Source organism: Labrus bergylta, chromosome 1, assembly GCF_963930695.1.
Source record: "Labrus bergylta chromosome 1, fLabBer1.1, whole genome shotgun sequence".
NCBI lineage: Eukaryota > Metazoa > Chordata > Actinopteri > Labriformes > Labridae > Labrus > Labrus bergylta.
In genome coordinates, this window is record NC_089195.1 from 18,319,014 (window position 1) to 18,601,134 (window position 282,121).

Sequence of the window (282,121 nt, forward strand, 5' to 3'; positions counted from 1 at the left end):
TTTTCAGCTGAGCTCATAACTAATTTTAACACCAGTACTAAAAAAGAATACCAAAACGTCTACGTGAAATGCAAGGACACAGGCATGCGCTCCGGAATGTATTTTGAGTGATGGGTGCTGGACAGTACAAATGCAGACGCTATGTGCACGCGCCTACACTCCTTCAACACGTCAAGTTACTGTCAATACTCCTTAAAACGAGATGAGCAAAGCGCACTGCATACAAAACAACATTTTCCGATCTGTGGCAGTTTTCACAAACACTGTACATACAAGTCATATCATTCGAGTTTGAGCACTTTTCACAAACAAAAATCACATTTTTTTTTTTTTTTTTTATAGTTCTTGCCGTTTTTAACAAATACAACCGCTGCAAACTATTTATTGAACAAACGGTTATTCTGTCAGTTACAAGATCCATTCACATTATTCACACACACTATTTATGATTATTTGAAGGTTGTTACGTTTGTTTTATCGAGCCAATATTAAATTAGGCTATGCATTTATAGCCCAAAGTAATAACTATATCAGTAGTAGCTAACATGTCTAAATCGTGGAATAGATGTGTGTTAAAGGCATGATGACCAACCTCTCCAAAATACCCTGAAAGAAGTGAAGCATTTATTTTGGGTGGGTGAATGGCAGGTGCATTGTTGGGAGACACTGTGGAGCAACCCAGCGTCCTCTCTCTCAGTTTTCGTTTTGTTTTTGGGACTTTCAATGTAGAAAAACTCTGTGAAATTTATTTGCTTCTACTGCTGAATGTCTCCCCAAGATAGGCTGACTCGCAGTCGACCCTGTTGCACTTTGGTGCGATGATGTAAGAACAATAAGGTGATGCTGATGTGATGCTGTTTTCAGGTCTGAGCAATGGATCATTTTCACACATATTTATCCATATTTTTTTTTTCAGGCACTGTATAATATGTAATTATAAGAGTAAAAAACAAATGCTCAGAGTGTAGTTATTTTAAGATAGTTAACTTTTTACACATTGCGTGTGTTCCTCCTATCAATGACAGGGGGTGCTGCAGAATTCAGCACCCATTGGACACGGGGATGAAATAGAATATGGGTCAAATGCAGGACTCAACACCATGACATCAGCAGCAGCAGCATGGCACACTTTTTAATCTTCTGACACTCACAGCATGGTCAGGCTTAAACTCTCCTGAGAACAGTATGACATCAGCATACTAATCCACTGCAAGCCTTACAGGACTATGACCTCACTGCAATGATGTCATCAAGATGAGTCATTTGTGCAAGTGAGTTAGGGTTAGGAGGAGATACATTATGGTAACACTCGGACTACACCTGTGGCAATTCACAACACCAAAGAGACGGCGTGTTCTGATAATTCCTTGTCTTTTAGGGATGGGACTTGTTTTTGTACTGCTGTTTTTTTTTCTCCCAGTTTTACTATTATAACGCTACTGAGAGTTTTTAGCTCAAACATCCTGAAAATAATTATTGCGCCTCTCTATGACCTACCAACACCACCAAGACAATCAGGGAGTAGATTCACTTGGACAGGATCAACAAAGAGACAAGATGATGCCTAGAGTAACCTTAAGTTTCAGGTGGTTAGAAAAAAACCTCCACATTAGAGTTTTCATTGCTTTGTCTACGATAACACGTATAACACTTTAATTCTATAACAAAATAATAATATTTCAGCCAAAACAAAAAATGCCTCTCTCTCTCTCTCTATCTGTGTTTGTGTGTGTGTGTGTGTGTGTGTGTGTGTGTGTGTGTGTATATATGTGTGTGTGTGCATGTGCGTGGGTATGTATTTGTGTGGTGTGTATGGTACAGAGGCCAGTAAGTCTTGTTACATATTGTCACTTATTAACTTAAACCTCCCTGCAGTCTCGCCAGTAGGGAATTCTTTATGTGTTACATCACAGGTAGTGGACACACACGTACACTCCCCACCCCCCCCCCCCCCCCCCCCCCCCCCCCCACACACACACACACAGGGAGTTTCGGGCAGCCGGCGGAAAAACTCCTTAAAAGGAGATGTTTGTTGTTTTTCATGCCGGTCAGATTCGTCCACTTCCTCAAATTGTCCCTAAGATAGATCAGCAGGTTAGTGTCAGATGATTTTTTAATCACAAATCCTCTTACTGTAAGAAGAATTTGCTTCAGGACCTCTTTCTAAGTTAGTGAGTGTCATTGCTTTGTCCAAGTTTGACTTCTTCCACAAGCTAGCACATGCCTTCATCCTCAAGCTACACTTTCAAGAATGGTGCAGCTTAACCATTAAATTAATTACACTATTAAATGTCAACATAATTTATCATTTAACCACTACTGAGTTTAATTTGAGCAATATTTCCTCACTACTACAAAAGAATAAACTCCTACTTTGGTTTGAGTGATCAAATTGATAGTTTGTATTATAATTTAAAGAGACTTTTTAGTTAGGGTTACCTCCATTGTTTATTTGTTTTTGTTGCTGTTTGAAGGCTTATAGCGGTTTAAGTATTACTCTTTAATTGTAAGGAGTAATACATTGACAGAGTTGGTGGATTTATTATTGTTGGATGTATACATGTAATAATGTAATGTAAACACAGTTTTGCAACACATTAATCATTCTTTTCAACAACTTAGGTTAATGTAGGCTTAGGTTAAATATTGAAAGGTGACACAGCCTGAGGCAAAGTGGATTTCCATTGTTAATATTTAACTAACACTGCAGTGTTTTCTGAGCTTATTTAAAAAGAGTTTGTTACCCCGCAGCCTAAACTCCCAATGAGTTAAACTCAGACTTAGTTTACAATTTTTCTATCATATTCATGATTCCCTATCATTAATGTAAGCAAGGAAATGCCTGAATGCTAATGATAGCTGTGTTCTGATGGTGGCTAATGAAATACCTAATGTGTTTTTTTTTTTAACTTGAAATGAGTCCTGATTTCTCTCTGGATTTCCAGTTTCCATTGCCTTTGTTGTTGCTTATCAAACAGGAAGAGGTTAAATGAAAACAATTTGTCAGATTCTTGAAGATATGACGTTAGACCTGAAACGAAACTTCCCAAACTTAGCTTGACATCACAGAAAAATCTGTCTTGGTAGTGAGGAAGGAAGTCTGCAAGGTTTATACATTAGCCAAAATTAATGTAGCTGTTAAGTAATTAACATTACTGTGAGAAGATTTAAGCTGGTTAAGAAAGACATCAATGTTATTGTTGATGCCTCTTTATGACCTACAGAAGCAAACATCAATAGGATTGACAATTTGATGCCTGAAACCACTGCCAGGAGGACGGTGTCAGACAGATTGATTAGCAGCAAACTACAGAACACCCTTATTGTTCGTATTCCACAGCGATGATTCTCAATGAGTGATGCAACTGTCTGAATAAAGCAGGGGAAGATTTCAGGGTTTTAAAACACTACATGTACAGGTCCAAATGTCAAAAGAAATGAGAGGTTCTACTTTGTCCACAGTGGGCGCCAAAACCGAGACACAACTAGAATTCCTCACAGGATATCTAAGAGCATTTTCTGAACTCCCACTATGAATTCAGTTATTGGGGAATGATTTAACTAAATACTGATAACGTCTTAAATGTCTTATGTGACTTTAGACTGACCGCATGAGCAAAAAAGGTTAACAGCATTGGTGAAAGGCACACGTTTCTGTTCATCTTATCATTGGACCTGTATGAATCACTGCCGATAATGACATGCTTTGCAGTCTATAAATAGTAATAGGACTGTAAAGTGCGTAACAATGGTTACAACCACATCAATAGATGTACACACAGACAGTGATTGAGACATATTTTGGAAACAGGGGATTGTAAAACTTTCAGGTAATGAAAGGAAAATCTGACCCTGATATGTCTGATGTTTGTATGTGTGAATGTGTGTATTTCACTTAATCAGACATGCTGACTAAGTAAAACCACAGTCATAGTTAATGTGGTGCCACTTGGGGGTTTCTGGAATGCTTTGCTTAATAACTTGAATCTTTCAGAAAGTTTGGTTACTGTTCATCCCCTTCTTAAGCCGTCAACCATCTTGTCTGCTCAAAGTCCTGAAAAACGTATTTCTTTGAACATGCAAATAATTTGGGTTCACATTAAGTAGTTGTAGGGATGAATGCACACATGCAAGTGAGTGCATGCATTACTGTGGCTGGGTGTGTTTCTAGGCAGGTGTGATGCTGCACACACGTAACGAACTTTACCTGGGTACTGCAGACACCACAAACCTTTACCCCTTACCTTCTCACCACATCAGAGGGAGTCTCCCTGTGAGCTCATGTCTGGAGCTGTGCCTTCCCCCTGTCTGAAACAGAATAACACGACACCATTGTCCTTATCTATTTATATGTTGCATTTATGGCTACAGAATAAATGTGGTGTTTACATGGAGCAATGTTATTCTGCCGTGGCTTTAAACAGAATATAATAAGAATATTACTACAAATGTTCCATACTGAGTGTTTCTCCTAAATTTATTTTGGCATTTTCTTTCCATAACTGATAGTATTTTAGTTATAACTGTTATCATGATAATCAGTGTTACTAATATAGTATCCTACTAGTATTTTAATCCAAGTTCTTTCAAACAACTTTTACAGTACACATGAACTTCCCTTCAGACTCTTTTAGAGCTATGACATCACAAACAGCCATTACGAAGCCCTTTTAAAAAAAAAAAAAAAAAAATCTTGTCACTAAAGTCAATGTAATGTCAAAATTAAAACTCAACATTTAACGATGCAGTATATCAAAAGCAAAGGGAAGTCTCGGGATGTCTCAAATACATACAAGTTAACTGAAATGATTGGACACATTTGTGCCAGCCCATGCAAATGACATGAATCACATGATGGTAATATCCATCCATATTTATGTGTGTTTGCATTGTTTTATTAAAAAAAAAATATGAACGAGGGGTTTGGGTGGCATTTTAGCTCAGTTGGTAGAGCAAGCAACACTTTTACAGATTCTACAGTCTTCTAGACTTTGAGGACCCTACACACTAGGTTTGACTCCTGGCCTCGGCCCTTTGATGCATCTCTACAGCACTTTATCCTCCTCTGCTGTCAGAGCCACAAAGGTGAAAAAATATACAAAAAAATAAACTAAACTAAATAAATTACTTTGAATCTATAAGAGAAATTCTGGTATCAGTCAGGACCTGACCTAATTAACAGATCATCAAATTTGAAAAGGCTCAGTTTAAGTAATTGGTGGCAATACAGTTAATCCAGACACAAAACCTGAAAAGGTGTTTACCAAGTTATATGCAACTCTGTATGATGTCATGACAGCAGACAAGACAGCATTTAGTTTTCTGCCATATTTTGAAGGGCTAATTTTGATTTTAGACTGATTTTACTATACAAGAGCAGAGTACAACTTGCTAAAATAGTATAAGCCCAATAATGCCCTCCAGCCATATTTTTCTCAAAAATAATATATCCCTATTGTTTCATGTGCTGCAAAGCAACTGTGACATTATGGATTAGATTGACCCCATATTACCTTTAAGTTTCTAAAAATAGCCATAATACGTATAAGAGAATATTATGACTGATTTATGAACATGTTTGTATTTCTGCAAAACCATATGTGTGTGGAAACTTGGGATCAGGTTGTCTAATGGAAGGCTAAACTCCAACAGCAGGATCCACCCAGAGAGACTCACGCAAGCCTATCAATGGAGCCATTGATACATGAAAGACCACGATGGATGGAGGGAGTGGTGTGAGGGAGCTCAATAGTTGGAGTGTGTTCCAGTGAGTGTGTGTCTGAGAGTGTGAGTGAGAGAGATTTACGAGAACAAATCCACCAGATGTAGAGTGTGAGGCAAGCTTCACACATTCATGTTTGCCCGGGTCAGGACCTCAGAGTGAGTTTGATTTTTCCATGACCTGCAGACATCAGATGCATGTTTTCCTCCTGCAAAAAAAGTCCTTTTATGATTTGACCCCACACTATACATGGATTTTGTTCTCGTTCAATCTAATCAAGCATGTAGGTATTTGGTATGACTAATATTCTAATAAAATCCATGGAAACGGCTTGACATATTTTGATTTACTGTCAGACACCTGACAGTAAATCAGAACTGTGATAAATTAGACTATTGGCAAAAGCTGCAAAAACTTTGAATTGGCAGGAGCGCTCAATCTTAAAAAAAAAACCCTATTGTTCATTGTAAAGTTCGCCTAAGAGTAAAGACTTTACCCAGGAAATACATTTTGTAAGGGGTTGTCAAATTTAGTTGCAACTGAAAAGCACCAACTTGAATCCAACAGAAGAGCGTGTGATGAAGAGCGTGTGATGTAAATTCTACAAGAAGTATAGGTGCCTTATTCATCCCAATGGAGATTCATGTGTTCATACAGTTTGATACAGTTTTACAATTTTTCAACAGCTCTGCAGAAAGTGTTTCAGTATATTAACACTTGTTAAAAGCAGTAAGAAAACATTTGAGGGATCAGAAAATACAAATGTTTCTTTTACAACATTTCTAATCTATAATCTAGTCATCGCGCATAAAGGCTTCTGTTATAAGCTGCTCTAATAATGGCCTAGCTTTCTCTACAATTGAGGGCAACAGAGATAGTTTTGTTTTTGTAAACTTTTATTTAGGGATTAAAATTAAATTAAATATTTGTTTTCCTTTGTTAAATTAAAATCTAAAATCTAAAGCCTTTTACTTTTATTCACATTTCAATTACACACTAACACACTATGGTTAAAAAAGATTGAAATTGAACTTTTCTGGGACTCTCCAGTTGAGCAGCAAATAGGTTTCTTTATCACATAAACTTACAAAAAAATGATGTGATGACTAATTAATGAACAATACTAAAAAATAGCACATGAAAAAACACATCACAATCTGAATGTCAGGAAAAAACTCATCTGAAGTGTCTCATTTGCAGCTAGTCTGAAGCTTAAGCTAATTTACTTAAACTTTTTGAAGAATCAGTGTCTAAAAGAAATATTTCATAGAGGCTCTCAAATATGTAAGGTGCTAAGGACAATGAACAATTCATAAATGTTCTCTGCATCTTTACGGCTTTGGTCAATGCCAACGCATCCGGTTCCCAATAGTTGAACTCTACCTCGCCTTCTTTCCTGGTCTGTCTGTCACCTCTTCATATCTCATTTATCTGTGTTGCTTTCCCTGTTTCTATTTGTCTATGCTAACTCTTCCACATCACACTCCACTCTGTGTGTGGGACCAGCTGTCCGTGTTTTGATTTTCACTTGTTGCTCTGGGTTTCAGTGCTACTTGAACTGTGGCTGACACACAATTTTCATCCGGCACACCTCAGCACACAGACATACACACACATACACATGCACAATCACAAAGAGTTATGGAGGTGAAAATGCTTCCAGGGATCATAAACATCCCTGAGTTGCCGCATTAAAGAAAATACAATATGATATATCTGTCAGCTGAAACTTGATTCTATCTGTCTGAGCTTGTTTTATCTTCTCTTTATCTAAAAATACAGTCAATGGCAAAAGTACTCAAATAACTCTCTGTATGGTGTGTATTACATATACTGTATGTGTTCATAGAAAGTGTCTGCACAGTGCAATTAATGAGAGGAATAGACAGAGATTGAGTGAAAGAGAGAGAGAGATAGAGATAGAGAGATATATATTTACTTTTGCTCTTATACTCAATACATAAAAATGTTCTTCTCAAGTTTATATCGGAAACTGAAGATAAGATATGATAAGATAATACTTTATTGATACCCAGAAGGGAAATTCGGGCGTTGCATCAGCACAAAGACAAGTAGAAAACGAGAGAAGACAATTTCTCAGTCATTCTGCAACTGAAGCATCACGGGAGATGATCCAGCTTATTTGAGCACCTACATTAGTCTACCTTTCCCTTAACCCATTTCGTTAGTAGTTTTACTTGTTTAAATCAGAATTAAATATCTAAATATAAGGCCATTTAATAAAACTTTGTGATGTTCATCTTCATATTTTCAAGCAGACATCCATGAGACTCTGTCGAGGATATTGATGTGGGCTAATCATTCATCAACATATGAGCTAACATAAAAACATAATGTGCAGATTTACCTATTAGCGAAGAAAGGAGGAGGAATACAGTGGGTTTGAAGGGTGTTCCCTTCATCTGTTTGTGTGTGTCACTGCTCATACTATTCCTCCAGCTCAAATAACAAAGATCAAGTAGATATAATTATTTTGCCATATCTGTGTTTGGGTGAGAAGTGATGAAAGAGTCTCTCTTAACATCAAACAGAGGGGACCACAGCAAACCAGGTAAAATGTTTTAAAAGCCTTTATTCATGGCATTAGAGGTAAGATGAAACTTTGATAATCCCTATAAAGGAATTAGGCTGTTGTGAAAGCACACAGAAACAGAGGAAAGAGGAAGAGGAAAGTACTTTCAAATATTATACCATATACAGTAAGACCACAACAAAGGAAGCGTATTCTAATGTATAAGAGTATAAAGAAATTCTGATATTTTTATTGTTTCTGTCAGTACACCATTATGTCTTATTCCTGTTTATCATAAAGCAGTCATGAGTTTAGTTATGGTCAAAGAGATATTGAGAATACACTTTCTACGCCTAATCTTTGAGTCCACTGGGATCTTTCCTTTGCAAGAAAAGTTATAGCCCAAAATAATACTAACATGAAAAAGATAATCTTGTGTTGATTTTACATATTCGAACATATCGTTTGAAAGACAAATATTTTGACCCAAAACTGAGTTACTTACATAAATTTCTGACAGGATCAGTGTCTGAGTGGATCGTTGCATGTGTTATTCAAGTCACAGGACAAATTAGGTTTTACTTTGCCTGAGACTGAGTCAGATCAGTTCATTGGCAAATCCTTCTTCTGATTGCCACATACATGTAGTTTGATATTAAATCAAGGTACTTGTGCCCTAATGAATGGCTCAGTGAAGACTCCCCTCATCCCAATTATGCCCCAATGCCCTATTCACACGTAATATAACCTACCCTATGGCTGCCTGCAACCAAAACCGTATTTGCACCTTCAACAGAATCAGGCTATCTTGATTCGAGCAACGCCGATACTACCTACCCTACTACATGGCAGAACATCACCAGGGTTGTCAAGTGGGAACCTCCCTTCACTAATGTTTGTCCAATTAGTCCCATGACACCTCAGGAAGGCGGCAGTGAAAATCCCAATTCACGTGGGATTGGCATGAAATGGCCCTTGGTAGAACCCTGGGATACTCCTTTGCTGGTCAACATGAAGGCTGACTTTGCATCATCTGCAACTAACCAGCAAACTGAACTGAATTTTCAGTGTTGTTGCAATTAAGTATGTGTGACAAAAAAGTTGAAGGGAACTAATCTTTTTGACTCTTTTTAAATATTTGTCTTTCAATTATACTGAACACTGAAAAATACTTAACCCAAACATATGGTCCTAGAAGTGGCCTATATTTATATAATATTCAACCCTAGATGTTAACATGCATGTTTAAAACAGATGTCAAAATCCTTCGTGTAACATAAACCAAAACTAAATGGCTAAATGATGACGGGAGAGATGGGCAATTTCCCAAGAAGTTTAGGATTAATTAATCACTGCTGAGTGACCACAGGAAAGGCTGCATGGATGGATAGATGTATGGTGTCATGCAAGAAGGGGTCAGGGATTATAAACCGAGTAAAGGATTTCCAGACCAGAGAGTAATCTAGACGTGTCGGGGGGGAAAATACCGGGCCAAGGAGATTATCCTGATGATGATTGCATAATCTTGGTGTGTTCATGTGTGTGTGTGTGTGTGTGTGTTATGGCGAGCAGACGGCACAATTAGTCACTCACTCAGTCATTCCCTCAGGCTGCGACCAGACACACACGCACGTCACATCAGGCATGCAGCTACAGAGCTTCAAGCACACTTTGACACAGAGGTACACATGCCAAACCATTGATGAAAGAGTTGTTACTTTCTCAACAAAGGTATAATGAGTAACTTGGATTTTCCCATTTTATCCCCTCCTTCTTTACCAACTTTTATTCTTTCCTCCTTCCATTCTTTAAGCTCTATTTGCTTCACTGTTTTTATAAACCATATTCTTTTGCACTTTCTTGAGTTGCTCAACCTCTTCTTTCTACTTCTTTCATACTTTTTTCCATGCCTTACAGCTGTACCTTGTTTACCTTTTTTACACATCACATATTTCATCCACCCATTCCTCCATCACTTTTCCTTTTCAAATGCCCTTTCACCTTTTTCTCCATTGCCATTATCTTTGGAGTAGTTTCTCCTTCATCTATTCCAATCTCCTCTTTTCATCCTTCCTTTTATTCTTACCATCTTTGCCACTCGTTCAATGAATTACAACAATTAATTCCTTTGATCTGTGGCATGATATCCTCCAACCCCTTTATCCTTTCATCTGTATAGCCACTACATTCTTCCTATCCATCATTTTCTGTATCACATCTTTATTGAGTTCTTCATTCATTCAGTTATTTGATTATATCTTTCTTTTTTCATCATCGATCATCTCTACCTCCTTTACTCAACCTCTTTGTCTTCCCTCATATCATTTAGGCCTATACTTTTGCCTTTTTTCCCTTTATTCCCTCTTCCTTTACTCTTCCTCATCTTTCCTTTGTCAGTTCTTCCACTTGCATAACTCCAAAACCAGGTGTGTTTTTAACCTCAACCATTATGAACCAATTAAATAAATGATCAGATTTTGCTACACTTGTTATGATCTCAATCTTTTTCAAACAATTATTCAAAGTTTCCCTTCTCCTTTTTTCCTTTTCCTTTGCTTTCATAAACTCCTCTGTTGTTTGCTTAGTGATGTTCATTTTCCTCCATTGTCTCAGTGCTGTAAATTCCCCCATCTGTTATAAATGCAATAATATTTTCCATAACCTGTAATGGACCATCAAACACTTCTCTTTAGGAGTGTACAGTATGTGTTTCTGTGTCTGCAGGAGTGTTACGATTGCAATGACTGGGCACCTTTCATAGAGGCATATGGAGATACAATGGATTAATTTGCTGATGTCATGTGTTTAAATAAAGTTTTTTGCAGAGACATGATTGTGCAAGTAGCACGTCAAAATGTATCCCTAAATAAAAAGCAAATGGTCAGGCTGTTAAGTCTAGCATACAGACTAAGAAAGTAGTCTCAGCTGTACACAGCCACAAAGGAGGGAAAAATAGAAACTTTTAAAGAAAATTTAAAATTTAAATTGATGTATGTTAAGGAACAAGACAGCTAAAAAGGCTTAAATTTAATTGTTTTTGCTCTTGTTTTAATAATTTAAATGAAGAAATGCCGGGCACATTACACAGTCGATTTCAGTTTTTATTCTTAGATAAACTGGACTCCGGCCAGCTCATAAAATTTCTCTGCTTTTATTGTGCCCCTGATCACACATAACACACACAAGACACTATGAAAGATGTTGACGGCAGATAGAAGTAATGTTTCACTAAATTATTCCCACAATATTAGAAACAATAGGAAAGACACAGTGAATATTTCTGCATAAGGCACAAAAGTGTATTAATTATTTAAATCTTCCGACATGGATCTCTGAGTAAACATTTATTAGTATATATTAAATAGTATCTAAAAACATTGTCCAACAACAATGATTGGTTTAGGTTGCAGTTGAGCATAAAAGAAAGAAACGAGATGCTAGTACCAACATGCTAACAAGCGCGCTCAATTTGACGATGCTTGATAATGTCACTTGCATGGTTAATAAACAAAGATAACTTCATAAAAATGTTCCAGAAAATTTAATGAGATAGATTGAAGGTTGAGGAAAAAAATTCCTGTCAAAATGTGCAAAGGAAGATACAGATGTGAACATTTTAAGACAAACTAGTACAGATAGTATTAATACATTTTTGTATGGGTATTTGTGTGTACTGTAAACACCAGTGTGCAGGTCTACTTAATCTGTACACGCTCGACAGCTGCTCCACTGATGTAGATGGGATCATAGGAAGATCAGGATAGCCATTATTATTGGATTTAGAAGATTAGCACACACCTGCATGGCAAGACATTAGAGAACTCTTAGAATAGTGTTTTGTGTATGTGTGTGAGCGGGTGTGTGCGTTTATGTGTATTAAACATTAAACCATCTTGAAAGCAAAGGAGATAAAAGAAATTGTGGCCATTTGAGCCCCTTCAACTTTTTAGCTTCCTGCTATTAGACTCAACCATTGATCAATTTCTTCAGACGGACAAAAGAGACGAAAAGAGGCTAATGTTGCTTAAAGAAAAATCTAACTGTGGTATTGTTCGTTGACTTATCCAGAGAGAGGTAGAAGACAGGTCTTTAGTAAGTTTGTGTGTTGTGAGAGAAGATGTCTTGTGAAACAGGAAAAAGTGAGGACAGTGGATGTGACAGCAATGGGGGAAGTAGGACTTGATCCGACATCAAACACATAAGCTAACATTAACCAGACAGAGAAAATAAATTAAGTTGCTCTGAAAATTAAATTCTCCTCACCGTTCGCAAAGTAGCCTAGTATCCTTGATGTTATACAGCAGTTATTATAGATATTTTTTTTAATCTTTAAAGGAGAATAAAAAAAAATTGGCTTGAGTGTTGTATCCCGTGACATTGTTTGAAAGACATTTGAAGGCCACCATTATTAGACATTGTCTGTTATGCACGGCAAGTAACATAAAACACATGTCTGTTTACAAAATGTAATATTTGAGAGGACCCATAATGCAGTATGTTTGTATTTCACTCATAAAGCGAATGCTCAGCTTGCCAAAGTTTGCTAACATCTCAACACCTGCTGAATCAGGTAACCCTGCAACTCTCATCAACTCAGTGTGATGCTCTTCACAAAAGACAAGAGGCAGTTAATCTAGGATTCGCTGCCTCTCTTTCACAGGTCTAGTTTTCAAACAATCAATATGCAGACTGTGAAAAACTCACAGTAACAGCTGGTCCTGCAGCCTCACACCATTGTTGGATTATGAATGGGCCTATTGGGAACCAGCCTTTGGGGCCGAGGTCCAGAGCTCTGGTAAAAGAGGCTGCTAACATTTGTTGTTGAAAAGTCAGTCACATCAAAAAACAAAAATGAAATGTAAAACAAACAAAGGAAAATTAAAACAACCAGAAAGATATTAAAATGCCTACAAATAGACACAACATGACTAAAGACATGACTATTTATAGCATGAATAGGCTTCTGGCATGAGTACACACACTTGAAGTAGCACGCACAGATTAAGTTTTAATATCAAAGAATGAAGGGACCCAGGATGGGGGGTGCAGGAAGTCCCCTAAATCAGATAGTGCTTGTGGGGAAAGAGTAGAAACCCAATGCCCCTGTATTACACTGTAGAAATGGGTGAGTTCTAACCGTGTGTGTGCCTGGTAGTGTGTTGCCCGGTTAGCCTTTAAGCAAAGGTGCATTCCAGAAATAGTTTACCTCAGAGTCATTTTCTCCTTCAATCTCCATCTAGTTCTTTCTCTCTTTTCTCCCTCCATCTCTCTTCTTACATATTTTATTAACCCCCTCACCTACCTGCAGTTCTGACCCATTTTTTCTCCTATACCTCTCTGTCCAGGAATTATAATTTGTAGATTAATATTTTTATTATTTTTCAATGGCTTGGATAATGAAAATACAAAACAGAATATTTAAACTCAATCTCAAACATCAAATTAAGTGAGTAAACCACTTTTTCATGTACCTAAAACAACAAGACCGAGTGGAAAACCTACCTGCATGAATTTCGCTTAGGCTTCAGTACAGAAAAATCTGTTACTTTAAGCTATTGCTAATATGCTAACTGAATATTGGTATGCTTATTACAGCTGTGCTAACATATTAAAGTTAAGCAAGTAATTGTTACTATATTCAACATCAATGCTAATTTGCCAATTAGCTAATTAATTACAATATTTGATCAGTTCTCCTTTAAAGCTGCAAAAACATTGTGGATTATGTCTTTTGATTTAAACTCTAATGATTATATATCCAGTGCTTCTGTTGTACAATAATGAATCATTCTCCAGGTCAAAACTTCAGATTTAAATAATAAGTTATTAAGTTTGTAGCCCGAGATGTACACCCTTAAGATTTTCAGTTCACAAACCGAATTATATGTTTGGGAGATAAGATTGTTTTTTCACATCCACACTCTGTTTACAATGGTAAGTCAAGGACCTAAGCTAGTTTTGGCCATACAAACCTTTATAAAAAAGACCCAATATCGGTGGGTGAATTGATGAGCTTGTCCTGAGAGGTAAGTAAATCTCCTTCCCTGTCCTGACGCGTATCCTCAGCTCCAAATGGCTTTACTGACTTTTCTTAGTAGCTCTGCAGAAACCGCAACTGTGCAAATTTACACAGAAAACCACCAAAACTTCCCCAGATGGGAGGTTTAGGGAAGTGGCTTTCCTTCAGTCATTGGTGATGTGTGTATTTCCCTCTGTGTACGTGCTTTTCAAGCCTTGCTTGTGTGCCTACTTGCTGGTGCTCATCATTCACACCACGCTGTGCCTTTTCTGTGACTTATGATGCTTTGTTCCAAAATTAAAAACTTGAGTCCATGTTTGTTTTTGTCCGTTTGCTTGTTGGGAGAATTACCCTGGTTGGAAAGACCTGTGGTCGTACCCTGGTCAAAGTCATTCATCACTAAAGGTTAACTGCTACATTTTTACAAGGGGGTAAACAGATGCAAAAAAGTTTGAGTTATTTCAGTTATTTTAGACTGCAGCCTGTTCTCTTTATTTTTAAACTGTGTGTAAAGAAACTTAACTGCAGCCACTCTCAGGCAGACCTACAGTACAGTGTCTTCTGTTGCATAGATTGCACTGGTAACATTTTGGTTGCACGACTGTCTTACTACCTCCTGTCATCTAAGTATTTGATGTAATGTTAAACAAAACGAGTGTAAAAACAAATAAACACTTTAATTTCCGACATGCACATATATAACTTTGTTCTTTGAACTAGCTTGGATTTTAAATGTGGTTGCTTGAAGCATTAGATCCTTAAGTTCCTGCATTATTAATCATGAAAGCTGACTACTACAGCTCAAGTACCAAAACAAAATCAGAAGACATTAAATCTAAGAATCTCCTCATCATTTCTTTGGCTCTGGTTCTGGGTCCCAAGCAGAGAATGCAAACTTAATTCCTGAAGGGAGCAGAGCTGTGGAGGGTGTGAGCAAAGGAGTTGCTTCAAGGCCATCATTTGTTTTTACAGCGGAAAGTCTTGTCAAAGCTTCCCTGCACTAATTTGAAGACATGGCAGGCCAACATTGCTTCAAACTCCAATGAAAGTCTCAGTCATTACTATATAAAAAAAAATCCCTTAATAGTTCACTTGAAAGATTCAGGAGAAGGACCGAGACAACCATTCACACTTGGCAAGTCTCCTTCTTTCTTTAAGCTCTTTTCAGCAACACAGTGAACATGTTATGAAACCACATGAAGGGGGTGTTTGATGTATGACACCGAGACCTTATAGGAGACCTACTGAAACACATGGTGGCCCTAGTGTGGAAGGATCACAGGACCACAAACAACGAGGAGGATTGAGTGTGGATGCGAGACGAGGAGTGTGCAAGGCTTCCAACCCCAAAGGGCATCTCCTGTGAAGTTTCAGAAGAGATGGTGCAAAAGAAGGTTTTGGGAAGGTAGAGGAAGCAACAATATGAGGGGAAATTCCCACCAATGATTGAAAGACCCACCCCTCAGGACAAAGGGTTGGTTTGAGCATTTATGTATGTGTATTTAAAAACAGTGCTATACATGTGAGCAGAGCCACCCGCATCTTTAGAGGTTAGAAAAATATGAACTGAAAGGTTTGGGAGGAATGTAGGCTTTAAAAACTGCTTTGAAACCCAAGACTGTCATGTTGCAGCACAACCAAGCTCAGCCCAACACGGTTTGTTTTCTTTGCAATGACACACAACTTACAGACTGTATGGTAACACTTTACAATAAGGGTACATTAATTAACATTAGTTAAGGCATTATTAAGCTTTAACTATTGGTTACTAACAGTTAACTGATGTGTCTAGTAATAATTTATTAAAAGTGTTCATGTTAACTACGGTATTAATTAATGCATTATTTAATCCTTATTAAGGATGCTATTAACATTAGTTAATGCAGTAATAAGCCTTAATTAACAGTAAATTTATACAATAATGAACATTAAGAAACCCTTAACAAATGTCTCTTGTTAACATTAATGAAGGGTTTACATGTTAATTAAGCCTATTAACTAATATTACTAAATGGTTGATAAAGATGTTCATTTAGATGCATGTCTTGAGGTTCACAGCTAAGTCATGTCATTAATAAAAAAGCGTTTGTTTTTATTCATGTTTATCATTATTTAAGGTTAATGACTGTTCACTTACTTATCCATCCTCAAACTGATGACTTATTTTTGGTAAAGGTTGAGATCAGTGGACTAACTTACAGCCTAACCTATCATTATTGTTGATGTTATATAAGCATTACTAAACCATAATTACCAATTTATTAATGATCTGAATAAGCCCTACTTAACCATAATTAACCATTTATTAATGATCTGAATAAGCATTACTTAACCATAATTAACCATTTATTAATGCTATGAATAAGCCTTACTTAACCATAATTAACCATTTAATAATGCATTTTGTGACCCTTATTGTAAAGTGGCAAACATATATTCCTTAAGTAACACTTTATAAATGCTTAAAAGTGCTGAATAAGCATTACTTAACCATAATTAACCATTTTAATGCATTTTGTGACCTTTGTAAATTTGAAACAATTACAGAGCTATTTAACTTCAAGGAAACATTAACAAATCGTCATGACAACCATCTGTTTACCACACTTATTCAAAATTTTAAAAAGATAGTGACTTTTTACTTCATGCTCATCATCCTTTGTTTAGAAATGTAAGAATTTTATCATTCAATGATTCATTCACAATTAGCATTCTTTGAAAGGAATAGCAAAAAGGAGATTTAACAATTTCACTGTGTTTCTCACAGACGTGCCCCTTGCATCTTATTTTGAAAACAACATTTTCAACTAAAAGTAAAGATTCTCAAAGAGGAGTTAACCATATAGAACATGTTTTTGAATGATCTCTAAGATTAAGGACTAATTCACTTCAACATGAACACCAAAACAAAATACCTGCACAAGGTGGGTTTAAGAGAAAGTGAGGTGGGGTTCCTACAAGCGGTACCTATGCCTTGTGTCCTTAATTAATATTCCCAAAGGACCATCTTTGTGACAGTTTGCTAGCCTGTAGGTCCACTCAAATAGTGAGAGATGACCTTTTTGCAGGGCCTCTGTCCAAGTCCCTATTCGTTGCCATGCCTTCTCCTTCTATAAGGCTTTCTCCATGTTGTGTGTGGCTGCCTGTCACTTGGTCAAAAAAACCACCAATGGTGGTTGATAAAAAAGTGTCTGTATCCATAATTGGTCAGTGCACCTCTGTAGGCCCGCCACTGTCACCAAGGATGGTGATTCTTGGATGTAAATGGCAAGAAAGGGGTGAGGGTGTCTGATGACAAGACCTGAAACACGTGTCCAGGTTGCATCACTAGGTGATTTATTACCACTTAGCTTTAGCCGCCAAAAATGTAAAGGCCATTTTACCCACATTCCCGGTTTCATAAAACCTTATAGCATTACCAGAACTCAGATAATGCAGGAGATTTTTGCTTGCATGCTGTCATATATTTGTAGTATTAGAATACAAAAACATTTTTCTAATACATTAAGGAAGCAGCCACTACCACCCACATGTGAAAACACTAGCACATACAATAACAGACAGAAAACACCAAGATGTGAGTCTACCCCCCCCCTCCCAAAAAAAGGAGCTTCAGTTAAAAATTGAACAGATATTTAAGCTACTTAAATACCCAGCTGGCTGATGAGTGGATATAAAAGGTTTTAATGCTTGCAGCACTGCAGGTAAAACTCTGACAAAATGTGTTTCGCTGTGTTGTATTCTTACAGAGCCATGTGGGAGTCACAGTCTGCTGTAAATGGTTATTAGGCTGATTAATGAGGCGAAGGTGAAGCTAGATGCTCACTGTTGCGATAGAGGGGGAGAGAATGAGATTAAAAACAGCCAACACAGACCTTTTCAGTGAGCTTCAAACTAATTTCAACAGAATACACAATAACGTGTGAAACACTATGCTGCAAAATGTTTCCTTACAAGGTTTAAGCAGATAGTTACAAGGCAATTTAAAGACATTTGATGAGTCAATGAATTATAAAATGAAACGATACAGTGTGATGCCTCATAATGGTTAAAAATCTGTTAGTGTGTACCAGCCTTTAAATGGAGTGTCTCCTCCTTCCTCTGCTGAGCTAACATGAGCTGCACCTGGGTCACAGGTGTTTACAGCACAGGGATTTCTGACCACTACTTTAGTAGAATTGTGATTTTTAGCTTGGTACTTCATGAGATTAAAATTACTATTCTTGGTGGTGGACACAATTTTGCTTCCTGCAGATAGACTACAACTCACCCCTAAATTCTAGTTGTTTAACTCAAGCAGGGAAAAATAATATTGACATTTCTGAGAGCTCACGCCTGAATGATCATCAGCCTGTTTGTGTGTTTACAGCCCAAAATGTTTCTCCCAGTAGATGACAGCTATTTTACATAAAGTAAAGATTGCTTTTAATTATCTGCAGGGTTATTGAGTTAGAAAAGTAACTTGATTTACGACTAGTTACCACAAATAGTAGTGGCGTTGCAGTAGCACGTTAACACTGAGTAGCTACATGACATAAAATGGTACAAAACTATTGTAAGTTACATGTGGTAGACGAGCATTAATGCTTTTTCAATGAATGAGAAGAACGGGGGTATAGCTCAGTGGTAGAGCATTTGACTGCGGATCAAGAGGTACTAGTTTTAAATCTAATCAATGAGGGAAAATAAATTGGTCAACCATGCATTTTATCACCATGTGGTAGACAAGCATTAATGGTTTTTTGATGAATGAGAACAGGGGTATAGCTCAGTGGTAGAGCATTCAACTGCTGATCAAGAGGTCCCCAATTCAAATCTCAATGCCCCCTTCATTGAATAGTAGTGTGAACATTTGGTTCAATGAATTACACTTTTCTGTCATGTTTAAGCATCCACTTGTTCATTGTTCTGGAAGTAAGCAGTTCTAAGGATTGTTTCGTACCATAATCAGTCACATCAAATCAGGTTGACCAGAGAAATGTTCTCCATTAAGTTAAGATAAAATGGTAACCATTCAGTTTGAAGTACATTATAACTAGTTATAAATCTAATCAATGAGGGAAAATAAATTTGGCATCCATGCATTTTACCGTCATGTTGTAGATGAGCATTAGTGCTTTTTTGATAAATGAGAAGAACGGGGGTATAGCTCAGTGGTAGAGCATTTGACTGCAGATCAAGAGGTCCCCAGTTGAAATCTGGTTGCCCCCTTCATTGAACAGTATTGTTAACGTTTGGTTCAATGAATTACACCTTTCTGTCATGTTGAAGCACCCACGTATTCATATTTCTGGAAGAAAGCTAATCTAATGATTGTTGCCTACCATTGACAGTTACATTAAATCAGGTTGACCAGAGAAATGTTCTCCATTAAGTTAGGATAAAATGGCAACCATTCAGTTTGAAGTACATTGTAACTAGTTTTAAATCTAACAAATGAGGGAAAATAAATTGGTCAACCATGCATTTTACCATCATGTTGTAGACGAGCATTAATGCTTTTTTTTGTGTGAATAAGAACATGTCAGCAGAATAGGGGTATAGCTCAGTGGTAGAGCATTTGACTGCAGATCAAGAGGTCCCCAGTTCAAATATGGGTGCCCCCTTCATTGAATAGTATTATGAACATTTAGTTGAATGAATTACACCTTCCTATCATGTTGAAGCACCCACCTGTTGTTCTGGAAGTAAGCAAATCTGATGAATGTTTCGTACCATAATCAGTTACATCAAATCAGCTTGACCAGAGAAATGTTCTCTATGAGGTTAGGATAAAATGTCAACCATTCAGTTTGAAGTACATTATAACTAGTTTTAAATCTAATCAATGATGGAAAATAAATTGGTCAACCCTGCATTTTACCATCATGTTGTAGACGAGCATTAGTACTTTTTTGATGAACAAGAAGAATGGGGGTATATCTCAGTTGTAGAGCATTTGACTGCAGATCAAGAGGTCCCTAGTTTAAATCTGGGTGCCCCCTTCATTGAATAGTGTCACAAGCATTTGGTTCATTGAATTAAACCTTTCTATCATGTTGAAGCACCAACCTGTTCATTGTTCAGGAAGAAAGCAATTCTAAGGATTGTTTTGTACCATAATCAGTTACATCAAATCAGGTTGACCAGAGAAATGTTCTCCATTAAGTTAGGATAAAATGGCAACCATTCAGTTTGAAGTACATTATAACTAGTTTTAAATATAATCAATGATGGAAAATAAATTGGTCAAACATGCATGTCACCATCATGTTGTAGACGAGCATTAGTACTTTTTTGATGAACAAGAAGAACGGGGGTATATCTCAGTTGTAGAGCATTTGACTGCAGATCAAGAGGTCCCTAGTTTAAATCTGGGTGCCCCCTTCATTGAATAGAGTTGTGAACATTTGGTTCAATGAAATACACCTTCCTATCATGTTGAAGCACCCACCTGTTGTTCTGGAAGTAAGCAAATCTGATGAATGTTTTGTACCATAATCAGTTACTTCAAATCAGCTTGACCATTTCTCCATTAAGTTAGGATAAAATGGCAACCGTTCTGTTTAAAGTACATTGTAACTAGTTTTAAATCTAATCAATGATGGAAAATAAATTGGTCAACCATGCATTTTACCATCATGTTGTAGACGAGCATTAGTACTTTTTTTTTTGTGAATAAGAACATATCAGTAGATTGGGGGTATAGCTCAGTGGTAGAGCATTTGACTGCAGATCAAGAGGTCCCCAGTTCAAATCTGGGTGCCCCCTTCATTGAATAGTATTATGAACATTTAGTTGAATGAATTACACCTTCCTATCATGTTGAAGCACCCACCTGTTGTTCTGGAAGTAAGCAAATCTGATGAATGTTTCGTACCATAATCAGTTACTTCAAATCAGCTTGAGCAGAGAAATGTTCTCCATGAGGTTAGGATAAAATGGCAACCATTCAGTTTGAAGTACATTATAACTAGTTTTAAATCTAATCAATGATGGAAAATAAATTGGTCAACCATGCATTTTACCATCATATGGTAGACGAGCATTAATGCTTTTTTTTTGTGAATAAGAACATGTCAGCAGAATGGGGGTATATCTCAGTGGTAGCGCATTTGACTGCAGATCAAGAGGTCCCCAGTTCAAATCTGGGTGCCCCCTTCATTGAATGGTATTACAAACATTTGGTTGAATGAAATACACCTTCCTATCATGTTGAAGCACCCACCTGTTGTTCTGGAAGTAAGCAAATCTGATGAATGTTTCATACCATAATAAGTTACTTCAAATCAGGTTGACCATTTCTCCATTAAGTTAGGATAAAAGGTAACCGTTCTGTTTAAAGTACATTGTAACTAGTTTTAAATCTAATCAATGATGGAAAATAAATTGGTGAAACATGCATTTTACCATCATGTGGTAGACGAGCATTAATGCTTTTTTTGTGTGAATAAAAACATGTCAGCAGAATGGGGGTATAGCTCAGTGGTGAGCATTTGACTGCAGATCAAGAGGTCCCCAGTTCAAATCTGGGTGCTCCCTTCATTGAACAGAGTTGTGAACATTTGGTTCAATGAAATACACCTTCCTATCATGTTGAAGCACCCACCTGTTGTTCTGGAAGTAAGCAAATCTGATGAATGTTTCATACCATAATCAGTTACTTCAAATCAGCTTGAGCAGAGAAATGTTCTCCATGAGGTTAGGATAAAATGGCAACCATTCAGTTTGAAGTACATTATAACTAGTTTTAGATCTAATCAATGATGGAAAATAAATTGGTCAACCATGCATTTTACCATCATATGGTAGACGAGCATTAATGCTTTTTTTTTTGTGAATAAGAACATGTCAGCAGAATGGGGGTATAGCTCAGTGGTAGAGCATTTGACTGCAGATCAAGAGGTCCCCAGTTCAAATCTGGGTGCCCCCTTCATTGAATGGTATTACAAACATTTGGTTGAATGAAATACACCTTCCTATCATGTTGAAGCACCCACCTGTTGTTCTGGAAGTAAGCAAATCTGATGAATGTTTCATACCATAATAAGTTACTTCAAATCAGGTTGACCATTTCTCCATTAAGTTAGGATAAAATGGCTACCGTTCTGTTTAAAGTACATTGTAACTAGTTTTAAATCTAATCAATGAGGGGAAATAAATTGGTCAACCATGCATTTTACCATCATGTTGTAGACGAGCATTAGTACTTTTTTTTTTGTGAATAAGAACATCTCAGCTGATTGGGGGTATAGCTCAGTGGTAGAGCATTTGACTGCAGATCAAGAGGTCCCCAGTTCAAATCTGGGTGCCCCCTTCATTGAATAGTATTATGAACATTTGGTTGAATGAAATACACCTTCCTATCATGTTGAAGCACCCACCTGTTGTTCTGGAAGTAAGCAAATCTGATGAATGTTTCGTACCATAATCAGTTACTTCAAATCAGCTTGACCAGAGAAATGTTCTCTATGAAGTCAGGATAAAATGTCAACCATTCAGTTTGAAGTACATTATAACTAGTTTTAAATCTAATCAATGATGGAAAATAAATTGGTCAACCATGCATTTTACCATCATGTTGTAGACGAGCATTAGTACTTTTTTGATGAACAAGAAGAACGGGGGTATATCTCAGTTGTAGAGCATTTGACTGCAGATCAAGAGGTCCCCAGTTCAAATCTGGGTGCCCCCTTCATTGAATAGTATTATGAACATTTGGTTGAATGAATTACACCTTCCTATCATGTTGAAGCACCCACCTGTTGTTCTGGAAGTAAGCAAATCTGATGAATGTTTCGTACCATAATCAGTTACTTCAAATCAGGTTGACCAGAGAAATGTTCTCTATGAAGTTAGGATAAAATGTCAACCATTCAGTTTGAAGTACATTATAACTAGTTTTAAATCTAATCAATGATGGAAAATAAATTGGTCAACCATGCATTTTACCATCATGTGGTAGACGAGCATTAATGCTTTTTTTTTGTGAATAAGAACATATCCGCAGAATGGGGGTATAGCTCAGTGGTAGAGCATTTGACTGCAGATCAAGAGGTCCCTAGTTCAAATCTGGGTGCCTCCTTCATTGAATAGAGTTGTGAACATTTGGTTGAATGAAATACACCTTCCTATCATGTTGAAGCACCCACCTGTTGTTCTGGAAGTAAGCAAATCTGATGAATGTTTTGTACCATAATCAGTTACTTCAAATCAGCTTGACCATTTCTCCATTAAGTTAGGATAAAATGGCAACCGTTCTGTTTAAAGTACATTGTAACTAGTTTTAAATCTAATCAATGATGGAAAATAAATTGGTCAACCATGCATTTTACCATCATGTTGTAGACGAGCATTAGTACTTTTTTTTTTGTGAATAAGAACATATCAGCAGATTGGGGGTATAGCTCAGTGGTAGAGCATTTGACTGCAGATCAAGAGGTCCCCAGTTCAAATCTGGGTGCCCCCTTCATTGAATAGTATTATGAACATTTGGTTGAATGAAATACACCTTCCTATCATGTTGAAGCACCCACCTGTTGTTCTGGAAGTAAGCAAATCTGATGAATGTTACGTACCATAATCAGTTACTTCAAATCAGCTTGACCAGAGAAATGTTCTCTATGAAGTTAGGATAAAATGTCAACCATTCAGTTTGAAGTACATTATAACTAGTTTTAAATCTAATCAATGATGGAAAATAAATTGGTCAACCATGCATTTTACCATCATATTGTAGACGAGCATTAGTACTTTTTTGATGAACAAGAAGAACGGGGGTATATCTCAGTTGTAGAGCATTTGACTGCAGATCAAGAGGTCCCCAGTTCAAATCTGGGTGCCCCCTTCATTGAATAGAGTTGTGAACATTTGGTTCAATGAATTACACCTTCCTATCATGTTGAAGCACCCACCTGTTGTTCTGGAAGTAAGCAAATCTGATGAATGTTTCGTACCATAATCAGTTACTTCAAATCAGCTTGACCAGAGAAATGTTCTCTATGAAGTTAGGATAAAATGTCAACCATTCAGTTTGAAGTACATTATAACTAGTTTTAAATCTAATCAATGATGGAAAATAAATTGGTGAAACATGCATTTTACCATCATGTGGTAGACGAGCATTAATGCTTTTTTTGTGTGAATAAAAACATGTCAGCAGAATGGGGGTATAGCTCAGTGGTAGAGCATTTGACTGCAGATCAAGAGGTCCCCAGTTCAAATCTGGGTGCCCCCTTCATTGAATAGAGTTGTGAACATTTTGTTCAATGAAATACACCTTCCTATCATGTTGAAGCACCCACCTGTTGTTCTGGAAGTAAGCAAATCTGATGAATGTTTCGTACCATAATCAGTTACTTCAAATCAGCTTGACCATTTCTCCATTAAGTTAGGATAAAATGGCAACCATTCTGTTTAAAGTACATTGTAACTAGTTTTAAATCTAATCAATGATGGAAAATAAATTGGTCAACCATGCATTTTACCATCATGTTGTAGACGAGCATTAGTACTTTTTTGATGAACAAGAAGAACGGGGGTATATCTCAGTTGTAGAGCATTTGACTGCAGATCAAGAGGTCCCTAGTTTAAATCTGGGTGCCCCCTTCATTGAATAGTATTATGAACATTTGGTTGAATGAATTACACCTTCCTATCATGTTGAAGCACCCACCTGTTGTTCTGGATGTAAGCAAATCTGATGAATGTTTCGTACCATAATCAGTTACTTCAAATCAGCTTGAGCAGAGAAATGTTCTCCATGAGGTTAGGATAAAATGGCAACCATTCATTTTGAAGTACATTATAACTAGTTTTAGATCTAATCAATGATGGAAAATAAATTGGTCAACCATGCATTTTACCATCATATGGTAGACGAGCATTAACCCTTTTTTTTTTGTGAATAAGAACATGTCAGCAGAATGGGGGTATAGCTCAGTGGTAGAGCATTTGACTGCAGATCAAGAGGTCCCCAGTTCAAATCTGGGTGCCCCCTTCATTGAATGGTATTACAAACATTTGGTTGAATGAAATACACCTTCCTATCATGTTGAAGCACCCACCTGTTGTTCTGGAAGTAAGCAAATCTGATGAATGTTTCATACCATAATAAGTTACTTCAAATCAGGTTGACCATTTCTCCATTAAGTTAGGATAAAATGGCAACCGTTCTGTTTAAAGTACATTGTAACTAGTTTTAAATCTAATCAATGAGGGGAAATAAATTGGTCAACCATGCATTTTACCATCATGTTGTAGACGAGCATTAGTACTTTTTTTTTGTGAATAAGAACATCTCAGCAGATTGGGGGTATAGCTCAGTGGTAGAGCATTTGACTGCAGATCAAGAGGTCCCCAGTTCAAATCTGGGTGCCCCCTTCATTGAATAGTATTATGAACATTTGGTTGAATGAAATACACCTTCCTATCATGTTGAAGCACCCACCTGTTGTTCTGGAAGTAAGCAAATCTGATGAATGTTACGTACCATAATCAGTTACTTCAAATCAGCTTGACCAGAGAAATGTTCTCTATGAAGTCAGGATAAAATGTCAACCATTCAGTTTGAAGTACATTATAACTAGTTTTAAATCTAATCAATGATGGAAAATAAATTGGTCAACCATGCATTTTACCATCATGTTGTAGACGAGCATTAGTACTTTTTTGATGAACAAGAAGAACGGGGGTATATCTCAGTTGTAGAGCATTTGACTGCAGATCAAGAGGTCCCCAGTTCAAATCTGGGTGCCCCCTTCATTGAATAGTATTATGAACATTTGGTTGAATGAATTACACCTTCCTATCATGTTGAAGCACCCACCTGTTGTTCTGGAAGTAAGCAAATCTGATGAATGTTTCGTACCATAATCAGTTACTTCAAATCAGCTTGACCAGAGAAATGTTCTCTATGAAGTTAGGATAAAATGTCAACCATTCAGTTTGAAGTACATTATAACTAGTTTTAAATCTAATCAATGATGGAAAATAAATTGGTCAACCATGCATTTTACCATCATGTGGTAGACGAGCATTAATGCTTTTTTTTTGTGAATAAGAACATATCCGCAGAATGGGGGTATAGCTCAGTGGTAGAGCATTTGACTGCAGATCAAGAGGTCCCCAGTTCAAATCTGGGTGCCCCCTTCATTGAATAGAGTTGTGAACATTTGGTTCAATGAAATACACCTTCCTATCATGTTGAAGCACCCACCTGTTGTTCTGGAAGTAAGCAAATCTGATGAATGTTTTGTACCATAATCAGTTACTTCAAATCAGCTTGACCATTTCTCCATTAAGTTAGGATAAAATGGCAACCGTTCTGTTTAAAGTACATTGTAACTAGTTTTAAATCTAATCAATGATGGAAAATAAATTGGTGAAACATGCATTTTACCATCATGTGGTAGACGAGCATTAATGCTTTTTTTGTGTGAATAAAAACATGTCAGCAGAATGGGGGTATAGCTCAGTGGTAGAGCATTTGACTGCAGATCAAGAGGTCCCCAGTTCAAATCTGGGTGCCCCCTTCATTGAATAGAGTTGTGAACATTTTGTTCAATGAAATACACCTTCCTATCATGTTGAAGCACCCACCTGTTGTTCTGGAAGTAAGCAAATCTGATGAATGTTTCGTACCATAATCAGTTACTTCAAATCAGCTTGACCATTTCTCCATTAAGTTAGGATAAAATGGCAACCATTCTGTTTAAAGTACATTGTAACTAGTTTTAAATCTAATCAATGATGGAAAATAAATTGGTCAACCATGCATTTTACCATCATGTTGTAGACGAGCATTAGTACTTTTTTGATGAACAAGAAGAACGGGGGTATATCTCAGTTGTAGAGCATTTGACTGCAGATCAAGAGGTCCCTAGTTTAAATCTGGGTGCCCCCTTCATTGAATAGTATTATGAACATTTGGTTGAATGAATTACACCTTCCTATCATGTTGAAGCACCCACCTGTTGTTCTGGATGTAAGCAAATCTGATGAATGTTTCGTACCATAATCAGTTACTTCAAATCAGCTTGAGCAGAGAAATGTTCTCCATGAGGTTAGGATAAAATGGCAACCATTCATTTTGAAGTACATTATAACTAGTTTTAGATCTAATCAATGATGGAAAATAAATTGGTCAACCATGCATTTTACCATCATATGGTAGACGAGCATTAACCCTTTTTTTTTTGTGAATAAGAACATGTCAGCAGAATGGGGGTATAGCTCAGTGGTAGAGCATTTGACTGCAGATCAAGAGGTCCCCAGCTCAAATCTGGGTGCCCCCTTCATTGAATGGTATTACAAACATTTGGTTGAATGAAATACACCTTCCTATCATGTTGAAGCACCCACCTGTTGTTCTGGAAGTAAGCAAATCTGATGAATGTTTCATACCATAATAAGTTACTTCAAATCAGGTTGACCATTTCTCCATTAAGTTAGGATAAAATGGCAACCGTTCTGTTTAAAGTACATTGTAACTAGTTTTAAATCTAATCAATGAGGGGAAATAAATTGGTCAACCATGCATTTTACCATCATGTTGTAGACGAGCATTAGTACTTTTTTTTTGTGAATAAGAACATCTCAGCAGATTGGGGGTATAGCTCAGTGGTAGAGCATTTGACTGCAGATCAAGAGGTCCCCAGTTCAAATCTGGGTGCCCCCTTCATTGAATAGTATTATGAACATTTGGTTGAATGAAATACACCTTCCTATCATGTTGAAGCACCCACCTGTTGTTCTGGAAGTAAGCAAATCTGATGAATGTTTCGTACCATAATCAGTTACTTCAAATCAGCTTGAGCAGAGAAATGTTCTCCATGAGGTTAGGATAAAATGGCAACCATTCAGTTTGAAGTACATTATAACTAGTTTTAAATCTAATCAATGATGGAAAATAAATTGGTCAACCATGCATTTTACCATCATATGGTAGACGAGCATGAATGCTTTTTTTTTGTGAATAAGAACATGTCAGCAGAATGGGGGTATAGCTCAGTGGTAGAGCATTTGACTGCAGATCAAGAGGTCCCCAGTTCAAATCTGGGTGCCCCCTTCATTGAATAGAGTTGTGAACATTTGGTTGAATGAAATACACCTTCCTATCATGTTGAAGCACCCACCTGTTGTTCTGGAAGTAAGCAAATCTGATGAAAGTTTTGTACCATAATCAGTTACTTCAAATCAGCTTGAGCAGAGAAATGTTCTCCATGAGGTTAGGATAAAATGGCAACCATTCATTTTGAAGTACATTATAACTAGTTTTAGATCTAATCAATGATGGAAAATAAATTGGTCAACCATGCATTTTACCATCATATGGTAGACGAGCATTAACCCTTTTTTTTTTGTGAATAAGAACATGTCAGCAGAATGGGGGTATAGCTCAGTGGTAGAGCATTTGACTGCAGATCAAGAGGTCCCCAGTTCAAATCTGGGTGCCCCCTTCATTGAATGGTATTACAAACATTTGGTTGAATGAAATACACCTTCCTATCATGTTGAAGCACCCACCTGTTGTTCTGGAAGTAAGCAAATCTGATGAATGTTTCATACCATAATAAGTTACTTCAAATCAGGTTGACCATTTCTCCATTAAGTTAGGATAAAATGGCTACCGTTCTGTTTAAAGTACATTGTAACTAGTTTTAAATCTAATCAATGAGGGGAAATAAATTGGTCAACCATGCATTTTACCATCATGTTGTAGACGAGCATTAGTACTTTTTTTTTGTGAATAAGAACATCTCAGCAGATTGGGGGTATAGCTCAGTGGTAGAGCATTTGACTGCAGATCAAGAGGTCCCCAGTTCAAATCTGGGTGCCCCCTTCATTGAATAGTATTATGAACATTTGGTTGAATGAAATACACCTTCCCATCATGTTGAAGCACCCACCTGTTGTTCTGGAAGTAAGCAAATCTGATGAATGTTTCGTACCATAATCAGTTACTTCAAATCAGCTTGAGCAGAGAAATGTTCTCCATGAGGTTAGGATAAAATGTCAACCATTCAGTTTGAAGTACATTATAACTAGTTTTAAATCTAATCAATGATGGAAAATAAATTGGTCAACCATGCATTTTACCATCATATGGTAGACGAGCATGAATGCTTTTTTTTTGTGAATAAGAACATGTCAGCAGAATGGGGGTATAGCTCAGTGGTAGAGCATTTGACTGCAGATCAAGAGGTCCCCAGTTCAAATCTGGGTGCCCCCTTCATTGAATAGAGTTGTGAACATTTGGTTGAATGAAATACACCTTCCTATCATGTTGAAGCACCCACCTGTTGTTCTGGAAGTAAGCAAATCTGATGAAAGTTTTGTACCATAATCAGTTACTTCAAATCAGCTTGACCATTTCTCCATTAAGTTAGGATAAAATGGCAACCGTTCTGTTTAAAGTACATTGTAACTAGTTTTAAATCTAATCAATGATGGAAAATAAATTGGTGAAACATGCATTTTACCATCATGTGGTAGACGAGCATTAATGCTTTTTTTGTGTGAATAAAAACATGTCAGCAGAATGGGGGTATATCTCAGTGGTAGAGCATTTGACTGCAGATCAAGAGGTCCCCAGTTCAAATCTGGGTACCCCCTTCATTGAATAGAGTTGTGAACATTTGGTTCAATGAAATACACCTTCCTATCATGTTGAAGCACCCACCTGTTGTTCTGGAAGTAAGCAAATCTGATGAATGTTTTGTACCATAATCAGTTACTTCAAATCAGCTTGACCATTTCTCCATTAAGTTAGGATAAAATGGCAACCATTCTGTTTAAAGTACATTGTAACTAGTTTTAAATCTAATCAATGATGGAAAATAAATTGGTCAACCATGCATTTTACCATCATGTTGTAGACAAGCATTAGTACTTTTTTTTTTGTGAATAAGAACATATCAGCAAATTGGGGGTATAGCTCAGTGGTAGAGCATTTGACTGCAGATCAAGAGGTCCCTAGTTCAAATCTGGGTGCTCCCTTCACTGAATAGTATTATGAACATTTAGTTGAATGAATTACACCTTCCTATCATGTTTAAGCACCCACCTGTTGTTCTGGAAGTAAGCAAATCTGATGAATGTTTTGTACCATAATCAGTTACTTCAAATCAGCTTGACCATTTCTCCATTAAGTTAGGATAAAATGGCAACCATTCTGTTTAAAGTACATTGTAACTAGTTTTAAATCTAATCAATGATGGAAAATAAATTGGTCAACCATGCATTTTACCATCATGTGGTAGACGAGCATTAATGCTTTTTTTTTTGTGAATAAGAACATGTCAGCAGAATGGGGGTATAGCTCAGTGGTAGAGCATTTGACTGCAGATCAAGAGGTCCCCAGTTCAAATCTGGTTGCGCCCTTCATTGAATAGAGTTGTGAACATTTGGTTCAATGAATTAAACCTTTCTATCATGTTGAAGCACCAACCTGTTCATTGTTCAGGAAGAAAGCAGTTCTAAGGATTGTTTCGTACCATAATCAGTTACATCAAATCAGGTTGACCATTTCTCCATTAAGTTAGGATAAAATGGCAACCATTCTGTTTGAAGTACATTGTAACTAGTTATAAATCTAACCAATGAGGGAAAATAAATTGCATTTTACCATCATATGGTAGACGAGCATTAATGCTTTTTTTTTGTGAATAAGAACATGTCAGCAGAATGGGGGTATAGCTCAGTGGTAGAGCATTTGACTGCAGATCAAGAGGTCCCCAGTTCAAATCTGGGTGCCCCCTTCATTGAATGGTATTACAAACATTTGGTTGAATGAAATACACCTTCCTATCATGTTGAAGCACCCACCTGTTGTTCTGGAAGTAAGCAAATCTGATGAAATTTCTGTACCATAAACAGTTACTTCAAATCAGCTTGACCATTTCTCCATTAAGTTAGGATAAAATGGCAACCGTTCTGTTTAATGTACATTGTAACTAGTTTTAAATCTAATCAATGATGGAAAATAAATTGGTGAAACATGCATTTTACCATCATGTGGTAGACGAGCATTAATGCTTTTTTTGTGTGAATAAAAACATGTCAACAGAATGGGGGAATAGCTCAGTGGTAGAGCATTTGACTGCAGATCAAGAGGTCCCCAGTTCAAATCTGGGTGCCCCCTTCATTGAATAGAGTTGTGAACATTTGGTTGAATGAAATACACCTTCCTATCATGTTGAAGCACCCACCTGTTGTTCTGGAAGTAAGCAAATCTGATGAATGTTTCGTACCATAATAAGTTACTTCAAATCAGCTTGACCATTTCTCCATTAAGTTAGGATAAAATGGCTACCGTTCTGTTTAAAGTACATTGTAACTAGTTTTAAATCTAATCAATGATGGAAAATAAATTGGTCAACCATGCATTTTACCATCATGTTGTAGACGAGCATTAGTACTTTTTTTTTGTGAATAAGAGCATCTCAGCAGATTGGGGGTATAGCTCAGTGGTAGAGCATTTGACTGCAGATCAAGAGGTCCCCAGTTCAAATCTGGGTGCCCCCTTCATTGAATGGTATTACAAACATTTGGTTGAATGAAATACACCTTCCTATCATGTTGAAGCACCCACCTGTTGTTCTGGAAGTAAGCAAATCTGATGAATGTTTCATACCATAATAAGTTACTTCAAATCAGGTTGACCATTTCTCCATTAAGTTAGGATAAAATGGCTACCGTTCTGTTTAAAGTACATTGTAACTAGTTTTAAATCTAATCAATGAGGGGAAATAAATTGGTCAACCATGCATTTTACCATCATGTGGTAGACGAGCATTAGTACTTTTTTTTTTGTGAATAAGAACATCTCAGCAGATTGGGGGTATAGCTCAGTGGTAGAGCATTTGACTGCAGATCAAGAGGTCCCCAGTTCAAATCTGGGTGCCCCCTTCATTGAATAGTATTATGAACATTTGGTTGAATGAAATACACCTTCCTATCATGTTGAAGCACCCACCTGTTGTTCTGGAAGTAAGCAAATCTGATGAATGTTACGTACCATAATCAGTTACTTCAAATCAGCTTGACCAGAGAAATGTTCTCTACGAAGTCAGGATAAAATGTCAACCATTCAGTTTGAAGTACATTATAACTAGTTTTAAATCTAATCAATGATGGAAAATAAATTGGTCAACCATGCATTTTACCATCATGTTGTAGACGAGCATTAGTACTTTTTTGATGAACAAGAAGAACGGGGGTATATCTCAGTTGTAGAGCATTTGACTGCAGATCAAGAGGTCCCCAGTTCAAATCTGGGTGCCCCCTTCATTGAATAGTATTATGAACATTTGGTTGAATGAATTACACCTTCCTATCATGTTGAAGCACCCACCTGTTGTTCTGGAAGTAAGCAAATCTGATGAATGTTTCGTACCATAATCAGTTACTTCAAATCAGCTTGACCAGAGAAATGTTCTCTATGAAGTTAGGATAAAATGTCAACCATTCAGTTTGAAGTACATTATAACTAGTTTTAAATCTAATCAATGATGGAAAATAAATTGGTCAACCATGCATTTTACCATCATGTGGTAGACGAGCATTAATGCTTTTTTTTTGTGAATAAGAACATATCCGCAGAATGGGGGTATAGCTCAGTGGTAGAGCATTTGACTGCAGATCAAGAGGTCCCCAGTTCAAATCTGGGTGCCCCCTTCATTGAATAGAGTTGTGAACATTTGGTTCAATGAAATACACCTTCCTATCATGTTGAAGCACCCACCTGTTGTTCTGGAAGTAAGCAAATCTGATGAATGTTTTGTACCATAATCAGTTACTTCAAATCAGCTTGACCATTTCTCCATTAAGTTAGGATAAAATGGCAACCGTTCTGTTTAAAGTACATTGTAACTAGTTTTAAATCTAATCAATGATGGAAAATAAATTGGTCAACCATGCATTTTATCATCATGTTGTAGACGAGCATTAGTACTTTTTTTTTTGTGAATAAGAACATATCAGCAGATTGGGGGTATAGCTCAGTGGTAGAGCATTTGACTGCAGATCAAGAGGTCCCCAGTTCAAATCTGGGTGCCCCCTTCATTGAATAGTATTATGAACATTTGGTTGAATGAAATACACCTTCCTATCATGTTGAAGCACCCACCTGTTGTTCTGGAAGTAAGCAAATCTGATGAATGTTACGTACCATAATCAGTTACTTCAAATCAGGTTGACCAGAGAAATGTTCTCTATGAAGTTAGGATAAAATGTCAACCATTCAGTTTGAAGTACATTATAACTAGTTTTAAATCTAATCAATGATGGAAAATAAATTGGTCAACCATGCATTTTACCATCATATTGTAGACGAGCATTAGTACTTTTTTGATGAACAAGAAGAACGGGGGTATATCTCAGTTGTAGAGCATTTGACTGCAGATCAAGAGGTCCCCAGTTCAAATCTGGGTGCCCCCTTCATTGAATAGAGTTGCGAACATTTGGTTGAATGAATTACACCTTCCTATCATGTTGAAGCACCCACCTGTTGTTCTGGAAGTAAGCAAATCTGATGAATGTTTCGTACCATAATCAGTTACTTCAAATCAGCTTGACCAGAGAAATGTTCTCTTTGAAGTTAGGATAAAATGTCAACCATTCAGTTTGAAGTACATTATAACTAGTTTTAAATCTAATCAATGATGGAAAATAAATTGGTCAACCATGCATTTTACCATCATGTGGTAGACGAGCATTAATGCTTTTTTTTTGTGAATAAGAACATGTCAGCAGAATGGGGGTATAGCTCAGTGGTAGAGCATTTGACTGCAGATCAAGAGGTCCCCAGTTCAAATCTGGGTGCCCCCTTCATTGAATAGAGTTGTGAACATTTGGTTCAATGAAATACACCTTCCTATCATGTTGAAGCACCCACCTGTTGTTCTGGAAGTAAGCAAATCTGATGAAAGTTTTGTACCATAATCAGTTACTTCAAATCAGCTTGACCATTTCTCCATTAAGTTAGGATAAAATGGCAACCGTTCTGTTTAAAGTACATTGTAACTAGTTTTAAATCTAATCAATGATGGAAAATAAATTGGTGAAACATGCATTTTACCATCATGTGGTAGACGAGCATTAATGCTTTTTTTGTGTGAATAAAAACATGTCAGCAGAATGGGGGTATATCTCAGTGGTAGAGCATTTGACTGCAGATCAAGAGGTCCCCAGTTCAAATCTGGGTACCCCCTTCATTGAATAGAGTTGTGAACATTTGGTTCAATGAAATACACCTTCCTATCATGTTGAAGCACCCACCTGTTGTTCTGGAAGTAAGCAAATCTGATGAATGTTTTGTACCATAATCAGTTACTTCAAATCAGCTTGACCATTTCTCCATTAAGTTAGGATAAAATGGCAACCATTCTGTTTAAAGTACATTGTAACTAGTTTTAAATCTAATCAATGATGGAAAATAAATTGGTCAACCATGCATTTTACCATCATGTTGTAGACAAGCATTAGTACTTTTTTTTTTGTGAATAAGAACATATCAGCAAATTGGGGGTATAGCTCAGTGGTAGAGCATTTGACTGCAGATCAAGAGGTCCCTAGTTCAAATCTGGGTGCCCCCTTCATTGAATGGTATTACAAACATTTGGTTGAATGAAATACACCTTCCTATCATGTTGAAGCACCCACCTGTTGTTCTGGAAGTAAGCAAATCTGATGAATGTTTCATACCATAATAAGTTACTTCAAATCAGGTTGACCATTTCTCCATTAAGTTAGGATAAAATGGCTACCGTTCTGTTTGAAGTACATTGTAACTAGTTATAAATCTAACCAATGAGGGAAAATAAATTGCATTTTACCATCATATGGTAGACGAGCATTAATGTTTTTTTTTTGTGAATAAGAACATGTCAGCAGAATGGGGGTATAGCTCAGTGGTAGAGCATTTGACTGCAGATCAAGAGGTCCCCAGTTCAAATCTGGGTGCCCCCTTCATTGAATGGTATTACAAACATTTGGTTGAATGAAATACACCTTCCTATCATGTTGAAGCACCCACCTGTTGTTCTGGAAGTAAGCAAATCTGATGAAATTTCTGTACCATAAACAGTTACTTCAAATCAGCTTGACCATTTCTCCATTAAGTTAGGATAAAATGGCAACCGTTCTGTTTAATGTACATTGTAACTAGTTTTAAATCTAATCAATGATGGAAAATAAATTGGTGAAACATGCATTTTACCATCATGTGGTAGACGAGCATTAATGCTTTTTTTGTGTGAAAAAAAACATGTCAGCAGAATGGGGGAATAGCTCAGTGGTAGAGCATTTGACTGCAGATCAAGAGGTCCCCAGTTCAAATCTGGGTGCCCCCTTCATTGAATAGAGTTGTGAACATTTGGTTGAATGAAATACACCTTCCTATCATGTTGAAGCACCCACCTGTTGTTCTGGAAGTAAGCAAATCTGATGAATGTTTCGTACCATAATAAGTTACTTCAAATCAGCTTGACCATTTCTCCATTAAGTTAGGATAAAATGGCTACCATTCTGTTTAAAGTACATTGTAACTAGTTTTAAATCTAATCAATGATGGAAAATAAATTGGTCAACCATGCATTTTACCATCATGTTGTAGACGAGCATTAGTACTTTTTTTTTGTGAATAAGAACATGTCAGCAGAATGGGGGTATAGCTCAGTGGTAGAGCATTTGACTGCAGATCAAGAGGTCCCCAGTTCAAATCTGGGTGCCACCTTCATTGAATGGTATTACAAACATTTGGTTGAATGAAATACACCTTCCTATCATGTTGAAGCACCCACCTGTTGTTCTGGAAGTAAGCAAATCTGATGAAAGTTTTGTACCATAATCAGTTACTTCAAATCAGCTTGACCATTTCTCCATTAAGTTAGGATAAAATGGCAACCGTTCTGTTTAAAGTACATTGTAACTAGTTTTAAATCTAATCAATGATGGAAAATAAATTGGTGAAACATGCATTTTACCATCATGTTGTAGACGAGCATTAGTACCTTTCTTGTGAAGGTACCTTTTTTGTGAATAAGAACATATCAGCAGATTGGGGGTATAGCTCAGTGGTAGAGCAGTGGTACTTCAAATCAGCTTGACCAGAGAAATGTTCTCTATGAAGATAGGATAAAATGGCAACCATTCAGTTTGAAGTACATTATAACTAGTTTTAAATCTAATCAATGATGGAAAATAAATTGGTCAACCATGCATTTTACCATCATGTTGTAGACGAGCATTAGTACTTTTTTGATGAATAAGAAGAACGGGGGTATATCTCAGTTGTAGAGCATTTGACTGCAGATCAAGAGGTCCCTAGTTTAAATCTGGGTGCCCCCTTCATTGAATAGTATTATGAACATTTGGTTGAATGAATTACACCTTCCTATCATGTTGAAGCACCCACCTGTTGTTCTGTATGTAAGCAAATCTGATGAATGTTTCGTACCATAATCAGTTACATCAAATCAGCTTGAGCAGAGAAATGTTCTCCATGAGGTTAGGATAAAATGGCAACCATTCAGTTTGAAGTACATTATAACTAGTTTTAAATCTAATCAATGATGGAAAATAAATTGGTCAACCATGCATTTTACCATCATATGGTAGACGAGCATTAGTACTTTTTTGATGAACAAGAAGAACGGGGGTATATCTCAGTTGTAGAGCATTTGACTGCAGATCAAGAGGTCCCCAGTTCAAATCTGGGTGCCCCCTTCATTGAATAGTATTATGAACATTTGGTTGAATGAAATACACCTTCCTATCATGTTGAAGCACCCACCTGTTGTTCTGGAAGTAAGCAAATCTGATGAATGTTTCATACCATAATAAGTTACTTCAAATCAGGTTGACCATTTCTCCATTAAGTTAGGATAAAATGGCTACCGTTCTGTTTAAAGTACATTGTAACTAGTTTTAAATCTAATCAATGAGGGGAAATAAATTGGTCAACCATGCATTTTACCATCATGTTGTAGACGAGCATTAGTACTTTTTTTTTTGTGAATAAGAACATCTCAGCAGATTGGGGGTATAGCTCAGTGGTAGAGCATTTGACTGCAGATCAAGAGGTCCCCAGTTCAAATCTGGGTGCCCCCTTCATTGAATAGTATTATGAACATTTGGTTGAATGAAATACACCTTCCTATCATGTTGAAGCACCCACCTGTTGTTCTGGAAGTAAGCAAATCTGATGAATGTTACGTACCATAATCAGTTACTTCAAATCAGCTTGACCAGAGAAATGTTCTCTATGAAGTCAGGATAAAATGTCAACCATTCAGTTTGAAGTACATTATAACTAGTTTTAAATCTAATCAATGATGGAAAATAAATTGGTCAACCATGCATTTTACCATCATGTTGTAGACGAGCATTAGTACTTTTTTGATGAACAAGAAGAACGGGGGTATATCTCAGTTGTAGAGCATTTGACTGCAGATCAAGAGGTCCCCAGTTCAAATCTGGGTGCCCCCTTCATTGAATAGTATTATGAACATTTGGTTGAATGAATTACACCTTCCTATCATGTTGAAGCACCCACCTGTTGTTCTGGAAGTAAGCAAATCTGATGAATGTTTCGTACCATAATCAGTTACTTCAAATCAGCTTGACCAGAGAAATGTTCTCTATGAAGTTAGGATAAAATGTCAACCATTCAGTTTGAAGTACATTATAACTAGTTTTAAATCTAATCAATGATGGAAAATAAATTGGTCAACCATGCATTTTACCATCATGTGGTAGACGAGCATTAATGCTTTTTTTTTGTGAATAAGAACATATCCGCAGAATGGGGGTATAGCTCAGTGGTAGAGCATTTGACTGCAGATCAAGAGGTCCCCAGTTCAAATCTGGGTGCCCCCTTCATTGAATAGAGTTGTGAACATTTGGTTCAATGAAATACACCTTCCTATCATGTTGAAGCACCCACCTGTTGTTCTGGAAGTAAGCAAATCTGATGAATGTTTTGTACCATAATCAGTTACTTCAAATCAGCTTGACCATTTCTCCATTAAGTTAGGATAAAATGGCAACCGTTCTGTTTAAAGTACATTGTAACTAGTTTTAAATCTAATCAATGATGGAAAATAAATTGGTCAACCATGCATTTTACCATCATGTTGTAGACGAGCATTAGTACTTTTTTTTTTGTGAATAAGAACATATCAGCAGATTGGGGGTATAGCTCAGTGGTAGAGCATTTGACTGCAGATCAAGAGGTCCCCAGTTCAAATCTGGGTGCCCCCTTCATTGAATAGTATTATGAACATTTGGTTGAATGAAATACACCTTCCTATCATGTTGAAGCACCCACCTGTTGTTCTGGAAGTAAGCAAATCTGATGAATGTTACGTACCATAATCAGTTACTTCAAATCAGGTTGACCAGAGAAATGTTCTCTATGAAGTTAGGATAAAATGTCAACCATTCAGTTTGAAGTACATTATAACTAGTTTTAAATCTAATCAATGATGGAAAATAAATTGGTCAACCATGCATTTTACCATCATATTGTAGACGAGCATTAGTACTTTTTTGATGAACAAGAAGAACGGGGGTATATCTCAGTTGTAGAGCATTTGACTGCAGATCAAGAGGTCCCCAGTTCAAATCTGGGTGCCCCCTTCATTGAATAGAGTTGCGAACATTTGGTTGAATGAATTACACCTTCCTATCATGTTGAAGCACCCACCTGTTGTTCTGGAAGTAAGCAAATCTGATGAATGTTTCGTACCATAATCAGTTACTTCAAATCAGCTTGACCAGAGAAATGTTCTCTTTGAAGTTAGGATAAAATGTCAACCATTCAGTTTGAAGTACATTATAACTAGTTTTAAATCTAATCAATGATGGAAAATAAATTGGTCAACCATGCATTTTACCATCATGTGGTAGACGAGCATTAATGCTTTTTTTGTGTGAATAAAAACATGTCAGCAGAATGGGGGTATATCTCAGTGGTAGAGCATTTGACTGCAGATCAAGAGGTCCCCAGTTCAAATCTGGGTACCCCCTTCATTGAATAGAGTTGTGAACATTTGGTTCAATGAAATACACCTTCCTATCATGTTGAAGCACCCACCTGTTGTTCTGGAAGTAAGCAAATCTGATGAATGTTTTGTACCATAATCAGTTACTTCAAATCAGCTTGACCATTTCTCCATTAAGTTAGGATAAAATGGCAACCATTCTGTTTAAAGTACATTGTAACTAGTTTTAAATCTAATCAATGATGGAAAATAAATTGGTCAACCATGCATTTTACCATCATGTTGTAGACAAGCATTAGTACTTTTTTTTTTGTGAATAAGAACATATCAGCAAATTGGGGGTATAGCTCAGTGGTAGAGCATTTGACTGCAGATCAAGAGGTCCCTAGTTCAAATCTGGGTGCCCCCTTCATTGAATGGTATTACAAACATTTGGTTGAATGAAATACACCTTCCTATCATGTTGAAGCACCCACCTGTTGTTCTGGAAGTAAGCAAATCTGATGAATGTTTCATACCATAATAAGTTACTTCAAATCAGGTTGACCATTTCTCCATTAAGTTAGGATAAAATGGCTACCGTTCTGTTTAAAGTACATTGTAACTAGTTTTAAATCTAATCAATGAGGGGAAATAAATTGGTCAACCATGCATTTTACCATCATGTTGTAGACGAGCATTAGTACTTTTTTTTTGTGAATAAGATCATCTCAGCAGATTGGGGGTATAGCTCAGTGGTAGAGCATTTGACTGCAGATCAAGAGGTCCCCAGTTCAAATCTGGGTGCCCCCTTCATTGAATAGTATTATGAACATTTGGTTGAATGAAATACACCTTCCTATCATGTTGAAGCACCCACCTGTTGTTCTGGAAGTAAGCAAATCTGATGAATGTTTCGTACCATAATCAGTTACTTCAAATCAGCTTGAGCAGAGAAATGTTCTCCATGAGGTTAGGATAAAATGGCAACCATTCAGTTTGAAGTACATTATAACTAGTTTTAAATCTAATCAATGATGGAAAATAAATTGGTCAACCATGCATTTTACCATCATGTGGTAGACGAGCATTAATGCTTTTTTTTTTTGTGAATAAGAACATGTCAGCAGAATGGGGGTATAGCTCAGTGGTAGAGCATTTGACTGCAGATCAAGAGGTCCCCAGTTCAAATCTGGTTGCCCCCTTCATTGAATAGAGTTGTGAACATTTGGTTCAATGAATTAAACCTTTCTATCATGTTGAAGCACCAACCTGTTCATTGTTCAGGAAGAAAGCAGTTCTAAGGATTGTTTCGTACCATAATCAGTTACATCAAATCAGGTTGACCATTTCTCCATTAAGATAGGATAAAATGGCAACCATTCTGTTTGAAGTACATTGTAACTAGTTATAAATCTAACCAATGAGGGAAAATAAATTGCATTTTACCATCATATGGTAGACGAGCATTAATGTTTTTTTTTTGTGAATAAGAACATGTCAGCAGAATGGGGGTATAGCTCAGTGGTAGAGCATTTGACTGCAGATCAAGAGGTCCCCAGTTCAAATCTGGGTGCCCCCTTCATTGAATGGTATTACAAACATTTGGTTGAATGAAATACACCTTCCTATCATGTTGAAGCACCCACCTGTTGTTCTGGAAGTAAGCAAATCTGATGAAATTTCTGTACCATAAACAGTTACTTCAAATCAGCTTGACCATTTCTCCATTAAGTTAGGATAAAATGGCAACCGTTCTGTTTAATGTACATTGTAACTAGTTTTAAATCTAATCAATGATGGAAAATAAATTGGTGAAACATGCATTTTACCATCATGTGGTAGACGAGCATTAATGCTTTTTTTGTGTGAAAAAAAACATGTCAGCAGAATGGGGGAATAGCTCAGTGGTAGAGCATTTGACTGCAGATCAAGAGGTCCCCAGTTCAAATCTGGGTGCCCCCTTCATTGAATAGAGTTGTGAACATTTGGTTGAATGAAATACACCTTCCTATCATGTTGAAGCACCCACCTGTTGTTCTGGAAGTAAGCAAATCTGATGAATGTTTCGTACCATAATAAGTTACTTCAAATCAGCTTGACCATTTCTCCATTAAGTTAGGATAAAATGGCTACCGTTCTGTTTAAAGTACATTGTAACTAGTTTTAAATCTAATCAATGATGGAAAATAAATTGGTCAACCATGCATTTTACCATCATGTTGTAGACGAGCATTAGTACTTTTTTTTTGTGAATAAGAACATGTCAGCAGAATGGGGGTATAGCTCAGTGGTAGAGCATTTGACTGCAGATCAAGAGGTCCCCAGTTCAAATCTGGGTGCCCCCTTCATTGAATGGTATTACAAACATTTGGTTGAATGAAATACACCTTCCTATCATGTTGAAGCACCCACCTGTTGTTCTGGAAGTAAGCAAATCTGATGAAAGTTTTGTACCATAATCAGTTACTTCAAATCAGCTTGACCATTTCTCCATTAAGTTAGGATAAAATGGCAACCGTTCTGTTTAAAGTACATTGTAACTAGTTTTAAATCTAATCAATGATGGAAAATAAATTGGTGAAACATGCATTTTACCATCATGTTGTAGACGAGCATTAGTACTTTTTTTTTGTGAATAAGAACATATCAGCAGATTGGGGGTATAGCTCAGTGGTAGAGCAGTGGTACTTCAAATCAGCTTGACCAGAGAAATGTTCTCTATGAAGATAGGATAAAATGGCAACCATTCAGTTTGAAGTACATTATAACTAGTTTTAAATCTAATCAATGATGGAAAATAAATTGGTCAACCATGCATTTTACCATCATGTTGTAGACGAGCATTAGTACTTTTTTGATGAATAAGAAGAACGGGGGTATATCTCAGTTGTAGAGCATTTGACTGCAGATCAAGAGGTCCCTAGTTTAAATCTGGGTGCCCCCTTCATTGAATAGTATTATGAACATTTGGTTGAATGAATTACACCTTCCTATCATGTTGAAGCACCCACCTGTTGTTCTGTATGTAAGCAAATCTGATGAATGTTTCGTACCATAATCAGTTACATCAAATCAGCTTGAGCAGAGAAATGTTCTCCATGAGGTTAGGATAAAATGGCAACCATTCAGTTTGAAGTACATTATAACTAGTTTTAAATCTAATCAATGATGGAAAATAAATTGGTCAACCATGCATTTTACCATCATATGGTAGACGAGCATGAATGCTTTTTTTTTGTGAATAAGAACATGTCAGCAGAATGGGGGTATAGCTCAGTGGTAGAGCATTTGACTGCAGATCAAGAGGTCCCCAGTTCAAATCTGGGTGCCCCCTTCATTGAATGGTATTACAAACATTTGGTTGAATGAAATACACCTTCCTATCATGTTGAAGCACCCACCTGTTGTTCTGGAAGTAAGCAAATCTGATGAAAGTTTTGTACCATAATCAGTTACTTCAAATCAGCTTGACCATTTCTCCATTAAGTTAGGATAAAATGTCAACCGTTCTGTTTAAAGTACATTGTAACTAGTTTTAAATCTAATCAATGATGGAAAATAAATTGGTCAAACATGCATTTTACCATCATGTGGTAGACGAGCATTAATGCTTTTTTTTGTTTGAATAAGAACATGTCAGCAGAATGGGGGTATAGCTCAGTGGTAGAGCATTTGACTGCAGATCAAGAGGTCCCCAGTTTAATATCTGGATGCCCTCTTCATTGAATTGTATTACGAACGTTTGGTTGAATGAAATACACCTTCCTATCATGTTGAAGCACCCACCTGTTGTTCTGGAAGTAAGCAAATCTGATGAATGTTTTGTACCATAATCAGTTACTTCAAATCAGCTTGACCATTTCTCCATTAAGTTAGGATAAAATGGCAACCATTCAGTTTGAAGTACATTTTAACTAGTTTTAAATCTAATCAATGAGGGAAAATAAATTGGTCAACCATGCATTTTACCATCATGTTGTAGACGAGCATTAATACTTTTTTGATGAACAAGAAGTACAGGGGTATAGCTCAGCAGTAGAGCACTTGACTGCTTATTAAGAGGTCCCCAGTTCAAATCTTTATTCCTCCTTCATTGAGTAGTGTTGTGAACATTTGGTTCAATGATATACACCTTTCTGTCATGTTTAAGCATCCACATGTTCATTGTTCTGGAAGTCAGCAAATCTAATAATTGTTGCCTACCATTGGCAGTTACATCAAATCAGCTTGACCAGAGAAATGTTCTTTATTAAATAAGGATAAAATGTCAACCATTCAGTTTGAAGTACATTATAACTAGTTTTAAATCTAATCAATGAGGGAAAATAACTTGGTCATCCATGCAGTTTACCGTCATGTTGTAGCTGAGCAGTAATGCTTTTTTGATGAATGAGAAGAATGGGGGTATATCTCAGTGGTAGAGCATTTGACTGCAGATCAAGAGGTCCCCAGTTCAAATCTGAGTGCCCCCTTCATTAAATGGTATTACGAACATTTGGTTGAATGAAATACACCTTCCTATCATGTTGAAGCACCTACCTGTTGTTCTGGAAGTAAGCAAATCTGATGAATGTTTCGTACCATAATCAGTTACTTCAAATCAGCTTGACCATTTCTCCATTAAGTTAGGATAAAATGGCAACCGTTCTGTTTAAAGTACATTGTAACTAGTTTTAAATCTAATCAATGAGGGAAAATAAATTGGTCAACCATGCATTTTACCATCATGTTGTAGACGAGCATTCGTACTTTTTTGATGAACAAGAAGAACGGGGGTATAGCTCAGTTGTAGAGCATTTGACTGCAGATCAAGAGGTCCCTAGTTTAAATCTGGGTGCCCCCTTCATTGAATAGTGTTACAAGCATTTGGTTCATTGAATTACACCTTTCTATCATGTTGAAGCTCCAACCTGTTCATTGTTCAGGAAGTAAGCAGTTCTAAGGATTGTTTCGTACCATAATCAGTTACATCAAATCAGCTTGACCAGAGAAATGTTCTCCATTAAGTTAGGATAAAATGGCAACCATTCAGTTTGAAGTACATTATAACTAGTTTTAAATCTAATCAATGAGGGAAAATAAATTGGTCAACCATGCATTCTACCATCATGTGGTAGACGAGCATTAATGCTTTTTTTTTTGTGAATAAGAACATGTCAGCAGAATGGGGGTATAGCTCAGTGGTAGAGCATTTGACTGCAGATCAAGAGGTCCCCAGTTCAAATCTGGGTGCCCCCTTCATCAAATAGTATTATGAACATTTGGTTGAATGAAATACACCTTTCTATCATGTTGAAGCACCCACCTGTTGTTCTGGAATTAAGCAAATCTGATGATTGTTTCGTACCATAATCAGTTACTTCAAATCAGCTTGACCATTTCTCCATTAAGTTAGGATAAAATGGCTACCGTTCTGTTTGAAGTACATTGTAACTAGCTTTAAATCTAACCAATGAGGGAAAATAAATTGGTCAACCATGCGTTTTACCATCATGTGTTAGACGAACATCACTGCTTTTGTGATAAATAAGAAGAACAGGGGCATAGCTCAGCAGTAGAGCACTTGACTGCTTATCAAGAGGTCCACAGTTCAAATCTTTATTCCTCCTAAAGGGAATATAAAACCATTACAATCAGGTTTCAAACCTAGGGGTGTTAAGATTTGAAAAGTCAACGAGGTAAAGGAAATTGTTTTGAGTTTAAATGAATACATAATTTACCAATTAGTCCTCTGAAGGCAAAAGACTCAACAGTTTGACGTTTCCGTCAAAAAACCTGTCCATAAGTCTATAGTCCAGTTTACGGAGCTGGCTGTATTTTAAATCAATACGGCTGTTTGTATATAGAGTGTCTCATCCTTGGTCTGTATAGTTACCTTGAGCTGCACACGGTGCAGCTGCTGCTCTTTGTCAACAAGTTTAGTTAAAGCGTGTTGTTGTTTAGCTTTGTGCTTCTTTCTTCATTGCCTACAATTCACTGCTTTATTCTTGTCGTTAAACTTGAGTAGGGGAAAATAATGTCAGTATTTCTGGGACAGAAAGTTCATGGCTCAATGACGAACTGCCTCTGTTTCGTGCAAAGTTATTTCACCTTTCAGATACAATTGTCTTTTAAAACGCAAATATAGTCTTCAGCTGTGTTTATTCTTGAAGAGAGAGAGTGAGAGAGAGACAAGTAAGTGAATCAGTTGTGTAAATAGTAAAAGTGCTTAGTTTGATGACGGAGAGTAACATTAAAATTATTGCAACTAGGACATCTAAAGCCAGTCCAGCCTGGCCTTGCAAGCCAGTGATGAGAGAGCTGTGGGGGGTTTCTGTCGTGGCATCCCTGGGATGCATGGAGCTTGCGCTGGCTGCAGGGTTAACTGAGCCCCGTTGCACTGTTTTTATTATTTGAGGCATGTTTTAATTGTTGTATTGGGTTTGGACCCTTCCATCTTCTTTGGAATAAATATAATTTCCGAATTTGCTGCATGTTTTTCATAATGTACGTCCTTTTGGCCATTGCAGGTTTGTTTGCTCTTCTTGGTTACCATAGAGTTACAGTCAGGTCCAAATAAAGTCAGGACAACTGCATCCCCTGTTGCCACAGTAATGAGGGACAAAATGTGGGCTGGATTTCTTCTTGTTTTTTTCACTGAGCCAAGAGGTCCAGTTCCCAGTGGGTAAGAGTGAAAGAGGACACACATTAACACTGTCACTCCCACAGCATATATATTCATATAGAAAATGAATATGTTCATTTCTTGTTTTAATATGACAAATAATTATTAATCTTTTTTATATCTGTCCATTAAGCAATTCAGATTTGTCATTTAAATAGATTCTGTATTGTAATGTGCTTTAGATTTCAATAATATGATTTTAATATCATGTTGTCAGTAGTGATTAACACTCAAATTAATTTAGCTTATTTCTTGGGTGTCACCCAAAATCTACAATAACAACAAAATGTCCTCTTTGAAAAAGTTACTTTTAAGGCTTGTTGAAATAATGACTACTTGCTTTGGCTAGTGAGCGAATAACTAACATGCTAGCATTTGCTTGCTACAGCATCTAACATCTAAACAGCTGGCTTCGCAAAAGCCATGCTTCAAAAAAGCTTTCATTTTTTTCGCAACCTACTTGTTTTACTAATTCTTACTCACAATCTCTATGTTGCCACTTGGGCCCACAACGATGCCCTCTTGCATTACCATCCGTAGTTAAAAAAAATCAACAAGTTGGCTCTAAACTGCTGCCATCAATTTAAAAATAATCGCAAAATCTTTAGTTCTGATAGAGGAGTCCTGGGGGGGATGTGAAGAGTCTGTTTTTTTCCATTATAATTTCATCATTAAGTAACATAGGGGCGGCTGTGGCTCAGTTGGTAGAGTCGTCGTCTCTCAACCGAAAGTGTCATGCTAACCTTAACAGACTGCGGTTGTTCTGGTAATCTCTGCTTGGATTTGAACCTGTGTTGACTGTCTGGATGAGGTATCTGAGAAGCAGTGTGTACTCATGTAAGTCATCTCTTCCTGTATGAATAAAAAGCAGTCCTCTGTGTTTCACACTCCTGAACCTGATGACAGCCGTGTTCCACAGCTGCTACACGCTCACTGCCTCATTGTGCTGTTTGTATATTTAGCTGCTCCGTTCCACTTCCTCTGCTGTTGACGGTGGGAAAACACACAACAATAAAGCCGTGATTCTCTGCCCCCTCCCTCCTTTTCCTCTCCTCCCTCTTTTCCTCCCTTAAGCCTTACCTTGACTCAATGCTCTCTCATTCACTTTCCATCTTACAAAGCATCCTATGAGAAGGAAACAGTGAAGTGATTCACAGAGCCACAACAATGCCAACAGGCGGCCATATTTTTCCAGCTCACACTTACTATTTGATTAGCATCATTTCTAATACAGCATGACAGCTTAAAATAGAATAAGAGGCTACACAATCCAAATCAACACCTGGCAGGGAAACACCACCAGATATTACTCATATACTCACAATTTGGAAAAAATCACATCCTTTTACTTTGCTGCTTGGTTTTGTTTTAACGTTTCAATTGTTTACTTGAGGGTACAGAACAATACAGTTTTTCAAGATTCATATTAGCAGGTGGCTGTCAATGCCAATACTCATTATTTTTGAATGGGTTCATATTGGTGCACATTATCACAAACCCAATCTGTGGACAGAAACAATTGATAAGACCCTTTTCCATGTTTTTTTTTAAGAGTAATGGATGTCTTGTCGAAAAGTGGATGTCTTTTTGGTATATCACGAAAAAACTTTGCTGCTATGAAGATGATAAAATCCATGCCTGATTATAGCTTTAAGTTTAGAAAATTCATGTATATTTAGTATTTAGAAACTTTGCTTTTCATTTCATTTTTTACAATATTTTATTTTCAGCTGGTAATGGTTGAAAATGTTCATCAGGCTGAAATGATGTGTTGTGACTTGTAAAAGTTAAATTGTATACATGTATTTAGATTTCTAGGGCTGTCAACAATAATGTGTTAATCGTGATGGTCTAAAACTAATGCATACATTTTTTTAATTGCATTAATTGCACGCTATTTAACCTCCACACCATCTCCCTGTTGTTACGCTGATGGAAAAGAACGACCGTTGAATGTTGCATATCACTTAAAAAAAACCCCTAACAGCTCAGTTGAGTCAAAAGTAATAACCACCACTTTTATATAGCAGACTAATATCCACACATTTCCTTTTTTTACCATTCCCTTTAGCTGTTTTTATTTAGGTTTTCATCCATAACAAGTTCTTATTTCCATGGTTAAGTTAATGTTAAGGTAAATTAATGTAGTTGTGGATTGAGGCATGATTACTTGTTAAAGAGTATAGTTTCCACATGATTCTTTAAATCATGACAAAGATGTCTTCAGTCATTACCCTAGTTGGCTGTGTAGAAATCATAGCATTTCAAAGAGATAACATTTTCCCTGCCAAAGTGGTTGGCAGAGTGTAAATAAACCTGGCAGCTAAAACCAAACATTCTGTTATTGATCATGTTAGATTTATCAGGGATAATCTTTACTGGAAGATCCACAAATTCCCTGAAGACAGGCTGGTTGAACCGCAGCAGAGTACGTTGTAGCAGGTTGCATGTTGAGTCTTTGACCCGCATTTGAACTCTGGCAAGGAGCACAGCAGCTGTTTGCCTCATCCTGCAACCTGCGCCACAAACAGAGGAAGTTGGCACGAGGAGAGGAGTATAGAAACTCACTCTATTAATTAGATAAGGATATTGGGCAGGACCTTCATTTACACTGACACAGACATATCAAGCAAAGTTAAATAATGGAAGAAAATTGGAGAGCGTCAAGGAGACAAAAAAAAAACCAAGTTGGATGAAAAGGATTGGTAAGATGCTGCTTTTATGTCTTTTAACTAAATGTTAGAGGAAACATAAGCCATTGCTTAAAAAGTTTTATTTTCAACTAAAACACATTGCATATGTCAAAAACGTGCTCGAAAAAGATTCAACAACGTGAAACACGAAGCAAATACAGAAACAATATGTAGTTCTTTTACTGTCCAAAGAGCTATGTTATCTCTTCACCAGATGGTTCACCAAAAGGAATAGGTAAGTGTCTCAACTAATGTAGCACTGAATAAAAAATCAATTAGTTCAAGTTATTTATCAAGTGTAGGCTACACAGTAACTAATAAAAAAAGACGTGCAATACACTATCCTAGGCATACAAACTGTTAGTGACTACAGAAGTGTAGTGTGACACAAAATCACTTGACACAAATAACAAAAAGTACACAGGGAGAAATAGCTGATCATAATAACATTCCTGAGCCAACCAATGAACTTCACAACACTCTGTAAGAAACAGTAACTGCACATGATTGCGCAGAAAATAATGTGTAAATAACACTACGAACTAATAAACACCAATAAAAGCAATGCTTTCGGAGCTTCTACCTCCCTGTATAGTTAAACCGAGATTCAACGATGACACTATGTCTGTCAAATAATGAACTAAATTAAAACGCATTTTAAAACTATACAAAACTATTTCCTAAAGTGGGAAAAAACAGTGACAGTTATTGAACTCAACATTCCTAAAGATAAATGCACAGGCACTGTTTAATTGTCTCGCCTTTTTTGTCTTTTAAGATCGAGCCAAAGGCTTCAAGCGAAATGAGATCTGCCATTTTCAAGTCATTTTGGAGAAAGTTCCATGCAGAGGGAGCAGCAAAACTAAACACTCTTTTCCCGACCTCAGTGCGGACATGAGGAACAGACAGTTTAAAAACATCACAGAAACGCAAGGCATAGTGGCTTCTGGTTCTTTGAAGGTATGAACATAAATAAGAAGGAACTAAACAAAGAAGAGCTTTATAAATGAGATGAGAAATGAGTATACCTGCGCACCTTCAAGGATGGCCACGTTAATAACGTTACATGAGGACTAGTCACTACTATTGACTATCAAAGTGTCAATACAGCTTCCGGTTGTCCTCCCACTTGCAATGATCTGAACTCTACAAGAGTCAATACATTATGCTTTAGCAACCTTCTTTCATGTGCTTTCATATTTCATACAGTACGATTTTAAGCTGATAAAATGCTAACCGTGAGCAAATGTTTGTCATGTGTTTGCACCCCATGCTGCACTTCCTTGTTCTGCAAAAACCTAACAGAGATAGCAATTGCTTATTCATAACCCTTATAGAGCGCCACAGGAATGAGTCCTAAAACCCGGAAGTAAGTTAGTATTTCAGCACCATGGGATCTAACGTCTAAAAGTCAATGGGGATTTTGAATGGGTTTGTGGTTAGACGCCTGAAATAAGGTCTGTGGTTAACACAAGCTTAAGAGATGTTGCCGTTTTGTTAGACCACATAAACTACGTTATACCCCCACTTGTGAATTTTGACGTTTTTACACGTCTTTAAAAAGGCTGTTGCTAACAAGTGGCTAAATGACATTAAACATCATCACGCCGGACACAGAGGCCGGGAACTCTTTCACTGGTTGGAGATGTCTCATGTAGGTTTAATCTTTAGGTTAATGCTACCGCATAATATTCGCTACACAGATTAGTTTATCGGAGATCGTCTGAAGCATAACGCTAGTGACATAACAATCATCCGACCGTGGGGTAGTTCGCTTGTAGTATAATGTTAGCTTTTTACTTCTGTTGACCGCATTAACGCTTCAAACATCATAAAAATGGTGTTCATCTGTGAAGATCATCCTACTGAACAAAACGCCTACGCTTCAGAAACGTGCGTTTGCCACAGCTTATTTTCTGCAATGATCCAAAATCCAATGCAAAAATCCCATAGGCAAATTCTTGTTAGACCCCAAGGCGATGCTACTTCCGGGTTGGCCTACAAAAATACGTCATATGGTTTGTTCTCTATAGCCTTCTGGTTATGTTGCACGCCTCATGTCCTCATGAGGCTATAGTCCTGACTGCAGCGTCCGTGGGTTTGAAGCTGACATTGTCCCTTTGCTGCATGTCCTCCCCCACTCTATCCTCCCAACATTTCCTGTCTCTTTTTAGCTGTCCTTGTCCAATAAAGACAAAAATGGCCAAAATAAAAACGCTGCCAATCCTGATTTATACAGAAGTTCTCCAGGCCTGGGAGGGTTCCCAGCAGAAAAGTTTATTATAAAGTTGAGATAGTGAGGGAGAAGAGAAAGTGAATTCATTGTTAAAATTGTAAAATGGCTTACTTTGACCACAGAGATTAATGTTAAAAATACAGCTACTAGTTGTCCAGCCTGGACTCTGATAGGATTAGAAAGCTAAGTTACTTTTTAAGTTGTCACAAACACACAAATCTACATCCAATCCACATATCAATTGCTCTGTTCACTGTGCATGAAGGTAAAAGGTCAGTGTTTACATTGGTACAGGACTATGTGTTAGTGTTTGTGTATGTGTATGTGTATGTGTGTGTGTGTGTATGTGTGTGTATGTGTGTGTATGTGCGGGCGCGTATGTGTGCTGTCCAGGAATAGCAGCAGGGTCTGCTTCCTCTGTCTCTGTGTCCTCAGGGAAGAAGAATCTGCTGTGACCTCCAGCTTCCATGGTGCCCCATTGAGCCCTGACCCTGAAATGAAACATGGAGCTTACTAAAAAACAGTTAAGGTCTACTTTGGAAATGCTTGCAAACTTTTCCTCCGGTCAATGACCTGCTCAGCTCAAGACACAACATAGTTACAGAACACTATGACACAACAGGCACAGAAACATCAGGAGCAGCACAGGAGATAATTAAAGACACATGCAATATGTTTAGAATGTTCTGCATTAGGTGAGATGTGTTGGTTTCTATCATCTTTCTAACCTCTGCCCAATCAATTTTGCTTTCACTCATTAAATTAATTAGGATTTTAGAAATACTTTTAAATACTAAATCTTTGAGATATCGTGGGTAAAACGTGGTACAAAAGAACTCTTTCTACCCCCACTAGAAAATCTTGAAAGTCTAATAATACCATCACAGCATTTAGATATTCAAACTACTGCCATTTCAGCTCAATGAATGACTGTATTTTTTCAGTCAAACTCATTTCATTTCAAATTAAAGAGATATAAATCAAACATGGATAAAGATCATCTTGTTGTGTTGTGGAGTTTTCACAGACAGATAAGCGTCTAACACAGTAGTGTTGTTGTTTGTGGCGTGAGACACCTTTATTTGCATATTTGTACAGTTAATTATGTCGTGCAACAGATGCTTCCTTTCCACAAACTTCAATACATAGTTCAACAACACAGGTATTTTCTTATCTGGCCTTATGTACTCAAGAAAGTGTAAAGTGGAACAAAGCTTGACAGGAAACCTCGCTGGGATTAGCGACTAAGCATTGTTGATGCAAATAATAAGCATCTCTTCATGATTGCTTGTTGATATACCTTTCCGGTGGTGTTGCAGGTCTGGGATGGACCAACCAGTCAAATAAAAATATAGTTCACCTTTTTTGACACTTGGCAACAGGAAGCCTCATTGCTCGCTTTTTGTGGTGGCAGATAAACAGAAAAAGCAAGTGGAGAGAAACACGGAGAAGCTGTACTTATAGTTTTTCACATTGTTCTAGAATATATTAAACAATGAATTTCATTTAGTTTATGCTAACCATGCCATATGAGTGCATTGCCGTCAGTATGTTGTTTGGCTTGTTAATGGTAGACCCCATCTCGTATAGCTATATTTTATGTCCTTGCCGTTGGCTAGGCATTATGTCTTAATAAACAAAAAACAACTGAATAATCTCTGGGTTCAATGTTCTGGGCATGACCCCAAACTTGTACAAAATTGCATGCGTCAAGAGCTTTGTATGCCAGTTCAGTGAGCCCCATGAACCATCCCTAACTGACCCATTTGGTATTAAATCTACTTTTAGTTTTGCTGTTTTTTAAATGAAACGTTGAAATCCGTTTTTAGTCAACATATACTCAAAACTGTGGACAGTCTCATTCTATTTGGGTCTACTGGGTTTATTTAAAGCTTGTTCTTGGTTTCACATCTTGCAAAAATCTAAAGTCTTTTCAATTTTGTTTCTTGATGAACCCCCAAATATATGTGGTTTAAAAGAATCATTTCCCATGTTACATTTCTCATTTTGTGTTTCCTCACAAATCCGAACTCTTCGTTCCATGTTTTTATGTGTGCCTCGAAAGTTATTGATAGCCCTTATGACATAACATCTCATGACACATTGTTCTTGTTTTTCTAGTAGTCATCAGTGTATTTACGCTATTATATTTGAAAATGGCAATCCCTTTCTAACAAACTAAATAAAACATGTCAATATAATCAGAAATGGTTTGGGCCAGTAAACCTCAAAGCTATTTGTTTATAGGGCCGACATTTTTAATGTAAAATAATCACTTTAGGAAACAACTCTTTTAAATGTTTTAATTATTTTCATAATATAAGATGTGACACCATTATAATTAACAAAACATATCATGGCTCCATGCTTTCTCTTTAAGAGCATCCATGGGTGCCCAAGTCTCCTGTGTAAGTAGGTGGTAAACTCTGACTTCAAGAAGAGAGGAATAGGCAGGGGGCCCTGCCAGAAATTTGGGAAGGAGAGTCAAGTAAGCAACATGGGGATTTGGATTTCCTGTACCTTTCAGAGTAAAATGATTCATTTCTGACTGTGCCATTTTGGCAACGTCATAGCCACTACAGTATCAAGTGACAATAATAATAGTATTGCAAATATCCACACAACTAAGAGTCACATAGTGGATCTGCTAAATGACCCAAAATCAGTCCCTGTCATGAACTTTCTGAGATAGACTACTTTTTTTAAACAATATTTTCTTTTTTGTTTCATGGTATTTTTTATTGCTGTAATTATTGTACAAAACATATTTCCAAGTGTTGATATAATTTCCCCTTAAGTTTTCTCAAGATTTCCCTCCACATTTTATTTGTTTTTGTTTTTACAACAGTGTTCAAGTTTTAGCAAAGTGTCAACCTCCATGTGTTACAAAATGAGGCCAATGCAGATTTGCAAAGATCTGCAGTTCCTCAATTATACTTGAAGCTGGCTGCTAAAGCAAGCATGACCCATAAGTTAAATATTAAAATGCTCTTTTAGCAACAGTTATAAACATATTTAAGCCTGGCTCAACAAATTTGGTATAGCTTAACACTGTACATGTGGGGTTTTATATAACTCATCTGTTTTGATTTAATCAAGCCTGAGATTTCATCATAAGCTTAGATAATCAGGAGTGTAGATGTTTTGAGTAAAAGGTGGATTCGCTGTTGCGTTTTGCTGGGAATCTTAAGGCCCGGCTCAGTTCCACCTCTTGTATCAAGATTGATACAAAATTAGAGTTGAGATTTTGAGGGTTGTGCATTTCTCTTGTTGGGCTTCATAACCAATGGGTGACGTCACTGACTATGTCCATGTTTAATGCAGTCCATGCGTTTTATACAGAACAGGTTTGTTTCGCAAGTTCAAAAGTAGTCTCTTATTTTGAAAGCAAAAACGCGAGGTTTCCGGTATGATCCGGTTTCCCTTTCAGACGCGACGCCTGAAACTTCAGGAGGGAGGCTCTGTTCCTGTTAGGATTAAGCTAAGCACCATTCAAGAGGCACTCAGAGAGAAGAAGCGAGGAGCGTGAGAACAACCTGATCCAGCGGAGTCTGTGAAAGATGAGAGATGCACCGGGAAAAGGGGCACTGACAGGGGTGGAAGAGTAAGACATGTGCAGGGAGCAGCTATCGACAAGAGAGACGCTGAGATAAGACATATCTCGTTTGCATCCAAGTGAATCGAGCTGAAGTGAGAATAATTTGACTTTTGCAGTGAAGCGTCTAGAGACATGCGCACGAACGCGCCATTCTAAAATGAACCAACTTTTACGCACGGACCTTTGGAGATGCGGGCTTTATCTAAGGAGGAATTTCCTGCAATTTATAAACGGGAGCTCCTTATCTGGGAACTGTTAACTGGAATTTGGAAGGTCTTTCATTGTATTTCTTTTCTAAATCTCACATTTGGAGACATTTTTGGAATCTTAGTGGAGGCTTTGAGGTACCCTTCTAACATGCAGAATGATACAATATAAAGTAAGTGTTTGCCCATAGCCTTCGTATCGTAAGACCTTGCATTACGCACCTGTCCCACCAGCCTTGACGTCTCATTCTATGAGTTTTCAAAACAGCGGCATGGAAAGAGTCAGACGTCTAGCCTGCTTGTGAGTCAGCCTTGTGAGCAAACATTAAGACGCGCTACGCTTAATAGCAGTGACACATTTGAGGATATTTACCAGTGGCAGCCTTGCACCAGTGCACAGCACACGACCCCGAGACGAGGCTCGGCACAGACGGGGAGAATTGGACGCCGAGGTGCTAAATGCCCAGCCGGTCGCTTGCGGCTCCTCAGGCTGGGCGGCGACATGAGGTCCTGGGTCCTGCTGCTGCTGCTGGCTGCGCTCTCAGCGGCCCGTCTGCGGCTCGGCAGCGCTGAGGTAAGACCGGGGAATGTGCCGGTGAATATATCACCAGAAACTAACAGAGCTGGGTTCTGGGTTTTTTAATAGTCTATAAACGGCCTATTCAAAAAAGAAAAGTACTCGTGATTTATGGTTAATACTACTTTATCCGACAGCTGGTGGAATCATGTTGTATTTTTCTTATTTTACCATGAAGGCAGATTTAGTCAGCTTTGATTTGCAGCCTCAACAGCTTATGTCAGTTGAGTTTTCCCTGCATCCCTGGTTCTTGGTACTTCACTGATCTTTTACCATTGCTTAGAAAACTGCGAATCATTTCCAAAGAATCTATCAAAGCATGATCAAAATTAAATGTCCTGACTCAGTTGTCACATTAACAGCCAAGAGATGATGTCATATCTGGACCGGTGAGAATTTTCTTCACTCTGAAGGAGCATTTGACATACATCATCTCCACCATCCCCTGCGGTGACTCCACAAACTGTGGGGTGGATGTTTTGAGTAACAGTTTAACTGCAGGGCAAAACACAATGAACTGTTGTGTGTGTGTGTGTGTGTGGGTGCGTGTGTGTGTGTGTGTGTGTGTGTGGGTGTGGGTGGGTGCGTGTGTGTGTATGTGCGCGCGCGTGTGCATTATAGGAGTTCATTTGTGTGTGTGCCAGCCTGCACATCAGTGTAACTAGTTCTCCCTGCATGTGACTGTGCTCCGGGTGTCATATGAGGGATCTGTTTCTCTCTGCGGTTCCTTTTCATCTTTCATAGCCTGAAGTGACTCAATCAAGAGCCATACTGTGTGTGTGTGAGAGAGAGAGAGAGAGAGAGAGAGATTTATTTTTTATTTTTACACAATTTATTTGCCGCTCACATACAATGTACACATTTATATTAACATTTCAATTATTTATTTAAAAACTATTATTTGTTCTTTGTTGTTGAATAAATAAATATATACATCACATTGTCAGCAAATTCCCAAACTCCAGGTCATCATCTGCCACATCACATAAAACACTCTTAAAACACCACAAAGTCCTGAAAGTGTTCAGATCGACCGAAACCTTGTAAAAAATTAAAATCCAGGAGAATCCTGGACCTGATGAGTCCCACACACACACAGTGACAGGGGAAGTGGTCTCCCCCCCCTCCACCTTCCTCCTCCGGCTCACATACACCGCCATCTTGGCTCAGTTTGTTTCTGTTAAGTGTAATTACCATCAAACGATAAAAAGCCTTTCCTGAGGCATCCTTCAGAGAGGCCTGAGGACAGTGGTCCAGAAGGATACCTGCACATTTTTTCAAGTCCACATTGAGCTGGATGGAGGGGAAGGGGTAGTCTGACCAGAGGAGAAAGAGTCCAACATCTGGAGCCCGTGACCACTTAGTTTCTCCTTCCAATAATCCAGGAGCTTTTGGGTGACTCTGCTGGACCTCATTCCCAGTTTAACAGTCAGTCCTGCAGAGTTCTGCAGCTGGGGTCCATCCAGCTCCACCACCTGGCCCAGAGTAATGACCCCTGCAGTCTGGAACAGAGACGATAGATAGGGGCTTGCCCAGCTGGGACAGTCCAGAATTGTCCCATGAAGGACCGGTTCCTGCAGCAGCCAGTGTAGGGAGTCTACCTGGTCCTGTCTCTGTTTTTTTACAAAGTTCCAGACATTAAAAACACTTTTAAAAACACTAGGCAGAGATGACCTGTTAAAATGGGTGCTGTCCATTAAAAACAAATTAAAATCCATACCCAGGTTATTAAAATGGTTCAGGATGCAGCAGGCTAGAGGTCTCCACAGAGTGGACCCTGACCACCCTCCTCTTTAGGGAGAAAAAGGACACTGTGGGATCCAGTGCATCCTGTCCCAAATAAAATCAACTAAAAGACGTTGTACCTGAGCTAGGAGAGAGGCTGGAGGATCCATGCAGGCCAGTCTGTGCCACAGGGAGGATGAGACCAGGTTGTTGGCGATGAGGGTCCGTCCTCTGTAAGACATCTTAGGGAGTAGCCATCTCAACTTATTTAATCTGCCTTTTACTTTTTCTAGGACCCCATCCCAATTTTTCTTTATACTGGTCTCATCCCCTAGGAAGACCCCCAGGTACCTGAGACCTCCTCTCTTCCATGTGAGTTCAGCAGGCAGACTGAGCCGACCCCCCAGCCTCTCCCCCACCATCACAGCCTCGCTCTTTCCCCAGTTCACCTTTGCAGAAGAAATAAAACCAAACATGTTAATAGTGTCAGTTAAAACATCAATATCTTTTTGTGAATTAAGAAACACGATGAGATCATCGGCATACACAGATATTTTAAAAGACACGGGTCAGCTGGGGAAATACACACCTGTTCGTTTCTGTCTGAGTTGGTGGAGCAGAGGCTCGATGGCTACAGAGTACAACATGCCCTGATCTTGGCTATGAACCCAGGGTTGAATCCAAACCCGGCTAAAGTCTGCCACAGGTACTGGTGTTCAACCCGGTCAAAAGCCTTTTCCTGGTCTATGGAAATAAGACCAGTTTCTATGCCCAATTCACTGGCAACCGCCAGAACATCTTGAATTAAAGTGATATTATCACTTATGAGCCTGCCAGGCACACAGTAGGTCTGGTCAGGGTGGATGATGGACGCCATCACCTCTCTCAGTCTGAGGGCCAGAGCTTTGGACAGGATCTTATAATCCGTGCACAGCAGAGAGAGAGAGAGAGAGAGAGAGAGAGAGAGGGAGAGAGAGAGAGAGAGAGAGAGGGGGTTAGAGGCTGATGGATCATAATTCTAGACTAAACTTACCAATATGATTAAAAACAAAAATAGGGGAATCTAACCTTTTTTTATCTGAAAGCTACTTTGATGAAATGAAAGTGGCCAATAGCTACTTGGATCACACCTCTTGTTTTTATTTACATAAAGTTTCAAAACATATATACATGTATCCATATGTCAAATGTCTATGCCAAAGCTAAAAAGTGGCAGAAGCTGGAACAGGATTACTGTTTTATTGACAGCTAATAGGCCTCTCTATATTATTTTGTATTGTAGGGGGCGGGGCATCGGTGTATTTGATATTATTTAAAGTGGAGAGACTCATCAGATATTTAGGGCCGGTCTGTTAACTACTTGGTGAGCTTCAGCAGCAACGTGTTAGAGACCCCTGAACTGAAATATTTATCAAAGGTCTCAAAGGGTCATAGGTATCAAAGTGTTTCTATAGCCTCAGCCTCACCATTCAAGCCCTTATCTGGTCATGTCCCATCTCTTTTTTCTGAAATGTGGATTAGCTGTCAGATGGCTTCTGTCTAAGCTTGGCTTGCTGTGTAGTGATTATAACAACCTGTCATGAGGCTGCACAGTGTGAGTTAAATCAGCGTTATGAATTAAAATTGTTTGACATTGCAAGAAGTTATCGATCCATCCAATACCTCTTCTTCTGTTGGGCGGGGCAGCTACAGTACAAACTGCCAACTCTGCTGAGATTTTGTAGCTTTCTTTCTTCCACCAAGATAGGAAACTTATTGCATCTCATCCTAAAAGGTATTTTATTCTGAAAGAGTTGGAATCTATGTTTGGAGATTGGGGAAGATACAACTCACAACGTATATAAATAAGACATATAAGATGCTATGAAAACTCTATGAGCCCTTTAAGCCTTTGTTGGAGTTTAACCTGGGATGCTGTTGTCTGCAGGATAATTACGGAAACTGTTAACATGCTTGACACCATGTGCACGATGAGTTATGCTGCAGCCACACTATCAATGACATCCTTGGGACATCTGACTTTTTTACATTTTAAGCAACACTGACTTGCCACATGACCTTCTAATCCTCCTCATATCACCATGTTTGGAAAAAAAATTGTGTCAGCTTTGACGTCCAAGTCTTCCACATCTGTCCGTGGGAAAAGAGTCAGTTACCACCTTCTCAAACACAGATTGTTCAGCAAAGTCACCACAAGTTCATGGAGATCGATGTCATGAATACATCCAGAAAACTTGCTCATAATATCTAGAGAAATAACAATTATTTTAAGCATGCAACCCAAGCATTATACAATACAAATACACAAACATATACTTTCACACGGCGAGTTATACAAAAAAGGAAATACAGGCTCACAAAAACCCTCACACATCAGGTCAGACCTCAATTCTCTCATCATCTGCTGTTCAAAAGACAAATGCTACATCAGCAGACACGTCATGTTACACACAAATACACACAGCTTATTGGTGGCTTTTGAACAGGTTGCAGTCAGACTATTGTCTCTACAGAAGAGCTTGGATGATTTGCTGCTGCTGGCTTGATCCATTTTACATAAGAACAACAAATAATCTGCCAGGGATTTCATGGACGTAGTGTGTGTGTTTGTGTGTGCGTGTTTGTGTGTGCACGCGCAAACACATCTGGTTACATGGCCTGCTGCTTATGTGTTAGTGGACATATGTGCTTGTGTTTCTGTGTGTGGACAGCAGAGGGGTGGTGTGTGTGTGTGTGTGTGTGTGTGTGTGTGTGTGTGTGTGGGGGGGGGGGGGTTGTGCATCTGTGCAAGCATGGGATGTGTGTCAGATAGAAAAGCGCAGTGTGCATAAGAGTATTTGTTTGTAAGCTCTGTGTTGTGCAGAATTAAAATGTAGTCAGAGTGCAGTGGAAGGTTTAATATAATAGCATTGATCATTATATATTTTTTTGTTGGTATTTTTGAATTGTGGATAATGGTATCACATTATTTAAAAGATAATATCAAACAAACTGTATAAAAAAGGTCAGCTATAGAACTTTTACTAGAATCAGTGTAGACTTGGATCATTAATATTAAATCAGAGCTGTAAACAATATGATTTCTGACTTATTTTTACATTTCAATAATGACACAATAATATATTTCTCTGGATAAAGGTTAACACAGCTTTGTAAATTATGCAATACATTTAGATCACTTTTAGTTATGCAGTGGGACAACTCCAAGCTGAATCCAAAACTCGTCTTAATAAGCCTGTGGCTGCTTCATATTAAAAAACCTCCCGCGACGCTTCATTGCTGTCAATCACACGCACAGCGGTCTGAGGGCTTTTACCTTGAATTTGCTTCATGCATGCAACTAACAGAAACAGTTATCCTGGGAAATTAACTATGTTATTTTTTTCATGTGGATGGAAAGGGATCTATGTTGAGCAAGGCTGCAACCAATGAAATTATTAGCTATTTCAGAATTCTACTAAATAACAATGGTTTCAAGTTGTTAATGCAAAACTATTGTCATCACTTGTTGCAGCTTCTTAATATAGAGTTGATTCTAACTACTTCATAAACTACTGGTGTTTCTTTTCCTAAAATACACCGTTACCTATTATCTTATTTTGTTCTGTAATCATAATCTTACAAGCCAGTAACGAAAGCCACCATTTAATCCATTGACAGAAAAGTTCAATACCTACCTCCACAATGAATTGAATCAAGTATTAAAAATAGAAATACATGCACAATGTCCTCAAAATTGCTACTACACATTCAGTACTAAAGTGAAAGTATTTAGTTACTTTTTACAACAGTTTTTAATAAACCCTCTTTAGGTCAACCAGCCATTTGCACTTATTTGTTTGTGTTGGACCTCCAACCCAGGTTGTCTTATAAACAACCTTTTATCCAGTTTTTCTAACTCTTTATACGATCTATCAGGACAGGGAATGCTATATTATATATTGTTGCATTTACACAATTCCTAAATGTTAAATGAATTCTAGAATTTGATGCCTTGAAGATCCTGCTCATCCCTCAGACAACTTCTCACCCCATCGTTATCATCCTCCTTTTTGCTTCCACCTCTCCTCAGTCTGTTTTCCATCTATCATCTCTACCTTTATCTCCGAAGCCTCTATCATCTCTGCTGGTGTATATGTGTGCGTGAGAGAGAGAGAGAGAGAGAGAGAGAGAGAGAGTAGTGAGCTCTGCAAGTCTATCACTTTTATAAAGCAGTATGTTTGGCCATCTGCCATATATCTGATAAAAGAAGGTGTCTGTTGTGACAGCGGGGTGTGATTGTGAGTGTGATTGTGAGTCACACATCACACACTTGGATTCAGTGGGGATTTTGTCTGTTTACTTTTTGTAGCTTGGATTGCATGTTTGTTTATGTGCGACAGTGTGTATCTGCGCGTGTGTCTGTGCTTGTGTGTATCAGCAGTCAGCTGGCCCCATAATTACATTCCATTACACTTCACCTTTCTCCTCTAACATTCCATACAATCTCTTTGCCTCCCAGGCTTCCTTCAAGGCCCCATGCTGTGTGTGTTTTTCTTTAAGAGTGTGTGTGTATAAACTACCAGACTGTCCACTTAACATGAAACATTAGAAACACACTCACCCAGTGTAGGACAGATAAGAAAGTTAATTTTGGCTTGCTGTAAAAATGAGCAAACAACAGAGCTCTATTTTTGTGTTCATGTGTGTGCGTGTGTGTTGGTAGGTTGGTAAATAAGGAACTGTACTGTATGTCAGATCCATTCTGGGTAACATAGCTCACTATTATTAGCTTGTTCTCTAGCTCTTGGTCTTTTTTTTACTGTGTGGTTTGGTGTTTGTGCATGTCAGAAGCTATGCTGTCTCTGAGTTACTCTCTTTAATTTCTACGTGTTTGTGCTTGTATATTTTGTGTGTTTTCCATTAACATAGTCCCAGGTTTTTACAGAGTGAAAACGGCCTCTGTGTGTGTGTGTGTGTGTGTGTGTGTGTGTGTGTGTGTGTGTGTGTGTATATACATTTCAGTGTGCAAGGCTCTCAGGACAAATTGGGCAGACAGTTAAGTGGTTAAGCATCTGTGTGTGAACTGGAAAAGAGGGGGCAAGTGTGCATGTGTGTTTGCTTAACTAGGTCAGCCAATGGCTCGTGAAAGTCATCCAGGTGTCCTGCGCCGCCACCGCCCACAAAGCAGACAGGGAGAGGGAGAGAGAAGAAGAGGGAAAGGGAGGCAGACAGATGATGGAAACATGTCATGAATAAGTCATGAAATGATATTCAAAGGCATCTCTGAAATGATGTAGGAACAGAAAAAATGGACCTACTGCTAGTGTAGAAAACATCCATAGTGTGATCTAAAATAAAATACCTCTACAAATTACAAAAAGTCCCATTTCAATAACTGTACATGATCAGGTTATCTTTTTCAGGAACAGTAAAAATGGTGAAATCATAGTGACTACAACAACAAAAAACGTAAATAGCATTGTCCTGCAATTATACTTAAAAAAAACAAAAAACTTTCCCCCTTCCCTTTCCCATAGGTCTTGATCTGAAGTACACAATATTAGAAGGATATTTAACTTAACAGTGTTTTATACAGTTAGTCAGGGAAAGAAACACAAAAATAAACAGATACAGAATTTAATTGATTGTCAATTTTGATACATTTTAGGCATGAAATAACCCCTTAAAGTGATCGTTTTTGAAATTGTATATGGCTTGTATTCACATTCATTTCATTTTGTAAGAACAAACTTGAGTCTTACCTTCAGAATAGAGAGCAGTGTGTGAAAGTTGACCAAGAAAAATCCTCTCCTTTAATCAATAAAATGGGTATTCCCCAAGGGTCAATTCTTGGCCTTTTGCTTTTCAGTCTGTTTATAAATGATTTGCCTAAATCCTGTGCAGTAGCCGGCTTCCAGCTTTATGCAGATGATGCAGTCATATATTCTCCTGCTAAGTCACCAAGCAAGGCAGCTGAGATCCTGACTGAGTACCTTTGCAATGTCCATCAGTGACTGGAATGCAACCATCTTGTTTTGAATTAGAGTAAAACAGTTTCAATGTGTTTCTCCATTAGGAAAAAGTGCTCACCTGGAAGTTTTAACGTTAAGATACAGAATAGAGAAATAGAGGAAGTTAGTGAGTTTAAGCTCTTAGGAATCATTGTAGATCCACAACTCAAGTTTGATAAACACGTAAATAAAATGACAAAAACAATCAAGAACAACGTGATAATTATAATTATATAATTATATAATTAATAAGACACTACATACCAACTCAAGCAGCACAGGTGTTCATGCATTCAGTGATTTTCTCTCATTTCTCATACTGTATGCCAGTTTGGTCACAAGCTTCACCCTCTACAATCAGAAACCTCTCATCACTATACAACCAGGCCCTGAAAATAATGGACAAAAAACCTGTCCGGTGGCATTACTGTCACATACTGAAAAAACACAATCTACTCAGTTTTGAGAGTTTTGTTTTTAAATGTATCAACAATCTGGCCCCTGAACCTCTCTCCAGATATGTTCAAAGACAGGACGGAAACAGGGTAACAAGAAGCACTGTGAATGGAAACTGCAGCATATAACATCGTAGATCTACGTTTGGTCAATCAGCCTTCTCCATCAAAGGCTGCAAACTCTGGAACCACCATCATTGAGTCACTATACAGTATTTGCCTTATACAGGCAGTAATACTACAAAAGGCTACTTTGGAACCTGCGTCATGGCTGACGGACTTTAGCTCATGACTTATCATAGTCTAATATTACATATTGCCAAATCCAACAATAGAGGAAACGAATGTCATTGTTTAAATGTTTTTATTTGTTGCCTGACAGCTCTCTTCTTCTGCAATAGTTTAAAAGCATGTGACTGGAGAGAAGGTCCCGCACCCTTTATTTGATTAATGAAGACGTGCGGATGGAACTTCATCAGAATTCCTAGTTGATGTTTTTTGCAAGTTTTTGTAGATGGGTTGAACATTTTGTATAGATTTGATCTTAAACTCACCTAATAATACACCATGGCAATCTAATTGTCCTATAGCCCTAAGATGACTTCTATTGTAATTTTTAAACAGCTCTCTGAGTGTTCAAAGCTCTAATTAGCAGTTGCTTCAGACCAAGCCTTTTACCCTAGCAGTATTCTAGTAATTTGTTGATCTAGAATAATCACTCTCAATAAGTTTTAATAAACATTTTCAAATGCATATGCTGCCTTTAACATGGCTATATGTGGCTAAAGAGAGTTCAGGTGAGGTTAACCGGTGCTACAACTCATTCTGGGTAAACAGTAACTACCTGCTGTCTTATCAGAGCCTGGGTGAGTGCCTGCATAGATACTTGGTGTGAATGTTAGAGAAAGTAGTGGTAGAGATGCTGTTGGTATTATTGTTGTTTGGCCTAACATTGTTGATTTTGTGTAACACAGGTTTGATGAAATATAAACCTGAACATTTAATACAACGAACAACAAACAGTCCTCAAGTGATTAAACAGTTTTCCTAAGCTTTTGATTACTTCATAAGACAATCTTGACAACAATAGAGTGCAACATGCACGTTTGTCATATTTCAGTATATGCCAGTATCGTCCTCTTTAAAATCCATTTTTGGATTGAAACGTATCTTACTAACTGTGTTTTATAGTTTCAGTCTCGTTTTCTCCTTTCCTTTGAGGACCAAGCCTTTTACAGATGTTTACTTTTAAGATAATGTAAACATGTAATATCCATAGTCATAAATATTGCATAATGATTGCAGTAAGCCGATAAGCATTGAACATTTTCTTCCTGGCATCTTAGCAAGTAAGCCCAAATATTTTCGTCTCACATTCTTAACACTCCTTAATTTGTTTTGGCATCTCTGTGGCATGTGACTGTATCAAGTGATGCTCCAAGCGCTCTGAGATTGTATCAATTTACAGCCCAGCAAAGAGCAAAATGTGACACAGAGCACTGAGTAATCTGCCTTTGATCTTGTCACAGAAACCACACGAGTCTGTCCTTAAAACCAACCACACTGAATCCTTAATGAATTCCTGCTATGGCATTCATTCAAATCTAATTAACTCACTCTCTTTCTTAAGATATAATAAACTTCTTGCATAACTTGTTGATTAAAAAAACAGACCCGACAGCATTTTGCTCTTTGAACATGTTGATCATTTTGCTAATGGAATCCAATGTTTTAGAACATTAATCAGCAACAACAAACAACAACAATCGTAGACTTCATTTGCTCCAGATAGTGACATTTTCTCGAAATTATGTGCTTCAGTGTGATGAACTGAACTGCAGTTGCATTGAGAAAAAGGGAGAGAGAGCGAAAAAGGGCTAATTTCCTGTGTTATACCAGGAGCAGCAGGATGGTGTTTGTGGGTAAACAGATAACAGGGAGAGAGTGACAACAGCAGCAACAAACACCCATCATAACCATCATTTCCTCTGCAGAAGGAAGTGAAACTGGAGCAAGTGTTGACTGGAGATGAGGAATGAGATACTATACACCAGGTCTCTTTGTCTACATGTTTCTCTCTCAGTTCGCAGTGTCTTTTACTTTTCCTCAAACGTTTTCTTTTTTTTCCCTTTTTGTTTTCAGAGCCTAAGGGTGAGCAAAGATCAATGCAATACCTTCCTACTATTAGCTATTAATTATGATACATTTTCTGGTCGTGGAGCTTATTCGAAATATGCAGAGGCTTTTTGCCAGATTCCATCGCTGCAACAACTGTTAGTTTGCCGTGAAAACTGGCTTCATATCAGGCAAACTGAGGGGCTTGCGGGGGTGCCTTAAAACTGCCTACCTTCTCTGGTCAAAACAAATAAAGATCATTCCAGACTGTCTGTCACACTGGCTGCTGCGTTGTTGACAATTAAGCCAGCACTTCATCATAGCATGTTTCCTCAATGTCTGATGATATAGTAAGGCAATTGTATGCTGTAATTCAATAGATATCTTACATATTGCTCCTTTAGTTGACATTGCGCCTTAATGTTCTTTCCCCTTGTCACTCCTGGTCTCTATTGGAAATGGTGTCGTTGTTTTGAGCCTGGATCCTCTTGAGGATGGAGCCCATAAAGGATGGGTCCTCCTGAGGACTTGAGAAGTAGGCTGAAAAATAAAATAGAGCTGCAATTTATTATTAATTATTGATAGTATGTTGAAAAAAAGAAGCCAGTCTGGGTTCTAGGATCTTGCAATAAGCATTAGAATAGTTCAACTGGGCAAGTTATACCTGATTTTACAGGGATTCTGAAATAGGTCATTGAAAAGTATTTGTTACTTTATTTTTTTGTGGTTTGTAAATAGCAGATGCAAATAGAGAAGATGAAACATAACGTATAGGTTGAAAGATGGCTCTTGATGTCCATAAAACAACTTACGGTGCACACAGTCAGTATATAGCAGATCAGATACAACAGATTAAAATTTCCAAAATCTGGACATAAACATCAACTCTGTTTATTCTAATAAAAACTAAAACTTTATTGGCACACATTATATCATGTTTTCGAATGTAAAGGTAGAAATGCATTACAAATGTTCTCAACATGTGAATTCACAGGGTGATCCTCTCCCGACGTCGCTGGTCGACTTGGTGAGGAACTCTCCTATCTCCTCTGTGGACGACCTGAAGCTTCTACTGCAGCGGGAGACCAATATAATAGGTACGAATCACCACTACACACACACACAAAGAAAGACACACACAAAGACACATACTTCCATACAAACACTCACTAATAACACAGACATGGAGGAGGTAAGTGTGTGGGTGTGTCCACAGAGGCCCGAGGGGATAGGAACGCAACAGCATGCCAAGCCCCATGTTAAGGCAATATTTGCTCAAGACAGAAGCGAGAATGATGAGCTAGCTTGATGAGGGAGAGCGAGAGAGAGAGAAAGAGAGAGAGAGAAGCTTTGACCTTGATGTGTGTTGGTTAAACTATTGCAGAGAGAGACTTCCAGCACAAGGTTGCTGCATTGTTCTCCTGCTCTTTATTCTGTTCCAAGTTTTGAAATATAAATGTGTGCGTTTGTGTGACCGTTAGAGCCCCCCAACACACACACACAAACACACACACCGAAAACACACCGACAACACAAACACCTCTTCATACCCCCAGAGTCTTAAACAAACTTACACACACAGTCAGACACATGCACAAACAACCGGCAGCTGATTAAAAAATTCATTAATCTTATCACTCTGAGGAACAGGGTAACACATACATATATTAATGGGGAGTTCTTTGATCATTCCTTAATGCAAAAACAACACAGTGACATAACTACGACCAAAGAGAGGAACCCTCAAAGGGAAGGATCCTCAGAAACAGGACATGAGGAAGTGACTCAGTTTGTATCAATAAAAAACTTCAGGTTTGTCTTTGTTGAGGGAAGTGATTAATGATTCATTTAATGCAATTATTTTGAAGCAGTATTTACTGCCAGAAACAAAACAAAAAATGGTCACCGTGGCTTAAATTTGTTTACAACTCGCCTGTATATGTATTAGTCTGCATATCAAGGGGTTGCATGTTGAGTAAAAGGTGGATGCTGCTATTGGTCTGCTAGGCATCAGCAGCTAATTCAGTAAGTGAACATTTTGGCCGTGTCTGTGTTGTTGAGGAATTATTTGATGTAAATTTTGTACGACATAAAATATGTGGCTCCATAAATCCAACATGATGATGGCCACAATCCCAAACTAGAGGCTTCAGATTGGTAGTCCTGTGGCTACATACCCTTCTCATATACATTTACAATCAAAGGCAAATAAGTTCAAAATGGAAAGCTTTCCAATCCAATGTAACCTTAGTCGCTTAATAGCATGATTGTTATGTGTGTTTTTTTTTTTTTTTTCAAATAACATAAATTTGAGAAAGAGAAGACTTTCTCTTCTTTCTTCTTTCTTATAAGCTGACTTCTTTGCAGAAAGAAAAAGAAAGAGGGAGCCTTGGAAAACTTTTAGAGATAAATACTAAGATAGAATTATTAAAACGCTGCTTTGAAGAATGAAAAACTTCTCTCTTTATTGACCAGGCAGTTAATTAAGGATAAAATGCAACATAATTACATCTTTTGCTTCCGTGTGTTAGACACACAAAGTGACCGATGGCAATCTGCAGCAGAGATATAATTAGGACTAATTGCTACCGTATGGAATGACAACATATGTTATAGTGCAAACACACACTCACACAAGAGCTATATTTAACAACTCATATCTCTCTTCACCAGTGGTCTTGACAGCGCTGGGACAAGTAGCCGCAGAAAATAGCCTAATTGTTTTAGAGACAGGAAAAAGAATTGGCTCGCTTTCTCCAGTGAACAATGAGCTTTTTGAAAATCTGCCCAAAAACCCCAATATGCTTCACAGATTTCTGTCATTGCTTGTTAGAGTGCTGGCTCAGTGTTTCCCAATTATCTGTGGGAAAATAAAAATCAGTTAACTTAATAACTCTCTGTTATTGATTGTGTTTCAATTCTCCCCAAACCTCCCCTACCCCCTTTTCTGTAGCAGAGGAAGAAGACGAGCATGATATACCCTCCAACCACACCCATGGACGTTACACAAGAAGTCTGGGTAGGTCTCGACATCTATTTCTGTCCCTTCCTGTCTGCATTTAGAGTCTTTTTTTGTATTCGTCTGTTTCTGCCATCTGCCTCTCAACACCTCTTAAAATACACATAATCATAAAATACTCCCTCTTATTCTTTTCTTTTCTTCCCCCCTCTCCCTTTCCCTCCCAGTGGAGGCGCCGATGGCCCAGCAGGCTGCGTGTAAAGTTCGTACAGAGGTGATGGAGGTGACAAGGTCCATGCTAGATCGCCGCAACGCCAACTTCATATTGTGGCCACCCTGCGTGGAGGTGCAGCGATGTTCTGGATGCTGCAACACCAGGGTACTGCAGTGTGTCCCCATAGTCACTTCCAGCAGATACCTACAGGTACACAGAAGTTACAGCTGCCATGGCAATAAACAGGATTTCATGATTATACTTTTTTTCATACTTTACCAAAATCAAGAACAAATTCTCAAACTTGGTAGAAATTGCAGATGGTGAGGATGTTTGGAAGAATTTTTAATACACATTACAATCTGGACTTTTGAAAAAACTACTCTAGATTGTTACTGTTTTCCTTCTCCGTCTCTGCAAAGTAATTGCGTACCTCTTCAGTTGTGGGTGCAAAGCAGTAAAACACTGAGAAGCTCTGATTGCACTTTTAACACCTGCTTGTTAAGTTATAATTAACCCTGCTTGTTAAGAAATTGCACGTTAACATGCATATCCTTGTACATTTATACAAGCAGAAATTTGCAGACCTTTATACATGATATAGCCTTAAAAAGATGCAATTCAACATTCAAAATTATAGAAATGTTAAATTTAATACCTTTGCAAAAGAAGCCACCTAATTTTGCTGAATTGTTAAGCTTGTCCGGACATGTCTCCAATCAGTCAGATTGCTTTGCCAATAGTTTCATGCCCCTCATTGCCAAAATACATAGCTACTTTACAGCATTTAATTAGAATGAAACAACTTGATGCTTTTCCTGGTTCTTTAAAAAAAGTACTTTTTTCCAGCATATCAGGAAACAGAAACTTCATTAGAGTTATAAATTTTAATAGTATACAATTTTCTGTTTCTTTCTGCCTCTGTACCAGGTGTATAAGATCCAGTACATAAACAGGAAACCCCACTACGACAAAGCCATCATCTCAGTGGATGACCACGTTACCTGCCGGTGCCAAGCTCCTTCATCTTCCTCATCCTCTTCATCCTCATCTTCTGTTTCGATTCCTCGGCCTCCTATTTTAAGCAACCCCAACCCACCTCCACCACAGCAGCCTCCCCAGTCCTCCCACCTCCTGCGGCCTGTTAACCCTTCTCCTCCAAAGACTCATTCTTCTAAGGCCGACCTTCATCGCCATGATGACCTGAAGCACAACCAGCAGCACTACAATCCTGAGGAGCGAGATCCAGTGGCGAGGCAGTGGCAGCAGGGCAGTTACACCCAGCTGGTTCACTGGACACAACCCAGGGTGAACCAAATGCCAACGCACTTGCAGCCAGGGGTGCACCAACCAATCGTTGGGGTGCTCGCGCCAGTAAGCAGCTGGCCATCTGAAGCCAGGGCAGAGCATAGCATCATGGGAAGTACACAATCTATCGGGCACGGCAGCGGGTTTGACGGAGGCAAGGAGGAAAGTGGCGCACAAGTAGCAAACAGTGGAGGGGAGGTTCATCATTCAGATCACATGCAAAGACAGCAACAGTTGTTGCAGCATCAGCAACGACAGCAGCAGCTTCAGCAACAATATCAGTATCATCAACAGCCGCATTATCCAACACAGTTCAACCCTGCAGCAGCACAGGAGCAAGAGTTGAGGACACAATATCGACTAAACGCTCCACAATCAGACAGCGCCTCTCCACCTGCCCCCCCAACCACACTGCCCACATTAGATTTTAACCCCACCTTTCCTCTCACCACTAATCAGAAAGACTCAGTGTCCACCCAAAAAATTACAACAGAGGTCACAAATCACAAACAGACTGAGACTGCAACGGCCAGTCAGAAAGAAGGGAATGAGAGGGAGGAGAGTGGGTCAGCAAACAGTGGGGCCGGGGTAGAGCTGGCAAATCAGGGGAAGACAAAAGACTCAAAAGTTATCAGTGGGTATGGTCATTTGACAGAGGAGGAGAGGAGGCGACTCACTCTGGAGACTATACAGAGGGAGTTGGAACGAGAGACTCATCTTCATCCTCATCATCCTCAGCAAAGTCCAAAACCGACCACATTTAAAACAGGTACTGATCAGCTGTGTGGTTGATGGTCACTGGTTACTTTGGTCAAGTGTTTTATATGTCAGTGTCCTCTTTTGAGGAGCATTACGTCACACCAGAGTTAACTGTGTTTGGTAAAATGATTCGCTTAAACTTAGATTTTGTAGGTTTTATACATGCAGTGCTCCCAACCTTCTGAGTCATAAAACTGACTTCAGGGGACATTCAAATAAAATGTCCAACTGGGAATTAGTAGAGTCCAACTTCTCAGGTCAAAATAAAGAAAATATAATTCAGCTTTGCAACAAGTTTGGTTCAAGGTCTAAAAACACTGGATCCAACATTCTTTATAAAAGAAACGCAAGCTTTCCTGACCATCACTTTTCACTCCGAGCCCCGAGCTTATAACACAGGCTTCCAATTAAATGAATGAGTTCAATCTGAGAAAAACCCTGATGATACAACTATAACATCAACAACATTATATTCTCAGATTGAAGAAAGCCCTCTTCCGAACTGCAGTAGCTCAAAGTTACGAGTAATGTTTATTACAATGAATGCATCACTGGGATGGAAACTACTACTACCTCTTCATTACAGCAGTTGTGTGTATTTTTCTGTCAGAGCATTCCTTATTATAGTTCTTAATGTTTGTGGGAAGTAGAGGCCAGTTTCCCAGGCAGGAAGCAGCCCACTGAACATGTATGACTAAACACTGGGCTACATGTGTCCTGCTATTCTTCTACCATCCCCTGAGAACTCTATAGTCAGAGAGCTGGATTTCCCACTGTTTCATGTTTGATTTTTACCTACAGGCTGTCACTGGCTCTGTTAGACAGACCTCACCCAGTTTTTATTATTCACTGGTACTTTGTACTGCTAGTGTATGTGAAGGGAAGGCCTTACTCATTAAATGCACCAGTTAGTGTTTTATCTGTTGAGAAGTTATTACACTTTTTCTATTATGATTTAATCTAGGTTGTTTTTATTTGTTTATGATATCTTGGTTCCAAAACAGTCAAGAAAAGATTGCGTATTCTTAATCTGGTACCCAAGTTTTTAGAGCAAAACACAACACCATGGCCTCCCCCCCCCCCCCCCCCCCAACTTTAACAAGCAAAAACTACATGTTTAAGCAGGAAGTCGAGAAAATATATGAGCTAATGTTGAAGGTTTGTCCCTCAAAATGTGGTATATTAATTGTGCTCTTTCTTCTATTTTCTCTTCGTTTGTTTCAGTGCTCTCCACAGTGTCTCCTGTCATGTCTTCAGCACGGCAGACCCCGTTCCGACCAGCCTCGCCTCGCCGCAGGAGGAGGAAACACCGCAAACGCATTAGCAAGTCAGCCATCAGAGCCATGATCATGTAGAGCTGCAGGTAATTGAATAAGCCTGATGGATTGATAAAAAAAGTTGATAGTCCTGACATAGCAACCTGAGATGGTTAGGCGCATTTGCTTTTTTAATATGGAAGAAAATTCAAAGACAAAGATATTTATCATACTTTCCCCTCACACAGGAAATGGTCAAGCTTACCGGAAGCTTTGGAAGGACTCATTGCACCAAAGGAATATGGAGAAACTTGTGGGAATATGACTCTGTGGACAAATGAATGATGGACACCTCTGCTGTTTTCAATGGAAAGCTTCTGCGAGAGTCATCTCTCCTTCTTCAGAGCCGCCACAGAGCATCAAGCTTGATGGATATAGTAAAAGTGCAATCTTATAAACTCCTTGAAATGGAGGATCTCTGACAAACTAAACACTGGATGTTTTTTTTGTATGAACCACAAATCCAGTTAAAGTGGACTGATTCTGATCAGATTCCCAGAAATTGACTGGTTTGAACACTTTGGACTTCTAACTCAACTACTGAAGGGTCCATTAATGGTGGACTATGATTTTACTAAGAAGTCATAATTGGGGTCTAAATATGGAGCTCAAGATGAAACTGGAATCATGGAAAATGGGATTCCTACACTGGGATGATAACTGGAAACGAGAGTGTTCAGCTCAAGCATCTATGTCAAACATTACTGTTATCCTACAATGTCTGAATCTAACTTTATCTAACACTGGAGTAGCCATACACTGATCATACTACATTGACTAGAGGAGTGCTCTACTGTGTACTGTAGCTTAATGTACTGGAAAATATTGATAACCTGCTCATTTTGTACTACTGCCAGATCCAAATGGAATACCAACCAAATGCCTGCCTAGAAAACATGCTATGATTATCCACATTAAAGCAAGTCTTAAAGACCTGGCTTCTAGAGAACGCTGTGAGCCAGTTATAGCCAACACTGTATGTAAAAATGCTTCTAGAAAATTATTTCTGTGGAGGAGATGAAAAACTTTATTTCTTAACTTATTTAAAAAAAAGGAGGATGTCCTCCAGTTCTCAAGTGTAATTATTGTTGCAGACGTCTCAGACTATAATTATTGGTTGTACAATTGTTACTGTTATGAATGTTATTTTTAATAAAAAATCAAAATATTCAACAAATATACAGTTGTGCTTGTGTTTCATGTTGTATGTGTTTGTGGGTATTTGAATGTGCATGCATGTGCATGCATGTGCATGTTTATGATTGAGTGGTGAATGGACACACAAGTGAATATGGTTACATTTGGGTCTTTGTTTTGCAACCATACAGCATAGGTTTAAAAGTACAATTTACATATTTAAAAAACCAAAGGTTTGGATGTTGCAGAGCTTAATCTGATGCTCCAATCTTAACTTAAACATCAATAAACTTTTATACATTTCCTATCTGCAATTGATTAACATTCAAGTTTGAGTTTTTTCATCACATGTTTACTTTTCTTTGACTGTATTCAGTATGTAAAGTTTTCTTTAAGGTTTTGAGTTGTTTGAATAATAAAATCCCAAACGAACCTCATACAACTTAATGCATTTGAGCGCATGTGCTTAAAATGGTGTGTCTGTGTGTGTGTGTGTGTGTGTGAACTGTGTACATGCACTCATACAATAGACCCTCATTTGGTTTGAACGTCCTGCAGCTCTGTCACGCAAAGCAAGGCAGGGGTCAGCAGAAATGTCTAGTTGCTATAGGAACTTGCAGACGGACACGTCAACAGAGAAGTATCATATGGTGAAAGAGAGACGAGGGAGGGAGAGGGGGGGGGGGGGGGGGGGTTGTCAGTCCAGGAATGGAGAGAAGATGAACGGCAGAGAGGGAGACGAAGAAAGGCCCAGAGAGGGTAAAGTGAGCTGAAACCTCTCAGTGAAGAGGGAAAGACAGCAGGAATATAAATAAATGAAAATGATGGAAAGAGATTACATTTTGAAAATATATGAAGCAGTAGAAAACACAAGACAGAGGCCTGCCAGCATATGATTTAAGAAAGAGTCAGTTTAAATGTCATCCATTTATGCAATGGGGTTCCCCCTGCAAAGCTAATTCAGTCAGAAAATTCTCTTCTTTAAGAGCGATGACTCAGCGTGCACTTTACCAGGCCTCGAGGTTCATAAACACACACTTTTAAGGCTGCCTGAATATTGAAACTGTGATATTAAAATCGTAAGATGTATTTCATTCAATGTGAAGAGATAGCTTGAAGGGATACATGTGAAATTTGTCCCTGTTTTCAATCCTTGTTTTTAACTTTCTATTTTTGTCGTGTCACAAGTCATGCCAGAGGGTGAAGGTCATAAAAAGAAGCTCCAATAAATATCTTAATTGTGGAAGTTAAAACAAGCTGAACATGAAGATACATGAGAAGGAGGGGAGATTCAGAAAATGAGAGAAAGAGGATTGTTTATACCCCATGATGTTTTTATGAAGGGGAAATGTTTGTTCATTATCCTGAAATCCTGAAACAACCCTTTCCAACTCAAAGCTCTGTAACTTGTGCTGAAACAGGTTACATTTGTGTTAAGAGATTATCCCTTTAAAACAGTGGTTACCAGCCTATTTTCCTTGGTGCCGTAAGCTCCTCTCTGGAACCACAGAAAAAAAAAAGTCATACAGGATTGCAGTCAATAATTTACACCAATTTCAACATGAATTGAGACACATATCATCTTTACCATTGATAAGTGTCTCTTTGCTGCTATAAATGTTACATTTATTTTCTTTGAACATCCTAACAGAACTATTTCTTACAGAAACACCTGATTTTTACAACTTTTATAGGCCACCAAAAAACATCTGAGCAATAAATTAGTTTAAAATAATAAAAAGATATTATAAGCTTCATACCTATGTTGCACTAATGACAGGAAAATGGTATAATAAGCCTTAATTACAACGCAGTCAGCTAATGGTTTCACCAGTGACAGAAATTAATGACCCATGTCACAATAAACAGGAATTTCCACCGAACAGTCATCAATGGGCTGCTCCCTTCATCCCATTCGCTGGGTTGAGAAAATGATCTTACTAGTTTTGCTGACAAAATTATTTTAGAAACGTAAAATATACACAGTCATCAAGATAAAATCAAGGCAGTTTTCTTGGTTCCTCTTAAGCTGATATTTCTTAAGATTTCCACCAAACAGCCATGTTCATCCATCATCTCCACTTTTTCTCATGTCTCTTCTCTGCTCATATTTGTCACTGTTTTTGTATTCTTGACTCTAACATGCCCCCACAAATCATTCGTTCTCAAATTATTTTCTTCTCCTCTCCTTCTGTAAGTCATGACCCTGACGTTTGGTCCACCAGCCAAAAGACAGCTAGGTGTGAGGGTACGCGGTGTAATGAACCAATGAGGGTGAGCCAGAGTTCAGTCAGGTCATGGAGGCCAGACAGACCCCTCTAAAACTGATGAACTGTGATGTGTGTGTGTGCACATCCATGAGTGGGCGTGTGTCTGTGGCCTCCTGCCATACCTGTGGTGTCCCTCTGACGAGTGTGTGCGACTGTGTCCATATGTTGTGAAACAAATGGAGAGTGTGTCTTCTGGCACAGTGTCCCCGTGTGAGCAGCTTAATGAGCTGGTTGCTGGCAGCCAATCACGGCTACCGGCAACCTCCGAGGTCACACCATGGCGTCGTGTGTAAACAGTGCGATCTGCCAGCCTACATTTGACAATCACCTGACAAGACGCACACCAAGTTTAGAGGAGTTTCAGCAGATAAACAGGGACTTTAACATGCATACATGCAGACAAACACATAGCCACACCTTCCTGACTCACCACTGTGTTTTTGTGTGTTACAGATATCATCACTCTAACCTGAGGGGAAACGCATTACTATTGCCCAGAGAATGACTCACTATGAGTGAACTACAGCTGTTCAGACACCCTGCATTTTTTGTAATTCATTTCACTATTTCTGTAAAATCTGCAATTCTCTTTGATACCAAGAGCAATTGCAACTCTGCTGCCAATGCCCTTATCAGCAATGGCAGCAGAGTTTTTTTTTAAAAAAGGACTAAAGCAAAGAAAAAAAGACGAAGAGTTGAAGCAGAGAGTAAAATCCAAATTCAGAGAAAATTAAAAAATCAGAATAATGAAAAATATCTTTTCAAGCAGGCTTTCACAACAGAAGGTTTAAAAAGACAGAGCTACTTTAAATACATCCTAAGTCACTAAATATTCAAACCAAAGCCTTGATAATAGGTCAGATCAAAAGGTCCTTATTTAAAAAAGGTAAATTGTTTAATGGGCTATCAAAATTACATCACATTCCCTAATTCACTCAGAATACGATTTGGTATTTGCAATGATCCACTATAATTTTATGAATGTGAGACTGAACCTGCCAAAATAATATGACATCTTAAATGTACAGCTGATTGATTGTGTCATTCCTACAGCTCCTTGATGAGAATGGAGGCATAGCAATGAGTATCAACCCTCATATCAAAATATGGTCACTTCTTTCTCCATATGTGTTAAATCTGAGGCTTCAACTGTCCACAAGCCAATGGATGGATACAGTAGGTCTACTTTCTGTGTACAATCTATTGTTACTCAACATCCACAAGTCATTATGGTAGTCCAGCAAAAAGGTCATCAGTGTTTTTGGAGGGAGAATAGATTGGGATCATCAGCGGACAGTTGAAAAAACTTTTTGAAACTGTCATCTGGGAATGACGGATTAAAAAAAAAAAAGAATTTCGCACCTATTATTTGATGCTTTGACTGTGATCAAAAGTTTCGATACATTTTCAATTTGGACTCATTACGCATTTGTTTCTATTGCGTAAAAAGCCCCATGTACTCATAGATTTAATTCATTTGCTGGACAGGCTTTCACTAAACCCTTCATCTTGGTTAACATTTTGGAATCAGTCTGCCAGTAATTGTGACAGACTGTGTCAATATTATCTGTCTGTCCCAAAAGGGAAGTGAATCTCCTTCACCCTGTTTGTTTCACTCTCTGGAGGAAACCAAGATGACCACCCCACCCGACAGACAACACACACTCACGCACACACACACAGATATAGTCTCCGTCCACCACAATGGTGTTGTCATGTTGTGGGACTGTATTTGTATGGGCAGGGCTGGTTAGTTTGGTCTCTCTTGTGTTTGCTGGGTGGGTGTTGTGGCTCCATGTTGGCCTTGTCTCACCCCCTTCGTCTTTGTCCTCCATCTGCCCTCTGTCACAGGACACACACCCAAGCCCATTTGTCAGGACATTCATTTGTAAGTTTTTCTCTGAAACATTTAAGTAGTCAGAAACAAATTATGGCTTTTTTTATTGACAGTATCTTAAGAACTAGATTTGACCATATAGGGAGTTGCTGTGCTCTCCAAAATGAATTTTGTATGTGATGTTTTTCAAACCTCACCCTGATATAGCCATTAACTTTCAACTACAACCCTTACCACAACATTGATCTTGACCACTACAAGACGGTCAAACCCAAGTCAAGTCAAATATGAAGTATTTTAGAACAGGTGTAAGTCAGTTTATTGAAACTCGGCTCACGGAAAGCCTCAAGTTTCTCCAAACAAGAAGTAAATTTTAAATCTCTCAGGGCTCCTAATCCTCTAGTGAACTTAACATCTATATTGCAGACTCTGAGTTCCTATAATGCAAATGCCCTTAAAATAATAAGGATATTAAAGCTTGGAGCTATATTGAGATATTGTATATCGTATTCCCATCATGTCAAGTCACACAGAAGTTGTATCATCTTCTTTGAAAACCTCTATTCATGAAATTTTGAGGTGTAACTACTTTTCCACAATCTGCCTTGTTCCTACTTTTAACACTTTTGGCAAAAGCTACTGAAAGGATTAGCAAGTTGTCTTCTTAATGATATTTGGGGAAATGGTCCCAAATATGTTATAAGTCAGAGCTGGGCACACTTCATTCAATCGGATAACCGATAACTACCTACGTATATTTTCTTTATCAATTTTTAACGAGGACATAACTTTGAAAAAAAGATTAACGGAACAATTAACATCAGGTAAATTTGGTTTCCGTTCTTTTTGTCACTCAAATTCCCTTTGCCATCTCAAGTAAGATGACCTCATTTGGTCCTGATTCTGTGAAAAGACATGACTGCCAACCCTGTTATCTCTGTTTTATTTCTTCAGGTGACACATCTGTGTGATGTTTGATGTCGACCACGGAGGGGACAGAAAGAAAGTCCAGTTTCTACTCAATAGCTCATTGGCTATAGTAGCCTAGGAACAGTGAATGGAAGGTCCTGATTGGTCAAATGGGGTGTCAGAAAGGTCAGAGTGCATGAACTAGTGCAAAAAAACAGAGGAAGTTTTGAACCAATCCATGGATAATTATGGATGTAATATTTTGAGATTCAATATTTACTGGATTTGGATCGAGGGGACGCTTCAAGAGATTGCAAGAGTACAGTAGACCTTCAGATGGTAAGAAAAATGAATCAGAAATACTTGTGTTTGTCAGTGGTTTGACAGATGCACAGATTGTGGCTACTGTGTTGGTTGATTCTTACAGTGGTTAACATGGTCAGAAGTATGGCATGAGTGATATACACAGAACAGCAGTTGTTTCTATGTCGGCAAATTTGAGAAAACATACCTCCACTGTAGCGGGCAGGTGGTCTCTTAGGAGCTCTAATCTTTTGAACAAAGCTGATGTTTTTTTGTATTTCTTGATAATACCGGTTAACGCTAACAGTAAATAAAACTTCCGTTAGATATGAACTGAATTGACTAATGACTTGATATCGAAGTTAATGTTTTTTTTAACTGATGAACGGTAAACAAAGTTATATTTTTGATGAACTGTGCCCTTCTCTGGTCGAAGCCCTTTAGCTTAAAGTCAATAAGTTATTTAACTTAAATCTGATGAGATTTCACATCCTAAGTCTAATTCAAACTTTTACCCTGAGACCAAGTATTAAACTCCTGCACATTTCTTTGAAATTGTGAACAACGCGCCAAAAACCCTCACCCTCCAAAAATACTCAGAATCAAACTCCCAAATTTAGCTCAAAAGTACAGCAGCACACATAAAAAGTACTTCAGCTTTACCCTGCTCCATATTGTACCTCAACACACAATAGCTTCGTACTCAGTCCTCCCACACATCTTCCTGCACAATTTCCTGTTATTATCTTACAGAGAACTGAAGTCATAATTACTGGATTGTGTATGAAAGAGGGGAAATCTATGGGGAGAAAGATCATTTCTTTTGCATCTATCAGCCAATTTTTTCACTCCCACAAGTGACGTTACATTTTCCCTCTCTGTTCTTCTTCCACAGGGAAATTAGCTGTCCTCTATTGGTTTTCAGTTCACAAGGTCTGAGTAGGTTTTTGACCATGCCCTCGTGCTTCTTCAGAAAATACTTGAGGAGAGTGTATTTGCTCTCGGACTTAAAGTCGGTTCATCATTAACCCTTATTTGAGAAAAAAGCTGTAGTGGTACAGAAGCTAGCAGACCAGGACAGCTCCAAGAATTTCAACAAGTTTATTTGTCCAAAGGCTCTTGGTTACCGTAACTATGCATTCGCTTATTTCCAGATATCCAGTCAAGTTTACAGAAGTGAAACAAGAAGTGTATGTGCCTTTATTTCCTCCGCCTATCCTTTTATTTGCAAAGAAATGCTAAAATCCCTTTTTCATCCCTGTTCTGACCATGCTCTCTGCACTTATTCTGTCCATGTAAACTGCAGAGAAGTAACACAGAAAGAGGAACCACTTCTTCTTCTTAACAGATTTAGATATTTGTCTCTCGTTTTTAGGGGGATGTGGTGTAAGGTGGCCTCCATGTTGCAACATTTTGCATGTATTCATTTCCTCAAAGGACACCCACACACTTGGTTTGTTGTGCAGAATTCTAACCATTGATTTTTTTTTTTTTTACTAGATAACCGACAATAACCTCAATTCATGGTTTCTTGGTCATTTGGTTCCTCAAAAAAAAAGAACGTGTTTTAAACTATGGATCCATAAAAACTGTGTAGAAATAACCTTACAATGGTTACTTATCTTGCCAAAAAGCAAAGGGCACTGGTTCTCTCTGGGAAGTCTGCCTACTGAGACCCCCCTCCCGTCCAACAGGGAAAACTTCCCACTTTGAAGCACATGAGTGAATGAGCAACTGAGGAAGATTTCAGGGGTGATAAAGGGAAATGTTGCAATTTCTTTTGCTGCAGTTTGGGAAAGGTCCTTACATGTTTCCACAGCAAGAAAATGTCCTTGTTCATGTAGCAAGGTTTTTTTTTTCCAGATGAGTGGAGCTTTTAAAGTAGTCTCTTTGATCTCTGGGTTCAACAAATATAATGGTTTTATCGATGTGAAAACTACTTTTAACTTTATTTTTTTGGCCAATCTTCTTCAGTGATGACCAGATGCCAAGTTGATTGGATAAAGAACAATTTGCTTCATTAGCCGCATTTCTTTCCCAGTGATTTACACCCTCTCCTCCTTGTAACTTCTTGATTTTATTGTCCTGTTCAACACTCATCTCTCTTGCTCTGGAAAGACCCTGATCTCCCTTTCTTTCACTCTCTAATCCGTTGTTGTCGTCACTGTCCCAATTGTTACTGCGCTGAGCATAGTTACCCTGTCACAGTCTTGGGGCGTGTGTGTGCATGTGGTGTCCCTTTTTCTGTGTGTGTGTGCGTGTGTGTGTGTGTGTGTGTGTGTGTGTGTGTGTGTGTGTGTGTGTGTGTGTCTGTAACGTTTTGATTAAAGATTTCTAAGCACTGATTCAGCAAGTCTAGCTTGCTAAACCATCAACAATCGGGTCACACACTTTTAGACACGTGACAGATAAAAAACAAACAAGGGCCTGCATAAGACGTAAAAAGCACGTGAACAGTGTGAATAAAGACAAAATATACTTAAAATTAAGATACACTATACGTGCGCACTTTGACTATAAAGTATACAAAGGATAAACAACATGTGATATCTAAATTAGGGCATGTTTGACTCTGTGTAAAGTGTATGTGTTTTATTTGTGTTTGTATACGTTTGTGATAATTGTTCTGTATTTTTGAGCATGTATTGAGTGTTTTGTGCATCTCTATCCATGAACTTGTTAGTTCAAATTTTAGAACACTGTATCCTGCTTTTTGCATGTGTTTAATTTGCATACTGTACCTATATGTGTGCATGTACATGTGCCTGCATATCATCAAGGTGAGGTCAGTGCAGTGGAAACACTGACAGCCAAGGTGTGCTGGAGCCTTTTAGTCTCCAGCCTGTGTAAGAGGCATTTCACACATCCATTGCACAAAACACACAAACATTTGATGTGTTTTAAAATAATCGGTGATCCAAAACAAAGATTGTTGTTCATCTTCAAATTTGATGAACTGCTACTTCCCCTGGAAAAATATTTCTTGACCTAATGGGAATACATAAAGTGTCAACACTAGAGAACCAAAATAACCCACTAATGTCACGACCAGATAATGTACATGTTTCAAGTCATTATGACAAAGGTGTATGACTGTGTTACGTCATCAACAGCCCATTATAACTCCCAACTCCATCCATGTGTCCAGTCAGTCAGAGGTACAATGCTTTAAACAACAACACTTTATGTGCTGCTCTACTGTAATGTATGGACTCCCTCCGGCAGCACTATATTTTCATTTGTTCTAGAAGTTTGCTCTTGGAGGAGGTTAGAGGTGAAACACAGGATTAACACCAAGGAGTATGCTATGTTTTTTAAAGTTTTTTTCCCCTTTCCATCCCTTTGAATGTGATATTTAAGGCAACAGAAAAATATTTTTAAAAAAGGGATTCCGTATTTTACTCCAGTGACTTTCTGGTGTGAAAACCTCAAATGTATAGAATTTTAATTTATTTTACAGGGAAGATTAAAAGTAACATTACAAAAGTTGCAGTTAAATGGGCCTGATTCAGTTAAAACTGGTTTACATCAGGTTCTGCAGCACATTAAAAACAAAGACCACATCAGACAAAAGACACGACCAACAATCAGACTAAACAGCAACACAGACAATCAGAGGGGGGATAACTGAAATTAACACACATTAGTTAAAGCAATGGTTGCAAGTTTGTCCATTCATCAGGCGATGTTTATTATACCTTCTTGAAATGCCTAACTGAGGTTGTTGTTGTCCTGATATAATATGGGACCTAATTCCAGACTTTAGTCTACGGATGAAAGAACAACCTCTGACCATAGCAGATTTTGCAAGTTGGTACAGGGATTAATGCTTTCCAGAGGGATCTGGTGATGCGTTTCTGGCTCGTGTTGGATCTTAACTCGGGCACTATCAGAGCTGGAGACGAGTTATTGTTATGGATCTGATGGTAAAACTTCATGGCGTGAAAAAACATGCCGTTACAGTGAGAAAGTGCAGTACAGTGAAGAGTGTAAGAGGGAAGGTTTGAATCTTATGAGCGCTATTATACAGTCTGTGCTATGGGTTCAATGGTTTCCTTTGTTGTTTAAGACCAGATTGGGAGACAGTGGGATATTGCTGAAAGAAGGATTGCATGCAGGTATGTTTCAGAGACTGTATTACTGAGAAATGGTCTGATCGAGTTATAAACATACAGTTTCTGGTTCAGGTTGTTAATGGGATTTTGACAACTAAGATGCGGCTCAAGGAGTACTCCAAGATAATTTGTAAGTGTCAAGGGTAATACCTATGGATAGTATTTGACCAGCGAAATGAATAGTAATAGAGTCAGAAGTGGGTATAGTTTTTTTGGTTGAGTGGAAAAACATTAATTCTGTGCACAATAAAGAATGCATGCACACAAAACAAAATGTAAGGTGTTTATGGTTGCCTTCTTTTAAAAGTTGAGTTCTTTGAAGGCTAAGTAATATAAGTTAGTAGTTACAGTATGTAACTTAAGTTACATTATAGTAATAATGAACACTTAATGACACATGTTTTTTTGAGGTTGAGTTATACAAACTACGACAGACTACTGAGAAAGGGAGTCTTTGGTTTATATTTGCATCATTTAACATTTGTATTATTATTTTGCTCTTTTCTAATGACATAATTAAACTAAACTAATCTGGACATTTTCTAACACCAACAAAAAAATATACAGTGCAGTGAAACCTTGTTGGTTATTTAAAAAAGGAATTTACTTTGACATTATGTCACAAGGAATCTTTACAAAGGAGGACTAATGATTGAGAACCTGAATTTTGCCATTTCTCATCCCAAACATGACGTTATGTGAACATTGAACTAAATGCATAACTTTAAAGAGAACATCAGCCATTTAACACTTCAACACCAAACGTATCAGTCCTTCTTCTTTTCACTAGTTAGCTCTCCGTCTCTGTTCTTTGCTGACAGCTGAGAGATACGAGAAGAGCCCTGTCAAAATGGCACAAGTCAACACTCAATAGCCCACTCAATAGCCCCCCCCTTGCTGCAGTACCACAGCCTCCCCCCTCACTGTCTGTTCCTCTGGATATTGACAATGGTATTTTCTGTGAGCAAGAGTGACCAAGACTCAAAGAATGTGAGTCTGTGTGTGCTTTTTTGTGTGTGTCCCGCCGTACTGTCACAGACTGTCAGAGAGATGAGTCCGACAAAGTGACAGCAGGACTTTATTTGAGTCTCCATGTGACCAAGTCGGGGGTCACAGAGCTTGTGTGACTGTTTAGAAGCAAAGAGAGAGAATCTGGGTGGAAAAAAAGCAGGGCTAATTGTCATTTTTAAGGATGTGAGAGAGAGAAAATTCAAAAACAACCAATCTAGAAAGTTATATCTCTCGTATTTTCTTATCAAGATGAGTAATCCGGCTTCAAACGCATTGTATAAAGCAAGGAGGACACTGCAGGATAATTGGGCTGATTTTACCTTCTATTCCCCTTCTAACAGTAAAAAGATTAGCAACACATTATTGTTCTAAAAATCATCTTGCCATATATTCCTGTGGTGTGAGGTTAGTTAAGATTGTATTTCTCCCGATCTGCTTTGAATAACGTTGTGTATAAAAATAATTACACATGTCTATACTATCCGATACCCGCTGTAGGAGGACGTAAAGGACAGCCCAGAAAGCACTCTGTGGACTTTCACACGTACCGAAACGAAAGCCAGTTGGGAAGCAAGCTCACGAAAAAAGGAAGCGTGACACACTCAGCAAATACATTTTTACTCATCTCCAGCTTGTTCTGTGTCCAGGACGACCCATGTTATAGTTATGCCAATCACATAACTTCATCGACAGTTTTTTCTACTTGAATTTTCAGCAATATAGTCGAAAAAATATTATCACCAATTTTCCTTGCCCACGATCTGCTGTTTGTTTATTGTTATCCAAGTTGCGTTTGACCGCAAGAGATTTTGAGAGTTTTGTGACTTGTCACTCTGGTTGTTATTGAAGGAATACGTTTGTGTAATAAAAATATTTTGTGCTGTACATGTAGGCTAGATATTTCTCCTCATATAGTGAGAATATACTCACATATAACAAAATGTTTGTACACGACTGTGTGTGTGTGTGTGTGTGTGTGTGTGTGTGTGTGTGTGTGTGTGCGTAAGTGTGTTTGCGTGTGTGTGTGTGTGTGTGTGTGTGTGTGTGTGTGTGTGTGTGTGTGTGTGTGTGTGTGTGTGTGTGTGTGTGTGTTTGGGCATATGTATGTGTTTGGCATCAGAGCAGTGTTTTCCAGCTCCTGAGACAGGAAGTGCTACCTAAGCAACATGAGGAAAACACAGGAAGTACAAAGCGCGTGCTTCAAATTCCAGCATTTTTCTTACTTTAGAGATGAGAGAGAGAGCGAGAGTGAGGAGAGAGAGAGGAATAGAGAGAGACAGAGCGAGAACAATGAGCAGCTCACAGTTTCACCAAAAAGACACAAACGTTCAAACTGGAGAGCTTGAGTCACACAGATGGCTAGACACACACAAAAGGTCAATTATGAAGCTGTGGAAAGAAAAGACAATTATGGCGGCTATGGGCGAATACGCACGTATCTGCAGAAACAGTTGCAGCAGGAATGTCATTCCTGTCTTGCAGCAATAATACACCAGATGCACAAACAACATCCACGTTTACCTCAGATGGAAATCCAAAGAATTTAATCCCAGGTCAATGGAAAACTATCCACTGGATTTTTGAGCAAATCAACATTTGGGGTAGGATATTGCAAAATGTTGCCCTATGCAGAAAAGAAGGCCATATAACAGCCAAAGAGAATGATAAAGGAGATGCATATCCTTATGCATGTATACAAAGTGATAAACTTACCTCAGATCAATCAATCAAGCAAGCAAGTAATGTTTACCAAATTTTAAATCAAAGCATATTCAAGTGAGAGTTTGACCATTCACATCTGCAGAATGTGCGATAGAAATCACTAAAAAGCACTTAAAAAAGACCCATATAATGACGTTTCCAGGACATTTTCCAGGCTGAGATGAAGTCAAAGTTGCACTCCTGAAAGCTGAAATAGTGCAAGAACAAAACTTTAGCTTCTACTCCTAAAACGTAAAAAGTTGTTCTAACAGGCACCATTAAGATCAGTCCACTTCTTTCCATAGATAAAGTCTTTATTTGAGGTGGATTGCATTTTCTCCCTGCATCAGCTTGCTTCTTAAACTCAATCTCCCATGACCGTCAGTGATTGGATTTTGCTTTCCCATTAATGGCTCTAAACACTTTTCTAAATTGCTGCATGCATTAACATTGACTTTATCTCCGAGGACACAATTTGACCAAGAACACTTAAGGAGTTATGTTAAATTCATAAACAAGAGAAGTTACGTTTCTTGACTCCTAAACTTTAAGAATTGTAAGTGCGTATTTTAACCCTAGCCTTCAGAATCTTTTCAGGCTGTCATCAATCGAGTTGTGCAAAGGGCGGATAAAATCCAGAGTTTCAGGTAACGTGCACACAATTACACACTACACTCCAAAGCAGTCAAATGCATGTCTGGCCACTTCCAAAGTTGGTTTAAATAAAAACATAATTGGTTTGTCTTTGATTAATTTACATCTGTATTTTAATCTATTTGACTGTGATCACATAAATATTAGAAAGTCAGGTTATCAAGTTGTCTAACAAGCTTACCTCACATAAAGAAAATAGTTTCCATAAAGTCCCCTTGTTGTGTTGTTCTTGTTGTTTATTGATATGAATGGTTGACGTTAACGTTACTTTTAACTTCAGTTAAATATTAACAGAATGAAAGGATTAACTAATATTGAGGTTAACATCTTAGTTAACGAATCATTGGTTAAAAGAGTGAAAATTACCTTTGCCCAGCTCTCTTCAACCAAACTTTTTGGCTCTGATCAGATCAAGTTTATAAAGTCAGATCTTCAACCTGTTAGCTGTCTGAAATGATAATTATTCATCCTGAAGTCCTCCTATTCTCCAACTTTTCTTTTTTTGTAAGTTATGTTTTGTTGCCTTTGTTCTTTATTAGGTAGGACAGACGAAGAGAAACAGGAAATGTTGGGAGGAGAGGGCAGGGGGAAGACATGCAGCAAAGGACCAGGGTCGGATTTGAACCCACGGCCGCTGCAACAGGAACAATACAGCCTTATTACAGGGGCATGAGGCATAACCTCTAGGCTTTCTGGCTGGCACCCCTCCAACTCTTTTCTTCATACTGTGTTCCTACCTTCCTCCTCCTCCTCCTCCTCTGTGTTGCCTTGCATCACCTCTCTCAACCGTCTCCTGTCTCTCCCTCCATCCCGTTTCTTCTCCTCCTCCTAGCCCTGCTCACTCACCCATGCAGTTTGTTAGCTCGTGAGTGACATTATTATGTTGGCATAGATTACGCCAGGCCCAATGCAGGATTTACTCCTCTGCTGCCTACCCCTCTCACTCTCTCTTTTCTCATGCCTCCCCTTCGTTCGGAGAGTCTGAAAGTCTTCCTTCATTTGCGCCCATCTTACTCATCCTCCTCCAGTTTGTCTACCTTTATTTTTTTCTTTGTCTTCCTTCCTAATGTTGAATGTATTTTTTTTTTCACTTTCGACCTCCTTATCTCTTCATCACTTTCCCATCCATTATCCTACTCCCCTCTTGTCTCCGCTTAACATTTTGTCTACCTGTTTTTCCTCTTCTTTCTTCCCATGCTCCTGACTCTCACCTCTCTATCCTGCCCATCACTCATTACTTTCTGCACTTTTACTTCACTCTACATCCTTTCATAACAAACAACCCTTAATGCATTTGGGAACATAAACTCTAACATTTTTTGGTAATATTATTAACCAATTTCAAAACTATAAGTATTATTAAAGCTGGGAAAACTGTGATTATTTGTTATTTCATTTAAAACTAGTGGCTCTTGTTGTATTTGAAAACAATCATAACAGATCTCTTTAGTTGGCAGAGTTTGATCCCTGGAGGGGAAGTGTTTACTGTCCCAGAATAGATAAATATCAGTTGAATAAAAACAAAGAAAATGTCCGCTGCCCTAGTTACAGTATGATTTAGTTCAAGTTCAAGTTATCTTTATTAGTCAAATGCACAACATAACAGGCAAAGCAGTCATAGCTGGCAATGAAATTTTTGTGTTCCAAGCTCTCCTTAACAATGCAAAAATAAAATATAGTATAGAAGATAAGAGTAAAAAGAGAACAAACAATGCAATTAAGAACCAAAAGTTTAACAACAATAAAGTGTCTCAGACAGTATCTGTGTAGTGCAGTGGCATACAGTGTGCAGTAGTATATTGTGTGTGCAAAAATATTGTGTGTGTGTGGGGGGGCAGGATCTTAGGGTTTAGGAGTTCAAGGGGCTTGTGGAGTTCAAGAGTCTTGTGGTGCTCAGAAAGAAGCTGTTCTTGAGCCTGGTGGTTCTTGTCCTGATGCTCCGATACCATCTGCCTGACGGTAGCAGAGTGAACAGTTTCTGGCTAGGGTGGCTGTGGTCCCTGAGAATGGTTCGTGCTTTTCTCCAACATCTCTGAGTGTAGAGGTCCTGTATGGATGGCAGATCAGACCTGGTGATGTGCTGTGCAGTTTTCACGACCCTCTGCAGAGCTTTGCGGTCGTTGCAATTTCCATACCACGTGGTGATGCAGCCAGTCAGGATACTCTCGATGGTGCATCGGTAAAAGTTGCAGAGTATCCTGGAGTCCATACCAAACCTCTTCAGTCTGCGGGGGAAGAAGAGCCGTTGTCTCGCTGCCTGAACAACAATGTCGGTGGGGTGTGACCAGGACAGGTCCTCGGTGATGTGTACCCCAAGGAACCTGAAGCTAATGACTCTCTCTACTGCAGCCCCATCTATGTGGATGGGGGTGTGCTCTCCTCCCTGCAGCTTCCTGTAGTCCACTATGAGCTCCTTAGTTTTGCTGACGTTGAGATGGAGGTTGTTGTCATGGCACCATGTTGACAAGGCCCTTACCTCCTCCCTGTAGGCTGTCTCGTCGTTGTCGGAGATCAGTGTCGTCAGCAAACTTAATTATTTTATTTGAGCTGTGTGTGGCCACGCAGTCGTGCGTGAACAGCGAGTACAGGAGGGGGCTGAGCACGAAGCCCTGCGGTGCTCCAGTACTGAGAGTCAGAGTGGAGGAGGTGTTGTTGCCCATCCTCACAGCCTGGGGTCTGCCCGTCAGGAAGTCCAGTATCCAGCTGCATAGGGCTGTGTTCAGTCCCAGGTCCCTGAGCTTGGTGATAAGGTTAGAGGGCACTACGGTGTTGAATGCTGAGCTATAGTCAACGAATAGCATTCTCACATATGTGCTGTGTGGAGGGTGAGGGCGATGGCATCGTCAGTAGACCTGTTTGAGGAACAAACTGTAGAGGGTCCAGGGTGTCAGGCAGAGAAGAGGTGATATGGGTTTTGACTAGCCGCTCTAAGCACTTCATGATGACCGATGTGAGAGCTATGGGGCGGTAGTCATTTAAACAGAGGGCTTTTCTTTTCTTGGGTACAGGAACAATGGTGGTTCTCTTGAAACATGTCGGGACTACAGATTATTGTAGGGATGTGTTGAAAAGGTGTGTGAATACATCCACCAGCTGGTCCGCACACGCCTTGAGTACTCTGCCCAGGATGCCGTCTGGGCCTGGGGCCTTGTGAGGGTTTATCTTTTTAAAGGATTTGCACACCTCTGTCCTCGATATTTCCAGTGGGCAGGGGTCCTGGTCCATAGGCATCTCCACGGCAGGGGTGTTATGCTCAAAGCGTACATAAAAATAATTCAGCTCATCTGGAAGAGTTACAGACACCTCCTCAGCATTGTTGGTTTTTCCCTTGTAATCCGTAATAGTCTTTAATCCAGACCACATGTTTCTGGTGTTGGAGCCATGGTAGTTTGCCTCCACTTTGGTTCTGTATTGCCTTTTTGCATTGTTTATTGCCTTCCTGAGTGCATACTGGCATTTCCTGTATTCGTCAGGATCCCCCAATTTGTGAGCGTCAAGCGTTCAGTAGAATGGAGGAGTGATCTGATTTGCCAAACGCAGGTCGGGGGAGGGACTTGTATCCTTCCCGGAAGAGAGTGTAAACACAATCCAGTGTGATGTTGCCTCTCGTTGGAAAACTAACTTGCTGGTGGAATGTCAGCAGTACTTTCCTCAAGTTGGCTCGGTTGAAATTGCTGGCTACTATGAAAGCAGCCTCCGGATGTGAGGTCTTGTGCCTGTCGATAATTCCATATAGCTCGTCCAGTGCTCTTGAGGTGTTGGCTTGTGGTGGAATATAAACGGCTATTAAAATGACTTCCGTAAATTCCTGTGGTAGAAAGAAAGCTTGACAGGCAATCATAATGTGCTCCAAATAAGTGGAACATCCCGAAGAAATTATTTTTACATACGAGCACCACAGACTGTTTACCATGATACAAACACCACCTCCCATGGTTTTTTTCCCGATTCAAACGTTCTGTCCTGCCGGTAGATTAAGCGCTCAGCTGGGGCTACTGCGTAGTCAGGAATCGATGGGTCTAGCCAAGTTTCAGTGAATATCATGGCGTTGGAGTCCTTTATGTCCCGTTAAAAAGCCATCCTACTTCAGAGTTCATCCAGTTTATTATCCATTTGCTTAAAGAATGCTCGGAAGAGGAGTTTGATGTACCCTTTTCCTTAGTCTGACCAGGAGGCCCGGCCAGTTACCGCGTCTCCTACAGCGTTTATGTCTCGCAGGTAAGCCCCCAGTTAGACAACACAAAGGAAAATCTGCGAAAGTTGTTTGTGGTGATGAAAAATGAGTTTCTGCTCTCATTCTGATGTCTAAGAGCATTTGTCTATCATACTGTATGATAGCACTGGTACATGTTACAAAAGTACTAAGAAATAACAACAAAATAAAGATAAAAAAGCAATGTCTTGTAGGAGCTCGAAAGACTGCGACCGTGCGTGGCGCCAACTTGTTTGTTGTTTGTCGCCATCATTGTTTGACAATGTACAGTATGTAGATACTACAGTATGTAGATTCCGCCGCCAGGGGGCTCTCAATCAATACAACAATAAAAAAAGATGACGTCAAGGCCAGCGGGTAATCACGGGAGTTCTCTCTCTCTCTCGTTGTGTTCTTGACAAAACATCCAGTGTTCCATTGCAACAACAACAACAAAATATAACATGGTTTTAGTACATTTTTTATGAATTTAGCTAGTGGTTAGTTTGTGCGCCCCATATACAGAAGTTGTTGTCCTCGAAACGGTCGGCCTCAGTTTAAATCCTTTCCCGCATCTCCACGCAGAGCAAATGTGCATCAGACTGATCTCCACATTGAGACGCAAAACAAGAGCAAACTGCACAGAGCAGGACAACTTTGTGGGCGTGTTAGCACCGGCATATCATTTAATGCCAATTATTTTGTAGCTAGAGCGAAAAAACAGGGCAGATTGTGGGTGCAATTTCTGCGCAATCCATGGTGCTATTAGCAGGCACAATACATTCTTAGTGGATCTGGCCATCAGTCCGTTGTCCACACAAAGTCCATTCACGTTTCTCAAGTTGCTAGTCAGACTGAAAATAATGACAAAGCACAGAAAAGGAAGCCTTTTGAATGTATTGCTATCAACTGGCTACACCAGAAGCCCAAAAAGTAGGCAATTTCTCCCAGAGGTTTTATCAGCTTTAGACAATTGAAGATTCCAAGATTGCATCTCACCAAACCAGAACACACACATGAAAACCTCTTCGTCACCAGCACCCAATTAATTATTTTACATTTAGCTCACGTTCTTTCCCTCTTCCCCATCTCCCTCTTCTTTACCATACCTCCTTTTTGTGTGCCTTCTGTCCCCTTCCAGCTCTCTTAAATCCTGCATCGCGCACTATGAAAATCTTTGAGAAAAACTTTTTCTACTTTGCCTGCTCTCAGCACCTGCATCCCTCCCTCACCTGTCTTCCTCGCTCTTCGTCTCTCTCTGTTCCGACAGTGTGATCCATGGGGGCATTATCTTTCCATTATCAGTCCATCCCATAATCGTTTCCTTCACCTCGCCTGGCGTCTCTGGAGAATATTAATCAGCTCACAGACAAGTCTAATCACTGCTGTGAGGCTATAACGGGAGCCGCAGTCCATCAGGCACCAACCACACACATACACACACATAAAGTCACACAAGTGAAGACAGTTTCCAATTAGTCTGTAACTCACTCTGTCCTGCTTTCTCTCCCTCTGCTAACATAAATCATAACATAAAAAGTTAAGCACATACAGATGGGCCTTTTATAAAGACTGATAGACAAGCACATGCAATTTGTCAGGTAAACCCCCTACCTGCATGCATAATGTGCATTCCAACAAGTTATTTATGACATTACCGTGGTGTGTGGTATAAGTCGGGGAGACAAGCCTTAAGTTATCTTGGAGACATTGATGATGTCAAACTAGATGTGCTAAGCAAGGCATCTATCTGACTTTATCAGACCTGCTTTCTTGTAATAATGAAATCTTTACTAAATTCATGCATTTTAGGAAATAGTTCCATTGGCTCCTTTTCAGCAGATACGCAAGGCTTTTATGCTGGATGCCTGAGCAGGGTGCATCTATTTGCCACAGAGTCTGACGTTATGACGCTAGTTCATATTTCACTGCATTACAGCAACAACACATCGTAATACTTACTTACCTATGGTAAAAGCACAAAAATAAAAAAAAATAAAAAAATCCAAGCAAGTCCATCCTTCTTCAACTCCTTCAGTTGGTAACAATGACCTTATATGTGTTGTTATGGTGTTTATACCGGTTTTATACCACATCGTATTATCTCACGCTGTCTCACATGATTCTGTAATTATTGCAATAACGTCTGGGTCCAGTGACTCCAGCTGTTCAGTTTTGATATTCCATGCTGCGCTCTGAAAACGCAGCCAGTGTGTGTTGAGGGTCGAGAGAACACAGAGGTAAGGTTGCATTCACACCTGAGTTTTTTTATCCATTTGAAACAAACTCTGGTGTGCTTTGTTGGATAGTTTGTTTGGTTTGGGGTGGTGTGAATGCTCAATCAAAATCTGCTGCGGACCAAAGAACGAACTCTGGTCCACTTGAAAACAGGGGTCTCGGTTTGTTTCCAAGTGCACTAGAGTTCAGTTTGCATTATAGGGGAGCACATGCACAATCAAAATCAAACATGGGAAGTAAACCAAAAAGCAGTGTTGAATTTGGCCATCTGTAAACAATGTCAAATAGGTTTGCTGAGTGTGGCTAACATTAGCATTGCTAACAACAACAGCCTTCAATCCTCCTTAGGTGAACATCGACATGCCTGTGCTACATGTCATAGTGCAGCATTAGGCCGGATGGCAGTAACTACTGCCATCCGGCTCCAACTATAGCTCCAACTATAGACTTCATTTACAGACAAAATCATGCTGCAGGACCAATATATAACTGACAACTAGTGTTTCAAATGGGTAATGCAGTCCAAATTCAAAACATTGAAGAGAAGCGTTCGTGTTTAAGCTTTCTGCACTCTAACCTCTCTCCATTTTTCAAAAGCATCTCCAATATTTACTAGATCAACCACACTTCTGGTAGTTTAGCTTATACGAAAAATGCCTATGGCTTTTTAGGTCGGGTACAATCAATATCTGAACCAGTATGCTTGCATGCTTCCATCAATGCAACACCTGATGGTTTGAGAAGGGCAAAACAGGGGTGTCATCTACTTAATGGTCAATACGAAACAAACCTTTCTGCACCGGAATGAAAACTTAGCAGGAGGGCATACTGGCTGCTGCGATGTTGTCAGGGACATAACATAACAACATAACATGTTTCCTTAATGTCTGATGATTTATTCTAATTTATTCAGTAGGCTACATATCTTACTATGTTAATGTATATGCTTATGAATTATTTTCTGCCGGTGTTGTTGGCATTTAAAACACAATGTTTTCACAGGTAAGCCAAATATTAAGATATTCACCATTTTAGAGATGCACCCTCCTTCATATTTCCTTCCTATTTCAAATGCCCTTTATGTTACCTTTTGAATATCAAGATTTTTTCCCTCTTCATTTTCAGTTACTGGATAGCTCAGTGTATACACAATCTCAGTATCACACTGAATCCATCACAGACTTCAAGCCAGTTTCCACCCATAAATCATTCTGCAGCTTTTTTATTGAAGCAGAATTTAATCCAAATGGCAGATGAAGAAAAGGACAAAAGATGAAAGGATATGAAGATTTTTTTCCTCCCCAACAGACCTCTTTTCTTCCAGAATGATCTTGATTATGAATGGCTGCCCTGAGGAGGATGAGAGGAGGAGGAGGACGAGAGAAGAGGAGGAGTGAAAGGAGGGGAAGACATGAAGATCAGAGGCTGAGGAATGTTAGCAATGGCAGTGCACGAGACACATGTAAACTATGAATGGCCACATGCATGTGCATGCACACATACAGCCAAAACTGGCATGACAGGAGTGATGCAATTAAGTATTGCACTGCAAACATTTCCAAATGTGCAGATACATACGGTTGGATATGGTCACACATATTATGCACATTGCACATCTCTACACACACACCATGTTAAGTTTTCGTGTGCAGACCCATCTACAAATATACAAATTCCCTCTCTCTCTCTCTCTCTCTCCAAGTTGAAGACGGGTTAGGGAGGGTTTTAGTGTGAGATGGGATGTTGTGGAAAGATAAGGGATGAGGGGTTGCGTGAGGAAGTATCTGAATGTGTGTATGTGTGTGTGGATAGGCAATAAATCCCGGGGGGGGGGGGGGGGCTGAAGCAGACACAGCTGTTTCACACCCGTCCAGATGTCAGATGAGACAGAGAGGCAGAGTTACATGGAGAGGGAAAGAGACATGCACAGACCTATACTGTACACATCAAAGACAAAAGAGCTACACACATGCTAACACAAAAACACACATACACACACTACAGATGGTGACATTAAGACTCATTGAGAGCATCAGAAAAATCTTGACACTGAGGGAACAAGCTCTTCTTCCACACTACATAAAAGGTTTAAGTCTATGTCATAAAAAGGCTGCAGATGGAGGTTATGATGAATGGTAGCAGCATGGCATGTATAAATGGAATATAGAAACATGGACGTAATCTCAGTGATGCCACACATTGGGATTTCGCAGAGGAGTTATAAAGCCGAACCGGGGGGGACGCTATATTTGTAATTATTTGTCCACCCTTATTTCAATTGTTATAGAATCAGGCAAAGAGCTGAGACAAGCCTTTAACTTCCTGGCAAATCTCCAATGCACCAACCTGTTAGTCAACACCCCTCATTATGCAGATTTATGAGTAACTCTTACACTTAATAAACTGGATGTTCCCGCGTGGGTTGTGGCAGCTAAGTGGCTAATGTTAGCTGTAATAACACAAAACCCTTAAAAATATCAGTAAAGACATGATGAGGCATGTTTATGTAGATCATAAAGTTTGGATGAGCAGGTGATCGTTTGGTTAAATTCTGTTAGCATGTGCAAGATAAATTATATGTACGGCAAGAGCATTTGACCTATGAGATTCATATTCTTGTATTTCATTTTTTTTGTTTATCAGATTTATGCCTCATTATATAACTTACAGTAAAGTGAACACAGCTTCTTTGAAAGGGTTCTCTTCTGGACATGAGGTTGATTGTCTGCACCTTAGTGTACTTTCAGATTGAAATTGGTGTTCCAGTCTGTGATTTTACATTGCGTTACAGCGTTGTGGAAGCACAAAATGTAAACTAACACCGGGAGCTCCACACACACTCAGACATTCACACAGCGCAGATCTCCACAGCTGTCTCAGCTGATCCTGTACTGCCCCTGTAACGCCTCTGTTACTACCTCTGATGGTGGCACAGAACTGGAATCACCCCCCCTCCCTTACACCTATGTGACACTCAAAGGCTTTACTTTATAACTCCTTAAAATTCAAATTATTTAATGATTTAATTCATATCTTATTCTTAAAAACTCGCTGTCCTAGTATTAGAACCTTAAATATTAGACATAAAAACATTCGCGGTTGCACATTTTAATGAGATAAATGTAACAAAGACTTTTCTCAAGAAAAGAAAAAGACTGAATAAGCTTCAGAACCTCCCATCAGGTTTGAGCATCTAAGCTGCACAAATAATTTAACAATTCCATTAAACACAAAAAAAAAAACCTTAGGGATCCATCTTTTGCTCACATTGCATTATTAATCACTGCTCTAAACCCCAATGTAAACTACTCTTGTGCTTATATTTTACATTACTATTTGAAACAATTACGAATCTGTTTGAAAGTTGAGTGGTACGGTACACAGTGAATGTGACTTCAGCTTGTGGCTCAGTGGATCTGCTGTTTCTGAGGAAGAAACAAAGCTCTGTTGTATCTTATGAGGGCGACCGTTGGTGCAGACACTCCAGCTTTAACAAGGCGTAACAGCTCTGTTTCCACCAAGGGCCTGACACCAGAAAGGAACAAAACGTTCACATCCAGCTACTTACTGTACCACCATGTAACATCAAAGGCTCTGAATACTCTCATTCAAACACAGTGTCTGTCTCCTTACATAAAAGAAAAAACAGAAGAAGAAGAAAGGAAACTTATGTTCACACTAAATGCCTTATGTTCAAGTGTTGGCAATATTGCCTTTGTAATGGTTATCTGCTTGTGCATTTCCCAACACAGCTACTTAAAAACACGGCAGTTCAAAACACGCTGAAAACGTAAAAGACATTAAGAGCACAATGTAAAGTTAAGGCAAGCAAACTAAGATTAGGTATCTTTGCATGAGTTAATGCATGGTGATCAGAACTGCACCACACATGGAAAAAAAGCAGCAAACTGTCCAGATTGACAGAGTGATTGACTTGCCTGCAAGCAGCCCACAGTAGGAAGTATCAACGGATCCAGCTGGCCTTGACACACATTGACAGGAAACAAAAAAGGAAAGGCAGACTTGCTTTAGGTCATAGATCAAAGATCTCTGACTGTAGGTTTCAAACACCAGCAGCATTTCCAGTTTATGTACAGCTAACAATATATGATACACTGTGTTATTGCCTTAGGGAGATTTGCTTTGTATTCCAACTTCTGCATACATTTAGATGCCTCTATAGTGAATTACTAAATAAAAAAACAACGAAAGCCAACTACAATCCACAATCCCAGGAGTCCAGATTGCAACCAGTGGAGCATGATACAGACTTGTTCTTCTTTTCTGCTTATTTTACAGTTAGACAGATAAGATAAGATAAAATGCATAAAGCACATTCACTGTTATTAAGCGCTCTCTACTAAAACAAGCCGTTGAAATTACGGCTGCAATTTATGGTTATTTTCATCATCAAAAAATCTGTGGAAAGGTTAAACAATAAAACATTTGGCTTTAGTCTTTAAAATGTCAAAAGGTGGATAAAAGGTATTCACAATTTCCAATGGCCGAAGTGAAGTCTGACTAAGAAAATTAGCAAATCCCAAAATTTAAGAAGCTGGAACCAGCAAATGTTTGACATTTGTGGTTGAAAATCTGTGAAAAAACTAATATACCAGTTGGTAAGGGGTTAGGGTTAGGGTAGGGTTAGGGTTAGGGGTTCTATTGATAAAATGTTTGTGGCTGTACCGGCACTTTTCTGCTTAGTTATAGCAGACAATTTGGAGGTATATAAAATGACTTAACAGTCAATATGACTTGATATCTTAAGACTCTGACCTAGTGAAAAGTAAGACCAGTTTTGTCAGCCCTGTATATGCAGGTCCTACGTGTCTGTGTGACCTTAAATTGTTAAAAGCTGTAGTAGTGGAAGTGATTTGTGTGTGAAAAAGGATCCTTCTACTATCAGGTCAAGTTGTTGATAGGGGATGAAGGCACTTTGGCTAACATCTATCCTTCACACACGCTGTGGGTTTCACTGTGGAAAACATTGTATCTATACCCCTCTTCCGGATGTTTGAGAGTGAAAGTGGAGCCTCTGTCTGTCTTTTTTTTTTGGTCTATACGGGTACACATACACACAGACACACCCTGCATCTGTCGCCTCTTTAAGTGGAAATGTTAATGCGGTGCAGGCACAGCTGCATGTTAAGGGTTGATGGAGAAGACAACACAAACACACATAAAGGCAAACAGAAGGGAGTCTCCTCTTTGAACCTTAACTGACATTTTAAAGAGCTCGTAGTAGTTTTATATTTGGGATAAGAGGCACAAAACAATCCTTTTAAAATTCACAAGCTGCTGGCCGACTGTCAAGCTTTTGTTTCTGCCCTTTTATTTTCTGTAACCCTTCATAAAACAAAGAGAAAAGTTTGAAGAGGTGAAACGGGCCATTTATTAACCCATTTTTTTATCCAGTTGTATGATTGAAATGAGAGGTATCTCATCAATGTACTTACGTCAGAATTAAAAAAAATACTGTTTGGGTGGAAGCTCCCACAGACAGTTCAGTGTTCTGCGTCATAACAGTTTCAGACATTTAGAACAACTTTGTGAAAAAAATAGCCAACTTTACATGAGAGCTCTCATAATTATATTGTAGAGTACAATTGTTAATGAACTTTGAAAATTTCTCATGTGTGCTTTCCTACAGTCAGCGTGACCATAATGATGTATGACCAAAGCCTTATAAGAAAAACACAGTACAGCCAAGTTGCATCATACAATTCAAGATACTGTCAGCGGCCAAAGTCAAAAAAATGTGCTGTTTATGCAAACTGTTGGGAGCGTTGGCCTGGGTGATTTTAATGGCTTGTTTTAATGATTTTTAAATGTCCTCTTTTAATGTTTCTCTTTCCCCCCAACGTGGTGTTTTAATTACTTGTGTTAAGCACTTTAAATTGGCTTTTTGCTGAAATGTGTTATGAATAAACCTGCTTTACCTAAGCTCTGGCTCTGCCCTCTGAGCTGCGAGGACAATGAGATTTAAAATGAAGATCAGGTAGAAGAGATAGTAAAAGAAAAAGTTAGTTACTCAAATGAAGTGTATGATCTCTGCATGAAAGGCCAATGAACTTAAGAGCAACTGAAATTAGAGTTGTGTAAGGACCTAAAAGAATAGAAGTGTTCCATCTAAAATGGTCTTATCAGGAATACATTATATTTTATGTGTCTTGTTGTTTCTTTTAGTAAAGGTTATAAACCTTACAGGCTAATTTACTAAATAACACCAAAATCATTTTATTTTACATTTAGTTTTCGGAGATTTGTGGACTAGCATGAGTTTGAAGAGCCCTCTTTTCTCTTTTTAATACTAGAATGGAACAAATGTAATAAGTGTAATATTTGTAATAGTGATGCATTAGACTCCATTAGTCTACAGCACCAAACTCCTCCAGCAGCTCGTTGTCTAGGATTTCTCTTAGTTGTATTTAAACCTGGATCTTTGTCCAGTGTATCGTCCATAACACAGTTCTAGTCATGGCCTACTATCATTAATGGATATGAATCAGTCAGTGCAGTAACGATAGAAGTCCCAATATCAGGGGCAGCATACACGTTAAGAAGTGTAATGTTTTCACCATATAAAGATCCATGAATTAACACGTACCATCAGACTGAATATGATTGACAACAGCTGATACATTTTTATGTATTAATATTGCCACACCTCTACTTTTGCGAAATAAAGAAAAGTACACCAGCCCTACCCATTCCCCTTTTGAGCTTTTTGTGTTCTTTTCAGTTAAATGTGTACATGTCTGCCTCAGTGGTTGCTATCTCTTTTGAATGTTTTGTTGTATCTTTGAAGTAAACATATCACAACAACTTTCAATTCTGTTTTTTTCTAGCCGCAAAACTAAATGACAAAACAAATGATGACTTAATGTTTAGCAAACACTTTTTGCGCGAGATTTACTTTCATTGCAGTTTATTCCTTTCTGAGGATTGGGTTATATGCTGACAATGTCATAATATGAAAGAAAGAATATTTCACTTCCAGCAGTCTAATAATACTGTAGAATGTCTTTTTTTTTTTAATCATGGCAATATATGGTTTACATTCAACATTATATAGTGCAACATGTAGATTTTTTTTAAACATGCTTTTACCTCTTACCTTTATCTTTCTGGCACAGCTGTGGCTCAGTTGGTACAGTCGCCGTCAGTCAACCAGAAGGTCAAGGGTTCAATCGCCAGCTCCTGCAGCAACATGTCCAATGTGTCCTTGGGCAAGACACACAAATTGTTCCCGCTGCTTCGTTGGCGGCGTATGAATGCGTATGAATGGGATTAGTTACCTCTGATGGTCTCATTACATAGCAACTCTGCCATCCATGTTTGAATGGGTGTGAATGTGTAGGTGTGACATGAGTGTAAAAGCGGTACTTAACTGCCTCCAAACATCACTGGAGGTGTGAGTCCTTCAGTAGTTTATCCTCGCAAGGCCCATCAAGGGCAGCAGCTTTTTGTATGAGCAAACCCTAATTACAGTTTGGACCGTCATGAAAAAGCTTCCGCTCCAACATCAAATACAAAGTCATTGAAGTACAAAGGCTTTCATTTTTTCCTTTGTTTCAGATGCCAGCACGGCAGAAGGAGCGGAGTATGGAGGAGGAAACGACGGAAAGATAACGGGATTTAGAAAGCGCCGGCAGAGAGAGCAAATTGGACGGAGACAATAGTGGAGACGAAAATGGCATGAAGAAACAAGGAGACGGACAAGAATGAACAAAATATGGAAACATGATAAGAACAATGGGTGAAGAAAGAATGAACACCACACATACACGCGCACGCACGTACGCATGCACACACACGCACACACACACGCGCGCGCACACACACACACAAATGCCTTTTGAGAGTAAGAAATAATGATAGACTAATCAGATCAGATCAATTAAGTAATTTGTAACAGTTTACACTTTTTGACTTTGTTACATGTGCGACAAAGATATTTGGTGTCTTTGTTCCTGTTTGTCAGGATTGGACAGTTTATAGAGCAGAGTCTGTAGATATGTGTATGTGTGAGTTTTTCTCTCAGCTGCTAATGTCCTGTTCTACCTTTGCTACAAATGTGTCTCTGTTTTGTCTTTGAAAAATGACTTTTATTGTTGTTGGAGGATGAAAGATGTCTGTGTCACTATTGTGCATTGACAGCACTTTCCCTCCTCTCTTGCCTAGTTGAAGCAAATGGAAAGCAAAACAAATTGGTACAATTGAAAACTAATCATGAAATGGTAACAATCATTTAGACCCTGTTTAATCTGAATATTAGACTATTAAAACACTGTTATGATGACTACTCTGTACTCCAATTATGAAGGAGTTAACTGACAGTTACTGAAATTATAAAATTTCATAGTCATTTAAATCTCAATTAAAAAAAATCTAAATCAGGTTTGGGCACCCCAAAAGTAAAGAGATCACAGTGTCCTTACAGTACCTTTGATCCTCAAGGATGGAAGAGACACTGACAGTCGGATTATTTTTCTTAAATCTCTGGTGGTTATACTGGAGACATTTTGATATTCTTTAAAGACAGAAGTTGATCTCTGATCTGTGATCTCTGTCCTAAAATAAATTCTTGACCACCTCATACTCGTGCAATAACCCACGCACACAATAATCAATCTGCCCCCTTTGCTGTAATCCAGGATCATGGATTTGTAAATCTCCTGGTTTGGGCTCTTTTTTATTTTTGTCTTGTACATCCAAAATCTCTGTTCCTTTTTCTCAAATCCTCTCTGCTCCCCCTCCCCCCCCTTTTTATTTCCCTCCCTCCTTTTTGTCCCTTCCTTCACCCACCTGTCACATCTCTATACTAATTTATCTTTCCCTTTTTCATATCTAAGAGAGACAGATTTACTGTACTCCATGCAGAGACAAAAAACACACACCCTTACACACAGTATCCTGACACCAACATCTCAACCCAAGTTCTTGACAACAGACTCCCAGCAGTCTCTGCCTCCTCCACAACTTCATAATTGACCTTCTGTGTGTGTCTGGCCATCTGTGTGACTCCAGCCACACTGTTTGAACATTTTCAGTGTGAGTGCTGCTCACTGGTGCATCTCCACTCATTTCATCTGCCCTCTCTTTCTCCTTCTCTGTCTGCATATGCCTTCAAACCGTAAAGGCCTAACAGGAGATGACAGTATTGAACGATTTCCCCATAAAATCTTCTCTCGCTGTTGATGGAAAATTCCCCATGTTGTTGAGCACTTTAACACAGCCACGCTTCTGTCCAGACTGCAATATTGTGTTATATATATTTTCCATTTTAGCCTTTAGGAGGGCTAAACTTGGAAGAAGATAAAGAGGTGTACAACAAAACATGTTGTGGGTTAGAAAAACACTGAAAACAGCCATAAAGCATGGAGAAGTTAGTCTCATGTGCAGCAATTCTGCATTTCTGCAACAAAACTCAATTAAAACAGAAAGAAAGCAAGTGTGGAGAGCAGGAGGAGGTCATTTTGTTTCCATTTCTAAGAATCTAATCTGTAGGAAGCTGCTCATGTTGATAATGATAATGATCCTCATACTGACAACCAAGATGATGCTGGTTATGTTGATGAAGATGAACTGTGCCTCTTGCAGTGTTCACAGTCATCTAACATCTGTACAGAGTAGATTACCAGCGCCCCTCTGTGGCCAGAACTGACATGTTCAATTAAGAGAAAATTGCATTGTGATGGGTTGTTTCTACAGGAGTCACATTTAGAGTGAGCTCACACATTTTTGCCTTACATTCAATACTTATTAATGTACAAGATCACAACTTGGTCCAAGCTTTACTGCTCCCACTGCATGGTTTTGCAAGATGCTAAAATTGTGGTAAGGGGGCATAGTGGCGGGATGGATGTGAGAGGCTGAAGTTGCTCAGTGACACTGGTTATGGGGCACTAAAATTCTTTATTTGTGTTTGTAAATGTAATGACAATGTAAGACCCAATCTTCTGACTCAGTAGCAGCAATAGCCATAAAGGGTTCAGGAACAGCTTACAACAGTAGATGGCTCGTTCGGCAATTTCTAATAAAAAATGCATTTGTGATAAACTTGGTGAGACAAGTTAAAATCAACACCTATTTTTATATGTTTCATTACAGTATTTTTTAAATTTTGTTAAGAGATTTTATCACATGATTTAGTGTGCAGTACTTCAAAATCATTAGCATCACACTCCTTACAAATAAGACAAATATTCAGTGGGGAAAACAGGTAAACTCTGCTCAAAGTCATTGAATTTAATTGACATTTTTAGAGTCAGTGTCAGAAAACACAACCGTGAGTGGTAAATACTTCTTCACCAGCTGTTTTTGAGAGATATTTTCTGAAAAGCTTTGTAAAATGTTGTATTCATCATGTCCGACACATTCCCATTCCAGGGTATTCAATTACACGCGTTCTGATACGACTTTAGAAAATCAGTTTTATGGACTTTTCTTGATGTCTCCCTTGAAACATGGGGTTGAATAGGTTTGGGACTAATCATTGCTAAAATATTCCTTCTGTGTCTTTGTTACTTAAGGGGCAAAATGTGAATGACCATTTTAATTAAGAGTACAAGAAGAGAGTGAGACTAGCCTCTATGTGTTCATCCCAGCTCCACATCCTTTGACTAAAGAATCTATATATTTGTACAATCAGGTCACTTTTCAAAAACGTTTTTCTTTCTGTAATCTGACCATTATGGACATTAAATGTATAAGGGTATGCTCATTAATCACTTAAATGTCTTCCATTCATGAAACTTTTTTTATTCAAACTAAAGTCTTTTTAAAGACATTTCTCTGTAAACCTCAAAAAGTTATCTTCGAGTTGCTTCCAATAATAATTACAAATCAGAATTCAAAATCGTTCAACACGTCGTTATATTGATATAGTGATATGTGCGTCTAAAATGATTATGCTGAGACTTCAGTCCCTGTTTCACAAAGGAGATATGCAAAAGCCGTCAAACAGCGCCTCCCTGTGTAAAAAATAAAGTATAAGTCCAAGATCACAGAACTGAATTGTGTTATTAAATGTTCTTAATATTATTTGTGACAATAAAAATCTAATACCGGGACAGGATGGAAGAATTAAGAATGAAGTCTGGATGAGTTTTTAATTTGACATGGTTGATACACTATATGTATTTTCTTGATCTCCTAGTGCAGCTTCATGGTTCTGATTCCCCTCCAGCACCAAATTTGAAATGTGCTCGAGCTTTATCACACATTTTACAAATCTGAGCTCTGCTCTCTGTATGGCAGATCTCTACATGGTTATAAAGGTGGATGAGGAGGGTGAATGTCTGCCGGATGGAACACAACGAGATAAAGATGGATTGAACTCATCGCTGAAAACCAGGAGCACAGAGACAGATCCATCCCTCACTAGCATGTGTCTGTGTGGGTCTGTGTGTCTGTGTGTGGGTGTGTTTTTGGTCATTCTTTACAATTCCATAACAAGAGCATTAGCACATCTACATATGTTTCTTTCTTTAGCTCCGTTCTGTTTTGCCCTGCTCTGCTGTACTGAAACCTGTGAAACCTCACATGAATAAAACGCTGTAAACTGTTACTGCCGCAATTAACAACAATGATTACACTCTGTGCTGTTTGTTGACTCTGTAGTACTTTATAATGTCCAATGAGTGGCAGCACTTTACAGCAACATACAGTAGCTGAATTATGAGAGGATCAGCACAGGAGGTAGAGACACAAATGAAAGTAAGACATGAAAGATGACGTTATTAATCCAACACTTGCTGTTGTGCCCTCTGATTCAGGATGTGTTCTTTTATATAACTGAACATGACATTATACTCACCTGTATCACTGGGTGACACTGTATCAGCAGGCTGAGTAGTTACTGTAAGGATGTCAGGTTTCTTATTTCAACTGGAAAATAATTTTAAAAAATGTGTTAACAAATCAACAGTTTCTGTTTCGATAGGTGCACAACCAAGTGCAATAGTGTGAATGTCTTTGAGGACAGAAAATAAGCTGCATCTCACTCCTCTATATAAAAGAGCCATTTTTACCTCTGTCTTTGCATGTGGTCATTTAAAACAGGTGACACTTCAGTTTTTGGATGTTTTTGGACAAAACACCGTACAACCTAGAGCTAGCTGAAATATTTTGACTTTTATTAAACGTAGCAGATCATTCCTAAGTGTGTGCTAGTGAACAAAAAAGCTAAATTCCTGTCATCAGCAGCTGTACCTGCAGTGCCTACCTACATGTTCCAGAATGCATCGCACACAAGAAGCCGCAGACTCTTTCTAGGGTGCATTTCATTTGCTGTATACTTTTAAAAACAATACATACTGAACATTGAAGTAATCAGGCAGTGTAATACGTAACTTTATCCATAATCTACTCATGCACATTTTTAGAACTCATTTTTACTATTTGAGGTAACTTTACAATACAAGCAAAAGTGGAGACAGGAATGTATTTTACTGATTTGTAGAACAACAGGTTTGGCAGGCATTTTACACACATTTGAACTAACTGGGAATTGACACTGAAATCTTCCTTAACTGATATTTCATTTGATGTATGTGATTAATGTTACCAAATTCAACTTTATTACATTTACTAAGGTTAGTAACAGCTACAATAAAACCTAACTATCTTCAGTTATATGGAATTGCAAATGAGAAATTTAATAGCTACTACTAACAGCTATTTAATCTATTAAGTGCTGAATGAGTTAATTCACTTTTGTGCTTTATTTTCAGAACTATGGCATGAGACAACAGTCTAGCATCCTAAATTTCACTTAAACTTGAACTGCATTGGTTGCGAACTTGGCATTTTGACTTTATTCTAATTCCCTCCAAGTGTGAATGCAACACTTAAATCTTGGTTAAAATAAGCAGCTAGAGAGAATTTATTGTGGGACAAAGTTCAACATGTTTAAAGGCATGCTAAAGGTGAAGGCACATATTTAAGAAAAAGTGAAACTACCTTCTACAATAAAGTTGATCCCAATGTTAATGCAAAGCTCTTACACGAAGCAATTTCGATGTTAAAGTGATGTTATTTTCAAAAGGCTATCTCTAGAAACAACTGCTGTGAAAAACCAGCAAGAACTGGAGCAGCAATTATCAAGATGTGATTTAACTTCCTTTCATGCTATTTTGAGCGAGTGCCTGTATTTTTAAGTGTAAAACTACTATTTCAGTGTGTGAAGATTTATGTTACTGAAGTTGCCCAGTGGGGAAAAGAAAGGAGAGAAGGTGACAGGAAGGTCAGTGAGATAAAATAGACAGGAACAAAATGGATGGAACCAGAGGGCACATAGGGATCATAGGGAATCAACACCGTCCATTAACCACAAGTTGGTAAATTTAGTCAGAGTCTGTTACATGTGTGAAATGTGTGGGAAACATCCACCAGATCAAGGCACCTTTTTTAACCCTCTTACCAGAAACCCTGTATCAGCGCTAATTGCTTCTCAAACAGTGACATTACCTACTGTGAAGCACAAAGTCCGATAGATTACCAAGTTTTAAGCAAAATATGGTTTCAGGCAGTGCAAGGGTTTTACATTTCACCCTGCTTGGCTGTCAAATGTATTCATTTGACGGATGCTTTGTTCAAAGGGACATAAAAATAAGGTTTAATTTATTAATCAAGGAGAGCCATCGAGTATTCGTGTAACACCACGCAGCTACAAAGTTGTTCCAAAACAAGAGCCCCAAGGTCAACTTGTGCGACTAAAAGCAAAAGTTGATCCCTAAATGAAGCTTTCAGAGGGAACAGAACATTTAAAACAAGTTCACTTAGTTCAGCAGAGTGTCCCAGACAGAGTTTTTCAACACACAACATGACCAAGGTATAGGTTTTTAGAGAAGGTGATTGTCCAGCGCATTCTCTAACAGCTTTTGTGACAACTAAACCTTCAAATGAGTCAAACAATGTAATTCACAAAGCACACACAAAGGGCTTAATGCACATCTAACTGCGCTGCAGAACAAACAGCATCTCTGTGCACCAGTGCTGTTTAACATTTAATCAAGTCATAATACAGTAATTTTTGGAAAATGGCAAATTTTGTCGCAAATCGTCCTCATTGCAAATATGTAGGGAATAGGTAGGAGATACGTCAGGGCCAGGTGGGGATTTGAGGAGCCAGCAGGTAAATGTCAATAGGTTGAACACTCAGTTACCAGTATAGTGAAAGAGTGAGAGTCTCAGAAATCCAGACAAGGAAATAAATAGAGAAACTCACGCAGCTCTGTCAGCTACATGGGAACCCCAAACAGCCAGGGGGAGAGGCGGACAGGACTCCGAAACACTTAGGCTAAACTTGTAGCCAGGGACAGAAGGCTGAGGGGACTGTCATGACTGTCTTGCAATGGAAGGCACAACACTTTGACATTCAGAGCATTCAAGTGGGTGTGTTGATGATGTTGATGACATTCCTCTCAGTTTAACGTCTTAGTAATCATTTCTGCTTCCTTGTTTAATTCATTTTCAGTCTGTTGTTGAAGCAGATATGTCTTTACACATGTCGTGTACACAGACAACATCAGTTAACAGACCAAAATGGAGTATTTCCAGTGGTTGAAGACAGGATATATTCTACCAATGTTTGCTACATTTTTGAAAAAGCAAGCCCAGAAGATTTGTCGGGACCTGAGTCTCCAGAGATTGTCCAACATTCATGCATGAAAACAGCTATGTAGCATACAATTTAGACAGTAATATAAAATACATACATTGCATTTCTTTATTTCAATTTCCTCCCACTTCTTGAGCATGTGTCCCAGAGACAGAGATACAAAGTGTGCAAAGTGACAGAATGTCAAACAGGCAGACTGGGTCATAAAGAAAGAAATGTAGTAGCAGACAGGAGCAAAATGTTTTTGAGCTGATTATGCTGTCCGCCTCAGAAATAAAATGAATCATTCCTCAAGTTTGTTTTGACATCTTGCAGGTGTGTGTTGTCAAAGTTTGGAATCTGACTTAGGCATTTCAGTCAGCCCTGAGTGCTCTCTCCCTTTGATTTATCTGACCACTGGAGATGTGACCTTTAACAAAAAACTTCCAAAATGACAGGAAGACATTTACCTAAAATGTAACTCGTTCAGCAAGGTAGCTGAACAGTGATTTCAGATTCATAGAGAATGTACAGTAGGTTAGCTTACCAACCTGATAAATCAATGTCATTAAAGCTTCCCCTATAGTAGTGATATAATAGTGATAGTGACAGTAAGCAAGGTGGCACTTTTTCACAACCTAATAAAGCTTGATACTGAAGATTAGTTATTGACTGATTGCACCATGATGTCTGTATTCTTTGAAGCGACTGCCATCAGCTGATTCACTCAGCCTATCATTGATACTGAAGAAGAGCAGCTAGCTCAGCTCTGAACAAAAGCAACGATGATACTCCCCCGAATCTTAGTGATCAACACATTTATCTAATGTGTTTAATCTGTACAACACCAGAAGTGTGAAATGATAAGTTGTTTTGAAGCAGTCACTCCCAACCTTTCTTCCTTGGAAGATGACTAAAGACAAGTAATGATAAACTGATGGACTGATAGATGACATGATTACTCCATAGAAGGGAACACTGACTTCCTGGAGCTTTCCTGGAGTACATTGTCGGCCAGTATTTCTACTTTGTGCTGAGCAAGCCCAACTACTTCCAGTTTTTTCACACTAACTCATCTGGCTAGTGGCATTAAGAGAGGTAGTGACCAACTCTTTCATCCAGCTTTTACGCATTTTCTTTAATTTACCTGCAGTGAAAATGTCATCATTGGCAAGGTAACGCAATATTGGAAATGTTATTTGCTAATTTTGAGTTTAATCATGGTGAACATCAAAACTTTTCAAACTTCCAATCACAGCTCATTATTGAAGAAAACATGTTGGTTATGTTCATGAAGTTTTGATACATTTTAGAAAGTTGTGTTTCTGAAGCTTAACTTCAACGAGGAGATTAATTCAGACTCCAGAGAAACAACAAGCCTGATGTTCCACATTGCCATTCAGTAAGTAGAGTCCTTGAACAGGATCTAAAGCCTTGTATGCTCATTCAGCGATACGTTTCCCTGGATGAAAGCATCGGCTAAACGTAAGTGGAAAATATGACAGCAGGTTAACACCAAGGTTGCAGTGATGGGCTCTTCCTTTTATCACAACAGATACAAAGCCCAATGCAGTGAAAGCATCAACAAATGCAGCAAGAAGTGATTGTGGTCATGATGCACAGCTGTCTTTGTGTGGCTTCACAGCATATCACTGAGTGTTTACGTGGATACAGCTCTGCCGAGGTCACACCAATGTCAATGTGTTTTTCAATTTCTGAAAAAAGTGAAATGTTACTAGCTCTTTAGGAATGAAAAAATTAATTAATATGATTAATATGTATAAAATAAACTGACCTACTAACAACACCGCCCCTTGGTCCATTTAATACTCATGTTGAAACAGTGTGTGTGTGTGCACTCCCCTGTGCTTTTACATGAGTGTGTTGCAAAAATTACATATATTTTGACATGTTTCATAAACACTGGAGGAAACATTAAAGTGAGTGGAGGTCAACTCACGGAATGGGACACAATCAGATTATCACAAAAAAAAAAAAACATTCACACTTGAAAAAACACCATTAACACCAACATGTGTCGAGGGAATCCAGCTGTGCATCATGAAAGAGAATTAACTGTGTTTTAGATGTTCCATAATAGCTTTTGATTTAGACAGCGGTCTAAAAATAAATTTGATTTCTTCCAACTTACAAAATAAATCTCCTCTCAGTATAAAAGCTGAATCAGAGATGTTAATTTGCTGTCAAATCCAATCCATCACTGGATCAACAAGGGCAAAACACACACCCAGTATCACAACACGAAGAGGGTGTTTCCACAGCAGCATTGCAAGTTTTGGTTTCATCTGGTGCTATAAACAATTTCTAAAATATGCATAACTTCCACTGTGCCTGGGTGATGCTAGGGAATAACTTTGCATTAGAGATGAGGAAACTGTCATGCTAGCAAAGGCAATATGAATTTCCTGAGGCAAGTGTGAATGAAATACAGGCACTTGGATAAAATGTGAATTCAGGGTGTAAATGAGACAGAGCGTGAGGGTTAGACTTAACTGTCTAATTGTCAATAGAGATTTCTCATTAGCACCAAATTAGCACTCAATGTCTGTTGTTTGCTCACATATTTTTTTCTTTGTTCACCTCAGTACGATCAGATAAAAGGACACATTTAAAAGAGTATGTCTAAAATGTCATTTTAGCTTTGTCACATGAAAGGTTTGGTTGCTGCAGTGTAGAATAATTTAAGGATCCATTATGCTCAAGGGTGGGTGGTCAATGTAGTTACTCGAGTGTTGTAACAAACAATTTTCATTATCATGGCAACAGAGATTTATACTCCGAGAAAATGAATTTATTTAAAACATTCAAAATGCAATGTCCAGTTATTTAGTTATAAATGATGTAGTTATTTAGTATAGTATTTAAGTAAAAAAATAAATTCACTATTTTGGTAAAGCATTTCAGTCATTTTGAAGTTTAAATATTAGACCCTGGCCAGTTCAGACTTAATATACATATATACATAAATGCAGGATTTCTTTCTTTTCTCCATCATTTATAACAACAACAACTAAATGAAGTTTGGGTGTTTTAGACAGTTGGTTTGACAAAACAGAATTGGGATGAGCTTATTTCACATTTTTAGTGACATTTTAACATTTAAGTTAAAAGATGAACCAATAATCTTGGAAAAGTTGAACAGATATTATAAACAGTGTATTAACCAAAAGACTGGCCTTAATAACTTGTTTGTATTTGACATGTCTTTGCAGTAAAAAAAACAATTCATCATTTCCCATCATTACTTTTCTTTATCATTACTTTGTGAGAGGATGGACTTTTTTTTTGTAATTCCTGTGCTAAATTGCAAATGACTAAAATGACAAATTGTGTACAGAATACATTACAGGTAAAAGAGATATGCTAGTAAGTTAGGGATAATTTAAAAAAACTCCTTAAGTGTTGCAAGAACATGCAAGAAAGGGATCATCTCAGATACCTTTTATTTTGCAGATTTTATTTTGCATTACACTTCACTTTAACTGTCTTTTCCTTACACTGAGGCTCCTGAGCAAACACGGCGTAAATCAGCCTGTAATCAGTAACTTACGGCACAAAAAATGTAAAAAACAAAAAAACAAACAAAAGTTTGAAAAAAGTATTTGATTAAATGTGTTTATTATCATTTGAAATGTGAAGGTCTAAAACATCTGAAACAGCATTGAAACTTTTGAAAAAAGGAACAAAAAACAAAAAACCAAAAAACAGCAAATTCACCAACAGTTTTTTTGACTTAATCAAGTTAACTCTGTTCTGATAGATGAATGCTTAATATATTCCATTACTTCCCTCCAGGCTCTCAGGCTTCAGAGTTGTAAACAGAGAGGTCAGAGGCCAGGGTTGCATACAGTTCCCATGGAAACTGATTGACTGGTCTCTTGACTTTGCCCTGCTGACCTCTACCCTCCTTGATCATCAGCTGGACATCCTCGTCGTCAAGGATACGGATTAGGTCGCCCTCAGTGTCCCGGTAGTTAAGGGCGATGTTGTCCTCCTTGAAGACGTTCCTGGAGAAAAGACAAGGACAAAATAGACAATAACCTCAGACTTTGCATATTTTCAAAGATTTAAAACATATTATTCTTTTAAGTCACACCCTTTAAGTTTCACCTAAACAATCATTGTCAAACGTTCCAAATAGACAAACAAATTTCAAAGTTGCTTATTCATTTAATAAACCCTCATCAAGCCACAAACCATGCTAACATGTGAGAACATAATCTGTATATAAATACGGACAACATGTCTCCAACTCCTTCCGGTTCAAAAAGTTGAAACCAAAATACCTCCGCGACAGAAGCTGACATATTGGTAATACTGGTAATATCATGTGGGGCCTAGACATGCACAGCAGAAATCTGGCTGGAGGAGCCGCAGACTTGAAGCCCCGCCTGTTCACATTAAACTACACGATTTATGGTCCACAGCAGAACAGATTCTTGTCAGTTTGTTCATTTGTAGTGGGAAAAGTTGCAACAAACTATCTGCGTTTTGAACTAGAAAGAACAAATCTGTCCTACTATTCAAACTTGTTAGATGTGGAGTTTGCAACTTGTAAAACTGCTATAATAGTAGTTCATGGCAATCGCAGCAAAAAACTATATTTAACAACCTCTTATGAACAGTGCAGAAGCTTGTTTTGGTCTTCAAGGAACGCAAAAGATACAATACTCTACTAATCTGAAAATAATTATTTATTTTGGTTCCCATTTTATTAGATGCTACTTTTGCCTTTTTATAAAGGTTGTTGTTGTTGTACTATTATTATGGGCTTGTTTATCTGAGTTTGAAGTAAGAAAATAAAACTTTTATGACTCTTTCATTATGAGTAGTTTCCTTCAATGTTAAAAGCAATAAAAAGTAATTTTAAAACAACATTATTAAAAAGCTCTGCACCACGCTTCCAGTGAAGGAAATGACTGCCCTCAAAAGGCCTTTGTTGATGTATTAAAGCTTAATTAAAAATTTGCGAGAGTTATCATGCAGAAAACATGTGCTGGACCAAAAGAAATGGCTAGTAAGTGCAGATATGAAGTTTGACGAATGCACCACCTCCTCAATATTTGCATTTTTTCAGAATGGATACAGAGTCGAGCTTGTGTTCAGAACTTAATGAGAGAGAGAAGAAACACAGAAACATGGAGGCAAAGAGCATGCTCTATAGAGCACCTGGAGGCACAGCATGATTAATCAAAATGTTCAATCAGATGAAGGATATGCAAATAAAAAAATCAAATGACACTTCCTGCCAACAGCAATGAAAGGATTTTGTAGAGATTTCAAAATCCTAATATAAAGCCGAACTGATATGCTGGCTGATAGAATTGGGCTAATATGGAGCTGGAATACATATCTTTTTCAGTGAATATGTTTTCTTAAACTAGTATGCCCAATTATATAAAAGCTTTTACAGTATTTAATGCATGAAACCAAACCCAGCGTTATTTAGGAATGGTGTCATCAAATAGGTTGTCACCCACTGTTTAGTAAACGATACTCTCAGCATTATTAGTGCATGCTGCAGAGCAACACAGCTGAGCAGACAGTCGTAAGTAATTGAAGGATTTGAGAGTTCTAAAAATATTAGAGGTTTAATTCTAGATACTGAAAAATCTCTGTTTCATTTGCAATATATTTTCCAAAACATACTGTCGACATACTGTTCTGTCCATGTAGGTCACGGTGGACGTAACTGTATTCCAACATGTTTTATGTTGGCCTTGCTACTGAGCCATAAAATACTCTAGACTTTTTAGTCTATAGAAAGAACATTGTTAGGAAATATGATCAGCTTTAAGAATAAACTACAAATATCCAGCTTTCTGTTAGTTAAAGGCTACAGTAGGTGCATGAATGGTAATATCTATAATATATATGAGCTTCCAGTCCAGTCCACAGGGCTATACATCCTGCAAAGTCCTTCATTTTAAAGTAAAAAGATGTACGGATCAGTGTCCGGCTTCCACATGTATTCAAAGCAAATGCAGAGGCTAGCCTCAAGTTAAGGCATACAGCTGTTTATCCATAGTGAATTCAAAGTTCCTCATAGCATCACTTTATTGTGATGTGATGGTTTGGGACAACATATTGAATAAACTTTTTATTCATTCAATTTCAAACTCATTAAAACTTGAAGAAAGAAATTATATTTTCATTAATTTAACCTTCCACTGGTTGAGCAACATGTTTTGCAAGATCAACCCCCCTTCTACAGCCTTCATTCTTTTTTTTTTTTTTATCAGTGCTAAGTCATAATAAAACTCCAGACCAGGGTCTCATCCATCCTACTCCAGGGAACAATAGGCCCAAACATAGAAAAACAATAATGAGAAGATAAGCAGAAGAAATGAACTGATTATGAATGGGTAAGGCTAATCAGCATGGTGCTCACCTATCTAAATTGCCAGATAATGAGGGAGAGAGGAAGAGAGGGAATGAAAGAGTAAAAGACAGAGATAGACCAGATATGATAGTGTAATGAGTACATGCATTCTGTGATGGTGGGGCAGTGGAGGGGAGGGTAGTGTATGAAGGGGGGGAGCCAGAGGTCCTGCAGGAACTAATTTCATGAGCAGTGATGATGGGCAACTGGCAATTTGCACTGCTGCTTATTTGTTGCCCCTTAGGGTGGGGCCAGAGAACTAATGGACTTTTACACATGCTTGTTTGTTGTAGAATTAACACAAATATATCTCAGGGAGCGAAATGCTGAAAGTGAAGTCACAAAGGTAAGACACAATGCAATTCATCAGAGCATCTGAAAATAAAAACACTGGATATGGAAATCTGCTCTGCTGTGGAATTTAACGACAAAATACTTAGCGGTACATTTGTGATTTAAATCACCTTCTATAGACTAATTTATTAATGCTTTCAATGAAACATATTAAACTTCACAGATGCTTTAGAAAGCTGAGGTCAAATGTTAACAGTCCAAAATGAGTGATATTTCTCTCATGCAATTCTGTAACGTAAAGAATAAAAGTTATAGGGCTTTTATAAGAATGCTAATGTGATTATGATGCAAATAAATAAAAATAAATGAATGAAGGATTAGGAAAAACAATAGTGTTACACTGTCCTCACGTCCAGCTTTCATTAAATACATGTGTTCCAATAATTCACTCACAGGTGTTGGGCTGCATAAAATCATTTCCCCTCTTCAGCTAAAACACAGTCACCTCTTCACACCCACTAAATTTCCCACATGGGTGTAAATGAAATAAAAACATGACATAAAAACACTTAAATGCCCATCACCTCTTTGTTTCTCCCTAAAAATGGCACCAGCACTTTTTTTACAAGGTAGAGAAAGTATCAAATGAGTTTAAGCATGTGGATTACACGTACCTCATTCGAGACAGGAGCTCCTTGTAAGATGGCTGGATAGTGAGGTCTTCTTGTACACACACATCTCTGTTAAGAAGAAATACACAATTCTCACTTTAAAGCACATTTACAAAGTTCCCACGGTACAACATGTGAATGAGTTATGTACGAGTCCCTTAATGTGTTGATGTCCAATAGGAAGGAAATACAGATTTTTCTCGATACAGATGAAGAAATCCCATATCTTGCATTAATAGCAATCACTGTTAAAACACACAAATCCCTTTCAAACAGACCTGGTTTGGACTCCGGAGGGGGTCAACAAGAAGCAGCGCAGGCAGCTGTAGGTGGGGCCTCCAACCTCACCTTCTGAGTCACTGTCTGGGAGGGGCTTGATGATCTTCACAAAGGATTGCGGAAAAATGCCTGTTTGATTGTTCACTGTACCCTGAAGAGAACAAACAATGACAGAAGGCTAAGAATAGGAGAGGAAACATGAGATAGGTGAACTGATCATGAGAAATAACAAGCAATGTAAATTCCCAGAAAAGGAAGTGATTTGGGACTGACGTGATGATGAGATGGTTAATGATTCAAGGAAGAAACAAAGCTACATGGACATGCATCTTGAGGGATGTTTTCTAATTAGACTGATCATAAAACCCTGATGATGTTTCAAGGCCTTTTTACTACACCCCTGGCGTCTGAGTGAGTACAAGAGTGTGTGCAGCACGAGGCAACAGTTTTATGTAACTCCATCCATGTGAGCAGGCAACAGTAAATCCAATGATCATCTGTGGCTTGAATAAGAAGAGCACTATTTTGACAGCGTGAAGCTCGTGGTCTAAAGCCTGTGATGTAAAGTTACGCAGGTCGCAAAGACGTTGGATTAAGTCCCTTGATTAAACATAGGTATGTTTAAGGCTGAAACCAATCAGAGTGTCAGATCTCATTCCCTCTAAGTGGTAGATGGCCTGCAGGTGGACGCATTATTACTTACGCTGTGGATCTAGTCTTTATTCATAAATACACTTCCACAAGTCCTTATTTAACTTCTCTCCGTTCACTGTGCCTCATCCGTGTGTTTCTGCGTGTATTAGACAGAGTGCTCATCGGAGTGAGTGTGTTTGAACAGAAACAGAAGCTTGCTGTCTTTCAGCCCTCTTTACCATTAAAAACTCAATTTGAAAAGATCAATAAACCTCCAAAACTGAGCATTTGGAGTGCTGCTGAGCTACCCTTGTGTCTATCGGGCAAAGTAGAAGTCTTTCTAATAATTCTTCTAAATAGCATACTGAGCCAACGTCTTTACATTTAAGACGAGGTTTTAGGTGGTCTTAGGTGCATTCGCTTTCTGCGTCCTAAAGATAGGAACGCCCCACTTTTAAGCCTGACGACACCTTATTGTAAGACCAACGCACCCCTGACTAACGGGAGGCAAAAGCTCGTATTTTTTTTAAACAATGTTGGTGCTGGGTGTGTGAACAATAACTGTGTCAGGTAAAAATAATAGGAAAGACTTCTGCGCTGCGTACCAAGACACTATGCGTCCGGTGTACAATAGGACCAGAAGAGTTTCTCATCTGCACTGGGACGTTGCACATTATTTCTACAAGTTTTGCAGTTCATAATCAAGGGATGCAGCAGACCACAGAAATCTCAGTTGGGATCATTATGTCACAGAACAGGGATTGGTGTCACAGGACAAATTGTTTTTTTTAAACGGCCTAATTTTTTAAAATGTATTCTATAACTTTTCTTCTCCAATCTTAGACATGACTTCAACTGTGCATTTAAGCAGCACAACAAATCACAATGCATCTCCATTTTTGTTATTATTCCAATACCAGTACAAGCAGCAACCTCTGGAAGCCAATGTGGAAGTGCAAAGACTTGCAGTCCTTGAGTGTCCCAGTGAGGCTGGCTGCAGAAGCCATCGAATTCACATGTAACATGTTTGCTGTTATCTACAAAAACAAGTTGTTGAACATGTAACACACACACACAACATTCATTAAGTGGACGTGTGTGTTGCTTCTGCAGCACGTGATGTAGCCTGCATAAGGTGAATTTATCTTCAGTGCTTTATACCAAACAAAGGGCTGCATAGCGGAGTTTGATTGGCTAAGTTTATGGCTACAGACCACAGAAGGAATATCATTATTAACGTTACACTGATACTGATGGTGAGAGAGTGGAAGCACTGTTTGATAAAAAGTGACCACACACAATAAAATATTATCATTTTACATGTGATAGTCTGCACAAAGTTGGCATAAAATACATATTTGAAAAAATAAAAGGACTTTCTTCATATTTGTAATACACCTACCCCCACGACATAAATGCTTTCTTTTCACTGAGACTCTGAACATGGATTTCTTTTCTTTTTTTGTATAACTCTCCATCCACTGGTGACATTTTTTTAGATGATAAAATTAACATTTAAGGTTGATAAAGCTTAAAGACACCTTATGTCCTTTTTTCCTTTAATTTGTCCCCCGACTGTAATAGCTTCCATTTATATCGACAAACAGGCTTTTTTTCTCCAAACCCAGAACTTTGCTCGGTTTTCCTTTTACTTTATGCTGGTGCAAAAAGGAAAAGTATTTTTTATTCGGCGTCCCTCACAGAAGCTGCTCATCAACTGCAGAGTTTTTCTTTACTGTCTTTGAGAACCCTGAAACTCTTCAAGTTCCTCTCTTCTGGTGTGTTTGAAACATTTACCTTGATGCACCAGTCTGCCAGTTGGATTTGTCACGTTTCCACCCACAGCCACTCTGTCCACTGACTAAATCAAAGGCACTCAGTCAACTTTTCACAAGTTGAAAGTGTTGCATTAACCTCACCCTCCCCAAAAAACAAAACACTTTGTATTAGCATGGAGGCAAAGCTGCCAAAAAGGCTTAACAAGATGGTGTTGTGCCGTGTTGTATTAGATAAGCAGATTATCAGCATTTTCTGATACAATTTTTAGATCTCTGTAGAAAGCCAGAGGCAGAGAAAGTGCATCGTCCTCCTCCTCAATGTTGATTCTCACTCTTTTCTCTCCCACCACATCAGCTTCCACCTCCTCTATCTCTCTCTCTCTCTCCCACACACCCACTCCCAGCTTCTCTCTCACACTCCACCTCAACACCTTACACATTTTTATACAACATATTTCCCGACCTTGTGACAAAGCAGAATTTCTATGACAAGTATTTGTTGGCACTGATGTTCCAGCGTAGCCTATTTGTGTTGAGCAGCTTATTAAAATGTCCCACATCTCGCGTTTTGCCGTGTGTAACCAGGACATCTTGTTCATTAGGTAATTGTTTCTCTGAAAGGAAACCAGAGCAAGAAATCTCAAATCGCTAAAGATACTTTACGGTCACTGTGCACAGCTGCTGCAAAGTAGAGAAGACAGTACTCCTAATCTATTTTAAGTGTTGTTATATTCTGTAATTAACTTTTAACTGCGACCATTTCTAAAGGGATTGTTGGTGTAATTCTGTTTCTGAATGAAGCAATATAAAAATGGATCTTTAACGGTTAAGCTATTTGGATGCATCAACATTATACCAATTATCTGGAGTTAATCAGCCAACCCAAAACCTCCCCTCTTCTTTGAAGTCATTTTACAAGATTTTGGGAGCTGACAGCAAATAGGTGTTCACATGAAGCTACAGGAGCATTGAAGCTGTTGAGCACTGACTGATGTTATATGATCAGACTCTGCTCATATTAGGCTTGCCGCTGAAGTTGGCATTACCAGTGTCACATGCTGTTCTGGCATACACCAATTACATCACTTTTCTATAGCGTGACTCGAGCAAGGGGTTAGGCACAAACAATCAACAATAGATTGTTCAAATGCATTCAAATACAGCACAATATCTTCTTGACAGCACAAAAGATAAAAATACAAAAATTATGTGTTTTCTCCTTTTGTCAAGAAGGTTTAAAATTGGGTTGTGAAGAAAGGCAGAAGGTTTAACTTCGGATGAAATTGCTGCAAAATGCAAATTTTACTTGTATTTTCCGATGGCCTCACCTATTGAATATTACTGCTAGTTCATAACCTGCCCTTTGGCTTGGTTTAGTTTGGCCATCTATTTAGTGCAAGAATCATTTACATGGTGCAGGGCTCATCAAATATTACAAATAATGAGCAATCATTTTAAATCCCGTTAATTGGTAGCAACAATGCATTTTTCAGCGGTTTAATACCAGGTGGGAAATTGTCAAGTTTGGATCGGTTGTCCATCCAACGCCTGCAGCTGGTTCAAAATGATAACGGTACCACATTACCCCTGTGCTGCTGTCCCTCCACTTGATTCCTGTTAGCCGCAGGATTTAGTTTTAACAATTTTGTTGTTAGATTCAAGAGCGGTAAATGGATTTGCACTTCCTTACTTAATAGAACTGCTCCATGGTTATGCTCCAGCAAGAGCACTAAGGTCTACCTATCAGCTGCTCTCGGACTTGCCCAAAGCGAGGCTCAAAATCAGGGGCGACGGAGCGTTTGCCGAGGCTGCACCGGACCTGTGGAATAGGTTAACACTCCGAATAAAATCCACCCCCACCCTCGACTGTTTGAAATCCATGTTGAAGACTCATCTCTTCTCTTTGGCTTTCCATTCAAGAAGATAATGTTTGAACACAACAGACTATAACCTGAACTTTTATTTTATGATGTGTTCATCCCAATTGGTTTTACTTTAATTTATGTATTCTTGTTTCATGTGCTACCTTTTGTTCCCTCTGTAAAGCACTTTGATTAACCTTGGTTGTTTTAAATGTGCCTTAGAAAATAAATTTGACTCCACTTGACACACATGTTCATTCAAATAACAAAATATCCCTCTGTTCAACTCTTCTCTCATTACATTCAGTCTCTGTTCTAATCTTTAACCTATCAAGTCACTTTTCATCAGTTTCCCTAGATTTTTTCCTCTCCTCTTTCCATATCTCCCCTTTTCTCTCTTTCTCATCATCCTTCCCTCCTCCCTCTGTAACTCTCCTCTTCCCTCCTCGCTTTTTTTCTCGCCTCCATCATCCCAATCAAGATGCCTCCCTCTCAGTTTCCATTTTTCCTTTCTTCTTGGCTCACGTTCCCTCTCCCCCTCCACCTCTTCTTTATCTTTCCTTTCCTCCTCACTCTCATCTGTCTTTTGTTGCCTTCTCCTCTCCTACTCTTTCCCTCCCTCCTTCTTTCTTTTGTGTCCCCCCTCCCTCCCTCTCTCTCTCTCTCAGTCTCTCGCTCACTCTCCGTTCTTACCTCCAGCCAGTCGGCATTGACTCGTCGCAGCAGGAAGATCACCTCTCCCTTCTTCAGGTTCAACTCCGCCTTGCTGTTGCCGCGAAAGTCAAATATCGCCTGGGACACACCACACAAACACACGCATACACACATACACACATACACACACACAAACACAGGAGAAACCACATATACAAGTCAGTGAGAGGAGCGAGGAACAAGAGAAGAAAGAGACGGAGACATTCAACACAAAGAGAGAAGAGACGGAGAGAGAGGATGGGTAAGATTGATTTACACTTTTCCTAATGGAGAACAAGTGAGTGAGTGACAGAAAAGACAACAGATGCAATAGTTTTAAGTTTGACAAAGTTAAGATTCACATTTTAATTGATACACAAAAGGAGTGAAATGTTGAGTATACACAGAGCCATGTGTGTTCATGTGTGGAGAGTGAAAGGATGTGAGAGAAGAAAGGCACCAATGTGTCTACTTGAAGAAGCAAGAAGAAGTGTGAGGAAGAGAGAGAGGAAAGATTTGATGAGTAGTGCTCCTGAAAGAAGCGTGTGTGTGTGTATGTGTGTCTAAGAGTGAAAGGGCTGAAAATCATTGTCAGTTTTTCAGATTCTCTCTGTGGAGCAGATACCGTATTTACAACAATATGCAATAGTTGACTGTAAGCTTTTAAATGTGTGTGTTGGGGCTTCAATCAGTGATAACCTTTATCATAAATAACTATGACATGTTTTAATGAAATGTTGCTCAAGTGTAAGAAAAGCTCTTTACATTTGGCCAGAGGATGTCTTCAAATGTCTTGTTTAGTCTGATCAACAGTCCAAAGCCCAAACTTCATAGAAATCAGTAAATCCCCGTCAATATTGCAAACAGAAAAAGTTGACTTTTCTTGATTTAATGGTTAAAGTGATCGATCAGTGATCTAAATTACCACTCACACTTGACTCTCCAATGATTTGACAGACCATTGCAGCACGATGTTCATGTTAGCAGAGCTTCTCTGTGGACTTGTTAACCAGCTAAGTTTTTAATGCACTGTTTAAAGTGGGTGAAAGTGGGTGCAAGAGTCCGTAAGGGATGAGGTAAAAAGCATGTACGTGGAGTTCTGCAAAGTGGTACAGCCCGTGGAGACAAGAGTTTGAGTGTGTGTATGCAAGATGCTCAAGCATCCTGGTGAGCATCAGTGTGTCTAGAATAAAAGCCTGTGAGAGCTGAATTTGAATTTTAAGTAGAACTCAGTCGAGTCATTATCAATGTTTTACACATATCACTTGTCCTTCTGCAAAGAGACTCCTTCACCAGACCAGTTATACTTTTACTAGACTTTTTTCCATGCGATGACTATAAATTGACTCCATAATTATATATAGCTCTAAAGGAAAACAGAAAGATAGATAAGAGGAGAGAATAATACAAGGAAAAGTGCTGAAGAAAGGAAAGGAACATGAGCAGTTATGAAAAATTGGAGAGAGAATTACAGAAACAGTAGGAGTGCAATCACCAGAGACACCAAAACTGAGAGAGTTGGAGTATCGGGAGAGGCACAGCGAGACCAAAAAAAGAACGTGGAGCGGTTAAAGCAGTGGGAGGGAGGTGAAGAAGAGGAGGAGGAAAAGGAGGAGGAGGAGGCGGAGGGGATAAGAAAAGTTAAAGTTAAAGAGCAGTTCAGGGCTGCAGAGGGCCGATAGATCGCCGCTGTTTTCATGTGGATGTTTCAGAGGGAGTGAGCCGTGTGTGATTATCCTCACAGGACAGTGAGTAAGTGAGGGTTTAAAAAAAATCATTATTATGTAATGATTGTAGAGAGGAGTGAGATTGACAAACAATCATGATACTTAAAGCTACAGCAAGGAACTTTAATTTGTGTCGATTCTGGCGCCACCTGTAGATGAAGCAGTATCTTAATGCTGGTCTTGTTCTAGACGTGCACAAGAAGTATTCTCTTACAAATAGAATCCATCTGCTTCATTTTAACAGTCAAACATATTCACATACATGATTTATTAATCTAACTTTTTTTGAGAGACATGCGATTGGCTATTGCAAAAGAAAAAGATATTGGATCAAAACCTTTAAAGATTATACTTTGACAGGTGTGTGTGCAAATGACATCCTGCATGTGCAAAAAATGTGTGTGTGTGTGTGTGTGTGTGTGTGTGTGTGTGTGTGTGTGTGTGTGTGTGTGTGTGTGTGTGTGTCCACAGAAAGTGACACAGAGTCTGATTACGAAACTGATGATGAAACTGGGGAGAGGGGAACTGGCTGGATTAATAATCCACTGAGATTATCCTAACCCTGAAGATACACACACAAAACACCAAATCACACACTCTTTGAAGCCAAGCTGCTATTTTTTATTTATTATTCCGTAAGTTTTTTTAAATTACCGTTGACCTGCCATCGGCTGTAATTCATAGATGAGATGTGAAAATGTGTTGGAGGCAATAAGATAGTATCTCAAACACAAACACCAAGCATGAAGTGACAAAGAAATTCCCTCTTTATATCTTTCTCTATCTCTCTCCATCATCTCATCCACAATAAGTCGTTTTCCCGTTGTCTATCAATATGTTTATGTGATTCAATGTGATTCTTGGTTTCTTTTATCATCTCTGACATTCTGTGTGTCCACAGTGTCGTCAAGTAATCATTCAGTTGACTTGACAATTTGTCTCTGAAACAAAACCTATCCAAACTCTTTTCAAAAAGTTAACCATGTTTTTGGTTAGTGTTTACACATGAGAGAACAGTGTAACATTATAGAGGCAACATTTAAAGTTGGTTTCACATTAGGCATGAACACTGGTTGGCTTGCATTACAAAGCATCGCACAGAAAGGCCCATCTAACAGTCTATCCACTCCATACAGTCGTGCTAATGGATGTGTGATGGGTCAAAATAATTATGTCGATGTGAAACCTTTAAAGCTTGAAATTTTGGCCAGAAATTCAGAGATTTGGAACCAGGCTGTCACCATTTGGCCGGACGATATGATCTTCTGCCTGGATAGTGTTTGGCAGACTTATAAGCCATGCTTTTCTAAGAAGGCACTATCATGTAAACTGAAATCTATTACAGTCGAAGCTGAGACTCCAGCCCCCACCAACTACCCACAACTAACTAAATAGACAAGAACACACTGCAGCCACAGGTTTCACATCTGTCTTCAGCAATGTGCAGGGAACATATGGCTTTCACCACTTCCACAATTTGATCAGCCATGCAGAGCCTACAACTAGAGCAGGTAGTTTGTTCTGTTGTACTTTCTATGGCCAGTGAAGGGCTGGGCTCTAAATGGAGTCATGCAACCCTTGGGTTCAGCCAGCCCCGGGAGCAATCATCCGGTACAATTAGACTGGTGCCAACCCCGCCTTAATGAGCATGCTAAACCCTCAGCTCGTTAGTTTTGACAATAGGGAGGTGGAAATTAGAAGAGTTTTTTTTCCCCCTCTCTCTTCCTGATGTCAAATTAAAGTTTATTTGTTGGAGTAGATGCCCCACTTCCTAGAGGGAAGGATTCAAAGGATATGTACACTTATGTGTAATAATGACCACAGGGTGCAGAGGTCATATGAGGCTGTTTCTCAGGTATCATACAGAATATTTTCAATTTGTAGGAAGGAATAAACACATCCCATATACCGAATTCAACAATATTTAATGTCTACATATTTGATGTTAAAATCTGCCTCATTTTGTGGACATTTTTCCATGCATGATTGTTATTGAAAACAAAGTGGGTAAAGTCAACAACAGGTTACGATGATGAGCAAACATAAATTTACAGTGGCCAACATATGCAGCCTATAGCTGACACTGCCCCAACAATTTCTATATGGGGAAAACGGCTTCATATTCAGAACGATGCAAATACAAAAACTTGTCATGAAAAAACCTACTTCAAAAAGTAGAAACAACTCATTACAAGCAAACACACGCTGCCAATGCATGAATGATGAAACTTTTAAAATGCTGTGAATCCCATCATCATAAAGGAAGTGCTCCAAAGCTGAAGGAGCGCTAAGTGGAAAATGTTTATTATTGAGAGTAGAGAGAGGGAGACAAGGCAGTGACTTTATAAATGTTCGAGCTATTCTGATGGTCAACTTATTATAAAAACATCTTTATAACATTTACACCCTGCCCTCCATGAGTAGCTGTTATGGCTACAGTGCATTTGCATTTTTCCAACAAAATTTTACAATTAACTAAGTTTATCAGGGAGCGAACTTAAAAACAAGCTAAGTACTCAATTTTTACATATCTTTGGCAACTTATAGCTTTAATTAATTATTTTCGACACAAAAATAAACAAACAAATGAAATGAACAACAGTATTACAGTTCTTTCAATCTCAGAAACCATCTGATATCGTCAGAACAATGAAATGAACAATTGTACAGTATTATTGTGCTTTCAAACTCCAACACCAACTATAATCGTCTAATAAACCATACTGTATGTGCCTCTGGGAATTAATCTGTGGTAAGCATCATTTCTGATGATTTGTGTCTCAAGGTAAAATGTTTGATCTATAATGGATTGCTAGCCTCACTTTTAGGCATTTTTCTGTTATAGAGACAATCATTGGGAGATGGTATGTTAAAGCAGACAGAAGTTCTGTCTATCTTCTGCTGTCCACACAGACTGTTTTTCTTGCAAACACAAAAGCCTGTTGATAGATTATTGGTCAATACAGCTCGGACTACAAATGTTCTTTACACAGAAACCACAACACTTCGTATATATTTTACATGTCTATAAAGAACAGTTATCTCTATTTACAGATAATATAGATTCTATATTGGTCATCTAAACCAATCCAGGACAAACAATTGAGTTTTCTGTCTGACTACTCTGTAGTGCCTCGTAGGCAGGGTACCTTGGGTTTATCAGAACAAATATGCTAAAGACAGCTGCTGCCCGGACATGAGGCTAATGGGAGTAATGTGACTGAATCAAACAGTTACATTGTTGAGAGACCAAAACAACGTAGGCTCAAAGATCAGTTCATCTGCAGAATTAAAGTTCCTCTCCTGGCATTGATGATAACCCAAAGACTCAACTATGATCATTAAAACTGCATAGTAAAAAGAAAATCCCCAAGTGATATGAAATGTCAATATATAACTCTTGACCTCTGCCATATCGTTGTTTAACACTTGCAGAAAACTCCTAAAAAAAACTCGCTCCGACTTCACCCGGCCAGACCCCTAGTATTGTTACCGCAGCAAGTCCGAGTGAGTTGATGTGAGAACTCAGCAGGATATTCTCCGGAGAATTCACCACAAACCAATGGAAGTGGGACTGATGTATACTGTGTCTGCTGCACAGTGCATAAACTGTACACATGCAGCAGCTACGATCTCCGTTGCACGTAACTGAAGGTCTGCATTGCGTTTTGTGTTCGTCAATATGTTGTTCTCTTCTGATATTGCGAATCCATTGAGCTACAGGTAGCACTGATATGAAGTCAAATTTTCTCATTATAGCATCATATAGCAGACTCTGTTGCTTCATCCGCTTCTTGCCGGTCTTTTTTTGAACGCCACATCTCGCTTACCGCAGGAGACCCCCCGCCCCCCTCTTTGCCTGACAGGGAAAGTCTTCCGCTGTGAGGTGCATATGTGAACAGCCAGGTCGGGAGAATATCTGGAGCAGTCCTCTTAAAATTATCTAGATATTTTCAGGAGTGCATATGTGAAAACGGCCATAGTATTCATCTGCATCAATAACCCTTATATCTCAATCTCAGTTCAATATACAGGATTAAGAGAAGATTGCCTCTCAGCTGTTTTCCAACGCTGCAGGTGTTTATCTTATATAAAACCTAACTTCTGCTTTAACATACTCGCCCAAATTTTGTCAAATCAGACAAAAGCTGCACCCCCCCCCCCCCCCCCCCCAGCCTCTGCATGGTTAAACTCATGCTAACAAAGCATAGCGTGTCCCATTGACCTTGTTTGATGCTCATACTGCCACAGCCAACAACAATTACTCAACACAGTTTCTGTGGCTAAGCCTGAGCTAATACTAAGTGGAGTGGAATGGAGTGTTGTAGCGTAAACGCAAACGCTCGCACCAGCTCTACTGTGACAAATGACTGCATTCTCCTCTTATCCGCCAGGCACAGAACCGCTATTGATCACTGTGTGGACGGAGTTTAACAGCCACTTCCCTGTGCTAAAAAGGAACATGACAGGACAAACACAACCACAGAGGAGCACGCTATTTTTCTCGGAGAGCGAGAGAGAGAGAGAGAGAGAGAGAGAGAGAGAGAGAGAGAGAGAGAGCTAAAATAAATGTTGAGTAGGCTGACTGCTTCGTGAGTATTGCACACCACTGTTTTACTTTGTGTGGGAGAGAGGGGAGGCAGAGAGAGAGAGAGAGAGAGAGAGAGAGAGAGAGGGAGAAAGATGGGGGGGTGAGAGAGTAAAATGTAGTTGTTGCTCTCAGTTTTGCAATAAAACACCACTCGGGTGTTCAGAGAGACACAGAGTGTGTATAAAGATAAAGATAAACTTCATTGGAAATTTTTGCGTTACAACAGCTCAAAACAGGAAACAGGAACATAATTATTAAAAATAACAAGAAGTTAAAAATAAAACATATTTACATCAGTTAAATAAATAGATATAACTATATATAACACATAGTATATGTGTCAGTTTCATGTGTGAGTAATAGCTGTACCTTTTATGTGCAGTCAGTGCAAGGTTAGAAGTTAAATGATTTTGTAAGTGATAAAGCAAAAGTTCAAGAGCTGCAGAAAACTATACTTTACCTGCAGACATATACAGTACTCGCGACTTATATGAACAGATTTTTTGGAAGGGATGTATTTTAGGCTGCAGGTCACATGTTCTAAGGGCTGTTTGAAGGTTTAAAATGTGTTTAAGATTAAGGTCAGGGTAAAGGTTGGGATAGGTCTCGAGCTGTGGTGATTATAGTTAAGGTTGTGGAAGGCATTGTTTATAAGGCTTTCAAAGGATCAGAATATATAGGTATGTCCGCATGAGTGAGGAATTGTGCTTTTTGTACAAACATACTTTTGCCTATTTGGAGAATAAAACACACTATTACTATCTAACCTCTAACCTGAATACTTTCTTGTATGCCTCAACTGAACAACAACAGCGACACAACCTCACACATACACAGCCTCTAGGTAAGATGGCTACAAAACTGTTTCCCTTTCCTGTGTGTCCGGGTCGAGACGGCAGACTACACAAAATAAAAATGACAGGATGTTAAAAGAGAAGAAGAGTAGTGGAAGAGAGGGCTGATGGGCAGTTGCAGCCCTGAAAAGAGACAAAGACAGAGGAGAGGAAAAGGAAAGCAGGACAAACTACAGATTAGTTTAAGGGTGTGGAAGAGGGTCGGAATTCAGGAAGGAGGGTAAAAGTGAGGCGGGAGAGAGAGGAAATTATGTAAGTGATGGATACAGGGATTAAAAAAAGTAAGTGAAGCGAGGCGGTAACTATTGATGAGGTCAAAAGGTGTCTGAGGCAAGAGGGAGGAGAAAAAGCGTGGTCCAACATTTAACAAATGAAGGCATCCTTATTGATTAGTCACATCAGCTGATGGGTTGGACTGTGCTGTTTCTTTCTAAGTGTGTTTTTATCCACCTAGTTGCGAGTCCTGTATTACAGTTCAGTGGGAAGGATTGTGTGTGTGTGTGTGTGTGTGTGTGTGTGTGTGTGTGTGTGTGTGTGTGTCATGAGGTGATGGAGTCGTGCCAAAGGTGCTGACAGGATCATATGGTATTTCTCTGGGTGATGGAGTGCATTCTGCGTGGTTGTTTGACTTTATAAAGTTGTTACTCTGTGGGTGGTTATGGAGATTGTAACCAAAGCAACAACAACCAAAAAACTGTAAGCATACATACCTCAGCCCTGGGGGAGGAGAAGAGGTCCATCTTAGGTTTGACGGTTTTCCTAAAAGACAAAGACAAAAGAGAAGTGACAATAGCTGTTAGTAACGATATTCTGTGCTTGAATTAAAGGTGATGCCAAAACTCTTTGTATGCTTGGTCATGCAAACATATAAGGCTGGCAAATTTGATATACTGAAATATCTTTATTATAATAATGTGCATTAACCTGACAATTTGTATGGACATGCATGTTCCCAGGAGGACAACTCCTTCTGGCTTCGCTTCTTCCCAAGGACTATTTTACGGTTATTTATCTGTAATTATCTGTTTCATCAATATTGAAAATTAACTCAAGACTCACAGCAAAGGAATGAAAGCCTGAAGTTTTATAGTGCAAGAATAACTTGTGAAAATTGAATGAAAAAAAGTAAAAGAATTTAAAAAATAAAGCTAGGTGACATTTTATATTAATCTTCTATCCAGGCCAATGACAAAATGGTTTGTGTGGCAACAATTGAAAGAGGAAACCACAAAGTTCTTTATAATGTTACAACACATAAGCTGATTACTATTCTATTTAAATAAAGGCATGTCAGATGCCAAGCACAGGAAGTACTAATAAGAGTCTAACTTTGCATCATTTCCCGTTTAGAGAGTTCTGCTTTAAAACATCCCCTGCTGGTGTAATCTGACAAAACGGTTCAAACAGCAGCCTGAAAAGCCGTTACAAATGAGGAAGTGATGCATGAAAACACTAATAAGTAATTGATGTCTCACTTTTTCCTCTATAATTCCTTCCTGATTTAACTTTATCCATTTATAATGTGAGGGAGTGAGGAAGGGATAAGTTGGAAAGAATCCCCTGAACACTTTTTTGTCAAGTGGGGCATCACATCTGATATTTTGCTGAGATGTGATGTCTGCAGCCGATGTCTCAAGGTCTGAAGCCTGTAGCTCACATATACATATATATATATATATATATATATATATATATACACACACACATATATACACACACACACACACACATACATACATATATATATGTCCAGTCCCAGGATATAAACGTAACCCCCCCCTCCTATTGGTACGAGGTGAATTTTCCAGATAATATCCTGCTGCGATCTCACATTCGACTTGCTGCTGAATAAAAAAAATAATAATAGGGGTCTGTCCGGAGAAACTCCAGGTGAAGTCCGTTCACACATACAGCTCCTCCGGCAAATATCATTTAGTCCTGACCTGCAGAGTGTGTGCTATGAGCTCTATAGTCCTGCACAACAAATGGACTCACAGAAATGTCTCAAACTCAGCAACATGTTGAGAAAACCTTAAAAAACAGACAGAGGCCAGGGTTTTTATAGATACTGACCCCAACACACACATCAACTAGATTATGAGTGACAACTCAGATAGAATATTATGAAATGGCAGACATAGAAAATACTCTTTATTATACTTTGTTACTGTTAATAGCTTTTTAAATGATTTGCTATGTGTTCAGTGATTTTTTTCTGTCCCAGCATTGTGTGCAGGTCGGTAATTTAAGTTAGAAAGTAAACAATTTTTGATGACCATATATTCTCATTCATGTTCTCAAGGGAAGAAATCTTGACAAGTTAAGGACGCAATTTCCTGCCCTTGTGATTAAAATTCCTCTTAATATTTTGCAGACAATATATCACATGGAGGTTCAGATGCAGATTCTACAGGTTGTATATTCACCAACACATATTTGTCTGAGTTCAGAAATAGTTTAAGTCTTCAAACTTAATTGGACAGACCTTCGCTCCAAACCTGATTTTTCCAAGGCTAGTACCTTAGTGTCCTCCAACACATCACATACTTGCATCTTAGTCTCCTCTGCTCTCACCGTCATATTATAAATAATCTTCCTATCATAGAGATGACTTTTTCCCTTTTAGTCACAGCTTCAAATGGTGCTACAGGGGTTCAGCTACATATTTAGCATTTCTACCAGTCACTCTCTTTTTGCTTGCTTGTGTTGTGCTCAAGGGGGCTTACACTTTTCGGGTAGGTGGGCGGAGACGCCTGAGGGCTTTGGGTTGGTGCTCACTGTCCCGGTCTGTCTGGTAGAAAAACATCCTGAGAGCCTCGTCCAGCAAAAACCATGTTGGCAGACCCAGCAACCCCTGGGAGAGAGGGGGAGAGGGTTGAGGGAGAGGGAGAGAAAGAGAATGATGCAAACTTGTTGGGAAGGGGTTGGGTAACAAGAGAGAAAGGATTGAAAGAAAGATAACAAGAACGTTTTGAAGGTGGAAGACAGGTGGAGATGGAGAGAAGAATGAATAAGAAAATCAGAGTAAATGGTAAATGAAGTCCACAGAGACAAAAGGGGTGTTACAAGAGTGGGAGTCTGATGGAACAGGAAAAGGGAGAAGTAGGGTGGTGGGAGATTGGAACGTTGAGGATTGAAGGAGTGGATGAGAGAGAGGAGATGAAGAGAGTAAGATTACAAGTGCAAGGCGAGAGAGTGTGGCAAAATGAGAAGTACGTAGGTTGCGGGAAAAAAAGAGCAGAGCAGAAAAAGAGAAGTGAGTGAGTGGGAGAAAGAGAACCCGATTGTGTTTTTTAGAGATAGAGCAACAGTGAAACATGTCAAAAGTCCGCAACTACAGTCAGTCAGACATGATGTGGGCACAGGGCAGAGCAAAGAGAAGAGAGCAGCAACGCCTACATGTTGAGATCCATCTGCAAACTACTGCTGAAATATCCGAGTCAGTGCTTATCCACCTACAGCATTGTTCAGCCCACTAAGTTGTAGGCTTCTGCATAGCAGCTACAAAAGATACCAAGCATGCCAACAACTCAAAAACCTTTCTTCACATTTTTTGTTTGTTTGTTTAAACTGCACCATGCATACAATTAGATGTGATTACCTTCATGTACGTGTTGAGTTCAGGGATCCTGCTCTCCGCAATCTCCTTCTTGTTGCCAATGAACACCTTACCTAAAAAGAGGCGTTTGTAATAAAAGAAAAAAACAGAAAGGAATATCATTTCCAGGATTCAGATGTGTCATCCAGGCTTCATCATTAAAAAGACAAGCATGTCTTTTTTTCTGCTCAAAGTCCTCTGGTAAAGTAGCAATGTAAAATGAAGGTGATTAACATAACCTTGCATGCAACACTTTTATTTTTGGCTTTAAGTAAACTGTCTGCATGTATATGATATTTTGCAGTTGACACACACAGACATGTAAAGGTGCCCTATGGGGTTTCAGTGTACACAGATTATTCCTGTGCTATTCAACTGACTAACAGTTGTTGGCGAGGATGTGCAAAGACGTTTAGAAATAGACCAAACTTCTGGTACCTTCAAAATCACATACTTTTTTTTATATAGTACTTTGGGAAATAAAATGTAAATTAGTACAGTCCTCATGACCCATAATATTCAGCCCTTCTCCGCTCACAGTTTCTCTACTCCTATTCACACTTGACCATCATAAGTAACTCAATCCCTCAAGGGTAAAAAAAAAAAAAACACTCATTTACTCTCTTACTGATGAATCATTGGCTTACCTCTCACCATCTGCTGGGGCCTCACTCAATAAAATTGCTCCTCTGACCCTGAACCATTTGTAGAAAAGTTTCGATTTATCTATTTAAAAGCATCAAATCTGTGTTGCATCCAGCACAACATTTTTTAAATGTGAAGAAATATGATAGCATGAAAGGAAATGTGTATGGGTTATATTAAAGAAAAAGGGGGAGATGAAGAAAATGGATGAACATTTTTTAAATTCATTTAAGTTTCATCATTGGAAACAGTTCTAGTTGGACTAAACAAACCAAATACCCTGTGTTTCTGTTCCAACTAATCACCCATTCTCCTCTCTGTCTCCCTCCTGTCTTTCTTATTCCATCTCCATCCTGATGAGATCTGGCACTTCAATTAAACCCATCAGATCTGATATTATCCAGCAGCCTCCTCAGTGGCAGACGCTAAATCAGTTTGTAGTAAAGTAGAACTTCCCCTAAATAGAAAGAGACACTGAGAGATACTGCCAAAAGCCTTTAAGGCTTAAATGTTTAACGTTTCTAAATAAAGGCTTTAGCGCTTGTGTGTGTCTAGAATATTTCTGCTATCACAGAAAATATCAAGTGACAACATAATCTTATCATTTGTATCAACTCTGGTATGAGAGATGAGGAAATTTCACTCTCAGTTGTTAAGATGCATTATCACAAACAAACAATCTTAAAAAGGTTTTCTATATTTTATTTTTACTTAAATGCAGAAGTGCATTTCTCCGAATGCTAAAACTTGCTCGCAAACGCACACACTTTGTGGTGAACCCAAACTCTTCAGCTACACCAAACATGTTGAAACAAATGCCAAGAAAAATAATCAATCGTACCTTTAGCCTCTGTCTGGCACCAAGGGAAGGATGAGACAGCATGAAGAAGACAGAGGAGCCGTAAAGAGATCAGAGCACAGCAGATGCCTTGTTTAAGTCGTGGGGTTGGCAGAGCTCTAGCTACAACACCACAGTTGCATCATAAAAATAAGCTACTTCCATGATGTTGATATTAAATACACAAGTACGTCCATTTGTCTTAATATATAGGCTTATTATTAAAACCATGACCTTGAGACAAGTACTTACACTTAACTTTTCTCACAAAAACACTAAAGTCCCTGATTGTACCTCAGTACTAAACAAGAAAGTCAGAGAAAGTCAACGGATTAAACACCTCATTTGACCAATCAGGACCTTCCATTCACTGCTCATGCTAGGCTACTATGGCCAACGAGAGCCTGAGTGGGACATTCTTTCTTTCCCCTCCATGACAGGCATTTAACATGATACAGATGGGTCATTAAAAAAAAAAAAAAAAAAAAAAAAGAGATAACAGGGTCGTGTCTTTGGAGAGTCAGGAGCAAATGAGGTCAGATGACATGAGTTGGCGAAAGTCATTTCAAGTAACAAAAATAGCGTTACTGGATACCAATTTTACTGGAAGTTAAATGTTCTGATGATCCTAATTCAAATTACCGTCCACGTTGAAAACTCATAGTGTGTGTGTGTGTTTGTGTCTGTGCTTACTTCACACTACTGGCCTCCTCAATTTTAAGTCAGTGCCCTCGTTTGGCCGCTCTAGTCAAAAGAAATCATGGCTCTAGGATGTCAAAATAGCATTGGATGGATTTTAATGAAATGTTCTTTCTTAATTTAATGCGCATCAAAATAAGTGGTAGCATTCAAAGATGATACAAATTAGGGGGCGGTGATAATGTTAGACCCTTGGCTACATGTTTTTAGCTCAGATGCTACAGACTTGCAGCTCCAGAAAAGTCAGCAAGGCTCAAAAAAAGTGAGAAAACGTTGGAGTGGAGAATTGTAATCCTTCTTTGCCATAACCATCATTAAAATCACTCAATGAACTATAGAGTGACTTTGACCATGAATGCACTTACATACCCTAAAGAACAGCATGTATCCCATCAGAGTTGACTAACCGTTTTAGCTCAAACCATATTATTTTCCAAACTTTACTGCTGGTGCCAAAACTCTACCACACTGCTCCCATTGTTAGTAATTTGCTGATTGTTAAAGTGTTAAGTCAATGCTGACGTTTATTTTCATGACCTGAGCCATCCATTGAAACCCTTCAAGCTTTATTGATGAAAATGTTGTTTTCCAGCCTCAGATAAAAATGCAGACACTGACTACTGCTCCCTGATGTAAAGACTTATGCAACTTTCAAATGAACTTGATGTGTTGATCTAATTTAAGAAAGATTACAAGGGCTATTGACTTAAGGAAACCATTATGAAATAAATAGTATTCCTACTACAACAACGACTTATACTACTACTACTACTACTACTACTACTACTACTACTACTACTACTACTACTACTACTACTAATAATAATAATAATAATAATTTAGAAAAGAGTTTCTGTTTGATTGAAGACAGTCCGGGTGTTTCCTACCAGAATTAAATCTTTCGAACTAGTGCAGATTTGCTTCACTTACTAGTCACATTCTTTTAAGTAACTTTTCAAACTTACCCTACAGGAGTCACTTCTCAGTGGTAACGTACAATTAATGGCAAAACAGAGTTTTTGACATCTAGCCTGACGACATGACAGTTAGCTGCAGGGGATATAGCATTCTTACAATTCCAAAACCATTTCAAGATTTTCTAGGGGGTTGCATCAGGTTCATTGAGTTTAATGGAAGGTAGTTTGCAGAAATGCTGATATTGTGTCTTTCTGGAATTGTTACTCATTATTTGAGATGTCCTGTGTTTATCCTGAAGATAGTATCAGTGATGATTTCATTTATTCATTTCAAACAAGAGTATTGTTGACCCTTGGATATCAGACTAAGATGATGGAGCAAAAACACTAAAAGCTCTTTTACCAAAGACAGAAAGTTTGTGTTGTCCATGTTAGCCTGCTAGACCTGAGCTAAGCGTGCTGATGACTTAATACTGTAGTGATCATTTTGCAGCATTGGCAGGGGAAATTAAGACGTGTGAATGCAGGAAAACTGAAATATTTGAGCACACGAGTGGAACTGACAGTGAGGTTTGCAAAATAGATCCACTAAACTGTAATTCAGATGAGTCGGTTACCTCCTCCTTCTCTTTCCTTTTTATTCAATCAAATTGGTTAACGTTTCCAAATTTTAGATGCTGCTTTCACTTTAAAATAAAAATAAATAAAAATGTACCCAAATATCTTCAGAAGATTATAACAGCAATTTCAGTAAGTCAGAGTTTTGGGTTTTGGACTCAACATCAGGACTACAAAAAGTTAATTGTGACAATCCTTCCAATTATACTCTACAAGGTACTCTTAGCAATTTAAAATTCAAAGGCTATTTATTTTTGAGAGACAGTTTTACCTTTTAGATATCTCACTAGAAAAGAAGGATTTTACTGCAGCATTTTCTGAGCTAAACTTCACATAATTATGCAGCATCATGTTTCGTAAATATGCTGTTAGTTTACCCGGCCTAAGTACTATTGGACTTTTGTAAAAGTAAGTATGCTAGAAACTGTAGCTGGATGGTAAATCACATCTATACCACACACAACATTGAGTATTCTTTGCTAATGTGTTTTTAAATTCATCTAGCAAACTCAAACTTGCCCAGACACAATCTGACCAATCAGTGGCAAAACAAGAGAGATTTATTTGTTTTCACTTTTTTTTTTTTTTATAGTTCATTCAGTAAGGTTTAATTCTACTGGACACATTGATTACATTTAGGCAGCTATGACCACAAACTTAGTCCCTCTTCATGAAGTCAAGAAATATAAGTGTGTGTCCTTGAAGGTTACAAAGTGACAAGCCTGAAATGTTACAGTAGCGTATAATGTTTTGTGTATTCAGGCAGCAGCAAATCCCTGACACAGCAAAATCACTGTAAAAATGGAAATGATAGTAACCTTGGCAACTGCACTCCATTCTCACTCAACAAGAGATGCAACCTTTATTTTTAGAATAACCGGTTTCACTTATTGTAGCAGTGCAGCCTGAATCAAGAATAACTATGGCGTGATATGAAATATGGGAACGTTATAAAACGAGTTACTTTCTTGATCCTGTTCCCTCTCAGTTTGTTATTATTGTATTAGCATTAATGTTTTGATGGTTGACTAACACGTCACAGACAAATTAGCTTTACTTTATCCTTTTTTAAGTTTATTATAACACTTCATATTGCTTTTAGTAAAACTTCCCATGCTGAGAAATATGTGACAAACATGAGATATGCAATTACATTGTTCTATATTGACGAAGTGCCATAAATAAATAATTTTAAAGAGTGAAGATTAGCTTTAACTTACAGTTTTAATGTGCTTCCCCTGTTTTTTAGGTTTTCACAACATCATTTTACAACAAGTTTCTCTTGATGCTCAAGTAAAAACAAAAAGCTTAAAAGGAGGAAAGTCACCTTGCAGGCTATCTTCAGGAACACTCGCTCTGAGACAGTTCAAAAGCCTTGAATATATTATCAATAAGAATCAAACACGCATGAGAAAGACAGCAACCGGTTTCGACCACACAGGGTCTTCTTCAGGGCGTGTGAGTGTCAAGACCAATGTGAAAGGAGAGGTCCACTTATATCATCTGGTGTCCTGGAGGATGATTCACACCAGAATTTATTTACATAGAATGTGAGTATTAATAAAGTTGGACATAGGTGCTTATAAACTAAAGCATATACTGCTTTTCCCATTCCTGATCCAAATTGTCATTGGGCAAGAGTCCGGGTACACCCTGGACTGTTCACCAGTCAATCATAGGGCTGACATAAAGAGACTGACAAGCAGCCACACTCCCATTCACACATACGGGCAATTTAGAGTCACCAATTGACCTAACAAGCATGTCTTTGGACTGTGGGAGGAAGCCAGAGTACCCGGAAGAAACCCATGCATGCAGGGGGAGAACATGCAAACTCCACACAGAAAGGCACAGATTCGAACCAGGAACCTTGACCCTCTTCCCTTTGAGTGCTAACCACTGCACCACGGTGCAGCCCCAATATAAAAATGATGTTCAATACTTTTTTTTAAATTTATTTTTTTACATGCACCTAAACTTGCATATGTGTACCTTTTTAAACTCATATGCATTCTTTGTATAATATTTTCTTCTTGGTTGCTTTGTGGGAAAAAAAAAATATGAAAGAAAAGCAGCTAGTCCAGTTTGGTTACTCCATCTATGACTTCAAACACCAAAACACTGCACAACAGTTTAATATGAGAGAACAGAAAGTACAAAGGGATCTAGCAGGAAAGTGTTGCTTGCATGCGATTGATTAGCCAACACAGTGCATTTATAAATGGCATCACACTGTTGAAACTCAATTTGAACACCATAAACTCTTGGATTTATTTGGTGGAACCCTCAGTTGTCTCACTGACAGTAATCCACAGCAAACCTTTTTAATTTCCCCACTTAGCTCCGTCTGTATGAAAAAGCCTTTATTTAGGCATACAGGTCAGTATTTCCTTTAGAAAAATTCATGAATGAATGTATCGTTCCTTTTTACCATCTTCTCTGGAACATGTTACAATGTCATGTGGAGAAATAGTGATGTCACTGAAGCCTTTATGTGGACAAAGTATTGCATAGCCCAAGGCACAGCAGCGACTTAACAAAAAGGAAATCAGACACTGTTTACATTTTTGGGTCAGACATTTCCCCTTGCCTGTCAGACTTATAAAAGAATACAATCCGGCCATAATTAAACTCTGTGTTACTCTCTGTTAACCGCTGCAGTTATCAGTGCCGCAAACTCACCTGGAATAGAGGGCAGGATGCAGGTGCTGGGACCGGGTTTCTCCGGGTTTTCCGGTGAATACTTTGACTCGAGGATCTGATGCAGGTTATAAAACTCACTGTACCTCCTGTAGATGAGATATTTACTGCCTCCTTTAGTCTTCACCTCAATCACGAACGTCTGAGTAAAACAAGACAGGTTTGCGAGTCAGAGAGTGATTTTTATCATTTTGTTTAATAGGAAGGTCCTTTTTTGTTGTTGCTTTTAAACTTACATAGTAGTCAATGAAGCCTTTCTTCTCCTCTATGTCAGCAATGGTTGCAGAGACAGGGATGTTATGAGGCAGCTGATCAAAGTCACTGAGGAGAAGAAATAATCTTGTTAGAGTATTGTATCAACTTAAACACCAACTACCAAGCTAAACTATCTCATCATTGTTAGGCATTCATACCAACTAGCCTACATCATGCATACCTACTGGTGTTTATAAAAATAAAAATACAAAACATTTTTAAAATCACAATTTAAGCCATATAGCTCAGAAGAGCTGCCTGTTCAGTTGATAGGAGGCGGAATACAGCTTATGCAAACTTGCTCATCTGTTAGCCAGCATGTTTGCTTCATGAGTGCAATATATTCATCAGGAGAAAAAAAAACATAATTTATCCACGCAATAGACAAAGTAAAAATAAATAAAAGAGCAACCTGAGAGTGGGACTCACAGCCCTCAAAATGTTTTGCACTGGCAGAAAGTCCGCCCCTAGTTGCACTTCTATATTTTTCATGAAAAGGGGGGGGGGGGGAAATAGCTAAAAGCCTATGTGATCTGAAATAACCTGACAGCAAAGTAGGCTTTAACAACCGAGTAAATTCTCATCAGGTTTAGAGGTTAGTGATTTTCGACTTCATTGCGTCTAAACACAAACTCACCTTTCATCTCGTAGTTGCTGCAGCTGCGACATGATGAGTTCAGGTGTGTTGGCAGACAAAAGGAGTAGCTTTAACTTCGTGCGCTGCAAAGCCCTCCTTCAAGAGCTGTTTGTGGTAGACGACACTCACTTGACTACAGGCTCAACTGTGTTAGAAACTGAATACATGCGTAACCGTGCGGAAGCAAGCAACAGGAAGCGACAGTTCCCTAAAAATCAGAAGAGAGAGCGGTTATTTTGGTTACACTAGTGGCGGTACGAGAAGGGAGAAAACGGGGTGCAGGTGGCACGAGGCGGCAGGTACTCGTTCTCTTTGTGGGGGGCGGAGGGTTTCAATTAGCCACTTAAAATGTAGCAACTATACTGTTCCGGTGGTCGGCCCATGCAAACATGATACTAAAATTTCAAAAATATGTTTGGCTTTTAAAAGCAAACTCAACATTGTGCCATTTTTTTTTTCCCAGGAAAATTGAGCAGGTTTATGTGTTGTGGGCTACTTTTGAAAATATCCAACTCTTCAACGTCCAGTGATCCCAAAGCAAAGTCTCTTTTTTTGTTTTGTTTTGATGCATTTAACTCTGAAAACTAACATTTTAAATAAAACAATGTCCTGCAATGGTGACACAGAATACTGTGAAATACACATGGCTGAACTATGGAAACAGAAGTACCATTCATGGTGTAGTATAAGTAGACTTAAACACATCTGAACTCTTTAATTTATGTGTGTATTATGTCAATTGCTTTCACAACTTTAGGCTCCATGATCAACAATTATTCAGGCCAGTATCATATTTGGACAGCTTTTTAGAGGCTCACAAAGATGTGTTTACAGGTCTTTATATTTGACTGATTTCAGTTAGTATAGCAGCTTTTTGTTTACTTGTCACACACACTGTAGTTTGGCAGAGGCAATATGTGCCATGGTGTGTGTCATACTCAATCAGAGAGGCATTTGATTGAATTTGCCCTCAGATCACCTATGATCATCCAACTTGACTTGCGTATGTCTTAAAATGTACGGCGCATTCATCTTCTGCTGCGGCTCAAACTATTTCTTTCACCGCTGGGTTTGTTATACTTTTTGATAAAACGTTAACCGCAGAATGCTTCTCATTTACAGAAATGTGGTGTAAAATCACATGAACAATAAACAAGCAAGTTATTTTGAGTGTTAACACTGATTGGTTATTGTTATTCAGTTCATATTGGACTAAATAAATGATGGTTTTTTTAAAGCATGATTTAAAAATAGACATCTTTTTGTTAAATCGTGTCCTGGGACTCCCAAAGCACTTCACAAGTTGAAGCTTTTCACTGGTTTTATTTCTGGCTCGTCTGTTTCATTCAAAAGTTCAAAGTGTCACAGTCACACATATAAAGCAGTCTGTGCGGACCAGAGGGGCCAGAGGAACCATCTTCAACATCAATAAATAACTCCCTCATCCTATTTCACTGATCAGTTTAAATAAACAAACAAGAATCAAACAATGGAGGAATCATTAATGTCACACAACCATACTTCAGTTTAGAAACATGCCTGGCATTAAGGGTGGGCCTTAAGGGTCTGGGCACACCCACTTGTACCATTTGCCCACCCTAATAACTGGGAGAAGATAGACTTTATTACAAATACTTCTATACTATTACAAAGATTCACATTTGATAACTGAATACAATTTAACACCTAAAATACAGTTTCCTCTTCTTCTATTTTACGTGACCCTTATAGACTTTTTCTGTTGACATTAGCTCATAAACAGCGTAGTGTGGTGCTCTCTTTTTAATTTAAAGTCAATGTAGCTCGCCCATCAATGATACGTTAGCCCTTTCCTCCCAGCTATAAAAAGATATGAATCCATTTAGGTTGTCAAAAAGGAGTTTTTTTATAATAATAGTTACACGAGAGTTTTCTTTCTAAAAATGTTGTATTGTTCTTTAACACCCATAGCAAAAAATAATAGGATTAGGCTATTACTTTTATTGATCACTATTTTTGCATTAATGGGCCATAAGGGCAGCATATTGTTCTTGCATGTAAATAAAAAGATGAGTAGTCGGTAAAAAAAAAAGGCTGCTTCTTTATTGTAAGTGTTTCAGAGAAACATCACGAGCCAGTTCTTTAAAAGTTAGGCTATAAGAAGGGGAAACCGATTCAACTTCTCTTACTAACAGACCCAGTCACAATTACATGGGCAACTTTCTTTTCAGAATATGCTTCATCCAAAAAGTTTGAGTAAATACAGTAATATCAGTGAAGTTGAAAGACGAAAAAGAGTTCCTTGGAGGATTTTCGTTCTGAGATTTAAGCTCAATTAGTTTGATATCGATGTGAAGATTTAATCAACACCTCTGTTAAAACATATAATACACCAATGTTTTAATAAACGTACACTTCCCATGAGCAAGTCATTTGTAACTGTTGTCACATTTGAACATAAAGACAGGGAGGGGGAAACCTGTGGGAAAAAAAAGTTCAAAATTTGAACCAGGACCATTGACTGTGGCATATGAAATCCCTTGACAAAAATGTTGAAAACAGCATATTATATTTGCAGCGTTCACTTGAGATGAAATGTGTTCAGACACCTGACACTTTAAGCTTTGAAGTTTTTAGACCATGAAACTAAACTTTTGCGAATGTTTTATCTTTGAAGCAGTGTTCAGAAGATAACCTGTCTCCTCCACCTGTTATCACCTCTTATCTCATCTGGAGTTGTAAGTACACGTTCTCTAAGTCAAACGCACGCCCTTCTACAAACAGGCTATGACACAGTGTTGACCTCTCAAACTTAATTTGTTCCTTAAAGTTGTTGGTGTTTTTAAAAATGAATCTAGTAGAAAAAGAATCTAGGGGCCACAGTTCAAGATGTGATTAACACCTTTAACACTAGATGTCAGCAAAGACTTTGGTGTGCTGGAGTTTTGTGTGTATAAATGTGAGAAAGAAAGATTGAAGCTTTGAGGCTATTATCCAGTCTTAAACTATTTCTAAAGTGCTTTAGATGACATATAGGTTACTGAATGTCAGAATCCATCTGATCTCTCTTTGCGACGTCAGTTCTCTCAGCGCTGCCGGCCTGTCTGTCAACATAACACAACACAACATGCTCAACAAGACACGTACCTGTCATTGCAACTCCTACATAAGGACAGAGAGTCCACAGCTTCTGTACTGCAGCCTGGCCTGTTGTTTGCCTTGTCGCTACACCGGAATTGCTGCATCAGTGACTACACACATAGATTGACAACGATGAAAGAACAAGCAGTTTCATGCTTCAGTAAATCAAACATGGTGTGTTTTTCCTCGCCTTATGTTCACAGTGTTACTACCAATCTGACTACTTGTTTGCATTGAGATAAAAGCATGTGCATGAATATTTCAGTGGCTGCTTAACATATTTGCGTGCAGACAGTAAAAACAAAGTCGACTATGAGAACAGAGGAGTGGAATAAGAGAATGGGGGAGTGCGTGTGAGAGGAGGAGATGTGTATGTGTGAATATTTGCTTGTGTTTGTAAGACAAAGACTGAGTGACTGTGCGACAGAGTGTTAGTGATTCTACATTATGTGTGCAAGAAAGACAAAAACGATGGAGTGAAACAAAGTGTGACAGTGCATAGAGTAGTCTGTGTGTATGTGTACTGTATGTGTGTGTGCGTCTGGATGGCACATAATGACTGTGTATCTATTTCCATGCAGCCTGATATGGATCCTTTAAAAAGCTGCTTGTGTAACATATCATTGCAAGCCATGAATTGCAGAAAGGTTTTTCAAGGTTTGATTTATCTTCAAGGTTAAGGGCCAGCTGCTAGAGTCAGTTGTGCTTGTTTGTGTGTGTATGTGCTGTGGATTGTGAATGTGCATACGTGTGAAAGATGATTTGTGTGTGTTAGTGTGTGATGTTGCACTGTTTGTTTATAGTTTATTACATGCTAGATTTGGAATATGACTTTGAAACACATGTACACTGTAAAAAAAAAAAGTCTATTGATATATAATAAGCTATGAATTTGACGTATAGTACATACAGGCGCAGATAAACAGAAGAAGTGAAACTGAAATAAACAATCACACAGCTTGTTGGCAGCTGGTTACTATAGAGACATCATAAGGGAAGTGGAAAGAGGAATAGGTGGTATGAGCAGAGTGCTAATGGAGCACCTCTTCTCAAAGCTCACAGACTCTGGAAACTGTGTAAAAAGGAGCATTGAGGTTCATCACAAAGTGTTGTTTTTAGTGATATTTCTGGGCTAGGACAGCTGAACACAGACAGGAAATGATGGGAAGTGAGAGCAGGGGATGACGTGCAGCAAAGGGGCCAGGCTGGATTCAAACTGCTGCGACGAGGACTATAGTTTCAGTACATGGGGCGACAACATAACCGCTTGGCTATCCACCCCCTAAATTGTAAAGCTCCCTTTCGTCCCTGTTTGCTGTATGCACATGTTGAATGATCTTCCGGTCTGTAGACTTTAACTGGCTGATTCTTATTAAAAGTCTTTGTGAGGTGTGATACATTTGGACATTCATCCTTACAGCAGTGAGAATGATACATGACTGTGGTCATTTTTTTGCAATTATTTGCTGTTTTACTTGTTATTTCATTTCTTTTTATGAATTATTGTCTAGTATGTACAATATGTATGGCTGCTCATTATTTGTCAGAAAATAGTTTTTCATCCGAGTGAGTTTTTTAAATGACGGTTGAATTAAATTAAATAAGACATCAAAATCTAAAATCCACTGCTACAAAAATGTCCTTTGAGCTGCTTTTTTATTTGTTTGTAAAGGTATTGTGCATGGGTGGCACAGTTATAAGACAGCAGCAATTGGGGAAAGTATAGGGTAAGACATATTCTCACTTTAGTTTAATGATTCAAGACATAGGTGAACAATTGCATAAGAAGAGTTTTACGTTAGGGAAAGTATAGTTGATGTTACCAACCTGACATATATTTTGTGTTTCAACATTCAAACTTAAATCCTTTTTCTTCTTCAAATCCTGGGATGGTTAACAATTGGCTGAGGGGTTCATTTAAAAGATGCATTTATATGCGGAAAATGTTATAAGTGTAGGGTTTTTGTTTTTGCAAGTAACTTTCTGAAGTTTAGATGATGTATTTTCAGATGTTCACGTATTAAATATTCTTAAGCGTGATGACTAAGCTGTTGCAATCAGTTTATCCTTTATGTTTTATGACACTGTAGGTTCTCCAAAAGCATAACTATTGTGAGAAATAGACTCTTAGTTAACAAATAGAAATAATAACCTCAAACAAAAATGTTTTTCTTCTGAGTTGAAGGTGTTTATGACAGCCCCCACATTCCAAAAGTAAACTTGCATCTCTATTTTTCTTATGAAATATCTGCAGTGAGTCTGCTGACCTTACATAATACTCTGCATAACTCCGCTCAACTCTGACCTAAGCAGAAGCGTCTTTTCAGAATAACTTCAAACACTTGTGAGGGTTTGCAGAGGCCTTTAACCTTTATGGTATCTGAACTGACTTTAATAAGTTTGTCTTTATAAATAAAATAAAGCCAAAGTTTGTAGCCTTCATGTATTACTGCTCATAAACAGGGTTACGTTTAGTTGTACAGTAATGTTGTCACTGTCCCTACACATAACAACACACTTAACAATCAGCATGACTAACTGGAATTTACCCAGCAAACATGGATGATTATGTGCCTCATTACTTAACAAGAATATGTAACACGCCACAATGCCAACAACTTGGTGCATTCCTTTTAAAACTCGCCATCTCCCACACACACGCCCACACACACCAGCCGTAACATTAGCACTAAATATACCCCTGTAACCAGTGCCTGCAGTGCAGTCATGCTCATTTGGCAGAGCGGTGCTTCCTTCTCCCACTCGACTGTGCATGTTGGTCTGAACTGAGATTTTTAGGCTGTGAGGGTGCTTAAGTTACCAACACAAATGAGTAGAAACCGAGGATTGGAAACTTCAAAGTGTCACTCTTTTATTCAACACAGCCCACCCTAAGTTCTTTTAAATGTCTCCCAATTCTAAACCAGTACAAGTCACATTTCAGTTTTTGACCTGCAGCACAGGGATCAATCATTTCCCAATCTGAACCAAATCTGGTGATTCTGACTTTAGGTGAACCAGTGGCAAACCTTAGCAAGCCAGCTAAGAACATACATTAGGAAAGAGTAATCTTGAGTTAACATGAGCATCATTCTCTCCACATTTTTCTAAAGGTTTAACAGCCCAAAGCTAATACAACCTCAACCAGTCCATCCATTGTTCACCCAGAACTGGTCAGATAATAACCATCATAAAACTCTCTGCATTGATACTGGCCCCAAATGTCATAATAACCAGGCGTTACTGAGGTCAAACATGTTTAATTAAATCCTTAAATCCTTAAATTTGCATCTCTTACGACTGCAACACTAAATGATGCACAACAGCCTACCACTGTTGGACAGTTGGACCTGACAGAAGAGGTTACTTCCAAATAAAGCTTTCAAATGCTGTAATGTAGAAAACAGTTTAGGCTTCTATGCAGGGAGTGATAAACCATTTTAAACAACACAAATGAACAACAATTAGGGTTTATTTCCCACGGATGCCAAAACATTTGCTTTTATATTGGAAAACAAATTTAATTGTTTCTGATAAAGTAGTTTTGATGCAAAACCAAACTGGACTGTTCACAACACTTGGCCAGCCTTGGTTTAGTAGTTAGGCCCCAAAACTTAGTTTAATGAAAGAATCTGGGTTTTGGCTAACCTAACACAACTTTAACGTTACAAACTATTTCATAAAGGAATTAGACTGGATTGTTCTCTCACACTTAGTCAGCTCTGCAGAGCAGTCTATGTATCTGATTCATACATGCATTTATTTAATATATGAAGCTTTTTGTCCTTAAGAGTTAATATATTTTGTTCAACATAACAAATAAAGTCATCATTCTGATTCTCTCAGTCCCCTTATGCGGCCTATTTTTATCCTGTTCCTGATCAGTATTACATTTATTATTATCTCCATTCATCCTCTTCCTCCTTGTAATATTGTCCTTCACAAATCCTTGTCCTGCTTCTCTTTATTTATTGCAACATTTCATTTATATTGATCCATCCATGTGTATTTCTGAATTGCTCTGTCGTCCTCTTTTGACCATGTGTTGTCCTCACCACCTCGCCTGACCTTCTTGTCCATCCACAATGTTGCAGCGTGCTGATGAGGTGTAATTCAATAGTGGGCAGACAGTCTCAGGGCAGGACACTGATGGAGCAAAGGGTCAGCACAGGACATGAAGAGAGGAAGACAGACAGACAACAGATAGTATTGATTGTTCTAAGATTGAGCCTCTTCATGCCTGTTTGTTAAGTGTCTCTAATACATGCACCTACTATAAATTCTACTATAAACCAAAGAGAAGAAATTTAGAGAGAGTGAAAAGAACGAGGATAGAAACAGAGAGTTACACGAGCTGTCAGGGTCCTGACACAGAGAGTGACAAGCAATAAAGGAAGAGGCGCACGAAGCTAACAATGCGGAGAAAGGGAGGAAGAAATGTTGTGTGATATGGAGAAAGAAAAGTGAAGAGGAAGAGGTACGAAGTTTAATTGATTAACTTTGAGAAAAAGAAACTAAAGGAACCATGATGGACGAAATGAAGGGAACACTAGAAAGGGTTTGGGGCAAAAGAGAAAGAGCAGATCACAAATAATAAAGCGCCCTGTTATCCAGATTTGTACAAGCTGAATTGCCCCAATTTCTAAAAATGTCAAAAAATTGAGCGATAAAAAAGAAACAGAACAAGATTCAAACAACAGAACAGAACATTTTCAGTGTTTACCTCTTTTCTTCAACCCCCACGTTAAAACGTGGTTTCAAAATCAGTGAAACACTGGCAGTGAGAAACACATGCATAAGAAAATGAAGAATTAGAATAATACAAAGCAGATAAGAGTCAGATGAATTAAAAAGAGGGTCAAGGTGTGGTCTGAGGTCTGTCAGATAAAGTGGTATTATTAATAGGCCTGTGTGTGACGTTAGTGCTGCTGTGGAGAAAGCAATCACTCTCCAGGGCCAACGGTGTGTGCGTCCTTTCTCAAAATAGAGAGAATACTAAAAGGGTTGGGGTGTGATGGGTGAGCAGGAGGAAATGGGGTAAGTGTGTAATTGTTTTGAGGCAGCTATAAAAGTCGTATTGTGTTTCACTGCCACTCTAGCTCATCTTACTTCTATCTGTTCTCTAGTCTCCATTCTCTCTCCATTACGCTGCACTTACCCACCCAGGTAAGACACAAACTAAACATTAATTATTGGAGTAGTGAAAACACATTAAAAAAAGGTGTATTCAGTAACAAGAATGAGCTCAAGGCTGTTTTGACAGAGAAATCCAATGATAGCTTAAGTTATTTCTGACAGGCACATACTGTATGCTGCAATGGAATGAAACACCTTGTTGTTTGATAAATAAGAGCAAAGGAGAAACACAGTGATTCAATATTTTGTAGCTTTAGTCCGTCTATGACAGCTTTTGAAAAGAGTTTGGGTCAGGGGAGTCCAGTACTGACTCCAAAAAAAAATGTATGGATCAACAAATTACTTTCACAACAAAAAGGTTGTCAAAAAATTTAATGTATTGTTTTATAGCCTATTGTTTTTTTGAGTTCAGTTGCTGCTTAGTAAAAAAAAACCTGTTTTAAGTGAGAGATCATTTCCTCATCTTTGTTGTATAATAAAGGGAAGGCCCATTTATACCAGCCGTAAGGTGTGACATGTCCATGAAGTTAAGTAGTTAATAGTTATGAATAATCTAAATGCAGTGGATTGTTATGTTTTGGAATTTACTATAAAATTGTCCTAGATGGTCAAAGAGACAACATGTTTGAATAAATTATATTTTTGACTTAAAGAGATCTTTTGTGCTTTGTCAGTCTCTGGTATTCTGAACCAGTGTTGGCCTACTCTTCAATTTTCTTTATCTTCTTCCTACCTGTAGGAAAAAAAATGAATGGATTGTGGATGTATACTTGACATTTTGTCATGCAGTTTGTATTTTATACGGAGCAAAATAAAAGCTGAGGAATTTGATGGATTGCTTGTTATGCTGCAGTATGATCTCAATTGTCACAGAGTAAATTGGTGTTCTCTGCATGGCTTGAAGTACTCATGTAATTTTTCTACATTCCAAGCTTCCTTGAAGAACGAGAAACGTTCTCAGAACTTATTAAGAATCAGTTTCTGTGAAGAGTGAGAGAAGCGTTGGCCTTTTAATTACAGGACAGCTCTTACCACCCCTTTCATGTGCTAACCACCAGGTCAAAGCTGGTGTCCTTTGACCTTTGACGATAGGCTGAATGAAGTCTGATAAACAACTAACACCAGGACTTCCTACAGCAGGATGACTGAAATGTGTATGTTATGATATCTGTGAGTTTTTAGCAGTTTGTTAACAACACAAGACGTCAAAATCCGTAACAAAATAAAAGACAAGAACTCTCTGTCAAGGTTTGTTGTTGATCGATAACAGATTAAAATAGGTATCCCTTAGCGTGTAAGATTAGGATTTATATTTGTACACCTTAATCACATGAACTAATACAGTTCCATTATTAAAACCCAGAAATAGACACTCACTAATTTGCTTTTGCTGTCAGTTGAATGTAATACATGACAGGTGAATAGAAAGTTGAGAAGAAGCAGGTTGGGCAGAAATGATGCTTCTGTATCTCTGTTTAAAATTATCAATCTGTACTTTCATCAGGGACGGTAAATATTTTGTAGGAGTCAAGTTAGCGCAGCAAAGGGAATATTAAAACCACTTGATGGGGCTTTGTTGGTTTCCTCATAATGGGCACAATGTAGCATGAGGAACTCACACACAGACATATACACAGTGCACAGGGACACGCTGCCGCAAACATAGCATACACAATGGAGCTATAGGTTCTCTTCAAGGTACAAAAACATCCATCAAAAATCTGTCTTTAGGATTTTACACTGATCCCAGTGCTATAAACCAAGTATTCCCAACATTTTTCAGCCAGTGGTTAAAACATTTAATGTTGCACACAGCCGAGCAGACTAGTGGGCCGATATTATTTTAGCAATTTATATTAAGAAATGCTGAGCATATTTATTCTCTTGAACTACTTTCTTTTGTATATATTTTTGGTAATCGGAAAAATATTCAATTTTAATACATTTTTATATGTTTTTGATAGGAATCTCACAACCCCCCTCTCAAGGTCCTGCGACCCCCCAGGGGGTCCTAACCCCAACTTTGGGAACCGCTACTCTAAACAGATAAGCAAGGACCCCAAGAGCCTTTGTCTCCGATCTGACACCTACTGGTATCTTGTAGGCACTGCAGTTTATGGACCTATTTACTAAATTATTTGAAAATTTACATGAACACTCTATCAGAAGCCAGGCCTTATTCTGTGAAAACAGGCATGGTACACATGGTGTATGAGGTAATAATGCCATATATGAATGTTCACAAGCATGACAATGCCAATAAATGTAGCACTGGATGTATTCGTTTAAGCATATTTATGCTGTCCTCTCTCTCTGTCCCTCTCTCCAGCTGGCAAACTGACGATGACAGATCTGTTGAAAGCAGAGGACATCAAGAAAACTCTTGAATTCTTTGCAGGTCTGTTGCAGAATTGACATTGTATTCTCAGCAGAAGCAGGCCTACAAAGTCCCAGGGGTTAGCTTTAAATACTAACAGAGACAATAATTTCATCATCATTTAACTTTTTAAATCATTTAAAATTCAGAGGTCTTAAACAGCTGTATCTGATTAATTCAACATGCCGATGTTGAAAAAGCTATTTTCATGAGTGTAAAGAGAGGTTTGATCTGTTTGTCGTCTGTGTATCGTCTGTCTTTTCTTATTTAGGAGAAACCTTCGACCCAAAAAAGTTCTTTGATTTGGTGGGAATGACGGCAATGTCAGCTGAAAGCGTCAAGAAGGTGTTCCAGGTTCTGGATGTGGATGATAGTGGCTTCATAGAGGAAGAGGAGCTGAAGTGAGGAACTCAGAGGATGTCTGGCCTGATAAATACTCTGCATACTTTATCATTTATATGTTCTGAATACTGTCATGTGTTTGTTAACACTGTAGGGATCAATTTGTGTACTTTACTCAGGTATGTACTGCAGGGCTTTTCCAAGGAGGGCAGAGAACTGACTGACGCCGAGACAAAAGCATTCCTCATAGCCGCAGACAAAGATGGAGACGGCAAGATCGGCATTGATGGTGAGAGGATGGAGGAGAGCTGCAAAGCATAATAGCAGTTCTTTTAAAAAGAGAATAACATAATGTAGGGAAGGTAGAGGGTAGTTTGCAGGTTGGAATTCAGACTTATGGTTGGATATGACTACAAATTCAGCCTCGGTGAGAAATCCTACCCGGGTCTTACGTGTCATGTGTGAGACTGGTTATAAAACAACATTTATCTATTGTGTTCTGTTGTAAAGACCATGTTGCTACGTCTTTACCTCTGTTACAAAACAGCTTGTGGTAGGAATTCTGGGTAATGTTGTATTTAACAACTTTACTTAACCAAAATTTAACAGTGACATTTTGGGGGATTTTATTTAGAAGCGGACCAAGTTGATGTTTAAATGAGTAGAATATGAATGTAACAAGGATGGTGCATGTAGGATTGATTCTGGTGCTGCTGCCCTGCTGCTTTCTGCCTGTTTTAGTTTTTTATTTATTCTCGGGGAAGCAGCTGAATGTTTTGCAGCACTTTAAGTTCAGTGTATCATATCTATGAATTTTTGTTGTTAGGCATTAATGAAGCCCAATGGCACACAAAATACTTGTTTGTTTGACCAATTCTTATTGCTCTGTTCATTGGATAACATAATTTAGCAACCTGAAAGTAAAGAACTTGGAGCCTATTCTTACTGAATAAGCTATTTATGAGTAAATGTCTCATCATGTGTGCATATGTTTCTCTTTTCTTTTGTATTTCAGAGTTCGAGACCTTGGTGCATGAGTAGGGGACAGATGAACACCCCACTTTTCTTTCTCCTCCTCCTTGTTCCTGCATTCATATTTTGTAATTGCCACCTTCAAACTCCTCTCACCTTCCTCTGGACCCTGAAACATGGAGTCAGACGAGGCCTGCTCTCTACAAAACACAACAGAAGCAGGCCAACAGGGAGTTACCATGAAGAGGCGTAAAACAGGCACCAGTTTCATTTTTTTATATATTTAATCACACATGCTGTATGGATTTCAGAATCATTTGAATGACTTCATGAAGATTGTTTGTGGTCTCAACACAGGTGGTGCTAGTGCTGTAGGTGTAGGTGTTATAAAGACTTCTTGATTCTTAATTTCCTTACTTTGTGTATTTCAGGTTGTGCATTTTTTTTGTCTGATTGGTTTTACTTCTAGATGTTCACATATCAGTGCACTTTCCTCCCACTCCTCTTCCTCATCCACCTCCCCTCACCTCTCCTCACCTCACCTCACCTCATCTCCGACCCCCTTTCTTCTCCTCCTCCTCACAACCTGCCCCCCCCCCCCCCCCCCCCCCGATCAGATGATGTAGTAAATAAAAAGACATATATAAGGAGAGCTGTGAAGAGAGTAAGACATGATAATTAAAAAATAACCTTGAATAATATCTGCCTCTGTACTTTGTGTTACTCACAGTGGACAAAAAAATTAAACGCATGTATGATATGATACAAGAGCTCAACATTCCATAATATAAAGAGTAAGAGAATTCAATATTTATAATTACAAAGTAAGACGCGGTGGCCTAAGTGGAACCATTATGGAAAACTAACATTGTCATGACAGGGATCTCATATGTATAGCACTGTGGTGCGGATGAAATAAAAAGTGGTCCCAGCAGAACGTATAGGGTTACATGTTATATTCAGATCAGATCTGTGGGACAACAATTCTGATCATCTTCATGATGGCATGAGAGAGAGACATGAGAGCTTAAGCAGAAAAATGATTTATCAGCTAAAAGGATTGGTTCAACTTTAAGGGAAAGAGGGTTTTTTCCTTTTCATGTCTGAGATTCGTCAACATTGATACCACACACATCTGTAGTGGGATATTAGTAGCTGCAGCCTTCATCTTAGCATACAGTCTGGAAACAAGGCAAAAAAACTAGATTGGCTTCGTCCAGACAAGAAATTAAAGGTTATGGTTTGTTATGGTTTCCTCTTGTTCCCCCCTGTTTTACGTTTTAATGCTCAGCTAAAAACATGCAGGCAGATATGCAAGTGGTATTAATCGTATTCATCCAGTTTAAAATGTCTATTCCTTTAAACTATTCTTTTAATACTTTTGGAAAAAAAGGAACTATCTAAATTAAAAAAAAAACTTGAACACTGTACAAAGAATTGTTAAAACTTAACCTTAAACTTAACGATATGGATTCCAAATAAAAGACCACAGTATCACTTTTTGGAACAAGATATACCTCATTTAGACTAAGACTGTTCCAAAAACTCAGGAAACATTCCAATGCCTCTCTGGCGCAAAGCCGTCATATATTAGAGATGCCATTAAGTTCTCCACACAACCTCATCTTGCAGCCTTGGTTTACAAACCATGCCTGCACATGTGCCGATAGATCAAAGGATCCGAGGAGAAGATCTGTCATTGGTCGTCGTCGGGCGCAGCTTCACAGTGGCGAATGGGTTTGTGCCTCTGAAACGAGAGGATGACGGAAAATGAAACACAATACCTCACACCCTCAACTGTTTTCTGCCAACATGAACAAGCCACATACAGACATGTAGGCCAACCAGGAGGTAGGAAAACTAACACCAGATCTCAACCAGAGATACGTTACAACTGTGGCCAATGAAAATCGTTCCTCTACTTGTATGGAAAAATGTTGTGTTGACTTTACAGCCAGACTAAAAGGTCTGTTGATAACAGCCTGAGTTGAGGGTGTCACTGAAATGTCAGTATCTGCACAGATGTTTTTTTAAATGTGCTCATAAAAATGTTTTTAATGGAACATGTAATAATAAAACAATGCTTTTAGTCATTTATAAATAGTGTCATCTTGCACAGTAGTTTATCCAGAAGTGCCTCCTCTCACCTCAAAGTTTACTCTCAGCACTGATTGCAGCACATGTAGAAAGCATTAGCAGACGGCGGTCTGCACTAAAACTGTTGTATAATGGTGTTGTAAATATTCGGTAAAGTTACGAGTACCTTTGCATAGTCATATCTGTAGCAAAGTGGTGAACTACCCAAAGAAGAAAAAATGTTAAATCTGTCACCATATTGTTTATCTCTGAATTTTCAATTCTATAACCAATATTTGTTTTAAAAGAGATTAAGTCACACATACATCACTGCCTAGCCAAAAGATGCTCATCCTATAAATGTTTTAAAAATAATTCATCACACACTCATTCTGGGAAGTAAAAACTTTTTGCACATTTTTTGTAAATTTACACACTGAGAGAGTACCTGGGAAACAGAGGGTTTTCAGAATGCCCATGGGGTGATAAACTCTAAGAAAAGACAAGATGGCAGATGTGAATAGAACTGAATTACTGATTATGATCCAGAATTAGTGAGAACAAACATTTGACTATCCTTTGAGAATATTTATTTTCATAGAAACATCATTAGTACCTGGACATCTGAAGCTGACTCACCCTTCCTTTCGGGAAGGGGAGAGATTGGTCGAAAATCCACAGAGCTCCTTCTTAGATTCTGACTTGAGGGAGGAGGGGGTGGTGGAGGAGGAGGTGGCGGTGGGTGTTCATTGTAGGTCTTCGTCTGACCAGTCTTTGCTTCCAAAAGTAGCTCCAACTGCTTCTCTGGAAAAGGAGAGATCGGTCGGAAGTCCACAGAGGCTCGTCGGTTGGGTGTAGCTGGTGGTGGGACATCTCCATACTTTGTGTTCTCTGATTGGTCAGTGTCAAGCAGGTTGTTCATACTGTGGCTTCTTAGAGAGCCACCACTGAGGGGTAAAGAGTGCACAAACAGGAACTTTCAGGGTGTAACAAAGCAGTGACCTTAAATTGTGTCTATGTTTTTTTCGTTTACTCAAGCAGTCTAAAAAACATGCTATTCTACAGTATAAGTTCAGTCATATTATGGTGTGATGTGAGGTCTCCTGCCGACAAATTACTATTACAAATGTTAAGAATCTGAAACAGCACAGTGTTGTTAAAAAAAATGAGGCACTTGAGTAGCTTGCATGCTGTCTAACAATTAGGAACAGCAGATATTTTTTTTTCTTGAAGCTGAGCTCAACTTGTCACACCACACAGAAGTCTGTCACCAAATGGTTTGTAGTTTAAAAGTAATTCCGACCTTGTTGCCAAATTGTTGGAGAGGTCCTCAACAGGGGCCACATATGCAGCAGGAAACCAGCCCTGACTGAAGAGAAAAGGCAAATAAAGATAAGGAAACAGCAAACTGGATCACAATGGATCTTTGTTTCCATGTTTAGGAGTTCATATACAGGCTTTGCATACTAAAGTGTCAACATTAAAATCTTAATCATGTTTTATTTGGGGTTAAGCAATATTTTTAAAGTTTATAGCTGTAAGATTAAGATTAAGATTAAGATTTGTCTTTAAAAGTTTCCCAACCTTCAGCCCATACAGGTGAGTGTAAACATTGAGAGACATTTCTCAGGATAAAACAACACTACTTACCGTTTCTTTTGTATCTCTAACAAGAAACTATCTCATCCCTCTTTTAACAAAGTGATGTTTCTGTCAATTGAACAAGGACAAGAGACAAAACAATGACTGTGTATTCATATGGACAGCGCTTCTCTGTCTACTTCTGTACTGAATTAAAGACAGAACATCCCCACGACAGGCGCTGACATATTGTGCTGGTCATGTAATTGGGAGAGAAGACAAGTGCAGAAGGGAGCTATGTGGTCAAACAGCCGAGCTGGCACCACAGCCCTTCCACTAACACACACATTAAACTTACCAAAAAATTATTAAAGATCCTTCAGGTCAGTACAGTTCACAGACGGACAGATTCTTGTGGCAATTTTAAGCAGACACTCACAGTTATGCTAAGTTTTGTGACTGTAGTTATAGTTTTCATTACTTTTACACTCTCCTTTCTATGTCTACTCTCCTTATCCAGTTGAGTAGGCTATACAGAGCAGCATTTGTCAACACAGTATCTGTCCATCGTAATGTGAAAGATAGAGAAAATGCACTTAAAACTAAACCTATACACACACACAGGACTCTATCTCTGCCACTCACCGCAGGCTGCTGTCTGTGCGTCCGTACAGCCAGCCATTGCGTGGCTCCTGGACCAGTACTGTGACAGTCTCTCCCCTGTTGAAAGGTAAAAGCTTTGGGTTGGATGATGAAGGGTGAGACACCAGGGCTCTCATGGCTCTCCCTCCACCAAGACCCAGGGATTCCCCCACTGAGCTGGAGCGAGAGCGGTTTGGGATGGGAGATGGAGCTGGTTTGAAATGGGAGTAAAAGTGGAGGACACACAAGTCAGTTCAAAAGAGGGAACAGGGTGAAGATTAAGAAGACAATTGGGGAATGGGAGATGTTTTCTTTTAATTTAAGAAGCGGAAAAACAAATAATAACACATTTATTCAGACATTAATGTTAAAAACTTTTGAATTTAAATGAACAGATGAGTATCCTTTGGCTGAATAATCACTGAATTTGAAGAGTTAATTGCGGTAAATGGAACGCGATCAATGGGATTTAAAAAATGAACACCTCTTTTTCAGATCTTAAACGCATCATGTTAACTTGTTAACACTGACATCCCTAAATAAAATGTATCTCCATCAATAATAAAGTAGTTTCTCCAAAGTAAATTCTTCTTCCTACCTCTAGAGGGCACTCTTCCCAGCGCCTGCTGCTCCCTCCTGGCCCAGGACATATCTTCATCTCTGGCCACAGTCTGCAGCAGGGAGCTCACTGAACCTCGCAGCTGAGCAGAAACAACAAACACAGCTGGATTACCTGCTGTGCCCACTCCCTATACATCTGTGATGATGAAACCTAGCCCAGCAGGGTGTCTTGCTTTTAGAAGATACAACAGCTCAACCAAATCTTCTACCTTTACAGAGGTACAATTGTTCAGATTGTATTTGGACTGTGAAGGAGATATGCACTTAATGTTTATTGTTTTCAACTGATCTGTGTTTTACTGAAACATTCCTAATGTAAACAAACACAAGAGAGATAATATTACAAACATTTCTCAATTTAATGCAGTGCAGTAAAGGGGCCTCTGAGAAAATAGTTAAAGCCTTGTACAAATTGAGAGCCCTGAACCACTGGATCTAAATCACACAACAGATAAAAAACAGGGAATGCTTCTTACAAATGTATAATAAAGAGATATACTCTTAGTTTAGATATCAACAAAAAGATCCTGGCAACTATTTGATCAGTTATGGTAGTGTTAAGGCAGCACATGGTGAGCAGTTTACATAAATCATTCCAATACAGCTATAAGCAGACACTGGTGTAGCATCCCAAGTCAGTACAGCTTCATTCTGGTCCATGAAATATTAAATCACAGAGTATCATGTTTACATTTGATCAAACCGATTGCAATAAGAAAAAGAACTTAATGCATGGGGAACCTGTGCATCTTGGTCTAACTGAGTGGGAGTCCGAGGTCTGGACCCTTTAGTGTCGTTCACTTTCTCCTTCCATCCATCTGCTTTCTGTTGAAGAGATGCACCGGTCTGAAAACAGATGAGTTGTGAGCAACTTATTAAAGCTGAACCTGATCAGGCAGGACTCTGAGGCCGTGCACAGTAAAGTGTGAGTTTCATCAGATAATCAAGCAAATTAATATGTTATCACATGGACAGAGAAAAACATGCTGTGTAGGGTTGGAGCCAGGGTGTTTATACTTTTACTATTACTATTATTATATGCTGATTAACTGTGTCCAACGCTGAAAATGCATTATTTTTGGAAAACTATGTTTCCACAACTCTTTCTAGGGCACTATTCAACTCTTATGTATCTTATCTTATCTTGTGTATGCACTACATCATCGATTACCAAAGTGTGACAGTGACATACCTCCCCTGGCCACTCCTCTGGCCATGTCCCTGGATCTATGTATGTTTGTTTTGTCTGGTTGCTGTGTCCTCCTCTGTTGTTGTGTGATTCTGCTATGCTTTTGTCTGTATGTGTGTGTGTGTGTGTGTGTGTGTGTGTGTGTGTGTGTGTGTGTGTGTGTTTGTGTTAACCTTGTTAATAAGGAAGAGCAGTGACTGAGTAAGGCCACAATGTTTCTCTGCGAGGAAGCGATACCTCCTCTCCTCCTCCTTTAGGATCTCCTGTCGGCTCTGCTTCAGATACAACATGTACTCACTGTTCTCCTGAAATACACACACACACACACACACACACACACACACACACACACACACACACACACACACACACACACACACAGGGACATTATGTTTATACACATGTGGCACAAGTCCCATCCTACAGAACAGGGGTGGGCAACCAGCACCCCAATGGACTGCCGCCCCCCTCAGTCAAGGCAGCCAACAAGATCATTTCCAAAAACCATTGAATTGTAAACATAAAAAAAAGGGGAGAAAATGTGTGCTCTGACTTCAATTGTCTTCCTTCTTATACAGAACACACATAGGCCACTGTATGAAATATGGCTTCATCCTCTGCAGCATGCAAATGGGAAATGGACAATCTGTATTTATATCTGTGGACATAATTGTCATTTCCACTGTACAGAATATACACAATAAATGTACACTATCACCTAGTTGAGTATGTAGGACTGTGTCTGTTCCAATGTCCATCTGTGTCTGAGAATGTGCATCAGAATGAGTGTGAATGATGGGGAGCTTGGTTTCCGTCTCATTTGTGCACTCTATTATTTACCAAGGAGTCCCTGTAAGATCCTCGTCTCAGCTGTTTCTCCAAAGTCTCCGCCTGGTTTCTCACCTCCAGTTCATACACTCTGCGACTCCCCTGCAGCGCAAAAGACAAGCTCTACTGTGATAACGAAATGTTTTCCTGATTCTACCCTCTAGCAGATATTTCCTACAAATTAATCACTTAACAGACACTTTTGAACAAGAATGTCATTACTGAGTCTGTGTGTTTCAGGTTCACGTTGATGATAATGTAATAAATGCAATAAACTACGGTAGTCCTTACAATAGATCAAAGATTGTCAGCAATTGGCCAGAAACCAGAAAGAAACCGTTTTTGGTCAGTTACAGTATTGATTATACTAACCTTCTGCAAAGTACAATTAAAATAAAGAAATTACACAAGCCCTACTCCAGACATAAGGATCCAAATTATTCCTCTGATAAACCCAGTTCATGGAAGGTTATATATTAAAACATGAACTTTCCCATTGCTGCTAACTCACCTCAATGTACTCCTCATCCAACTTGGTGTTCTTGTCCATGGCCTGCAACACCTCAACCTGAAACCACCGAAACTGAAGCAGGAATGGAAAAGTCCTTGTGATATAGCCAAGTCATTATGGAACATGTCCCCTTGTAAAAGCAATAGTTGTCCTAATTAGGACTAAGTCTGTCTGAAAATGTGCTCAATCCTAAAGCCAGTGTTTTAATCAGAGACAATTTTGTTCTTATTCACATCACTTGTTTATCTCTGGTCCATCAGTTTAATTTGTGATCCATCAAAAACTAAATTTCTTGATTTACAAAAGACTAGCTTGTTCTGTCACTAGCAAAATTAGAAACCAATGAAAGATTTACGATATTTTTGTTATAATTTTGAAGATACCTAAAGTCTTAAAGTAATTATAGATTGAGGGCCTGATTCACTAATCGCTAATAGCTTCAAAAACGTTTGAATTATGTGCTCCCGCTATCGGCTCCGCTGCATATAGTGCTTATGATATTCAGGCGCAAACACACACAAAAGTTGTCATACCCAATTCTGTTTGCTCTTGTTTTGCGTCTAAAAGTGAAGAGAAGCTGTCTGACCCGTTACTCAGCATGGAGCTGCACTCTCATGGAGCTGTGCTCTCATGCTGACAGAACACAATTTTGTCCAAACAAAGATGAGGCGAGGGGGAAGCTTTTCAAGTGTACTGAAAGGCCAGACTTGAAAAAACCAACTTGACTTCCATCATGTTACTAAGAACATCCTCCCTGAATGTAGCAAGCAAGGACAACTTGGAGAAGAAAAAAACCCCTCACATCCTCATCATGCGTAATGGTTCCAGACAGATGTGGATGATCTGTCCAGCTGCTGACTGACCTGCTTTTTACAATTTGGCCGATTTGCAAATAAAGGTGCTAATTTTTCCCCCAAATGACTGCTGATTTAAATATACACACAAAGCACACTCAAACATTGCTCCGCAGCGCAGTTAGAGGAGCATTAACCTATTTGTTTTGTCTTTTTGACACACTTGCATAGGTTTAGCAGGCTGTGCAATCCTTTTATGAATCAGGCCCTCAGTTTGCAATTCTAAGACTGTTGGGACTCCATGTTTTGGTGTGAAAACATGAGTATTGAATGAATGATGTACTGACCACACCCTCCATCTCTGCAGTGAGTCTCCTCTGTGTGTCTGATATCTGGATAAGGACATCCCCTGTTAAAAACAAAAAAAAGCCTCTAATGAATCTGCCACATATCATAACTATACTTCACACATGTCACAGCTCAAACATCATAAAACAAAAGAACACTTCAGGAGATATGAATAATGTGTTGGAAATTTGATACATGACTTTAAGACAATACAGCATTGCTTAAGTCATCTGGAGGGTTTTTCAATCAAACCACCTTGGCTGATACGATAGTGGAAAGTTAGCTAAGCCTTTGATATAATAGGTGCCTCTGGTAACGTCTTTTGTCCTGGACTGTGGTTGAGTTAATGAATGAGTGCAGCTGAAAGAAGGTCCACATCCATAATTTAGAGGCCTTCACTCAATAGGTCCTCCTGGTCACGCTGTGGTTCTCTGACCTTCTCAAGTTAGCCAACTTTGCAGGACCACGTGTGTTATGCTATGCTAGCACTAGTGTGTCAGATTGGGGACTTGCAAGCATAATGCTCATTGTCCCTAACAATGCTATCACACATCCCAGGCATGAAAATCAGGATTATGCAATCCTGATCCACAATAAATGGTGATACACAGAGATGTAGTATCATTGGAGGAATATGTTTTATTTCTTCTCTTCTCTTAAAGAGAACTGAGTGTGGTATTTTTAACGATGGTTGGGCTATCTCTTGAGCACTACTCTATGTCCGTAATGACTGTAATAAATTAAGGGTGAGATCTGTACTGGAGAGGCTGTGTAATCAATCGCACACAAAACACAACAAAAACACACACACTTACCAAGAGAGCGAGATGAAAATGTATGAAGCGCTTGATCACCCATCTTAGCCACAGCGCTGAAGTACGCCTCGCTGCAAACAGCTAAGGCTAAAGGAAACACACGTATGAAATGCACTGTTGACTTTTTAAATACTATACATTTTAAAAAAAGTGGACTGTAAGTAACACCACAGCAGGTTAAACTGCCCCTGGTAGGTCAATAAATTCTGCGTTTATACATCATAAACTCAAGCCTCACATTGCTGACAGGTGATATGTGCTTTGGTCTAGAAATAGCCTCAAGCCAGCAGGTATAGCTTTACAACCCATGCTGCCTTATTGCCCTATGACTGGCAGCCTTTTCCTGTTTTATCAGGCAGAGAGATGCATTAATGATACATGCTGATTAGCTGACTACAAACATAACAGACAATCAAGGCTGGAGGAACGTAGACAGTAAGGATAAGGAGGGTCAGGCAAATTCAGTGAGTGACAACCAAAACCCTCTCTTCTTTACTTCTGTGCCTCATGTTTGTAGGACAACAGGTGCATCAAATGAGTATAGAAACACATTTTCTGTGGCTTCTTTGTGGATTTTGTTTTGTGTAGGTTTATGACATTCCTCTTAAGGTCCCTTTGGGTCCCCTGCACAATCAAAAGTACGACACGTTTATTTTTGTAATGCATGCAAAACCAAAGAAATGCTGTTCCTAAATAAAATCAACCTTTTGGTAATTTCAAAGAACATGTTGATATAAAAAAAACAATTGAAAAAAAAAAAGGTCCAACAATAACGTCTGAAAATATCTGTACCCACACACACTGAAAGAGAAACATACTCACCTTGGAAAGCATTGACGTAGCTGTTTCCTAGAGCAACAAGGTTCTGGAGGCCAGGGTTGAATTGCTCCATCAGGTTCTAGAGCACAGAAACAGAAACACACCAAAAAAACTTTAACTATCACTAAACACCTTGACATTTTAAATCTGATATATACTCAGCCAAGTCATTTAGACCAAGAGGAGACAACAAAGAGCTGATAAAGACTCACCGCATAGACAGTTAAGGTTGTTCTGTGCAGCTGGTCACTGGTGGCTGCCGACATAGTGAACAATTTGAAAGATAATATAAACTTAAGTCAAACAAAAAAAAACCTAAAAGAATGGACGCCAGAGGCACAATGGATTTCTGTAAGGACTCTGTATTCCCATTCAAACTTCTGAAGAAGCTTCCTCTGGCATTTCTTGTCCTTTGTGTATCAAAGTGTTGGAGCAGTGAAAGTCACCTTCACTGCGTTCCCACAGTCCCCGTCCCTATAGTTCAAGACTGTTAACACCTGTCTAATAGAAAGATAGTGCTTCCTTCTCTCTACTCTTTTCTTCTGTCACTTGTAAATGAGCTCTTTGACCACACTTGTCATCAGCAGTTTTCGTGGAAAGAACGAGTAAGCGAACGATGGGAAGAGAAAAGGGAGCAGGTGACATCGATATGGCCGGGCAAGGTAAATTATTGATGGAAGCTCTGAAAGGAAAGAAGAAGGGGGGACAGCCAGCTGCACAATTAGCTGTGACGTAGACTTACACCTGAGGGACCTCAATTGTGTTGAAACAAACTACGTACTGAAAAAAGGTATATAATAAGAACACATTTGCAGTTAGATACAAAGACATTTCTCCCCACACTACTAGAATTTTTTTTTTCAACTCTTCAAACTCTATGAAAGAAAATTACAAATTCAGGTCTGCATCACAAGACTCCCTTATCAAATATCCGTAGACATTACCATATACAGTAAATAGCACATGTTAGGTAGATTAAAATGATATAAGGAGCTCCTTTTATGTGCTTTAACAGATAAAGATGTTGAATCCAAATTAAAGCTCCCATCTATTATTCCTTATTTTTAGTTGTATGAAGTTGAAGCAAGTTGTTGAATCAATGTATCCATGCATTAAAGGATCAGAAGATGCTATTTAACATTTACAGGGCTCTTATGATGTTCAGTACTTAATAAAGCAGTTAAACCACTGTCATTCTACTGCTGTATTGTGTTAAGTTTACACATTTGACATAATCTTGTTTGTCACCTTAAAAAAAGATTGATTCAATGTAAGACAAGGTACGGCAAAGTGCTATTTTAATATTGAGAAAAATGATCATTGTTACAGAATGCTTAAAAAAAAGACAAAAATAAAACCCAGTCAAACAAACCAGCATCTCTAGGAAGTTGTCCTAAATCAGCTCCCCTTTATTTTACACATAGGTACCTTCAAAACTTAAGTTTTGTTTCTATTTTTTGCATTACTGTGTTGAACATTTGGGAGACCAACAATTTCACATACTTCCAGAGAAATTGCTGAAAATTCTCACATTGGTTAAAAATCTTACCAAAAATGTGATCCATCATTACATACTTTCATACTGTATTTATACTCATCATAAAACATTTGAGTTACATTACATTACATTGTTAAGATTACAGAATTACATATTTTTTAAGTGTCAAAGCCTTTTTACTAATTTCCCCCTAAGATACAGCCTGATTTACTTTTGCTGGGCAAACAATTCAAGAATTTGATAAACTGCTCACAAGCTTTTGCATGTACTAGCGTGACATCGACCATATACTTAAAAATCCAGGGATTGGTACAATCCGTCCTACCCAGCAGGTGTGATCATGTCTTTCAAGTTGGCAATGTCATGGTACAGTACCCCATCACGCCCGCCATCCTCAGTGGCTCTCTTAAGGCAACGGTCTACAGTCTCCAACACAGTTTTCAAACGCCGGTCCAGAGCAGTAAGGTGGTTTTCCGATAGCAATGGAGCCACTTTGTGGAGGGGATCATTGGAAAGTGAGGCCCTCATGACATCACTGAGACGATACTTTGGAAGAGACAGCAGACGCAGACGCAGCCAGGTGGAGTGACGGATTCTAGAGACAAAGCTCAATATTAGAGAGGCTGAGAGAAATGGGAGAACAGGATGGAGTGGCTAAAGGAAAAAAAAAAAAAAAGAGAAAATGGTGCAAAACAGTGTCTGATGTTGTCAAGAATAAGGTGTTTTTGTAAGTGTGTTTTCTTTCATACAACATGGCTAAGTGTAAAAGTATTTCACAAATCTTAATTAACCGTGAGTAATTAAAATACTATTCTGGGTAACTGAACTCAACTGGAAGTAAAAAAAAGTGAATAACTACAGAGCATACATTTATAAAAGATAGCAATGCATTTGATCCCATTCTTTGATCCCATGCTGCCTTGTCACAAGGCAACAAGGCAGCATGGGTTGTAAAACTATACCTGCTGCCGTACCTGCAACATTGCGCTAGAGGAGTCAGGATAGATGGTTCATCTTTGGAGTGACGCCCAAATCTGCATTGAGAACACATCAAGAATAATGCAAGACAAGTCACGACTACAACCCTGAGGACTACTCCTAATACTCACGCCCTTCCATTGTCAAGGTGTATTAGGAAAGTATTGTTGCCAAACTTCTCAAAAGTTTCATAATGATGCCTGTCCATGTTACCTGAAGAAGAAGAAATATAATTTGGTAAGATCAACTAGCAGTTAGTCACGGCTAACTCAAGTGAAAACCTTGATTTACATAGTAAATGCAAAAAGTAATATTTATTGAAATCTTGACAAGTATTAAAGGTCGATGTTTCGATGATTTTCCATTTACAGCTTTGTCACATTAAGAAATGTACCATTTTTTAAAGCTTTCATTGACCAGCAATGTATTTGGATTTTTTTGTTAGATATCTAAGAAACAGCTGTTTACACACACACACGCAAAGATAAATTACAAAATGCAAACATTAGTACAACACAAACTTTATTTTACATTTATTTGTTGGCATTTTCTGTGTCCACGTGAGATAGCTATGTGTGCATGTATGCAGTAGACTTTTAACCACATATAACACTTATGCTGGAGGATCAGCTAAATCACACAAAAATTAATTGGCATTATAACATCTTGTTACCATTTTAATGAAACATTTCAAAACATTACAAAAAAATGTAAAGAGGCATTTTTCAATGACATTTCCAGGTAAATGCATAAATTCATGTGAGCAAGAGTCCCAATGAAGAGGGATTTCGATCAATCCAGAGATTTTCAAATTTTCGGTTTGTTCCATGAAAGCAGATTTAATCAGGTGGATCTCTTCAGAGCATGCTCACTACCCTCACTCTCCTTAAATTACACAGCACAGGATTTAGTTTGGAATGAAGTGGAACCATAGTGATAATGTTAACATCTGCTAGTCCCCAGTTCCCCCTCTTGCGGTCTCTGTCGAGATAGAGCGGACAGTCATAGAGAGGTAACTGACGGGCATTTGATGCAGAAGTCTGTGTAACCTGTGCATCCTTTAAAGGTGAACTTTTATCAGAGGATGTGTTTCGGGCAATATTTGTGCTCCTAACTTGAGCCTTTACACAAACAAGGGGCAATGAGCCAGGCTGTGGAGAGGCTGTGTCCTGCAGGGCTCCTAGCTGTGTATCCCAGGATGCACCACTTAGCTCCAGGCCACACAAATACACAGCATCTAGGGGAAGTGAAGCTGGGTATGTACTGTCACTCAGAACCTAGAGAGGAGAGAGCAACTTTACTAATTAATATGCAAAAAGTGAAAAGAGTTACAGATTAAAGAAATAAATATCGTAATTGAGTGGGTTCCAAACTCGCAAGGCAATTTAAGAATGATTTCATCATTTGTTTGTGTATGTTTTACCTGAAAATGCAGAACAATGTCACTGCAATTTTTGCGATTTACTAGAGTAGCCTCTCTCATGACTGCCGCCAGAAAGCCTCTGGCATTTTTGAAAGCAGATAGTCGATAGGCACCAGGTGGATCTGAAGTGTTGAGATGCAAGAGGTAAGCACTGAGCAATTCTGCCCTCCTCTCCAAGAAAGACAAGTCAGTGAGCTCAAGGAGGGAAGCAAAGGTTGACGTGTTGTATTGAACAGGATGCTGGAGCTGTGAGAGGAGCAAGTGCACCAAATCGATCAGATCATCCAACTCAGTCTGGAGAAAGTCACGTAGAGGACTGGGAGAAACAGCTTCTGCATTTGAATCCATGCTCTTGTTCTTGTGTGTGAGGTAACGTTTCAGAGTTTGCAGTCTGTCTCTAGCCTGGTTGTAGGCCGGCAGTGAGGCAGACGGGTTTAGCTGGGGGCACAAAGTCCTCACTGATCCTAAAGGAGTCTGGGAAGCCTGTAGTTGTATATTCAAGTTTTGGCTATTGATCTTGATTCTCTCAGCTGCTATTTCACCACTGAAACCTTGCATAAGAGGCTCATTTATGTTTGCTGAATTCTTCTCCAAAACCTGCAGTAGTTCTGACAAATCTGTGGACGCATAAAAAAAAGCCAAAGTCAATAAATTGTCCCAATAAAGAATGTTTTACAAAAAGAAACATCCAGTGAGGCTCTTAGGCTTGAACATCCTGCTCCTAGTCTGTAATTATTAAATAAGAAAGGCTAATTTTGATGCTGAAATCAAGAATGGCACCTCACAAAATCCTCAGCTATACTTCAAGATAGGGGAAAGGGGGTCCATATTCTCTAGTTCATTTTCTAATTAATTAGCCTGTCAGATGTATAGTGTGTAAGATAAGGTTACCAAAGTCTCCAGGTTTGATAATAATATCGGAGAGGATGTGTGGTCCACTGCCCAAGAGAGGTGACGCTCTACTGAAGCAGGTCTCTGCAACACTCTCCAACACCTTGAAATCTGCAGAGTCCAGTACATGGCCACCATGCACAAGATTGACTATGAATAAAAAGTTGAAAAAGTTAAAGCACAAGCTAAAAAAAATATATAATTTCAGTATGAACGAGTGATGCTGCTTCACCTGCTATGTAATGCAAAGCCTGGAACCTGTCATGGCAGTGATTGGCAACACTGAAGTGGGCATCAATCAAAGCCAGGAGGTCGTCCTGACCCCTTCAAAACACAAAAAATCAACATGCATTAATTCATAGCGCTGCAGGACACGTCCACACTTTAAAGAATTGATCTTGTTTCTCAATTATCACATTAATTCAGCTCATATATGGTTTCAATTTAAATCCAAGAGTACAAATATTTGACAAGACAACACTTATATCCTAAATAAACTCAATACACAGTATGTTCGCACATTCCCTCACCAACTGTATATTCTGCCTTGGCCTAAGTATTTATAGCTCTGTCTCTGCAGTAAAACAGAGTGGAAGATGGCACAGCGGAGGAGAAGCTCCTTGTTGTCTGCTGTCACGTCCCACTGTGATTTTCTCTGCACGATGGACACCACTTCACGAAAAGAGCTGCTCAGCTCATCCTTCAGATCCCATGGAGAGTCACAGACCAGAGGAAAGGCACACAGTCGTATAGCAGCTGTTTCAAAATAAATACAAGTTAAATTGAAATTAGAATTACAACTAAATAAAAACCAAGATATCAGAGGTTGTTGTTTTACTTGAAGAAAATAAGATCATGTTAACAAACATTCACACATATTGCCGATGACAAGAAAAAGTAATGGTTTCTTAATGTTTTCTGTTAAAAGGATAAAAATGGACCAACAGCTCTTAATGCACCATAAAAGGAATATTTTCATTAATTACAATACAATACACCTACCTGGTATGGAGCATGATTTATATTCTTGTGTTATAAACCATAACTGGAAGCAAGGGTGACTCAGGCTTTGGTTATCTATGAAACCAGTATGTAGACAGGCACATTTTCAGATAGGAATATAGTTGAATAAAGAAACTGGGTTAAATCATTTTATGAACATTAGCAATAACATTTGAAAAATGGATCCTTGAAATACCACCTACCTCTTAGAGATGAGATCAACCATCTGAGGCGACCCACTACTTTATCATCCCATTGTTCAAACAGGTGACAGTTGTTAAAAACCAACCAGTGGCCCTCATGAACAGCTTTTTCCAGCATTGAAAGAATCATGTCTCTGTCACACAGAGCCCCAAGAGAAATGACTTTCACCTGAACCTGAAACAAATTCATGAATGAAACACTGGATTGATATTCAAACAACTATTATTTTCCTCTGAAGTCACCCTCAGGGACTGAAATGACTTTACAAAATGTTTTGCTGCTGTGTTTTAGGTTGCAGGTCAAATGGTTATAGGGTATCTGAATAATTATAATAATTTCACCAGTCTCCATTCGAATGTCAACTGAAAAAGCAATGAAAGCTAAAAATCAAGAGGGAAATCGTTTGTGCTTCAAAGTAAAACATAACCCATTCACTACAGTTAAACAATGGTTACCGTTAACATTCAGCAATTAACAAGATAGTATGAAAGATAAATGGTAGTGTTACAGGATTTAAAGGGAAAGGTACATGTTTCCTAGCTGAAATAATGCCAACTAGGAAGAGATAAAATGCTAGCATTAGCTTTTGTGTAATGGAAGCTAATCGGTATCAATTATCTTGTTTTACATAGGCCAGATGTACAACTCAAAACCTGGGATGCATGTGCAGCATAACATAAAAAAATTATAACATTATTGGCGCATACCATTGCATGGTTAATTGTCTGGTAAAAACCTTAACTTCAAACACAATGAAAGAGCCTGTTACCTGTTTTGTTCCTGCAACACAGTGGGCCAGTGTGTTTATTAGATAAAGAGGCTGAATGTTTGTCGACTTATCTCCACTTGGACTGGGTAATGTGAGAATGATGGGTCCCTTATGTTTGACGAGAACTTGTAATAGGGCCTTTGGGTTCCCACTGTAAGGGGCCTCAGTCCCTCCTCTCTGTCCAGGAAGAAAAGAGTGGTGGGCAGCCATGGCCTCAGCTAGTCCCTCCAGGCAGTCAGGGTTCACAGTCTTCCAGAGGAGAGCCCGCTGCAGCACGGACAGATGGGAGTGAGAGCAACAGGGAATAGCTCCTGCTACAGTGGAGGAAGGGAACCGAAGATACTCCTGCCACTGTGTCTGGAAAGCGGAGAGAGAGGCAATCAACCCACCAAAGTCCGGCATCTTTTCCAAGCAGAGGAGCTCTTGGTGAATATGAGAGGGGATCCAGCATGGCAAAGCACTAGTGGAAGGTGACAGAGTAGGAGGAAGGAGACAAGGTTTTATATGTGTGAGAGGATGTTTTATGTCTTGAAAGCCCCTGATAAAAGCCACCCTCTCAGTCTCAGAGCACAGCTGGTTATGTTGAAGTCGAGTCAAAGACACCAGCAGCTTCAGAACAGCAACATGACTCTTGAAGAGAAGAGGCCGGTATTGGAGCAACATTTGGGTTACCATCCTGTTTGTGACCTCTGCTTTTACTTCCTTTGGCATTTTCAAAATAGTATATGGCACTAATGGTCTATCCTTCATGAGAAAGGCCTCTTGCATTACTGTGATGAAGCCATGTAGGGAAAAGTAATAGGCAGGAGAGAGACGGGACACCCCCAGCAGAGACTGGTAGAGGTCAGCAGCCAGCCTCATTAACTGTCTGGGCACAGCCAGCAGAGACTTGTGGTACTCCAACTCGTCACTCAGCTGCTGGATCTCAGCCTGCAGGTTCTTCATTGCTTCTTGACAAGCAGCCGCACGGGGGAGAAAATCAGAGTCCTGTAGCAGTGAGGTGTCAGACTGCACGATGTAGTCCATCAGAGCTTCCTAATACAAAAATTGTACAGTCAACTAATCAAGTAAGATAAGGCAGCAAAGTAGTAAAGGCATAAAATAAATTATTTTAGTAAGAAAACTATATATTTTTAATAATAACACTTTTTCATATATGAATCACATGCTCTTCCTTAAACTGCAACCTAGATAAAAGGGCTTACAAAGTCCACAATCTATTAATCCACAATATATGTGGACATGTAATACCAGACTACAGCTTGTGACACAACATTATACTGTAAAAAAATATATGAATAATTATTAAGGCATAAAGTTATCAGCAAGTGCATTGAACAAATTGCAAAAGCACTGGGATGAAAACATGACATTGTACTTTTATAAATCTAGAAACTGATTAAAAGTGATATGTAAGGTATAATTGTAGCATTCTGTAACAACATGCTATTTGTACAAGGTTAGAAAGAAAGCACATTGTTATGTTTCAAAGAAAATAATCCCATAACAACCAAAAAACTCATTTGCTTGATATGAACGTAAAATAAGGCCTCGTCACCTCCTCTGACACCAGTTTCTTCTGCAGCAACTGTTTGTCATTCTTCAACCGCAATTGCTGACTCAGCAGCTCTTCACATTCAGACTGCAGCAGCTGTGTCAGCATCAGCTCCTGGATCACTTCTGAGCTAAGAGAGAGGTCAACCACACCCACCTGAGCAAGGATGGATGGATGAATCTCTATTGAACAAAGGAATAAACACAGAGTAAGCCACTGCTTTCCAATGAGTTAGAAGAGTTGATTTTGAAATTGCCCAAAGTTCATTTCAATACTTTCTCTTTCATAGATACCACATGTACGGATGAAAAGCCATTACTCATAGTGACATAAATACAGAAGTATTTAAGTATAGAGCATACTCTGTTCAAAGTTATAATAAGCCCTCTATATCCGTATCAAACTTAGCCAATCACCAAGACAGACTTTAACAGACACAACGTGTGTACATTTGTTGATTCCACTAATGCTTCTTACCATCACTTAGCATCTTAACAGGCAGATTGGTGCAAAGGAAGAGGCAGAAGTTAGGGTGGCTTATGTCAGGTGGGATATGACTTTGAAACCATTGAGAGCAGCATCCACTGCTAGGACGTGCCAATCTGTCCAGAAACTGTGGAGTGGGAACTGCTCGTTCCATGTGAGTCACCATGACTCTCAAACCTGCAAGACAAAAAGTTTGAATGGTGATTAGGATGGAAAAAAACAATTGATTTAGAAATTGCACAGCATTGAGTACCAAGTTAAGTAGTCGTTGATGTAAAACTAAGTTGTGAACAAAGGTGGATATATGCATATCACGAAGATATGCCGCACACTTACTCAATGCCAAAAAAAGTTGAAACACAGTGTTTAAACCAGAGCTCTTCTTCAGGTGATAGTTTTGAAAAACATTTGAATGAAAAACTAAGTTACAATATTTATCACCTTTAACTGCAGCCTGGTCGAGCTTATCCAGCAGCTCTGGATCATCAGCACAAATCACCATCCCACACTCTGTCTCCTTCTCAAGGTTGGCATTGTCACCTGCAGAGAAAATGATTGTACAGGTTTAACGTTTTTTAATGTGACTCTAATACACATAGGCATTGCAGTGATTTTATACTCAAATAAAATGATAAAAAATAACTGTGTGCTTAATGCAGTATATGCTGCAAGTGTTCTATATGAAGAATGTTTTGTTGCTTGTAGAAAAAACAATTAAGTAAAAAAAAACTATGGGGTTTTTGGACAATATTCTGGCTCTGGGAAGTTAGAATAACCAATGGTTTTAAGTTTTTATAATTTTTTACCAGAGGGTTAATACTGAAAACACATTTAGTCTATGTCAGTGGGGTTTTGTTGACCCAAATTTACAAAAGATCTGTTGTGGGATCTGCATATGAATTGCTTCCTAAGGACCTACCTGGTATGCACAAGCGTTGAGAGCTTATATCTTGATGTTGCTGTGTGTCTGCTAGTAAAGGCCAGCGCTGAGCCCATGGCCTACTACAGCCCCACAGCAGCAGCTTTACAACCATCCTATTTGATGGAGCATCTTGGCTTACACCCAATGCCCGACCCACAGGCAGTTGCAAATTGGCAGACACAGTGATTGGAAAACCAGGAGGTGGGTGAGAACTTTCAGTGTCAGAGTGTGCAAACAAGGAGGTTCTGAGGTCCTTGGGGTTTATTTCAATGCTTCCAGACTGACATAGCTCCCTCCACTTGCTCAGCAGTTCTGTGCGTGTATCAGGTCCGAAGGGGCCTAAATAAGAGATGACTGCAGCCAGAATAAGGGCATCTCCAAGTAAGGTTTGGTTATTTAACTCCAGCTCCTGTAAAAAATGGGGGGAACAATACCCTTTAAAAATATATTTTAACAGTTTAAATACAAAATGAAGCTGCATGTTTAACAGATATGTACAATATATTTGAAAAAATGTTTTTACCTGAGCAGCGATCCTCCAGTCTCTCATATGCATGTCCAACAGCCCTGCAGCATTAGTAGCGTCTCTTTCTGATTGCTCTGCTGTGTGTAGCTCTAGTATTTGCTCCTCAAGTTTTTCTTCAACCGACTGCAGCTGATGTTTGAAGTACTCCAGACGATGGTATGCATCTTTCTTGTCCTGTGTGGCCTGGTAAAGCTTTTTGCGGGCCTCTTCTTTGAATTGCTGCTTGACCAACAGTTGGTGCTGCATACAGCAGCATTCATACACAGCCTGGACCCACTGACACAGGGACTCACAGGCCTTGCTTACTTCTCGCACAGACTCTGGCATGAACTGGGGACTGTGGACTATCTGGCCAAGCTGCTGCAGCTGCTCATTTGTCAAACTGTAGTGGTCAAAATATTCCAACTCCTAGAAGATATTAGATATTAGGAGAGCAACCAAAAAATCCTCTTATGTTGGATTATATTTATCATAAAATGTATTTAAAATATATTTTTTTAATCCCACACACCTGGTAAAAGTTGGGTTGTCCAAAAAGCTGTCTAGCAGTCTCCCAGCCTGGGGGATGATTAAACAGTAAACAAATGGCATCCATTATTTTCACTACTCCGTCAGGTGGATCTCTATAATGGCGCACCTCCTCCAGGTCAGATGGATCCAGACAGTTTTGAATTTTGAGACCTGACAGCAAAACAGGGATCATCTGGAAAAAAAAGTTAGTTCAGCCCCTAAAATAATTTACTCTGAAGGTTTTACAAAATGTTCTAAATTGAAAAAGCAAGTTTTCAAACTGAAATAGAAACAACTGTAAATGTACCTGTTTCTGAGTAAAATTTACCTTCTCTTCCATGTTGCATAACTTGTTCTCCTCTTCAACACATTCCTTAAGTCGCCTCATCTGGAAATCTATGTCTCCGAGAAGCTCTTTCTCATGCTGCAGGACAGAGAGGTTAATACAAACAACTTTTACTTAACAAGTAAAAGGTTACAAGTCGAGGTTACTTGTTATATATAAAATATCATTGTATTTTTAAGTAACAATATTAATAGAATAAAATATAATACGATGCAGTTTCTTCATCAAAGTCCAGAAGCCTCTGGAGTGCACTGATTGATTGCTGACAATGTGGCTTAGATCATATTTGACTGTGATGAAAAATGACCTCTTCTGGTTTATAAATCATAGCAGTCAATACTGCTGCAATTTTTTCAAAAGTATTGATCTAACTTCATCTAGATGTGCTGAATTGCTGAATTACCTGCTGTGCCATGGCAACCGCCTCTTGCAGTCTTAGAAAATCATTTTTATACACCACAGCTGCATTTCTTATCCCATCCAAATGAGACAGAGCAGTGGCAACTCTGAAAAAAATACAATGGTTAATCTAGAGTAACATTTATTTTTGATTCGTTTAAAAAATCATGAAGTGTTAATCAGGTATCTTGTATACCTAAATACACAGCTAAGCAACAGACACTATGTGAAGGTTACTATTTATGTTTATGTTTGTTTATTGTTTCCCCTAACTGGTCAGACTGTGTTAAGGATGGTAATGTGCAGCTGTGATGTATTGTATGGTTAATTATATATACCTTTTGCTGTCAGTATAGAGGGACTTTTTTCAAAAGCTATCACAAAGTAGTATAATCACTATTTTTTTCCAGATATCACAGCGGTTCCTCATACATTAGGAGAAAAAGTAGAAACTACTACCCAAGTACTAGATTAACAAATACCTGTTGGCCTGGCTCTGCTGTTGCTTGTGCATATGTTTGGAAAGGTAAGCAAAGTGGGCAATGAACTCCATGTAAGTCTGAGGGCTGAAAGGCTGAGATGTTAGATGGACAGAAGCATAGTGACATGCAGATTGATGGATTCCTGCCATAGCCACTGGCAGGCTGACTTCTGACCTTTCTCCCTCCCCTGAAAAAAGAAATAGAAATGCATGTGTCTTGATACAGCCATCAGATAACACTGTCAGTAAAAAGTGGTTAAACATGAATTGAGTATGCATTAACTTTGATGTTGGGACTTACTTTTGTGGAGGCAGGCTTTAAGGCAGTGAGCAGCACCTTCAACTAAAGACTGATTTGACCAAGGCTGGTACACCTCCACACAACAGCTGCAGCTCAGGGCCTTGGTAAGTTGGGCCTAGATCACATATGATAAATGATCAATCATTTATTTTAATTAGAAATTTAACATACTCAGTAGCACACTCTGCAATTGGTATAAAGAGCCCTCCCAGCACAGACATTATATCAGAGTAGAGTTCACATTGTCCACATTATGCATTTCAATCTGGCTTCAGGGACTCAGCTGTTATGTGATAGAATATAGGTCCTGTACCCTAATCATTTAGGTATAAGACATACAACTGTTATGTGATAGCTAGGGTCTGGGGATGTACCCTATTCAAGTTAGGGTCAAACATAAAATGATGACTAAATGACTGTGTCTGTGTTTTTATGCACTTTACCATTAGAAAGATGGCTTTGTTATGTCAAGTTCAAAGGCTCCTTGACAAGTAAAGTCTTTTAAATAAAATACTTATTTACATTCCATGCATGAATCTCCTTGTCCGCAGGTGTCTCAATGTTGACTGGCATGGTTAAGGGAAGCAACAGGAACACATGTACATTTCTGTGGATTTGGCTCAAGAACCTTTGTAAAAAGAAACACAATATTGTTGAGATTCAACCTGCATGCTCTTTCTAATATTTACTGAGGATAAATATATGATGCTATAAGACCATCATTGTTAATTATGTCACAACATAATCATGACACACAGTAGCATGCCATACAAATTAAGATCTTAGAGAATCAAATATGTATTTCTAAGCTTAATCATCAATAACTTTAATTCATGTGTTGAATGACTACCACTTGTAACAAAGTGTCAAAGTTGCATGGAAATTTTTTCATAAATAAAGTGTTTTCCTCTTACTTCTCAAAATTCCAGCTGTCCATCACATATCTTCTTGAATTCATCACCGCAGTCACTCTGGAAACAAGATTTCTCAGCTCCTCATCTGTGCTGAGCGCTGGGTAGGTTCTATGCGCCATGGCAACCAAAAGTTCATTTCTGACAGACAGGCTAATTCCTTCATGGGCTAGTATGATGACATTAACTCCTTTTATTCTAGCTTGATTTCTAGCTTCTTTTAGGATGTCATGCAACTTATTCTCATTACCAGGATGCACCTCCATCAACTGATAACCCATGAGATAAGCAGCTAAACGCACAGTGGTTTTACGTCCTGTGCCTCTTTCTGAGCCAATCAACAATCCATGACCACCAGGTATGAACAATACCCTGAGGATATGTAAAAGCTGATTTAACCTCTGTCTGTGTAGAATGCATCTGGTTGCAACATTGTAGTCGTTTACAACTTTCTGTTCATTGTATTCCTCTTCCCTGTCAATATGAGCACAGAGCTCCTGCTGAAGGAACTCAAGGTCTTGGTCCTGATAAAAACAGCTAAAGTTGTGGTTTACTGACGTTAAGACTTCAGATAGCTCAGGAACAAATACAAGCTTAGCCACTTTTTCCTCCATATACTGAAGAATCAGGGGTTTTAGTATTGCCTGCTTGGAGTGATTTTCTTCAGACAGAGGAGCAGGCTCAGTCCATGTATGGCATTTGTTCAAGTCTGACTGGCCAGCTGGCATTGGCTCTTGAAGCAGATCCGATATATCTACACTGTGACCCATTGATTTACAGGGGACTGCTGTGTCTACAGGCACTGTTTGTATAGAAAGGCTTTCGGTAGTGGCTGGGTAATCTGAATTTGCAGGTTGGACTTCATCAATCAAAAATATCCCATAATGTGTTGTTGCTGTAATGGATATGAGTGAAACAAGACTTTTGCATTCACCCTCAGAGCATAATCTGTCACTGAATGTACGCATGCACTCGTGCATCCAGAGATGTGCTATGTTAAGAGATAATGTTGCAGGCCCTGACAGGACTGGAGGAAAGTCTTGAAGTGAGTTCTCCTTTTCCTGCATCGTTGATGTGTTGAGAGAATTAGGCTGCCACAGGCACATCCCCAAAAACACTTTCTGAAGGTCATGTTGAGAAAATATGAAATGGGGCCTCTGAGCAGTGGGCTGGAATTGCTCACATACAGCATCATACAGATTTTTAGTTGCAGTGATAATACAATGCGCCATATCCTCACAACTCACAAGGGGCATTTCTTTCAGCCAGGTTTTTAGCCGAGAAGAATGGATAGAGAATACAACATCCATAGTAAGGTTGGGCAGCACAAAGATGGAGAAAAGGCGTGAGAGCCTGGAGGATATCACATTACTTTGATGATTGCCTGATCCAAAGACACAACAGGTAGCCATATAACTGATGCATCTGGAACTCAATAATTTGAAATGGTAGGTATCATATATTAGAATCTCTCCTGTTGACACACTCTGTCGAAGCGTCTCTAGAGCCGCCGAGGTCTTCCCAAAGACATCTATTAACAGCAATGAGAAAAAAAAAGTTACTTAAACCCTTCAGTAAAGGGGCTATATGTAACTTTCAAAAATACTGTGTTTGTAGTGATACCGCATGGCCGTTAGGCGAACTGCACCAGTAACCTGTTGCTCACTCTCCCTCGCATGCTCGTCATACGTGCTCGTACGTACACTAACGAGCATCATCATCGGCCGCGAAACACTGGATATTTACCGGCAAAATGTTTACAGAGGAGGTAAGTGGTCATACACATGTGAAAGTCTGTGAAGGAGTCTGTGTGTCTGTATTCATTCTCCATCCTACAAACAACAGTCTTGACAGGCACTGGCTGAGAGCAGGAGTGTGTGATGAGTTTGTCCGCCTTTGAGAGCTCCTAGGGCGGATAGAAGTGTGTGGAAGACTGCCTCTGGCTGTAGAGGTGAAGACCGGGAGTGTGTAATGAGTTTGTACTTTTGATCTGTGTAAGCGGAGCGGAGTGAGGAGGACGTTGAGAACGTGCATAAAATGTCACTTCCTGGAGCTTTCGCGGAAAATATGACCCGAGGAAAAATTGTATACAGGCAACACAGATAGACAGTGAACATCTACTTTTTCACATCAGTTAACCGTTTGCTTATTAATGGGCGATAAAAAACGATTTATACATATAAAAAGTTACATATAGCCCCTTTAAGTGAAAAATCTGATTAAAATTGAATCACACATTCTCCCAAAAATGTCATACTCACCACATGCTTCATGCAAATCATCCACAAAAAGAAGCAGTCGGGGCTGTCTTATCATGGAACATTTGGTGTTTTTAGGGTTCTTCTCATATCTGATGTTATCCATTAAAGTGCGAAGGTCTCTGGAGCTCAGGAGCGGACTAGCTGGTAGGCTAATATGTGGCTTGTCGTAACTCAACAATGTTTTGCACACTGTCGTTTTTCCACTGCCAACCTCTCCCGCAAGCAACACTGGCTGGTTTGCCTCCAACATGAGGTTCAGAAGGAATGTGTATCTCACATACTGTGTAAATAAAACATACACTTAGTTCAAATGTTTTAAAGTAGTGAACACTACATTTAAGTAACTGCAATTCTCTGGTTAAAATTATCAGAACATACCTTGGGAGTGATGACACTAGTAAGCATTGAATTTGTGGGGCAAATCTTGCTTTCAATGTTGAAAAAGTGTTCAAACACACTCTCTTCATCGGGAACCATAATTTTGTACCGGCAAGAAAACAAGGCTTGACGGATTAGTAAGTCAAACTGTGGCCAATATCTGCGGTATAATTCAAATAAATATGAGAAATTAGCAACTGATTTCAAGGTCATTCAAGGTAAAAAGGCAAAAACTGCAAGTGATTACATGTGTTTATAGCCATAACATATAACTTCATTATAACTTCAAGTATATGTAAAAGTATCTTTACCGAGGATGTAAATGTCCACTAAATCCCCAAATAAAGGCCACCAGAAAAAGGTTTCTGGCCAGCAGGTCTTGTTTTGTGTGGCATCCTGTGCTGGTTTTGTTTAGAACCACATCTAATTGGAGAAAAGAATTGTAAATAGGGGTAAAATAGATTCATTCGTGTATCTGTCCACTACATTACTTGTAAATGAGTATTGGTTATACCTGTTTTTTCTTTTTTTGGTAATGATTCAGTTTTTCTCAATTCCATTCCAAAATGCTGTAGGAGGGCATGAATGACCCGAAAAAATGACATGATCTCTTGCAGACCATCCACATGACTAGATTCTCCTTCATAATGAATAGCAGAGGTTATATGTTTCTCCTTGAGACAGCTGAGAGTGCTTGAAAAAAGATCTTCAGCCAGACGATTCCAAAATGTCAAGGTTTTTTGATCCAGTTTGTGTTCCCATGAGAGCGCATCCATTTCAGTCTTCCACACAGCCTTCCAGAGATCAGTTCCTGTGAAATACACCAGGCTACAGCAGGTCACTGCAGATGGACTTGCATCACATAGCTTGTTGGTTTCCATAAGTAGCTTTAGGTGTGATTGGGATAGCAATGTTTCACATGATGGCAGGCACATAAACGGGTTCTCAGGCCTGCAAAGTGTGGTTAAGTTATCTAACCAGCCAGGCTGCCGCAAAGGCTCACCATCCATTACTAGCCATTTCATTATTGGCATGTGATCACTCTTGTCATTTTTGCAACTTGTACATTTTTGTTCAGATTGTTGAGAATCTCTGAGCACCTTTGAAACAGCTCCGTCTTGCCACCCTCTTTTGTCACAGAAGAAGCCAAATAGCTCCTCATGAGACATGGCGTTAGGAAATAACACCACAGTGTCAACAGAGTTCCAGGTTAAATCAGGGGTCTTTGGCTGTGCAAGTGGAGTATCTCTTTCAATCAGATTGTCCTTTTCAAACCTTGCATTTGAAGCCAGAAAATTGAGTGCTCCAGCTAGAGCACTGTAGCAGGTTGTCTTCCCACTACCTGAAGGACCAAGAAGCATAACTGCTTGAGAATATTTGATTGTTTGGTAGAGTGTAAGAGCATTGCATATAGTTTCGGTGTAGGATTGAAGCCCTTGTCTTTGTAACTCTTCTGTAACTACATCTTTAAGATGGTTCTTTTCTTCTTCCTCAATGTAGAGTTGGAAAAAAGGGAACTGACTAACAATGGGGAATGTGTCCTTGAAAATGGCAAAAAACTTTGAGGCTTTCTTCTGCTCGTAAAGAAAGGGTAACACAATGGAAAGAATCGCTTTGACAACAGCTGTCTCCTCCATCAACCCCTGTATTACTGACAAATGAGAATTGTGAAACTTTGGAGTCATTGTAGTTTCTTTCTTATTCTTCTCAACAATATTGCCAATAACATTTTGTGCCGATATTAAATCAGGTTGTTTTGCAGCCAATCTTCTGGCCTCATCTGACATTTCACGTTGTCTTACACTTTGTTGTAAGTGCATTTCAGAGGCAGAGATGATCCTTTGCAAGACAACAAGATAGCAGCTCTGGTCGTCAGTGATGAAATCAGGCAGACAATTGGAATCCTTTGCCAGGCTGATGAGGGACACCAGATGTCGACTTAAAGACCTGGCTTCTGAGAAACCAATCGAAGTCAGCATTACTTCTGCAATGATCCTGTAATCTGGATGAGTTAATGCGATTGGTCTGGTCACATATCGTAAACTCTCAGGAACCTCAGATGGATATCCCTTTGATGAGATGAGAACACATCCATAGCTTAGTCTGGCAGAAATGCTTTTCCCGGCAAGTACCATATTGCGTTCTTGATCAACAACGTTTTTGAAATCTACAGGTCTTTCCTTCGGCTCCTCATTCACATTTTGATTCTGATTTCTTGTTGACATAGAAAAGGATTGGTGAATGTCTTCTAGATGTTGCCCCAGTATTGACAGGACCTCTTGTTTTAGTGAGTCCACAGAGTCAAGCAGAAGCCATGCTCCAGTCTGGAGGGCGCCAATCAGCATCCGCTGAACAACAACAGGTCTCATGTCTGGACTACACTGAATATTGACAACCTGTCGTCCCAGTGCTTTCCCTAAGTGGACAACCGTTTTTGTCTTTCCAGCCATGGAAGGTCCACTCATAAATCCACACCTGTAGCTTGTTAGAACAAGGAGGATCCCAAGTATTGCCCGATCTGTGGATTGAGTGTGCACCATTTCCCAATCTTCTGGACCAAAGTATTCATAATCATATGGGAGCTGATGGCCCAAAACATCTATGAAGCATGTTGGATCAGTGCTGCTTTTTAGATTTGTATCTTCAGATATTTTATATTTCATCAAACTGAGCCACTCAAAAGACGACTCCAATGGAACATGTTGAATCTCCATGAGTTTAGATAGCTGTTGTGCATGATTCATAGTCATTTGCACTAATGCACGCAGACATATCATCATGTATCTGGATACCAGACATTCACTTTTAGCCCCTTTAACACCATCCCTAATGGAACAGCCAAGATTTTCCAATTTTGCAGAGTTGCGTGCCTTTATACTCCTTAACTTCACTGGGCTTGATTCTTGGAAAGCTTGTAAAACAGCCGTGCACCAAACCACCTCCTCAGTCACCAGGAGACACTGAAGAGGATATTCAGACAGCAGATCCAGCTCAGGCAATGCAATTCTTCTCCTGTCAGGGATTTGGGACGGTTTGTCTGAAACATTTTTATCACATGCCAAATCCTGGCTGAAGGGTTCAAGCTGGCTTTGAACAAAGGCACATTCTTTCATGAGCTGTACCATAGCCAACTTCAGTTGTTTCTCAAAGACACAAAGCCAGGACAAGGTATTGGTATTTGGTTTCAAAGGAGACAGAAAGGTAACATGTTCCTGAAGGCTCCCAAAGAAACCTAAAACCTTCATCTGCCTGTGCATTTTTACAGTAGACCCACAGCTCTGTATATCTTGTGTATTAGATGGTTTTCCACAATCTACTTCAAGACAACACACCCCTTTAAAGCATTTGCGTACAAAGGGTTGCAGCATGACAGGGGTTGGGTGAAAGGTAAGTAGCTGTATGACTTCCCTGTCACTCAAGAACCAGAGTCGTGGAAACTGTACAAGGAGAGTGTCCAGTTGATCCGTCATGTTGATAGAAATAGCCTCCATTGTAGATAGACCATCAATGAGAATCTGGCAAAGGTTTTTACCATGAAATCTGTCATTTTCCTTTTTGTGATGAACAAAGCCCAACATATGAGGGTCACTTGATAAGGACTGCATCATCTCCTTAAATGTCTCATCAACTGGTTGAAATTGCTCCTGCTAAGTAAAAATAGAAAAGGAACAATTATCTTACATGTAACCTTGCTAATTTATCAGTTTCATATCATTAAACAAGTTGTGTTATGTTTGTCTGTGATGACGTAGAAATGTACCAAATGCACTCTCTGAAGACAAAAGGATGTTTCATGGAACATCTTGGTCAGGAAGGCCCATATTTGCTGATATCTATTAAATAGATTAAGCACTTTTCCTAAAGCAAAACACAATACAGTTTGACACCATTTCTTCTTTACTTGATGGCACATGTTTAAAAACGTAATTTTTCCATTTTTCTTTAAATATACACCTTACCAAGATCTTGTAATGATTGCATCCACTCTTCCATTTGCCTCTTGCACTCAACAGCATGCGGGGACTTCAACATAGTTGAAAGAGTCATCAAATCATTTTCTATCTCAGCAATGTGTAATCCTAGACCTAAGTGAGAAAACGAGAGAAATCTTAGCAACAGGTACACAGAGTAAGGCTATTCACACATGTCCCTCTTTGCTTTGGAGCTAAAGTAATTATTTAAAAGGTATGCTAACAATAACTGCAACAATTTCTACATAATATTCTGGCATGTATTTTGCCAGCTTGTTATTAAATCTCACCTATGATGGTGAATCTCACATCACCAGGCGAGGGTTGACTGGCACTTACAAGATTTGGATTTCTGCCTTCTCTGTGCTTCTCTTTCTCAGTTGATTCATGGTGTGGCTCACATTGCTGAGAAACAGACGGACTGAATATATCTAGCTGGAAGAGTCTTGCTTCCCATCCCTGTTTAAGCTTTAGAAAGGTCTGATCCATGTTGGACTCTGCTTTTGCAGCCCTGCATATCTGATAGAGAAAAGATTCAAGATATTTATTGTCACTCTGGTTATACAAGTAAAATCAAGTAAAATTATCTCCTTTGACAAAGAGTAGGTAGTAAACATAACATAAAATAGAATAGAGTAAAATAAAATGGTTTTTTTTTTTTTTTTTTTTTTTTTAAATCACAATGTTTTAAAGGGTTTTTAAGAAAAATATGTACATTTAATGCTGAATATATATATATATAACTGAAGTGTAACATAAATATACATCCTGAAATAGTCCGTATTGCACAGGGGGTTATATTGTACTTGAAGTTTTTTAATTATTTAAGAGTCTTATGGCCTGGTGGAAAAGGTAGAATAAGTACAATCAGTCAAGTGTAATATTATAAAAGTATAAATTAATATTATGTGTTCTTTTAGTCTGTTCTAACCAGAAAACTATTTCACCCATGATTTTCACAGATTTTAGAAGAATAGTCAAAATATAGATTTTAGAGTTCAATGCTCTCACCTTGGTTATCAATTTCTGGTCAACTTCCGTCTGTGCAGACATCAGGTCAGCAACCATCACCATCTTTTCTGGGTCATACATTAGACCCATGCCTGCAGATGGAAGGAATCTTGATCACTTCAAATATGCTATGTTAACATGAGTGTGATTCTATATGGGGATGATGGCTGACCTTTAAATATGGCTTTCCAGTGTTTTGTTTTGAGTGTGGTACTCTGCAAAGGGGCCATGGCTGAAAGCTGATGACTTAAGCTTTCCAAGAGTCCCAATGTCTCCTGGAGCACTGCATCATTGGTGGGTATCATATCTGCTAGAGATAGAGCTTGATGTTTCCACTGAGTAATTTTTTCCTGAGCTTGTGATACAACAACCTAAAGACAAATATATCAAAACAACAAAGTTAAAAAGCTTAGTGACCTGTTATCATTGCAGCAAAAATATTTTTAATTCCTAACTTAATTATTTAAGTTTAACATAGTATCTCTATAGCGAAAGACGCCAGAACTTGCAATAAAGTTTTAAAACTTTCAACAATAAAGATAAACAGCAGCAGGTGTTTCAGCCCTAGACTTTCATATTATCTCTGTATATATGATAAAATACAGCTGAGACTAGGTTTTGATCGTCAATGCACCAGTTCTATAAAAAAACCTTTTTATTCTTAAAAAACAGAATGAAGGCAGAATACAGGAGCCCGAATTCTAAATAATCTGAGACAAATATGTTTTAAATTTGTCATTACTTTAAACGTAAGTATATAAATAACAGCTTGGCATGAATATCATCTTTGTAATAGGCAAAACTGTTGTTGGTTTATTTGAAATGTTACCTCACTAAAAGGCAGAGATTTCCATTGTTCCATCCATGTTTTGCACATAGCAATCAGCTCCCACAACTCTTTACGGGCCTCAAACTTCTTGATGTCTGTTGTCAAGATGCTCATATCCATTGGATGTTCTGAATGGACAAACAAGAAAAACATTCTGGTTAAATTAGGAGTTTTTGTTATGACGGAACATGACAAAAATATATGACCAGGGCTGTTTTTCAAGACAAAACCAGTGTGTGTGTGTGTGTGTGTGTGTGTGTGTGTGTGTGTGTGTCTTTTCTTGTTTTTATGTACATGTGCCATCTACCAGGAGCCAACATTTAAGCTACAGGTCAAAAAGTAACCTCTCTAAGCCTGGATATAATTAACACCCATTATTTGTATCATCTCACCTTGTAGGTTTTGACTGGTCCTACTAACTTGTTCCAGTTTTGCATTGAGATTGTGCACATGTTCACACATGGGGTTCAGTGTGAAAACAATCTCTTCTGCACTCTGAGTTGGGTCAAGGAAAGGTCCTGATGTAGCCTTTGAGACCTTATTTTTAAGGTCACAGACTAAAAATGAGAACATTGTGTCCAATGCGTGGGACATAGTTGGAAGCTGGTTGCACACGATGCTATCTGCCTGCTTCAAGAGCAAGATAAAGCAATCCCACATGGCCAGCATCTAGATTTATAGCAGACATAAACACACACATTGTAATGGTAATAAAGAATATAAACTAAGATTTTATCAAACAGCTGTTATGTTCAAAATAATGCATGAAACTAATTTGCAAAAATGATAATCACTACTATGCCTGCAGACCTTCTCTTCCAAAGTGACCTCCTGGTCAGTCATCTTCCTAAAGTTCATGCAGACAGTATCCTGGAGGGAATGAATGTACTCCATACGCTTCTGTGTGTCAGCTAACATTTTCACAGACTCCCTCACCTAAAGCAAAAGAAAGATATAGCACTTTCATAAATTTGACAAGTTAGCATGTAAAATAAATGCTATTTAATAAGATTTCGTTTGAAATGATCAGGACCTCAGGGTTATAAAGAGCATTAAAATACAGTTGTATGGTACTAAACTTTTTATTCTAGTATTTATTTCAACTTGAAGGTGGGAAAGTTATGTTTCTATAGTTGACTACAGCAAACCTTAACAAATATAGAATGAAATAAATTACTTTTCCTTCTCTCTTAAAAGTGCTTTTGGCTTTTTGCTGTTGTCAAAGAAACAGTGATATGCAGCCTGGTTGTTTTTATGATCCAAAATTTTCAAAATATCAGACAACAGGTGGGTTATAATAATGATATGCTTAAGTATTTGTCGGTGAGTTTTCAATTATTTAACTACTCGTTTGTTACAAAAGTTTCCTGGGGTGTTGCTTTATGTAGGTCATATGTGTACATATACATTTTATTCACTAGTTTTCCTTAAAATAACTCAAAGAACACCTAAATCCATAAATAATTCACAGATTGTTCTTTCATAATGGAATCTAAATTCAGAACCCCTGACCAAAGACAGCCTTTGGAATTAATATTTAGTTGTGAGTTCTAGAGGATCTTAATCTTCATATTGCACATAAACTGACAAGGAATGACCGTGATCTAAAGACACTTACGTGACTTCCAAATAATCAGAGAGTAAACTATGTTGTTCTTCTTTTCTCTAGTCCTTGACTAAACGTTCACGCTTCTCACTCATTGAAGACAGTCATGGCTCAGAGAGACATTTACACAGGATATACTTGATTTCTGCTGAATTTATATGTAAAATGTCACACATTCTTCCTTTAACTGCTTGACATCGTACACTTTTTTATTTACATTTTCACGTAAGTAGGTCCTGCTTTAGAGACTTTCCATACCTTAAGAGCATATTGTGAGAGGTCATGTAAGTCTCTGGGTTCTGCCTTGAATTCAGCAGCAGCCCCCTCCAGGTCTGAAATGAGACTTTCTGAAAGCAGCTTTATCTGTTCAACAAGCTGCCCGAGCACATCCTCCTCAATACACCTCAGCTGCTGAACTTCATAAACACAGGCAAAGAGTAAAGAGCATCAAGCAGAGTTGCAAGTAGTTTCTCAACACATCAGCTTACCACACAGTTTAGTATTAAAAGTGATCTATGTTTTTTTTTAAAAACTTTGTTTCATTAGTCCTTCATAAGACACCTATTCATACGTTCTCAAAGAGGGATGTTTCTTTAACTGAACACTGGAGAGAAGATTAATTGACATACCAAGGTTTTCTTTTATGCAGGTGCACTGGATGATAAACAGGTTGTTGGAGGTTGAGACTGATGAGGGAAATGTGCAGATTCTATCAGTCCAGTGGCGTAGTTTCTTTATGAGCTCCTCATAAAGTAAACTCGACTGACCCTTCATGGATTCCAAAGAGGCTTGACTCCATTGACTAGTGAACAAATTAATGTCCAACAACCACGAGTAGCTCTCACACAGCTGCAGGATTTCTATCTCAGCTTCCTGTCCAGATAAAAATGTGTTCACACAACTACCAATAATGTATATAATGTTAGCTTGTATTTAATGTAAAAGTAACAGCCTTGCCTGCATGATCTTTGCCTGCTCTTTGTCAACCTGTTTTGCGACATCATTAATGCTGATCTGCCACTCCAGCTGTCCCCTAGTTAGGGGATAGTTGCAGCCATGCACTCTGTTGCCCTGGACAATTGGCAAGCGAAATGGAAGGTCTCTATGACATTGACGGCAGCAAAACATTCTGCAAACACTTGTTCCATCGTCGTTCTTATTCTCTGGGAATTCAAATACATTGTGAGTATGCAGAAGCTAAAATTAAGTCAAGAAGGGAACTATAAGAGTCCAATACAACATCAACACAAATTACTATACCTGTAAAGATGGTATATTCAGTATGACTAGAGTCAGAGGTTAAGTCCTGAGCAAAACCAGAGTTGGAGACACTGTTGTTGCTCTCTAGGAAAAGTCCACAATTGTCACACATCTATAGAAGAATAAAGGGTTTTTGACTGATGATAAATTCATGTTCCAAAATGATGTTTAAAGTAACAATAAAACTACTGGATACAGATATAAGAACCCAAATGTAATTTCAGTCAAGTATTTGTACTACATGAAGCTGATATTTGTCTTGCTGACAATAATGCCCTTGTTGATTATGTAGGACAAGCTAAATACCATCTCTCCTTAGTAAAATCAACATTAAAGAACTATTTAAAGTATCCAAACTAAATTCTGATATGCACATTTCAATGTACCAGGAATCCAACCGCACAACAACTGCAAACAATTTTAGTTTACTGCTTGCATTAAGACCCAAAAAAAAAATAGAATGTCCTAATTTCTTTTAACTATAACCAAAATGTATCATTTTCATTCTGTATCTTTGCTGTAGCTGCCTTGACTGTAGGAATTTGTACATTACCTGAATAATAGACTCTCCAACAGTCAGGAGGGCTTCACTCAGTGCTCCTTGATACAGATGTACTGGTGGGTCCACAGCCAGATGAGTGTTAGCACCAAAGCACAGCTTAGTGTGAAAGAGACAGCCTTGCTCAGATTTCTTCCTCTAACAAAGAAAAATACATTGTTAATTTTAAACTCTCGTTAAATTCTTCATGAATTTGTTTTTTCTGATGTTTCTTTCGGTATTTCATTTGTCATGGCTGTTATGTTTATAACCGGAACCTTTGATTTTTACAACAAAAGTGGAGTTCAAAAATGCTTTCTTGTCACCTTCAAAACATGGTTGAGAAAAGAAATGGCATCCTGTTTGGTTACTGTAACGAGACTCTGCAGAGTCATCTGATTGATGAGACCAACAAATTTTCCCAATTTCTTTAAGACACTTTCAGACTGAGCCAACTCTTTCTTCAGATCCTGCTGGTGAGCCAGATGAAGGTGAATGGGTTCGGAGCACTTTGTAGGCTTTTTAGAATATTCCATGTGCAGCTCCAACTCCTGCTGTGTCTTGTAGCAGTCATCCCTCACCTAGTGATAAAGAAACACATGAGATTAAATATTAGAGAGGTAGTGACCTACAGTAGAAACCTTTTAATATTATGTTCTAAAAATATGTATTATTTCTTTAACAGTTGTCACACCTCATTAAGTATTCTTTGGAATTTAAAACAATTTAAGATGTAATTGTTTCACTCTGTGAAACTTTTACCTTATTTAGAATGGAGAAGCGAAATTTTGACAGCTGTTTCAAAATTTCAAAACCCTCTTGATTCATGTCTTTGAGCACATGTTTGAATTCCAGCATTGTGTAGGTTTTAATCTCCTCCTGGGGTAGCAGGTGTTTCCCTTTCACATCTTCAATAATTCTGTGAAACATACAGCGACATTTCCAGGAAAACAGTAAAGACTTAACATCTGTCTCAACTAACAGTTAGAGGTCAGATCATACATCGTCTTCAAGTCTTAACACTTATTCAGATTTAAAAAAAAATCAACATTTAACTCAAACAGAATAATTTGTTTGCCAGCCTGACTCACCTGTTGAACATGAGAAGAGCATTTCTGAACTGAGGGACCGCTATAACCAGCCTATTCTGCAGACTCTGACACCTGCGGTGAAAGATTATCTTACGCACACTTTTGTGCCACCTGAGAAAAAAAAAGGACCAAAAAAAATCTCAAAGAAAGAAAAATGAAAATGGAGAGGTTTAAAAACGTACCCCTGACATATACTTACCACGTGAATGCTTTCTGGAGTCTAAAGTCCCTAAAAAAAGGAATTTCCTGCAAAGCTGTCCACAACACAGACTCTCTGAACCACTCTGCCAGACTGACAATTCCACCAAAACCCCTTTCTGTCACATGTAGTACAGAATTAGGGGTGAAGATGTAGTGCTCGGAGCCAGCCTCACTGGAATGGACCACCTGCAGGTCATATGGCCTTAAAACCAAGAGGACAAAAGTTTAATTTTGTGCATGACGGCAAACTTAATTACTAAGCAAGATCATCTACAGGAGTCTGAAATGAAATATGGTGCACAATCTTATTTCAGTGTACCTGTAGGAGTCCCCCTCCACTTCTTTCAGGTAATAAAGCAACAATTCTCCCAGGTCTCTTTTCTTGGCAAAGATATGAAGCACCTCTGTGGCAGTGAGTGGAACTTTATTAGGTTTGGCCGCTTTCCCATTGTTCACAGTATTTATCTTTTTATTATAACAGGCTGTGACTTTTATGGATTCATCCTTTCTTGTAAGACTGAAATATAAAAAAAACAAGTGTAAACACAGGGACAGTTATTTCAGGAATCAAATCATTTTGAGAATAAATGATGGCAATTAAAACGGTCAGCCTTTTATGGCCCCCCAAACTAATTGGGAGCTGGAAAATATTTGAGTTATTCTACGCTGTGTCAAACGTCAAATAAGACACAGCAATACTGATATTACTGTACCATCATCATCTTAACATAAAATGCCTGTTTTTTTAAGATTATGTTAACACTAAAATGTTTTTGTTGTTGGTCGTAAAATTCTGTCAAAAAAATACTTATACAAACTTCATCAGAATGTCTGAGAGAATGAGGTCTCTTTTGTGACTTTCGTTTGAAAATCAAACTCAACATTCAGATTTGCATTAATGCATTTTAAGTGACAAATGTAACTTGATTGCAAAAAATTGTTATTGCTGTGTTGAAAGTTTTGATTTTTAAAATATATTCTTTGATTGCAGCATCTAAAGTTAACTTTTTAAACCTAGCCCAACTATTTGTGTTTGACTCCATAAATGGAGATCCAAAAAGTACCTTCATATGCAATCAGTTATTTCTCGTACCTTTGTGCTGTCATCCCAACAGCAGTTCTGATTGGGATGTCAGTCCCCAATGCTGAGGCCAATAGTCGAGGTCCTTTTGTCCATTTGGTGTCATATGTGGCTCTACCAGGTCCTACCTTGGCTACAAGAGGAGGAAGCTCCACCACAGATATAGGTCTATCAGAGGGGATACTGTCGAGGACGGGGGTACAACTGTACAGAGGCGTGGTAACAAAGGCTGCTGAGACAGTGGGCTTCATAAGGGACAGAGGTGGTAAAAGGGCCTTTTTCTTAACCTTGGATCCAGTCCTAGTAATGTCTTTATCAAAGCTCTGAGAAACTCCATCATGATCATAAGGGGCAGTACATGCTGCTGATGTCTCTTTGAATGCCATTAGCAGGTTCAGGTACCACAATCTTCAACTTGCAGATCTACATTGCAATTTTTCTCTGGGATTTCTGAAAATAAAGGACAAACTGTAGCAAACCATTTAAAAGGCACAATATTAGATACATATACAGATAACATGGTAATTAAACCTAAAATGCTGTCAACGACATGAGTTAGAATACACATTAGGCATATAAGCTAAACACTTATCTTTGCTGGACAATAACAATGACATAAGCCTATAGGGAAAAAGTTTGGAAAAAGGGAGCATCTTTTTTCCAAATAAATAAAATAAAGCAAGGATAGCATAAAGCATGCTGGTAAAGCTTTTGAAAAGCACACTGTCATCAAATATCAGAAAACAATGCCTGACAATTTCCTCATATTGGGTATCTGCTTACAGAGGCTATCTTGCATTTTAGTTGCATTGTCTAATAAGATTTAGCAAGCAAAAACAAAAAGGGGGTACCTGTGTGTGTTTCCTAATATTCTGTTTAAAAAGCCTACACTTTAATAAAGCCATCGTGTCTTAAAGGAAACATTTAGAAAGTAGTAGCCTACTGATAGGCCTATCTCGTTTTAACTGAATGACCAATTACGAATTCACGTAGGTTACAGCATACTTAACTTTCTAAAGAGGTCAAAATAACTTTTTTTGTGGTTGCTATGTCTACATTCAATTAGGCGATAGATGGACAAAATCACAACCAACTTAGTTACGCTAACTTCATTTTAACGGGTAAAAACGGTAAATATATATATCATATATTCAGAGGAACAGAAAAAACTAAAGTTTTGAAAGTTTCGATACTTTATAACAACATACTTTGAACAAAAAGAGGAACAGAACTTCCTTGTGTGTCTTTCTTACCTGGCTGTCGAGAGCAGTTGTCAGCGATACCATGGCGACGGCTAGTTGCCACGGTAACGCACACAGTAACTCTTGGTTGTGCTGTAAAGTTGCTGAAGGTCAAGTAGGCTGACAAGTAAGCATTAAAACTGTATGGCTTTACTTGTATCCGGTACAGCTTGTCGGAAATGCAACGAATAATTTTTTTTTTTCGAAACAATCGGTTACAAGAAATCACAGAAAATCATTGTAGGCCTATAATTCCGATATAAAAAAACCCCTACCAACTTCTTTAAAAAATATGTCTTCTGCTAACCTTGTAGCTACTAGCCTATGTGAAAGTGTGGTTTTGGCCTGTTTTCTGTTTCAGAGAATGTTGTGCTTTTAAGAAGTAGGCCCAAATTTGGCAATAAATAGCAAGAATATATTGTAAAATGTAGCCAATGCAAAGTAGAATAGGCCTACACCCATACTATGGCTCCCTTTCACACTGCAGGCTATATGCTGCATTAAACTATAGGCTATAGGTTGGCATATTTAGTGACACAATTAATGAGCTATATAGCTATAGGCCTATACACCAATTTAATTTTGCGGCTTTTAGTGGTGGGTTTGAATGACTTAATATCCTATAGGTCTTCATCATATATTTTGCAGGATTAAAAGTAAAATATTTTCTCAAAACCTATTGGATCATGGGCAATATGTAGGCTAGCCTTGCGTAAAATGCCAAATATTATCCATAAAATTAAAAAAGATAACCCCTTTTGAGCAATAGGCTAGGCTATCTACTAGTAGGCTATGAGTGATGAGTGAGGCTATGATTTTTTTTATATTTGTATACCCTTTCTTCCTGTGTATCTATATTGATACAGTATTTAAGATTTTAAAGTGAACACATCATCCTTTTTATAGCCTACTTCATACAGGGCTGCAGTTTCTTTTGCTTCTCCTGTTCCCAACTTTTAATGGAGAGTTTTACTTTTGATTTGACCTCTTAAAGTACAACAAACTGACTATAACCTACTCATCAAGAAATCCAGTATGACCAGGTCCATGAAGTCCACCAGTCTTGTGCCTTTGTCATATGGTGGAATCTTTTGCACTGATGAACAGTAGTCTGGTTCGGTTTCCCATCTGAAACAAATAAAATCAAGTCTTTTTTTTGCCATCATTGTCTTAGAAATATATTTTGATAATATGACTTGAAAAGAAAAATCTGTTTTTTAACCACCACTTTCTTGTTAAGAGTCGACTGTTGTGTGACTTCTGTTTTATTTTGATAGGCCTACAGTTGACATAAACCTTCCAATCATTTTAACAAGTCTAAAGGCTGAAAACTGATTTGAGTTAATCACACAAATGAGTCTTCTGAATTTTTCCATAATTTGATTTGGCATCTTTATTTAAAATGAGACCTATGCAAATGTCTCAAAACTGTGGTAGTGACAAAAAAAGCATTTAGCAACTTTCTTCATTATCATGCATTCAGATAGTTCATTTTTACAAGGTTTTGGTGGGGGAATTTTGGGTGAGTTGGATTATGTATATTATTCAGTGCTATTGTTCCTCTGTGACTAAGGCCCTGACTCCCACTCACATTGCCAGCTTGCTGCGGCTGTACGAGCGCCTCCAGGGGGATCTCCAGGTCGTGCGTGTTGCCAGGGAAAGATCAGGCAACATGGTAGCCAAGGAGGCTTCAAGGTTCCTAGGGCGTCCACACACAGCGTGCTCTGTTGAACAGTAGTAGGAGCATTGCCCGTAGAAACATACACTGCCCACTAGGGGGAGCCAGAGGAGCACACAGAGAGAGAGAGAGAGAGAGAGAGAGAGAGAGAGAGAGAGAGAGAGAGAGAGAGAGAGAGAGGAGATAACATGTCATATTAGGATAAAAGAGGTTATGGATGGTTAAGACAGAGGAGAATCAGAAGGAACAAATTTCAACAAGATTCATAATCAGTCGTTACACGTGAGCATTTTAAGCCAACTAAATGAATAATGGAGAATTGTGGAAGCTCATACCAGGGGATTTAAAAAAGGTCCGGGCCAGCTTGCCGTCAGTGGTGATGTCTTTGATCTCCTTGACCACATCCACCAGCCTTCCCACCACTGGAGGGATTCTCCTGTAACCCAAAATCCTGCAGGGAGAGTGGAGGAGAGTGCATTGCAAGGACAAAGACAGACAGGAATGAAATAGAGAGAGACAAAAAGAGAAAACAAGAGAGGCAAAGAAGAAAATACAGTCATTTTGTAGACATTTTATCAGCCTGTGCACATTTCAAGTTGTATGAATTCTGGCCTGGTACCTGTCCAGATGAAAAGCAGATATTTCTGCATTGTGTCTCTCAAAGTCAGAGAAGTAGTATAAGTTGTAATTGGTTTCTTCATCTCTATCCTGTCTGATAAGCAGAGCAAAAAAGTCAAATTACAGTGGGTCTTCATAATGCAAACATTAATTTACATCCATCAAAGCTTATCTTATTTGCTCACTGGCTTTGAACAAGAGCACTCAGGCTATTGAAGTTTCTGTTCACCAAAATCTAGCAACAACATCTTGAGAATTATGAAATATTAAACGTCATCCCTTCTATTATTGACTCCATCAATATATCTACCAATGGCCTGAGTGAATTGATAGCCCTCTCTTTGCTTCTTCTACAGTTTTCCCAGGGACTAACTTCATGGGCTTGAACATTGCTTGTCCGTAGTTGGGAAATGACATCACCAGCTTCAATTGCGTCCCTCCAGACTTCTGCACTGAAAAACAGTACAGAGAATGTTTCCATAGCAACAAAGAACACACCAAGCCTTTTAAACCCATAGCCCCTTAATGGGGCAACAACCTTCACACACACACACACACACACACACACACACACACACACACACACATACACACACATATAATTTCTATTTCCTTATATTAAACAAGGCCTATTCAACACATAAAATGAATAATCAGATCACACATTTTACAGTAATAGTGACATTATACAACCTCTGAGTGAAAGCAAATATTAATATTGCCAGAGCAATGTAAATAAAGAAACACATTGGAGACAACTCTTCCATGTTGTACCCCAAAGACAAGAGAGGGGAAAAATCATGCTGTTGTCACCATTTAAAAGGTTTTGAGTTTATGATGTATTCCAGCCCCTCCTTTTCATGAAATCCACCCACCCTGACCGTGACAGGTTCTTTAGGTGTTTAGGTGTTATTCATTGAGGACTGAGTCACCTTCTACTCTGACTCAAATCTTCCTGTCCTTTGCTCAGAAAAACATCTCATCTTTGCTTGTCTGACACCTCCTCAGTCAAGTTTTATGACTCTGCTCCTACCATGTTAGACGAAAGCTGATCAACAAACACAAAGACACAGCTCATAGGTTTTGTGTCACACCTGCACTGACGATGCGATGCGTGGCAAGTTGTTGGGTCAGCAGATTCATGTTTGAGTCACCATGCGGATAGAGCTGCCAACGGGTGATGCCCAGGTGGAAGCGAAGCCAGGGAGGATGGCTGTTACTGTCACTGTTCCACTGGATGTCTCCATAGCCCTCCTGACTGGCACTCACCCTGGGGGGGAAAGGAGGAAAATGGATGATAGCGCGACAGATTAAAAAAGGGAAAGTGGACAAATGAGAGCGTGTTCCTGAACAGGCTACATAGATAAAAAGTCAGTGATTTCCCCAGCAACAGTAGATAGAGATTGCATTAAGTAACAAGCTTCTAATCTACTTAGAGATTTGCTTAATGACAGAAAAATGTAGTGTCCAAAATGTTGTAATGTTGTGTCCAAAACTGAGTAAGCCGTATATTCAAAATAAATCATATATAATACTCTTGATTTAATAATAGAAAAAAAAGGTAACTATTTGGATTCAGGACGATCTGTTATTGCAATATGCCTTCTGAGGTTCTTACTGTACACTATTTTGTAAAAACTGATCAATTTATTGATAAAATAATTGATACATTATTCCATTTTTAATACAAAAGTTTGCAGCTTAAATAAAAACTAAAGAGGGTTATATCAATAAGCTATAGTAGATATATCCTCCCCAAAAAACAAGGGGGGCAATCACATTTCTTGTTGTGTCTGCAGAGGCCGTTTATTTTTGTTTGTTTGTTTTTTTACTTTTAAGGGCATACAGTAGCCAACAGCATACATGGACACCTCAGAAATGTAAAGCTACAACATAGTGACTGCTACAGATCATCTTTGACTACATGAGATCGTGTCCCTGCAGTCTGACCCATCTGCAGAAAATCTATCATCTACTGTACATGCTTTTATGCATTTCAGAGGAGAATGACAAACTGAGTGGAAATTACCAGAATAACACATTGTCTATACTTTTTTTGGTTTACAGCTTTAATGTTTTGTGTGTGTGAATAAAATAGCTGCTGCAGGAATGAAATATATTAAATTGACTAGAGTAACTAAATTATGTTGACAGAAGTTAAATAACAAAAGTGTGTTTGCTTGATGAAAGTGTTTCTATGAAGTGCAAGAATGATGATAGGGGATCTCATAGGAGAACTCTTACACACAAAATTAAACACTATTTAATGTATCAAAAAAAAGATTAAGTACCTCACAATACTGCAAGTGGGCACTTTGGAGCACAGAGAACTAGGATTTGTAGGCTATATGCAAACCTAACAAAGTATGGACTGTGTAGTACAAAGTAAAAGCTATTTGGAACAGCAGTATGATGAGTAGTATAATGTAAGAATTCCTGATTTTATGCATACCTCATGCAAAGTACGTACTTGTTAGGACAGCTAAAGTGCATACTACAAGTGCAATACAAAAGAGTTCAAGGAAGGCATGGTGTTTGGTAAGCAGTCTTCAGCAACAACAACAACAAAAAACATTGTCATACACTGACCACATCTGGGAGCTCTTCTCGCTGGCCTTGACTGTTGTCTTCATTTTCAGCAGCCAGTCCTCCTCAGGAATCGGAGAGCTGGGCATGTTGTAGAGAGGATGGTCAAACAGCGCCTCCAGCTTGAACAGACCAGACTCCACAGGTTCCTCTTGGTGACTGTCATGGTGGCCCCCGCTGCCTGGCATGTTCTTTGAATCACTTCCCCCCTGCTTCACTGGTAATCCCATGTCAGAAGGTGTATGCACATGACCTTTGGTTTCCTTATTGGCATCTTCAGTGGAATAATCTCTGTGTGTGGTATCGGTAGGTGGCTCAGCTGGACCACTGTTGTCTGAGGAGGTGAAATTGGTTCGTGCCAGGTCTCTCAAGATGTGTGTCCTTGGTAGCAGTGGGGGGTTACAGGACTGGTGGTGAATGGTAAGAGAGAAAATCGCCAGGAGGAGGTGGAGGAAAATGGTGAGGAAAGCCAAGGACAGACAGATTGTCCTGGACCGATAACGCATACGCCACTTCATCCTGCTGAGGGGCAGGTGACAAAGAGTCCAGAGAGAACACAAAAAAAATGAGGAAAGAAAATGGGGTGTTTAAGATTTTGAAAAAGCATGTTATAGAAGAATGCATGAAAATACAAGAATGACCACCCTAGCATTGGGAAGCATTTTACTCTATTGTTTAAAAAGTGCACATCAGCTTACTCCTCCTGCACATAAACTCATGACTTCAATTTACTAAAGTTCCAACACTAACAATCTGTCATAAAAAGAGAAAGAAAGGAAAAACAACTTACACCAGGTTTCACCTTTTTAAAAATTACTTCTGACACCCCGCTGCTCTTGTGGCTTCTCAGAAATAAAAAAGCTATTTTCTGGTATCTAATCACTCTCTACTCGCTTGTTTGTAATGGTCACTGCTTCTGCTACATGCTAAGGTATTGGGAGGGCTGCCAGGTCAAAGTGATCTGGACATGGATCAATGTGTTTACTCTCTCTCTTTTAAAGTCGTTTTTTCCTGTGTGTTCTTTTTTGTAAGTGTAGTTTTTTATTTGGACTGTCAAAACAGCACAAAACGAAAATCTGTTCTAAAAAAGACCTTGCAGATTGTAAAAGAGTGAGATTCTTGAAGTAGAGCACAACAACTTTAAATGTTAATATTATGAGTACTGATGATAAAAAAAAAAAGCAATTGTATTGGTAATTGGTTGTTCCCTCCTCTCTAGATCCTTGCTTGTGTTACTCACTCTCTAATGTTTGTCACTTTGGATAAAAGCGTCTGCTAAATGAGTTGGAGAATTGTTATCTGCCTGCCTGAGCATTTCCAGATGGCATAGTGAGAGCCCCCCCCAAAAAATAAATAAATAAATAAATACAATAAAACAGAAGCTTCTTCAGTACGAACAAACAAAGAAAAAACACTGAAACACTTACTGTAGATTTCATGATGATCTGAACTCCACTTTCAAGCTGGAGGCGCTGTTTGACCATCCTCTCTACAACATGCCCAGCTCTCCGATTCCTGAGGAGGACTGGCTGCTGAAAATGAAGACAACAGTCAAGGCCAGTGAGAAGAGCTCCTAGATGTGGTCAGTGTATGACAATGTTTTTTATTGGATGGACGTTTGGATAACTTATAAAAACGGGTCTGGGCCGGGGGACAGACTCAGTACCTATAGTATAATTATAATTACAGTTAGATTTAGAGTTACAGCTATAGTGACTGGGAGACAGATCTAAGGGAGGCACAGAGGAGCGTGTAATACTGCAGCTCTGCCTCCTGGTCTGAGCTCTGTTATTTGATGCAAATAAGAGCGGATGTAAAGCCATGATTGACTGCTTTGTCGACAACTGCAGCTCCTTGCAGTATTCTTAACCTGTTTAGCAGCGTGGGGAGGGAAGGCAAGAAGAAAATTTAACAAAAACTGAAACTGCAGTCATTGAACTTTTAGAGCCAGTGATCAATGTTGCTTTTGAGACAATAGTACAAAACCTCTGGCTTTGTCTGCTTACATATATACGATCTACTGAGTCTGTCAAAAAAGAGCCAAAACTATATATGTTTAGACAGGGATATGGGTCTTCATGGTCACCCAGTCTACTTACTGTGAATGTACTGTGTTTATTATGATGTCGGTCTTGCAGCGTATTGTTTATATATTTATTTCTGTACCTAAGCTAAAATGGTACCGTTCAGAGGACGGTAACAAACATACAAATGCTATCTCCAACAGCTCTCAATCCAATCATGTTGCCATGGTTAATTTTACATGTAGCTCATGTTTTTAGCCACATCATCCATGTTTTATGAGTGATGTTGAATAAGAAATGAATATGTCCACCTGAATGAAAACAGTAAAAAGCTTGCACCTGAATCTGTTCGTTGCTCTCTAAAGAAGCTGAGAGAGACAAGTCACTGCCCTTTTTAAGGCAGGTGATCCTTTCTCTTTGTACTGTCCATATGCACCCTACTGACAGTCACATGGGTTTCTTCTCTCTTATGTCACATGGGTCTCAGATCGACTCTCTGTGAAGTTTGAGGTGCTTCAATCAAAGTCTCATTTTTCCATCACAGAGTCAGAATTTGAAACTTCTGTCCGAACAGTGCCTGGTTATGAAGCTGTTTTCGTTAATTCTGCAAAATATTTACTATTTTTGCTCCTGTATATCACACACGCTGTTTTGAATGTTGAGCATTGCTTCCTCTGTACCCCCTCTATTTTTGTTTTTTCTATTTCCTATTTCTCTGAGCAATTCAAATATTAAGAGAAACAAAATGGATATTCAATGTTATTATGCTGCTAGGAGACAATTAAGGTTACTTTAACAGAGGCAAATTAAAAAAATGTTATGAAATATAGACAAAATAAAGGTTCTTGGATATGTTAAGACTAAAATGAAGAATTATATAATCTCTCTAATTAAATTAAAGCCTATCTGCTTTAAAAGTATATGGTGAAAATGTGGAACTGATTAAAAAAACACTGAAGAGAAAACTTACAAGATCAGAGGAAGAAGAATCACTACAATCTTTTCCCTCTCTCTTTGGCCCCTCAGTGCTTCTTGTTGGAAATATCATACAATCATACAAACACCACAGAATAAATATAATCACGATATTAACCCGCATAAAAACCAATAAGAGCAAATAGTGTCTACTAATGAAATAAGGAAAAAAGTAATCAAAAAAATATTTCATAACATTTTTTTAATTTGGCCTTTGTTAAAGTAGACTTAATTGTCTCCTAGCAGCATAATAACACTGAATATCCATTTTGTTTCTCTTTTTATTTTAATTGCTCAGTGAAATAGGAAATATGGGTCCTAATCAGTAGACTGGAACAAAACACTTTGGCTATGACATTTTTCCTGTGGATCTAATTCTACTGCAAGAAAAAACAAAAATAGAGGGGGTACAGAGGAAGCAATACTCAACATTCAAAACAGCATGTGTGATATATAGGAACAAAAAGAGTAAATATTTTGCAGAATTAACGAAGACAACTTCATAACCAGGCACTGTTAGGACAGAAGTTTCAAATTCTGACTGTGATGGAAAAATGAGACTTTGATTGAAGCACCTCAAACTTCACAGAGAGTCCCGCAGGATACACAGAGTCTGTGAAATATGGATCTTTAAAGTCTGTGTGTGTGTGTGTGTGTGTGTGTGTGTGTGTGTGTGTGTGTGTGTGTGTGTGTGTGCGCGAGTGCGTGCGTGTGTTCATGTAGGCCATATCCACGTGAACGATCTGAGACTCATGTGACATAAGAGAGAAGAAACCCATGTGACTGTCAGTAGGGTGCATATGGACAGTACAAAGAGAAAGGATCACCTGCCTTAAAAAGGGCAGTGACTTGTCTCTCTCAGCTTCTTTAGAGAGCAACGAACAGATTCAGGTGCAATCTTTTTACTGTTTTCATTCAGGTGGACATATTCATTTCTTATTCAACATCACTCATAAAACATGGATGATGTGGCTAAAAACATGAGCTACATGCAAATGAAGATAATAAAATTAACCATGGCAACATAATGGGATTGAGAGCTGTTGATAGCATTTGTATGTTTGGAGTGATCATAAAGAGGATGATTGCATGCCTCAATTCCTCTGAACGGTACCATTTTAGCTTAGGTACAGAAATAAATATATAAACAATACGCTGCAAGACTTATGTAAGCAGACAAAGCCAGAGGTTTTGTACTATTGTCTCAAAAGCAACATTGATCACTGGCTCTAAAAGTTCAATGACTGCAGTTTCAGTTTTTGTTAAATTTTCTTCTTGCCTTCCCTCCCCACGCTGCTAAACAGGTTAAGAATACTGCAAGGAGCTGCAGTTGTCGACAAAGCAGTCAATCATGGCTTTACATCCGCTCTTATTTGCATCAAATAACAGGGCTCAGACCAGGAGGCAGAGCTGCAGTATTACACGCTCCTCTGTGCCTCCCTTAGATCTGTCTCCCAGTCACTATAGCTGTAACTCTAAATCTAACTGTAATTATAATTATACTAGAGGTACTGAGTCTGTCCCCCGGCCCAGACCCGTTTTTAGTTATCCAAACATAAAAAAAGGCGTAAATCGTCAAAATCTCATTGGAATTGAAACTACGAATACGATTTTGCCAAAAAATCTGAAAATTCACTGCAGACTTTTAAACATTAGGTCCTTAGCATCCAAATCTCTTTTAGTGAATGATCTGATATCAGATCAGCATATTGATTTGCTTTGTTTAACTGAAACCTGGCTGTGTCGAGATGAATATGTTAGTTTAAATGAATCCACTCCTCCCAGTCATTTTAATACTCATATAATTCGAGACACTAGACGAGGTGGTGGAGTAGCAGCTATTTTTAATTCTAGTCTTCTAATTAACTCTTGACCAAAGTTGAATTATATTTCTTTTGAAAGCCTTGTTCTTAGGCTTTCAAATCCAGTCTCAAGAACCTTTCAGCCACTTCTAGTTGTTGTAGTTTACTGCCCTCCTGGCCCATATTCTGAATTTCTATCTGAATTTGCAGAATTTTTATCAAATGTAGTCCTTAGCAGTGATAGAATAATTATTGTAGGTGACTTAAATATCCATGTGGATGTTGATAATGATAGCCTTAGCACAGCTTTCATGTCATTATTAGACTGTATTGGTTTCACCCAGGGTGTAAACAAACCTACTCATCATTTTAACAACACCCTGGACCTTGTTTTAGCTTATGGCATTGAAATTCATAACATTAGAGTTTTCCTAGAAAATCCTCTTCTATCAGACCATTTCCTTCATTAAATAACTTTTGAATTTGTCTTACCAGAATTATCTCTAATTAATAAAAATGTGCTCTCTAGAAGTTTATCTGATAGTGCTGTAGCTAAATTTAAGGAAGCTATTTCGGTTGCTTTTGATTCAGTACCTTGTTTTAACCCTTTTTTGAAAACTCTTATAATAGCTTTAGTCCCTCTCAGCTAGATCGGTTTGTTGATAGTGCGGTGGATTCGCTGAGAGTTACTCTTGATTCGATTGCTCCCCTAAAACAGAGGGTTATGAAACGGCACAGACTAGCTCCATGGACTAGCTCCCCTCCCCTTGGGATCGTTGATGGACCACTTGCCTGAACAACACCCCTACATCCCCCCTTGCTCCCTATCCCTTTTCCTGCATTTTATCCCATCTCTCCCCCTATCTCTTTCCAAGCCCGGTGCAGTCTAGGCCTGTGAAGGCTGTTTCGTCATGAGCCGGGGATCCGGACGAAGATTTCTGCCCTTTAATAAAGCAGTTTTTTCTTACCACTGTAACTTTTACTGCTTTGCTAAAGTGCTCATGATGGATAGGCCGGATCTTTATAATATAGCAATACGTAAGGTCTTTTACCTGCTTTTTGTAAAGTGTCTCGAAATACCACTTGTCATGAGTTGACGCTATACAAATAAAAATTGATTGATTGATTGAAATTGATTGATAATAAGTAACCATCACAATAAAATGGAGGTTGGAGAAAAATGCATTTGACACATATTTTACCCTACTAGTGACTATGGCCTATACTGCAACCAGTCAGCAGGGGGAGCTCTAAATATTTAGGCTTAACTGCTAGGTCTAGACAGGTGAGTTGAAAGAGTGTTACAAACAGAATCAGAAATACTTCATTAATCCCTGTAGAAAGTGTGAGTGTTACAGTTACTCTTAAACACAATATAAAGGTAGGAAATACAGAAATATACAGTATATATAATATAGAATAAAATATAAATAGAATAAGCAATAGGTACCATAGTGCAGAGTATCCTAAGAAATAATAAGCTATACAAGCACAGGGAATTATATAGTAATCAGTGGCAGATGAGACAGGGGCATCCCAGGTTCTCAGTTAACTTAAGTTTAGAGTTAACGGCAGTAAAGAGGGGATGCTGTGTATGATTATGGGAACATGTTTATCTTGGGAAACAACTATAACTCCTTTGTTATCAGTATTTAGTAGAAAATCATTCTCAGTAGTCCTGTCCCTTATACATTTTAGGAAGTCTATGAGCCACAACCTGAAGGTCTCGCTAGGTTTTCATGTGATAAAAGGACAAAATCTAATCACTGAAATGTTGTTTCATATTTGTCAAATCACCTGCATTCATTTGCCTATCTCTATTTTATTGAAGTTATTTATTTAATATGTTTCTGGTCTGTTTCCTCTCAAGGCTACTGCAAGCATGACTTAACTGTAAACCAAACTTTCCATAAAAGTTCCCTTTCTCATAGCCTAACCCAAGGACACTTCAAAGCAAGAAAAAAAGGCAATGGTTGTCTTTTCTGTGTGCAATGTCTTGACTTTGACACTTGAATACATAATTTCTACATTATGCTGACCATTGGAGTGTTAGGCTACTTGATAAATTCAAATAAGTGTGTACTTGAACTATTTTGCCCTGCTGCTTATTTAATGTTGGTCACATCCCTGTTCCTTTTTATGTCTTTTTCAAAGTGTCATAACCAATAAGAATTCAAATGCATGCTGTATTTTATAGCCTCTAAGCCAGAGGTTCTCAACTGGTGGGTAGGGAACCAGAAAGTGGGTCGCAGAGCTGTTTCCAGTGGTGTGTCTGAAATAAAAAAATGTGTCAAAAAGTCCATGAAGCTCTTTTTAAACATGTTTGTTTTGTTACCTTACTTTGTTCTGTTAAATGTTTTGTACCATCTGAGGTTAGGTTTTATTAAATAATAAAGATTGGTTAAAAAATATCTGGAATTTGGGTCGCGATTTTCATGAAGAAGTTGATAGCGGGTTCTCAGACTAGACCACTTAAGAACCACAGCTTGAAGCCATGTGAATTATTTGGTTTGTTTACTTTACTCTTTCATTTTAGTCGACAAATATAAAAGGTGACGCAAAAACATCTCAAGGATATCTTCAGCATCATTCTGTCATCTGCATGTCTTTCATCAGAATTTGTTTCTCACATCATTTCATCCACGAGCCTCTTTTGGCCCTTTTTTCTTTTAGCAAAGTGTCTCACTTTTTTTGTCAGATGCACACTCTCTGTTTCTGTCCTTCTCTGATGTATTATAAACAAGCTTCTCCTTCACCAAACATCTTTAATCCCCCTGTTCCTCTTTACTCTCGCTTCGTTTATCCTCCACTCCCCCAAAATAAACTTGTGGTCCCTCTTTATTTCAGTCTAAAAAAACTTCGTTTACACCCAGCCACAGCTGCTTTTAGTCAAAAGGAGAGCTGCCACACACACATTTACATTAATATTTGATCACATTTCTTTATGAAAAAAAGGGCCACTTGTGATGTTAAGATGAAAAATGTATCCCTCCCGCTCTCGCTGTCCTCTGTCATCCTCCATCTTTAACTACCGCCAGCCTAACACACTTCACTCTCGCTGTACTCCTCTTCATCTCTCTGTATCCTTGAGCAACTGATGAAATCTCAGAATTTCAGTCTCTACACTCTAAAAAGAAACTTTCTTCCTATCACTAAGTCTCATTTTTTCTGAACTAGCTACTGAATCCTGAGAGTTGAGTCACTACATCTTCAACCACCCAACAGATGTATTGTGCTTCTTACCTCCTATATAATACACAAAAAGACACACACACACAAAGAAGGCTTCAACCTTCCACACAGTTGGTGCAGAGGTTGCTAAGATACAGCACTATGAGCTTTTCCAACAGAGATGCTTTGAATTAGGACACGGTAAGAAGACAGAAATCTATGATTGAAGTTCAACAGTGACTGGCAAAATATGAATACATGCTATTTCCATATTTATAAAAGCCTACATGCATGTTGTTGCATTAATGTGCAGTAAAAGCAATGACAAACTCTGTCCTAGTATCCACCATCATAACTGTAACTAAAGGATACGATAGGATACGATACAAAATGAAACAAAACGATACAAAAAGCGAAACAGAAAGAAAGATTCTTAACCTTTGTTTAGGACCTTGATTTGCTGGATAAGTAAACACATCATCCATAACTTGGTGATTAACTTCCAATTCTTAATTACATTGCATGTTAATTATTTTAACAGGCTGCATTCAGTAATGATCTAAATGTTCAGTCTACAGTGTAAAGTACAGTGGTGCTTGTTCTGGGCTTCCATTATTTAGGTCTTAACAGTTCCATTGTGTCCCATGAAATCAACTTTACCTGCTTCAACTGACTGGTCAGGCAATACATTTTGAGTTTTATAGGCTGACAGGACTTGAACAAAAACACTCCTAAAAAGGAATATCTAATGAAAAGGGGTCCCGGGCGTCTTGTTTGATCTCTGGGTATAGGACACTGCTGCAACACCACAGCAATAACCTCACAACACCAGCAGTTAACACCGAGAAAAAAAAAAGATTGCCTTTGTGGTATAAGGGAGATGTTTGCATGACATTTTCCCCCTTGCGGTAAACCCTTCCAAACTTCACTGAGCATTATCAGCCTCTTTCAGGATAATGAGCTGTCCTTGAGTGCACTGGGGAAAAGAATTTCAGCGTTGAGATTGAACAAACCAGCAGAGACGTTACTGTGACTCGGCTCTGGCTCTCTGAATGAATATTTAACATTGTGGAGGAGACACGGGGAGAGGGAGGAGATATATAAAGAGTATCTGAGGTGAATAATGAATAAGGTGCATTGCAGGGTGGAACTATGTTTACTGACACATCACCCACCGATTAATCAGAGGGCTGTTAGAATAATTGCTGAATGTGCAGGCTGCTGTGCATTAATTAGGACAACCGAGTGAACCCAGGTGAACGTTATCAGTGTTGGTAGAGATCCAGTGTATCCCCACTTTCTCATTTTGGATGGATGTTAAACGCATGACAAAGGTCTTGTAACCAAGTGGTTCTCGAACCTATTTCCGAATATAAGCTATCAGAATAATTGTGAGTTGTCGAGGGAGCTTTCATACAAAAGAACTGCTTTTGAGAAATCTCTGGTAACATCAAAACAGCAAGAAAGCAACTGTCAGTCCTGCAGACATTGTATGTGTCTGCAGCGCATGCCAACTAAGCCCACTGACTGTCATAGTTACACAACAAAACTGGGTAATGTAAACAACACACCACTTCAGAATTTTTCGAGGAAGTTTTCACATTACTTGTATTGGAAAACCTCTGAGTTAATTTGCTGGCTAGTTCATTAACCTGTTTTCAAACATCTACTAAACAGGCTGCATTGAAATAAGGATACAAGAAATCAGAAATCATTTGTTGTTTCCCCTGGAAGATTTATTATACAAAACTTCTGTGACACCTGAGTGAATGAAGTTGTGGAAAACTAAAAGTACAACTGGTGCCATAATGTTGTCTCTGAGGACTGAGAGCGATTTGTTACACCCCATTTTTTTAGGACCGTTTTCTTTTTCAAATGTACAAATAATAAACTAAAAAAAAAAAGTAAAATTTGGAAAAACATTCCAGTTTTAACCCAATATTATTATTTTTTAACAATACAAAAAGCTGTACCACCACACAATAAACAGACAAATCATCACCACTATTTCCTGCACGATAGAGTTTTGACCAAAAAAAAAAAAAAAAATGAATGGACAACAGTGTGATCATCTGGGAAGTGGAGAGAAAGAGAGTTAATGAGTGTTGAATTATTTGTGAGACTAGAAAGCAGTCTGACCTGAGGCTGCGGAGTCATGATGTTTGAGTACAGAAACCTTCAGGAGGGAGGTGTCAGCTTCTGATCATGTCAATATTGACGATCACTTTTTCTACACTGCTGGGTCAAAATGCCCCTAGAAGCATTGGTGCAAAAGGGACATGTCATTACGTCACTCAATAGTTGTTTTCTCTTATGACGACAATTGTCAAATAATTGACTAAGCCATAAAACGACTTACTTCCTGTAGCGGCGTTCCTGAATATGAAGCCGCTGAGAGACTAAGGTTGGGCCTAATGTATTTGTCCGACGCGCTTTCAAAAGAATACTGTGATACGTTTGACTTTTTTATTAACGTAAAAAAAGATAATCAACTTAACTTATAATAACGTTCATTAACTCATAATCACAGTGAACCAGAAACAATAGTGGTCAACAAAAAATACGGCAACCCAGCTCACCCCCTCTCTTCCACTGAGAACAAAAGGTGAACAGGTGAGTTAAATCAATACAGCTCCGCCCATACCCATGTGACCCAACATCCCCCTACTCAATATAACCATAATAAATGATATAATAATCAATAACCCAAAACACCAATATATAACAGACTACCTTAACCTTAAATAAATACCACAAAGACAATTATATCAATCCATGGCTCCAACACTTCCTAAGAAATCAATAAATGAACTCCAACTCATCCAAAACTCTGCAGACAGAGTACTAACATGGACAAAGAAAATAGAACACTATGGTGTGGTCTTCAAAGAAGAGTCCTTCAGCAGGAACATGCTTTATGCAGAGCCTCTGGATAGCCTGCAAAGGCAACTCCAAGAAAAGACCAGCAGCCGCCTCAAGCTCAACTGGAAAGACATGGTGGAGATCAATTATGCTCTGCAGAAAGAGGTGGAGGAGTTCCGAAAGGACAAAGAGCACCAAACGTTGAGGGCTGACCACCTTCAGAAAGAGCTGGAGGGAGTCAGTCAACAACTGTGTGCTACCAGTGAGGAGATCAGTATGTGGAGGAAGGTCAAGAAGTTCTGCAGTCCAGAAAGCCGCCGCTAATACAAGCAGCAGAGGACGCAGAACACCTGTTCCTGTATAGTTGTATTTCTGTAGAGCAATCTGAAGTAATTGACCTACTGTTGTTGGCACACTGGTATGTTATTATGTTATATGTTAATCTAATTTCTTGGATATCTTTTATTTATCATTCAAATCTGACTTCTCTTTTTAAAATGGATTTTACTCATTTTGATTTCTTGTTTTAATATGTTTGAATGTTCTTATAGTCAAACCTTCAAAGCAAAACACTCTGCAAATATTAATTTCCTTTAAAAAAAATGTTTTTCATGGAACGACAAATCAAGCTCCACCAGCCAAACAACTCATTGCCTTAGTTTGATTTAGTATGTGTTTATTATTCACTTTAATCTAAGATTGCACACATTTTTACACTGAAGGATTACATACATATTTATGTTGTACTTATAACCATATCCTCGTTTTTGGGTTACCTGGTTTGTGGAGGATGGCACTTCCTGATTGGCTCAAAGGGCATGGCTAAAAGCTGTGAACACCTTCAATCCTGCAGCTTGTTTGTTGGAGCCACACCAGAACATGAAAAAACATGAAGCTGTAAGAAGAACTGTAACAAAAGATTAATTAATACATTCAGTGCACATGATTTACATAGACCCCCATAATATGAAGACTTAAGTCCATTTTAGGCCTTGTTTTAAGTACAACAAAGTGGTAAATATATACTCCTGTATCTTCCTGTTACCCGATTGATGAGTGTCAGTTAAATGACTATTAGAAATAATGTCTCAGTCATATTTTCTATTTCTTCTGAGTCTCACAAGTAGTTGTGTAATAGAACACTTTTATAGAGACGGCTCAATATTTTATTGAATGTGCTTTATAATTAATGTAGAGTGATACCAATGAGCTCACTGTCTTTGGTTAAAGTGTTTTTCATGTCTTAGTTCCCTATCTTAACCTGAACACCTAAAATTTGATTCTTTTATGAGCATGAAAGAGCATAAAACAGGATTTAGATTATTTTACCAGTGTATGCAGTTAGTGTTGCCAAAACCTGCTATTTTATAGTTTTATTTCATTTCTGATTGTAAGTCTTTTCATGTTACAGTCTGAGACAGGACAGCTTGTAAGAGATTTCATATCTCTATAATGTTCGTGGTTAAAATAAAGGCTGAATGTAATGAAAATCTTTAAGCTGATTGAATATATCCTTGAAACTCTTGCATCATCAGCTTACATGGCAGCAAATTGATGAGCTACTTACGTCCTACAATCTACCTTTAAGTATTGTCTCATCTTGATATAATCCTTATCTTTTATTAAATGACCTTGACTATGATGAAACACCTAGCAACTTAAATCTTTGATATTTTCATTATGTAGACCCAAGTGCCAAGACCATGTTTTTACTCAGACTTGCTTTGTTAACTTCTGTATTGACGTATTCAAACTGGATTGCATCAGCTAGAGTGTCCGTGGTTAGAACTACAGCGCAGTGTCTTATTCTGCACGATTGTTTCAGTGAGAAACTCTACAAAGATGCACATCTTTGTAGAGTTTCTCACTGAAACGTAAACATGCAGCTAGAAAAACTTAAAATTATGTCAATAGCCTTTTGAGGAAAACAACATCTGAATTTTAAAGGAAAATATCTTTTCAATCCAACTTTCTTCGGTTTCTTTGGGGAATGTGACGTGTGAATGCAGATCATCCACTGAGAACATTAAGTCCTCATCGGGTATTTTTGGAAACATCTTTGTTAGTTTCCTCCTTTGAGTATTTCTGATCTAAAAAAGTGGTTTCAAAAGATGCTGGCATGATATTCCTCTGTGTGAAGAATGTACTCTGTCTCTAAAAACATTTTTAAAACAGGCATTCATATTCCACTTCAAATTTGCTCTCAACTTTCCATAAGTCCTTCACAATTAGTTTTTCTGCACTAGGGTTACAAAAAAAATGCACTTGCTTTTGACATAACCGACTGAAAGTTTAAAGACTAAAAAATGTATAGAAAGTAACCAACCATATAGCCCCCTGATTGTATAATAAATCATATAAAAATCACAGACTACACTTTAAGTTCCTATTTCACCACATTTCAGTTTATTGTACAATCTGATCAATTCAGACAAAATGGTCCATTTCACTGGATCATTACAACCGTGTCAACATGAAAACAATCACATTGCTAATATCACCCAGCGTGACAATATCATCAGGGATTACTACACCTTTAGAGGTTAAGGTGGATCAGGTTTAGTGTTGTTCAACTCTGGAGACTTCAAGTCTGTAGTTGTAAGAAGATGACACTGGTATTTAAAAAGAAGTTTTTTCAAGTTGCTTCAAAATATGTACAGATAAAAAATATTAAAAATTTCATTGAAAGACTAGTGCGCTTGGAGAGAGAGAAAAAAAGACACGCGTGAAAAGTTATGGACGGTGCGGAAGGTAACAATGAAATGTTTATTCTTAAAAAGTGTGTGTCCAGCACACACCAACACTTAAATTCACTCACACATGCTCACGCTCCCTGCAGAAGAATGAGGAGAAAGGACTTTGGAGACCCTGGCTGGCTGTAGTGTTTGTAAAAGTTGATCATACATTCTCGCACACACATGCTCACAAATGTTTAGGACCATGGATTCGGCTTAAGAGACGGACGGAAAGTCGAAAACAAAGAAATGTAACAGGTAGGGCAGGCAACCTTTTTTCTTTATTCCTACCAGCCAAATGGACTGCCTGAATTAAAATCCCCTTTCAGGTTTTTTTTGTCTACCACCAGCATTTCAACAGATCTCAATGCAATGATTGACAGTCTGCCACAGAGGCTGGTAGTGTTGACAACCTAACCTGCCACAACCAAAGAGTGACCAGCATCTGGCTGCTAGCTGGTGTTCATTTCCAGCCTAGTGACAGAGTCAGAGGGGATCGGGGGACAGACATGTGGTTGTGCTATGAGCACTTCCACACACACACTGCCAAGCTCCCTCCAAAGAACATGTAGAGCAGGTTCTTCACTTCGTGTGTAACCTCAAAGCCGAAGCCTTCGCCGATCACCACGTGCCACGAGCTGCCAAATTTCTTGTCCATGGATTCCTTGATCATCTTGGCTGCACTCTGGGAGAGACGGTGAGGACAGAAATGATCAACAAATAAGGAATGCGATCTTAGTGAAGGAAATAGATAGAATGAAGCCTTTCAATGTAAAAAAAAAAAAAAAAAAAAAAAAAAAGCCCAGACACAATTTTGCTGACAAGAGTGTGATCTCATTCACTTAATAAAGTCATACTTTAGACAGAGCATGGCAGGAAAAAAACACATTTACCTCATTGTTGGTGGCAAACTTTTCACAAGCTGTAACACAAAGCTCCATTGTCTCAACCCTCATTTCCTCTGGCATGTCTGTGTGCTGCAGAAAAAACACAAACAGTTTTTCCTATGGCTGAGCTACAGACAAGCAAGAAAAACTATTTAGACTTATTTTCATTTTCATTTATTTTTTTATTTTGAACATGTTTTAAAAATAAAATAAAATTATACATTACAAACAAAGCAAACAGCAATCAAAGCATACTTTCTGTCGTGGTTCGATTATTTTTCCTTAACCAGTCCATGTTCGAAAAGGGTGTAGGATGAAGTTAAAAAACTTATCCAGTCCTACCCCTTTTATCTTTTTAGCTTAATAAATTCATCCAAGACTAAGCTTTAAAAAATTAGTAGCATAATACAGATAACGAAGTAACAAAAGCAACAGATATAATGTATTACACACATTAATTGGTAGACGGTACAGACCTTACAAGTGATATTGATTTAATTTTTCTCATTGACAGTTCAATTTTATATTTGTATATGTTATTCTTGAAAATGTGTTTAAACTGTCCTAACGTTTCACATGTTTTCATTTCATCACTGCGGCTGTTCCATAAATTAACACCCTTTGTTGTAATACAGTGTAGTTTCATGTTGGTCCTTACTGCTGGGTTTTTTAACATAAATATTCCTCTGAGATTGTGTTTACTGTCCCTCTGCTGAAAAAACTTTTGGATACTGTTCGGTATCTGATCATTTTTAACTTCGTACATGATTTGAGTGATTTTAAAGTCCACCAAGTCCTTGAGGTTCAGTGTTTTCAATTTGATGAAGAGTGGGTTTGTTGGTTCTCTGTAGTTGGAGTTAGTTATAATTCTTATGGCTCTTTTCTGGAGAATGAAGACTGGTTCTGTATTTGTTTTGTACGTGTTCCCCCACACTTCCACACAGTAACTAATATATGGGAGTATTAGGGAGCAGTACAATGTGTAAAGTGACTGTTGATTTAACTTTAAATAAAATTGCAGTACATTTCGATATTTTTGCCTAAATGTATTGTATGTATGATTTCCAGGATAATTTATTGTCTACAATAACTCCAACAAATTTTATTTCAGCCACTCTTTCAATTTCCACATCATTAATCATAAGTTTCTTGGTCAAGCCAGTTGATCGGTTCCCAAAGATTATAAATTTGGTTTTACTTTAGTTCAATGTTAGTTTATTTGAGTCAAACCAACTCTTCAGTTTCTTTAATTAATTTCCCACTGTATCCAAAAGTTTTTCCAGATTGTCCCCACAGCATAGTAAGTTTGTCATCTGCAAAAAAAAAAGTTTTTAAAATACAGAGGACTTCACATATGTTATTGATGTACAGAAGAAATAATAATGGCCCCAACACTGAACCCTGGGGAACTCCACACTTTAGCTTCATCTGTTCTGATTGAACCTGATTGATTTGAACATATTGATATCTGTTGTCTAAGAAACTGCTGAGCCAAGTGAGTGCAACTCCTCTGATTCCATATTTCTGTAGTTTTATTTGTAATAAGTTATGGTCAACAGTGTCAAATGCTTTTTGAAGATCCAGGAAAACTCCTACGGCATAATCTTATTCTACAAATTCTATGAGTGCCATTGAGGTGGTCCTGTTGTTTCTAAATCCGTACTGTTGATCATACAGTATATTGTGTTAAGTAATAAAATCATGTTGCATACAAAGTATAGTTTTTCCAGCATTTTAGAGAATTGTGGCAGTAAAGACATTTTTGTCTTATTTCGGCTACAAAATTGTCTGTTTAGTGTGTCTGTCATTTTCAGCCATATGAATCGGTGAAAACAAGAGTGTTTCTTTTTGTTTCCTGAACACACATTACATTACCTCAACAGGAAATCTGCCATCTTGAAATGTTTGGTTTAAAAATAAAGAATGTAAAATTAGCCATTTCCAGGGGTCCTTCTTTAATTTACTCTTCCTAGGGGATTTATCTGATCCAACTTAAAAGTTATTGCACAAATTGAAAATATCTTTCAGAAAATGTCTATTAAACTCAAAAGGCATGGCAACGCCTCAAAGTTTGATGTTTTGCCATAAAACAGGAAGTTACTGTAACTCAAACATACATGATCCAAAGTGCCTCAAACTTTACTTTTGTTCAGTGTCCCCATCTGAACCTTAGAGTATTTGGCTTTTTTTTTTTTAACAGTTTTGTGATTGATAAAGTTTTCACAGCACACTTTGAGGCTGTGCCACAACCCCAACATGCACCAAACCCCAAAGTGCACAAAGGTGTGAGGCACATTCCTGTTGCTTGCATCCCTAGATGATTTTATTTTTCTATATAAGACAGCACTTACAGGCAGCACTTAGTGTCCGGCCTCCACAAAAAGGGCTTGTCTATGTCTGTGACAATCTCAAAAGAGTCTCCTCCATATTATTTGTCACCATGGTGACAAGGTTTGCCACATTTGTTGTCTGGAAAGGAGCCGAACTAAGCCATAACACTCTGGAAGACGCTTGGTTACCTTTACATGACCCGGTCAAACTTTTTTGTAACATGTTGCTCTCATAAAATTTTAATTGGGCTACTAATTATCCAAAATCAATATTTGATAAGAAAGTATCAAATGCAACTTATTTTATGAAAATAATAAACTTCTGGTACTTCCTGCACATTCTATAAGATTTTAATAGTCATCGTTCACATTGTGGTCTAATGATGCCAATAAACAAAGTACTATCAGAACTCTTTACACAATTATGAATCAAACAGATTGTACATCCTCCATCGCAGCATTGCTCAATGCCTTCTATACTAGGTTCAACATGAGTGACACAGAGGATTGGACCCAACCGATGCCAGCTACGTCCCTACACCACCAATCAGTGTGGAGGAGCGGAAGGTTGTCTCCATCCTTTATAAATTACACCAAGGAAAGCCCCTGAACTGGATTGGCTTAAGGGCCATATACTGAGGGAGTGTGCGGCCCAGCTGGGCCATGTGGTGGTCAGCTTTTCCAGCTGTTCATGATATCCAGCTTCGTCACTAGAAGACATCCATTATCCCTGTTCCCAAAAAGCCTCACACCAAAGGCATGAACGATTTTAGCCCTGTGGAACTCACCTCCACTCTCTGCAAATGCATGGAGAGGGTGGTCACTGAGGAGCTCAGCACCATAGAGGAGAGCTTGGACCTGTCACAGTTTTCCCATGAGGCAAAGTGGGGAACTGAGGACGCCAGCCTAACCCTCCTGGACACAGTGGCAAAGCACCTTTTTTTAGTGTTTTTCATAGCTTATCCCAGTCGCCTACATAGTTTGATCTTTACAGACAATGTACTCCTTCAGATTAAAGCTGTATAAGCTACTTGTCTTATTAAAGAAGACAACAGCAGTTGCCTGAAAAAGTTTTGAGCCTTTACTACAAAACACTAAGTGACAGAATTTGTGAAATTCAGTTAGAATTTTCGTTTTGATGTGCCACCCCAAGATTTTCAGTGGCCCAAAAAGGCCTATTAAACAGTGCCAGGCAGGCCAAGGAGAGATACAGACAGACAGAGAGCATTTGCATATGGACAGAGGATGCAATCAGATACGCAATATGGATTCTCCATTAACAGATAAAAGCAATAACAGCTATCTCATATCAACAATCCCTCCGCAGGCTGAATGTGCACTCAGAGTTCCAGATGTTTTATTTCTTTCCTGTTATAATAATTGGTAGTGAACCCATGCCTGCAGGCTCATGATACAGCACAGACACCAAATAAGGGTTACAATTTACAATTCCAAATTATGCCATCATTTCAGCCAGAATTGACAAATTAACTGCTGGCCTCCCCATCGTACTTTGTCAAGAGGTGGGGGCAGTACAAAACTTGACAGAGGCTTAACCCTGTTTTAACACAAGTTTGTCATTCACAATGTATTGTTCTGTATGGTAAACATGATTTGCGAACTGTTGCGTCTCTTGGATGCATGGCTAATTGGTTTACCGCATCTTTATAGATTATGTGTCAGAGACGTAGGATTTACATCACTGAGGTGTTGTTAGGAGTGAGTAAGAAAACACACAGTTAATGGACAGGTTTGTGTCAACCTTTTTTTGCGGAGAAGTTTTCATAAACGCTATGTACAAGATAAAACTGACAGATTTCTGTCTGCATACTACAAGCATATTTAATGTAGACAATAAGTCTCAAATCACAATGTCTGTAGATTTTATCTGCAGCCTAGATCATTCCTATCACAACTAAAGCATCCTTACAAAAAAACAAGGAGTGTCAAAGTATTTCAACGCACAGTAGGCTGCTGCCACCCGTAGTAAGGATGTTATTGTCCTCTACACAGAGACCTGATTCCTTTATAACTTACCCTGATGAGGGGGAAGCTGTTCATCCTCTTGTAGTCGGCCTCCTCTTTCTTTCCCTCGCCAGTCCCAGCCATTCCGACTCCTGCAAAAGGAAACAAACAAACATTAACTCTGATATGCCAATGTGTGTTTAAAAGGGTATTTCACGAGAAGCACGTACAGTCTCGTGTTGCAGATGAAGCTCACATCTGGAGCTAAAATACTTTACAACATGACCCGAGTGTGGAAGAAGAGATTCAGTAGCTTAGCTGAGGCTTGCTAGCTAGCTACTAAATGTATCTTGTCATGGTCATGACAAAAAAGAAGCTGTTTCTCTTTCAGACAACACCGACGGGTATGGCACAACACTTCTGGTTCGTTGATAAGACTGGGCGTGATGAGGTTAGTTATCTAGTGAAGCTGGGCACTAGCTGGCTAATTAGCTTAGCTTGTTTGATAGCAAACAGCTGATGCTACCGGTGGATGTTTTCTACTCCGAAAACAACTATTTGAATCAAACGACGAAACAACACGAGTAACGTCGTGTATGGTAAATTGATGATGCATGCAGTGACATACGGGTTAGTAAATAAATGTGAGTAACTTACGAGGCGTTTGTCCAGCGAAAACTTCTGTTTGACTTCCAGTTCGGTTGTTAGGGAGACATTTCAAACAACTGATGTCCGTAAAGAGGATGTCCCGCCCACTCGAGGATAGCTTTGCCCCTATTGGTTCACAGTCTGTCAATCAATTCGAAGGCTCTCTTCAGAGTGACAGAGCACACGGTTTGGAAAAAACACTTTTATATGTCTCTTACCGTTTGTATATTTTGATATAAGTGAATAATCATAATTTATACACTAAAATGAGCAGTGGAAGTATTTTTATTTTGTATTATTTATTATTATTATTTATGAAGTATTTTTAATTTTTATTTTGCCTAATTAAAGAAGTAGTAACACAGCATCAGCATTCAGCATCTTTTGCACTATGCACCACTGCACTGTTTCATGTTTAGTCATGTAAATATTAGTCTTTTCTTATTATGTTTATTGTTGATATTTAATGTTGTACCTGTACAGAAGAGAGCACAGTTCACCAAAGTTAAATTCTGACACACTGTCAAAATAACAACATCATTTTACTTGTCTAAGCAATAAATAGCCTACTTAAGTCAAACACATTTATATGAACATTACAAACAATCTTACTTATCTTACTTATCCCATCTCTCCCCCATCCCTTTCCAACCCCGGCACAGTCTAGGCCTGTGAAGGCTGTTTTGTCATGAGCCGGGGATCCAGCCGAAGATTTCTGCCTTTTAATAAGGCAGTTTTTTTCTTACCACTGTAACTTTTGCTGCTTTGCTAAAGTGCTCATGATGGATAGGCCGGGTCTTTGTAATATAGCAATAAGTAAGGTCTTTGACCTGCTTTTTGTAACATAACAATGAGTAAGGTCTTTTTACCTGCTCTTTTGTAATGTTAAAAGACAAAGAGTAAGGTATTTTACCTGCTTTTTGTAAAGTGTCTTGAGATAACACTTGTTATGAGTTGACGCTATACAAAATAAATTGAATTGAATTGAATTGAATTATCTTATTTTTTTTTTTTTAATGAGTCATCCTCTGCACTGATATTGCATTGTTTAGTTTTTTCTATGTTCATGTTTGTTTTTTGTTAGTTTGATTTGGCTATTTTTCTGTTTAAGCAAATGCATAGATAAGTAATCCAAACTATTGTACTTTGTCATATGTTGAAGCTGACTGAAAGGATAAGCTAACTGACTGTTGTTTTGCCCAGAGATACAGAGAACATCTGCAACAATTGTGTGCATTCAGATAGATGATAGATTTAAATTGCAATAAAGAAGTATCAAGTTTGAGCTGGTTCAGGTGGAGCATACTTCATATACTGCAGGTTAGCTTGATGCATAATGATAAGTCAAAATGGATTATTGTGTTATAGCCTGCATTCAATAATATTGTGTTTTCCGATGTGCAGACACAGACTTGACTGCGTGTCCCTTTTATTTTTCTCGAGTCCGCCTGTTCGTAAAATGAGCACTCTTCATAATAACATAAAGCTATGCATGTGCTGTATTACAACGTTATGTACATGAGGTAACCGTACTTTTACATGTGTTTTGTATTCACAATAATTGAGGATTATTGCATTCTATTGGCAATGTAAGTGCCAATAAACGAATAAATACATTTAAAAATATGTTTTACATAATCTGCCTTCAAAATCAGTTGAATGCAAGAGGTGACACAAATACTACTTTAAATACTCATATTAGATTTAGAGCCAGAATAGAGCTTTTTGCTGAGTAGATTTATACAAGGATTATGTTTTGATGTTTTGTGCAAACAATAAAACAGGCACAATTTCTTTAGTTCACTTGGGTATGTAGGCTATACTGCTATGCAGTGCCATTTTAGTCTTTAACATAGCGTCCTACTTTATAGCTGTAATTACAATATTTGTATCAGAAATACAGGAGAGTCGCAGTAAAAAGTGTAAAATTAAAGTGAAAATACTTAACAATGGTATTTTTGTGTTAATTTACTTTAACTGTCTATGCTCTAAAATCACACCACTATCTTTCAGGCTGCTAGTGAGTAAAAGCCCTTTTTAATCCCTCCCTAATCAACCCTCTTACTGAATATGACCCACATTCAGATGGAAACATCTGGGTGGTGGAATCCCCATGTGGAGAGTTTTGACCCAAAATTGACATTCAGCTCTACACACGCTCTACACACGTTCACAAACACGACACACATGTACACGCACACACGCACACACAAACACAATACACACACACACGCACGCACGCACACACACACACAATCACAAAACCTCTGTGTGGGAGTTCTTTCTGCTAACCTGAGCTGTGCATTTAACCTCGGACACCCACTGGAATAACTCTAAACTAAAATACCAACACAAACATCTGGATTGATTTTAAACACTGACTCTCGTCTGGATTAGAGCAGATTATCAGTCACAGTGAAGGCAGACAAACTGATCATATGGTAATCTTTCTCTCCTTCTGCTCTCTCTCTCTTCAGTCCGGCAAGAGGGATGCAACTTGTTGACCTATTTTAACACCTCACCTCCCCTGCCTCCGCTTCTCCACTTTGTGTCAGGTTAGAGCAGGCCATTAACTAATTGCACAGCAACAGATTACATTATGAAACATTTTGTCTTTTAAACAACCCAGCAGAACCAATTTGATAACAGTGTTGTTCAAAGAGCCACATAATAAATTACACAATTGTTTTTTAAGGTATTCTTATGACCCAGTCTTCATGTTCAGATGGAGTTTGTTCATTCTTCAACACAAGGTTTCTGTTGAGAAGGAAGAAGAAACCAAGGTAATTTTTGGATTCATGGATAGGCAACATAGAGAAAGAAAGAAAAATGGGGGGCAATAACATTATTCAAATGTCCAGAATTAACCCCAGATGTTGTCTTTTTTTTTTTTATAAAACCTTAACAGTTTGGTGACCAGGGCACCCCAAACTTTGAGTACTAGATGTCTTAGATTAAACAGTCTGTTAGTCTGTATTAAACACTGCATTATTTTTCAAAGCTGTCCCGCGCTGTTGTTGAAAAGGTCTAATTAATATTTTTTTCCATGTGTAAGTAAACCAAGCATCCTTTGTAAAAGTTACTGTAATTGAATGGGATTCTTCATGAAACAAAAATTAACAAAATGAAATGAATTAAAATAAAATGTTTGTATGTCAAAACAGTTACTGGACAATCCATGTTATAACTTACTTTTTCTAAACAGGAAACATTAACTCATATCCATGTCAGAAAAATGCATTACGTGATCATACATATGCATTCTATGCGTCATGCTGAATTATTTATTTGCATTCATTTCCTTTTTTTTCTTTTGTTTTCGTTTTTGAACATTTTGGCCAAAATGTACTGTTTATGTGAAATAAATTAAACTGCTCTGGCTGCAAAAACTAAGAAATAATAATACATGTATAACAGTGGAGAAAGGTCAAAGAAACATTACATACAGAAAAGAATATACAGTACATACAGGATAAAACGTATCGTTAGACCCAGAATAAGGTGCATGTCAATGAAATGCATAGTAATAATACATAGATTAGTTTGAATTCTGCTGTATGCAGAAAGTCAAAATATTATGTTCATACTATATTCACATCTGATTTTTTACAAATAGATTACAATGTTTGCAATTAAGCAACCTGTGCAAGTGTGCACTCATGTTAGATCAAGAGTGGAAAATCATTCAAATACAGAGAAATAGACAGGGCGAGTGAGCATTTAATACCCCGGTGAGAGACTGACAAAAAAAAATGCCAGAGGGCAGGAAGGTAAAGGCTGAAATGAAAATGTTGAAACAAAGCTGAAGGATGAAGGGTGGGAGAAGGAGGTGTTCTTGACAGCAGGTGCAGTAAAAAAAAGATGCCAACTGGTGAGGAAAGGTGCATAAAAGAGAGGAGAAGGGGTGGTGGTATAAAGACCTTGAGGAAAGAATTCATCATGATGGAAAAATATTCTGTAAACATTTTGTGGTGAATGTGAGATGCAGCAGAGTACTGGTTAGAAAATGCTGGTAAAAACATAATGAAGAAATAAAGGTTATGAGGTTTGATCTACAGGGAAAATACAGAATTTAGATATGAAGGAAGTATAAGAACTGCTGGACTGGAGAGCTTGCAGTGATGTTTTGCAGTTGGAATTAAATTGGAATTAAAATTTTGTAATTTAATTTTGTAGTCACAAGGAAGCCAGACACAAGCAAGCGCCTTTACTGCAGGGTATAAGAAATATTAGGAAAGAAATGAAGGATTTGAGGTATTAATATTTGAGTTGGCATATTCCTGTCTCTGTGTAATAAAGGGTGGTGGTGGTGGTGGGCAGAGATGGGTCACACAAGGATTTTGATAATGTGTTGGTGTCTCAGAGAGAGCAGATTAAGACATATCTATTATTCAACAGCACAGGGAACTAATTGTTGGGGAGAGAAACGAAGACCTAGTGTAAGTCTGCTAACAAGCTGTGACGGGGATCAACCAAACGATGGAGCAGAGAATCCAAATAGGGGAAACATTCTCTGACTGTCTGACTCACTGACTAACTGGATGACTAAATGTCTAACTGACTGGACGGTTGATGACTCAACGACTGACTTACTAACTCATTCAACCCGAGGTTGATTGATTTTGTAACTGATCAATGGTTACAGGCAAACACGCAGAATTAAAGACGTCTCAGTGATAATTTATCATCCTGGAGGCGGTGTATATTTCTTGTCAATGCTGTTTAATTCTCTTTAGCTTACCGTCTGCGTTGTTGAATATCACAGACAAACAAGGTTTAAAATGATTTTTAAACTCAACTATTGTATTAGTAAGAACAAAAAATACTTACTTTCCACAACTCTGCTCACTTCACTTTTGGTAATATTCCCTTTTAATATACAATAGAAGATATTAACCTCTCAATGCAGGCAACATTTTTGGCTTATCATCTTATGTTAATAATTGTGATGCCACATAAAACATCTGTGACGTCATTATCAATGCAGCTTGTCCTGGATCCTGTCTTTTGTGAGAAGACTATCTAAACATGACTGCATCAGCTACTGACAGTAGCTCAGCTCTTTTATTTATTTTCTCATTTTTATTGATGAAATCCCCATGACAAGAGAAAAGGGAAATTAAAAAATTAAGGTATTCATTAACATTATGTAGAAACGTGTGGTGATTCATCTTGTTAAGATGGTGGTGGTTGGTGTTTTACTTTTTTAATTTTCAATTTTAATTTTAAAATTAAAAGCTCTTTTAAAATCAAAGGTTTGTGCAGTCACTCACATCTTTTTCTGACAGGGACAATTGTAGTGATGATTCTCTTTGACCAATCAGTTAGCTGCAGTGTCGTCACTCCATTTTTAGTTTCAGTTTTTCTTGCTTGGAACCTTGACCGACATCTTTGTCAATATCTCAGCACAATGTTTATTCTTTTTTTCTCATATTCATTATACTGTTCACATTATAATGTATTTCGCATGCATTTTTGTTTTTAAAACAAATACAATCTATGTACTTGTTTATTGTATATGGGTATTATTTGTGTTTGTTTTATTCAGACTTGGTTTTAATGTGATTGTGATGGGAACATCTCCCGACAAAGCCTTTTTACCCACATCAGTGGTAAGCAAGTAAAACAATGAGAAATAAGAAATCTTCTTATGAATAATATAAAACCTTAAATTAAGTAATTATCACTTTTCCTTTTACAGTAACAATCTTCCCAGCAAAACATTCAGGCAAAGTGATGAAGCTGCTTCCACAGTACTTGTTTTAGTATTGCTTCTTAGCAGCCAGACTGGTGTAAATTCTCAAGTCATAGTGATACTTATAATTTAATTATATATCTTCAAGTATAAAACAGAGCTTATGTGCCCTTTATGATAGACAGGAAATCAGGCTCAAGTTAGACAAATCAACGTATGAAAGCATTATCTGTGGGAGGTTACACATCAGATCACAGTTCATCTGTGGCGAAGGCCAAGAAATGGGTGTGTGGGAAGATAAGCAGTCACGAATCAACCTGGTTTTCCTTAGAAGTATGAGTAATCTATTGTGTCTGCACTCAAGATCAGACACTCTGTGTGTCTCGGCTGAATAGCCGCCTCTCTTTCTTTATATAAACACACACACACACATGGGCCTGAGGCGAATTAATCCGACTTCCAAGATGCAGCTAATCTAATTTGACTATAATGAAATGAGTGAAGTCTTTTACCTTTTTGTTTTTTTGGTATTTAAAGGCTTATGGTAACCCTTCAGTAACTCAGATGAGCTTGATATTGTAAAGAGCTCTCACATCCAAAACACACACACACACACACACACACACACACACACACACACACACACACACACCTATAATCACAAACACACACGCCAGGAATGTTGTTAAACATTCAATTTTTATATATATTTTTTATTCCACCTATTTCACAATATCATAGAAGTTCCATGAAGATGCAAATAAGAACAAGCGCATTACTTTCACAGCATTGCTGAACCAAAAGCAAGAGAGACAGAGACAGAGAGAGAGAGAGAGAGAGAGAGAGAGAGAGAGAGAGAGAGAGAGAGATTTTGACAGAGAAAAGGAGAAGACAGAGACAACACAGAAGAAAAACAGAATCATTTCACTATCATCGGTGGGCATTGGAGCCCAGGCAGGCACTTTACAAATGGGTGTCAGATAGCATGAGGGCTGATGTATTGAGGTATTAAATGGACAGACTATAATGACTGTGTTTAATTTAATGCACAGTGATGACTGGATACATGTTAAGTGTGGTTGGTCAAAGTGGGAATGAAACCCTCACCCCTGACAGTAGGTGCCCTGTTTTGCTGGAATAAAAAGACAAAGCACATTGTGTAAAACCACAGACCCAAACAGATGATAGATGGTCGCTATGATAGTAACTTGGCTTGGGGTTAAAAATCATGCAGTCGCTGTTCTTGTTGACTTTAGCTCTGTTTCTACTGCAGGACCTTTCCTCCTACCTGGACTAGGAACCTTTTAAGGAACTCGGTTTCTTTTAAGTGCAGAAACCAGGGTATGAATAAAGTTCCAGACTAAGTCTACACCATTTGAGTCCCAGTTTTAGTTTCAAGCTAAAAAGTGACAGTAAGGTATAATCAACTGGTGCTTTTAATACATTAACAAGCTACTTTTCCCAATCTTGGCAGGTTTTAAGGCTGCAGTGAAACCAGAGACATCAACAGGATCTTTTTAGTTCCTCTGGAACTAGTTCCTAGAACTAAAATTGTGGATTATAGGTGTAAATGCAACTTTTGATTTAGACACTTTTACCTTTGCCCTCATTCAATATAGATAAATCTTTAGGAAATATTTTATATTTTGTGCATTACTTTAACCCTCCAGATGTCTAATACTTAAAAGATGCCTCATTCTTTAATGTCTTTTAAGATAGCCCCTTGTGTGGCCTTTTTTAACCAGGGCGGTTAAAGATAAGAAGTATGGATGGCTAGAATCAGAAGGAGTTTTTGGCAACACTCACTTAATGTTATTTAAACTATCCTGATAATTTATTTGATGATTTCTATCTTTTTATAAACGTATCTGCATATTATGTGTGTGGTTTAGTTAGCCAAGACAACGAATGTAAAACTTTTTTTTTGTTTACCTTTAACAATACAGCATCCAATGTTAAGCATCAACATAATTCCAACACCTCTCTCCCCTCCATTCAAGATCTGATTCACCACACAGACATTTGTGTGTTTCAGACTGTCGGGTGTAAGCTACACATTTTGAGTTTGTTTCTCCTGTGACAGGAAATGTGACTTTCCTCATGCAATTACGCTTACACTGCATCTTGTTTACCGGGTTATAACACATGTTTTCAAACTCATACAGGTTTGAGTGTCAGGATATTCTCCAAATCAACTTTGCACGACTGTGAGTGTTGTGAGAGGCTACAGCATGAGGAGCAGACTGGCACAGAGCAACATTAGCAAAGATATATTACACAATAAACACTTATAAGACCACTGTTTTACCACATCATGGTAAGCAATGTAAAAAAAAAAAGTAATCAAAGTACACAGACATTTCTCAACATGATCAATTACAGTTACAACAAAACTTATTTTGTTTTCCATTGAGTGCTGAAATCCATATAACATGATAGCTTCTCGAACCTTCCTTTTTAGCGTTAAACACAACCAATTGGACACATGACAAAACTGTTTTTCACTCTGTAGTACAGTTAAGAAACCCTTGGTAATGCTATAAAGGTACATTCTGTAATTTCTTAAAACCTTTCAAACCTCTCAGCCTGAATGACCATTTTTTAGTTCATTGGTCCAGCAGATAGTAACCAATAAGACAACAGGTGGTACCTAATCGGAGCCAATGCTTTAACTATCATGAAGGGCTTCTATAAAAGCCCTGTTCATGCCACAAGTTGATCAACCCATGCTGCCTTAACTAATGTGATTCAGTGTCTAAACTTATTGTATCTCACTGCAGAAGTTAAGTGTGGACACCAACACTTACAACAAAACAAATATAACTTACTCTTATAAGCTCCGTGATATATTTCTGTCCACCAGTAAGCTTCCCATTCATGACAAAATACTGTAAGCCCCAATGTGATACATTGTTGTACATCTTCTAAATTGTCTCCTAAATTGACCTATGGAACACGACCACTATTGGCTGATCTCTTCCAGTCACCCTTCACTGTTTGGAGTTTGATGGGTTGGATCTCTGAGCAGCATGGCAGGGGTCCAGGGACTCCTTGGTGGCACCACCGTACACATCTACATCATGGTCAGTCCAGGGGGCGATGTTCCCTAGCGCTGAGGAGCTGCATTCAGCAAGGGCGGCCACTTCGGCTGGCTTTAACACCCGATCCCACAGGTTGAACTGGGAGAGCTCCCCGACCAGGGCCTGGGAGGCATCAAAATGCCCGCCCAATGTATCCTTGGTCAGAGGAGTTGGAAAAAACAAATGGTTTGCATGTCAGAATGCTAAATTGAAATGCCAAGAGATCTTTTTAATCTAAGAAATAAGGTTTCAAATTGATTTCCTGACCTGAAATTTAAATCCTGCCCAAAAATAATTCTGCCCATAGAGGTTTTACTTTTCATTGGCCCAGGAATTACTTGGGCAAAGCAATCTGTTGCTGAATTTAATTGACTGGGCTCGAGGAAGCTCAGCGGACAAGAACTTGTCATTGAAGTACCATTAAAGGATTAAGCGAGATGATTAAGATTAGAAAGAGTGAAACAGTGTGTAAAAAAGCTGTTAGTGTTAAATCACATCAGATCACTTCATAGCAGGTCAACTGTAACATTAAAAGCTTGGTTCACTGATGCTAGAAGTCCTTAAAAACTTTTAGTAGAAATCAGGCCATTACCGGAACAGTCAGCTGAACAGAAGTCCCAACAGCCTTAATCAATATAGCAGCCCTTTAGCCGGTATATCATATTTGGGACAGTAAATTCTACCTAATATTTTATACTTCAAAAGTACATCTCAGAAATGTATTTTAAGTTTTTAACAATACTAACATTAAACTGAAATTAATGCTATTTTGATTATTGAGGGCGGCTGTGGCTCAGTTGGTAGAGTCGTCGCCACTCAACCAGAAGGTCGAGGGTTTGATCCCCAGCTGGGCAACATGTCCGATGTGTCCTTGGGCAAGATACTTAACCCTGAATTGCTCCTGCTGCTTCAGTGGCAGTGTATGAATAGGATTAGTTACTTCTGATGGATACATAGACTACATACTACATAGCAACCCAACCATCAGTGTGTGAATGGGTGTGAACAGGTAGGTGTGTTATACTGTATAGTGTAAAAGTGCTTTGAGTAGTCGGAAGACTAGAAAAGTGCTATATAAGCTGAAGTCCATTTACCATTTATTTATTCTCAACTACATTACAGGCAGTTCACCCTTCTGGGTGAAATAAGAATGGAAAAATTAGTCAAAGCCTTTATCCATCCACAGAAATGTTGTCTGTAAGTGATTCCCCATAAAAAAGATTAAACATTTTTATATCTCTCATTCCCCTTCGTGAAGGGGATGGTACTGAGATTGTCCCCATAAAAATCCACACAACACAACAAATCCACACAACAGCAATTCATCATTCAACAGAGATTATGAAAGTAGTTGCTCCCTCTCTGTGAAAATATCCATTAAATCAAGTCTTGTTGCATCATTGCTGTGTCTTGTAGAATTGGATTCCCCCCCCTCTGATTTTTTATCCTTTATGAAAGGACAACAGACTGCAGAATAAGCTTTGGCTTGTTCTTTTGACACCAGGGAGGAGGGATAATGTCAGATTTCATAACGGTTACATAATGCGGGCGTCTTGCTAATGAAGGACAGAGGCAGCTCAACATGAGGGTGAATACAATTTGGTCTCTGTCTTTCATGTGTTAAACGCTAATGATGCTGCGTTAAAATAGAACTTCCTTGTCTTATCTACACATCTAAGAATCATTCATCTATGCTTCCATCCATCCATCATCTATCTGTCTAGCTATCTATCTATTCACCCTTTCCTCAACAAGCTATACTTCCTTTATCCATTATATTTTCATCAGTGCATTCATCCTCTACTCATTTCCTTTCTGCTCATGCATCCATCGATCCATCCTGGCGTCATCCATCTGTCCGTCATCTTTTCATTAATCCAAATCAGTTCCATTGATATCTATACACAAAATGCATCCATCCATCCATCCATCCATCCATAGTTTATTTATCGATTCACTCATCCATATGTCTCACCTGTTCTTGTCCAAGTATTAGGACTCCTCCTGGTTTAATGGGATGCCATGCAGCCAGTCCCTCTCCCCTCCCCTTCATCTTCCCCCCTTGGTAGGCCTTCCACACCCCATCCCTCAGGGTCCAACTGACGCAGATATGTTGCCACTCGTCCTGTGGTAGGGAAAGAGGCAGCTGCGCCACCTACAGATGAGAGAACACATTTGCGACAGCTTTTCTTTCCAAAGTGACTGAATGACTTCAAGTTAACTGATCTATGACACATCAAGCTTGCATTGTTATTACATATTGGATAAGTGTGGGTAATCATGGCAGAGTGTGGACACAATTGTGTGTCATGTAAGACAAACAGCACCCAGTGGACAGTCCCAGCTTTCCTTTCACTCCAGCAGTTTACCCCATCTCTGCCATGGGAGCTATGAGTGTAAGCACTATTTCAAAAATGTGTTTGAAAAGACATTGAGGTATCCCTCATTTCCAATTCTGTCAAGATTACAAGCACAACAAAAGGAAGCAAAAAAAAAACAGGACACATATAATCAATTACAAAAACAATAGAAACACTTACAATTGGAAACCTCGTGGCTAGAAATCTAAATCTTAACTAGGCAAGAGAGGGAATAACTTCAATCTTTAGAGCTTGCTGGAGGGGATACTATGAGTTTGAGCATTAAAAAAAAATAACCCAGTTCAGTGAATTCTCAACAGACTTTAAGTACTAGCCACTCAGAAGAAGAAGGTCATGTAGGTGCCAGAATTCCACTCCTGTAGGTCTATTATGTAAGGTGGAAGTTTTCTGATATGGGCTTTGAAAATATATTTAAAACACTGTTTGTTGCACCTCTCTTTAACAGAAGGCCAACTGACCTTTTCATACTGTACATGTCACAATGATAAGCGCTGTATCTATCACCAGTTACAAATCTGCATCTGCACAGTGATAGACGGTGTCCAGGGGCTTTAAAGTTGAAGTTGCAGCGTGTCTATAAATTACATCGCCATAATCCATAACAAACAAGAACACAGCTTTAGCAATTCTTTTTTTTACAGGACATTTATTACATTTATTACATTCTTATTTTACTTTCTGTCGCAAGTTGGGGACAAGTATGTTCACCTCATCGAGCCAGATTCCAAGTTGTACTCAGCGACTCTCTCAATTTTTGCGCCATTTATAGTAGATATGTGCACACTCTCATAATCAATATTTCTGGCTCTGTAAAGCAACATGAACTGTGTTTTAATTGAATTAAGTATTGAATTAGGAGAGAATTAAAAGCCAGAAGAACATTTTTGAAAACTTCAGATTTAGCATGACCTAATTTAACACGCTGACGCCTATCAAACAAGTACAGTAATCCTGACACCAGGCACATGCATGTTTGATCAACCCCAAAGCAATTTACGTCTTTAAAAGAAGGTTCAAATCCAGTATTATGTAACTTGTCAGTAATGTGATGGCTAAAATTGTGATATGATTGGCTTTGACGCCAGATTGCTGCTATAAAAGATAAGCATCAGTGCACAATATAAAACACCGCTGAAAGATTGCCTCGCTCCTGTCTCCATGCAATAACATTTATTTGCTTCTGGTTAACAGACTTTAACTGTAAAAAATAAAACAACTCTGCAATTTCTCATACTCTGCATAATTCAAGGTTTTTGGATGAAAAATATTATCATCCATTTTACTGTAGTAGTTATGTTATGGTCATTCATTGCACTTAGATAGTTGTTTCTTTCTTTTTGTTATTTTAAATAATTAATGCACTGTTCAAAGGCAATGTTCTACCTTTCCCGTATCAAGGATAATACAGTACAGGAAGGGGTATTTCAGCCCCGGTTGAATTGAATGAAATGGATCGTTAGGCTTTGAGAAAATATCAATACTCATAAATTGATTAGGCTATGGTGCACTCAGAGAACGGAGCAAAACCTTTTATCAACTTTATTCCCAATTATGTGGGCTGAAACAGTAATTTGATTATTTTGAATAATGTTAGTTATTTCCACAGAATAAATTGTCAGAAACATGACACAAGCTCTTTTGAAAAAAGGATAAACCCTGTTTCATCACTCAGTAAAATCAAATAGTTGTCAAAACTAGCTTGCAGCTTTATTGTTAACAGCATATTAAGCTCACAATTCCTTTGTAAGCTAATTGATTTAAAAAATAATACCTACTAAAACTACTAAGAGCTAAAAATTGTTAGAGATGCATTACATTTCCAACTGTGAAGAATCTTTTAAAAATTGCAGCTGTTCCCGACAAGCACCCCAAATTTGTCATAAACACCTGAGGTGCGTTCAATTTTCCTAGACCTTGTGAGGGGGGGAAAAAACCCTGTTATCTACCTTGTCATTGATGAGCAGCTCCACAGGATTGTGGACTCCTTGCAGCAGCACCAGCTCGTTCGGCTGCCCTGGCACTGAGTATGAAAAGGGGGTCCCAATGCCACCCTCTTTAGCCTTCAACCACACACAGGCAGTGAAGGCATACATCTCTGTGATCTCTTTCCTCACCAGGCCATACATATAGTTGGTCCGCATAGGGAAGGAGAGGACAAAGCCATCTGGGAAAGGTGGCTCTGTCAGTGCTTTTGAGACACAGAGGAGAAAGGAGAAAAAGTCAGACAGAAAGAGAAAGATGAGATCAGATTGAGAAGAAAATTTATACAAAGCACTCTTCTCTTCTCACTTGTCCCAGTCAGTTTGTGCACATAGACAGTGTCTAGCAAGAATTCAAGCACAGTTAATGATCAGCCTCTCTGACTCGAGGCCAAGTTGCAGCTCTTGAGGCTGAGAGAATGTACAGACACTGACAGAATTGGAGAGATCTACAGAACTAAAAAAGAGAATAAGGAGGGAATTTTCTTTCCCTTTTAACCTTCCTCTTGGTACCACATGAATTTTCAATTTCTCATCCAGGCTTCCACTCCTTTTATTAAACTCCTCTCACCTTATTCAAGTCTCTTTTGCTGTCCGTATCACTAGTAAGCTCTGGTTACCTTGATTGTTTGGGGTTGAGGACATTTCAACCCACTTGTATAGCCAATAAATCTCCTCAAAACCAACGTGATAGATGTGTCAACCCTAGAATATGGACTTGTCATAAACTCTCTTATGATTATAAAGATTTAAAGGTTACATTCAAAAGCCGCGAATGATTTCAGAAATTTGCTCATTTAATTTATGCCTCGCCTCCAGCCCTGTTTGACATTTCACAACCTTCAGCACTCATTAATCATCTTATTTTAATCTAAGCTTATTCTCTGCTGCTGCGATGACCCAGATCACCCACAGCGCTCATTAAACTTTCATTTTATCTTGCTATGCTATCTTATACATGAGCTTTGCAATGCAGCTGTTTAGCTCAACGTGTGCACCAGGTCATCTATACATCCCTTCTTTCACTTATTTAACCATCACTCTGTGTCTCTCCTCCTCCTCTTCCACCCATGCAGACTCACTGTGTTCCAACTCAGCGACGCGGTGGCTGACGGTGTCAATGCCCTGGTTGATTTTCTCGTGTTGGCCGTGCGTCTCTTTCCTCATGGCTTGACGCTCCTTCTCCAGCATCTTTATCTTCCGCTCCAGCTCCCCCTCCAGGTCCTCCACCCTCCAGGTGCCCTTTCCACGTCCAGGGGTGGTCTTGGAAGGGGGCTTGGGGGCGGGGGGAGCAGGGGAGGCGGGACGGCGGCCTCCTGGAGGGGCTGCCACAGGTGGGGAGGAAGCACTGTCAGTGGGTGGAGAAGGAGCCTTGCCAGTGCTTCCGACTGGGCTGCTGCTGCCTGTACCCACGGGTGCATCTGTGAGGTTCAAGGCAGCAGGGCCGATCTCTGCCTTGAATAGAAGGAGAAAATGTTTCAGATTTCAAACAATCAAAACATAGAGAGGCAGTCAGGGAGATGGAAAGAGATGCTGCAGAAAGGAAAAAAAACAATCTGTTTAACACAGATCTATAATGGATGCAGCCGGTCATAAAATCTGTTTGGCTTTTACAGAAGGGTTTTGAAGTTGTTATGATGGAAATGGTGGATAATAGTTTTTTGAGCAGCGCTTGATCAAATATTGTACAGACACTCCATTTCCCCCAGAGTAATAAACTCTGTGACCTTTCCTGCAGCCCCACTATGAGGTCTCAATTTTTGTTTCTGAGTGAATATCACGTCTTCAGCTTGACTTGTAACAGTTTTGTTAATCATGAATTTAATTCGAGTGAATTTAAATATGTTCTATGAATCATTTCATTACATGTGATGAAAAACGAATGACATTCCCACACCCTCCCTTGTTGGCCCCTTTATGTTTACTTCTATTATCTAATTTAAGCTTGCTAAACAATCATGGTACACATGGTTAAGACACCTGCGAATGACTAGTTAGCATGCAGATTGCACTTAGTTTCAAAGCAAAACACAAAGTACATTGCCTCTGTCAGTTTTTCTCTGGTAAGTGATTGTAAAAATTGTAATTTAGTGGTTGCCCTTTCAGCTGATGCATTGAATCTTGGAAATCATTATTGGGAACCGCATTTCCCATGTGTACTACCATAAAAAAATCAGTGTGCTCTTCAAATGTTGTTACACGCCTCTGAGATTATCTGTTAATACTCTACTTTAATGAGGGTTTAACAATCAAATACTTGTCTTTTTAATGAAGTGCTTGTATTGGACTTCGAGATGCTGACCTTTCTTTTCTCAATGTAAAATGAAATGCAAATTGTCCACTTCAACAAACGCACATCTTGAGCTTTGCGTTCCCGGGTAAGTGTTGACAGGTGTCCATTATCAATTCTATTGATCATTTTGACGAAGCTGGGAAGATAGTGCTTGTCCTAACTGGCTATTGATTGGCAGAGCGGAGGTCAATATAATGTTTGAAAGTGAACATCTGAGCCACATACTCTATGCTGATGCAAAATGTATTAAGTCTAGTTCTCTAAACAATCTAGTATTTATTATAGACTGGGTAAAAGAAGCAGACAGAACCAGCTTGTTAATTCTTCTTTGGAAGCCTTGATTTTGTCATTTTTACAGTTTCTTTTTTTTTTTTTTTTAAACGCAAAGTGAAGTGACCATTTTTGGACAACATAATAGACATGCATTGTTTTTTTCTGTCCAGTTCTACAGGCTGCTGTGGTAGTAACTAGTCGGTCACAGGTAGCCATGCCCATACCTTGCTTTATCCTAAAGATTAACAAGTGGAACTACAATTTATAAAATGAACATGCTGCTTTTTGACAAACACTGGAAAACTAGCCATTGAGAACATAGACTCATTTGGATTTGATTAGTGATGATAAAAATAACTGAGAAGTATGCTCTTTCTCTCATCTGGGTTCATGCAGTCCGCACTTGAATAGAGCTGCCCCTTCTGGCCATTAGAAAGAATACAGGTCTTAGGAACATCTGCATATGCCTCATTGAAACCTCTACCAATAGAGAACAGAGTTAAATAAAAAGAATGAGTAAAGCCCATTCCTGACTTCTCCTCTAAATAAAAGCGTTTTACCATCTCAGTCACAGTTAAATCTGAAATGAAAATGAGTAAATGACACAGCAGGAGGAGGTGTTGTATTGATGATGGTAGTAACACAGCAGCGGAAGCATTAGTATTCATAGCAGAAGTTTTAAAAATAAGGTGTTTGTGAAGCAGCAGTAAAGAGAGGGATTGCTTCTCTAAGTGTGAATAAGACGCTGCGAGGGCGATATATAATATCAAGAGAGTTGCTGAGGCAGGGCTGAATCTGGAAGTCCAGGACAATAAATTCACAGAGACAGAGACAACCATGTAACTGAGTGTGCTTGGAGAGGGATGGCAGGAATGCAGTTTGTGTGTGTGTGGTTATAACACCCCGTGTCTCAATCTCAGCACATACACACATAAACCGAGAACCTGAACCCAAACCCCCCCCCCCCCCCTCCTATCCAGCCAGCTTCATCTTTTATTTATATCTCTATCCTGCTGTCTTATGCAGAGGTATAGGGGTGGACCAGCAGGTGGAAAGATTTCCCTTGGGAGTAGGGGGGAGGGAGTGTGTGCAAGACATGAGGAGTTGTGTCACGAGTTGCTTGTCAGAGGAGAGGTGAGGTGAAGATAAAAGAGGGAGGGAAAGATAAAGTGACTGGAGGGAGTTATGAGAGAGATTGGGGCTCCTAAAATGATGAAGGTAGACACCACTGCAGGCCTTTAAATCATCTCTCTGCCGCAGCAAAGTGGCACTTTATCTGAAACTTTTTTTTATCATGGTGAATGAGAATAAGAAAATGTTGGAGAAGTACTTCTCCACTACTTCTTCTATTTAGGATGGACAACCAACCGCCTATGGAGAAAACGGGCTGTAAAATGGACCAGGCACATGCCAAATTGAGTCATGATTCACCTGGCTGATTCTGGATTTTGGTAACAGTCCACTTCCTACTGTGAAACAAAACTCAAACAGGAGGATAAACAGCAAGAACAACAGGTTTTGCCAAAGTGGGTTTTTTTTTTTGTTTGTTTTTTTAAACCTGTTGCTTACTCAGTATCTTTCAAGTTACCTCGAGTTTTTCAATGCGGTCCTTCAGGTCCATGATGGCACGGGCCAGCTCCTCCACAGCCCTTGCCGTCTGGAGCTGCGCCGCGTTCGAGGAGCTCACCTCATCCCCGGCCATGACGCGGCGATTCCCGCTCCAAACCCCAACGCTGCGCTCCGGGACGTTCCTATCATCCTCCAAGCCGCTCTCACACTCACTCAGCTTCCCCGTCAGCTCCCGGATCGTCCTGTGATCCATGAGGATTTGGTCGTTTTGCTGCAGGACCGTCTGCCGGAGCTCCTCGGCGGTGGTCCGGAGATAATTCGAGGAGTCTTCATCCCCGGCCGCATACGGGTCGTCCGCCTGCTGCTGCTGCTGCTGCTGCTGCTTATCCCGCCGCTGCCGCAGATCTTTCGTCTTGCATTCACCCACAGGTACAGGTGTGCAGATCAACCGGCTGAAGCTGAACTGTTTGGCAGACCCTCCTCCGGTTTCCTCCCCCAGCTTGAACTCGTTCAGAGTGGGAACCTCGAGCCCGATGCCGCCGAGCCCGTTCCCGTAGGACTCGGAGCCGTGAAGGGCGCCCAGCGGCCCGGCGTGAGCCACGGATCCGGACTCCAGGGGCTGGATTAGCGTCTCCGATGTCAGAGTGCCGTTGTCGCTGAGAGGCGCGGCGCTTTTCCGGGGATAAACACTGGCGATGATGCAGATGACCGCGCCGAGAAAGGCCAGGGTGCCTGCTCCAACGAGCACCACCAAGAACTTCATGACTGTGGAGATCAATTAAATGGATTACGGTTTAGGGGAAACCTGACAATGTAACAGGATTCAGAGAGCATCGTGAAGGAGGAGGAAGACTGCATCAACAGAAGCACGATCTAAACTCAGTTTGATGGCTCAGATTGACGAACAAAGCTGTTCATTTTGCTGCTACAAATGTGCTACGCTACTTAGCCTACCTGCTGATGCTGTTTGTCAGAGGCGCTGCTGGTATCCTCTTCTTGCCCTCGGTGTGTATTATCGATGGCACCGCGCTGTCTGGACCGCAGATGCTCTCTCTCTCTCTCTCTCTCTCTCTCTCTCCGGATCCGTGTTGCTAAGCTCTCTCCTCCGTGCGTTACCATGGGGATCGCGCGTGAGAGGAGGAGCGAGGCTGTGAGCATGCGTCAGTCAGAGCGAGAGGTGAAGCTCTAGCAGCAGATGAACAAACAAGGCATTGATGGATCGATGTGTGCGTGTGTGTGTGTGTGTGTGTGCGTGTGTGTGTGTGTGTGTGTGTGTGTGTGTGTGTGTGTGTGTGTGTGTGTGTGTGTGTGCATGTGTGTGTGTGTGTGTGTGTGTGTGTGAAAAGAGACAGGAAGAGAAAGGTAAGTGAGAAGGTTCAGGGGAAAAAAGGGAGAGTTTTGGTACATGCCATTTCTAATTTATTTTTTACATTCTTGCAATATTTGTGTTAAAATGTAGGCTATTCATAATTATAAATAAAAGTATTTGTAATTTGATTTTACCATTAAGAGACACATTTTATTTTATTATTATTCGTACAAATGTATCAAAAACACAATTGTGTAAAAAAATAAAATAATAGGAAAAGAAACAAAAACATTTATTTTTGTCATATGTATTTCAAAAACAGAGACATCATGGCAGAAATCATACAAATGAAGTGTAAAAAGCATGTTTTTATTTTGTTAGTCTTAAAAAACTGTCACAGAGACTCAACACAATGACAAAGAAAATAAGAACACCCTTTAATTATGCTTTAATATAATGAGTCTTTATTAATGTTAATAACTTACCACAGCTAAGTTAATGCAGATATTTTGAAATAAAAATAGATAAGAATAAGTACACAGTGAATAAGCACTAAAAATACTAAATAAGCACTAAAATTATTTTTAAAAATTACAATAAGAAGAAATATATGAATGATAAAATACCTGATTTAGAGCAGCCATTAAAGTTCTACTGAATGTGCAATACACACCTTCAGTCATGTATAATACATGCACACATCCCAAGTGACACAATTCAACATACCTTCTACACTTAAACAGTCAACTGTTCAAGCATACAATATGTGCAGCAGCTTGCATGTATTCACAGAAGAAACGATAGACTAATGTAGCTAGTTTACATGTGAGAGGTGGTGGAAGGAAGAGGAGATACAGAAAACGAAAAGAAGGAAAAAAAACACAGAAAACTGTGACTCTAAGGCTTCTGACTGCGTGGGAGGAAGTTGTTTTGCCCAAGAGATGTTGCAAACTAAAACTTCCCACAAACGCCAACTGAAACGCTCTGACCCTGACACAGAAGTCCTCTGTGGCCCTGTTCAACAAACAAATATCCTCACTCAAAAGCTTTTCTTCAAAGAGTGGACAAACCACATTTCAAATGTTTGCTCTTGATATTAGTCCAAATTCAATTTAAAAAAACTTGCATACTACTGCAGAAAGGGCGGAAAAAAAAGCACATGTCTTTTATGGAGGGGAATTTGTTAATGAGCTTGTCATTAAAAGAAAACTGCATCTTCACATAACCTTATATTAATCTCTTTGTGAGAAAGTGACAAAATTCACTTTCTTGGTAAACTTTCCGTCAACCCACGTTGTCTACATCGCTTTCTCCCAGCATACTCAGAAACAAATGATGAACTCAGCAGACATGCTAACAGCTCTGCATTGCTGTAGCCTACTTTAAGCTAACTTTTAAAATCAGCGTACTTTATGTAAAAATACCATTATGTAGGTGCTAAAATTTAGTAGGTCACACATTCCTTGTTAGCATTGCTAATTGGCATTAAACAAAAGTAATTCGACTTCAATTTTGACTTTCCAACAATAGGCTACATTTCAAAAACTTGAATAGAAAAGTGTTACTTAATGAGCAAGGCTAACGAGTTGAAGCATAATGACTTCGAAAAAATGACCTTGGCAGATAACCAAAAGCACATGAAAAGGACTTAACAGCATGCCAATATAGTTGAGATATTTTATTCTGGATCAACATGACTAACAAGCCAACAGACTGCTAAGAAGCTAAAACACATTTCTTATCATTGTATCACATTTAGCCTCTTCATCTTCTGAATCATTTCTTCACTTTTAAAGTCTAGACGTTTGCCGATTGATTTTGAAGGACAGATGCTTCAAGTTTTTTTTTTTTACCCTTTCCTGACATAGCTCAACCTTGTGAAGAAGACTGAGTATTTCTGTAGGGGGTCCTCAAAGGAAACTTGAAATTCTTGTTCAGTATAAAGAGGCTGTTAACTTTAAGCCTGTTGCAAGGTCTGATCTCCATGTTATTTGGTCAGTGGTGAGTGGCTGAATGATGCCAGAACTTTGGAGTGACACTAAAAGGTTTGGGCCCAACATGTTTTTTTTTCTTAATAGCACCATGGGCTGTAACAGAGATCAGTTTATAAAGTTAACTAAAGTTTAGATTAATTCCATATACATTATTTTAAACATAATTTTGAAAGTGTTTAGTCACCTACTCTTGTAGCTTTTTACTCAAAATCAGTACAGTATGTAAATAGTACATTAGTGTTCACAGACTTGCATCATGTAATGGTTTAGAAACATCCTCAGTTAAAATCTATAGGCTTATATTCCAAGGGGATGAAAATGAGATGAAAATATAGAATCTGTTTTTTTTTTCCTGTGTTAGATCTGTTGCTCCTGTGTGAACAATAGGGATAAAATAGACAAAAGAGAGACGAGTCATCTATAAGACAACAAGAAAGAATTGAATAAAATCATGGAAACAGTAATTGATAGGTGTGTCGTTGTCTGATTTATGTCACATTTTTGTGTTGAGAGAATTTCATGAGATCATAAGAAATATATGATCCTAATTGGAAATCTTACCTTTGTCTATTCAATGTCTTGTCTTAGCTGCTCTTACTCATCCTGCTTTATGAGTAAGCATCCAGTTGTTCTTCGGGTTTGGACCAGGGCTTTGAACCTTCTGGTTGCGGGGCAGTATTAACTGTTAATAATAACTCTATACTTAATTCATTTAAGATTACTATAAATAGCTGCAAAGTAGAGTAACACTCAAAGTTTCAAGGTAGTCTATGACTTTCTCAGACAGAGCTAGAGGCAACAAAGTCAAAGGATTTTGTAACCGACTGTCCAGAAATGTAACATTTTATATTTGCAGTAGTTTTAAAAAAGAAACATGAACAATATTTCTACACTGATAGAAATGGAACCATAATTTGATGTTGAAAGAAAATCAAAGAATTAAAATGTTTTTAAACGATCCTTTGCGCTCTGTGTGATGTTTTCTGAATGATGTGAATTTCGTGTGAAATAACGTAAAGCTCTGAGTTGCACAGACTTCATGTAAATAACATACTTATCTTCTATGTCCCATGAATTAATCCTCTTAAGTCTGGGCAAAATGAGGTTTTAATCAAGGCTCATTGTGAGACAACTAATTTCTGTGTTTTAGGATGGTCTTTGAGACAAATGAAAAGATGAACAAAAATCTCCTTTTGGTTTAATATAAAGCACATTTTAGTGTAGGAGACATAAATAAGATCCATCGGATGAATTATACATAAAAAATGTCACAAAGTTGCAAAAACGAAGAAGAGACCTACATGCAGAAACCAAAAATCAAATATTTATTTGAACAAATGCAAACAAAGGCTTACGTCTGAGATGCCAACAAAGTCCAAAAAGTCCAAATAAATTGCACAGGGAAACAAGGAGCCACAAGGAAGCATAACTTGGGTAGGAAGACATTTCTTGGAGTGACATATGACAAACTGACAACAAGAGGGGAAGGAACACAGAGACTAACACATGGGTAATCAGATACAGGTGAGACTAACGACACAGGTGAAGACAATCAGGGAAATCAATGTGCAGGGAAACCAGACAAAGGGAGGAAGTAAGACCAGACAAGAAACAATGGGGACAAGAACTGCAAAATAAAACAGGAAACACTAAAGACAAGACAAGGGAAATGTACCGTACAGGTAAAACTGCTAAAGCAACATGAGGTGAATAAAAAATAAAACAGTAAATCAACCTATTATAAAACTAAACAAGAACACATCATGGCATCTACGATTCTTTAATAAATATGTGGCCACAGATTAAATGTCCTATAAATCCTTGGGAATGTTGCCAAATGCTGGTATACCAATTTGTCATTTTATTTCAGATTACTGGTGTTTATTCAAAGTTTTCTGGCTAAGCCAATTTTTTTGCGTCGGCGAAGAATGACCCTGAGTATTGTGCTCAGTAGGGTGGTTAAGTTGGCTGGTGAGACTTCATTAGAATTTTGTACAGAAGTAAAAAGCTATATAACGTGGGTGTAGGAGTGAGAGGTGATTGAGAGCATATTTTATTGTAGTAGATTGTTATTAAAGGTTATAAAGTTAACAATTGTTTTGCCTCAACTCAGGCTCTACAGGAAAAATAGCACATATATTTAGATTATCTGGATTTAAATGGAATATCTATTATAGACTATCACAGGCTTGAACTCCAGTCAGGCTTCCCTGCAGAGACCAGAAACACAGATTGTGGATTAATCTCCAGAGGTGGCTGATGTTTCATGCACAAATGCAGATGTGGGCCACTTGCATCAAACCTCTGTGCGTATTTCAGTTGCATCTGGCTCATAAGCCCAGTGGTGGTGTCCTGCCGGAAAGATAAAGAGGGAACAAAGAAAGACAACTGACCAGAGCCCCATCACCTCTCTGTGTCAACTCTCCCCTTTTTGCATTCATCACAGCTGGGTGAACAGAGTGGGAATTCAATAAAACACTGTCTTTGGAGAAGAAGAAAGCTGTTTGAAATAAATGTATCTATCACAGGATCAAAGCGTTCAGAGATGAATCCCAGGCATGATAACCCTGATATCACCCCAGCCTTCACAATCCCTCTGAAAACAGAGGTCGCTTTACTCTGGTAAAAATAAACACACCAAAGTAGCTCAACAGCTCCTCCCTGTGGTACAATTGAAAACTATAAAAACGTTTTTCCCTGTTAATAAAATAAATTATGACTTCATTCTGTTTTAGGAGGGAAAGGGCAATGCTATTTTTACAGTCATTTTTTCATATAAACATTTAAACCATTGACTGTATTTAAACTCAGGTATCAGCTGGTCTTATCCCAGCACATTGAGCAGCCAAATGCTGTCGACAAACATCCAGCACGCTCGAGTTCTTGCCACGTGCATGACTTTTAACACGACACACACCCACAGCCCCTATTTTAACTTAGTAATGTAGCGTAGCCTACTCTGTGCAAGCCCTCACTTACACTTCACACACCTGCCAATCCTCAACTCACCTGAATTCTGACTTTCATTGGAAGCCGGTGCAAGGACAACAAAACCGGTGTAATACAGTGGACTTGCTAGACCTTGTTAACAATCTTGCAGGTGCATTTTGAATCACTTGTAAGCGTTCAAGGGAGGATTTATTTTTGGAAGGTCAAAAGGAAGTCCAGCCATGGATAAAACAAAAGCATGAATCAGCATCTCCAACTCAGCACGTGAGACAACTGATTACAATTTGGCAATATTTCTTTAATTCAAGAAACATGAACGAGACAGGGAACTGACATGTTGATCAAAAAGCAATGCCTGATCTGCCTCTAGGTTTAGCAGGTTGTGAAGACATCTTAAAATAGGCAGTTTGATCCTAATTTCCCACAGTCCTCGTCTCAGTCTCCTTTGAAAGATACTTGTACCGGACAAATTACAGAGCTCCTCCTGAATGTTAAGAACACTGTCGACACTGTAGACCCTCATGTGCAGCCACCGCCACACTGTGCAGTCTGTTCCCGATAAGATGCCAGTAGTGTTTCCGGGCTGTTCTTCAGCCCCTAGTAGTGAAAACTCAATGTAGCCTCAAGGTGGATAGGAGTTGTATAAACATTTAGCCTTTTTTCCTATGCATTTGTCTATGGAACCGAAATTCCCATGAGAGACAGGGCAATGTTTTCAAAAAGTTAGCAGTTAACAAGAGATCCTGTATTGTGCAAGGATCCGTTTGAGTGAAGCTATTAATGATACAAAAAACATGAGCAAGAACTAACCACAAGAACTGTTAAAAAGAGTAGCAAGAAACCAATTACCAAACAGAAACAATAAAACCAGATAAAGTGCTTTTAAGGAGCTTTTAATTAAAAGCCTTGTACAAGAAACACACACTGAGAGCAACAACAGTAACAGATAACATGACAATGAATACATAATCTGTACAATAAGGGTTTGCAAAACATGCTTCAGAAGTTCAGATACATTACAATGTCATTATCCTCCATCTCCTCGTTATTACGATCAATACAATGTACATAATTCATATTAACATTAAAGCAGACCTAACTGCAGTCTTGACAAATTAAAATCACTGCCTTCTAATCAAACCCAAATATGGACTTTTAAAAAAATGGCGACCAAAGAACAGCATCACATTAACATCATTATGCAAATTCAAAAAAAGTATTAAAATACAGTATAAAGGAAAAAAATGCCATAAAAAGCAAATTTCCATTATTTTTAGCATATGTTACCGTACATTTAATTCAGCGTCCTTCCTTTTATCCAATCAGTGCTAAATAAGTCTAGCACTTAAAATTACATCACATATCAAAGTTAAACAATTCAAAAGGGAAAAAAAATGCTTTAAAAAGTCAAAGAATAAAATCAAGAGCCCTATTTGGTTGAAAGATAAGCCACTATGCTGAGTTGTGCTACCCCATATGAGAACAAAAAACATTGCTATCATTCGTTGGACACATTGCCTAGCAACCTTATACCTTACACATCTACCAACTGCAACTTCTAACCACCACTTAAAGATATCGAAGATACAGTAGATGGAAAAATCTATTTTAAACCACGACATATCCAATGGGAGAAGAAATGTATCCTTTAGTTTATGGAAAATACAGAGCCCAGTCTTGTTTCAAGATTTCAGTTAATTACTGTCCTTTATAAAAGCATCATAATTTCAATTAAGTCATTACAGTCGTATTTCAATCTCTTCTTCATGTGTAACTTTGGAATAAATCTTTCCATATGTAACCTATGAGAGTATTGAAACGGTATTGACAACAATTAGAAGCACCATTCAGTACATGACAGGAGAGGAGGCGACTCCTTCCTCATCTGAGTGAAAATCACAAAACTGCGTCTGCAACTTAAGAAGAGATGAGACATCTGAAGCTCTTCAAAAGAGTGACTGATAGAGATAGTGAAATCTTTTTACTTAACAATTGCAGTTGCAGCATTTAAGCGTGGTAGAACTGAAGAAGAGGTAAAAGTGGCCTGAAGTGCAGCCGGGGTTGAAGGGAGCAGCTATAAGGCAATACGAGATTTTAAAATAGTACAACACACAGGTATACCAGAAAAAGAACCAAAGTTTGGAAAGGTCTAGAGACCGATGCTGCGTCAGTGCTTGTATCTAATTGTTGCTGCGTTGTGAAACCAATCAGTGCTTGTATCCCCCCTGACTACCTTAAACGCATCAGTACTGATCAATCTGACCTCCATTTAACAAACGTTTTTTAAGTGTTTTTCTTATCCTCGAGAAAAGACTTTGAAAAAAAAGTGACATTTTGAATTTTAACAAACCCATATTATGATGTTATTCGCTTTGAACTTTCAAACATAAGGCCCTGTAATGCAAGCAAATCACAAGAAAATGCTACTATTTTTTCAGGCTCATACCACTGAAGCAAACCAGAGTGAAGCCTCTGTGTAACTATAATCTACTGTTGAACTGAGACTCACGAGAAAAAAATGAACAGACTCTACTCTTGAACTGGACTATGAAATGATTTACATTGCTGATGTAGTCAGCACAGAAAAGGATCTTCCTGCTGGAAGTTGTTTAACACCAACCACTGGCTACACAGGAATTACAGAGAAATTGGCAATCCATTTGCAGTGGCATATACCGTAGTCAGACAATGATCGATGATCATTTCAGATGGGTTCCAAGACTGCCTTGGTTCTAATTCCTTATAGAGTCCACTTCATGTGGCCAAGATCAACTTGAAACTATAAGTCGGGTAAGTACATTGTTAAAGGTCAGGGACTAATGCATGAATAGTGTCTCGCCCACAGACACTTCAGCAGATAAAAACATGAGTCAAATTGAGATTGGTTCAGGGTTGTTCTTGCTGTTCTGCATGACTTAATGCAAGCACTTGTGACTGGTAAATTATGCTGACAGCAAGTCAAAGGATTACTGAATTTTGCCTAGATTTTCTAAACACCATCCCATTTAGTTTTAGTTGGCAGAATAGTTCAGCAGCATTGCCACAGACATTAGCTGACCTCAAAAAAGGCATATCGGCATGGTGTAACTAAATGACAGTTGACAACAGCTTGACTGGTTTTGTTTGAATATTTAGTTTTCAAAAAGTTCAGTATCCAGTCATACCTTCTCTTTTGATACTGATGGATCGCATCTGGAAATGGAAGGAAATATATCTAACCACCCATGATATAAGGTTCAGAGAAAAGCTGAAGTGGTGGCCACAGAAATGACACCTTTGGAAAGTTACAGAAAGTTTCTTTCCATCCATTTTCTTTTACTTCAATTTGCAGAACCTCCTGGGAAATCTCCAAACTGAATTGACTATTTCTAGTGGTGCAACCGATCACAGTTGATCCTTGATCCAGTCAGATAACCCCCCACAGTTAAGACCAAATGGATCGATGGAATAGAAGGCAGCTTTTAAATACTGAGAGTAGGTGTCATGGACAATTAAATCGATGTAAAAATGTTTTGCACCAACTTTCACATTGAAATGGGTTGTAAAATGCTGATACTCCTCTTAGTTGGACATGCATCAAAGGAGATGCCTATTCAATGTTCAAACCATCTATCTAGCCACCACAAAGACAAAACAAATTTATGTTGTCACGTGTGTCCACTTATTCATGTGTGATTCCATTCTTTTCATGACTATCCAAAGTCCAATACTGTAAGTGAGGGTTGGAAAATATTGATTGGTATATTTAAAGCTTTGCCTTCCAGGTCAGCTCCCTCTTCAGTACAATGCCTTCATTACTGCTCAGGCTGCACCTGAGTCTCTGTTTATGTCACTATTCATTCTAAAGTCGTTCCTGAACACGACCCCAAGATACTTGAACTCCTTAGCTTGATGGAGTAACTCTCTCCCAACGGTTTGCCAGCAGGAAACCATGGCCCCAGGCTTAGGTTTTCTGATTCACAAACTCAGCTACAAACAGACCTATTGCCTGCTTAAGGTCAATGTTTGACAAAGTCGACCAAACTGCTTCATCTGCAAGTTAACATTCCAAGTGTAAAAAATAAATTTCTATTTATTTTCTCAGATACCAAAAGTCCAATTGCATTTCTGTTTATGTTATACCTGAAAGCAACTTGCACAGTAACCCAGCCATGCCTAGAAACAGTTGGTGTTAAACCTTTGTCCTCGAACGCTTGTGCTGCATTAACACTGCAGGCAAAAGTGACCTGAATCTGATTTTTTAGCTTATATGTAGAGAGATTTTACGACAGTGTGAACAGCACAAGTAACATGGAATCTGATATTTTCCAAATCAGATTTGGGCCACTTTCATATGTAGATTCCCACAGGAGTCTGATACAGGTCACATTAAAAAAGCAATGTGAAGAGAACAAACACAAAAATCAAATCTGAGCAAAAAATATCTGAATTGAGCATGAAGGCTTGCAGTGTGAAGGCTGCCTTAGAAGTCTTGGACTGGATTGGTTTATACTCCTGTTGATAGCAGGAGACCGACCTAGGCTAAAGAACTGTATCTATTAAAACTTGTGAATAAAAAAGCTTATTTAGCATTTTTTTCAAAACACAGAAACACCCAAAGAATCAAAATAGGTTGTGAAGTTGTTTGAACTACAAACCCCCCAGTCACTATTGATATTTACCAGCTAAAACTGTCCAGATAAAACCTTCAAACACCTACTGAGTAACTCAAGAGTTCAACAAATTGCTGTTTTTTGTCTGCATTTGGGGGGTTTGTGTTAGCCTGAACTGTGTTCAGCTAATGGACCTTCTATACCTCAAAGAGATAAGAAGTTATCTGAAATGAAGGAAGAATTTCACAACTAACTGCAGGCCAGTTTAGAGTCTTAGAGGACATTACAAAGTCAAAGATGGTGGTGTGTTAGTGAGAAAACAAGGCAAGCAGGGAAAGGGTTTTTTAACTATTTTTTGTGTATTATTTTGCAGCTTTTAAGGTTGTGCGTGCATATAAATACTAATTTGCACTGTATGTATATGCATGTGCGTTCAAGAGAGCAAGAGGACAAGGCCTTGAAAAATTGATAGTTTTTTTTCGATGCAGTCAAGTGCATTGCATTTACTCGCTGTATTGATGCAATATATGAGAGTCCAATTGAGTTAAGTGCAAAACACATTATCTCATTTATCATTAACAAGCTGGACCTCCTTTGAGGAAAAAAACACTAAAAGCTGTCAATACAGCCTTCACAGCAGGGTCTGAATCAGAAAAGTATTTGTTTCTTTCACATACGTCAAGTCAGCTTGATAAAAGCTCTAAAACTCAAAATAGGGAATATTTTTCACTTTTTGGAAAACTGTTTATTGCACCAAATAAGCTAAACTCGGCATATCTAAAGCAAGTAAGAAACAAATACTATATTACTCCAACTCTGAGTCAAAAGAGTCAGTGCTGTGCAAGTGGACAAAATATGTAAATTTAAGTGACATATAGGGCATATAGGCTTCCCTCTTCAAATGTTTACAATCCTTTTTTCCAAAAGAAAAATCTCTTTTGTACTATTTAATTGCTGGGTGGTTTTAAGCTGAAATACATTTCATTTGACAAATTTGACACCTTTTAGGAAAAGGTACAAGGGGACTAGGGTGGCAACACTGGTAAAAATTTTCATCATCTATGGCAATAAATTTCATAATATCTGATCTCCTATGGCTTAGGGGGAGAAGGGTTGTCAGAGGTGTTACTTGGGGGAGGGGAGGAGGCTTCCTCAGGGCTAGTTGAGGGTGAAGCAGGGCAGGAGGCAGGAGAAGGGAATTCTTTTATGGTGACGGTTACGAGGTTGGTGGTGACATCAGTGACCACCACATCCTTGCAGCTCGGGGCCATTTCAGGATGCCAATCTGGGTCTCCTTCTGCGGGCACCCTTTTGGGTTCGGTTGGGGTAGAGCTCTTGTCACCAGGAGTATCAGAAGAAGAGGAGGCCGGCAGCTGGTGTTTAGCCCTCTGTTGGGAAGGCTTCCTTCTGCCTCCCTCTGAATGATCCGGGGCACCCTCCTCCTCTTCATCCTCCAAGGAAGAAGAGGGGGACGAGGGTAGGAAAGGAGAACCTGATGCTGTGGGGTCTTCATCTGAGGATTGGGGAGGAGCTGGTGGCTTGGTGCCCTTCTGGGTCTCTGTTTGAGGTGTACTGGACTTTGGACCTCCAGTTGAAGGTGGGGCTCCTGCAGATCCCTGGGATTTTGCAGCTGCTGCATTGGTGGTTGACTTTCCTTCAGAGCAACTGGAGTTGGAAGGAGAAGGAGGCGACTGGTACTTGGAGGAAGAGGAGTGGGAGTCCCTCGCCCCTGTGCTTGAGCATGACCCTGGATGGGAGGGAAAGGGCTGAAGACCGCCACACTGTAGCCCAAAGGGCTTCCCATACATGGGGAACCCGAGCATCTTCATAGGAGGCTGGAATGGTCTATAGGGTGCCTCACCCTTCTTCCCAATGATGCGATTGCGTGAAGGTATATTTTGGCGTCCTACTGTATTGTTCCTGCCGCTTGTAGCTGTACCACCCCTACCTGGCTTGTCAATGACCTTCAAGTTGAGGATGATTCGGCCCCTCTTGACCTCCCGGGGTTTGACTCTACGGTTGAGGATGCGCACGGTTTCTGAGAAGGGGGAGATGTGGGGGCGGGAGGGGAAGCCACCAGGGTTGGAGAAGGAGGATGCCATTGGATCTGAGCGGGGAAGAGGGCGCCTGGACATCCGATGGCACCGATGAATGTCTTTCTTCAGCTTGTGTGTGGCTGCAAGGGAACTGAGTTTAGGAGAGGGTGCTACAGTTGAGGAAGAGGAGGATGAAGATCCCAAGCGATGAGGAGCGGCGGACGTAGAAGGAGAGGGAGTTGCTCTGCTGGAAGTGGACACAGAAGAACATGATGTGGTCTGGCGGGAATTAGAGATTCGGCTGCTGTTCCCTCCTTTCCGACCACGAGCCTGCTGGAGATGGTAAAGAAGCGGGAAACCATTTTTTCCTATGTTGTAAAAACTTTAATTCTTCAACCCGAATTATTCTGACATTTTGGAAAAGTGTGTTAAACAATATCAGTCTTTGAAGCAAGATCTTTGCGGTTTGCAGGCCAGAGATGTTGTGTTATGAAAATACAGTTAACATATTACACTTGTTTCAAAATAATTGTTGTACCTATATTTTATATTGAAGTCACATTTATTGTGGTGGACTAATATTGGATGCAGTAGAAAACAGCTACTAAGATTTACTATACATGAATTACTATATGTGGTCATGCTTGCAAATAGTCTCTAATAACCTCTGCAGTATAAGCTGACGTTAATATTGGGACTCATTGGATCCAAGACTTTGAAACATCATGCGAGATAGATAAACTTCTTCTAACTTTGAAAGGGAAGTAGCACATTACAGATGTGATGCAAGATACTTAAGCCGTTTTCACATATGCACTCCGGATAATATTTAGATATTTACAAGAGGACTTCTCCGGAGACTCTCCCGACCTAGCCGGTCACATATGCTCCTCACACCGGGGGACTTTCCCTGTCAGAGGGGAGGGGCCGCGGAGGGATTTCCCGACGTAAGACATGATGTAAATAAACAACGCGGAAGTAGCAGCCGAAGCAACAGAGTCCGCTACACGACGTTATAATGAGAATATTTGCCTTTATATCAATGCTATGTCTCGTCCAATGGAATGACAACATCCACAAAAGAGTGGAGAACAACAAACTGACCAACAGAAAACATAATGCAGCCATTTAATTACGTGCACGGAGATTGTAGTGGTCGCGGGCAGAGACTTTATGCTGTCACTGTATATAAATGTAATTCTCTTCCCATTGGCTGAAATTGAAGTCTCCGGAGTATATGCTGCCGCGTTCAGACATCAGCTCACTCGGATATTCTGCGGATAAAATACTAGAGGCCTGGCCAGAGAAACTCAGGGTAAAGTCCGCGCGGAAAATGCGGCTGTTTGCGTTCACACATAGCCTAAAGAACCTCCGGGTAGACTAATCTCCGGAGTTTTTCAGGGGATTTCCATATGCGTGAAAAGGGTTATAATTAGTGAGTTCCCATCAGGGATTAGCAGTGATCCATGTTAACACTACAAAAACTATATGGCACCTATTGAAGAATATCAGGATGGAAATGCTTACAGCTGAGGCAGTAAGTTGAATGTTACTTTTTTCTTATTACTAACGGGAGATTTGTGTTCATATAGTATTTTAAAATATATGCTAATAACATACTACTGGAGGGCTTGTGTTTTTTTAGTTTACATGAGAGATTTTTGAATCACTACTGATGTGCTGCAATGTCAATAAAAAACTGTAAAGGTTAAAAGGCTCATCTTTGTGCTAGATATAAAAACAAGGATCAAATTATTTACCTTCATAGCAAGGGTTTTGGGTTTTGGCCCCCGTTTCTTCGGCCCATGCAATTCTCTGTCTCGTTCCCTACAAAAAACAAAAGACAGTTCAACAAATATAAATGGCAAAAGTAAAAACAGTCTTAAAAAAGAACAATGCAATGAGATCAAATACAACAGTTCAGAAAAGGAGATGCTGATGACAGCCGTGGTTGGAAGAACAACTAGAGCAGTCAGTTAAAGAGAAAGTTTGAAGCCACATAAGAACACAGCCAGATTTGCACACATCCGTTTTTGTTTCCATTTGATGTCTTTAAAGGTTTGTTTGTTTTATGGTGTCCAATTTAATTTATTGTAAACATTCTCTGTCAGCAGGACAAGGCCTTCAAGTGGTCTGGCAGCACATAAAGGACTTCAGGACTAATGGCCATTTTTACAATGAGGAAGAGGAGAGGATGAGGAATGTAATGGCACTTAAAGGTTCAATGCAGGAGAAAGCACTTTTAGTAAGCACGTGTCTGCTGACATCAAACAAGCTTGATGTATAGTTAGAGGGAGTGGGCGATATGACTTTCATATCACAGTATTTCCACGCACTACCACCCCCCGTCTCTCCCTCAGCCTGTGATGCTATACTCGTGATGCAACTCTCGTCTGTGCATACGATCAGAGATAGATGCTTTTATAAGTCACTCTGTGTTCAGTTCTCAGGAGGTTGTAGTTTATAAATGAAACTGTGTGGTTTTAAGTTCTGTTTCTCTCCTGCAGGGTTGTGTTAAATTGTTGCTGATGAAAACACCACATTTCTTGATAAGGGTCTTTCATAATAAAAACATTTCCACTACATAATAGATATGGAATTTTATTGTGACGGTTTAGTCAGAAATAATTTGGTACATTCCCTTTCGGTCAAGATTCTGTCATTTGTAAATTTGTTGGGGACTGGTAAAAGTGTTCTGCCACTTGTAAATTTGTCTCAGCACTTGTAAAAGTGTTTCACATCGTGTAATTTTGTTTTGTCTTTGGTTAAAGTATTTTGGGTTTTAATTTTGTGTTCTAAAATGTAAAAATGTTTTTCAAAATGTAAATTTGTCTCAAGATTAGTCAAACTTTTCCCCCCCACCCCACGCCGGATATCCAGCACAGTGCTGAGGTACTTTAAGCCGTGTGTTGCTGTTATTGGCTGAAACTGGGAGAAGGCAGAATAAAAGTTTTGCTGTGCCACAATTCACTTTCATTGTAAACACTGACACTGGCTCTAACATAATGAGTAAACAGCCTCCTTAGAACAGTGAGAGTTAAACACCGCTCCAGCTCTGAGTGTCAGTACTGTGAATGGTATGTTGTGCAACCAGTGCTGCCTTGTGTCTGCACTATATCCACACATGTAACCAGCAATGATGGCAAAAATACCGGTGCAAGAATTGGTACAGGTTAACCGCCCACCCCTAATAGTTAGATGTAATATTAAGCTGTGAATAAAAAGAACAAAATAAACCAATTTTATACACTGATGTAAGTATATGATTATGACATCCCCACAGCAAAAATCACACAACAATTTAAAACTTTTTTAAATCTTTACATAGTGCATGAAAGCTCATTGTGATCTCACTTTACTTACTTTTGCTCAAAGCCCAGTATCAGCCTATCATCTAGAATATTCTCCTCTGGCTCCCAAGTGCTGTGCCTAATTGAGGATGGAGAAACATGAAGAAAACACACACAAACATACACCAAAGTGGATTTATTCCACAAGCTTAAATTTAATGATGGCACATTCATGGCAGCATGACAACGCAGTCTAAATAATTGCTTTATAGAGTTTTGTCATTTCCAACTCAAAGTAAAGAAAAGCACTTACTTCATTGCCCACCCTTTCCACTTCACCAAGTATTCAAGTCTTGCCTGCAGGAAAAAGACACATGATGTATTATAAAAACAGCACACATGTTGCAAAAGGTAACTGCGACTGCAGAAGTGCCTATTCTACTAATAAATCTTTAGTTCTGCATGTTCGTGAGTCAATGGGTGACTTGCTGTGTCTTCTATATAAAACAAGAAAATCCTACATTTTTCTAATGCTACATAACATAATGATATAAGATAATTTGACTTAAGAAAGTGGTAGCCCTGTTTCGTCCATATCTGCAGTCTGGTTAGTGTCATGCCTTAATTTGATTATGTTTTGAAGAACATACTGTACTGATAGTTTGACATTGCATCTCTTTTAATCAGAGTAGCGTATCTGTTCCAATCTGGATGTGTGTTGAGCTGGCTCTTTAAATGTAACACTCCCAGTGATACCACATATTGTGCATTCAAGTTTTCTCCAAAGAAGGAACATGATCATTTTGGCATCATTTTCAAAAAGCTGGGTCTTTCAACAACATATGTGCGAGGAGCCGACCTCAATCATTTACCTGCTTTGAGAAAGTGCAAAGAGTACATCTCCAAGGGGAGAAAAGGGGGGCAATTAAGAAAGTTCTAACATCCCAATCAAGGGTGAATAACAGCCAATTAAGATGCTAACCCATGATTTATCTATTGTGGTTGGAATATTTGTGTTGATTATCACTGATGATATTTGAGACTCAATAAGGTGCAGTGGTCTACAACAACATTTAATGAAGCTTCAGACTCCTCCACAGGCAGTAAAATGCAGACTGTGGTCGTATAGCTTTAGCCACAATTCGCTGACAGAGAAAACGGCCCCCTCCATTTCATAGCACGGCCCTCTTCCCATCGGCTGGGCTGCCTTTTCTGAAGCTAGCCCCTTCTTTGTGTCGCTGGTTTTTATTGCCCCTGCTAATGCCTGAACCATACGAGCCATGACTGGTAGCCTCGATGGTTAGCCTCTAGCTAACTCTGGCGTTTAAAGTTAACGCACTCGACGGAACAACAAGGCCTCTTTAAGATCGCATAGGCACCAAGAAGGCGCCCCCCAACCCCGAGTTTATAGGCTCGGAACAGTGCCGTGCCGAGCTGTGATGACCTGGGCCAACATCTGCGGGAAGTCAAAAAAAAAAAAAAAAAAAAAAAAAAAACACGCGGGACGGCTCACCTTTCGGACGCGGCGTTTCAGTATGGCTTCCGCGGCGAAAACGCGATCTCCCACCGCCGACAGCTCCATCTTTAAGTGCCTGTTTGAAGCTACCTGCCTGTGTTTCCTCCCTCCAAACGTCAGGCTCTGCTCTGTGATCGGGCCGACCACAACCAAACTATGAGAAAAGAAGGCAGACACACACACACGCACATACACATAAACACACACACACACCGCTACAGCAGCAGCAGCAGGGCAGCGGCGTAGTACGAGTTGGCTGTCACGTGGCCGGGGTCAGCCCCCTTCTGTTGTCTTGGCAACGATGAAGACACTCACGAGGGATGCAAAGAGCCGCGAGCTTCTTCGAGTTCTCTTCTTCTCTGCTTTGATAACAGGCGGCGCCATGACAGCTCCGAAATTTCGGATTTAGTTTTGTATGGGTGGGATATGTATGTATATATGTGTTGTGTTGTGTGTTTGTATGTATGCTGGCTGCTGGAACACCTAAATTTCCCTGCTGGGAAGAATAAAGTATATCTTATCTTTATCTTATTTGCAGTACAGATGAAGGTGTGAAGAATAAAGCAAGCCCTTAAATTAACAAGGGATAAATGCAATCTTGTAAATAAAATACAAATGTGCTGCACTTGCACTTTTTCAGGAATAAATGTAAAACCCGATTATTTGCATTCAAATACCCATCAGAGGCACAATTTACACATCTTTTTCCACTACATTTAATAAAAAAATATAGACCATAGACTGTAAATATTAGACCCAGGCATATCTGCTAAAACTCTAAATGCTTACAGTCAGACTAGCATTGTATGATGCTCTTAATCATAATCAGCATTGGACATACAACCAAACATTATAAAGAGGTTAATATTACCTCAATATTAGCTAGGTTTGTATACCAGAAATACAATAGCCTAGACTAAAGCTTTTAGTGGCCAGTCACAAAGCAAAAGTGTGGGCTATTTAGGATCACTAGTGAAAAAGGAAAGCCTAATAGTAAAATTTCCCAAGATGACGTGGTACTTTTTGTAAGTGCCAAATATGCTCGAAGAAAAGATAAGATAAATAATTAGATTTATCTTCGTTATAATTTATTCATTTAAATCATCAATATTTTCCTAAAGCTCCTCTATTTGCCTTTTTTTTGCTATAATGTTATCTAGTCTAGGCAATATGAATTCGGTAGCCTGAAAGCCACTTAAGACTGAATTAAATTATAACTATTTATGTCACAGGTATTTTCCATACAATGTTAATATTGGTATTTTCCTTGGTAGTTGGATAAAAACAATCCCCCATCATCATAGCCCATTTGTAATGTCCCACCCATTTTACCGAGCGGCTATTATTTTCCCGAGTTCTGATTGGAAGAGCTTACGTCACTCAAGCTTTGTAGCAAGCTTGGTTGAAGTGTGGCGGTTGTTGATGTGTAGCTGTCAGAAGTCAGATAACGCAGAAGGAGAAGTAGCAGGTAAGAGTGCACGGACGGTATCGAGCTTAATACGAGTTAAGGGGATTAGCTTGACATGTGAAGTATCTAACAGTCGCATAGGTAGAAATAATCGTTTTTGAAAGGAAACATAAATGGGTTTTTGTTGATAAGTGTGCTTGTGGCTTTTAGCTGCTTTGGTATCATGTCATTGATTCAGTGTAAACGAACTCGTGAGCAGTATGAATGGAGCTACTTGTTCATTATTTATAGGAGGACCACACGTACTTATTAAAAAAAAAGAAGGTCTTGGAGTTAAAAAAGCAAGCACAGAGTTTACGTAAATCTAACCCGAGATAGCCTTAGAGGTAACGATGATAGTATTAGCTGTAACGTGACCTCACCATATTTGAGACTGTCAACACCCATTATGTGTAATATCAGGAATGTTACACCTGTTGCTATTGTGTGGGGTTTACATCCTGTCTTTGGGGTGTAATAAATCATTCATTGATGTTGAAAGCAATTATTTAGGCTGCAAAACAGAGCAGCTAGGAAGATGTTCAGAGCTTACAATTTCTTCATGTGCTGCCTTAAACTTGTGTCCTATATCAGGTTGGGGGGATAATAGATAGTACTGCAACAGATTTTCTGTTTCTCTCCTCAAGCTCTCTGTTCATTGTTTCAGGAGGTCAAGATGCAGTTCCTGGGCCGGCTGTTGGACACAGTGTCCTCTGTGTCAACCCTCTTCACCAACCCCTACAGGGTCCGGGATGTGCCGCTGGCGGACTACGGTGGTGGAGGAAAAGTCCTGCTGAAAGAAGAGGGACGAATTCTCCTGTACAAAAACACCCAGTGCCAGTCATGGGACTGTCTGCTTATGTGCCCTGAGACACCTGCAATGACTTTGAGGTCAGTATCTATGACATTAAAGACAGGAAGGATAGTCATGGGATCTGTGTCATTTGTCACTGACCTAGGCTTACAAATGCACACGTCAGCTGAAATGACATGTATGCTTATTAGATGTAGATTTTGGTATCATTCGATTCCATGATCCCCTGAATATTTGGTCATTACTTTAAGACTTTTACTTTTCTTAAATTAAGTTTTTGATCACTATTGATCCTAACAATTTACTAACAAGGAGGCTTAACAAAATCGAAGCCCTCTATCCTGAATGAACCAGGGTTGCGTCATTCAGTCAGATCCGCAAATCAAGCAACTGAGTTAAGCTAAGGATCACATCTCACAGAAGAACAGGACATGCTATATGTAGGTTAATGTTGTACGAATACCTTTAAAATATATGTATAAAATCACTAACAAAAGAAGGAAAAAACAAATAAGTCAAATACGGGGCGCCGTTGGCCTAGTGGTTAGTTTGCTCACCCCGTGTACATAGGCTACTGTACTCAAAGCGGATGGCCCGGCTTCAAATCAGACCTATGGCTCCTTTGCAGCTTCTCATTTCCCTCTCTCTCGCTCTCCCCCTGATTTCCTACCCCATCCACTGTCCTGTCTGTCTCATGAAGGCATAAAAAGCCCTAAAATAACTTGTTTTTTTTGAAGAAGTCAAATTGAGTCCAGATATGTTAAATCTGGATCCAGAGATTCGTCCTATTTAAGGTTGACATTGTACCCTTAACTACAGTTGATCTTTTGAATAATCTTTCTTAGTGGAGAAAAACGTTATTCTGATTCATCTTAACTGTTTTCTATACAAGTGTGTTTTAGATTTCACTTCATCGTTCATGTGAAATATTATAATGATATGATATTAATAATAGGACTATATGCATCAGGCTGTTTCAGGTGCTATCAGAGGAGGACGCCATGAACTGGTTTCCACAATTTGCTCTCAAGCTACGTCCTTTCTACGAGACACTCCCTCTGAAGGCAGAGAACACGCAGCCAATCGTGGACTGCATCCGCAACCATCCAGACTGGAGCTCCGCCCACATTGCTGTTGATACAGGCCTGAGAGAGTGCCTCAAACATAACCACGTCCAGAGGTAAAACAGGCAGTCATATTTTAGAAGAATATATTAGTGCTCACCGATCGAGATGAATGAGGAGTGGATTGTAGTTTGTAAGCCACGTCTGCAGAGACATTCATTATAAAGCATTCAGAATGAGCTAAATACATACAGAAAAAAGATCAGTTCGTAATAACCAGGCTTTAAAACCCTTTTATCTAATTTGCAGGCTTTATCCTGCTAGCTGCAGATTAATTGACATCCCTCTATTTGTCATGTAGTGTTTGGTTTTCACTTATCTCATAGTAGCATGATTATCAGTTTGCATCTACTGTGGAGCTACTTGAGACAGTCAACACAGTCACACATGTAGTTCTGCAAAAAGAATTCAAAAGTACTGTGGGGAGAAAAGGAAACAGAGACATCATTACAGAACCTATAAAGTGAAAATGAAAGTGGAAAAAAAAAACATGTAAGCAGCCAAGTCTAAGATCTTAGAATTTGGAGTTATTTTTATCAGCTTACAATAAGAAGATTGTAGTCTTTTCCTAGCTGAACCCCATTAAGCCTTATAATACTGTCTAATAAAATTCACTTAATAAACTGGAGGAGATTATTTATTTACCTTAATCAACTCTGAAGTCTTTACAACTACACTTGTATGCTGTGGTGCTGTGAATGGAAAACAATTTATGCCCCGAAGGAGCCAAATAATAAATACAAAAACAGCCTTAAAACTGGCTACATCCTCTTTTTGTCTCCAGTCAGATCAATGCCAGGGATGCTTCAGGTCAGACACCGCTGCACCTGGCATGTGAACGTGGCGACTCGATGTGTGTGACGGAGCTGCTGGAGGAAAGCCAGGCTCGCACCGACATCAAAGACCGTAATGGAGACACGCCAATGCACTGTGCCGCCAAGCAGGACTCTCCTGCCATCATTCAGGTCAGCAGAAGGGAGGTCACAGTTACATTTCAACTGATCAAATATTCACCCAAGTAGGGCGTTAAAAGTTTTATTGTCAACATTAAAAAAAGTTATGAAAACATTTACATCTTTTTAAATTGGCAGTAACGCAATTTCCGTTTGTTTACTCCATCCTGTCATCCATCACTCCATCTTCGTGTCCTCATTTAGGTCCTCTGCTCCCGGCTCTGCTCAGGTGTAAACGAGCTGAACAGCCATGGGGAGACGCCGCTCCACATTGCCTGTCGTTTGGGACGTGTGGAGTCCGTCAAAGCTCTCTTAGGGGGTGGGGCCAAGTGTGATGTCATTGGTAGCGCCGGCTACCCCATCCACTGTGCAATGAAGTACAGTGAGAAGGGGTGAGTAGTGGGAAAGGCGACAGATGAATAGCAAAATGGAGTTCTCTTTTCTGCTGTTGCTGGGACAATTCTTACTTAGACATTATGAATGTGAAACTGACATTTTTCTGCAGATTCCTCAAAGATGCTTCCCCCGGTGCCTTGCTTTCATTTGACTTAGACCTCCAGATGCTATATGCTATACTCTTTTGCAATATGCCTTCAGAACTGGGGTTTGGTTGAAAAAAAGCCTCTAAGCTAAATAACTAAAGAGTGACAATACACTACTTGAATGTTTAAATAGCTCCCCTCAGATACACTTTGCTAAGCAATATAATACAAGTCAAATTATATTTCTGACTTTTCATAATAACTGTGTGAAATGGAGACCTGCTGACTTAGGTTGTTAAATTTCCACAAAGTTAGTTTAGTGCATAATAAGAAATGAAAGGCTTTTTGCTAAAGGCAGAAGTAGCCACACTGAGACTGATTGACGAGCCTATGCAGAGTTTTTAAGAGGTATCAAATGGTGACTTCGTTTAATTTATAGTAAATAATTAATTATTTCTTTTTTGTCTGCCTGTCAGCTGTGTGGAGGAGATCCTCAAAGCAGACCCAGGCCAGCTCCAGGCTGAGGACTCTATGTATGGAGGGACACCTCTCCACTGGACCAAAACAGCAGAGGTGAAAATGGTCACATCAATGTGTTTTGTGATCAAAAATCGATAATGAGACTTTTCATTTACTGTACATGTTTGAATGCTTATTATAAACATCCAGGGATGATGTCCGTGTTACAACTTTACGTTATAACTTTTAAGACGAGTTTGAGACCTTAAATCCAGCTCCAAGACAGAGCTAGTTTCCCGTCATTGGATTGCCCCGGTCGCTCTTGGCTCTCAAACTAAGACATTCATGTTGCGTGTCAGATATGTTTCAGGAGGAAATATGATGCAGATGTTCAGATACATGTATCCTCTCTGTTTACCAGATGTGTCGTTTGCTGCTTGAACACGGCTGTGCAGTGAACTACCTCAGTAAGACCGGGGAGAGCGCCCTTCACATTCTGACCAAGAAGGGACGCTTTGAGGCGGCCATGGTGCTGCTCACACACGGAGCCAACGCCAACCTGAAGGGCCAGGATGGAAACACAGCTCTGCACCTAGCTATGAAGGTGTGTGGACAGAATATAATCCCTGGTTCTAATTCCCAAGATGAAAGCTATAATCCTGTACATATCACCAAAATGCTTGTGTTTTTTTTGGTGTTTTGCAGTAGAGATACACACTGTATGCTCAAAAAATGTTACCGCTTTTTCTCCTTTCTTAAGATGGACCACATAGAGTTGATCAAAGCCTTGATTGTGTTCGGGGCTGATGTTGAAATTCACAACGACCTGGGAGAAACACCAGGACTCATCGCGGCTCGCACAAGCAAAGGTAAGAGAGAAAGATAAGAGAACTTCAAACAGCGAGGTGAAAAGTTGAGAGGTAGGGAAGGAGAGGAGTTGTACGGAATTTGAATTAAAGAGCCAAAGAGAGAAGGAAAACAATGACGTATGATGAGTTTGTTCAGCCTTATATACTTGAACTAACAGGCGGGTTTATGAAAAAAATCTTACAGTGTTTTGTCATTTAAATACATGTGTTTAATTATAGAGTAGTGAACTAATGCATGGAAATGGTTGGATTTGTAATGAGTTATTTACAAAATCACAGAAAGAATGTAAAGATGTTTGCGTATATATTCTTGCTGAACATATTTGTTGCTTGAGATGATGTGATACCAGCCACTCTATGCTCTGAAGCAGACGAGCTGATGAAGGGTGTTTGCTGCCATGTATTGATTCTGAAAATGCATGATGATGGCTAACAGCTTGCTCATCTTCTTGCTCTCTCTCTTTCTCTTTCTCTCTCTTCCTCACTCTTTGCCTCCTTCTATCTCTAAATCTTCAATTACTATTTTCTTTCTTTCTGTTTTTTTTTTCTTGTGTGCGTGCATGTCTAACATGTCTGCTTGCATGTTTGTGTGTGTGTGTGTGTGTGTTAACATGAAAGGTCCTAATAGAAAGATACTGCTGGACATGCTGTGTAGTGTAGGGGTCCAGCGCTGCCTCCCACCTTCCCCTGGCAGTCCTCCCCCAATCTCCTACACAGCCAAGCCTGCAGCCATAGGTAACACTACCATCCCTCCTCCTGCCCTCCCTAAGCTGTAGTCCTCTCCTTAATTTAATTGGGGGGGTTTTTTCACCCAGTTATCATATAAACTGGGAAGTTGTTCAATCAATCCACGTTACTGTCTTTTTACATTTCCTTACTGATCTCATTTAAAGCAATGCGTGTTTTGTGCTAATGAGGCAGTAAGAGTTGGGCTAATTTAATATGCCATTGTTAATCAGACATGGATCATGGAGCCACATTGGGATTCACTTTTTTTTTTACATTTTTGAACTTGAAGTTTTGCCTTTTTTTTCTAAGAGCTTGTGTGAATAAAATAAATGTAATTAATAAAGATAACTTTTGTTTTATAAAGTTGAACCAAACTTTCTATTAGTTCTCTGTATATAACTCCTCCTAAGCTTGTAGAAAACTGATAGTTGTCCTTCCCTCTATGTTATCGGACTTTGAGCATGAATATGATGATGTGTGGGTCCAATAACTGTCATTGGCTGGCAGGGTTTGATGACATCATGTTTATGGGGGCTGCAGTCAGTGCAATGAGCAGAGGCACCACTGAAATGGATGGCACCAAAATGGAAGGAAAGAAGTGAGATTTATTTATTTATTTATGTTCGACTAATATTAAACATTTGTTTATGTTGCACCTCTGGAGTTAATAAAACACTCTTTTTTTTTTAAATCCTCTCCTCCTCTCTGAAGGATTGACAGACTGCTGTGTCTTGATGGTGGGGGTATAAAAGGCTTAGTGTTGATCCAGATGTTGATCGCTCTGGAGAGAGAGGCTGGGCGGCCGACCAGAGAGCTCTTCGACTGGGTGGCCGGCACCAGCACTGGAGGCATCCTGGCTCTAGCTATAGTCCACGGTGTGTGCGATTTTCCTTTTTTCCCCCCCATTTGATTTCTATGTAACATCACATTAAACCAATACTGACTTTCTTCTTTTTGTAGGTAAGTCCATGGAGTACCTGCGCTGCCTCTACTTTAGGATGAAGGAGCAGGTGTTCAAGGGGTCGCGACCTTATGAGTCAGCCCCACTGGAGGACTTCCTGAAAAAAGAGTTTGGAGAGAATACCAAAATGGCAGACGTCCAATACCCCAGGTAAGTGTTTATGCTTAATGGTTATATGTAGAGAACTGGACTCTTAAGACAGGGAGGACTCACTAAAAATGATGAAGTGCTTGTAAGCAAACGTATAATTCAACACTGTGCTACCTCAAGAAAATATGAACCCATACTCAGGAAGACTTTCCCTGAATATTCAGTGTGCAGCCAATGACTTTGATGAATAATAATTCAGCAGTTGAAAATTATAAAAATGTCTGTCATCCAATGTAAATCCTGGATTAAGGGGTTTAAAAAGAATGTCAATTTTTCACCCATTTTTATGAAAACAGGAGTTGCCTACATTTCACCTCTTTAACCTCTTCTTTCTGCTCATACTTGTTTCTGCACAGAGTGATGGTGACCAGCGTTCTCGCCGACAGACACCCAGGCGAGCTTCACATCTTCAGGAACTACAACCCTCCCTCCATCCACAGAGTACCCCCATATGCCACCAGTGCCACATTCATGCCCCTCACCATCCCACAAGGTACTTGCACAGTTCTAAGTGTAGTTGTCGGGCCACTGCAGCAATGCTTAAATGTCGTTGTGGATGGGTAGTGCAGTAAACAACCACTGGATGGTACTGTCAAGTGGATTTAAAGTTCTGGATTGTTTTCAGGAAACGAACTCTGAAAAGTGAGGCAATGTGTAAATGCAAAACCTTAAGCCAGTCCTTTTGTGTTGTCTTGAGTGCAAGCCGTGTTGTTGTTGCAGGATGGGAGGATGAGGATGTGTTGATAGTAGGATACACAGAGGAGCCAGCCAGAAAGCGTAGGAAGGTGACAGATGAAGGTGTGTCTCTGCGTTAATGAATACATTTCAAAGGGAGCTGATTCACGAAAAGGAATCACATTTAGTCACTCACAGTTTTCAGGCATCACCTCACAAGTGACCACTTTTTCCATATTTAAAGGTATTACTTGACACTTTTTGAAAGACACTTGAATGCTTCCTTGCTGAAATGATAACAATCACATCTATTACAAATTAACAATTTACGACACGCTCACATGCTGGCTTCATGGGGATCTTTTATTTTCCAAAATGTCTAACTTTTGTTGGAACACAGTAACATTCAGAAATATGCAAATTCTTGGCAGCAAAGCAGCATTGTAGCCCTTGGCCTCTTTCAACATGGGTGAATGTCAAATTTATGTGAGTTCTAACAAACTTTCTCTTCAACTTGTAGTCTTCAAGCCTGCACGCAGAATCAAAGTCTGATCAACTGTTTGATACCTTTCTAAAATCCTCAGTCTATCTTTGTCCCTGTCTTCTACATCAGAACAACTTGTGTGGCGAGCTGCCCGCTCCAGCGGCGCTGCCCCAACCTACTTTCGACCAATGGGCCGCTTTCTGGATGGGGGACTGCTGGCTAACAATCCTACACTAGACGCCATGTCAGAAATCCATCAGTACAATAAAGCGTTAAAAGCAGAGGTACCGATTGCAGCATCTTATTTATCAGTTATACTGATAGAATGATAAATATCATATGTCCTCTATTAAGTTAATAATCATGGAATTTGTCTTTGAAATATTTATGTATCTGTTTTCTCTTTTTGTAACTCTTCTTACGTCTCCTCCCTCTCAGGGCAAAGAGAGGGATATCAAGAAGTTGGGTATAGTGGTCTCCCTCGGTACAGGTAGGCAGCTTTCTGGGGTCTGAACATTACACACTGCAGAATGCACTTTGAGCTTTTTGTGAGTAAGCGGTACAAGTGCATACATGTGGTGAAGCTGCTTCTTATATTATACTATTATGCTGTGAATATTTTTTATTTATTTTATTTTACTTTTATTTAACCCAGCAGGGTATTAAGAACAGATTCTTATTTACAAAGACGGCCTGGCAAAAGACAAAAGCCTTTTGGGGGAGGGGGGGTGGGGGCTGACAAAGAAAGGTATATGTCCAATCATATGTCCAATTACAGGGGCGCTGGTGGCACAGTGGTTAGTGCGCGCGTCCCATGTATGGAGGCTATTGTCCTCCAAGCGGGCGGCCCAGGTTCAAATTCAATCTGTGGCTCCTTTCCCGCATGTCACTCCCTACTCTCTCTCTCCCTGATTTCCGACTCTATCCACTGTACTGTCTCTCCATTAAAAGCACAAAACAGCCAAAAATAAATCTTTAAAAAAAGCTTAAGTTGTCCTTGTTTGTTCACAGATCATGTAACTGTGCTGCTGTGTATCTCCAGGTAAACCTCCTCAGGTGGTGGTGAACTCTGTGGATGTCTTCAGACCCTCCAACCCTCTGGAGCTGGCCAAGAGCTTCGTAGGCGCCAAAGAGCTGGGCAAGATGCTTGTGGACTGCGTGAGTTTAGCTCAGCAAATCAGTGTTTAGCTCAGCAAATCAGCAAACACTTTGTTTACTAATTAAATCAATGCTCATCATCCAATTCTAAAAATTGTATCTTTGTTTCATATATATGAATTAACTCAGAGCTGCCTCTGCTGCTTTTGTGGAGCCTTTCAGTGTTCTAAATGTGTCTGACAAAAGAATACAAAAGGTTTCTTTATTTAATCTAGTTCTGAATAATCTATCTTTCTCTGACTGAACAGTGTACAGACTCTGATGGATGTGCAGTGGACAGAGCCAGTGCCTGGTGTGAAATGATCGACACAATCTACCACAGGTCAGCTGACTATGAATGTTCTAACTGAAACCTTGTCATTTTAAAAACGGCGGTTTAAAACAAATACAACCTCTGTCCAGATGTGTATTTTAGAAGCATTTCAAAAGTTATCTCCGTTCATACTACAGAAAAGCATAGCACATGATCATTCACAAAGACACAAATGTAAGGTGGACAGGCATGGCCCAGCGTGAACAGGGAGCAGATTGTGTTGAATAACTCTGGTTGTTTAGCTGCAGAAATAACATGTGAACAAGACTCTTAAGGTAAGAAGCAAGACCACAAATGTATTTGTAAGCACAGTGTTGACCACATTGAAATAGTGTAAATTCCTAATCAGGAAGCACTCAACAAGTCTCTGTCTTGTAGTTTTCAAAGCTTTTTTTAATGGTTAGAAAAGGTCAGAGTACTGCTGTGCGTAATTGTATTATAAGTCAGTGTATGAACCTGCTGCACTTCAGCTCTCTGCTCTCTGTGCTGACCCTGATTTAACTAGTCATCATCAGCTTTACAGACTAAACATCTTCATCACTCCATCTTAACTTTGACTCACTTCTCATCATCGCTCATATTCTTAGCCGTGCTCTTTAATCAGATTATAGTATCACAATAAAACAAAAACAGGCCGCATACCTGGTAATTCTGCAGTATTATCTGTTCACTTTATCATTTATCTACATATATATATATATATATATATATATATAGCTTTATAGTGCTTTATTTCTTTCTAAGAATTTTTTTTAATTCTTCACTGTTGTTTTTTTGTTGCAGATTGAGCCCTCAGTTGTCTCAGGAGGTGATGCTCGATGAGGTGAGTGACGCAGTCCTGGTGGACATGCTGTGGGAAACCCAGATGTACCTGTACGAGAAGAGGGAAAACCTCCAAACTCTGGCAAAGCTGCTGCTGAACGAATGAAAGGACAAGAAAGAAAAGCGTCACCAGAACAGACTGCGTAGATGGGACTATGGAAGCAAGAGCGGGTGGAGAAATATGAGTGAATCGGAGAGTTCCACGTGTAGTCAAAGACAGGAATGTTTAACAAAGAGGCACGAAGATTCATGAGCTATGTGTTTGATTCAAGACTGTAACATATGTGTGGGTGTGCTCTCTCTATAGAATCTTTAAGGTTACATTTAAGCCAACATGACAGTAGCAAAAACATGAAACAAGCAAACAAAAGAACTGACATAAAATTACTGACTTTAACATAGCCTATTGAAAGGCAAGTTGTGAAGCATTATGTGACCTTATTACTGACTACATTACTTTCATTTTTCTTACAGTTTACTGTTTAAACATCAACTCTTGAAGGACACAGAGTTGAGTTTTCAAAACTCATGTTGGAGGAAGTGGTTTCAACCAAATTAGAAGAAAAGTATCCCAGGCTGACTGAAACTGCTAGATGTCACCATTCCCCTTCTCATTTCAACTTTTCTTGTTCTTCTTTCAACAAGTAGCTACAGAGACGCTTCATAAAAGAATCTATAAACTGACTTTTTCTGTTAGGCCACATGATCTAAGGGACCCTGCAGCAACATCTAGAGCAGATTGGATGATGGTGATAAATGACAGACCATGCTGCCTTATGTGTCTGGGACCATAATTTGTACTCTTTCCTGTCTCGTACTCTCTCTTGAACACATTTTCATGCCTCACTTTCTGAGTTACTCATACTGACTATAACACAATGTTTTACTTCACACCCAGTGATAACTTTCTTGCACTGTTCTAACCAATCATTGTCTCTGTCCGTCAAAGTGTTTTAGCACTCTTTAACATGCACTGTCACAACTGGGCTTGAATCTTGACTTGAAATGTCACATTACTTGAAAGACAAAGAATCAGAAGGTCCACTGCTACTTGCACAACATAAACTGGAGGTTGCAAATAATTTCATGTGTTTTTTTTTTTTTTTTTATTATTGAAGTGTATACTAGTGGTAACACAATAAAATATATTCATGTGGACTAAAGTTTGAACCATTACTTGTATTTTTGTTTGTTGCAGCAGCAGTCACTCTAGTTTAATTATTTGACTTGTTATTTAATTCAAGCGTGGCCTGACTACTTCCTCATATTTATTTATTCATCACTGTGGCCAATTTGGAATCAGGCATAAATGAGTAAAGTTTATCTAAAGGTACAGTTGATTAGCTCACAATGCTTTCACTCCTTAATGGAGAGTTTATAAGTGAACACAACACTTAAGTTAAACCACTATTAAAACATGTTGTGTTCTGGAGGAAATGAAATTGAAGATGTGATGGAAGAAGGAGTCAGACTGATCACTGGAAAAGTTTTAGGAATATAATTAACTATAAAAAGAGACATACTTGTGAGTAGGTGATGTCTTAATGCAGAAGGTATTTATTGGGTTCAATCTTCATACAGTTTGTTTTATTTTTACAGAGCATTTTTCCAAATTGATTCTATTTTGTCATCAGAACTACTAAAAGGACCTGGTTTGATTTCCTAGAACCGACAGGATGTCCAATCAACGATCTCAAGTGTGCTCCTGAGGTGTCGGTCAGATGCTGGATGTCTTCCTGCTCATCAAAGTAAGCTGATGTACTAATGATAAACTCTTCTTCTGTTTGGTTTTATGGCAGTTGACATCCATAAGCATTGCATTACTGCTGTCTACTGGATAGTGTATTCTTAAAGTGCAATAAGAATACACAGTCTACCCAAAGTGCTCCCCTCTCTTGTAAATATCCATTCTATAACTCGGAAACAAGCCCCCCCCTCAGTCCTCTCCAGTGATGTCAATAACATCCAGAAAACTTCTGTCAGCATCTTCTAGACCCATCTTAATCTGTTCTGACTTTTCTTTTATCTCCACAGCACAATGTATCACAGTGGCAACAGTAAGAGAAGCTGTAAAATAGACAAAATGTAAATGATTCCCTTTTAGAATGTAAAGGCTGAAGGGGGAGAAGTGACTCACATTTACTCAAGTTTTAAATCACTCCCAACCTTCTCTCTTGTCCTCTAGAGGGAGCTAAATTACAACACATATCAGCAGGTACAGGATTGTTATACAGGACATAACAAGGGGGTCGTATGTATCCAGTTCCTTTTTCCAATTGTCACTGTTTTGCTGATGTGATGCTGTTAAAGGGAAATGCGACTGGCCATCCCTGTCTTGAGTATAATTGAACCAAACAAAATACTTTTTGTGAAAAGTCTTCAGATAACATTTGTGACTGGCACTATATAAAAAAAACAAAAACGATTGATTGATTGATTAATCTCTCTGCTAACAGTTTAGCAAATCAACAGTTTTGTGTATATTTGTGGTATTCATATGTGCCGTGTGCTGGATAATGCATGACTTTATGAATGAATTCACAGTCAACACCTGACCATGAGAACCATACATACCATGGAGAAAAACAGGAAGGCTCCTCTAGTGTGATAGAGTCATGATGTGTGTGTGCATGCCGGTGTGAATCTGTGCAGTGACCAAGAGACTTGCAGTATGAAGAAGTGCTTTTTTTTAATGCTAAAACTATTATTTTGTATCATACCTAGTTCTATTATGATATATATAAAGCTTACAGAAAAAGTGTGTAATTTGGACATCCATCAAAAATGGTGAAAGTGTTCATTTGGGATTGTTTTGTGTTTGGCCAAACAGCTCTGTAGTGCCACCTAAAAAAGTTCTGACATGACACCTATGCAGAAGGATCCCCCCTAGATGAAACCTATTTATATAACTCACAATCTATTAGGCTTATGTATCCTGTTAAGACCTACTAATAAACCTTTCGGAACAAGACACTAAACATATTAGAAAGTATGCCATTTTGAAATTATTTATGGACCTAAACTTGATCATTTTATTGAGCTTTATTGGAGTACTTTAACATGAAAGATAGAGAAAGATGCTTTAATAATCCATTATTTACAAAGTTACAGCAGCTACAACCACAGTCAAGAAGTTACATAAAAACACTGGACGTAAGACAACACTGATTGGACGACCACAACAATGGGCAAATATATTTAAATGATTCAAAAAATGAGAACAAGGAAAATGGATCACAGCTCTTAATGCAGATTAGCAGAGGCAAAGCTGAACCTCATGTATGACCAGCTAGCCACGATAAGCCTGCTACTGTTTTGACATGACTCAAGTGTTTTTAGCACCAGTGAAACCCATTAGCAAGCTTGACAACCTCTAACAGCACTGATGTGGGACAAGACAGAAGGGGATTGACTGTTTTCATTCTGCTCTGTGTGTAACGATGAGACTGTTTTTAATACTTCTCATACAACGCTCTCCAGATGTACTGGATGTTTAACTGTAAATTAAAAGACCATTTCTGGTTATGAACTAACTATTAATGGACTGCCATGTGCTTTAAATCTGTTAGCTATTGCTGTTATTACATACACATGAATGAAATGAATTTAAGCTCAATTGGTCTTAATTTGAACATCTTGGCTTTGTGGTTCGGGTGCAACATATGCAAAGAAACACATCACTTACAAGAGACTTCAGTTTGATTCTTCTGTAAAGCGTACCCCGGTATGTTGGCTTCTCTGAAGATGTTGGCTTATTTTCAGGCAATGTAATGTACAAATGTTTTCTAACATTGGAATTCTAGTCAAACAAAATCTAACTAAGTACAGTAAGGCAAATATGTATTATTAGCTACATTACTTACCATAAAACTTGAATTAAAATGATGGGCTTTAATTGGCTCCACTCTATAACCTCCCTTTACTTTTTATTGGGATAGGCGTCAACTACATAGTCATTATTTGAACAACATCAGGGCCCCTAACCAAGCTGGCTTATAAGAACAGAGTGAAAGCATGTTGGCAGAGCTGCTTTAAATTTCAGGTGGTGTGCAGAAAATGAACACAAATCAATCATTCTGTGAATATGGGTTATGGGTTACAGTTCATTTATAAAGTGGAATTATTCTGTTTTTACTCAATACTGCTTTTACTAGAGTGTCTGTGTCAATCCAGTCGAAGCAATGCTCCAAAGCAGCTCTCAGTGCCAAACACTACCAGACAGATTAATAAGACAAAACAGTAATTGTTCCTTTAATACCAGGTCCAATCCTCATCAGCTTTTCTAACTTTCCCCTCTGCGGTTCTTCGTCCTCCCACTCATGTTCAGCCTCTCCGGCTCAGGCTTGTTGAGCATTTGTCTCTGTCTTATACAGCTTTTTAATGACTTCTCTGCAGAGATATGACGGAGAGTAAAGATGGCTGATGAAAAGGAGAGCGGATCCAGGCTACTTCATGTCTCAACACAAGTGAGAGTCTCCTGTCTTCCTGCCATCACATGCTGGCGAGTTGGCAAGCAGGTAATAACAACACTGTATAATAATTAACAAATAAACACACACAAGTATGCTCTAGTCGTGGTCTCTTTGCCAAAATATGCAGTCAAAAATAATACTGTCTCAGCCAATGCATTCCAGTGTGAACTTCTACATCAGTTTTTTTTTTAAATTTGAAGTCCTGTTAGCTGTATTCTTTATTTAAGAACAAATGGTAGAGCTTTGAACCAGGCATGTTTTGCAGTTTGTGTATTAAACAGTACACAATAAACACGATGAGTAACAAGCAGCCTCATACTGCTCGTTTGGCTTCATCTGTCCTCCTGGTGACTGGCGTTAATGAGACATGTTTAACTCATTTAAAAATGTATTTAATTCATGAGCAAAGGGACAAAGATCTGGAGTAAACATAAGATATTCTTAACAAATGTTTACTCACTTGGCTAGTGTAGATCCTATTACTGTGTCCTGTGGTCTTTTTCAGCAACTAGAATATTTCATGTAATAGTTTTGATGTATGTGCACACGTTAAGTAATTTGAAACCAAATGTGGTCAAGACATGCAACATGACAATGTCAAACTTCCCCTAACTGAGTGTTAAGGAGGGTGGCATAAATTAAGCACAATTAACTTTGTGCAAATGATAAATGGACAAAGCCCTCAAATTATAGATAATAAGATACACTCCTGCACTGTGATTTCACACTGTGATTTTTAATTGTGCTTTTTTTCAACCATCTGTGTTTTGATGTGATTTGATCGTGATGTGAGGATTACTTAGCTTGTAATGCAGGGCAAATTTCCGTGGAAACAGCGTTGTTGTGTGACTTTGTCTTAGAGATATTCATTAAATGCAGCAAAGTAAGCTCTAGTTAATGTCTTACAGTCAAAATAGTTTTTTACATATTGAGTGCATGCAGCAAGATAGCAGACCAGAAAGAACCAGGGCTGGCCAAGTCCAGTACATGACATTAAGGGTAGCTTAGTCTGAAGTAAGTTGTGTCCTGGCTACATCATCGCAACTTTGTTTGTTTCTTAAAGAAGGGGAGTGTAGGTATTATGTTACTTTGAAACAACAATGCCCTACATAGATATATGTTGAATTAATCCTGATATTAGAATCCTTACATTACGGAGCAAAACCTCGGGAAAAAAACCTTCTCAACGATAAATGTATAATATCATTAATTTTTCTCATTTTAAATTATAGTTATCATCACAGATTGATGCACCTCTTCAATGCAATAAAACAGGTAAGATATGGCTTTAAACTTAAAAAACAAAAACAAAATAATGTCTTTATTAGTCATACTGAGTGTATATATTTACAAACTAGTGGGGTGAATTTTGCCTCCATGGAAACATAAACATAGGAACTGCCTCCATCTCTGTTCCACTCTGTCTTTCCTGCTGCTCATTAACAATCACACAAAGAGTCTGTGTCATCGCCCTGATTAGAGTTAATACGATGCTTCCTCCTTCATCTGGACGCTGGTGTGGCCTTCAGAGTGATGCCATGATGTCACCTGACTGTTTGTGTTACTGCTGCTTGTGTATCACTCACACAGGACAAACACGACCTCTGCTCCTTCCCTCCATTACCCGTCTTTAGACAGCGCAGCATTGTTCCCGAGCCAAAATTACCACATCAGCAGCCCTCCAAATACACCCCACATCCTTCTCCTGCAACACAACGACAATGAGGGAGAAATCCTTCTTTTGGAAGAGGAGAGAGGGGGATTTCTTCTCTCTCCAGTTTCCCAGCGTGGTAATAACTGCCGTGAAAGCTTTACTAATTGGCCTCTTAATCTCTTGAAACAGCAGTGGGCCTCGAGCATCTGAGGGGGTGAGAGTGGTGTGAAATGAGAGTGATAGGTTAAGAGACAGAGTTTGTTCAGAGTGGTTAAGTACATGTGTAACTCAACATAAGAGTGGTCTATGTGAGTGGTCAGTTTGTTTGTATTTGTAAAAATATTGTCTGAGTTTCAAAGTGTGTAAGAAAGAGTTCACTTGCGGCATACTTGTGTGTGTCTGTTACTATACGTGCTCAGCGATACTCTGTTTTAATCCTGTAATGAGTGTGTGCATGTCCCTGTGTTTGCGTGGTCAAAGGGGGTTCACCAACACTTCCTGATGATTCATCGATGGAAAACACAATTAACTCCCTCACTGCCTCGCAATTATTTCCGCAGAGGAGATTTGAAGTCTCCCAACTGAGACGATAAACAATTGGGAGGATGAATCAAATGTTCCATTGGTCAAACCATCCAGCGGCGCCTGTTTTCACACTGGACATTCATAGTTCCCCAACAGCTGTCAGCTGGGCAAACTCTGTCAATCAAGTGGTTTTTCAGTTCTTTCTTTTTTTTCTCCCTAAATCCCAGCTGTGTTGATGGTTTCGGTTGTGTTGATCATCACCTTATCACATAAATCAATTAGCAAACATCATCGAGGGAGGTGATAGAATTGGAGGAAGAGGAAAAGGGAAGCTGCAGCTGGCTGGAAGCGGGAGGTCATGCAGGGGGCACACTAAAGACAATTAAAATCTAAACCAATTAGAAATCAATGTGGATCATAACATGCAGATTTTTTTAACCTTGTTTGAGAATGTAGTTAAAATGCTATATTTAACTTCCAATAGAATTATTGTTTTTCTATTGATTTTAATAGTTCTCTGTCTGGTTCTTAAATGGCACAGATCCCAGTAACATAAATAAATCATTGTATTGATAGGTTTATCAGCCGGGGTTCAAGTCCGATCTGCAGGAGGATAGTTTCCTGAATCAGTCAATGGATTGTGGATGTCATTATCTTGTTGCTTTGCCATGTGAACCTGACATTTATAAAAAAAAAAATGTCTTTACCATCTGAAAACACAGAAGGTTAACAGATGTTAACAAGAGTACAGGAAGTACTCAGGCAGGATCAGGGCTCTGATGTTTTGTCTCAAGGCTCAGACAAGAATAAAGAGATCCGTCCTTTCCAAACATTCCTCTGTTAAATTGACATGTAGAGGGTTTTTTGGTTTATATTCTTTGTATTCAATATTCAGTGTATTTTGAGCAACATTGCATTTGAATTTTGCACAACTTATGTGCTCTTTAACAGGATCACCAATGCCATGGTCACACCTGTGATCTGTCCTGTACACAAGAGCCTTGCTCGGGGACATACCAATGGTTGTTGTTGGTGGGCAGAGCGTCTCAAATTTATTGTCCCCTACATTATTTCTCAGCTGGCTGAGACTCAACCTCTTGGTCCCAGACCTGAGGTCTGTCCCACATCTCTGTCTCTGAGGAAGGGATCCTGTGTGCTCCAGATTGTTTGGGAATACAGGATGTGGTTAAGGTATGCGTCATTTAAGATTTTGAGAAATAATTGTAAGTGACAGAGCCAAAGGTCAGACAAGGTTCAATCTTAAACCTCAACACTTAATAATGTCTCAGCCAAGTTGTACTAGAAAGTAGGTAGGCTATGAATAAAGAACAATTTTGAGCTTATCACAACTGTCATATAAAACTACTATTGACTGTTTGGATTTCAGCTGGTGACAACCTTGAGTACATTTCCAAACAATGTAGTTAAGGTCACATTTATTTTTTCGAGTCTTGTACTCTTCCTCCTGTTTAGCATTGTATCTGTCTGCAGACTCAAGCACACTTAACACTGTGGGGCAATTTGATCACATCAGAGGGATTTGATCTAACCCAAAACCCACTAAAAATCTTCAGTTATAATCCTTTGTTTTTTGACTTTACAATATTTATTATAAATGACTTCACCTTAAGTTATATAAAAAACATCCACCACATTAGTGAGTTCCATGATTCTGTGCTACAAGTGGTATTACAAGAAACATGCAGTTTTTGATTCAGTCAGAAACATTTTAAAGAACAGTAAAAAACACACACACAAAAAAAAACAAATGCAGCATTTATGGTGGTATGCATTCATTGGCTGCTTTCCAGTTTATATCTTATGCCAAGTAAATCTGATTCAGACTGGTGGGAGGTCCAGCACTTACTGTATGCCCCTTCCAGTTAAGCTGGCTCTCCGTCTTCATGAGTATGTGTTCACACAGTACAAGGGCCCAGTGTTTTCCCTTTGCCAAACAGACCTAAATAAAGCATTCTCTCAGAGCCTTGTGGCCTGTGATGAGGAGACAGGCGATGTGTGTGTGTGTGTGTGTGTGTGTGTGTGTGTGTGTGTGTGTGTGTGTGTGTGTGTGTGTGTGTGTGTGTGTGTGTGTGTGTGTGTGTGTGTGTGTGTGTGTGTGTGTGTGCGTGTGTATGTGTGTGTGTGTGTGTGTGTGTGTGTGTGTGTGTGTGTGTGTGTGTGTGTGTGTGTGTGTGTGTGTGTGGTTGGGGGGTTGGGGGGGGGGGTATTACATGTAGGTAAATGCCAGCATACTTGAGATGGTAATCCAGGATAAATCTGCAGTTGGCTGATGACCAAACATTTATGCGTAGCACAATAGATTTGGGCAGGTGCCCAATAGGAGACTTACTCAGGGTTTTACGGTGAAATCCATTCAAACTTTTTTTTTCTTAAAGGCCAGATTGTAGAGTAAAGAAGAAGGACAACTGTGTTAAAAAGTTTTTTTCCACTCTATGCCTGGTTTTGTGTGGGGGGGGGGGGAGTGGGGATAGCCCTTTACCCGCACCCTTCTCGTAAAAGTTTTTATCCCCTGCTGGATTCACTTTTATTCGCTCTCTGTTTCTTAAACACTCTTTCTGTGTTTTGTTACTGTGCATATCTCCAACACCCTCCTCGAATCTGACTCATATTTTCATTTTTGTTTAATCCCATTGGTGCCATTCTCCTTTCCCACAGGACAGCAGTTGTATTAGCGTGCCAAACCTTTCTGAAGTGCTGCAGCACAAGATCTCCAAAACTGTATGTGGTTCATACTTAATTTGGATGAGTCTGCTTCTAAGAAAAGAACTGTAAAAGTAAAAAAAGAAGGTTTTATTAAATGGACTCGAAAAAATATCTACTCCACTTACGAAGAAGGGGAAGGAGACAAACACCAACAAAAGGTTTTACAGCTTTAAAGTCCTATTATGCAATAATTTGTAATTGTTGCAAGTAAATGGGCAATTTGGTTCATTTTAAATTATATACTGCACTGCTTTTGTTTGTTGTATCTTGAAATAATAATTTGCCTGAAATCCATTTTTCCCATCCTCTCTAATAAAATGAGGTGATGAGAGTCAAACGCTGTTCTCTTTTTGGCAGTTGATGATCTATTTTTGTTGGCAGCTGGCAGGTATTGAGTTTCTCCTCCGCTCCTTCTGTAAGAGTTACTGCTGAGATATTGCCAGCGGGGAGCTTGACTGGCTCAGAGAAAGGCAACAGAAGGTGGGAAGAAAAGAAACCAGGACAGGTTGGGTGGGACACATGAGAGCTGCTGCCAGGAGAAACTGACAGCGTTAAGTCACAAGTGTGCCGCCATTCAAGATACAAATCGGTTCTGACCCATTTCCTCTCCATCATTCCTGTTCTTTGTCTATGTGTGTTTGTTGGGTGCACTGAAACCATTCAGGGAAGGTGGAGGCAGAGACAGAGATGGATTTCTGTTGTGATGGTATCAGACTCTGTCAGGCTAAATGGGCTTTAATTTGTGACGTGTTTGATCCAACACAGCCGAGGACCCACAATTGACATATATCTGAAATTCTTTCTAAAGATTAACATTTTTTAAAGATCCCTTTGTGCGTGTTGTTGGGATGAAGGAACTTGGCTTAATCACTCTGTGTTTATATGTACACCGGGAAATTAAGACAAACCAAGGGAGACTAAATGTGTACGTGCATGTTTGAACGCTTGAGGCTGGATTTCCAGATTCCAGCGCTGCTTTGTGAAGCTTTAGCTCTGGAAGTCTTTCACATTCCCTCGACAATTTTCTTTAAAAGTCAAAGGGTATGGCTATGGTCGCTCCTCATCGTTTGATGGATCATCATGGGACGGAAAGTGGCTTTTGCTCATACACACAGGCACAAGTCTTACTAGGTTTCCCATACCTACCTCAAAAATGGGTTTGTAACATTTAGACTATCCACATAATACCTGGTCAAGCTCAAAGGTCTACGTCGAATGCTCCATGGTCACACATTGCTTGTAATGAAACAGGAAGTTGTTGTTTTGAGTAGCTTAGAATCCTTATACAGCCATGAAACGTGGCACACATGAGCCCAGTGAGACAGTGACCCATTTTATATGTCTACTAAAAAAAAAGCCCTCTTGGAAACAATATGGTGAACTGAACAGGGAGTCCACCATTTTCATTAAAGGTCAAGACAGGGTTATTTTTGGCCATTTCCAGTGCAAGCCTCCTTCTATATGGGTTATCCACTTGAAACTTTGTGCAGGGTATGGAAAAGACCTCAAGGGGGAAAAAGTTATCAAAAGCATGTGTACAATTCAAGGTGGCCATGGCTGCTCTCCAAAACTGATGTCTCGCCATGGAACAGGACTCTGCTGTAACTCAAAACCACTGGGTCCAAACTGAGTCATACTTAACATGTTTGATTGAAGTCACCCTCTACACATATCTACATGCCAATAATGCAATTTTCCTCATAGTGTCAAATAATGGAAAGACACAGGAAGCGTTGTGAGACATTCAGTGTGTCCAAAACAAATAACAATTTATAACCTGTCGGATTGTTCTCCGCCTGATGAAGACGCTGAAGCTGCCGCACACGCTCTGCTGCTGCACCACATCCTGACATGCGCAGAGGTTGGAGGGCCTGTTCAGTTGTACTTCAGCCTTAGTTAATGATATAAAATTACTGCTAAATAGAATTATAAGAACAAAATTACAGCAGAAATAATCATGTTGACAGCCTGGTTCAGTTTTTTGGTAAAAAACAAAACAAAAAAAACGTTCTGAGGGTGAATTTCTTTTTCATAACACATCTATTTTGATAGTTGGGCTAAGAGGTAGAGTAAAATGTCTGTTAATGAAACGCAATGTATGCACCTTAATGTCAAAGTCCAGTATGGATCATCCTCTTAACTTTGCTAATTAAACAACCACAAGGCAACAAGAGTAAGTATTGGTGCCCTCTCAGTCTGTGATCTGGACTCTCATTAAGGAGCTTTTTGTCACAAAGCAATTAATCACTCATTTAGCCACTGATCTGTCCAACTCACTCACTCATATACTGTACACACACAATGCACACACAGACAAACAGTAAAGGGAAGATGATGATGATGATAAGAGAATTGGGACCAATTATTTATTGGATACATATTAGCCCTATACATTCATCAAAGTGTGGCTATAAGTTAAAAATCAAAGTTTACCCTCATTATTATCTATGACATAATCCCAGTTACAGTTTTGCTATACAGAGGAAAACAAAGCTAAATTTGTCTCAGTTAATTTTAGGCTTCTCTCTCCAGTAAAAGCTGAGTGAAGTTTTTTATTTAAGATGTGATAAAAGTGACTCATTTTAGTGATTCTCACACATAAATGATTCTTTGCTGTGGTTAGACCTCCTACAATTCGCCACAGTGGATATAGCCGTGCGCGCTCCAAGTTTAGTGGCACGGGTGCGCGCACAGCTATATCCTGTGACCGAAAGCATCCCGACTTCATTCACCCAGGAGATCACAGAAACTGACACCCAATGGGCTTGCAAGCGGAGAGTTGTTTTATTTTTTTTATTTTTTTTTGCCTTCTTTCATACATTGATGCTATTTCATCAATGAACCCAGGACAGATCTGATTATTGCTGGAAGTTAACATTTTAAAGATCAACGATAAACCAGCCAAAGAGTAGCAAGATACCCAACAGCTGCAGGACGAACCAACGGGACTCTGACGGGATTATAATAAGAACAAAATGATGGATATTGTGGGGCGTGTGAATGATGAAAGAAAGGTTTTCCTGCTTTTATTTGGACACCTGTTCCTCTGATGCCTAAACGAGCTGCAGGACATCGACATGTTCTTCATTCGTTTTGATTGTTTGATGAACTTTTCTTTGTAATTCCGACTGCTCTTACTCTGACCACTGGTTATTTTGGAAATCCATCAAGTGACTTTCACTCGCAGCAGGAGTAGTAAAAAGCTTGGCTCGTCAGTTTGAACCTCATCCTGTATACTTGACGCACACAGCACGGTCTTTTATCGAAATCTTTGTGGTGACCAGAGTTTTACCGAGGGATGTTTGTGGGCTCCCGAGAAGAGGGAGCGACAGCCCGGCTCCTGCAGTGGACCTCCGCCTCGCCCTGGTGCCAATGCAGCGGATCTGAGAGGAGATGAGAGCTGCCGTGTACCACCTCCTCGCCGGCTGTCTCTGCCTGTTACGCACCGCTGCTGAGGTAAGCTGCATGGCAGTGCGCTGTGGTTGATGTTGCTGCTGCATGCAAAGAGAATTACTGCAACAGTAATTCTCTTTGCATGCAGCAGCAACATGCAATATTTTAATTTAACTCTGTAATTACGCACAAACGTCTTTCTTGGGGCGCAGATAGACAAACCTTTTTTATAATGAATGCGACAAAGTTCGAATCTCTGACTTTGTAAATCGGAAATACTTGTTTTTTGTTTTTCTGCATTTTACACACACACGGTTCTTCATGTCTTATAAAACGACTCATAGACTGACTTTATTTCTACAGGAGTCTCCACTCCCCCGGGAGCTGCTGGAGCGACTCTCCCGTAGCGAGATACGCAGCATCAGCGACCTCCAGCGGCTGCTAGAGATAGACTCCGTAGGTAAAGCACTTCATATGATACAACGCTCACATGCCCGCAAACGGGATTAGTGAAAATGAGGTTATTTCTCGAAAAAAAAACTATCTTATTATATTACATTTGTGGGTAGGAGCACGACAATGAAAACAAACAGAACTTGTAAGCTGTTCAGCATTAAGTGTATGTTAACTTCACATTTTAGAAACAGTAGGCCCTATTGTGTTTTATTCTTGCAATTTATTAACAAAAAATAAATGAATGTCATACTGATTTATCACAAAGTTAGTGCTGACAAATAACAGCGAATAGAAGCTTATGTGGGCCTGTCTGGGCTGCTGTTCCCTCCCTGTCTGTGCCTTGAAAGACTCTGAATGAAGCATTAGTTGTATCTGGTTCAATGCACAGTAAGAGGATGCTGTCCTCTTGTCTCATTACTGGAATGCCTCACTGGATGTTGCTATGAGACAAGCAGGAAGTCTTGCGCTTCACACCCTCCATGAACTGTGAGACAGAGTTAAAAGTATGCTTATCAGTAGTTAACTAGAAATAAGCTGTTGCTTTGCAAAGAAATGCTTGTTTTAAAGGGCAATCCACCAATTTCAATATGTTTTCACTGTGTTTACTGGTCATGTGACATACAACGCACTAATGTAAAATCAGTCATATGTGGTTTGTTCTGGCTCTTGAGAAGCGCTATCAAGTCCATAAATTACGATTTCACATCATGTGAGCAGGGTCATTTCAGTTGCACATCATGGAAACTGATTTAGTGTTCTGGTGAGTTTGACTCATATGAAGGCCTTAAAAATCAGAAAACCTGGACTTCTTCATGAAATTACATTTTCGTGCCATTTCCTTGCAGCTCAACGAAATTATAGTAGTGCAATTTTAATCCTTTAAGGCTATTGGCCTTGGTTTTTCTTCTGTCGCCAAACGTCTGCTGCTGTATTCCTTGGAGTTTGCATATTTGCAATACTAACCTAAGCTTTTAAACTTTCACTGGAGATGTTAAGAGAAGAGGTTAAAGACAACATCCATGACTGGACTGTTAACTGCACTCAAGCAACTCGTGTATAGGGATTAAAGAAAAGCTACATTGTTGTCTAATGACAGCCGGCAGGCACTTCGGCTATGTTGTTACACCTTGTTCTCTCCTCTTGGACTGTTTTCTTGTTTCCAACAAAACTAAAACTTTTTTTGGTCGAAACTTTTCAGAAAAAACATTAAGAGAAACCCAAAACCTTTTCATTACCTGAAGATTTAAGAAAACCTCAAAAACAAATGAAACTATTTGGAGTTGGTAAACGTCTCATCATTGATGTACTCTACATTCAATCAATTCGCTGCTTCCTGCCAAACATTCAACAGTATTAGTAGGGAATCTAAGTCTGGGGGAGGGGGGCGGGCAGCCTTAATCATTGAGGTGAGACAGGAGGAAATAACTGTGGCATTAAAAAGACTTCATTGCATTTATGCCCCAAGTCAGACTCTAAATTCCTGCCACACAAACTTCCCTCTGCTCTGAACTTCTCGTTGGCCTTGAAAAATAGTTGATTCATTTTTTAACGTCCACAGCTCCGAGCAGTGCCACTATTAATCCTGGCATCATTGAAATGCAAATGTCGAGTGTGATGGCTCCCTGGCTTGGTGGGGGTCAAGTGGCTCACTTCATTATGCTCTTGTCATGCCGCCCATTATTGGTTTGAGAGCCGGGCCCGCTGGAAGGCTGCTGTGTTGCTATGTATAATTCATGCTGAAATTCCTGCATGTCAGGGCGAAGAGACACAGAGAGAAAGAGAGAAGGTGGACTCTGTTGTGTTTAAGACGCACAAGAAGTAGCATTGTGTATAAAGGCAGGCGTGTGTGTTTGTGTGTGTGACTGCTTGCACACACACAAACCCAGAGATTTGTGAGGTTTGTTATTTAGAATCAAACAATCCTGCTGAGTTATCATTGATGCTGATTTCCGGGAATCTCCTCTTTTCCCCCTTCTCTTCAACAAACACACATAGACACACATAGAAGTACACAAATGACAGACACAAATGCAGCTTCATATTTATGGGCTGACTTTGTCTCTTGATATTCAGTGGTTTGGCAGTGCTAAGTGTTGAAATGTTTGATATGTTGAATTTGCTCGATTGACCTTTCTTGCATTTCATTATCTGCACACAAAGACACAAAGGCTCAGTTTAAAAACCTGGAGGTACAGTAACTCTTCTCTTGTTAAATTTCAAATCATCACTTAAAATAAAATGGAATAAGCAAAAATAGACTTAATTCAAAATGTATTCATTTATTTCATTTCAATTTATTTTAGAAAATTCAGTCAAAAAACAGAATGGAAGCATCTCTAGGATATACACATTTACATGATTTTGATGCAATAAGATACAAGGTCTTTTTTGCTGGCCAGATATATATTTCCCTCCCCCACTTTCCAATATATTAAATATAATTAAAAAAAATCCAACAATTTATTTTAAATATGACCTTCACATCCACTCAACCTTTTGGCCAACTGTATGGTGGTGAGAAAGTGAAGAAGGTTTGAAGTTTCTATCAAATGTTTTCCACCCTTTGTCCCAGAAAGCCTTTATAGAAATTGGTAACCATTGTAAAAAAAAAAAACAGAAGCTCTTTGTACCAGTGACATTTAAGCCCTGTGAGTGAGTGATCCAGTCCTGCCCGATATCAGTCCGGTTTGGTTTGGTTCTGTACACATTTATTAGTGTTTCCATTGTTATAAATTGGGAAAGGTACAGAAATAACCAATACGTACCTTCTTATTTTTTTGCTAACCTTTTGTTGGGGTGCCAAGCGTACCAATCAGATATTAAAGGGTGGAGCTAGACACAATGCAGTCTGTTGATTGGTCAAAAGAATCATCACTTCCCCATTGCCAGTGGTAATAAAGGACAAAAACAGCGTGCCATATTTAAATATCTTGTGAGATCGAGAGTCATTTTAAAAATATTTGCGACTAACATCTGCTCCACGGATGATGCTGGACGTCCTCCATTGTTGCCCAATTTACTGTCTTGCGTTCTTCTTCTTTGTTGGATTTATTGGTGTTGCGCATGCTTTGATGTCACGCTATTATGTAGCTGACGCAGCTCTTGCCATACAGTTTACACCCCCTTTACCAAGTAAGGGTATGGTTGGCTGTGGAAACTCGAGCAAGATCAGGTTTTATTGTACCAAACCACACAAAACTGTACTGAACCACCTGGACTGCTTGGTGGAAACGGGGCTTAACAGTTCATGGTTAGGTTGAAGAAAACATAATGGTGCAGAATGATAATTAAAAGTCAATATTGATGGTGAACGTTCTTACACATATAAAATTACAAAACAAAACAAGGGTACAAATACAAATGCACCACACTTCCCACGTGCTGTATGACTTGAACAATTGCTCCGAGTACCTAATATTGACATGTCTGACTTCACATTTTAACGACACAAAAATGGTACCTTAAAACAGACACTGTAGAGAACTTTGTGCACGAGTGTAAAAGGGGCCGAACAAAATGTAAGTGTTTGACCACCATGGTTGGAAAGATCTTGCCTTGTATATGAAGGCCATGTTGATTCTTCAAGAGCCTTTTAATGTGGTTAGAAAACTAAGGTGATTAAAACAAGATAACTAAAATTCTTTTAAACATAAACACAAAAGGGGAAACAAAAACTGCACAAGACTCACATCAATACTTATCTCATTCAGACAGAAATTCAGTTTGGTTTGTGAACCAATACATATGTTATTTCAAGAAGTGTTTCAAGTTTCTGGACGGACAATAATCTAATTCCCCAGATCTCTCCGTTCTGACAACCCACAAGTGACCTCAGAGTGAACTCCTGGTGAATCAGATTTAAAACGTGACTGATATATTCACTCACTGGCTGTGTTTTTCACTGGCTGCACTTCTATGCAGTGAACCCGTCGACCTACTGACAGATATAAACATCAAAACTAAGTTAGAATAACCTGGTTAAGCCGTGCCCTCTGATCAGGAGAGAAAGAGATGTCAGTAATAAACAACTTACTGCTGCACGTAAACATCCTGTTATGGGTCAGTCGGTCATTCTTCTAGATGTCTTGATAACCAGATATTTCCTAATTTGCCCTCATTTAAACTCTGTATTAAAGTATCCTTAAAATGAAGTGGTAGCTTTAATGGCATTTTATGGATATTGTTTGATTTCTAACAGTGTTTTATTTTCTCTTGTCTTTCTTTCTTCTCTGTGGATTTTAGGGGATTTTGGTTACATATTTTGAAGCCAGAATTTCAACGTAAACAAGAAGTAATCAAGCATGATGAGAAAATAGGCCACTTTTCTTTTTTTTTTTCTAAAACATCTATGCTCCCATGAAAAGAAGCTCTTAACTGTGCTCACTTTCAAAGAAGTTAGTATGTCTGTGTGTTTGACAGGAGTCTGGGAATATTTATGAATAGTGTTTTGTTTTTCTACAATGAAAGCATGTGACGTCTCAATGCACACGTGCTGTTTTGTCTTGATCCAGAGAACGAGGTGATCCAGGAGACCAAACATAGCTACCACAAGGACTTTTCTCACAGCTTCCCTGATTTGAAAAGAGCACGCACACACACCAGGAACAGGAGGAGCACAGGTAACACACACACACACACACAACCACACACACACACACACAAACATGCGTACACACATTCAAGGTCTCCAAAAGAGTAACACTTAGCTAAATGTTTTGATTAATATTAATAATTAAACCTGTTGAAAATTGGCTTTTGACGAGGCCAAAACTTGTTTTGATATATGTTGGTAAATGGTTAATGGACCTGAGCTTGTATAATGTTATTCTAGTCTTCTGATTACTCAAAGTGCCTTTTGTAATGCAGCGAGGTCACCAGAGGGTGCTATGTAAAGTGTCCATCAGTATTAACTTATCCACTCACACACATTCACACGGCGCTGACGCAGCAGCGTGATTAATTTGGGGTTAAGTGTCTTGCACAATGGCATTGACCTTCCAGTTGAGAGATGACCAACTCTACCACTCAACCACAGCTGCCCACGAGACATTAGGGCACGACTTCAGAAGAAAAAGTTGCTGTTTTCAATTAAGATAGTTTAACTTCGGGTGGGGGACTCATGTTATCTGACTCTGCCTTCGCTTCATTTATAGTTGTTTATCAGGAGAAAACTGTCGCCCTCCATCTCTTTCTCTCTCTCTCTCTCTCTCTCTCTCTCTCTCTCTCTCTCTCTCTCTCTCTCTCTCTCTCTCTCTCTCTCTCTTGCTTTTTCTCTATGTGTCACAGCTGTGTGAGCACAGAAATACTGGATACAGGGCCGGCTCTAGCCATTTTGGAGAAAATTAAAGAAACAATTCTCAGTAATGTTAGATTAGCAGTTTTATCTGCTAGTATAATTCATATATTGGGATGATGAAATGCAAAACAGGAATTCAGCAGAGACCTGAAGATTAGATCTGAGTTTACTGTAATGTGCAAAGACATCATTTGGACATCATTTGGCCTTTGAGGGCACAGCCCAGACCTCAGGAGGGGGGTCTTGGGGATTCTCCCCCAGGATTTTTTTGAAGGAAAAAATGATTATGTAATATTATTAGCACTGATTATCTACTATTATCTGCCATAGCGTGTGTTTAGTCTCTCAGCATATCAACATGCAGCATTCCCACTTCAAATATTCATTATTAGTAGAAGGGGGGGGGGGGCGGGATTAAGAAGCTACAACTTCTTACAAATTGCCTTTTTTTCAATATCATTTTATAATCTTCTTATCCATTTATTTCAACGTCTTTTTAGTTTTTAATAATTTCATTATAACAATAATCAACAGTGATATTAACAGTAAACATATCTTTTTTATCCCTTGTTATTTGTAGGTATCCACTGAATAAAGCCGTAGCTTGACGCTCCCAAAACTCCTTTCTTATGTAATTTTCATCCAAAAAATCCACAGGACCGCACAATCAAAGTTTAAACGTTTACTTAAACAGAAATTAACAAGAACATCTACAGGTTACAACAGATACAAGTTAGTCCAAAACTATACAAAAAGAGAGAGATAAGGAGAGAGGTCAAAAGACTGTGTGGCTCCACTCTAAGCCCAATGAAGTCCACAAGCCCCTCCTCCTCCCAGATTTAATGACCCATACATTTAACATGATAAGCAATGAGGCTCCTACATTATTCATTTTGTGAAAATCTCTTTTGATGTGTTATTTTTTTTAGTTGAAAGATTCTTATAGAAAAAGAACACTTAGATTTCACTATGCAGCGATAAATAACATCAAACAAGAAATATTCAAATGTTTTGTTACAAATAATGTTTTTAGTTTAAATTTAGTTTCCAAGTTTCCGCTATTCCCCTAGCGCTCCCTGGTGACCCCCTGGGAGTTGGGACCCAACTTTAAAAAACATTGGTCTTGTCTATCAATATATACTTTCAATCCAACCTAACTCGCCATTAAAAGTCTATAAGTACATGTTTGGGTCAAAGTGCTCTTTCCAGCCAACTTTTTGTAACCGCTGACCTTTTTGTTCCCTGCACAGTGGTGGAAGAGGCCTTACCTGCATCGTGTAAAGTACGGACAGCGATCTATGAGATCCCCAGAAGTCAGGTGGATTCCACCTCAGCCAACTTCATAATCTGGCCGCCCTGTGTGGAGGTGAAACGCTGCACGGGCTGCTGCAACACCAGCAACATGAGATGCCAGGCGGCCCGAAAGTATCACCGCACAGTCAAGGTAAGGAACAAAACTTATTTCTACTGGGATCGTTTCTGGATTAAGGCATGAACATTTGATGAACTTTTTTTTTCTTAAGAACCGTTAGAAAGAAATATGGCTGATGAGTTATGCATTGTGACCAGGTTCTTGCAATTGTTTTGAAATTTGTATCATACAAACTTAAGTTTAACCAGCAATTTTATTGTATTATTATTTTTGTTTTATTTGAAAGCCTGGGATAAAGAATAAACCTGACCACCGATAAGATTTTGAAATAAACTAATACAGAGATATAGTTGTCATGTAGGCATCAAAACCCTAAAAAAAGAAAAAAAGAAAAGGAGGCTGTAGAAGAGGCATCACTTTTATTCTCCCTTTTTCAACATGTTGGCATACTCCCTGTAAACACCAACAAGATCTCTATAAACATTAATGAAACGCCTTAGGTAATTGTCTTTTAGTGCCACAGACCTAAACACACACAAAAAAGCTATTGAAGGCCCAGAGAATATAAACATACAACCACACAACCACTATTTACTGGAGATATTCCCTACAAACCTGCCAAAGACTGTTACTCTCGCTTGCTTGACCATTGTGTGCCAGATGTATGAGTTGGTGTGTGTGTGTGTGTGTGTGTGTGTGTGTGTGTGTGTGTGTGTGTGTGTGTGTGTGTGTGTGTGTGTGTGTGTGTGTGTGTGTGTGTGTGTGTGTGTGTGTGTGTGTGTGTGTGTGTGTGTGTGTGTGTGTGTTTGTGTGTTGGATTGAAAGTCTGGCAGTGAGTTCCTTTAAGAACATAATAGCTTCCTTTTGATTTCTGCCAGAGCTGGAAATAAGACTCAGTAAAACCGATTGGTTCACAGTCACAATCTGCCAACTGGGAACTGACCCAAGGTGTGTGTGTCAGTCAAAACTCTCTCCTTCCAACTTTTCCTGTCTCCAGCTCTCCAATCAAGGCAAAAATGTGCCTAAAAATATATTTAAAAAAACCATGAGGTACTACAACTCCCATGAACCTACACTACTTTACTGCATTCTATTAATATATATCTGGCCACTAGGAGGCCAAAAATGACGTACACGATACACAGACTTGGATATTCATTGTGCTAATATGGGCAGGTTTATGTGTTGAATATATAATTACAGTCTGCTAGTTTTCCGTATTGTTTGTGGGTTCAGAAACATCCTGTGTTTGTACGCAGCTGTAGCTCTGTGATTCCGAAACAATTCATTGACAATTTCTTGTCATCCTCCTCTTTGTCTAACAGCCATAAAAATGGCTTCCTCTTAAGGGCAGGGTTGGAAATTCTGGAAAGCTTACAAGATTTACAAGAATATAAAAAATAGTGTATGCTGGGTCAAATATCCAACTCTACCTTTTAAGCTGTTTTGTCAATGCACTCCTGAAAATTTCTGGAAAATTTCAAACAGGCTGCTCCTATAATCTTCCTGAGCTGGTTGCTCACACAAGAAGCATTTTCATATCTGCACAGACTACACGACCGGTAACTTGCTTGCCGTCTATTGTTGTACTTCCGTTGCAGGACCACACTTTTCTGCTGTCTCGCGGTGAATTTTCCAGAATATTTCCTCGTGAGATCTCACATCAGCTCACCCTGACTTCACACTGAAAATGTACTCGGGGTCTGGCTGGAAACATCGGTTAAGTGAAAAATGTGGCTGTTTACAGTCACACAGCTCACACTGAAAACTTCAGAAAGCTTTCAGGGGTTTTGTGCATGTGTCAAAGCATCTTTAATTGGTACTACCTTTGGCAATTGGACACTTCAGATTGTATAATACTGCTGTTAAGTTATTTACAAAAGGTGTCCTAACAGCACATGACCGTTAGATATCGTGTTGTATCGACGCTTGCTGTCCACACCACATGCGTTAAATATTTACTTCTTTACTTTGTGAATTTCAGTTTCCCCTTGCTCGTCAATACAAATCACCAAATGTCATACTGTTTGTTAGGACATGGTGTAAGTCTTACCTTGCAATGCCCCTCAATGTATTTAGGAGGTGGAGCTATTAAAGGAATGCTAAGGGGAGCAGAGTATTAGTTTGGCTGTTGAGTTCAAAATATCAACACCCCACCTTTAATTTCACATATGGACCAATGATTTCCATCAATATTTTCAGGTGTTGACGCAACAAAATCCTAATAATGCAAAGAGGAAAATAAGACAATAGCCACAACAATTAAATAGGGTATTAAGAAGAGTAAAAGACAGGACATTAGGAATAGATATATTTGTGTGTGTAGCCAGAGGTTGAGAAGTGAAAGGTTGAAGAAGAAAAAGAGACTTTGATTCGCTGTGCTTTGGCCTGCTGATACATCCAATCTGAGATGAAAGGACTCGTCCCTCGTCTGCTCGCAGAGGAAATCAAAAATAAAGTCACTCACATGTGCTGAGATCCAGCATTCAGAGGGTAAACGCTCTCAAGTGCAAGATGTATTCACACACAGCCGTAGGGGAAATGGCAGCGCTAAGGTTTAAGTGCTGTGTCCATGTGTGAGACATGAAGAGAGATATAAAGATACCATTAGCATTAGCATCTTAACCTTGCTGCGGTCATGTCAGTACTTTTTGTACTATGAACAAAGGCTTTTATTTCTTCGCTGATCTTCCTCTGCGGGTTTTTGTCTGAGTCTCAGCTTGAACACTCTCATCCTTGCTTGTGGACTCAGCTTCATCCGAGGTTACGTTGACGACCTTTGCCCCTCGCCTAGCTCTCATGGCGGGCTGAGCTTCGACTGCTGCGTCTGAGAGATCCTTCTCTTCAGCACTGTTGGCATCTTTTGACATAGTTTTCTTTCCTGCTTCAACTTGGTCGGCGAGTTTTGATTTCCTACCTCATGTGTTGGAGTGAGGGATGAGGGTCAGCACAAACCAGGAACTGTTCTGCTCTTCAGGAAAAAAAAA

General features: G+C 38.9%; 10 protein-coding genes and 58 non-coding genes across 71 annotated transcripts in view; 62 read left to right on the forward strand and 6 right to left on the reverse strand.

Annotated features, from left to right (window-relative positions):
• Positions 1-19,413: 19,413 nt before the first annotated feature.
• trnac-gca (transfer RNA cysteine (anticodon GCA)) lies at positions 19,414-19,485 on the forward strand. Its single transcript has one exon. It is a non-coding gene; the product is annotated as a tRNA-Cys (tRNA).
• Positions 19,486-19,808: 323 nt separating this feature from the next.
• trnac-gca (transfer RNA cysteine (anticodon GCA)) lies at positions 19,809-19,880 on the forward strand. Its single transcript has one exon. It is a non-coding gene; the product is annotated as a tRNA-Cys (tRNA).
• A 1,072-nt stretch (positions 19,881-20,952) lies between these two features.
• trnac-gca (transfer RNA cysteine (anticodon GCA)) lies at positions 20,953-21,024 on the forward strand. The gene has a single exon. It is a non-coding gene; the product is annotated as a tRNA-Cys (tRNA).
• A 318-nt stretch (positions 21,025-21,342) lies between these two features.
• Positions 21,343-21,414, forward strand: trnac-gca (transfer RNA cysteine (anticodon GCA)). The gene has a single exon. It is a non-coding gene; the product is annotated as a tRNA-Cys (tRNA).
• Positions 21,415-21,724: 310 nt separating this feature from the next.
• On the forward strand, positions 21,725-21,795 carry trnac-gca (transfer RNA cysteine (anticodon GCA)). Its single transcript has one exon. It is a non-coding gene; the product is annotated as a tRNA-Cys (tRNA).
• A 319-nt stretch (positions 21,796-22,114) lies between these two features.
• On the forward strand, positions 22,115-22,186 carry trnac-gca (transfer RNA cysteine (anticodon GCA)). The gene has a single exon. It is a non-coding gene; the product is annotated as a tRNA-Cys (tRNA).
• Positions 22,187-22,498: 312 nt separating this feature from the next.
• Positions 22,499-22,570, forward strand: trnac-gca (transfer RNA cysteine (anticodon GCA)). Its single transcript has one exon. It is a non-coding gene; the product is annotated as a tRNA-Cys (tRNA).
• Positions 22,571-22,876: 306 nt separating this feature from the next.
• On the forward strand, positions 22,877-22,948 carry trnac-gca (transfer RNA cysteine (anticodon GCA)). The gene has a single exon. It is a non-coding gene; the product is annotated as a tRNA-Cys (tRNA).
• Positions 22,949-23,266: 318 nt separating this feature from the next.
• Positions 23,267-23,338, forward strand: trnac-gca (transfer RNA cysteine (anticodon GCA)). Its single transcript has one exon. It is a non-coding gene; the product is annotated as a tRNA-Cys (tRNA).
• A 312-nt stretch (positions 23,339-23,650) lies between these two features.
• trnac-gca (transfer RNA cysteine (anticodon GCA)) lies at positions 23,651-23,722 on the forward strand. Its single transcript has one exon. It is a non-coding gene; the product is annotated as a tRNA-Cys (tRNA).
• A 306-nt stretch (positions 23,723-24,028) lies between these two features.
• trnac-gca (transfer RNA cysteine (anticodon GCA)) lies at positions 24,029-24,100 on the forward strand. Its single transcript has one exon. It is a non-coding gene; the product is annotated as a tRNA-Cys (tRNA).
• Positions 24,101-24,418: 318 nt separating this feature from the next.
• trnac-gca (transfer RNA cysteine (anticodon GCA)) lies at positions 24,419-24,490 on the forward strand. Its single transcript has one exon. It is a non-coding gene; the product is annotated as a tRNA-Cys (tRNA).
• Positions 24,491-25,180: 690 nt separating this feature from the next.
• On the forward strand, positions 25,181-25,252 carry trnac-gca (transfer RNA cysteine (anticodon GCA)). The gene has a single exon. It is a non-coding gene; the product is annotated as a tRNA-Cys (tRNA).
• A 311-nt stretch (positions 25,253-25,563) lies between these two features.
• trnac-gca (transfer RNA cysteine (anticodon GCA)) lies at positions 25,564-25,635 on the forward strand. Its single transcript has one exon. It is a non-coding gene; the product is annotated as a tRNA-Cys (tRNA).
• A 306-nt stretch (positions 25,636-25,941) lies between these two features.
• Positions 25,942-26,013, forward strand: trnac-gca (transfer RNA cysteine (anticodon GCA)). Its single transcript has one exon. It is a non-coding gene; the product is annotated as a tRNA-Cys (tRNA).
• A 318-nt stretch (positions 26,014-26,331) lies between these two features.
• Positions 26,332-26,403, forward strand: trnac-gca (transfer RNA cysteine (anticodon GCA)). Its single transcript has one exon. It is a non-coding gene; the product is annotated as a tRNA-Cys (tRNA).
• Positions 26,404-26,714: 311 nt separating this feature from the next.
• trnac-gca (transfer RNA cysteine (anticodon GCA)) lies at positions 26,715-26,786 on the forward strand. Its single transcript has one exon. It is a non-coding gene; the product is annotated as a tRNA-Cys (tRNA).
• Positions 26,787-27,476: 690 nt separating this feature from the next.
• trnac-gca (transfer RNA cysteine (anticodon GCA)) lies at positions 27,477-27,548 on the forward strand. Its single transcript has one exon. It is a non-coding gene; the product is annotated as a tRNA-Cys (tRNA).
• A 311-nt stretch (positions 27,549-27,859) lies between these two features.
• On the forward strand, positions 27,860-27,931 carry trnac-gca (transfer RNA cysteine (anticodon GCA)). The gene has a single exon. It is a non-coding gene; the product is annotated as a tRNA-Cys (tRNA).
• A 318-nt stretch (positions 27,932-28,249) lies between these two features.
• On the forward strand, positions 28,250-28,321 carry trnac-gca (transfer RNA cysteine (anticodon GCA)). The gene has a single exon. It is a non-coding gene; the product is annotated as a tRNA-Cys (tRNA).
• Positions 28,322-28,640: 319 nt separating this feature from the next.
• On the forward strand, positions 28,641-28,712 carry trnac-gca (transfer RNA cysteine (anticodon GCA)). The gene has a single exon. It is a non-coding gene; the product is annotated as a tRNA-Cys (tRNA).
• A 311-nt stretch (positions 28,713-29,023) lies between these two features.
• On the forward strand, positions 29,024-29,095 carry trnac-gca (transfer RNA cysteine (anticodon GCA)). The gene has a single exon. It is a non-coding gene; the product is annotated as a tRNA-Cys (tRNA).
• Positions 29,096-29,413: 318 nt separating this feature from the next.
• Positions 29,414-29,485, forward strand: trnac-gca (transfer RNA cysteine (anticodon GCA)). Its single transcript has one exon. It is a non-coding gene; the product is annotated as a tRNA-Cys (tRNA).
• Positions 29,486-29,796: 311 nt separating this feature from the next.
• On the forward strand, positions 29,797-29,868 carry trnac-gca (transfer RNA cysteine (anticodon GCA)). The gene has a single exon. It is a non-coding gene; the product is annotated as a tRNA-Cys (tRNA).
• Positions 29,869-30,180: 312 nt separating this feature from the next.
• trnac-gca (transfer RNA cysteine (anticodon GCA)) lies at positions 30,181-30,252 on the forward strand. The gene has a single exon. It is a non-coding gene; the product is annotated as a tRNA-Cys (tRNA).
• A 312-nt stretch (positions 30,253-30,564) lies between these two features.
• On the forward strand, positions 30,565-30,636 carry trnac-gca (transfer RNA cysteine (anticodon GCA)). The gene has a single exon. It is a non-coding gene; the product is annotated as a tRNA-Cys (tRNA).
• Positions 30,637-30,941: 305 nt separating this feature from the next.
• On the forward strand, positions 30,942-31,013 carry trnac-gca (transfer RNA cysteine (anticodon GCA)). Its single transcript has one exon. It is a non-coding gene; the product is annotated as a tRNA-Cys (tRNA).
• A 311-nt stretch (positions 31,014-31,324) lies between these two features.
• trnac-gca (transfer RNA cysteine (anticodon GCA)) lies at positions 31,325-31,396 on the forward strand. Its single transcript has one exon. It is a non-coding gene; the product is annotated as a tRNA-Cys (tRNA).
• A 311-nt stretch (positions 31,397-31,707) lies between these two features.
• Positions 31,708-31,779, forward strand: trnac-gca (transfer RNA cysteine (anticodon GCA)). Its single transcript has one exon. It is a non-coding gene; the product is annotated as a tRNA-Cys (tRNA).
• A 312-nt stretch (positions 31,780-32,091) lies between these two features.
• On the forward strand, positions 32,092-32,163 carry trnac-gca (transfer RNA cysteine (anticodon GCA)). Its single transcript has one exon. It is a non-coding gene; the product is annotated as a tRNA-Cys (tRNA).
• A 306-nt stretch (positions 32,164-32,469) lies between these two features.
• trnac-gca (transfer RNA cysteine (anticodon GCA)) lies at positions 32,470-32,541 on the forward strand. Its single transcript has one exon. It is a non-coding gene; the product is annotated as a tRNA-Cys (tRNA).
• Positions 32,542-32,859: 318 nt separating this feature from the next.
• trnac-gca (transfer RNA cysteine (anticodon GCA)) lies at positions 32,860-32,931 on the forward strand. The gene has a single exon. It is a non-coding gene; the product is annotated as a tRNA-Cys (tRNA).
• Positions 32,932-33,243: 312 nt separating this feature from the next.
• On the forward strand, positions 33,244-33,315 carry trnac-gca (transfer RNA cysteine (anticodon GCA)). Its single transcript has one exon. It is a non-coding gene; the product is annotated as a tRNA-Cys (tRNA).
• Positions 33,316-33,621: 306 nt separating this feature from the next.
• Positions 33,622-33,693, forward strand: trnac-gca (transfer RNA cysteine (anticodon GCA)). The gene has a single exon. It is a non-coding gene; the product is annotated as a tRNA-Cys (tRNA).
• A 318-nt stretch (positions 33,694-34,011) lies between these two features.
• On the forward strand, positions 34,012-34,083 carry trnac-gca (transfer RNA cysteine (anticodon GCA)). Its single transcript has one exon. It is a non-coding gene; the product is annotated as a tRNA-Cys (tRNA).
• A 311-nt stretch (positions 34,084-34,394) lies between these two features.
• trnac-gca (transfer RNA cysteine (anticodon GCA)) lies at positions 34,395-34,466 on the forward strand. The gene has a single exon. It is a non-coding gene; the product is annotated as a tRNA-Cys (tRNA).
• Positions 34,467-34,778: 312 nt separating this feature from the next.
• On the forward strand, positions 34,779-34,850 carry trnac-gca (transfer RNA cysteine (anticodon GCA)). Its single transcript has one exon. It is a non-coding gene; the product is annotated as a tRNA-Cys (tRNA).
• Positions 34,851-35,151: 301 nt separating this feature from the next.
• On the forward strand, positions 35,152-35,223 carry trnac-gca (transfer RNA cysteine (anticodon GCA)). The gene has a single exon. It is a non-coding gene; the product is annotated as a tRNA-Cys (tRNA).
• A 311-nt stretch (positions 35,224-35,534) lies between these two features.
• trnac-gca (transfer RNA cysteine (anticodon GCA)) lies at positions 35,535-35,606 on the forward strand. Its single transcript has one exon. It is a non-coding gene; the product is annotated as a tRNA-Cys (tRNA).
• A 311-nt stretch (positions 35,607-35,917) lies between these two features.
• trnac-gca (transfer RNA cysteine (anticodon GCA)) lies at positions 35,918-35,989 on the forward strand. The gene has a single exon. It is a non-coding gene; the product is annotated as a tRNA-Cys (tRNA).
• Positions 35,990-36,909: 920 nt separating this feature from the next.
• trnac-gca (transfer RNA cysteine (anticodon GCA)) lies at positions 36,910-36,981 on the forward strand. The gene has a single exon. It is a non-coding gene; the product is annotated as a tRNA-Cys (tRNA).
• Positions 36,982-37,293: 312 nt separating this feature from the next.
• On the forward strand, positions 37,294-37,365 carry trnac-gca (transfer RNA cysteine (anticodon GCA)). Its single transcript has one exon. It is a non-coding gene; the product is annotated as a tRNA-Cys (tRNA).
• Positions 37,366-37,671: 306 nt separating this feature from the next.
• Positions 37,672-37,743, forward strand: trnac-gca (transfer RNA cysteine (anticodon GCA)). Its single transcript has one exon. It is a non-coding gene; the product is annotated as a tRNA-Cys (tRNA).
• Positions 37,744-38,061: 318 nt separating this feature from the next.
• On the forward strand, positions 38,062-38,133 carry trnac-gca (transfer RNA cysteine (anticodon GCA)). The gene has a single exon. It is a non-coding gene; the product is annotated as a tRNA-Cys (tRNA).
• A 312-nt stretch (positions 38,134-38,445) lies between these two features.
• On the forward strand, positions 38,446-38,517 carry trnac-gca (transfer RNA cysteine (anticodon GCA)). The gene has a single exon. It is a non-coding gene; the product is annotated as a tRNA-Cys (tRNA).
• A 306-nt stretch (positions 38,518-38,823) lies between these two features.
• Positions 38,824-38,895, forward strand: trnac-gca (transfer RNA cysteine (anticodon GCA)). Its single transcript has one exon. It is a non-coding gene; the product is annotated as a tRNA-Cys (tRNA).
• Positions 38,896-39,213: 318 nt separating this feature from the next.
• On the forward strand, positions 39,214-39,285 carry trnac-gca (transfer RNA cysteine (anticodon GCA)). The gene has a single exon. It is a non-coding gene; the product is annotated as a tRNA-Cys (tRNA).
• Positions 39,286-39,597: 312 nt separating this feature from the next.
• On the forward strand, positions 39,598-39,669 carry trnac-gca (transfer RNA cysteine (anticodon GCA)). The gene has a single exon. It is a non-coding gene; the product is annotated as a tRNA-Cys (tRNA).
• A 311-nt stretch (positions 39,670-39,980) lies between these two features.
• trnac-gca (transfer RNA cysteine (anticodon GCA)) lies at positions 39,981-40,052 on the forward strand. Its single transcript has one exon. It is a non-coding gene; the product is annotated as a tRNA-Cys (tRNA).
• A 320-nt stretch (positions 40,053-40,372) lies between these two features.
• On the forward strand, positions 40,373-40,444 carry trnac-gca (transfer RNA cysteine (anticodon GCA)). The gene has a single exon. It is a non-coding gene; the product is annotated as a tRNA-Cys (tRNA).
• Positions 40,445-40,749: 305 nt separating this feature from the next.
• On the forward strand, positions 40,750-40,821 carry trnac-gca (transfer RNA cysteine (anticodon GCA)). Its single transcript has one exon. It is a non-coding gene; the product is annotated as a tRNA-Cys (tRNA).
• A 311-nt stretch (positions 40,822-41,132) lies between these two features.
• Positions 41,133-41,204, forward strand: trnac-gca (transfer RNA cysteine (anticodon GCA)). The gene has a single exon. It is a non-coding gene; the product is annotated as a tRNA-Cys (tRNA).
• Positions 41,205-41,515: 311 nt separating this feature from the next.
• trnac-gca (transfer RNA cysteine (anticodon GCA)) lies at positions 41,516-41,587 on the forward strand. Its single transcript has one exon. It is a non-coding gene; the product is annotated as a tRNA-Cys (tRNA).
• Positions 41,588-42,504: 917 nt separating this feature from the next.
• trnac-gca (transfer RNA cysteine (anticodon GCA)) lies at positions 42,505-42,576 on the forward strand. Its single transcript has one exon. It is a non-coding gene; the product is annotated as a tRNA-Cys (tRNA).
• Positions 42,577-42,888: 312 nt separating this feature from the next.
• On the forward strand, positions 42,889-42,961 carry trnac-gca (transfer RNA cysteine (anticodon GCA)). Its single transcript has one exon. It is a non-coding gene; the product is annotated as a tRNA-Cys (tRNA).
• A 681-nt stretch (positions 42,962-43,642) lies between these two features.
• trnac-gca (transfer RNA cysteine (anticodon GCA)) lies at positions 43,643-43,714 on the forward strand. Its single transcript has one exon. It is a non-coding gene; the product is annotated as a tRNA-Cys (tRNA).
• A 299-nt stretch (positions 43,715-44,013) lies between these two features.
• trnac-gca (transfer RNA cysteine (anticodon GCA)) lies at positions 44,014-44,085 on the forward strand. The gene has a single exon. It is a non-coding gene; the product is annotated as a tRNA-Cys (tRNA).
• A 323-nt stretch (positions 44,086-44,408) lies between these two features.
• Positions 44,409-44,480, forward strand: trnac-gca (transfer RNA cysteine (anticodon GCA)). The gene has a single exon. It is a non-coding gene; the product is annotated as a tRNA-Cys (tRNA).
• Positions 44,481-54,314: 9,834 nt separating this feature from the next.
• Positions 54,315-73,239, forward strand: pdgfba (platelet-derived growth factor beta polypeptide a). 2 transcript variants are annotated; one of them, XM_065955589.1, is made up of 7 exons: positions 54,315-55,213; positions 66,499-66,601; positions 68,458-68,523; positions 68,691-68,887; positions 69,608-70,754; positions 71,969-72,107; positions 72,249-73,239. In XM_065955589.1, exons 1-6 carry the CDS (start codon positions 55,142-55,144, stop codon positions 72,097-72,099), a joined length of 1,716 nt encoding a protein of 571 aa, XP_065811661.1. In that variant the 5' UTR covers positions 54,315-55,141; the 3' UTR covers positions 72,100-72,107; positions 72,249-73,239. The 2 variants fall into 2 exon arrangements, with proteins under 2 accessions (XP_065811661.1, XP_065811666.1); XM_065955594.1 differs by having other exon boundaries at positions 68,461-68,523.
• A 37,240-nt stretch (positions 73,240-110,479) lies between these two features.
• ncf4 (neutrophil cytosolic factor 4) lies at positions 110,480-138,019 on the reverse strand. The gene is made up of 10 exons (XM_020643367.3): positions 137,725-138,019; positions 137,069-137,153; positions 136,815-136,974; positions 130,419-130,489; positions 129,544-129,671; positions 127,528-127,576; positions 119,646-119,744; positions 114,679-114,830; positions 114,404-114,469; positions 110,480-111,060 (listed from the first exon to the last, which is right to left on the reverse strand). The coding sequence occupies exons 1-10, from the start codon at positions 137,754-137,756 to the stop codon at positions 110,853-110,855; spliced, it is 1,050 nt and encodes a 349-aa protein (XP_020499023.2). The 5' UTR covers positions 137,757-138,019; the 3' UTR covers positions 110,480-110,852.
• Positions 119,738-150,372, forward strand: pvalb7 (parvalbumin 7). Its single transcript, XM_020643376.3, has 5 exons — positions 119,738-119,907; positions 148,310-148,378; positions 148,629-148,758; positions 148,879-148,988; positions 149,715-150,372. The coding sequence occupies exons 1-5, from the start codon at positions 119,904-119,906 to the stop codon at positions 149,738-149,740; spliced, it is 339 nt and encodes a 112-aa protein (XP_020499032.1). The 5' UTR covers positions 119,738-119,903; the 3' UTR covers positions 149,741-150,372.
• A 101-nt stretch (positions 150,373-150,473) lies between these two features.
• Positions 150,474-161,034, reverse strand: baiap2l2b (BAR/IMD domain containing adaptor protein 2 like 2b). The gene is made up of 14 exons (XM_065955597.1): positions 160,108-161,034; positions 159,899-159,974; positions 159,077-159,163; positions 158,261-158,322; positions 157,120-157,191; positions 156,621-156,710; positions 155,954-156,085; positions 155,333-155,437; positions 154,569-154,671; positions 153,974-154,181; positions 153,051-153,116; positions 152,364-152,694; positions 152,196-152,239; positions 150,474-151,418 (listed from the first exon to the last, which is right to left on the reverse strand). Exons 1-14 carry the CDS (start codon positions 160,159-160,161, stop codon positions 151,343-151,345), a joined length of 1,506 nt encoding a protein of 501 aa, XP_065811669.1. The 5' UTR covers positions 160,162-161,034; the 3' UTR covers positions 150,474-151,342.
• Positions 161,035-161,902: 868 nt separating this feature from the next.
• Positions 161,903-187,710, reverse strand: LOC109991681 (dynein heavy chain domain-containing protein 1-like). The gene is made up of 43 exons (XM_065962675.1): positions 187,337-187,710; positions 186,563-186,760; positions 186,242-186,445; positions 186,043-186,153; positions 185,714-185,870; positions 185,278-185,532; positions 184,967-185,110; positions 184,111-184,224; positions 183,783-184,026; positions 183,412-183,569; positions 182,358-182,483; positions 181,940-182,216; positions 181,548-181,675; positions 180,891-181,089; positions 180,719-180,810; positions 179,998-180,226; positions 179,696-179,821; positions 179,497-179,594; positions 176,251-179,383; positions 176,048-176,159; positions 175,737-175,896; positions 175,359-175,638; positions 173,101-174,628; positions 172,709-172,814; positions 172,187-172,301; positions 171,887-172,073; positions 171,409-171,511; positions 170,988-171,083; positions 170,661-170,852; positions 170,147-170,557; positions 169,621-170,032; positions 169,143-169,241; positions 168,693-168,878; positions 168,219-168,397; positions 166,661-167,695; positions 165,891-166,065; positions 165,688-165,762; positions 165,216-165,441; positions 164,918-165,009; positions 164,686-164,835; positions 163,795-164,411; positions 162,368-163,648; positions 161,903-161,988 (listed from the first exon to the last, which is right to left on the reverse strand). The coding sequence occupies exons 1-42, from the start codon at positions 187,708-187,710 to the stop codon at positions 163,229-163,231; spliced, it is 13,323 nt and encodes a 4,440-aa protein (XP_065818747.1). The 3' UTR covers positions 161,903-161,988; positions 162,368-163,228.
• Positions 187,711-206,664: 18,954 nt separating this feature from the next.
• On the reverse strand, positions 206,665-212,950 carry LOC109991369 (dynein axonemal light chain 4). Its single transcript, XM_020643687.3, has 4 exons — positions 212,856-212,950; positions 212,271-212,350; positions 207,910-207,993; positions 206,665-207,701 (listed from the first exon to the last, which is right to left on the reverse strand). Exons 2-4 carry the CDS (start codon positions 212,340-212,342, stop codon positions 207,537-207,539), a joined length of 321 nt encoding a protein of 106 aa, XP_020499343.1. The 5' UTR covers positions 212,343-212,350; positions 212,856-212,950; the 3' UTR covers positions 206,665-207,536.
• A 6,283-nt stretch (positions 212,951-219,233) lies between these two features.
• nptxrb (neuronal pentraxin receptor b) lies at positions 219,234-231,431 on the reverse strand. Its single transcript, XM_020643511.3, has 6 exons — positions 231,071-231,431; positions 230,136-230,881; positions 227,064-227,436; positions 225,949-226,190; positions 223,597-223,776; positions 219,234-221,777 (listed from the first exon to the last, which is right to left on the reverse strand). The coding sequence occupies exons 2-6, from the start codon at positions 230,877-230,879 to the stop codon at positions 221,532-221,534; spliced, it is 1,785 nt and encodes a 594-aa protein (XP_020499167.2). The 5' UTR covers positions 230,880-230,881; positions 231,071-231,431; the 3' UTR covers positions 219,234-221,531.
• Positions 231,432-237,245: 5,814 nt separating this feature from the next.
• Positions 237,246-248,171, reverse strand: cbx6a (chromobox homolog 6a). Of its 2 annotated transcripts, none has more exons than XM_020643522.3 (5): positions 247,800-248,171; positions 246,600-246,643; positions 246,360-246,425; positions 244,757-244,823; positions 237,246-243,326 (listed from the first exon to the last, which is right to left on the reverse strand). In XM_020643522.3, the coding sequence occupies exons 1-5, from the start codon at positions 247,866-247,868 to the stop codon at positions 242,052-242,054; spliced, it is 1,521 nt and encodes a 506-aa protein (XP_020499178.2). In that variant the 5' UTR covers positions 247,869-248,171; the 3' UTR covers positions 237,246-242,051. The 2 variants fall into 2 exon arrangements, with proteins under 2 accessions (XP_020499178.2, XP_065811715.1); XM_065955643.1 differs by having other exon boundaries at positions 237,246-243,329; positions 247,800-248,166.
• A 979-nt stretch (positions 248,172-249,150) lies between these two features.
• On the forward strand, positions 249,151-260,412 carry pla2g6 (phospholipase A2, group VI (cytosolic, calcium-independent)). 2 transcript variants are annotated; one of them, XM_020643737.3, is made up of 18 exons: positions 249,151-249,270; positions 249,917-250,140; positions 251,034-251,243; positions 251,972-252,152; positions 252,345-252,532; positions 253,099-253,195; positions 253,503-253,685; positions 253,842-253,950; positions 254,569-254,685; positions 255,187-255,277; positions 255,391-255,554; positions 255,640-255,790; positions 256,147-256,283; positions 257,079-257,233; positions 257,388-257,439; positions 257,992-258,107; positions 258,356-258,429; positions 259,204-260,412. In XM_020643737.3, the coding sequence occupies exons 2-18, from the start codon at positions 249,926-249,928 to the stop codon at positions 259,346-259,348; spliced, it is 2,385 nt and encodes a 794-aa protein (XP_020499393.2). In that variant the 5' UTR covers positions 249,151-249,270; positions 249,917-249,925; the 3' UTR covers positions 259,349-260,412. The 2 variants fall into 2 exon arrangements, with proteins under 2 accessions (XP_020499393.2, XP_065811693.1); XM_065955621.1 differs by lacking the exon at positions 254,569-254,685.
• A 10,904-nt stretch (positions 260,413-271,316) lies between these two features.
• LOC109991565 (platelet-derived growth factor subunit A) overlaps positions 271,317-282,121 on the forward strand; it is a 17,397-nt gene continuing 6,592 nt past the window's right edge. The window contains exons 1-4 of the mRNA XM_020643891.3: positions 271,317-272,073; positions 272,374-272,470; positions 276,978-277,085; positions 279,013-279,206. Coding sequence (XP_020499547.1) covers positions 272,011-272,073; positions 272,374-272,470; positions 276,978-277,085; positions 279,013-279,206 — 462 coding nt within the window. The 5' untranslated portion in view covers positions 271,317-272,010. The remainder of the gene's footprint in view (positions 272,074-272,373; positions 272,471-276,977; positions 277,086-279,012; positions 279,207-282,121) is intronic.

Coding starts and splice junctions, on each gene's coding strand:
- pdgfba (XM_065955589.1), top strand. CDS start 55,142: ATGAGGTCCTGGGTCCTGCTGCTGCTGCTGGCTGCGCTCTCAGCGGCC. Junction 68,888..69,607: donor CTTCCAGCAGATACCTACAG/GTACACAGAAGT, acceptor CCTCTGTACCAG/GTGTATAAGATCCAGTACAT. Junction 70,755..71,968: donor ACCGACCACATTTAAAACAG/GTACTGATCAGC, acceptor CGTTTGTTTCAG/TGCTCTCCACAGTGTCTCCT.
- pvalb7 (XM_020643376.3), top strand. Junction 148,379..148,628: donor AACTCTTGAATTCTTTGCAG/GTCTGTTGCAGA, acceptor TTTCTTATTTAG/GAGAAACCTTCGACCCAAAA. Junction 148,759..148,878: donor ATAGAGGAAGAGGAGCTGAA/GTGAGGAACTCA, acceptor TACTTTACTCAG/GTATGTACTGCAGGGCTTTT.
- ncf4 (XM_020643367.3), bottom strand. CDS start 137,756: ATGTCGCAGCTGCAGCAACTACGAGATGAAAG. Junction 129,672..130,418: donor AACTCAACACGTACATGAAG/GTAATCACATCT, acceptor CCTCTCTCCCAG/GGGTTGCTGGGTCTGCCAAC. Junction 119,745..127,527: donor TCTCCTCCCCCAGGGCTGAG/GTATGTATGCTT, acceptor GGTGTGTCCCAG/GCGATATTTGACTTTCGCGG.
- baiap2l2b (XM_065955597.1), bottom strand. CDS start 160,161: ATGTCGGCAGCCACCAGTGACCAGCTGCACAGAACAACCTTAACTGTC. Junction 159,164..159,898: donor CTACGTCAATGCTTTCCAAG/GTGAGTATGTTT, acceptor TGTTTCCTTTAG/CCTTAGCTGTTTGCAGCGAG. Junction 154,182..154,568: donor GGGAAGAGTGCCCTCTAGAG/GTAGGAAGAAGA, acceptor ATTTCAAACCAG/CTCCATCTCCCATCCCAAAC.
- LOC109991681 (XM_065962675.1), bottom strand. CDS start 187,710: ATGGCATTCAAAGAGACATCAGCAGCATGTACTGCCCCTTATGATCAT. Junction 181,676..181,939: donor GACCAGTCAAAACCTACAAG/GTGAGATGATAC, acceptor TTGTCCATTCAG/AACATCCAATGGATATGAGC. Junction 176,160..176,250: donor ACCAAAAAAAGAAAAAACAG/GTATAACCAATA, acceptor TTCTCCAATTAG/ATGTGGTTCTAAACAAAACC.
- LOC109991369 (XM_020643687.3), bottom strand. CDS start 212,342: ATGGCTGGGACTGGCGAGGGAAAGAAAGAGGAGGCCGACTACAAGAGG. Junction 207,994..212,270: donor ACAGCTTCCCCCTCATCAGG/GTAAGTTATAAA, acceptor TTTTTTCTGCAG/CACACAGACATGCCAGAGGA. Junction 207,702..207,909: donor AGTTTGCCACCAACAATGAG/GTAAATGTGTTT, acceptor CGTCTCTCCCAG/AGTGCAGCCAAGATGATCAA.
- nptxrb (XM_020643511.3), bottom strand. CDS start 230,879: ATGAAGTTCTTGGTGGTGCTCGTTGGAGCAGGCACCCTGGCCTTTCTC. Junction 226,191..227,063: donor CGTCGCTGAGTTGGAACACA/GTGAGTCTGCAT, acceptor GTGTCTCAAAAG/CACTGACAGAGCCACCTTTC. Junction 221,778..223,596: donor TAATACTTGGACAAGAACAG/GTGAGACATATG, acceptor CCTCTGACCAAG/GATACATTGGGCGGGCATTT.
- cbx6a (XM_065955643.1), bottom strand. CDS start 247,868: ATGGAGCTGTCGGCGGTGGGAGATCGCGTTTTCGCCGCGGAAGCCATA. Junction 246,644..247,799: donor TGAAACGCCGCGTCCGAAAG/GTGAGCCGTCCC, acceptor TTTTTCCTGCAG/GCAAGACTTGAATACTTGGT. Junction 246,426..246,599: donor TGGAAAGGGTGGGCAATGAA/GTAAGTGCTTTT, acceptor ATCCTCAATTAG/GCACAGCACTTGGGAGCCAG.
- pla2g6 (XM_020643737.3), top strand. CDS start 249,926: ATGCAGTTCCTGGGCCGGCTGTTGGACACAGTGTCCTCTGTGTCAACC. Junction 256,284..257,078: donor GCCCCTCACCATCCCACAAG/GTACTTGCACAG, acceptor CTTCTACATCAG/AACAACTTGTGTGGCGAGCT. Junction 258,430..259,203: donor ATCGACACAATCTACCACAG/GTCAGCTGACTA, acceptor TTTTTGTTGCAG/ATTGAGCCCTCAGTTGTCTC.